At 29.2% G+C, this 288,358-nt stretch overlaps 32 protein-coding genes, 3 long non-coding RNA genes and 1 other non-coding gene across 58 annotated transcripts in view; 16 read left to right on the top strand and 20 right to left on the bottom strand.

Annotated features, from left to right (window-relative positions):
* Nucleotides 1–5,165, bottom strand: part of LOC107071233 (uncharacterized) — a 12,448-nt gene extending 7,283 nt beyond the window's left edge. The window contains exons 1-10 of the mRNA XM_089179248.1: nucleotides 5,123–5,165; nucleotides 4,648–4,727; nucleotides 3,226–3,697; nucleotides 2,790–3,072; nucleotides 2,614–2,705; nucleotides 2,104–2,325; nucleotides 1,899–2,041; nucleotides 1,618–1,781; nucleotides 1,417–1,502; nucleotides 143–351 (exon numbers count right to left, since the gene is read on the bottom strand). Of these exons, the coding sequence (XP_089035374.1) occupies nucleotides 143–351; nucleotides 1,417–1,502; nucleotides 1,618–1,781; nucleotides 1,899–2,041; nucleotides 2,104–2,325; nucleotides 2,614–2,705; nucleotides 2,790–3,072; nucleotides 3,226–3,697; nucleotides 4,648–4,727; nucleotides 5,123–5,165 (1,794 nt within the window). The remainder of the gene's footprint in view (nucleotides 1–142; nucleotides 352–1,416; nucleotides 1,503–1,617; nucleotides 1,782–1,898; nucleotides 2,042–2,103; nucleotides 2,326–2,613; nucleotides 2,706–2,789; nucleotides 3,073–3,225; nucleotides 3,698–4,647; nucleotides 4,728–5,122) is intronic.
* A 46,400-nt stretch (nucleotides 5,166–51,565) lies between these two features.
* On the top strand, nucleotides 51,566–56,541 carry LOC107069918 (cytochrome P450 307a1). Its single transcript, XM_015327638.2, has 3 exons — nucleotides 51,566–52,840; nucleotides 54,697–55,488; nucleotides 55,595–56,541. Exons 1-3 carry the CDS (start codon nucleotides 52,435–52,437, stop codon nucleotides 55,951–55,953), a joined length of 1,557 nt encoding a protein of 518 aa, XP_015183124.2. The 5' UTR covers nucleotides 51,566–52,434; the 3' UTR covers nucleotides 55,954–56,541.
* A 512-nt stretch (nucleotides 56,542–57,053) lies between these two features.
* On the bottom strand, nucleotides 57,054–66,135 carry LOC107069939 (facilitated trehalose transporter Tret1-2 homolog). The gene is made up of 5 exons (XM_015327662.2): nucleotides 64,872–66,135; nucleotides 63,378–63,437; nucleotides 61,422–61,557; nucleotides 61,013–61,332; nucleotides 57,054–60,294 (listed from the first exon to the last, which is right to left on the bottom strand). Exons 1-5 carry the CDS (start codon nucleotides 64,902–64,904, stop codon nucleotides 59,314–59,316), a joined length of 1,530 nt encoding a protein of 509 aa, XP_015183148.2. The 5' UTR covers nucleotides 64,905–66,135; the 3' UTR covers nucleotides 57,054–59,313.
* A 260-nt stretch (nucleotides 66,136–66,395) lies between these two features.
* On the bottom strand, nucleotides 66,396–68,305 carry LOC149030424 (uncharacterized). The gene is made up of 2 exons (XR_016178827.1): nucleotides 68,096–68,305; nucleotides 66,396–67,872 (listed from the first exon to the last, which is right to left on the bottom strand). It is a non-coding gene; the product is annotated as an uncharacterized LOC149030424 (long non-coding RNA).
* Nucleotides 68,306–68,425: 120 nt separating this feature from the next.
* RpII18 (RNA polymerase II subunit RpII18) lies at nucleotides 68,426–69,537 on the top strand. The gene is made up of 3 exons (XM_015327664.2): nucleotides 68,426–68,586; nucleotides 68,682–68,834; nucleotides 68,916–69,537. The coding sequence occupies exons 1-3, from the start codon at nucleotides 68,558–68,560 to the stop codon at nucleotides 69,124–69,126; spliced, it is 393 nt and encodes a 130-aa protein (XP_015183150.1). The 5' UTR covers nucleotides 68,426–68,557; the 3' UTR covers nucleotides 69,127–69,537.
* Nucleotides 69,538–69,684: 147 nt separating this feature from the next.
* LOC107069942 (bridging integrator 3 homolog) lies at nucleotides 69,685–71,204 on the top strand. The gene is made up of 4 exons (XM_015327666.2): nucleotides 69,685–70,078; nucleotides 70,188–70,295; nucleotides 70,387–70,561; nucleotides 70,671–71,204. The coding sequence occupies exons 1-4, from the start codon at nucleotides 70,071–70,073 to the stop codon at nucleotides 71,175–71,177; spliced, it is 798 nt and encodes a 265-aa protein (XP_015183152.1). The 5' UTR covers nucleotides 69,685–70,070; the 3' UTR covers nucleotides 71,178–71,204.
* LOC107069941 (activating signal cointegrator 1 complex subunit 2) lies at nucleotides 71,194–75,898 on the bottom strand. Its single transcript, XM_015327665.2, has 13 exons — nucleotides 75,730–75,898; nucleotides 75,489–75,566; nucleotides 75,228–75,388; nucleotides 74,778–75,162; nucleotides 74,350–74,576; nucleotides 74,095–74,280; nucleotides 73,852–74,007; nucleotides 73,673–73,766; nucleotides 73,432–73,602; nucleotides 73,089–73,354; nucleotides 72,395–72,590; nucleotides 72,052–72,253; nucleotides 71,194–71,793 (listed from the first exon to the last, which is right to left on the bottom strand). Exons 1-13 carry the CDS (start codon nucleotides 75,769–75,771, stop codon nucleotides 71,654–71,656), a joined length of 2,304 nt encoding a protein of 767 aa, XP_015183151.2. The 5' UTR covers nucleotides 75,772–75,898; the 3' UTR covers nucleotides 71,194–71,653.
* A 973-nt stretch (nucleotides 75,899–76,871) lies between these two features.
* LOC107069943 (membrane protein BRI3) lies at nucleotides 76,872–78,125 on the top strand. Its single transcript, XM_015327667.2, has 3 exons — nucleotides 76,872–77,086; nucleotides 77,463–77,614; nucleotides 77,773–78,125. Exons 1-3 carry the CDS (start codon nucleotides 77,017–77,019, stop codon nucleotides 77,902–77,904), a joined length of 354 nt encoding a protein of 117 aa, XP_015183153.1. The 5' UTR covers nucleotides 76,872–77,016; the 3' UTR covers nucleotides 77,905–78,125.
* A 150-nt stretch (nucleotides 78,126–78,275) lies between these two features.
* Nucleotides 78,276–84,384, top strand: black (glutamate decarboxylase-like protein black). Its single transcript, XM_015327668.2, has 2 exons — nucleotides 78,276–80,883; nucleotides 82,461–84,384. Exons 1-2 carry the CDS (start codon nucleotides 80,656–80,658, stop codon nucleotides 83,835–83,837), a joined length of 1,605 nt encoding a protein of 534 aa, XP_015183154.1. The 5' UTR covers nucleotides 78,276–80,655; the 3' UTR covers nucleotides 83,838–84,384.
* On the bottom strand, nucleotides 84,036–89,897 carry LOC107069946 (alanine aminotransferase 1). 3 transcript variants are annotated; one of them, XM_089179237.1, is made up of 7 exons: nucleotides 89,762–89,897; nucleotides 88,089–88,403; nucleotides 87,489–87,828; nucleotides 85,603–85,929; nucleotides 85,078–85,522; nucleotides 84,721–84,989; nucleotides 84,036–84,642 (listed from the first exon to the last, which is right to left on the bottom strand). In XM_089179237.1, exons 3-7 carry the CDS (start codon nucleotides 87,804–87,806, stop codon nucleotides 84,364–84,366), a joined length of 1,638 nt encoding a protein of 545 aa, XP_089035363.1. In that variant the 5' UTR covers nucleotides 87,807–87,828; nucleotides 88,089–88,403; nucleotides 89,762–89,897; the 3' UTR covers nucleotides 84,036–84,363. The 3 variants fall into 3 exon arrangements, with proteins under 3 accessions (XP_089035363.1, XP_015183157.1, XP_089035362.1); XM_015327671.2 differs by lacking the exon at nucleotides 88,089–88,403 and having other exon boundaries at nucleotides 89,762–89,892; XM_089179236.1 differs by lacking the exon at nucleotides 89,762–89,897 and adding an exon at nucleotides 89,218–89,627 and having other exon boundaries at nucleotides 87,489–88,403.
* A 1,081-nt stretch (nucleotides 89,898–90,978) lies between these two features.
* Nucleotides 90,979–145,451, bottom strand: mgl (low-density lipoprotein receptor-related protein megalin). The gene is made up of 18 exons (XM_015327669.2): nucleotides 143,934–145,451; nucleotides 114,680–114,802; nucleotides 112,707–112,838; nucleotides 109,741–109,995; nucleotides 108,099–108,353; nucleotides 107,890–108,006; nucleotides 100,574–107,758; nucleotides 99,860–100,489; nucleotides 99,388–99,783; nucleotides 97,883–99,305; nucleotides 97,510–97,802; nucleotides 96,921–97,438; nucleotides 96,604–96,841; nucleotides 96,232–96,486; nucleotides 95,638–96,144; nucleotides 94,598–95,561; nucleotides 94,424–94,523; nucleotides 90,979–94,341 (listed from the first exon to the last, which is right to left on the bottom strand). The coding sequence occupies exons 1-18, from the start codon at nucleotides 144,163–144,165 to the stop codon at nucleotides 94,066–94,068; spliced, it is 13,899 nt and encodes a 4,632-aa protein (XP_015183155.2). The 5' UTR covers nucleotides 144,166–145,451; the 3' UTR covers nucleotides 90,979–94,065.
* On the bottom strand, nucleotides 109,386–109,465 carry TRNAL-UAG (transfer RNA leucine (anticodon UAG)). The gene has a single exon. It is a non-coding gene; the product is annotated as a tRNA-Leu (tRNA).
* Nucleotides 145,452–149,186: 3,735 nt separating the features above from the next.
* LOC107070006 (uncharacterized) lies at nucleotides 149,187–150,869 on the bottom strand. 2 transcript variants are annotated; one of them, XR_001476195.2, is made up of 3 exons: nucleotides 150,545–150,869; nucleotides 150,254–150,410; nucleotides 149,187–150,136 (listed from the first exon to the last, which is right to left on the bottom strand). It is a non-coding gene; the product is annotated as an uncharacterized LOC107070006 (long non-coding RNA). The 2 variants fall into 2 exon arrangements; XR_016178826.1 differs by having other exon boundaries at nucleotides 150,646–150,846.
* Nucleotides 150,870–151,188: 319 nt separating this feature from the next.
* COX6B (Cytochrome c oxidase subunit 6B) lies at nucleotides 151,189–154,253 on the top strand. Its single transcript, XM_015327709.2, has 3 exons — nucleotides 151,189–151,323; nucleotides 153,723–153,809; nucleotides 153,938–154,253. The coding sequence occupies exons 2-3, from the start codon at nucleotides 153,745–153,747 to the stop codon at nucleotides 154,104–154,106; spliced, it is 234 nt and encodes a 77-aa protein (XP_015183195.1). The 5' UTR covers nucleotides 151,189–151,323; nucleotides 153,723–153,744; the 3' UTR covers nucleotides 154,107–154,253.
* Nucleotides 151,227–153,808, top strand: LOC149030422 (uncharacterized). Its single transcript, XM_015327708.2, has 2 exons — nucleotides 151,227–151,323; nucleotides 152,193–153,808. The coding sequence occupies exon 2, from the start codon at nucleotides 152,244–152,246 to the stop codon at nucleotides 153,051–153,053; it is 810 nt and encodes a 269-aa protein (XP_015183194.1). The 5' UTR covers nucleotides 151,227–151,323; nucleotides 152,193–152,243; the 3' UTR covers nucleotides 153,054–153,808.
* A 27-nt stretch (nucleotides 154,254–154,280) lies between the features above and the next one.
* Nucleotides 154,281–155,233, bottom strand: LOC107069965 (uncharacterized). The gene is made up of 3 exons (XR_001476191.2): nucleotides 155,123–155,233; nucleotides 154,648–154,675; nucleotides 154,281–154,422 (listed from the first exon to the last, which is right to left on the bottom strand). It is a non-coding gene; the product is annotated as an uncharacterized LOC107069965 (long non-coding RNA).
* LOC107069963 (U6 snRNA phosphodiesterase 1) lies at nucleotides 154,682–156,343 on the top strand. The gene is made up of 4 exons (XM_015327711.2): nucleotides 154,682–155,028; nucleotides 155,112–155,254; nucleotides 155,602–155,933; nucleotides 156,009–156,343. Exons 1-4 carry the CDS (start codon nucleotides 154,913–154,915, stop codon nucleotides 156,210–156,212), a joined length of 795 nt encoding a protein of 264 aa, XP_015183197.2. The 5' UTR covers nucleotides 154,682–154,912; the 3' UTR covers nucleotides 156,213–156,343.
* Nucleotides 156,344–156,403: 60 nt separating this feature from the next.
* Nucleotides 156,404–161,599, bottom strand: LOC107069962 (tonsoku-like protein). Its single transcript, XM_015327710.2, is given in 7 exon segments — nucleotides 156,404–157,359; nucleotides 157,464–159,077; nucleotides 159,080–159,529; nucleotides 159,642–160,057; nucleotides 160,146–160,314; nucleotides 160,393–160,650; nucleotides 160,732–161,599. Coding segments are annotated over 7 exon segments (3,873 nt in total). The 5' UTR covers nucleotides 160,745–161,599; the 3' UTR covers nucleotides 156,404–156,406.
* A 2,066-nt stretch (nucleotides 161,600–163,665) lies between these two features.
* Nucleotides 163,666–189,912, bottom strand: LOC107069966 (SUN domain-containing ossification factor). Of its 5 annotated transcripts, XM_015327712.2 has the most exons (7): nucleotides 189,308–189,912; nucleotides 188,826–189,015; nucleotides 188,497–188,615; nucleotides 170,548–171,200; nucleotides 168,529–170,444; nucleotides 166,853–168,304; nucleotides 163,666–166,476 (listed from the first exon to the last, which is right to left on the bottom strand). In XM_015327712.2, exons 1-7 carry the CDS (start codon nucleotides 189,364–189,366, stop codon nucleotides 166,432–166,434), a joined length of 4,434 nt encoding a protein of 1,477 aa, XP_015183198.2. In that variant the 5' UTR covers nucleotides 189,367–189,912; the 3' UTR covers nucleotides 163,666–166,431. The 5 variants fall into 5 exon arrangements, with proteins under 5 accessions (XP_015183198.2, XP_015183199.2, XP_015183201.2 ...); XM_015327713.2 differs by having other exon boundaries at nucleotides 163,666–168,304; XM_015327715.2 differs by lacking the exons at nucleotides 188,497–188,615; nucleotides 188,826–189,015; nucleotides 189,308–189,912 and adding exons at nucleotides 171,373–171,744; nucleotides 183,927–186,208.
* On the top strand, nucleotides 180,136–182,976 carry LOC107069967 (uncharacterized). Its single transcript, XM_015327719.2, has 3 exons — nucleotides 180,136–180,458; nucleotides 180,976–181,155; nucleotides 181,557–182,976. Exons 1-3 carry the CDS (start codon nucleotides 180,369–180,371, stop codon nucleotides 181,758–181,760), a joined length of 474 nt encoding a protein of 157 aa, XP_015183205.1. The 5' UTR covers nucleotides 180,136–180,368; the 3' UTR covers nucleotides 181,761–182,976.
* A 118-nt stretch (nucleotides 189,913–190,030) lies between the features above and the next one.
* LOC107069997 (oligosaccharyltransferase complex subunit ostc) lies at nucleotides 190,031–190,943 on the top strand. The gene is made up of 4 exons (XM_015327778.2): nucleotides 190,031–190,263; nucleotides 190,390–190,463; nucleotides 190,535–190,752; nucleotides 190,838–190,943. The coding sequence occupies exons 1-4, from the start codon at nucleotides 190,125–190,127 to the stop codon at nucleotides 190,854–190,856; spliced, it is 450 nt and encodes a 149-aa protein (XP_015183264.1). The 5' UTR covers nucleotides 190,031–190,124; the 3' UTR covers nucleotides 190,857–190,943.
* A 311-nt stretch (nucleotides 190,944–191,254) lies between these two features.
* Nucleotides 191,255–192,568, bottom strand: LOC107069998 (calcium and integrin-binding protein 1). Its single transcript, XM_015327779.2, has 5 exons — nucleotides 192,428–192,568; nucleotides 192,277–192,311; nucleotides 191,957–192,204; nucleotides 191,680–191,878; nucleotides 191,255–191,603 (listed from the first exon to the last, which is right to left on the bottom strand). Exons 1-5 carry the CDS (start codon nucleotides 192,476–192,478, stop codon nucleotides 191,582–191,584), a joined length of 555 nt encoding a protein of 184 aa, XP_015183265.1. The 5' UTR covers nucleotides 192,479–192,568; the 3' UTR covers nucleotides 191,255–191,581.
* Nucleotides 192,569–193,047: 479 nt separating this feature from the next.
* LOC107069999 (maestro heat-like repeat-containing protein family member 1) lies at nucleotides 193,048–201,135 on the top strand. The gene is given in 24 exon segments (XM_015327780.2): nucleotides 193,048–193,187; nucleotides 193,339–194,421; nucleotides 194,505–194,650; nucleotides 194,801–195,009; nucleotides 195,091–195,257; nucleotides 195,330–195,581; nucleotides 195,584–195,623; nucleotides 195,702–195,905; nucleotides 195,982–196,072; nucleotides 196,150–196,302; nucleotides 196,376–196,519; nucleotides 196,623–196,903; nucleotides 196,970–197,495; nucleotides 197,566–197,723; nucleotides 197,827–197,911; nucleotides 197,974–198,161; nucleotides 198,236–198,494; nucleotides 198,562–198,739; nucleotides 198,816–199,009; nucleotides 199,097–199,471; nucleotides 199,549–199,866; nucleotides 200,043–200,393; nucleotides 200,470–200,639; nucleotides 200,720–201,135. Coding segments are annotated over 23 exon segments (4,722 nt in total). The 5' UTR covers nucleotides 193,048–193,187; nucleotides 193,339–194,378; the 3' UTR covers nucleotides 200,910–201,135.
* On the bottom strand, nucleotides 200,700–202,602 carry LOC107070000 (uncharacterized). 2 transcript variants are annotated; one of them, XM_015327781.2, is made up of 7 exons: nucleotides 202,461–202,602; nucleotides 202,171–202,394; nucleotides 201,905–202,094; nucleotides 201,695–201,816; nucleotides 201,411–201,626; nucleotides 201,231–201,325; nucleotides 200,700–200,837 (listed from the first exon to the last, which is right to left on the bottom strand). In XM_015327781.2, the coding sequence occupies exons 1-6, from the start codon at nucleotides 202,557–202,559 to the stop codon at nucleotides 201,298–201,300; spliced, it is 879 nt and encodes a 292-aa protein (XP_015183267.2). In that variant the 5' UTR covers nucleotides 202,560–202,602; the 3' UTR covers nucleotides 200,700–200,837; nucleotides 201,231–201,297. The 2 variants fall into 2 exon arrangements, with proteins under 2 accessions (XP_015183267.2, XP_089035367.1); XM_089179241.1 differs by lacking the exons at nucleotides 200,700–200,837; nucleotides 201,231–201,325 and having other exon boundaries at nucleotides 201,332–201,626.
* A 77-nt stretch (nucleotides 202,603–202,679) lies between these two features.
* On the bottom strand, nucleotides 202,680–204,770 carry LOC107069952 (uncharacterized). 4 transcript variants are annotated; one of them, XM_015327686.2, is made up of 5 exons: nucleotides 204,440–204,683; nucleotides 204,076–204,275; nucleotides 203,791–204,004; nucleotides 203,419–203,535; nucleotides 202,680–203,336 (listed from the first exon to the last, which is right to left on the bottom strand). In XM_015327686.2, the coding sequence occupies exons 2-5, from the start codon at nucleotides 204,229–204,231 to the stop codon at nucleotides 203,137–203,139; spliced, it is 687 nt and encodes a 228-aa protein (XP_015183172.1). In that variant the 5' UTR covers nucleotides 204,232–204,275; nucleotides 204,440–204,683; the 3' UTR covers nucleotides 202,680–203,136. The 4 variants fall into 4 exon arrangements, with proteins under 4 accessions (XP_015183172.1, XP_015183169.2, XP_015183168.2 ...); XM_015327683.2 differs by having other exon boundaries at nucleotides 203,122–203,336; nucleotides 204,654–204,770; XM_015327682.2 differs by having other exon boundaries at nucleotides 203,122–203,336; nucleotides 204,577–204,713.
* A 149-nt stretch (nucleotides 204,771–204,919) lies between these two features.
* On the top strand, nucleotides 204,920–208,057 carry Kpc2 (Kip1 ubiquitination-promoting complex subunit 2). 2 transcript variants are annotated; one of them, XM_015327677.2, is made up of 9 exons: nucleotides 204,920–205,267; nucleotides 205,627–205,805; nucleotides 205,899–206,086; nucleotides 206,185–206,345; nucleotides 206,417–206,622; nucleotides 206,716–206,894; nucleotides 206,990–207,180; nucleotides 207,251–207,389; nucleotides 207,474–208,057. In XM_015327677.2, exons 2-9 carry the CDS (start codon nucleotides 205,636–205,638, stop codon nucleotides 207,614–207,616), a joined length of 1,377 nt encoding a protein of 458 aa, XP_015183163.2. In that variant the 5' UTR covers nucleotides 204,920–205,267; nucleotides 205,627–205,635; the 3' UTR covers nucleotides 207,617–208,057. The 2 variants fall into 2 exon arrangements, with proteins under 2 accessions (XP_015183163.2, XP_015183164.2); XM_015327678.2 differs by having other exon boundaries at nucleotides 205,192–205,484.
* A 138-nt stretch (nucleotides 208,058–208,195) lies between these two features.
* On the top strand, nucleotides 208,196–209,529 carry LOC107069954 (coiled-coil domain-containing protein 25). The gene is made up of 5 exons (XM_015327687.2): nucleotides 208,196–208,380; nucleotides 208,518–208,565; nucleotides 208,653–208,744; nucleotides 208,841–209,223; nucleotides 209,333–209,529. The coding sequence occupies exons 1-5, from the start codon at nucleotides 208,356–208,358 to the stop codon at nucleotides 209,412–209,414; spliced, it is 630 nt and encodes a 209-aa protein (XP_015183173.1). The 5' UTR covers nucleotides 208,196–208,355; the 3' UTR covers nucleotides 209,415–209,529.
* Nucleotides 209,530–209,698: 169 nt separating this feature from the next.
* Nucleotides 209,699–211,913, bottom strand: Tgt (tRNA-guanine transglycosylase). Its single transcript, XM_015327679.2, has 8 exons — nucleotides 211,766–211,913; nucleotides 211,438–211,680; nucleotides 211,246–211,335; nucleotides 211,016–211,169; nucleotides 210,773–210,905; nucleotides 210,523–210,684; nucleotides 210,279–210,447; nucleotides 209,699–210,209 (listed from the first exon to the last, which is right to left on the bottom strand). Exons 2-8 carry the CDS (start codon nucleotides 211,615–211,617, stop codon nucleotides 209,865–209,867), a joined length of 1,233 nt encoding a protein of 410 aa, XP_015183165.2. The 5' UTR covers nucleotides 211,618–211,680; nucleotides 211,766–211,913; the 3' UTR covers nucleotides 209,699–209,864.
* Nucleotides 211,914–212,370: 457 nt separating this feature from the next.
* On the top strand, nucleotides 212,371–214,262 carry LOC107069955 (dolichyldiphosphatase 1). The gene is made up of 5 exons (XM_015327688.2): nucleotides 212,371–212,530; nucleotides 212,816–212,916; nucleotides 212,996–213,174; nucleotides 213,267–213,494; nucleotides 213,701–214,262. Exons 1-5 carry the CDS (start codon nucleotides 212,431–212,433, stop codon nucleotides 213,828–213,830), a joined length of 738 nt encoding a protein of 245 aa, XP_015183174.1. The 5' UTR covers nucleotides 212,371–212,430; the 3' UTR covers nucleotides 213,831–214,262.
* A 116-nt stretch (nucleotides 214,263–214,378) lies between these two features.
* Nucleotides 214,379–221,888, top strand: EndoB (SH3 domain containing GRB2 like, endophilin-B). Of its 5 annotated transcripts, none has more exons than XM_015327697.2 (10): nucleotides 214,379–214,609; nucleotides 215,406–215,547; nucleotides 215,631–215,759; nucleotides 215,864–216,026; nucleotides 216,106–216,169; nucleotides 216,257–216,292; nucleotides 217,008–217,198; nucleotides 217,881–217,997; nucleotides 219,392–219,530; nucleotides 220,728–221,888. In XM_015327697.2, the coding sequence occupies exons 1-10, from the start codon at nucleotides 214,547–214,549 to the stop codon at nucleotides 220,836–220,838; spliced, it is 1,155 nt and encodes a 384-aa protein (XP_015183183.1). In that variant the 5' UTR covers nucleotides 214,379–214,546; the 3' UTR covers nucleotides 220,839–221,888. The 5 variants fall into 5 exon arrangements, 4 of the variants coding, with proteins under 4 accessions (XP_015183183.1, XP_015183184.1, XP_015183186.1 ...); XM_015327699.2 differs by lacking the exon at nucleotides 220,728–221,888 and adding an exon at nucleotides 219,964–220,667 and having other exon boundaries at nucleotides 214,382–214,609; XR_001476190.2 differs by lacking the exon at nucleotides 220,728–221,888 and adding an exon at nucleotides 219,964–220,667 and having other exon boundaries at nucleotides 214,383–214,609; nucleotides 219,392–219,614.
* RpS18 (ribosomal protein S18) lies at nucleotides 221,885–223,210 on the bottom strand. Of its 2 annotated transcripts, none has more exons than XM_015327702.2 (4): nucleotides 223,096–223,210; nucleotides 222,549–222,734; nucleotides 222,362–222,463; nucleotides 221,885–222,096 (listed from the first exon to the last, which is right to left on the bottom strand). In XM_015327702.2, exons 1-4 carry the CDS (start codon nucleotides 223,096–223,098, stop codon nucleotides 221,929–221,931), a joined length of 459 nt encoding a protein of 152 aa, XP_015183188.1. In that variant the 5' UTR covers nucleotides 223,099–223,210; the 3' UTR covers nucleotides 221,885–221,928. The 2 variants fall into 2 exon arrangements, with proteins under 2 accessions (XP_015183188.1, XP_089035369.1); XM_089179243.1 differs by lacking the exon at nucleotides 223,096–223,210 and adding an exon at nucleotides 222,952–222,974.
* Nucleotides 223,211–241,038: 17,828 nt separating this feature from the next.
* On the top strand, nucleotides 241,039–247,383 carry eve (segmentation protein even-skipped). 3 transcript variants are annotated; one of them, XM_089179240.1, is made up of 4 exons: nucleotides 241,039–242,286; nucleotides 243,245–243,441; nucleotides 244,481–245,015; nucleotides 246,709–247,383. In XM_089179240.1, exons 1-4 carry the CDS (start codon nucleotides 242,064–242,066, stop codon nucleotides 246,723–246,725), a joined length of 972 nt encoding a protein of 323 aa, XP_089035366.1. In that variant the 5' UTR covers nucleotides 241,039–242,063; the 3' UTR covers nucleotides 246,726–247,383. The 3 variants fall into 3 exon arrangements, with proteins under 3 accessions (XP_089035366.1, XP_089035365.1, XP_015183125.1); XM_089179239.1 differs by lacking the exon at nucleotides 246,709–247,383 and adding an exon at nucleotides 245,402–245,890; XM_015327639.2 differs by lacking the exon at nucleotides 246,709–247,383 and having other exon boundaries at nucleotides 241,040–242,286; nucleotides 244,481–245,890.
* A 15,183-nt stretch (nucleotides 247,384–262,566) lies between these two features.
* Nucleotides 262,567–265,143, bottom strand: Sqor (Sulfide quinone oxidoreductase). The gene is given in 10 exon segments (XM_015327690.2): nucleotides 262,567–262,857; nucleotides 262,944–263,190; nucleotides 263,278–263,464; nucleotides 263,543–263,752; nucleotides 263,857–264,057; nucleotides 264,144–264,277; nucleotides 264,280–264,367; nucleotides 264,437–264,548; nucleotides 264,620–264,735; nucleotides 265,101–265,143. Coding segments are annotated over 10 exon segments (1,362 nt in total). The 5' UTR covers nucleotides 265,107–265,143; the 3' UTR covers nucleotides 262,567–262,796.
* A 1,231-nt stretch (nucleotides 265,144–266,374) lies between these two features.
* On the bottom strand, nucleotides 266,375–268,001 carry zetaCOP (COPI coat complex subunit zeta). Of its 4 annotated transcripts, XM_015327707.2 has the most exons (7): nucleotides 267,706–267,722; nucleotides 267,484–267,567; nucleotides 267,170–267,415; nucleotides 266,964–267,097; nucleotides 266,803–266,893; nucleotides 266,654–266,662; nucleotides 266,375–266,554 (listed from the first exon to the last, which is right to left on the bottom strand). In XM_015327707.2, the coding sequence occupies exons 3-7, from the start codon at nucleotides 267,386–267,388 to the stop codon at nucleotides 266,507–266,509; spliced, it is 501 nt and encodes a 166-aa protein (XP_015183193.1). In that variant the 5' UTR covers nucleotides 267,389–267,415; nucleotides 267,484–267,567; nucleotides 267,706–267,722; the 3' UTR covers nucleotides 266,375–266,506. The 4 variants fall into 4 exon arrangements, with proteins under 4 accessions (XP_015183193.1, XP_015183192.1, XP_015183190.1 ...); XM_015327706.2 differs by lacking the exons at nucleotides 267,484–267,567; nucleotides 267,706–267,722 and adding an exon at nucleotides 267,894–268,001; XM_015327704.2 differs by lacking the exon at nucleotides 267,484–267,567 and having other exon boundaries at nucleotides 267,706–267,884.
* Nucleotides 268,002–268,145: 144 nt separating this feature from the next.
* Nucleotides 268,146–288,358, bottom strand: part of LOC107070001 (uncharacterized) — a 24,852-nt gene continuing 4,639 nt past the window's right edge. The window contains 7 exon segments of the mRNA XM_015327784.2: nucleotides 268,146–274,926; nucleotides 283,418–285,534; nucleotides 285,537–286,470; nucleotides 286,632–286,835; nucleotides 286,929–287,019; nucleotides 287,977–288,022; nucleotides 288,130–288,253. Of these exon segments, the coding sequence (XP_015183270.2) occupies nucleotides 274,855–274,926; nucleotides 283,418–285,534; nucleotides 285,537–286,470; nucleotides 286,632–286,835; nucleotides 286,929–287,019; nucleotides 287,977–288,022; nucleotides 288,130–288,253 (3,588 nt within the window). The 3' untranslated portion in view covers nucleotides 268,146–274,854.
* On the bottom strand, nucleotides 281,633–283,411 carry LOC149030421 (uncharacterized; the record flags this gene model as incomplete). The annotated part of the gene is made up of 1 exon (XM_089179171.1): nucleotides 281,633–283,411. A coding segment is annotated over one exon (582 nt), but the record flags the coding sequence as incomplete, so codon positions are not given.

Raw genomic sequence — 288,358 nt, 5'->3', positions numbered from 1 at the left:
CGATAAAGTGAAATACAAGTAAGAAAATTTACACAAACGAATGATGGATATAATAGTCCCTAGCTATGGGGCACCATGAAGCATGATGATCTTATTCGAAGCACGAATTCTGTATCAGACCTTGGACGAAACGAGTTCTTACCAGTTCCTTGCTCGTACGCATCAGCGACTTCTTCTTCTCAACCTCCTTCTTCTCCTCCTCCTTCTTCTCCTCCTCCTTCATCTTCTCCTTCACCCTGTCGACTTCTTCTTCGACGTCCTGTTTCTCCATTTTATTCTTATTAGTTTCCTCCGCTTCCCTTTCGGTCCTCACGACGACCGGTTTGCGAAGCTTTCTTTTGTTTATCAACTCTTTCGAGGGCGGATCGCGAATAGAGGTTCACGTTCAACGACAACACAAAAGTAAACAAAGATTCAATCAATTCCATTGCTTGTTTTTTTCTAGTATGTTACAACATATTTTGCAAATTGTTTATTTATTTCTTTTTTTCTTTTTTCAACCCAAATTTATTTAGGACCAATATTGTTATGGAATTAGAAAATGATTTCTTGATAAAACATTTTAGTTTTCTGGTAAAACATATAAATGTGTATATGTGTGTGTATATTAAATCATTTGAATAATAGTTTGAAGTGTAATATTATTTTTTGGTTGCAAAAATGATATTAGACCCTGACTCAACCCAACACAATCTTGACAAAACCTTGAGAAAACCATTATGCAACGTATTGTAGATACAAAGTTATAAGCAAGGTTTAATTACTAATTTTTCTTTTAAATATAAAAAAAATATATAAAAACAAAAAACCTATATATATAAATATATATCACACTGATAAAAGGATGACACAAACCTGACGCAACCCTGACAAAACTCTGATGCAATATATTATAGGAACAAAGTTATGTGCAAAGTTCAATTACTAAATTTTTCTTTTAAATATAAAAAAAATATATAAAAACAAAAGACCTATATATAAAAATAAATATATAACACTGATAAAAGGATGACACAAACCTGACGCAACCCTGACAAAACTCTCATGCAACATATTATAGGAACAAACTCATATGCAAAGTTTGATTACCAATTTTTTTCTTTTAAATATAACAAAATACTATATATAACCCTGATGAAACACTGACAAACCTTGACTCAATCCTAACAAAACCCTGACAAAACCCTGACGAAATCTTGACAAAACTCTGATAACAAAATAAAATACAAAGTACCTAATATACGATACCATACCAATACTAAAATATGACGAAACGCTGACAAACCCTGACTGAACCCTAACAAAACCTTGACAAAACCCTGACAAAACTCTGACAAAACCTTGACTCAACCATGATAACAAAATAAAATACAAACTACTTAATATACGATACCATAACAATATTAAAATACAAACCCATAACACTGTCATTAATTTTTTTCTGTTCAGCTTCAATCCATCGTTTTCTTTCAGCAGCTTCTTCCTCTGGACCACCACGCATCCTAAATACAAAAAAAATTAAATAAATAAAAACACAATTATTTATATCTACACACTCTATTTCTCACTTATGATTATTTTTAATGATAACAATTAAATTATTTATAAAATAATTACCATGCTTCAGCACATGCACGATCACGTGGAAATACTGGCCTGTCATCCAAATATTGTAGATTTTTACACTTCAATATCATCGTTTTTCTATACATTTTGATTTCTTTTAAAACTGGATTACCCGTTAGAGTTAATACTCTTAATGATTTCATATCACCCACAATCTGTCAAACAAATCTTTTCATAATAAATATTAAATAATGACTGACATTACTGACAGTATTGACAGTACTGAGACAAACTTATGCCATTTCTTTTCTTTTTTTAAATAATCAACTTACATCAACAATATCGAATGTATCGATACGATTATGAGAAAGATCCAATATCGATAAATAATCCAAATATCGTAAATGTTCGATATCAGTGTTACATTGTAAAAAATTGTGAGATAAATTCAACGTGTTCAGGTACTTCAAACTATCTGAAAACGATGTGTATTAATAAACAATAATATTATTTATAAATAAATTCTTCATGATTTACCAAGATTCTCAATTTTTCTAATCATATTGTAAGATAGATTTAATGTATCCAATTTCGTCAAATATTCCAAATTTTCAATTTTACTGATAATATTGTGATGTAGGTACAAAGATCTCAATTCACTTTGATTCTCAAGATTTGCAATTTCTTTGATTCCATTACTTTCCAACCAAAGTGTTTTTAAACCAGTGTATTTTTCCAAATTTTCGATAAAAGTGAAACCTAAAGGTTCAAATGTTCAATAATTACATTTATTTATAATTGATTAAAATATTAATTGAATATTTGTTATTTCAAACTGGTTTATATTTGTTCCCAATTTTTGATGAATGTGAAACCACCCCTGAAGTTTCAAACATTAAAAAATTAAATTAATTTTTTAATTATCATAATTTCACAAACAATTTCTTCAAAATTAACTTTACAATTGATAATATTTGTAAAAATTCAACACATAACAATAGAAACGTTGTTTCTATTAATGGTGATTTTTATTGAATTAAAATTCACCTTTGTAATGCAAATATAATACATCGTTCAACCATGGGGTCTGATAAAGTTTATGTTCCCTACAATGTTTTTTAATAAATTGTTCCGTCATTCTAAAAATGAAAAATTTCATTTATCAAACTGTAACAATCATAAATAATATGTTTTTTTTTTTACTATACAATAATATTTGTAACCTTATTCCATGTTTTTTTTCATCATAATCATAAACCTTTCCTTTAATGAATGGCCTGTTTTCTTTTTCTGCCAAATCAGCCAAAAGTGATTCATAGGTGTCATCAATTTTTACGTCAATTTTCTCATCAGTTGATGACGAAATTTCAATTATGTTTGTTTCAATAGATTCTTTCAATTCTAAATCATCTGATTGTACATTTGTTTGAATTTCATTTGAAATTTCATTTGATTCTTCATTTGCAACTTTTGAAACGTCACTTTGACATTCAATCATCGTTTCATCTTTTTTACAATCATCATCATTATTATTTTCATTTTGAATCATCAACTTTGAATCATTATCATCGATCATAGAATTTAATTTACATTCAATGTCAGCAATGAAATTTTCTTTGACAAATTGAACAATTGATTTTTCTTCTCTTTCATCGTCACAATTTTCATTCAATACAATCGAAACATTGTTCATCAAATCATTTTTAATATTGAAATCATGCAATTCATTTTCCTCTTCATCAATGATCTCCAAATGATTAGAAAATCGTTTGTTCAAATCAATCATTTGATCTTTCAAATCTTTCTCCATGATTTTAATTTTATAATTTTCAGTAACTTCATCTTTCGTCAATGGCATTTCAATGAACGGTGATTTTTCATTCAATTCTTCTTCCATTTCATCCAATTGGAAATTGTCAAAATCTTCAATTTCAACAATTGCTTTATGTTCCATCAACAATTCTTCAAATTGACGAAATTCATCAGCCAAATCCATCAAAGATTCTTCCTTCGAATTTTCAATTTTTCTCTTTCGTTCGATGATTTTCTCACCAATTTCACGAACTTCCTCTTCCGATTGATAACGCGTCGAATCCAATAAAGTGGCTAATGCTTTAGCATGATCTATTGTCTTTAATTTTTTATCAATTAATTCATCATTTTGTTCATCTACCTTTTTATGTATTATTTTCTGATCATTTTCATTATTTTGTGAAATTAATTCATCATTGTAACAAGTTGTATCCAATAAAGTGGCTAATGTTTTATCCTGATCTTCAATCTTTTCTATTTGTTTATCAATTAATTCATCATTTTGTTCATCTTCATTTTTATTTATATTTTTACGATGATTTTCATCATTTGAAATGATTTCATCGTTGTATTCGTCAATGTCCAATGCATCAAAATATTCCAACAATTCTTCTTGTTCATTTTTAACACGTTCATCGTCAAAACGTTTCATCGATAAATAATCCTCATTATTGTTATTAATTAATTCATCCTGTTGTTCTTTTTTTATATTCATAATGTTAATTGCATCTTCTGAATTTAAATAATACAACATATCGTCAAAAGTTTCCAAACGAGTTTCGTTTGAATTTTCGAATAACATCGATGCCAATTGTTCCAATTGTTTACCAGCTTCTGCAATATTTTCTTGTTTTATCAAATTGTCTTCATCTTCTTCATCTTCTTCATCATCTTCCTCTTCATCATCTTCATCTTCGGAAATAAATTTGTTTAATTCAGAATCGAGAGAAAATTCAACGAAATTTTGTCATCGGTGTTGTTTTGACAAATGTCAGACGTTTCTAATTTTTCGAATTCTTCAAAATCAATGGTGGTTGTAGTTTCATCTTTTGATAAATCTTTCGTACAATTGTCAATAATTTTCTCTGAATGATTATCATTATATTCATTTGAATGATTATCTTGTAATAATTCATCACAAGTTTCTAATGAAACAGTCGAATTGTTCGTAGAGTTTGTTTTATTGAAGATTTTCGTTTCGTTTGTAAGTTCACGTTCATCGTCATCATTTTTATCTGATAAATTGTCAATTATTTGTTCATTATCAACAACAGTTCTAATATCTGATTGTGTATCAAAAAATGCCAATGTAAATTCATCCAAATCACTTGCATCTGATTCATTTTCATCTGATGATAGATTTTTATCATTAAATACACTTTCAAATAAATCATCTATGATTTGTAAATTGTAACATTTCGAATCATTTGTTTCAATTTCATTAATTTTTAATAATTCATTTTGTTCATTTATCTATAATAAATACAATTGTCATTTAAATTTAATGAAAATTTAATTATTAATTATTATTATTTAATTAATTTAATTATTTTGTAATTTAATTTATTAAAATTAATTATTTTGTAATTAATTAATTTTAATAATTATTATCAAGTAAAAATTAATAAAAAAATTAATAAAAATAATAATAATAATAATTGTAATAAATTTACCTCGTCATTTTTTATCGAATCATCTTTTTCATTAATTGCATTTTCCAATTGGTCATCGATAATCGTCAAACTTGTATCATCATCTTCTATTTCAACGATTTCCAAATTACTCATGGTTATTATATTTCAATAAAATTCTTTATATAAAGATAATAGATGAAAATAATCATTAAAATATATAATTATAAATACAGCTTTTATAATATGACATAACGACGTTATCGTGTATTGACTAAAGTGAACGTTTTCAGAATAATAAACGTAGTTATGGTAACTAACCTTTGGAAGGGTTGTTTGATCGATTATCGTTTGAAATGTTTCTATTCTTTTTATTCGTTCGATTTATTTGTTTGTTTGTTTGTTTTTTTTTTTCAAACAAATACCAAAAAAACATAACACGTTGACGCCGGCGCCAATTTTCAGTGTCTGCGCTGTGGGACGGCACTCGAATTTAAGATGCGTTTCATCTGGCGGCGCGTGATTTTTGTTTGTTCAAACCTGGACCAACGTGGACCACCGGTGGTACGTGCCGCCCGATGGGACAATCTAGTGTGGGCCACCGGTGGTACGCGCCGCCCGATGAGATAGTCTAGTGCGGGCCACCGGTGGTACAAGCCGCCCGATGGGACAGTCTAGTGCGGGCCACCGGTGGTACGCGCCGGCGTGAACGTATAAAAAAATAAAATAACATTAATTTAATATATTTTATTATTACAATTTAAATTTATTTTGCAAATTCATTGCAATATTATTTTACCAATAATTGATTATTGACATTATTATTTTTATTTTTTATTTTTTTAAAATATAATATAAAAAGAAGTACTCTTTCCTAATGTTATATAAATTAATTAATTTAAATGTCTCATACTCTCTATGTATTTTATAATAAAAAATAATAATAATTATTATTATTATTATTATTATACGATAATAATGGTAATTGAAAAATAAATATAATATTTTGTTTTTCTTAACATTCTTCAACTGTATTCTATAGAATTGAAATAAAAAAAAAATGTGAAAATCGTATTTCATAGTTATACGGACGTATTTTCCATAAAACGTTCGAGAGTGTGCAAAGGAAGAAAAGAAAAAAAGGGAAGAAAAGAAGAAGAAGAAGAAGAAGAAGAAGAAAAAAAAATGATGAAAAAGAGAAAGAGATAGAAGAGAAACATAAATACTTAATGCATTTACACCTGTTTAACTTACATTAGACACGATAATATAAAATATATCCTGTTAATCAATTCCAATGATTTCCCATCTTCTTTAAATCAAACGTATTTTTCAGAATACATTTACGTAAATGTGTGTATTGTCGTTGGAATATAAAAAAAAAAAAAAAGAAAAAAAAGAAAAAAAAAAGAAAAGTAAAAAAAAGAAAAGTAAAGAAAGAAAGAAAAACAAATCCCATAGAATTTTTCTTAGATTATCCAACCAACTGGGATGTCTGGATACAGTTTAAGGGGGAAAAAGGTGAAAATCGTGGTACGGGGACGTATTTTCTATAAAAACACATTTACTCGTGTCTGTGTGTCTGTATGTGTGTGTGTGTGTGTCTCTCTCTCTCTCTCTCTCTCTCCCTCTCTGTATATGTCTCACACATATTGTGCACTTAAAAAAAAAAGAAAAAAGAATAAAATATCAGAGAGAGGAGACGAATGGTAAAATATTTAATGCATTTACACCTGTTTATATTTGACATTGTTATATAGGGTGGTATATCTTGTTCGATATCTATTCTATCGTTGAATACATGGATTTGACTATGTTTGTTGTGTTGTGAGTTGACCAGTCCGTCGTCTGGCTGATTTTATTCATTTTATTTTTCATTTTATACTTTTATCCCCTATTCGGGTACAACTAAAGCTTGTTTTTCCTCTTGAGTCAAGCAAACTACCACTAAGGGAAGTTTACTAGTAATAGTAGTAATAGTAGTAGTAATAGTAGTTGTTGTAGTTGTAGTAGTTGTCCACCATGTTTTCATTGCTTCATGATTCGCAAATGAATTCTATCAATAGATAAATGTTCTATCCAATGGAAAGATATTTTCAATGTTTAAATAACAATATTTCTTTTTTTATTATATTCATCATTATTATTACCTTTCTTTTTTATAAATAAATTAATTTGCAATAATCAAATTCTTAAAATTAATTTTATTTTTATTTTTTTAATTTCTTTATCATTACGTTCATTAATTATTTCTTTTTTTTATTTTTTTTATTTACAAATAAATTAATTCTGCAATAATAAAATATATCAAATTAATATTATTCTAAAATTAATATTATTTTTATTTTTAATATGTTTCTTTTTTTTTTTTCTTTTTTTTATTACATTGATAATCTTTTTTTACTTTTTTTTTTTTTCAAATAAATTAATCTGCAGTAATATAAAATTCCTAAAATTAAAAGTAACATTACTTTGCAATTTCTTTTTTATTACATTCATAATTATTATTATTATTATTTTCTTTCCCACCCCCCCCCCCCAAATAAATTAAACTGCAATAATACAATTCTAAAATTACTATCATTCTACTTTTACAATATTCTTTTTTTTATAACATTGATAATAATTTATTACACCTTCTTATATGACTAATAATGAATAATACTATATTCATTACAATTCGATGATGTCAAACTTAGTTTCGTACATGTGATATCATATTTTTTTAATCACAATTGCTATAATAATCGTATTATACATATATATATATAGATATAATACATTTCCTTAAAAAAGATTGAATGTTTATGCTGATGTAAGAAATAAAAGAAAGCTTACACTTCCGTGTACAAGTCACGTTAGTGACGACACGTAATACTAAACTAAAGTTTCAAATAACTCGTGTCAAATTTCTAACATTATTTTTTGATACCTAAACGTACCTCTTCTCTTCTTCCCCTCCCCATCTCTTCCTTTATGCCCCCCCTCCTCCCTTCTCTTCTCACTCTCACTCTCACTCTCACTCTCACTCTCATTTATACAATTTTACGCGTTTAACTTCTTAAATTTAATATAGAAATAAAAAAAAAATATCGAATTACAAGAAATGCATGGCATTTGTTTATCTTGACAAATTAATTTCTCTTTCGATCATCATGACAAAAAAAATCCTTTCTTTTCCGCATTCTTTCGTTCGAACCCCTTCTTCTCCACCCCCTTCCTCCTCCTCATCATCATCATCCTTCTCCTCCTACTTAAAAAAAAAAAAAAGGAAAAAAAAAGAAACTGGTGATGGTAGAAACGGAATCCGGAATTCTTTTGGTTTCTTCTCTTTAAAAAAAAAAAAAAAGAAAAAAAAAAAAAGACACCTCTGATCGATGAAATCTTTTACGAATTTCACGGGATTTTAAATCGCTTTAACAAAATGGATGAGGATAAGTGTGAGGGAGTATTTAATTCTTTGCGATAGTCGTCTGTGCCCTTGACCGCAGAATCCAATTGGTTATCTTCAAACTTGATCTATCAGCAAGATCCTTGTTTCTTTCTCTTTCTTATTCCTATTTTTTTTTTTTTTTTGAATATTTTACTACGAATAGTGGGAGTTCACAAAAAAAAAGGAAAAGAAAAAGAAAAAGAGATGGGTCAGCCACAGCTACTTTGTTTTACAAAATGAGTACAATTTTGGTGTGAACGACACGAAACAAGTGATGGAAGAACACGAGGAGAGTTAGAGTGAAGGGGATGGTAATGGTGTTGATGGTAATGGTCGGATTTAAAGGGAAAAATAAAAGTGAATCTCGATAAATCCAAAACTATCGAATACAAATATCAATATTACATAATGCATTAAAATAACGTGACTTGTAATGGTGTGTAGTGTGTTATATTGATCAGGGTTGCATCAGGGGTTGGTTATTGTTTCGTTGTATTAAAAAAAAACCATCAAAATTCATCAAAACTATCGAAAACTATCAAAACTATCGAATATAAATACCAATATTACATAATACATTAAAATAACGTGACTTGTAATGGTGTGTAGTGTGTTATATTGATCAGGGTTGCATCAGGAGTTTGCTGTTGTTTCATTGTATCAAAAAAAACTATCGAAACTTATCAAAAATATCGAAACTTATTAAAAATATCGAAACTAATCAAACTATCGAATACAAATACCAATATTACATAATACATTAAAATAACGTGACTTGTAGTGGTGTGTAGTGTGTTATATTGATCAGGGTTGCATCAGGGGTTGGTTATTGTTTTGTTGTATCAAAAAAAACTACTGAAACATGTCAAAAATTTCGAAACTAATCAAACTATGGAATCTAAATACCAATATTACATAATACATTAAAATAACGTGACTTGTAGTGGTGTGTAGTGTATTATATTGATCAGGGTTGCATCAGGGGTTGGTTATTGTTTCATTGTATCAAAAAAAACTACTGAAACATGTCAAAACTATCGAAACCTATCAAAACTATCGAATATAACTACCAATATTACATAATGCATTAAAATAACATGATTTGTAATAATGTGTAGTGTGTTATATTGATCAGGGTTGCATCAGGGGTTTGCTTTTGTTTCATTGTATCAAAAAAAACCATCAAAACTTACCGAACCATCGAACATAACTACCAATATTACATAATACATTAAAATAACATGATTTGTAATAATGTGTAGTGTGTTATATTGATCAGAGTTGCATCAGGAGTTTGTTGTTGTTTCATTGTATCAAAAGAAAAAAGATCAAAAAGTATCGATTGATCGATGATACACAGGTATATCGATGTATATGATATGTAAGAGATATTTTATTGATTCTCGTTGAGTTCCGTTCGATAGTAAATACCTTTTACTACTCTGTGTGTGGTTATGTTGGTCTCTCTCTCTCTCTGTTTTTTTTTTTTTTTTTCAATCCTGTTTCTTCGTAAAAGTACTTCAGTTCTCTCCGATCGAAGATTCTCGAGGTCACGGTCGCGAGACGTCGCATGAGCCGAGAGTCCATGTTATCTGATCAAAAAAATCTTCTTCACCTTTACCAAATATCTTCTCTTTCCTTCTTTATTATTTTTTTTTCTTCTTCTTCCTTCCTTCCTTCCTTCCTTCCTTCTTTTCCTCCACCTTCTTCTCTTATTTCGATTTCTTTTTTATTTTTATTTTTTATTTTTTTTTAATAATTCGTCACCGTTTGTTCATTGATTGTCAACAATTAATTTGTCATCAATTTAATTGGGGGTTGTTTGTTTGTTTTTGGGTTTTTTTTTTTTTTTTTGAAATATGATTTCATTCGAAAATAAAATCAAATTTTTTCGTTTTGTTTTTTCCTACGAGTTAATATTTTTTTTCTTTTTTTTTTTTAACTGATTTTACAAATGATACGAATTGACGACCTTTGCATTGCATCGATTTAGTGTTGGCTTTTCCATCTAATTTAAATAACATTTTCACTTGGTTCAACGTAAATGAAAATCAACGATTATCTTACCTTTTCTTTTTCTTTTCCTTTCCTTTCCTTTCCTTTCTTTCAATTTCTTTCGATTGCGATTGCGATTGAGATTTGTTTTTTGTTTTTCTTTTTTCTTTTTTCTTTTTTCTTTCTAGGCACCAGAATGACCTCGCCCTTAGTGCAACAGATTCTGCATTAGATTGCTACGAAATTTAGCATTGCATTACTATTTCTTTTTTTTTTTTTCTTTTAGTCTTGTTTCCATCCATTTTCCTTTTTTACAATTTACAATTTAATCAAACATCAAACAAACATTTGTTTTTTTGGATCATTTGCATTTTTTTTTTGTACCACAATTTTATAATTCATGTTTCACTTGTGTGAAAGAAACACTTTCATCATTTTCAATTGTATTATCTTTTTATTTTTTTTTTTTATGGGGTTTTAAGGATGATTTCTTTTTATTTGACACATTAATTAAAAATTTTTTTTGCATTTTGTTTGTTTAATTTAAAATTAAATTCTTCCTTAAATTTCCGCAAATTGAGAAATATCAAACAAATCATTTGTATTTTTTGTATTTTATATTTGTAATACATCGTTTGGATCAAACTCGTTTTCTGATTATTTAATCTCATGAAAATAAGGAAAGGAAAGGAAAAAAATAACAAGTTTGCTGGTTCTTTAAAAAAAAAAAAACAAAAAAAAAACAAAGAAAAAAAAAGGGAAAGAAGGTACCGTTATGTTGGTATTTGTCAGAGATTCAACTAAAAAAAAAAAAAAACGAAACATTTTCATGGAATCAGATTGAATTCAAAATTGTATTTCTATCGATAAATTTGAGTACAATTTTCTTATTATGTGTTCCTTCCTCATTTCCCTTTCTTTTTCCCCAATCACCATTAAACTTGATCCCATAGAAAACAACAACAACAACAAACAAAAAACCACCTAAAAAAAAATATACAGAAATTTGATTTCGTTATTTGCACATTTAACAAAATGTTAACCCTACAAAATTAAAATTACAATTAAATTTACAATTAAATGTTTACGAATATATTAAAAAAAAAAAAAAAATCATTTTTTATTATTATAAACATAAACAAAATTGTTGAAATAATTTTCCATTAAATTCTAATGCAAATGATAAAATGATATAAAAATAAAAAGAAAAAAAAGAATAGAGAGAGAGAGAGAGAGAGAGAGAGAGAGAGAGAGAGAGAGAGAGAGAGAGAGTAGCCATTTTTAAAAAGATTTTAGATTCACGTTCAAGGTCGAATGTGAAATAAAACTTCTCTTCTAGTTCGTGTGGTCAAATAGAATTTATGTTTGCCCACTCTAAACACTACGATGACGATAGATTAGGTCAGGAAAAAAAAAGAGAAGAATAAACGGGGATTTAAAAAAAAAAAAAAAAAAAACAAAGAAAAAACCTAACCTAACCTATTAGCATAAATTATATTATCACAAAACATTCAATAAAAATTCGAATTACTTTTAATCAATCTAACTCATTATTAAATCAATCAATTATTCTATTATTTTTATTCATTGCTAAACCCCACAATTCCCTATAATTCCCTATAATTCCCTATACCGTTATGCACGTGTGTTTTCACTTTTATTTAAAACCAAACAAACTTCTGAACAATACCAAATTGCAGAAACATTTTATGCAATAAAAATAAACACTTAGAATGTTAAACGACCATTCACAAAAACAAACAAACAAACAAACAAAGATATTTAACTTATTTGAACTAACATAACCTATATCTCGTAAAGTATAACGTAACGAGTTGATACGTCATCATCACCCAGTACAAATGTTTATGCATGCAATTATGTTGAAGACATAACATGAGATATCAAAATGAGTGTGCAATTTCTTTGGAATTTTTATAGACTGTCCTCTGTTTGATCTTGTCAGGACACTAAGAAGAATCGAAGTAAAATTTTGGATACACCTGTACGTCGGAGTAAGGCCAACTACTTTTTTGCTTTCCAGGTGGTTTTATCAACTATTCAACTGATCGGCATCAAGCTTCCTTTAAATTTATTACATATAAGGTTCAAATCAATTTATTTGTTGAAACACAACAATAAATCATAAAATTTGATCAAACATTTACGATTAAAAACTCAACAACAACAACAACATTTTCAAATGAAATTTTCACGATGATGTACTAATCAATTGATTACCAATCACATTATCGATCGTTCAAATCGACCAATGAAATTTTTCGAAACAAAATAAACGCAATAATGGCGGAATAAAGGAACAGTTTCGAAATCGGTGAAAGAAATTGGTTCGAGAGAGAAGAATGAAAGAGAGAGAGAGAGAAAAAAAAAGAAAACAGATCAAGTAAAGTAAAATCCGTGTCAGGAAATTTCTGGAATCTGTCGTTTGTTTATCTGGAATATTTTTGATGTGTTTTGACTGCGGTAAACGTATCCTATGTAAATAACAGAAGGAATTAAGTGGCACGCGGTTGGCTTGGCACAAATCAATGCCTTTCGCAATCCACGCGTGTCCTGCATGTAAGCTTTCTGAGAAACAAAAGGAAAGTACCGCTATTCTTTACAAGATTTCTATCACATTCGACTACTTTTGTATTCCGTATTCTTTTCTTCTTCTTCTTCTTCTTCTTCTTCTTCTTCTTCTTCTTCTTCTTCTACTCCATCTTCCTCTTTCTCTTATTTTCAACTCTCTTTCTGTTACTCTTTCTCTTTCAATCATTTCTACAATTTGTTATTTCAAAATGATAGTTGTTACAATTAATTGTATATACCATGTCAATTTTCTTGTTTTTTAATGTACAACCTTATATTAGGGTTAATCAAAAGTTAGGTTATTGTGTTGTTGCTTATAGTGCAGCCATTTTTTTAAGTCAATACAATTACTTTATATGTGCAAGTGAAATATTAATTTATGTACAATGTCAATTTTTTTTAATGTACAACCTTCTATTAAAGTTAGGTTATTGTATTGTTGCTTATAGTGCAGCCATTTTTTTTTTTAAGTCAATACAATTACTTTATATGTGTCAAGTGAAATATTAATTTAATAAAAATTATAATAATTATAATTATATATTAATTTATATACCATAACAATTTTTTTTCATGTACAACCTTCTATTAAAGTGAACCAAAAGTTAGGTTATTGTGTTGTTGCTTATAGTGCAGCCATTTTTTTTTGTAAGTCAATACAATTACTTTATATGTGTCAAATGAAATATTAATTTAATGAAAAATAATATTAATTTAATTTACAAAATATTTATAATATTAATATTATTTTATTAATTATATTATTAATATAAAAAATTAATCAAATTTTAATTCACCTCAATATTATAAATAAAATCAAACTATAACAACAAGCAACAAATATTTTATATTTAAGTGTTTCATTTTGTTATATTTATATCACCTACACACGTATGCAAATATGCAATATATGAAACTAATACAATCTTATTTCGTATTTTATTTGATCAAATTTTGCAACATTGTGAAATGACCAATACACAAACTCATTTTAATAATTTTGTTTTTTTTTTAATGAAAAATGATAAACAATTAGATTCTTTTCTTCATGTTGTGTTAGATAATTGATCGTTTCCTATTGAAAGAGAAAGAGAAAGAGAAAGAGAGAGAGAGAGAGAGAGAGAGAGAGAGAGAGAGAGAGAGAGAGAGGGTGTTGTTAAGATTTATACGTGAAAAGTAGGCCGTTCGAATTTGCGTGTACCCCGTGTCCAATATAATCATTCATTCGTTTCTCAGAAAGAAAACGAGAACAAAAATTATGTCATCAATTGCGAATCGAAGAAGAAATTTTATACCAAATGTATCTACATTAGCTTCGTATCTGTTCGCATAACAACCACCACGCTTATTTTATGCTGATTCAACATTTTCAGGGCAAAAAATTTCTAAGATATGCCACCAATCTCTTCCATATTATCAAAATCAAATCACATCTACACGTTGGATTCTTTCTTTTTTTTTTTTTTTTTTTATATACATGGAAATAATTCATTTCACATATTACCGAGATTTAAAATAATTGCAAATTAAATCGTTCAAATTTGACAATATATATATATATATTTTTTTTAGGGGTAACATTTAGGCAATTTATTTTTATTAATATATATATATACAAATATATTATTTATTATCTTTATTAAAACATTTACACAATTAATGATAAATCAAAAAAAAAATTAAATTAAATTAAACAAATACTGAAACCAATTTTTTTTTATATTCCATTGGTCAGATGATTATAAAGATATGAATGGATGAATGGATGGAAAAAAAAAGAAAAAGAATAAAAAAGAAGTAGAATTGATAGGTCAAGCAAAAAAAGAAAGGTGAGATGCGTGTGTGTGTGTGTGTGTGTGTGTGTGTGAAATCAGCTGATGCGAAGTCGAAAGGAGCAACAACACGTGTAAGATCGGAACCACGTGTTCGCCCTCGTACGGATCTACAGATCAGTATTATATCGGTATCTTTACTAGCTACGACGTAAGAATACATATACACAAACATACACAAACATACACAAACATATACACATATATATATATATATATATATATTTTACTTCTTGTCTTTTATGTCTCTTTTATACCTATCTCTTTCTTTCGAATACACGTGCGTTCTCTTTTCGCGAAACACATTTCTATCCTTTCTTTTTCTATCCTTTTTTTTTTTTTATTTTGATTTATTTGTTAAATCTACAAAAATACCTAATTACATTTTTACCATTTTTTTTTATTCAATCTGATCAAGTTAGAAGAGAATGCAATTTATTTTAATTATTATTGTTATCGGTATGATTCAATCGTATGATCTTCATCGTCATTCATTTTTATCGTCATTTAATTTCATCGTCATTTCATTTCATCGTCAATCATTTTCATCGTCAATCATTTTCATCGTCATTTAATTTCATCATTCACGTATCATTGGTGATCTTCATCGTCAAACATTTTCATCGTCATCAAATTTCATCGTCATTTCATTTCATCGTCATTTCATTTCATCGTCAATCATTTTCATCGTCATTTCATTTCATCATTCACGTATCATTGGTGATTTTCATCGTCAAACATTTTCATCGTCATTTCATTTCATCGTCATTTCATTTTTCATCGTAATTAGGTTACACTTTCTAAAGAGGAAAATGTCACTTACGGTTTAAAAATGTGTTAGTATTATTGGTTCATGTATTGAAAAAAAAAAAAAGAAAGAGAAAGTGAATTATATCGTTCACAACATTCTCAGTCAGTTCACCCTATATCAAGATCGATCAATTCCAAAGAACTCATTGCAATCCTGTAGAATTCTGGCGTAAAATTGTGGAGTTGAATTGGGTACGGTGTTAGGTGAATGGGGAGGGGGGGGGAGGAGTTGAGAAAAGGTAACATGAAAGTAGCGCAAATCAATTTGTTCGTAGTATTACAGTACTTGTTTGTAATAGTATCATCATGTATATATGTATATATTTTTTATCATTATCGTAGTAAAGTGCTTTCTAAGGAAATCATTTTTAAGTATTGATCATGATCTTTTGATGAAGGAGAAAGTGATAGTAATCCCTATCAATAAAATCACATATGTGTGTATCACACTACGATAATTCTAATTAAATCATGATTGTATGATATGTGACTGCATGTATGTGTGTGTGTGTGTGTGTGTGTGTGTGTACATATATAAAACAGTAAGATCGCGTCATTCTAAAACGTTGTTGGTGAACGTCTTATTTTATAAGGTTTGCAATTAACAAAAAAAAGAAAAAAAAAAATAAAGATAGAGAGAAAGAGATGGAAGTGAAAGTTTCTACATGGTTGAGGAAAAATTGTTGTTGCGATTGCGCGAATTCTCGTCGTTCCCGATTGGACGATTCGAAAGATCTCGAAAGATCTCTCGAAATTGGAGCACCCAGGGCACCAGACCACACACACACACACACACATACACATAAACACACACACCGGTTATGCTTGTTGATTAAAACTCTCAATTAGGAGAACGTGTTTTCTTTTCTAACTTTACTATATCCAACTTGGTGCATATAATTTCATCTCATTTACAGTTTCATTTCCCTTTCTGACATTTTCAAACGAGTCAGAAACTTTTTCTTATTGACGAACGACACGTGATACACTTTTTTTTTTATTATTTAAATAATCGATCTAATGTTAGTTTATTATTAACAAAAATATTTTCTATCTATTGGGGTGAATGAAAAGTTCGTGTGTGAGATTTTTTTCAATGAATATTTGTAAACTAAATTTTGCAAAAAAAAAAGAATAATATATTATACAGTTAAATCATTTAATTAAAATAAAAAATTAAATAGTAAATAATCTATATTAAATTTTATTAAAAAAAAATACCCACCACCATTGCACAGTTAAATTATTTTTTTATTTTTTAAGGGGGAAACCAAAAGTATGTGAATTTTTTACATTAATATTTCTAAACTAAATTTTGCCAAAAACAAAAAAAAATAATATATTATACAGTTAAATAATTTAATTGAAATGAAAAATTAAATAGTAAATAATCTATATTAAATTTTATTAAAAAAAAAAAAAAACCCACCACCATTGCACAGTTAAATTATTTTTTTTGTATATATTAAAGGGGGAACCAAAAGTATGTGAATTTTTTCAATGAATATTTTTCCGAAATAAATTTTGCAAAAAAAGAAAAAAAACGAAAAAAAAACAATTAATTATGCATTAATATTATTTTTAGTTATCCATTAGGGTGAATCGAATAACCGGATACTTTGAAACCGTTTGATTAAAATTAAGTAAAAAAAAAAAAAAAAAAAAAAAAAAAAAAAAAATGTTAATTTTATTTCTTTTTCTTCGAATAGACTTCCCCCTAATCGTTATCCACAATCGATCAATCGATCGATCGATCGAATTTAATACGGATGGAATATATCATCGAAACTGACCTGACGGAAAGTTTTTTTTTCTCACTTCAGAGATAAGAAAAAAAAAAAAAAGAAAAACATTCTACAATTTTTTTTTCTCTTCTTCTTCTTCTTCTTCCCTTCTTCTTCTTCTTCTTTGAACGAAGGATAAATCTGATTATCATAGTGTTAGAAATTAATTTGCAAATTATTCGAATATACAAATATTCCATAAATTAATTGATCAAGGATTTAGATATTATAGAAAAAAAAGAAAAAAAAAAGAAAATGATTTGTTTGTCAATTCTTGAATAAAAAAAAAATTCATCATTCGTCTTGTGATAACTGACTGGTTAATTTCAATACGAACACCCTGTATATCTATAATGTATAATCTAAAGATTAAGAATGATTAAAATGCAGACGGCCGAGAGACGATCGATTTCTGAAGAGATCACCTTAAAAGTGGTAGACACGTTACTTGGGTTTCCGTCATTTAATATTCAAGGACGAACTCAACTAAAACCAAGAAGAACCCCTTCTTTCCACTATAACATTTCTTTTTTTTTTATATCATTTTATTTATAACACATGTTGCATTTCTTATTTAAATACTGTAAAAGAATCATGTGTGGATATGTGTGTGTGTGTGTATGTGTGTGTGTATGATGAATGACACCAAGTTTGACGAATTCATTTTAAAAGGAAAAAAATAAATTGTTAAGAAAAGAAAAGTGTGTGTTTTTTTTTTAATAAAATTAATTATTAAATAAAATGATACTGTATAATATATTAACACTGTATAAATATACTGTATAATTGTGATACTGTATAATATATATAAAAAAAAATAAATTTTAATTATATTATTATTATTGTTAAGAAAATTATAAATATTTCAATCAAATGATACTGTATATTACTGTATAATTGATACTGTATAATATATAAAAAAATAAATTTTAATTATATTATTATTATTAAGTAAAATTATAAATATTTCCATAAAACGATACGGTATAATAATACTGTGTATAATATATTAACACTGTATAAATATACTGTACAATTGATACTGTATAATATATCAAAAAAAAAAAAATAAATTTTAATTATATTATTATTTAGAAAATGATAAATATTTCAATAAAATGATACTGTATAATACTGTGTATAATATATTAACACTGTATAAATATACTGTACAATTGATACTGTATAATATATAAAAAAAATAAATTTTAATTAATTATTATTATTAAGTAAAATTATAAATATTTCAATAAAATGATACTGTATAATACTGTGTCTGTATAATATATTAACACTGTATAAATATACTGTATGATTGATACTGTATAATATATAAAAAAATAAATTTTAATACAATTATTATTATAAGAAAATTATAAATATTTCAATAAAATAATACTGTATAATACTGTATAATATATAAAAAAAAATAAATCTTAATTCTATTATTATTAAAAAAATTATAAATATTTCAATAAAATATCGTCAAACGCGTATTGTAAAATGATTTTTGATCTGAAACAAAATCAAATGAATATTAAATTACAAAGATTTTGAATATGAACGTGTGATAACTGTAAAAAAAAGAAAATATATATATATATATAAAAATTATTTAATTAACATTATAAAGTAATTAGTTTCTAAAAATGAATTGAATAAAATGACAAGGAATCAAGGGAAAGTAATGAAAAAATCATTTGATAATTGGATCACATTTCATAGAAACTAATTACAATGATAATGTTTATGGGATTAAGCAGTCTTTAGCTAGATATCACTTGCCATGGAATGTATAGCATATTAAAATATGTTTAAACATTACATGGAAAGTAATATCCATTGCCCAGGTCTAACCACATGGAGGTAACCGCTTCTGAAGACCCAAGAGGGATGTGCATCCTAAAGATGCCCACATCCGAATATAATTCAAAAAAATGAACCTAACTCTTAGGCCCCACCATAAGAGTACCACCATAAAAAAAATCCTTAGACAATTATTATTTATTAATTATTTCAATTAATATCGTTGATTCTATTGAAAATGAACACACTTTAGAATAAATTTTAATATATGGAAATATTTTATATTTAATAATTATTAATTTATCTAAAATATAGTATAATACAAATAAATATGTATAATATTAAATGGTACCTGTAAAATAAAAGAAGATATTAGATGCTACCTGTAACACACACAAACAAACAAAATATTAGTTGTTACCTGTAACAAAAGAAAAAAAAAAGATATTAAATGCTATCTGTAAAAATGTAATACTTCATTTACCTAGAAAAATAATGATTTTATATTACCATACAATTTACCATAACTTTGTCCACTTCTGGTCAACATTCCACTCCTCTTGGACAAAATTTGGCATCATAGTTCATCCTGTTAACAAAACATTAAAAATGAATAGATTGTTAAATTAGAAATGTCCACACAATTGTGGACTGATCTCCATGGTACCTGTAAAAATCTAATACTACCATATAGTTTACCATAACTCAGTCCCCTTCTGATCCTTTCTTTGTCATCTCTACTTAAAAAGAATTTTGACACCGTCTCCATAATTCATCCTAAAGATTTTAAGTAAGGATATAATTTCTCCTAATGATTGGAGATAGGACAAAATCATGGCTCACATAGGGCAGGATCGTATCCCTAAAGTAAACCATTTCTTTGTGAAGAAACCAAAGAATCTACTATCCATTACCCACTGAAAAAAGAAACTCAAAACGAACCTAAAAAAAAGAAAGGATTATTTTTGGAGGTCGGAAAAGATGCAATGAATGCATCGAAGGGACAAGTTCCCGATGAAAAACCAACCCGATGCACTTACAAGTGCATTAAAATTAATCATATTCTGAAACAAAATAAAATGTTAATTAAGTTTCTAATACCTAGAAAAAAAGGATATATTAAAAAATATTATAAAATAATTCGTTTCTATGAATGAAATGAAGAATGAAGAAAGGTGTGGGGTAATTGGAAATGAACAAATGATATGATATTAAAATGAGGAGGAATTCTGAATGGGATTGTACTCTATAAAATGAAATTAATCAAATACTCGATTTATTTTTGCCAATCAAAATCTCTGGTATTTGGTGGCGGTAATTCCAACGATGTTCCCCTATAACATAAAGAAAACTATATTAATTACTTCCATTCTTAAAAAAACCATTATAAATTATTGACGAGCAAAATAATAAAATCTAAAATGACTAACGAACTATTCGCAAAAATTCAACCATGTTGTTGAATTTGCAAATAACTCATTGAGTCCATAGTTGCCCTCTTGAGCCACAATTAAGTGGGGGCCTCTTCGGCAATGAGCCTCTTCTTTCTTGATGCCTACTGTCGGACATTCCCTACGTGCGAGCATGAAAAGAATCATTTGACCAAAAACGTCAATCATTTCCCAAAAAGTATTCTCATAATTTAGCATGTTACAATGATCAATGATATAGAATTAGAATCGTCCCTGATTCTAAATTATAAAATGAATTAAAAAAAACCCGACCTAACCAAACCTAACACAACCCTGAAAATAAAAATGTGATTAGTAAAACATCCTGAGCTATTTTTTTACATTGAAAATAATGATTACCTTTTGATCGAGAGAAATATCTCTTCGTCGAAAGGAATATTATTAACCATGTAAATTATCGATTCTATTCTAATACCATATCATTGTAACATGTTAGATTATGGTCCTACAATTTAGAAACGACTTCAAGACATTTTCACCCAATTACTCTCAACTGCTTATAACACTAATATAAATGAAATACATTTCATATTACAATACCTATGAAATAATTTCATTTATTTTTCTATCATACATACCATTTTGCAAAATAATTCCGATGTTCGTTGTATAACTCTGTTAAATAATTATTACAAAATAAATTCGCGTTTTACCGTTAACTATCCTAGCTCGTGGACAATCAATGAACTTAGAGTTCATCGACTGTGCACATGTTACACGAGCACATTTAATCGAATGTCCGAGCAGTTAATTAAGCTAATCCATGACACTTCGCACTGTTACTATCTTATAATAAAAACGAATTGAAATAAAAATAATACTAAAAATGCAATGCATTTCATTGCAATATTTTTATCGAATTTATATTAAATTATATCAAACATTTCAAAGTTAAAATCGCGATAGTGCGAAGTGTTAAACCTGTTATACTTAAAACTAAGTATCAAATTCATCAAAGATTTTGCGAAATTAATTTCGATTATATCTCGTTCGAGATAGAATCGAAGTAAAAATGAATCTTTCAAATGGTTGCAAATATCTTTGAATCATGATACATATTAAAAATGATAGAATTGTCACAAAATAAATTTACTAAGTAAGCATGATAGAATAAGAAAGATCAAATTTTGTGACAATTCTATATAAAAAACCTGGAGATGGGACTTGCACTATTAAAGTGCAAGTGTACCATGTGCTTTTCCGGGGTCCTACTTACTTAAAATTAAAGTTTCACATTCACTCAGTAAAAAACACATGCATACCCACCCACTCACTCCACGGTTCTCACACACTCCACCAGGGTGCAAAAGCCTACACTAGAGAGCATGCCCCGGGGCACCTCCGTCACCCTAGTTCAACCGCGTATTTCTAAACTTACATGCTAATAGGTTACGTACCAATTGCTGTAATCGTCTGTCAAGGCTAGTGATTATTGCAAATAAAACTACTGCAAAAATACAAGTATACACTAGTATATATGCATACTAGTTATATACGTGTATGTTTCCACAAATACATGTGGGTGACTCTACTATGCAAAACGATTATTTAAAAAACAAAATTCGTATCGTACGCGTGAATCTACAAGTTATTTTTATTTGAATAACTTTTTCCAAAATTCGCGGTATTACACGTATCGCGTAACGATGTACAATGCACCACCTATAACGCACACACAGGTGCAATGTACACCGTGCAATCACTAACACAATGACAGCCGCCAAAGGAAAACTTACAAACTAATAACCCATGCAATCTTTTTCTCACCCATACGTGTAACACCTGGGTAACACGCATAGATGAGAACGAAGAGTGCATAGGGGGGAGAAAAGGGGGTATTAGTACATTAATTGCTGAAAATCCTAATCTAAAAATTGATTAATACAATAAAATATATATTCTCAAATAAATCTAAGCGGGCTATGACTCTACAAGTCTTTAAGACTTTCAAAAAGATATTAAGAATTTAAAAAAATTAAAAAACCTCGGACGACTCCTTTGATTAAGTTGGCTGTTCTAATTAAAGAACTGGGCTTTTTTTAGCCGCCACTTAACTGCCAAAGTCTATCCGTTCGCGAAAGGGTTTTGTCTTCTTGCTCATTTATTTATAATATCGAAACTAATCGCGATTAAATAAACTAAGTACGAAACAATGCATGTAAGACATTTATTACATGCTTTATTGGTACGAAATCGAGTAAATGAATACTCGATTTCACCACTACTAAAACGCGAATCAAACACGTAATCAAAAAATAAAAGTGCATTTAAGTAATTTGCACTGTAAATTAAAATGAATTTAACCGATAAGACAAGAAGACCTATCCTAAACTAATGAAACATACATACAATGAAATATACAGTTTCATGAGCCATTCCAAAAAAGGAATATTCCTTTTTTGGAATAAACTCATGTGCTCGTCAATAATTTTTCTTGTAAAAATTACAACCAGTAGCTCGTGCCGATTCGGACCTTTCATCCTCGGCATGATTGAGCACCGGAGGGACTTTAAATAAAAACTCGCGGTTTAAGAAGTTCTGCGATGGCTCCAAAACACTCCTACTTCGTAGAAAATGGTCCCAGCTGCATCCCTCGTCCATCAGGTCCATCGGAGAATTTCTTGATGCACTTTCCTTGCACTTACACACTCACTCGCGTGACTCTAATAACGCGGTAAACGAATATAAGAAACTATAGATGAGTTTCTTATCGCGAAACCGAAATTTGTCTGATACGGCGAACAACACTGACTCTACATACGCGTATGATTTGAATTTAATTTTTACGCCCGCCCGGTCACTGACTCTACTTCACGAATCAAAATTGTACTTTTTAATTAATCGAACAAACACTGACTCTACTTTAAAAAACTGCATTGCACGCAGTCAAATGCAAACACACGAAAATTTCACTCCCGGTCTTCACTTCACTGACTCTACTTTCGCGAACAGTCTGTACGACTGTTATAAATAAAAAAAAACAACTTTATACGAACAAATACACTATTGTAATTAACTGCATTGCTCGCAGTTATAGATGATTCTAAATCCGTGATATTAAAATAATATAATATAAAAGAACAAACAATGACTCTATTTCGCGATAAAAATTTGATTTTAATTATTCGAACAAACACTGACTCTACTTTTACAACTGCATACCGGACAGTTGAAATATCAAAACCCGACACACGTCTTACCTGTGAACAAAAAAACAGAAAAACGAAACGATTAGAATCATTGTTATCATTTCAAAATCATATAAAATTATTGAAGAAATGTTTAATACAAAAAGTTAACTTACCTTTTCATCTTTTTAGATGATGCCCGACAGGTATCCTACCTTTAAAGATGACGATGCTGTAGACGGTTCAAACGACGGAGAAACTTTACGTGTTTCTTATTACGAACACGGCACTGACTCTACTTCGCGATTCAATTTAACTTGAATTATTCGAACAAACACTGACTCTAATTTTTATTAACTGCATTGCACGCAGTCAAAAAATTCAAACACTCACACTGCTTACCCTTCTGAAATAAGAAAAAAGTACAAAACGATTAGAATCATTGTTATCATTTCAAAATTATAAGTAATTATTCAATTAAAGTTTAATATCATTAATTAATTTACCTTGTATCTTCAGTGATGAATGCTCGATTGGTCTCCTACCCTTAGGATGACGATGGGCGCGTGCGTTTAAATCGAATAAAAGAAACTATCGGAGTTTCTTTACCCGAACAAAACCGAACATTTTTATATACAACGAACAAACACTGACTCTAATTCGCGATTTTGTTGAACGATTGCAAACAAACGATCCCTTCATTGCCAACACGCACGATTGCAATGGTAATCTGAAACAGAAAAATCAACAAGAACTATTAATATCATCGTCATAATATAAAAGACACATTAAAATGATCATGAAAATGTTTGATAGAAAATTTATACTTACTTGTAGTCTTCACTGATGAATGCCCGATGGGTCTCCTACCCTTAAGATGACGTTGACCAGTTGACGGTAACGAAAATAAAAAACTATAATAAAGTTTTTTATTACAAACGCGAACACGAACGCGATCGCGACCGAGACGTGTTTAAACCGACCGCACTACACGTCAAAAAATCGACTGAAAGAATGTACATGATTAAAGTTACTACAAAATAAATCGAGTATTATTATGTAAAATATAATATGAAGGGAATATGTAAGGGAAAGTAATGAGAGGAATGTGAATATGATATTAATTAGGAAAATGAAAGAAACCAATTATTATTATAATATTAATGATAAGCGGTCTTTAGCTAGATTTCACTTGCCATGGAATGTAAAACATATCAAAATATGTTAAAACATTACATGGAAAGTAATATCCATTGCCCAGGTCTAACCACGAGGAGGTAACCGCTTCTGAAGACCCAAGAGGGATGTGCATCCTAAAGATGCTCACATCCGAATATAATTCAAAGGAATGAACCTAACTCTTAGGCCCCACCATAAGAGTACCATCCGAAAAATCGTTAAAATTATTATCGAAAATACCAGAGACAAATTTCAATACTAAAAAATACAAAATGAGATAAACAAGGAGCGCAATCTGAAAAGAAATTCAATAGAATCATCGATGATACTTAAATTTAACACACCCTAGAATAACTTCAACTTATAGAAATACAATCTATATACATTTATATACATAATTTTCAATCTCCATAAAATAAAGTATAATATTTAAAAAGAGTATACAATTATAAGTTGTACCATGGAAACTATAAATAAAGAAAATACATTAAAAATAATTATCAAACACGATCGATGCTAAAAGAAGAATTATATAAAGATACACATTTTCATTTTATTTATACAAATAATTATTTTATACTATCTTACATTACCAAGTCCACTTCTTGTTTCTTTTTGGTCCTCCTTTGGTCCACCTGTGGTCGTTTCCTTACCATAGTCCAATCTGCAACAGAAAAACAAAGGGATAAAAAAGAGTTAAAAAATAAAAGGGATAGGAAAAAAGGGAGGATGGGTATAACTTTTAAAGCGGAACTTTTCACGATTTTTTTTTTAAGTGGTTTCCCCCGATTGGACTAGTCCACTGACTCTAAATCTAGGAGAAACCTACACTAAATGTTCAGTCCAACACCGTATACTATTGCGAACTTACGGAAATGAATCCTTGGGTCCGTCTAACAATTAGCGGAAGATGTTTTCCCTTACAATGAAGCTTCAGTTTCCCATACTAAATGCATATCTATCTATGCATATCAAAAAGTAAAAAAAGAAAAAAAAGACGGTAGTTCCAGCTTCAAAGTTAAATGAACATGATTCTATCCTTGGGAGTAAGAAGTAGAATCATGGCTCGCGTGGGCAGGGTCGCATACCTGAAGTAAATTCTTTATTTGTAAATGGTACCACCCTTTACGAATAAAAAATTTACCCGCTACCCATTAAACCGCTTCTGAAACAGAAATTTTAATGATTATTAATACAATTTCATTTGCTATATAAGTGATTGGAGCATTTTATATTACCTCCTGATCCAGGAACGCAATCAAGTTAAAGACAGTCATCTGATAAACTGAAAAAATAAATTCATTTTAAAATTATTTTCTATTCAAAGTATGTTAATGTGTATGTAATCGTTTAAACCAATGTATATGCGTTGAAACAATCTGAAAAATAATTAAAGTGTATTAGAATAATGAAATAAGTGTTAAATAATCGAAAAACATTCGTATTAAAGTTTAAAAGCACTGTGTATATGTTAGGTGGACCATCTTCCTCGAAATTTCCCTTCAGACTGAGTCATTATTCTCTAAAACAAAACATTATTTAGAAAGTTGTTTATATGACTTTGTTTTATGTCGAGGATGTGTGCAACGGTAATAATAATTCTAATAAAGAAAATTCAATATTATAACGTTCAAATTTTATTATTTTATTTATTCTAAAGTAAGTATTTTATTGTTCATGCGCAGTGACGACTTCGTGTGCTAAATAATGCTGTAATATAAGTAGAGTGTATTAGAATATTATAATAATTGTTAATTAATTGATAGAAGTATCGATTATTGTTTAAAAGTACGAGATATATTTTCGGAGTACCTTCCTCTCCGAAATTCACTTATAGACTGACCCAATGTTCTCTAAAACAAAACTTTGATTAGAAAGTTGTTTATGATTTTTCTTATGTTGATTATTTCTGCAACACTAATTAAAATTCTAATAAAGAAAATTCAATATTATAACGTTCAAATTTTATTATTTTATTTATTCTAAAGTAAGTATTTTATTGTTCATGCGCAGTGACGACTTCGTGTGCTAAATAATGCTGTAATATAAGTAGAGTGTATTAGAATATTATAATAATTGTTAATTAATTGATAGAAGTATCGATTATTGTTTAAAAGTACGGAATATATTTTCGAAGTACCTTCCTCTTCGAAATTCACTTATAGACTGAGCCGTTGTTCTCTAAAACAAAACATTAATTAGAAAGTTGTTTATATGACTTTGTTTTATGTCGAGCATGTGTGCAACAATAATAATAATTCTAATAAAGAAAATTCAATATTATAATGTACAGATTTTATTATTTTATTCATTCTAACGTAATTAATTTATTGTTCATGTGTAGTCATGACTTCGAGTGATAAATAATGCTGTAATATAAGTAGAGTGTATTAGAGTATTAAAATAATTGTTAATTAATTGATAGAAGTATTGATTATTGTTTAAAAGTACGAGATATATTATTGGAGTACCTTCCTCTTCGAAATGCACTAATAGACTGAGCTGTTGTTCTCTAAAACAAAACATTAATTAGAAAGTTGTTTATATGACTTTGTTTTATGTCGAGCATGTGTGCAACAATAATAATAATTCTAATAAAGAAAATTCAAGACTATAACGTTCCGATTTGAACATTCTTTTCATTCTAATGTAATTAATTTATTGTTCATGAGCAGTGATGACTTCAGGGGGTAGAATTTTCATCTGCAAGAATATCATATGGAAATTATTTTCTATTCAAAGTATGTTAATGATAATTTAATATGATTAAACAAATTTATATATGTTTAAACAATCTAAAATATGAAGAGAATATATTAGAGTATTATAATAATTGTCAATTATTAGAAGAAAGTGTGTATTGTTTTTAAAAAAACGGAATATAGGTCAGGAGTACCGTCTTCTTCGAAATCAGCTGTTAAACTAGGTCATTGTCCTCTATGAAGCTTTCTTTCATTCAATGTTGTTGATATGATTTTCCGAACGTTGCGCATGTTCCTAACTAAAATAATCAACCTAATTAATAGAATTTAAGATAAAAACGTTCTGATTTGTATTTTTTTGCATTTTTAAGTAATTATTTTATCGCTCATGCGCAGTGATAACTTCCAGGAGTAGATTTTTCATCTGTAAGAATATTACATGGAAGTTATTAATTAGGAAGTTAAAAAGAAATTAATTACAATTATAACGTTTATTGTAAGCGGTCTTTAGCTAGTTTTTACTTTCAATGGAATGTTTAACACATAAAAAAAATATGTTAAACATTATACCGAAAGTAAAATACCATTGCCCGGGTCTAACCACGAGGAGGTAACCGCTTCTGAAGACCCAAGAGGGATGTGCATCTTAAGATGCCACCATCCGAATATAATTCAAAGGAATGAACCTAACTCTTAGGCCCAACCATAAGAGTACCATCCGAAAAATCGTTAAAATTATTATCGAAAATACCAGAGACAAATTTCAATACTAAAAAATACAAAATGAGATAAACAAGGAGTGCAATCTGAAAAGAAATTCAATAGAATCATCGATGATACTTAAATTTAACACACCCTAGAATAACTTCAACTTATAGAAATACAATCTATATACATTTATATACATAATTTTCAATCTCCATAAAATAAAGTATAATAATGAAAAAGAGTATACAATTATAAGTTGTACCATGGAATCTATAAATAAAGAAAATACATTAAAAATAATTATCAAACACGTTCGATGCTAAAAAGAGAATTCTATACAGATGCAAATTTTTATTTTATTTATACAAATAATTATTTTATACTATCCTACATTACCAAGTCCACTTCTTGTTCCTTCATGGTCCTCCTTTGGTCCACTTGTGGCCGTTTCCTTACCATAGTTCAATCTGCAACAGAAAACAAAGGGATAAAAAAAAGTTAAAAAATAAAAGGGATGAGGAGAAAAGAAGGGATGGGTATAACTTTTAAAGCGGAACTTTTCACGATTTTTTTTTTAAGTGGTTTCCCCCCGATTGGACTAGTCCACTGACTCTAAATTTAGGAGAAACCTACACTAAATGTTCAGTCCAACACCGTATACTACTGCGAACTTACGGAAATGAATCCTTGGGTCCGTCTAACAATTAGCGGAAGATGCCTTCCCTTACAATGAAGCTTCAATTTCCCATACTAAATGCATATCTATCTATGCATATCAAAAAGCCAAAAAAGAAAAAAAGAAAAAAAAGACGGTTGTTCCAGCTTAAAAGTTAAATGAACATGATTCTATCCTTGGGAGTAAGACAGAATCATGGCTCGCGTGGGCAGGGTCGCATCCCTGAAGTAAATTCTTTATTTGTAAATGGTACCACCCATTACGAATCAAAAAATTTACCCGCTACCCATTAAACCCACTTCTGAAACAGAAATATTTAATGAATATTAATACAATTTTATTTGCAATGTAAGTAATTGGAGTATATTATATTACCTTTTCTGATCTAGGAATGCAATCAAGTTGAAGACAGTTATCTGATAAACTGAAAAAATAAATTCATATTAAAATTATTTTCTATTCAAAGTATGTTAATAGGTATGTAACGTTTAAATTAATGTATATACGTTGAAACAATCTGAAAAATAATTAAAATGTATTAGAATATTAAAATAATTGTTAATTAATTGATAGAAGTATCGATTATTGTTTAAAAGTACGAGATATATTATTGGAGTACCTTCCTCTTCGAAATGCACAAATAGACTGAGCTGTTGTTCTCTAAAACAAAACAGTGATTAGAAAGTTGTTTATATGACTTCATATATGTTGATCATGTGTGCAACGGTAATTAAAATTTTAATAAAGAAAATTTAATATTATAACGTTCGGATTTAAACATTATTTTTATTCTAATGTGATTAATTTATTGTTCATGCGCAGTGATGACTTCGAGTGTTTAATTATGCTGTAATATAAGTAAAGTGTATTAGAATATTAAAATAATTGTTAATTAATCGATAGAAGTATCGATTATTGTTTAAAAGTACGGAATATATATTCGAAGTACCTTCCTCTTCGAAATTCACTTGCAGACTGACCCATTGTCTTCTAAAACAAAACATTAATTAGAAAGTTGTTTATGATTTTTCTTATGTTGATTATTTCTGCAACAGTAATAATAATTCGAATAAAGAAAATTTAGTATTATAACGTACAGATTTTATTATTTTATTCATTCTAACGTAATTATTTTATTGTTCCTGCGCAGTGATGACTACGAGTGTTAAATTATGCTGTAATATAAGTAAAGTGTATTAAAATATTAAAATAATTGTTAATTAATTGATAGAAGTGTTGATTATTGTTTAAAAGTACGGAATATATATTCGAAGTACCTTCCTCTTCGAAATTCACTTGCAGACTGACCCATTGTTCTCTAGAACAAAACATTAATTAGAAAGTTGTTTATATGACTTTGTTTTATGTCGAGCATGTGTGCAACTGTAATAATAATTCTAATAAAGAAAATTTATAATATTATAACGTTTAAATTTTATTATTTTATTCATCGTAATAGAATTAATTTATCACACTTGCGAAGTGATGACTCTTCGTGGGTTTAATTGTCCTGTAATATAAGTACAGTGTATAAGAATATTATATTAATTGTTAATTAATCCATAGAAGTGTTGATTATTGTTTAAAAGTACGGAATATATATTCGAAGTACCTTCCTCTTCGAAATTCACTTGCAGACTGACCCATTGTCTTCTAAAACAAAACATTAATTAGAAAGTTGTTTATGATTTTTCTTATGTTGATTATTTCTGCAACGGTAATAATATTTCTAATAATGAAAATTCAAGATTATAACGTTCGGATTTAAACATTCTTTTTATTCTAATGTATATAATTCATTGTTCATGCGCAGTGATGACTTCGAGTGTTAAATTATGCTGTAATATAAGTAGAGTGTATTAGAATAATAAAATAATTGTTAAATAATCGATAGCAGTGTCGATTATTGTTTAAAAGTACGAGATATATATTCGAAGTACCTTCCTCTTCGAAATTCACTTGCAGACTGACCCATTGTCTTCTAAAACAAAACATTAATTAGAAAGTTGTTTATGAATTTTCTTATGTTGATTATTTCTGCAACGGTAATAATAATTCGAATAAAGAAAATTTAGTATTATAACGTACAGATTTTATTATTTTATTCATTCTAACGTAATTATTTTATTGTTCCTGCTCAGTGATAACCTGTAAAGTAAAAATTTACATTGAAAAAGTAATCAGTTGAAAATGTACTATCTGTATATTGTATTAGTTATATTTTATTAGTTATATTGTATTAGTATATATAGTGTATATAGTATTACAGTGTAATGTGTATGTAAATGTACTGTCTGTATTGTATTAGTTATATTGTATTAGTATGTATAATGCATATAATATTGTAGTGTAATGTGTATGTAAATGTACTGTCTGTATTGTATTAGTTAAATTGTATTAGTATGTGTAGTGTATATAGTATTGTACTAGTAGAGTATTAAAATAATCGATAAATTATCAAAAAGAAAGTTTATTGTTATCTAAAAACACCTAGTATATGATCTGAGATCCGACTTCCACGAAATTCAAATTCAAACTGACCCACTGCACTTATGTACAATCTTCCCTATATAATCATATCCCTTCCCTCAGCCCTTAACAGACCCTTCCCTCATCTTTTTATTGGCCCTTTCTCCCACCACTTTTTCTGACCCTTCTCCCACCACTTTTTCTGACCATTCCCCCACCACTTTACTGACCCTTCTCCCACCACTTTTTCTGACCATTCCCCCACCACTTTTTCTGACCATTCCCCCACCACTTTTTCTGACCATTCCCCCACCACTTTTTCTGACTATTCCCCCACAACTTTTTCCAAACTTTTCATCATCATTTTTCCAACCCTTTCCCCACCACTTTACCAACTTTTCATCCATCATCACATTTTTATCGTCATCAGTGTAAGAATTTCATTATGCATGGATTGACCCCTCGATGAACATTCACGCAAACGTCATCAAGGGTATCTATCGATGATCTCGCTCATGCTTTTTTTATTCTTTTTTAATATTATTTGCCATCGACGTATAACGAAGAGAAATAACATGGAAAAAAGAATTGGAGAAGGTTAGCGGATGTTATCGTACAAACGGTATATCGATCTTTAATTCTTTATTTTTTTTTCTTCTTTTTTCCTTTTTCTTCTTCTTCTTCTTCTTCTTCTTCTTTTTTTATCTTTTATCTTTTATCCTTGTCTTATTCCTACATTAAAATGACTACTTTGACGCATCCGTGCTAAATTTATAAGATTGTCTGTGATTTTTTTCTGTTAAACGGTATCAGCATAGAATATAAATAAGATAACAATGTTCTATAAAAAAAAAAAAAAAAAAAAAAAAATACGAAACTGTTAACTGTATAAATTAAAAAAAAAATAAAATAAATTTGTGGCTTACGGTCTCGAGAGACCAGATTTTGCAAACGGCTAAGCTCAGCGTATAATTGCCTAAGTTACGTTTCTTGTTCGAAAGATCTTCAGGGTTAAGTGATCAGTTCTACGTCTAATTGTATAAATTAATAAACAAACAAACAAAACAAAACAAAACAAAAAAGTATGATGAACAATAAATTTTGAAATGATACGAGCTTGTTGATCAAAATCTGAATTTGATTTTACTAAATTCATCAAATTAAGTAAATTCATCAAATCACTATTTCGAGGTAATTTTTCAACAACAACAACAACAACAACAAAAATTCTAATTGATATCAGGTGTCAAATTTCAGGTGAAATACTGAAAATAATTTTAAATGTTTTAAAAATGAGAAGAAGAGAAAAAAGAAAAGAAGATACGAGATATCAATCGAGACGTCAACGATGACTAATGTAAAAGAAAGAGAGACAAAAAGAGAGAAAGATAGAGAGAGAGAGAGAGAGAGAGAGAGAGAGAGAGTGTCGTTCTGACGTCATTTGACGTAACAGTAATAGTTGAGAGGAAAAACGTGATCGAAGCGTATCCTTCGTTGAGATCTAACCAATACTTATATATGTTCGAATTGCAATTTAAATATATTTTAACTTACATATATATATATATATATATATATCAATTACAATATCAAATTTTATCATAGATAAACCAACTCAATGAATTATTATAATTGTTTGATAAAAAGAACAATTTCATGATAAATAAAAATACAGTAATGTACATATATATATATACATAATTTTTCAATACCATTATAGAAAGTAAAAAAACACTAACAAGCTCATATTTAATTATATAATTAATATTAGGTATATTATTATAAAATAGTATCTATTATTATAATAGTATGGATATACTATTAATATTATATTATTATATATTATAATATATTATAATATATTAATTTTAATTATATAATATAATATTAATATATAATAATAATATTATAATATATATATATATATATATATATATACAGTAATAATTAAATATTAAATATTAAATATATATATATATGTATGTAAAACAGATGATTTAAATACAAAATAGAAACAATAAATAATTATATAAAATATATCAATAAATAATAATAAAATTATATCATTAATTGTATAAGGAAAAGTAACCTCCTCCCCCCCCCCCTCCCCACCAAAAAAAAGCGATACCTGACAAAATAATTAAAAGAATAGCACTAAAAAGAGGAATAAGAAGCGAAGGTGAAGGAGGTGAAGGAAGAAAGGTGGAGGATAATGTTAAAAGAAGTATGAACATTTAGTATAGTAGTAGTAAACTCGTCTCATCGTTGCTCGCATAAACAGGTTTGGCTTTCGCGTTTCACGTTTGCGAGGGTACCTCTTTCTTCTCCTTTCAAAAGAGAGGAGAGTGTTGAGAGAGAGAAAAAAAGAAAGAGAAAGAGAGAGAAAGAGAGAGAGAGTAGTAACCGGTAGCACGCGCACTTCTCGACGAAGGAAATCCACCCGTGGACGACCTGGAAGCGAATTACGTCAGACGACCTGGGGTCCAACGAACCCAGATTCCGTACATTTACTGCTCACCACTTCTGTTCTGTGTTATTCTCTTCTTCTCTCCTCTTTTCCGGAGCAAATTCATGCGGTCAATTGACAAAGATAAAAGAAAAAGAAAGTAATATCCCATATATGGTTATTATTATTATTATTATTATTATTATATATACTCTAATACTAAGAAGAAAGTATTCAAATCCAACGGTGTTCACGTGTACACTTCCCCGCCCTCATTTTCATCTTCAGCCTCACTGAACTGAGGTTGGGGTGAGGCTGAAGATGAAGAAGATGAACAAGATGAAGAAGATTGAATTTATCTTTTGTTTTTTTTTTTAATTATTAATCCTAATTGCAATTATTTTACTTATTTTTTTTACTGTATATATTGTTACGACCACCTATCGAAAGTTACACTAGTTGCATTTGTATTACAGTTTATTACAGTATTTTAATATTTTTTTCTAATACAGTATTTAATAATAATTGAATAATATTTTATAGTATTAGTATTTAAATTTATTATATATATATATATATGTATATATATTAACAAATATAAATAAGTATACATAATAAAATATAAATATTAATGTATTATCTAATTAATGTCAATTTTAAATATGTCATCTCATTTTTTCCTGTATAAGTAATTCGTGTAATAATAATTTAGCAATATTTTATAGTATTAGTATCTAAATTTTTTACATATACTAACAAATAAATAAGTATACATAATAAAATATAAATAATTATGTATTACCTAATTAATGTCAATTTTAAATACGTCATCACATTGTTTCCTGTATAAGTAATTCGTCTACCATCTTTCCAATTAAAACATTAATAAATAAATTCTTGGTAAAAAATATATATATATATATATAATATTCAATTACAATTAACATATTAGAACAAACTTTTGACCTATAGTGTATATCATAAATTAATAAACAAAAACAAACAAACAAACAAACGTATCTCTTTTCAAATTTGTAATTCCTCCCGATAAGATCGGTGATCGTTTGTTTGATCCTCATTATCCAAAAAAAAAACAAAGAAGATACCTTTCGAACATTAACCTATCGTTGACTCCACACCACCACCACCCCCCGCCCCTCTTGTCTTTTCTTTTTTAGGTTCAAGGGCCTGGAAAGTCCGGTTCGTTGTTCCAAATTTCAAATGGAATTTACTCGAACTTGTAGAATGAAAGATTCGATCTAGAAGATTCGAAAATGAACGAAAGAGGAAAAGAGAGGGGGCAGGAGGAGGGGCAGAAGGCGGAGGAGGAGGGGGGGGAGTAAGGGGTGAATGGATTTATTTGATTGGGGACCTTTTGAACCAAAACGTTGACGACAATTTTTCTTTCTTTCAATCAACGCAACACGATCTTTCTTATCTCTATTCTAATTTCTTTTACAGTTCTTTTTTTGGAAGGGGGGAGGGGTGGGGGGTTTTCATCGTCATCTTGATCTGCGAATAAACAATTGTAAGAGATAACATTGGATAAATAAAAGAAAATACGTAGATTTGGAGATTCTTGTTGATATTGGTACTACCCCCCCTCCCCCTCTCCAATGAAATACTCTCGCCATCTTTTTTTTATGTTCCACTTTAAACTGGCGCCACTTTGCAATTGACACGTAGCACGATATTCTACGTTTAAACTATATATATATGTAATACTAAGTTAATACACGATGACGCATCGATCACGTTAACATTTGATTCTTTCTCTTTTACAGTAAAAAAAAAAAAAAAACTACAAAAGAAATGTAGTTAATTTCGTTAGAATTTGTATTTTAAATGAAAAAAAAAAAAAACAAACAAACAAACAAATATAAAAATTATAATTAGTTATTGTAATATTAATTAATTTTACGTACGTTGTAGTAGTATCGTTTTGTGTGAAGGGAGGTTAGGTGTGAAGATGAAAAAGAAGAAGAAGAAGAAGAAGAAAAAAAAGAATAGGAAGAAAGAAAAGAAAGTAAAGGAAAAAAAAAGGATTGAAGTAAGGGAAAAGGATCTTTCAAAAGAAGCAATGGCACAACCTGACCCAGACGATCGGGACTTGTTCTTCATCCCTTCCCTTCCTTCCCGGTCGGTCAAGGCCAACATCGTCTCCCGCATCTCCTTAAGGGTTCATTCTGGTTTATCATTTTGAAAAAATTAATTTTTTGTTGTTTATTTTTTTTTTTGCATTTTTCGAAATTAGACATATGTAGAATTCACATAAAAAAAATTGTAAAACGATCCGAGCAGTCTAAGTATATTATTTTGCGACCCAAACACATAGAGATATTACAGAGAGAGGAGATAAAACCATTTGCGGTTGTGTAAGTGAAAATGTCTCTGCATGAATATAGCTGCAAAAAACAAAAGGTTGATGTTGAATCTTCAAAAGAGGTTAGGACACAACGAAACAAGACTAGAGTGGAAGAAAATGAGTATTTTGAAGAAACAGAAGGCATACTATATATGGTGCAGGCATCGCAGAATAAGGTTAAGTTAGACTTTTTCAAAATTTGTTAAATGAAACTTTAAACGCGTTTTTCTCGAAACAAGGTTTTTTCGGTTGGCGGACATGATATCTCCGAAACTACTCAACCGATCCTTCTGAAATTTTAACCACATACTCTAAACATAAGTGGCTAATCTCGCATGCTATAACCATGTCAAAATATTAATTTTTACTATTTTTTTGTTTTTTTACAAAAAAGTGTGAAAAAAATCGTCGATTTTTTTCTTTTTCGAAAAAATGCCCGTCATTTTGTTTTGTTTTCATAAAAATTGATAATTTTAGCATACCCGATAGCCATTGTCATACTGAATTTAAAACCGTTTAATTTTGTTCTTTTAGATCACCCTTTCTCAAATTTCGATGCCCGCCAACAGCATACCTACTTTTGAAAGGTTCACGTTTGTCAGCCATTTTGAATGTCAACAAATGTTAAAAACAATAAAAAAAAATTTTTTTCTAGTACTTCTAAAGTGTATTTATCATACCCAACAACTTTCATATGTATATGTATTCAACAAAGCCTATAAAAAAAATCGTGAAAATAACCTTTTTTTTCGGCGTATAAACCAGAATGAACCGTTAAGTTCGTTTTATATACTCTCCTTCATTCACTTATCGCACAAAAAAGCTGTGTCAGCTTTAGCTCTGTGTGTGTGTGTGTGTGTTAAGTGGTGTGTGTCTTCCTTCGAAAGTCTTTTTAGTCTTTTTTTGTTTTTTCATTTTTTTAACGAGTCAACTTCTCACACACCACACACACACACACATATTCTTTTTTGGTTTTTTGTTTTTTTGACGTAACGAATCAGCCATTTTTATTTTTCCAAATCAACATCCCCAATTAAATTAGCAAATAAATGATTGTTCATTTGAATGATTTCGAATAACCTTTTCTACTTGAATCTTGAAATTTGATTAGAAATTAAAAATAGAAATAAAAAAATTCAAATTGATTTCAGTTTATCTTTGATTTTTGATCGAAATAATCCACCCGATACTCCTCCATTTTGAAATAAATTTGAATTTTCTCTTTTAATCAACGTAAATTACACGTTGGCATGATGCATAATTTGTTTGATGTAAAAATAAGTTGTATATTCTGATCTCGTATTTCTCGAATGTCAAGGCCAGTAATCCTCGTTCTCATTGGTCGACGACGGCCATTACCCCGGAAGAGAATTCTCTCGTTGGTCCAACGAGACCCAACATCTCCATCTCGATTTTATCGAATAAGAAATTATCCTCCCAAGAATTGAAACCTTTTAACGAAGTTTTAATCATGAAATTCAGCTAACCAAGAAAATCATTTTTTTTTTTTTTTTTAAATAAAAATGGAGATGAAGTAGCTCGTTTTTGTTTTTTGTTTTAGGTTAAGACACGTCGTTGGTGTTCGTTTATTTCTTATGCGAGTTTGCGTTCGAATTTTATTTCGTTTCGAGTTTAGTTCGATTGAAATCAACATTCCGATGCAATCCAGATTGGAAGAAAAGAAAGTCACTTTAACAAATCGAGGAGATCGAGTGGAATGTTCCGGGTGGACCGGACGGGGAATCCATCGTATCGGTTGATGATTCATTCATCTCTTTCTCTCTTAACGAGTTGACGTAACTTCAATCAAGATAGTTATGCAATTATAAAACAACCTTCCTTTTTTTTTGTAATTTCATCTCTGTCTTGAAAAAAAAAAAAAAAAATCAAGAGTAACAGTTGACACAAAATTTACATAACATTTGTTTACATTCATTTTGCTAATATTATACACATATATGTAGAATAATTATTATACATTAATAATTCATAATTATTTAATATTATTAATATTATTTATTTACTTATTCAAATACAATTAATATCACGTGTTGCAAGCATCAATCTAAATTTATTTATAAACAAAATATAATTTTATTTTTAAACAAGTAATATTGAAATTAGCAAATTTCTTAAATTTAATATAAATTTTTATCTTAATGTATATAAATTACGTGTAACGTTGTTTGTCCGCAATGGACTTCTAAACTACTGAACCGATTTTCATAAAAATTTTCCACACTCTGTGCAATTTCATTCAACTTGAAAGATAGGATAATTTATATCTCAATTTATAATCGCAATATTATTTTATTGACAAGTGTGTATCGGACTGATAATGATTATCAGCACAGCAACGCGTGACGGGGCCACCCCTAGTATTATATATAAATAAATATTAAAATATAATAACAACAACAACAACAACAATATTCCTAACGCAAACTGAAATAAATAAAGAAAGATATTGCAGATAGAAAATAAAAATCAGCAAAAGGATCTTGTCTTCTTCTCCTTGGACATTTACAAAAGGATACCTTAAAAAAAAAAAAAAACGGTAGTCATGAAATTTCGATGGATCCAAATCGAGTATTGTTCACCTCTCTCGGTAACAAAAAGACCGGGGTCAAAATGGGCCCCTTACCTCCCTCCCTCCTTCCCTCCTTCCTGTTAACATTTAAAATCCGTCGAAGAATTTGGTATAAAATACGATTTGAAAAAAAAAAAACCAAAGAAAGAAAGAGAGGACATGGGTGATTTCAAATTCAACCTCCCGCGCATCAGGATATCGATTGACAGGATTTATGTGCATTTTTATAGTCGAACGCATCTAAATCCTGCATCTTTACAAGTTTAACACCCCCTCCCTCATCTTCTTCCTCGATTTTGTATTCGTTTCCTTTTTTTTTTTTTTGTCTTTCTTTCTTTCTTCAAACCAAACACCCACTCGTATTTCTTTTTGGGTTCCTTTTTTTTTTTTTTGTAAGAAGAATTTACAAGGACCAGAGAGATAAGTGGTGGTCACATGACATTTACATGTTCAGTACTGGTTTTACCGAATAATTTGATAAGTTCGATGTACTCTCTTTTCTTTTCTTTTCTTTCTTTTCTTTCTTTATTTCTCATCGATTAAGATTAAGAACAAAAGATTCTAAAAAGGGAACTCAAGTTTTCGTTTTGCACAGACAGGGTGACACGACACTACACACACACACACACATCATATATAAAAATAGAACGCAGAACAAATAAAATAAAAATAAGAAGAAGAAGAAGAAGAAGAACAAAATTCTTCCAAATTATTCCTTCTTTATGGATTCGTCCGAAATCTTTGGAAATTTAGGCAGATGCACCTCAAAGTAACCAAAATTCTCAGATATTTGAATAGCAAATATATTCGATAAGCGTTGAACCGATGCATCGGGGGAAAAAAAAAAGAAAAGAAAAGAAAAGAAAAGATAAGAAAGAAACGAAAAAAAAGAACAAAAATTCGGCCGAATAAATTTTGATCTTATTTCAAAATATATCAAATTCTCTTTTTTGTATTTTTTTTTATTCTCTCAACCCTTTCGATTTCATGTACGAAAAGATTCTCCTCCTTTTTTATTTTCAGTTATTTCATTTTACCTTTTTTCTTTTCTTTTCGGCGTAAGATTATTTTGATTGATGACAGTTCGAAGGTTAAATCAAAGAAAAAGAAAGATTTTTTCTTTAAAAAAAAAAAAAAAAAAAAAAGACAAAATCAAACTCATTTTCATGGGATATTATGGTAAAATACGAGAATAGATCTATTATTCCCTTTTCGTCCTTGATTTGAGACGTTTGTTTTTTTTATTTCGAGGTAACACACATGTGTTAAACTTAAATAGCAAAATGGTTGGTATATCCCTCCATTGGCTAACTCTTGTCCTAGGTTTTGGAAGAAACCATGCTAACAGAACACAAAGACAACCTTGAAATATATTTTCTCTCTCTCTCTTATTTTATTTTAGTCTACTTGAAAATAATCTACGAAAAAAAAGAAAAAAAAAACCCCCAGCTAATTTCATCATTCGATGATTTTATTTTTGGAGGGTAATCGTTGCTTGCAACAATTCCTGATTAAAAAAAAAAAAAGAAATATTTTTATTTCATTTATTTGTTGAAAAAAAAACATAGAAAGTACGGACATTGGAACGTGACATTATTATACCCTGACACAACCCTACCAAATACTACAAATATATTTCTAAATTATTGGCTACAATTTATTCATTAAAAATATTAATAAAAATGATTATTATTATTAATCGTATATAATACATTTCTATTTGAATAAAATGAATGTAGTAATTGTAAATGTATTGTAATTATTTATTTCTTAATTCTATTTTAATAATATTTGGCGTTTCCTTTAAAATTTACCTTCAAGCTATTGTGGCGCCACCTCAATTGGCTCGATTTCAACGGACACTTTTCTATGGAAGGTAGAAGTAAGTAGTAACATCTCTTATGGAAGAAAATGTAAAAAAGTGTTCACCATTTTCTGTTAATAACAATTGAAAAACCTTCCAGAATGGCGCTGGTGTAGACACTTGGTATTGTATGAATATAACAATTGTAAATGTATTGTAATTATTTATTTCTTAATCCTACTCTAATAATAATTGGCGTTTCCTTTAAAATTTACCTTCAAGCTACTGTGGCGCCACCTCAATTGGTTCAATTTCAACGGACACTTTTCATATACAGAGATGTTACTCCTAGGGATCCTGTAGGAGGGATGCGCCATTCATATTCAGCTCATGTGCCAAATATAGTTCATTTTGTGTGTGTCTGTATTTGATGCAATTCATTATTTCATAATTATTTCAATGTTTGAATGATTCGCGCGCAAAATCGAGTTCCGGTCCCCCAGCAATGTACATGGTGCATCCCTCCTATAGGATCCCTAGTTACTCCTATAATCTGAAATAGATAAAAACTAGTGTTGCTTAGTAACGCATTCCAAGTAAGAGAAGTTCATGCCGATCGTTAAATGACCGAGTTCCAACCATTCGAAGTGTTAGGAATGAACTAAATAACCTAAAGAAGGATAAAGAAAGGATAGTTGGGTTTTACGTACTCAAATCCAACGATCATCCAACATTGCAAATGTCTATTACTTATAAGAATAAAAAACAAACAACACAAATAATCATTCAACAATTGATATTATATTTATATATAGATCTTGGTTGATCTATAGATCATCAAATAAATCGAAACTATCTTTAACGAGAACGTCTGTCTCGTGTACGAAGAGATGATTCTACTCAATAGACTAGGACTCGTCTAACCTGAACTCGTTGATGTTTTTCTGGCAGATCCAGCAACTAGCGACTGGAGAAGACCAGTCCGCCTAGTTCGATTCCAAGTACACTTGGTCATGACCTCGGATCGTTCTACTACCTTTTAACTAAGATTTTATTACGTTATCATCCATTTAAAACTATCCCCTCCCTAATTCTCTTAGTTTGTGTTAATACAAATTTGGATTCTTGTTTTTTTTTTTTTTTTTTACTTTTCATAGAGTTTCATAAAAATTATTTACGGATTTTTATCTAAAAATGTTCTTTTCTTTTTTTATTATACAATTAGTATTATTTATTATCACGCGTTTATTTATCAGGGTTGATAAAACAAAGTATTGTCACAATAAAAGAAAGGGTTGTATTTCTATTATTTTTACAAATATATTTTTAAATTATTTATTATTAATTAGACATGACACAATAATTGTTTTATCAAACTTACAAATTTCTTTAAACATTGATCTAATCGTGTATTACTTACCAAAATTGAAACAAAAGTATCGTCAAAGTAAAAGGGTTGTATTTCTATTACTCTTTTACATATAAATATAAGACAATTAGATCAAATTTATTTCCTTGTAAATAGAGGTTAGGTTTTATTAGCTATTAAAACCGTGAATTTGATTACATACAATATACCTGTAAAGAGAATAAAACCTAACCTCTATTTACAAGGAAACAAATTTGATTACAATCATTCCATAAAACCTTTCATAATTAATGAACTAATTATTTTATAAAATGACAATTAAAGACTACGATCAGCTCTTTTTATGTAAACTAATCCAATTAATCTTACAAATGAATTATTTAAACTTACGAAAACCACAAATGTAGGGGTTAAGCTCCAGGAAGTGGAAAAATGGCGAGATTTGGTATTTGCTGCAACAAACTTACGAATTCTTAATGATAATTAATAATAATAGTAATAATAATATTATAATATTACTTATCCTTCTTTATCTATCTATTTCTCTAGTTAGCTGTCACTGATTGATCGATTAATTATCGATTTTTATCGAACTCTCTCTCTCTCTCTAGAGATCTCTCCCTATGCCTTTTCCTAGGAATGCGCGCCAAATTTGAACGAAAGTAAATATACTTTTCTTTTATAATACATATTATATAAAATATAATAATGAATTAATTTATTATTAGATTAGATATGACAATAATTGTTTTATCAACATATTAAAAATTATTGTAAGGATCAATCTAACCTATATTTTTAATTCTTTCGTAAAATCATTCGAGGTTAGAAATATTAATTGAGAAAATTATTCAATTAATTTTGTGTTATTATACAAATTTTAGCAATAGTATTATTTATTACTACACTGTTAGCATATTTTTTACTTATTAGGATTAACAAAAAATACAATAATAATATATACATTACACATTAAATATAAAAATTATAATAAACATATACATGTAATTAATTTGTGAATAATTAAATATGACACTATAATTGTTTTATCAAACTATTAAAAATAATTTAAAAGATCAATCCAATGATTTCACCCTTTTGTAAAATCATTCGAAATAAACAAAAATAATATTCGTCAATCCTAACGAGAGACCTATTTCTGTAAAATCAAATATTCGTATTTGATTCAACTGTTCTACTTCTTCACAACGTTGTCTTTACGAATCTTTTGTAATAGAAAAGAAGATGGGCGATGATTGCATGGAATAGAAAAAGAAAGAAGTAGAGATGTTTCGAATTTGTTTAAAAAAAAAATATGCTACCTCTCTCTCTCTCTCTCTCTCTCTCTCTCTTCTCACTTTGCAATGACATTCGAAAAAAAAGGAACTATAGCCTTGGTTGAAACCTCGGTAAAGAAATTATGCGTCGATAAATCTATTCAAATTTGTTTCGACTCGTCGTTGTCGTCGACATTCGTCGTCGTCGTCGTCGTCGTTGTCGTCGTCGTCGTCGTCGTCTTTCATTCGTTCGTTTGTTCATTGTGTGTCGGTTGGTGGTGTCAGTTTGTCCTACGTCCTTTACTTGACACACTTTTTCACTCGATGCTTGGCTTTTAAGGACGAATGAAAACAAAAGAAGAAGAAGAAGAATGAGTTTCAGTTGTCAGAAAGAAAGAACATGATCGAATAAGGGAAAGGAATACTTTTCTCCTTTGGTTGGTTGAGTTGAGTTGAGTTGAGTTGGTTGTTGGAAACTGACCCAGGATAATTTCCCTTTTCGTTAAATATATACACTCCTTTATATATACCGGTAGTTTTCTTATTTCCATGAAACATAATAATCGATTGAACACGTTTTATAGCGAATGGTTAACGCCTCGGTTAAATTAAATGTTTTTAAAGTGTAAGGGCAAACCATTCAAACAAGAATGGTCAGTCTCTCTCTCTCTCTCTCTCTCTCTCTCTTGGTTTCTTTTTGTTTGTAAAACCGGTTTTAGAACGTTCCTCTTCGTTTTCGTCAGAATACTTGCCTTACGTGCTTCTTCTTGATCCTGTTTTATTATCATCATCTTTGTCGTCAACAACATCTACCCGATTCAGGACCCGTTGCGTTAACAACCTTCTTGGTTAAAACAAATCATCGACACGGAAGGATTACTGTAATCAGGACACTCATTTATATCGATATAAATATTAACAAAATATAAATAATATGATTAATAAATTGACCGATTTTTAATATTTTAATAATATATCTTTATATATATATATATATAACTCTTCTGTGTGCGTGTGTATGTCACTGAACTTCTCTTAAACGGCTGGACCAATTTTAATGAAATTTTGTGTGTGTTCTCAGGTGAATTCGAAAATTGTTTAGATTTGCAATTTGGTTCAATTTAAATTGTTTATTTATAAATTGTTATATGACAAGCTTATAGGTCTCTATTTTTTGTTGATATGATACTTTTCGATATATTCGATATATTTCTCTTATTTCGTATCTTCTTGACCTATCTTTGACCTTTTTAATAAAAAATTTTCATCAAAATGGTCCAAATTGTTGCATCTTATTCAAAAAAAGTTTGAAATTTGTCGAATTAAAGACGTGTGTATAGGACAATGTCTGTCAGGTCCGCTAGTAAAAATATAATATAACTATAAATACATTTAATATTTTAATATTATACAAGTAATTTTATAATATTATATATAATAATAATTAAATATAATTAAACAAATAACCCTTCTGACAAATTAATCTATCAAAAATTAACATAGATCCATCTTTTATCCTTTTGGGTTTCTTTTTTTTTTTTTTTTGTTATAAAAGAACAATGTATTATTTAAAAAAAGAATTCTTTTTATTATTATACTATGAATTATTTGTATTTTTATAGAAACATCATAGATCTATTAAAATCTCAAATTTATCGAATACTAAAAGTTAAACATTCAACATTCAAGAAAAATAGTAAAATAAAAAATCTTACGAATTGTCTTGAATATCATTGACAAATAAAATGAATCAAAAGGATGATCTCTTATGTATTGTATAGATTGATCTTTAGTTAGGTAGATAGGTAGATAGGTAGATAGGTAGATAGGTAGGTAGGTAGGTGAATGATAAAAAATGATGTAACCGTTACAACCAAATTTGCAACAAGATTGTAACTCGTAATCGTCGTCGTGATGATTTTTGATCTAAAGTAATTCGTGTGTTAAAACAAACCACAACACGACATTAAAATAACATTATAAAATAAAAAAAAATAGAATTAAAAATAAGAAGAAACAGAAGATATATATATATACATGGTGTCAATTTCTGAGACAGAAAAAAGAAAAAGAAACTTTTACCTTCAATCAGCATTTCAGTATACATATACACATATATATATATATATCTAAACGTGTTCGTAACAAAGAGATCCTGTTATCTCAGTGTTAATAAACGTGTATGCGTACTTAGTCAAGGAAAAATCCTATCATAGTAATTATATTTATGTGTTAACTGTGATTGATACATTAATGTGTTGAAATCTTTCATAAAATGATTAGATTTCAGATTTCAGATGATGATGATAATAATGATGATGTTAAAGTATCTACCTAAACAATTCCATAAATATATTCGTAGGTTAAATTTTGTATAGTGAATAATATTTCGCGTAAATACTGAGTATTCTTATTCCTTGTTCTTTTTCTTCTACGTTCCCGTTTGCTTTCTGCATGTAGTTATGTGCTTATGTAAAAGGTGCATCTGACCGTTAGAGCGCAATGCACGCCAACCGCTAGATGCAGATCAGAATAACGTCCGTCGTCGTCTACTTCTACTTCTACTTCTTCTTCTTCTTCTTCTTCTTCTTCATCTTCTTCATCTTCTTCTTCTTCATCTTCATCTTCTTCTTGAAAACTTTGCTTTGATTCTCATAACTTACCTTTTTCTGTTTCTCACTTACACAAACAACAAAACCGATCAGGGAAATCAGAACTAAGATGACGCCGTCTAGCGCGTTTACCATTTTCAATAATTTTCTTACGTAACTTCAACCGCATTGCGTAATATTTCGTAGGAAGAAAAAAAAATTAATTCAAATTCGATTTGTATAACATGTTAAATGCATCATTCCTAAGAATTCGTAATACTATATTTATATCTTTATTTTTTTGGAGGGGAGAGGGGAGAGGGGAGAGGGGAGAGGGGGCAGGAGGGGAAATTGTAATTGTAATATTTGTAAAAATAAAATTAATAAATTTAATTAATGTATATTTACGAAGTATATATTATATTTTATTTTATTTTATTTTATTTTATTTTATTATATTGTAATATTTGTAAAAATAAAATAACAATATTAATTAATGTAAATTTAGAAAGTATATTATATATTTGTTTTATATTATATTATTTTTTATTTAATTTAATTTAATTTTTATTTTATTTTATTTTATTTTATTTTATTATATTGCAATATTTGCAAAAAATAAAATAAACAATTGATTAAAATCTAATTTACATAATATATGATATTTTTATTATATTATATTTTATTTTATATTAATTTAATTTAATTTATTATATTTTAATATTTGCACACACACAAAAATTGATTAATCAAATTTAGGAGGCATTTGTTTGTTCAAAAAGTAATTTCCTTTCTCTTTTGTAAAAATGAAGAACAATTTTCACTTCAAAATTTATGTTTGTCCAAATCAAATCAAATCAAATCAAATCAAATATAAATCATATGTTTTGAAATAATGAGATAGGACCAATTGGATGACCAAAAAAAAAAAAAAACTAGAATAAAATACAAGCAAGTTTTTTTTTTTTTTTATCGAAGCTTTTTAAATACGAGGAATTTAAAGAGACAAAAAGAGAAGAAGAAGAAGAAGAAAAAACACACACACACACACAACAAAAAGATGGATGAAAATGAGATCTGTCAAGGTCCAGTCAGTTCGTTCTTGGTCTCCCTCCGATATTACTAAGAATAGCTTGTTAAATTCGTAGAAGTGACATGAGACACTTTATCTCTCTCTCTCTCTCTTTCTTTCTCTCTCTTTCTCTTTCTCTCTTTCATGGTTTCACGAACATAGGCATACCTTGAGATCAAAGGAATTTCAAGATCGCCAAATGCGAATCGTATCAATAAAAGTGAGGGAGGAAGAAGATAATTCATGCGATTAAAACTTGAAAACTAGATTTTATAGATATATTTGATTTAAACGAAAACAGCTGACACCGGATGTCACGTTTGACGTTAGAAATACAGTGATCCTTAAACTAAAGTGAGAGACAGACAGATTTGTCTTCTATTCAAAAATGTGACCAAATTTTTTTGGGCTCTGATCAAACATTTGACATTTCACAACATTCTATAATATTATTTTATTTTATTTTATTTCAAATTTGTCATTTTTACTTAATAAATTCATAACACACACACACACACACATATACATTTAATTCATTGACCAATATATAGATACAATAATGATATTATTAAATTAATAAATATAATTCAATATAACAAGTTCTAATTCTCCTAATATTCCTATCATTTAATTTCTTTCAAATTAACTATGACAAAATTATAAAATAATAATAATAATAATAATTATTAATATCACTTTACTTCAAAAAAAAAAAAATAAGTCAAACAAAACGTTACGTCAAATCTCGTCGAGTATTAAATTAAACGAAACACGTCAATCGTTGCTCGTGTTAAAGATTATTTCTCTCTCTCTCTCTCTCTCTCTCTCTCTCTCTTGAAACAAGATGTACAGAGTGCTACGAAAGCGAAAATGAAAAATTCTAAACGAATCCTCTTTAGAGGATGAAATTACTCCCATCTTACCAGATCACGAATACCACAGTCAAGAGTAGGAGTATGAGTATTAGTATTAGTATTAGTAATAGTAGTAGTAGTAGAAGGATATGGAAGAAAGGAACAACCAACCATAATTCCTCGTTGACTGGAAATAAGAGAGAAGAAGAGGATCATTCCCGTTATATATATTCTCTCTCTCTCTCTCTCTCTCTTTCTCTCTTTCTCTTTCTTTCTGTCAATCTTTCTGTCTCTGTCTAAGTTGATTTCGAGCTACCCAAGCATACACCAGTGAACCTGGGGTACCGCTAGCTTCCCAGAAATCGACTCTCGATAATACCTCTCTCTCTCGATACGGATGAAGTAATCTTCTCCTACTGTCTCGTGTGAGAGGGAACAAAAAAACAAAAGGTCAAATAAGAAGAAATGTGGGGTGTGAGTGGCACCAAAAAGGGACGAGATGAAGGAACGAAAGGATTGCGACTGTTAAACGAAACCTAAAAAAAAAGGGAGAGAGACCCCCTTTAAGTTATTATTATAGTTAGTTACCACCAGATCATGCTCAACGACTATCTTAAGCACCACCAATACTCATCTTTTATTCATTAGTTCAAACGAATTCGAACACGAGTATATACGTTCACTCATATATGTATATGTGTGTACTCAGTGTTTGCTTGTTCAACCAACAGACACCTCTTCCTCTCTCTCTCTTTCTTTCTCTCTCTTTTATCTCTCTCTTCTCTTTTTCTTCTCATAGCTCTGAGGAACCCCAACATTATCACCAAACCTATCCATTATCGATCGTTTATAAGATTTACGTAAATATTTCATTTTTTTTTTTTTGTCTTGATGGGTAAGCGGAAATTTATTATAGTTCGTATCATTTGATTTTATTTATGGGAATAGGGGGATATTTTTTTGCAGCATTTTTTACTTATGGTAGATTATTGATAATATTGATAAATTATTTCAGTTTTAACATTGGAACTCACGTTTCAATGTAAGTTTTTTAATAAATAAGTAGAATTGAAATGTAAATCATCAAATGGTTAGGTTAGGATTTATTTTACATTTGACGAGAAGACTATAATGTTTAATGATTTGTTAATTAAATTTGGTTGAAAATTTCAATGAAATAATAGCAAATTTATCGTTGAAATCATTTGTTTATATTTAAAGAAAATATTGTCTATATATGAAAGTTTATAACAAATTGTAAAACTATCTTTGATCATTCGAGAACACTCTCGACCTCTTTTTCTTCGAACAATTTCAAGAAGAGATCCGATGCCCCGATCTAGAATCGACTTCCGCTATAAAAAGAAAAGAAAAAAAAACGTATCGATAGATCGATACAATGATTTCTCGAGAATGATCTTTAGTGACGAGCTTTTATTCAACTTTCTTTCTTAAAATTATAATAAATTCATCGATTATGCAAGAAAATTCATGATTCTCAAAACACGTAATAAATGAAGTTGGGGTTAATCATAAATCCTTTCATTTATTGGGTTGTTTTGAATAATGCAAATTAAAATCAATAAAATTATTTTATTAACAAATGGAATATTAATTAAAAAATTAACAAACTTTTAATTTACCTTAAAAGATTCACAATTTTCATGATTTATCATCCATTGTGTTATGATGAACAACCAAACATTAACATAACCTAACAAAAATTTGTATTATCCTTTAAAATTGAATCAAATGTAAACTAATTAAATAATATTTAAATATGCAAGTATTGTTCAACAAATTTTCATGATTACAATGTTCCCAAATTAATTTAGAAATATTTCAATACAAATGCATGTTAATGTTCAACAAATTTTTCATGATTATAGTGTTCCTTAGTTTGAAATTGTTTTTATTCTTATCAAAGGACCACCTGAAAGATCAGAAATAAAAAAGATAAAAGATAAAAAAGATTGGCATTTTCGTTAGTTCTCTTTCTTCTGGTTGAACAAGAAGACTCACACGGTGAATGGGATTTGGCCGACTGACCGTAAGGGGACCGTAATATTCTTGCTCATTGAGAATCAGTCTAGTTTTTATATTGAAGAACACGTCTTCAGATAGTCAGGAACACATAGGATTTGTCATTCTACCTTCTACCTAAAACTTCCTTCCAAAGTAGGCCATGTTTGGTGTGACATCCTTTTATTTATTTATTATTATTATTATTATTATTATTGACTTTATTTCTAATTGGATTAAAATTATTGCAATTGTAATTATTTGATTAATTGTATAAATAAATAAGTCGAGTAATATTTGTAATTAAATATTTCATGGAAATAATTGATCAGGATTATGACATGACGTAATTGTTTTCGTTAAGTTCAACAAAATATTCTCTCATCGATCTCGAATATTAACGTTTTGTAACGATTACGTAATCCATTGAAACATCCTGCGATGGACGACGACGACGACGACGACGACGACGACGACGACGACGGACTTTGGATTCAAGATCATTCGATTTTCGATTAGATCATTGATACATATAATAAATAAAAAATATCGAAAAGAACGAGAATTGTATTTCGCGTTTGGCATAGATGATAAGAGACATCTAGTTTTTGTCTGGGAATGAAAAATAATCAAAAAAAAATAAAAAATCATGAAATTACCTTGAAATTATTGTGGAATTTCATCAAAAGTAGGTCGGCGGTGTCAAGAATTTAACCAAAATTTGTTCAAACAAAATTCGAAACACTAAAGATTACAATATATTCTATAGACGATGATCCAACCAAACATAATAATAATAATAATAATAATAATAAAATCAACTTGACGTTGAAAGAAAAAAGGAAAAAAAAAGAAACGAAGCATCCACCACCATTTCCATCGGCCTTCTTCCACCCCGCATCAAGATCGTTCAAGGTGCGTCCTTACAGGTGCGCCGAAAACGGCTTTCTTGTTTAAGAAGATTCTCAGGAGGGTCCAACCTTCCGAAGAAAGGAAGAAAGGAAGGGTCTGATACATGATGGAAAGAGGATGCTTCTTTCCTCTTATCTCATTCTATCAATCTATCCATCTCACTCACTCTCGTAAGCATGTCACCATTTTTCCAAGCGCGCGAGTCATGATTAACGTCGAGAGTCACGTCGTAAGGTGAAAAAGGAGGGTGCATGCAGTTGCATGATCATGATGATGATGGTGGTGGTGGTAGAATGGTGAGGAGGGAGAAAGAAGATGGACTGTCGCAGCTGCTGCTGCTGCGAGCCACCTTGCCAGAAAAGCTGATGGCACCTTAAGGAGAAAAGTCAAGGGCAAGAAGCGTCCCTTGGATGGGCCCTACGGGGCCTGTCTCCAAACCCCCTCCCTCCCTCCCCCTCCCCCCCCCTTAACCCCCTCTCCTCGTCAATCCACAGCCCCACTCAAACGACTACTTCAACGATCTCAACTTGTTCCTCCTCCTTTTTCCCCCATTAGTTTCTTCTCTGTGTGTGCAGTTCGTCTATGTTTTCATTAAAAGAAGGGTAGTGTTGGTGGTGTTGGTGGTGGTGGTGGTGGTGGGTCTTCTTCCTTTCAACCCGTTTGATTTGTCTTATCGATTAAACGATCCAAACGTCGTCTCGACGTTTTCGCCAAATTGGTCCTCCGACCAAGGGAATACTCAACGGAGAGTGAAAGAGTGAGAGAGATAAATGATGATCATCGTGTAGTGTAGGAAAGAGAGGGAAATAAACCGTGTCCATCTCCCCTGCCCACTGTTCAAGTCCTCTCTCACACGAATCCATATGTATGGGGTTGAGTTGAGGCACAGGCGACGCAAATGTGCTGACTACATTACACGTCCGCTATACTATATAAGATAGCCCGGCAACCATCCTATCTCCACAGACCGAGTCAGATCGGCAGACCGTTCACAGACGGGACTACGCCAGGACAACACACAACGCCAACAGGGAAAAAGAGGGAGACAAACAGACAGAAAAGGCTATTACAACTAACGTGCCACAATCCTTTTTCTTCTATCTCCTAACTACCACTACTGCTACTACTACTACTACTACTACTACTACTACTACTACTACTACTACTACTTGCTACGATTCATCGTCATCGTCATCGTCAAGAGGAAAACAAGTTACCGGTATATCAGAAACCAACCGTTGAACGTGTTCCTTGAGTGTATTCGCGACCAATGTTTTACAACCACCCCTCAATTGTAACCGAGTTATTACAATCGTAACAACTTTTCACATTAGATTTATCTTTCAAAAGATTCATCTTCATCTTCTTATTCTTATTGTTTCATTTGATGATTTTTGTCTTTCCTTTTTACATTTCGAAGACCAAATCTCTCCCCCTTACGTTCAAGTGAAAGAATATATACGGAAAAATAATTATACGTGCGTGATTAAAAATAAAATACACACGTATACACATATACACATACATCTGAAGATCAATGATGCTGTCGCTCAGTCTGACAACTTCCTTCCTTATCGCGATCACCGTGCTCGCATTATTTATTATCCTGATCGATTATATCAGATCAGGAAAGTCTAATAAACGAGGAAAAATTGTATACTCCGAGGGATCGTTATTACCAGAACCACCTGGTCCAAAACCATGGCCAATTTTGGGATCCCTTCATATACTTGGACGTTACGATGTGCCTTACAAAGCATTCGCCGATCTTGTCAAGGTTTATGACAGCCAAGTGATCAAACTCAAAATGGGATCGGTTTCTTGCGTAGTTGTCAATGGATTAGAAAATATTAAAGAAGTTTTATTCACCAAAGGGCCACATTTTGATTCCAGACCTAACTTCATACGTTATCATCTGTTATTCTGTGGAAATAAGGAGAATTGTAAGTTTTACTTTTTTATTTTTTTTTTTTTTGTTTTGTTAAGACGAGTTATCAAATTTAATATTAAATGTGTAAAGACAGATTGTCAATTTTTTTTTACAACATTTTTTACATGTTATAATATCGTTTTATTGGTTAAGAATATTTATTGCATAAATTGCATATGTTTTATTTTTATCATTTTCAATGACGAGTCATTTGATACATTGAAAGCATCGATAACGCGTTTAATATTAAATTTACAAAAAAAAAAAAATATATATATATAACAAATTGTCGTTTGGTAGTAAAATTGAAAATTAATTTATAAATAAGAAATATATATATATATATATATACATTTGCTGACATAGTTACAACGTGTCATAACGTATGTTTGCACGAAATAAACTCTCTCACTCTCTCACTCACTCTCTCTCTCCAATTACAAGGAACAAATAAACAAATCACAAAAATAGAACATTTTTCTAACAAATAATAAAATCAAGTGAGTCAACAATTTTCATATTAAAAACCAAAAAAACTCGTTCCTCATGCTAACGACCTTGCTACTATAGTACGCTAACGTACACGTGAACGAATCCGGTCGGACTATAACACGCATACGAGTTTGCGTGTTTTCTCACTCGAGTTTGCCTATTGGAAGACAAGAAGGAGTAAAACTCTCCTCGTGGTTTGACGAGGTTTAAAGAAAAGAAAGAAAGAAAGAAAGAAAGAAATGAAAGAAAAAACAAACGTGTGGTGTGGTCAGAAGGGAGAAAAGGGGGGGGTCGCGGGGAAAGGGGGAGTAGGCGGATGGGAGGGGGAAATCCTCCCCGATCTGATGTGGTACGAAACTCGTGCTAAGGTCGCAAGCGTTCGAAGCGGTACCAAGTTCAAGTACCACTGGGCTGTTAGAGGTCACGTTACCACTTTCACGCGTTCCAGACTCGTAACGAGTTCCCCTGCTCGTAAACAGGATCAAGGCTGATGATGGTTTCGTTCCTCGATCATATATATATATATATATAACCATCATGATCCAACGGGAACATTTCTTTCCTTCTCTTTCATATTATTTATTTATTTTATTTTGTTTGTATTATTATTATTATATTTATTTAAAATAATTAATCAAGTTTATACGCGTGTAACGAAAATATTATCAAATATTATTAGAATCGACGATTATAGTTTTATTTGGAAAATTAATAAAATAATAATAATAATAATAATAACAGTGTGTTGTAACCATTTGTAAAATTTAATATTTAAAATTAATTTAAAATAATAGTAATAATAATAATTTAATTTTTGTTTCAACAATATTTCTGTTTAACTCTTTAAACTATAATCAACGATTATAGTTAATTTAATTGTTGAAAAATTAATTTAAAAATAATAATAATAATAATAATAATAATAATACAACACAGCACACACGAGTATAACGATTTGTTGTAAAATTTAATAATTTTATTTGCTGAGTCAATTGAAATTTCTTATTAAAGGCTTAGCTGTTGTTATTTCAGTAAACGACCTTGCATTTCCGCGTATTTCACGATCGATTCGCCGTTGTAAAAGGAGAAGAAAGATAAGAAAAACCAGAGAGAGAGAGAGAGAGAGTGAGAGAGGAATAATTGCGTGCACGCATAATTTTTATTTCATTCCCCTTTCTATCCAATGAAATTTAAACAAACGACAAATTGACATACGATTCTGGAGTAAGGTCAAGTTTAATGTCAAGTCTCAATTTACATTCTCACATTACATGGTAATAAAAAAAAAAAAAAAAATCTTTTATACAATCCTAAAAATGTTTATTAATCATTTTGTTAATAATTCTTATTTTTCTCTTGATTTGTTTTCATTTACAGCTCTTGCATTTTGCAATTGGTCCGAATTACAAAAGACACGTCGAGAGATGCTAAGAGCTCACACATTTCCACGTTCTTTCACAATGCGTTACAATCAATTGAACGATATAATTGGTGCCGAATTAGAGATTATGATGAATCATTTGAGTTCATATTCAGGTGACAGCTTACATGCAAAACCATTGGTATTACATACCTGTGCAAGCGTATTCGTGAGATATTTCTGTTCGAAGAGTTTCCCATTTGAGTACAAACCATTTCGCAAGATGGTTGACAATTTTGACAAAGTCTTTTACGAAGTTAATCAAGGTTATGCTGCTGATTTTATGCCATTCTTAATGCCATTGCATCAACGTAACATGGCAAGAATGGCCAATTGGAGTCACGAGATTCGTCAATTCGTCGATGAAGATATCATTGAAGAAAGATTGAACAATTGGACTGGGGTTATACCGGAAGAAGATTATATCGATTGTTTGATAAATCATGTTAAAACTAATTCTGAACCAACCATGTCATGGGACGTTGCTATGTTTGCTTTGGAAGATATTATTGGTGGTCATTCGGCGGTTGGTAATCTTCTTGTTAAAATTCTTGGATTTTTGGCTACCAGACCACACATACAAGAAACTGCACAAAGGGAAATCGATTCGGTTGGTATTGAAGACAAATTTGTTGGATTGGGAAATAGAATTGTCATGCCTTATACTGAAGCTATCATTTTGGAAGCTATCAGGTTGATTGCAAGTCCAATTGTACCTCACGTGGCCAATCAGGAAAGTTCAATCTCAGGTAAATGTTTGATCAAACCTGTTACTTCTAACTATTATCTCATATTTTATAGACACTTTCAATTTTATTAATAAAATATGTGTTTGTATTTGTGTTTGTTTTACAGGTTATAGAATCGAAAAGGATACGTTTATATTTTTAAATAATTACGAATTAAACATGTCCGACGAATTGTGGATCTCACCTCAAGAATTCATGCCCGAAAGGTTCCTCCGTGACGGTAGACTTCACAAACCGGAACACTTTTTACCATTTGGTGGTGGTAGAAGATCTTGCATGGGTTATAAGATGGTTCAGTATATTAGTTTTTCAACCATTGCTACTTTGTTGAAAAATTTTACGATATTACCGGTAGATAATGAAATTTACAAAGTACCCATTGGTACATTGGCGTTGCCGGAAAAAACATTTCATTTTAGATTCGTCGAAAGACGATATAATTCGTCTAGAACGGATAACAATTGATTAATTAATTAATTAATTAATTAATTATTATTATTATTATTATTATTATTATTATTACTATTATTATATCGATATTTACTTATCACCTTTTTTTTTTCTAATCTTAAAATTAGACTTTGAAACGAACTATGCAATTTCTTTCCTTTTTTTTTCTTTCTTTCTTTCTTTTTCGTAAAATGTGAGATTGATCGGAAACAAGAAAGTAAAAAAAAAAAAAAAAGAAAAAGAAATGAATTTCAATTTTTAAATTGAATTATAAATATATATTAAATGGATCGCAAAGTAATGTCGCATTATAACCTCAAAAATTGCAAACGAATAATTTTCTACAAACCAACATTTTTATTATTAATCAATTAATTAATTAAATTAATTAATGAACCTTTTTTTCTATCTTTTTGGTATGCATCAATCAATTATTTGATTTCAAATATTAGAAATAATTTGATATACGTAGTAACGACATTACTTTTCGATTCCCTTAATATATAAATGTAATATCAGTGAAGGAAGATTAAATAAAAAAAAATAATCTTCAAATTAGAGAGAGAGAGAGAGAATAAAAAAAAAAAGCTTTACTGAAATTATTAGAAAATTAAGATAGCTAATTTTCACACTAATTGTCGTCTAATTGACATGAATCATTTGAACGATGATTTAGAAACGAGTCTTTTTTTTTCTCTCAAATTTCATATATACAATCATCATTGAACAATATTATCGTCAAATGTTGATTATTTATTTATTATTTAATATAAAAAAAAAAAGAATAATAATAAAAATAATCAAAAACAACAAGAGGTGTTAGACTCGTTTCAAATTCTCGTACGTGGATAGTTCGTGCCAAAAGTTCAAAGCTAATCCCTGACAATGACACACAACACACACACACACACACACACATATACACAGAACAGTCGTGTCTTGAAGTGTTTTAGCTTTGAATATTATTATTATTTTTTTTTTTATTCATTTCATTTTTGTTTAAATTAAATCGTCACGTACGCGAATTATCTTGTTTTTTTTTTTACATTGTATTAACATCGAAGATAAATATGGACGACGAAAGATATTTTTAGTTTCGCATTAGAAAAAAAACATTGTAGAAGAAACAAAACAAAACGTGTTCTCTTCTTAGGTTAGGAATACTTCGTTAACAGTTTTTTTTTGTTTTAATGAAGAAAAAAAAAAAACATTCAAGAGATAAATTTGAATAGAGACAGAGAGAGAGAACACGTTTTAAACAATTCAATCATCAAAGTTAAACATAATTAATACTTTTAGTACCTTTGCCATGATTTCATAATAATTATAATAATTCGTCGAATTAAACTTTTTCATAAAACAAAAACAAACAACAACAACAAACCATGAATCGATGCAAAACAAAATCTTCGAACGTTCCTTTTATTTTAATTTAATTTAATTTTATTTAATTTTATTTTATTTAATTTAATTTAATTTAATTTTTCTATTTCTTCTTCTTCTTCTTCTTCTTCTTCTTCTTCTTTAGAGAATAAAAAAAGGGACTACCCCCTATCGTAGGGTTTTGCATTATACATACATTTATAAGCAACTTTATACAAATAAGAGATAATTTATTTCTAATTTGTTTTTTTTTTTTTTGAGGTCAATCTCCAACGACATATTATTACGATTATTATTATTATTATTATTATTATTATTATTATTATTATTATTCTCAACACATTTTTTAATTAATGTTATAACGTTAACTAAAATGTGTGTTATCGTTATTATCGCTTGAATCAACTATTATCATCATCACTATTATTAGTTACTCGTATGAGTCTCGTCGTCTTTAATCCATCCCCTCCCTTTCTCCCTAGCTCCCTCCCACCCTCCATCCCTCAACCCTTCCCCCCACCCGTTCTCTTTTTCATACCTTTCATCTCTTTTCCATTTGATTTCCTGCGTTTCAACACATTATTACAATTGTACATTATTTTGTGTTTGTTATTTAATTATTCGTGATTGTTACGACCTTTTGTTAATTTATTATTTAAGATTTTAATAATAAAAAAAAAAAAAAAAATAAAAAATAAAAACAAAAAATTTTCTCTTTATCTCAACACTTCGTCTTATGTACATACATATATATATATATATATATATATATATATATATATATATATATACTTATATATAATACAACTTACAAGTACTGTCGAAACTAAAGCAAACAATTTTATCGTAAGATATAATTACATCTTATCTTGAAAAGTTTCTTTTGTGATTATTATTTGAAATTTATATTTGTCCATTAATAGAAGTAACTAACACACACACACACACACACACACACACACACATATACAAAAGTCTATTCGTAAACGTAAAACTTCTTTCGAGCTTTGTTCAATAATTTTCTTACTTTGATCAAATGATAAATATAACATGATGAGAAATCATCATTCCCATGAATTTGCATGAAATTTAATAAACGTTTCACGTGAAAATAATGTTTAACAAATACATTTGTTAATAAAACATGCTTATATTCATTTGTTTTTTTTTTTTTTTTATTTCAAGTGAAATACTTAGAATGACATCTGTGTTTAAACAAGTTTTGATTATTAATGGTTTCATTTTTCTCATGTTTTTAATTTCAATCATGATATTCATACATCAACTGTGCGTTTAAATCAAATAAATATCATCGAAAATTTATTTATACATTTATCTTAAAATATGTATTTTTATTAATCGTTAACTAATTAAACATAACTTGAATATTTGTCTTCTTCTTCTTCTTCAATAATATATTTTGTATTTTTATGATAATTTCAAATATCTCGTTAATTATGAATTAAATTTAAACGCGTGTTAAAAAACACAGATGTAATTCATTCACATCATTTGCAATAACAAATAAAAAACATATTATTGGGATCTCTAGCTACTTGAATACCGCTATCTGGTGGCTAAATTCAATATTAGTGTAGATAGGTCGAATTGCTTACGCCAATTACTCCCTGCCAGAGATCCCAATATTACAGGTAACATTTGAATAACACGATATTTGTGAACAACAATTCATATTTTGTTTAATATTTTACATAAAACATAATAATTGGTCTGTAAAAATAATTTATATATATATATATACATTTATTACAATATTACTTCATAATAAATCTTATCGTGTAAATAAACTCTTATCACTGTCTGATAAAAACGTGTCAATTTTCAGTTACCTATTATCATAATTATTAATTATTCTATTTATAATACATAATCAAATATCTAATAGATACTAATTATAATCTATATATTTTACAATGACAATATTATCTATCTGAAAAAAAAAAAAAAGAAAAAACCCAGTCAATCTTAAACTTAAACTCTGTTAACATTGACATGATCAACTTGTATATTTTCAACACCATTAGAAACCATGGCAACTGTACCATCACTTTCTAAAACATTACTGTCATTCTTTTTTTTATTAAACATCTCTTCAATCTCATTCAATGATTTGCCTTTGGTTTCTGGTAAGCAAAATATTATAAAAAGTGTTCCCAATAATGACACAATTGCATAAAAAAAGAAAACACCATGTTTACCCATAATTAATAACATATTTGGATAAGTTTTAATAGTAATTGAACTAAATATATAAGTGATACATGTTGTTAATCCAGAAAGTATGTCCTTGACTTTACTCGGATAAATTTCACCAATCATGGCAAATGGTATCGATAAGAAACCAAGTGTACTTAAAAATATGTAAGTTACTACACAGATAACAGGTATAATACCACCATCTTTGATGACGTATCCTTTATCATTCATGAGTAAATAAATGGACAACATACCCATGGATAGTGTCATGCCACTTCCAGAAACTATCGATGGTACTCTTCTACCATACTTCGATGAAAATAATGCAATCACTATACTACCGATAAATCTAGCAACACCGATAAAAACTGCACCCAAATATGGATCCAATTTGATGCCAGCACTTTGAACAATGTCAACAGCATAATAAACCATCACAAATATTCCCGAAAATTGTTGAAACAAAAAGTAAATCAACATTATTGCAAATGGTATTATTGCATTTCTTCTAAACAAATGTTTCATTAGATGTTTTTTGTGTCGTTGTTGATTATTTGGTTTTAATTCTAATAAAATGTCGGTAGTGGCAGGATCATCTTTTGGTATACCACGAAATTTTTTTAATGTTTCAACAGCTTCCTCCAATCTACCACGTTCTCGATACCACATAGGGGATTCTGGTAATACTAGTACTATCAGTGCAATTGATAATATGGGGAATAATGAACACATTAGTGCTATCATTCGCCAATCCTCCTATAAAACAAAATTTATAATTTTACATTAATTACATTAATTATTGTAACATATTATTTGAAATATAACACAGTACATATCTTTATATATATATATTTCTTCTGTGCGTGTGTATCTCACTGAACTCCTCCTAAACAGCTGGACCGATTTTAATGAAATTTTGTGTGTGTCTTCAGGTGGATTCGATAATGGTTTAGCGTTACAATTCGGTCCAATTTAAGTTGTTTATTTAATTAATTTGTTATTTTATTTATAAATTGTTATGCGAAAAGTTTATAGCTTGAAGTTAACTCGATATTCGAGTTATAGAGAATATTCGAGGCGATAATCGAAGTTATTCGATTCTAGTAAAATATATTTATTAATTTAATATAATATTGTAATACTATTTGGTACACAACACTAATATTAATATATATATTAAGTCAACGAATTATCTTATATCCTCATCTGTTAGAATCTTATCGAACTAACAGAGATAATCATGACTCTTTGTTAATGAGTTAATGAGATATAAACTATTCTATCTTTCAAGTTGAATGAAACTACAGACAGTGTGAAAAATTTTATTAAAATCGGTTCAATCATTTAGGAGTCCATTGCAAACAAACAACGTGACACGTAATTTATATATATATATATATATATATATATATATATATATATATATATATATAATATAATTCATTTAATTAAAAAAAAAATGTTGTAAAATTACCTTAAAGATACAACCAAAAAAGTAAACTATCAAAACTCCCAAAGCTATGAAACTTCCAGTCCAAGTAACCATAGTACCACGCCATTTAATATTAGCAATTTCACCAGAATAAACAGTGGCAGGTATCGATCCTAATCCCGTACCAATGCCAGATATTACTCTGCCAATTAATATTTGTTCATAACTGTTTGACATGTAAATAATTATCCAACCGATGAATGATATTATCGATACCATCAACAATGTTAACTTCCTACCACGCCTCATCAAAAAACTCGATAAAACGCAACCAATTGGAATACCCAAAGCTGATGAAGTTGCTGCAAAAAATATTTTCTTTTGTTTTTTTGGTTTTTTTTTCATCTTTTCTCAAATGAAACGTGTTAAATGTTTAAAAATTAAAACTAACCGATCCAATTAGCTTGATTAAAATTAATTTGAACGTCACTTGACTCAGATCTAAGTGGTCCAAGTGCAACAGCACTGTAACCAAACCCCATAGCTGGTCCAATTATTACGAAATTTGCACTGAGACTCATTAATATCTGAAAAAACAAATTGTACAAAATTTTGTAATGATTTAGTAAGATATATATATATGTATATATAACTTTATAGAATTGAATACATAAGAGTATACACGTAACTATGAATTTAAATTGACACTTATATATGGGATTAGAATTATTAATTGCAATATACTTTTATATAATACTACAAAATTATTCAAAATATGTTCAATCAATATTATACAGGATGTTTTGTTAATTATCGATGAATGTTTGATTGAATAAATTTACATTTTAAATAGATAACCATTTATATATATATATGTGTGTTACAAAATATTTGAGTATAATCAACATGAATAATTTATAGGAATATTAAAATTGTTCTTTTTTGAACCACACTGTATATTTATGATATTTTTTCTTTTTTTCTTTTTTTTTGGTTTCAACAAGAATACGTAACATTATTGCAAAATGTAATTGATAATTGTGTTAGTGTTAAAATCATTTAATTAAACTGTATAGTTTCTTGAATGAAAATAATAAATTAATTATGTATTAACGAAACAATAATTAAAAGAAAAGAAAAAAAAATAAGGAATGAAAAATAGATAAGAAGATAAGATATAATATTGGTCATTTAATAAAATGATTTAACTGTATTTTACAAAATAATGTTAAATGTTGCGTTAATTTTACGTTTCAAATTAATCAACTATGAATAATTATTGGACGCGTGTGATACATCGTACAACCAGTTATTATAATATTCCTTGAATTTTCAACAAGTAATTATCAGTATAGAGAAAAAAAAACCCGTTTTTTTAGAAAAAAAAAAAGAGAAAAGAAAGAAACACAGTTACGTTAGAAATTGTTATAAAACTTACAGTTTGATCAAACGTAGTTGTTGTTATATAAATGATTCTGTATGTACTAAGGAATGTATTACGTTAGTTAATTCTGAATAATCGTGATTTTTCGTTTTATAATAATTTATTATAAACTTAGTAGACATTTATAAACAATTTAAATTAATATTCAATATGTATTTTATATATCAAATATATTTAATATCAAATATTAAACTAATATTAGTTTAAGTTGTTTATAAATGTCTACTAAGTTTATTTGTATAATTAGTTAACTTATTAAATATTAACTAATTATAAAAATAAACATTTAACTAATAATAATAATACTAATAATGTTTTTTAAATAATAATAAATAAATAAGTTTGATATTAATTGTGTATAAGTGTATAAAGCTTTTGTACAAAGATATCAAAATATGTCTATATGATAGTTTTAAATAATTTATTTGTATAATTAGTTAACTTATTAAATATTAACTAATTAGACAAATAAACTTAATAGACATTAAACTAATAATAATAATAATAATAATAATAATACTAATAATTTGTTTTTTAAATAATAATAAATAAATAAGTTTGACAATAATTGTGTACAAGTGTATAAAGCTTTGGTACAAAGATATACAAAATATATTTTTTTCAATGTGATAACAAGTTAGAAAAAAAAAGGAAAAAATACAAAATTAGTTGAACGATAAGAGAAAAAATTTCAATAATATCATCATGATGGGTCCATGACACCAGATTATCATCCAAAAGAAAAAAAAAAATTGATACACTTTGATTGCGTAATTTCAAATACGAGTCGTATTTATCAAATCTAGAATTTCGTAATACAATAAAACAATATTTTCTAACAAATAAACTTATCACACTTATTGTCTTCACAATACCATTAAATAAGATTTGATTTTGTTTTATATTTGTTGTATTTTTTATTATATTTTTTTCTTTTTTTTTTTTTTGTTAATTTCATCTCACCTGATAAACAACACCCTTTCTTTCACGTCTTTTCATTTCCGCATTGTTTTTCCAATCCATCTGAATAAAAAAAGAAGTTGACAAATTTCACATGTATAATTTTATTATTACAATAAATTTATTTATTTATTTATTTATTTGTATTAAAAAAAAAAGGTTATTATTAGATCGAGTCATAAGTAACTTCCAATGTGATTATGTAAAATCTATTTTTCGTATTTACCTACTTATAAATCACCGAAACAAACGAATTTTTGATATCACTGTATAAATGAGAATTCAGTTTAGTTTTCTGTCAACTTTTTTATGTAGTCCAATGTTACATTTAACAGTTTTTTCTTAACCACTGAAATGAATAGCAAAAAGTGCATATTCGACATGTAATATGCTTTAAGAATTGAAACAAAGCAATAGCACTAAAGTGGCAACTGTAAAAATATACAGCATATACAGTGCAGGACTTGATAACTGATAGAGCAGTTAGAAATTGGTTTGTAAAATTTCATTCTGAAGAAACGACTGTAAAAGATGAACCAAGTGCAGGACGTTTTTCCAACTTTTAGTAAAAAGTGCATATTCGACCATGTAATGCTGTAAGAATTGAAACTAAAGTGGCAACTGCAAAAATATACAGCATATACAATGCAGAACTTGATAACTGATAGGGCAGTCAGAAATTGGTTTGTAAAATTGCATTCTGAAGATACGACTGTAAAAGATGAACCAAGTGCAAGACGTTTTTCCAACTTTTAGTAAAAAGTGCATATTCGATCATGTAATGCTGTAAGAATTGAAACTAAAGTGGCAACTGCAAAAATATACAGCATATACAGTGCAGGACTTGATAACTGATAGAGCAGTCAGAAATTGGTTTGTAAAATTCCATTCTGAAGATACGACTGTAAAAGATGAACCAAGTGCAGGACGTTTTTCCAACTTTTAGTAAAAAGTGCATATTCGACATGTAATATGCTGTAAGAATTGAAACAAAGCAATAGCACTAAAGTGGAAACTGCAAAAATATACAGCATATACAGTGCAGGACTTGATAACTGATAGGGCAGTTAGAAATTGGTTTGTAAAATTTCGTTCTGAAGATACAACCTTAAAAGATGAACAAAGTGCAATACGTATTTCCAACTTTGATGAACCTTTTAAAGGTAATATTGAAACAAAATTCAATAGATACACGTCCAACAGATACAAAGATTACAAAAAAAAAAAAAAACTCCATGAAAAGTGTCGTGCATTTATTAATGACAAAAACACCATTGTTTGTCTCATTAAAAAAAAAACGGAAGTTATTTATGACTCGACTGAATATATCGATGTGAATTGAATTAGAATAAAAAAAAAAATATATATATATATAATTAATATATTGAAATTGATAATATTATACATTCGAAATGATTATAATCGATATGATTAATCGATCATTAATTAATATTGATAAATTATCTAGAATAATGAATAATAAATAAGATAAGATACCTTGATATCAATCGGTACTACGTTTCCGTTCATTGTGTCTCTCAAAAATTATTTTTCCACTTGTTTGGTTTTTATTTTACAAAATTTCTTTCTTTTTTTGTTTTTTTTTTGTTTTTAAATGAATTGACGTCAATAAACTATGATAAAAGTTGTATATTCACGTGTATGTTTATACCACCATAAATAAAATAGTAAATGAAATTTATAGAGACAATTAAAAAAAAAACTACACACACACACACACACACACATACACAAGATGGAAAAGAGTGTGTGAGAAAAAAAGATTAGATTTTATTTAATCTAATGACAATGATTTATCATCTTGACTCATATGCAATTTCAAAGTCTTATCTAAGAACTTCTTTATCATTTTCACAATCGTTTTATAAAAATCAATGCGAATATAAATGTCAACAAAAAAAATAAATAATACATTTAAAATAATTCAATATTTTTTGTTTTTTTTTTTTTTGTAATTTCACTCTTCGATCACTATTTAATTTGTCTCAATCGATATAAATATATATTTCAATATTTCAACTTATAGATTTAAAATCTGTGTCAATTGTTTGTGAAAATAAGAAAAATCTACAAAAGTTCGTAAGTTCAAGTAAACTTGTTACAATAATAATTACGTTTATCAGCATAATGTTTGTTAATTTATCATTTTGTTAGAAGAACAATATATATATATATATATAGAGAAATAAATTATTATAATAAATTATTTTCCAAAATTGGTGTTTCACAGTTCACAGTTCACATACTTTAAACTTTGATCATCTCCAATTATGTTATCTCATTATTATCCTATTAAATCATAGAAACAAAAAAACAAAAATAATCTACTTTTCTTTTTTTTATATATACAAATGAACAATTAATACTGTTTTCTTCACCCCCTTTTTAAAGTTTCCACAAATCCTTTTTTTAGAACAACAACAACAACAACAACAACAAAAACAAATAAAAATAGATTTCTATGGTTTTTTTTTTTATACAATTGAACAATTAATCTTTTTTGTTTTCTAATTTATCGATCACTATATCACAAAATTAGAAATTGTTATTTGTCACAAATGTAATTTGAAAATTAAAATTGTTCATTTTCTTCAACCCCCTTATAAAGTTTCCAAATCTTTGTTTAGAACAAAAAGAAAAATAATAAAAAAATAGATTTGTATGATTTAGATGAAATGATATTTAAATATGAGTACTTATGATCGACAAGTACTACTCTCAAAGACTCGTTATCGACTGAAAGCAATTCTGGTTTTATATACTTCAACGACTTTTGTATTAAAAACCTAGTCCTCCCTCATCATTATAACTTACACATATATTCTATGAACTGATGAAACGTTTCTCGTTATGAGAAAAGAAAGAAAGAAAGAAAGAAAGAAAGAGAGAGATGAATAATGAATAAATCCCTCCCACAAGTAGCAATGATATCAAGAATTAAAAAGAGACAACAACAAAAAGTGAATGAGAGAAAGAGAGAGTGAGAGAGAGAGAGAGATAAGTATAAGTTATTATTATTTCTTTACTTAAGATAAGCAAACATTCTTATATAAATGATCTAATAGGTAATTAATAAAAGATGTTGGAAACAATACACGTGTTACTAACAATTCAAAGGGTTAGTAGTATTTTTTTTTTTATATATATATAATTGATATGTGTAATTAAATCTATGTAATATGTACATATGTTTATAATCTTCTTATTAACTGTTAATTTATTCGAGCTTACAACTTTTGTTTTTTTCAAACAACATTTCCAGGAGCCTTTTGTTTTTTTTCTTTTTCTTTATATTGTTCATTGTTAATACAAAAAAAAAAAAACTGGTTTTCAATGGAAATCATCCAAATTCGTTTGATCGATATGTTGATTGCAACATGGTGTATGCCATGTAAGATACAATAAAATAGTTTGGTTTTTTTGTTTTGTTTACATAATTGATAGGTGGAATTAAATCTATGTAATATTTACATATGTTTAATCTTCTTATTAATTATTCATTTATTCGTGATTACAACCTTTTTTTTTTTTCAAACAACATTTCCAGAAGATTTTTGTTTTTTTTGTCTTTAATTGTTCATTTTTAGTACAAAAAACTTGTTTTCAATGGAAATTATCCAATTCGTTTGATTAATAAGTTCGATTGCAACATTGTGTGTACAATGTAAGGTACAATAAAATAGAGATTACAATTTTGTTCAAACAACATTTTCAAGAGCCTTTTGTTTTTTTCTTTGTAGTGTTCATTGTTAATACAAAAAAAAAACTTGTTTTCAATGGAAATCATCCAAATTCGTTTGATTAATAAGTCGATTGCAACATTGTGTGTACAATGTAAGATACAATAAAATGATATCATTATAACTGATAAATATTTATTTCAAAATTACTTTTATAGTATACTAAATTATGTTTTTTTTTTTTTGTAGATATTAGGAAAGATATGATTAATAGCCAGCTATTAAAAAGAAAGGAACATTTTGTGTAATAATTTGACATAAACAATGTTGCTAAACTTAAATGATAAATATAATTATTGTATAATATAAGAAATATTTAGTGTTATTTAAAAGAAATGTTTCTAAACTTAATAATAGCCAGCTATTAAAAAGAAAGGAACATTTTGTAATAATTTGACATAAACAATGTTGCTAAACTTAAATGATAAATATAATTATTATATACTATAGAAAATATTTAGTATATTTTAAAAGATAAAAATGTAAAATAACAAAAATCTTGGTTTTAATTATAGCTCAATACATGACCATTGATATTTTTATCAAATATTGTAAACAACATTTGTTTCTTGCATAATTGAATGTATATATATATGTGTGTGTGACCTTAAAAAGTCTTACATTAGATGGATTAAATGTATTACTAATAATTGTAACTTAAAAAGATCTTCCATCTTTGCACACTTGTTTCTAAGAAGATCAAATAGGATCAAATTCATCAAACAACGAGACACTTCCTGAAATTTCAATGTTTTTCAATCATTAAACAATAATCGTATGCAAATTTCATAAATCGTTTCTTGTGAAAAGGATTTACATTTTAATCGAGTAAAGCAAATTGATAAAATCATTTTTTTTTTTAATATTATTTTTTCTTAATCAAATCAATTAACCTTCTAATCAATTATATAATATATATAAAAAAAAAAGAATCTATCGATTTATATATGGAATACTGACCTTTCTTTACTTTACCTGTCCTTGACCTTGAAAGACAAACATGTTTTGAGGAAGAAAAAAAAACTTACAAGTGGGACATAATAATTGTCTCACATCAATCATACTTTCCAACACTTTTGCTATCAATAATATTATCATTTTAAATATTAATTTATTGCAATTTGATAAAAATGAAATTGCAAATAAAATAAATCATTTTTACAAGTAGAAATTTTCTTGTTCTTATCAAATTTAAACGAAATCTACTTTACCAACATTCTTTACAATACTAATGCAACATGTGCGACATCTGACATTTTTTTTACATAACCAATGCAATATATGTGCGACATCTTTCAAAAATAAATCGTAACTACGTAAATATATTTAGTAACCATTGAATTATTGTGTAGTCAACGATCCAAATATATTTATTGTGCAGATTTATTTTATAAAACTTTATAAATAAATAAATAAATAATTATGGCTGACGACGATTTCGACGGAGACGAGTAAGAACAAATAATTCATTTCTTTCAAATACTTTTACTTTTATCTTTACAAAAATTCAATGCATTTGTAACATAACCTAATAACATTGTTTAAGAGTTGCCGATGATTTTGATGATGTTGATGATGATGATAATATCGAATTGGAAGCACAAGAGGAGGATGGTGAAAATATTGAATTATTAGCTGCAGGAGAAGCATCCGGAGGAGTTCAAAGAAACAAAAGAATAACCACAAGATATATGACTAAGTAAAATTCCATTACTTTATCTATTCATTAATAAAACCAATCTTGCTTTAAAACATAATATCTAATTAAATACATTTGCAGATATGAAAGGGCAAGGGTGTTAGGGACAAGAGCTTTACAGATAGCAATGTGTGCTCCTGTAATGGTTGAATTAGAAGGTGAAACTGATCCTTTACAAATTGCTATGAAAGAATTGAAACAGAGGAAAATTCCTATTGTCATAAGGCGATATTTACCTGATAACAGTTATGAGGATTGGGGGATAGATGAATTAATTATAATAGATCATTAGAATATAAAATAGTTAACCAATATTATATTATCTTAGATCAGATAAAAATAACAGGAATTATATCATTTTTCAATATTTCTAATCTCATTAGATTAATAGATTACTACAATCCTCCAATAACTCAGTCAACATTAATACATTTGCTATGGTGAAGTGGAAAAGTGATTTCAATAAGTTCAAATTTATTGTTTGTATCAATCACAATTGCAAATGTTCAATGAATATCAGTATGTTATAAATATGTGAAGTGATAGTGAATGTATTAACAAATTATTATGTAAATAATAAAATTACTTTTTATAATATAATCAATTTAACACACAATACATTAAAATAATAAAAATAATAAATAATAAGTTGAATGGATTGTAATATAAAATAAATTTCTAATAAACAAGAATTTATAATATATTTATAGATTATTGTTATAATTATAATTATTATTATTATAATATAAAAAGATTCGAATAATCTTATTGATGAAATAAGGTTATAATACCAAAAAGAGAGATAGATTCAAGTGCGCATGCGCAAACTCGAACGACATCCTTACACGCAGAGTAGTATGTACTGTGTAGGTTAGAAGAGTGTCTCGTAAGATTTGTACAAAAAGATAAAAAAAAAAAAACAAGTGGAAGGAATTTATCGATTGCTAAGACGTCATCTATTACAAATTCGAGAAAATAATGTCAATCGATTATAAATGCAACGTTAATTGTATACTTGTGCGTGAAAAATGTGAAAGTATGAAAGAAAAGATAATCTTGAATCTTATCGGTTTCCAATTGCGATAACGAGAACGATAAACATCTCCAAATGTTTCGGGTTATCGAAGAATTTAACATCGAAATTCCATTGTCGCCGCGTCATATTCGTGTGAACGAAAATTTCATCTTGAGAAGAATTTAAAATATGATGATAACCTCATTTTGTCAAGATTTAACATGACGTGGTAAGTCAAATTATACAATTATAAATTTTATAATAATAATAATAATAATAATTAATTAAATTAATAAAGTATTGGAACAATGTATTACAAAATTTTATTATGATATTAGGAATCCGCTGAAAAAAAATCATTTGACATTAAGACCAAGTCCAGCACAACCTCTACTCTCTCATGCAGAGGATAGAGAACTGGATGTTGCAGTACAGAGATTGATCTAGTATGATTATTATCTATTCTTATAAATAATTCTAAAAGAAATCCTTTATTATTTCATTCTATGTATTAATTAATATGAATTTTGATGACAGTGTTGAGGATACGATAAGAAAGTTAACGAAAGAAATGAAGAAGTATCTCCAAGCTGTAGTTAACTTGGACAGAGCAGATCAACGTTTGAGCATGAATTTAACTACTTGCGGTTTAACTCATATCAGTGATGAATTTAGAAGAATTGTCGAAGAGTATCATTCAATAACTACCCAGGTATGTAATACAATGTGATAACTGTACAATGGTACTGTGTAACATGAATTTCATTGTAGAGTTATCGAAACAAGTTTCTTTTCTTTTTTCCTTTGACATTTGCAAACAGGTCGGTAAAACTGTACAAGAAATGGCAGCATTGTGTCACAAAACATTTATAGATCCATTAAAAAAGTTACGAGATGAATTTGCATTGATTGCCGCAGCTATAGCTAAGAGAGAAGAATTGGTAACAGCATGGAAATATTCTTACAATCGTGTTAAAAAGTTACAAGAAAAGAAAGATAGAACGGCAAGTCATATTGCCAAATTGGAGAGAGAACGTAGAATAGAGGAAGCAGCTGCTAAAGAATTGAAAACATTGCATGCTCAATTACTTATTGATTTACCAATGTTTCTCGACAAAAGACTGGAATATATCAAACCGAGTATACACGCTCTGATAATGATACAATTAGATTATTACGGTAACACAACAGGACTTTTTACACAATTGATGCCTGTACATAATCCTTCTGAATCTCCTAACGGTACTATACCAGAAGAAGAATATCAACAATCGATTAATAGTCAAATTAATAGAATAAGAGGATTAACAATTGTGAAAGATCATTAATGTTGATGATGTTCTCTTTTTGTTTTTTAATACAACAAAAATAACTTTTTAATTACGCTTCATGCAATGATATATATAAAAATACTATTAGCAATTATAAAAGACTTAGGGATATAATAATCATACAAAATGTATTTTTAACAATTCCATTATCATCTTTATCCATAAAATAATTCTCTTAAGGCTTTGGGGGAAGGATGATGGATAATAAAACGATTGATGCCTAAATAGATTAGGCATTTTTCGTAAACTATATTACAACCAAATGAATTGTTCTCTCATCTAAGGTTTACAACACAACATAGGACAAATGTTTGTCACGGAATTGTATGTTAACAAAATTAAATCATTTATAGTTAAATAATTGTATACGAAAGTTTTTGCGCTTAAAATCGTTTTTTTTTCTTTTTGGCAGTATTTACATTGTTGGAAATATATGGATAAATTGTTCTTTATCTTTTTTTTAATTAATAATTTCACGAATGTATCATTCCGTGTCTTTGTTTCCATTGGGCACCAGCTCGACGATTGTGATTAGCCCGTGTAGCTTTATGAGCATTTTTCTTATCTCTGTTAATAGTAACTTCTTTATTTTGCCCTTGGCCCTTAGGTTTGCCTAAAATATATAAAATAAATGTAAACCTTAGTAATATATATATATATAAATATTAATATCGTAATTTCATTTGAAATTCCTCTTAATATATATTATCGAGGAATTAAAAAAAAGCATTTTTTTAATGAACAAATATTTTAATTAGCGTACAATATAAAGAAAAAAAAGAAAACAATCTAAATGTATATTGTATTATGTATTATTAAGATATAATATTAGATATATATATATATAAAGAAAAATATTTCTAATTCTTACCAACAACATCGTTTGATGGTCTCTTGCCTCGTCCAGCAGCAGCAGCAGCTTGTCTTCGTTGTTCAGCTTTAGCACGTAATTCTGCTGGATTTTGTACAAAATTATCTTTATTAATAACTCCATTAGAATTATTCTCATTTTCACTGTCAGTTTCACTCTCATCTTCGGACTCTGTTATATTTTTATTTTTCGCAAACAACACCTGTAATCATGAAATCATTCATTTCAACAAAATATTACAACAAATCTGTATGTTAAATACATGTAGTAATATTCGAAATATATCAACAAAATAATTATAACAATTGAAATAATGTGTGTGTGTATGTAATCATCAACCAACCCTAGGAGTAGTAAAAGCTCTAGATTCTGCTATGTCATCTTGCGTTGTACCTCTTACATCATGACTATCATACGTATCGTCATACTCATCATCATAATTATCAGCAACCATACTGTATTTACTATATATGTCAGAAACTTTTCTAATTTCTGATTTATCGTTTAATAATTCATTCATATTCCTGTATTTATCTTTCCTAAATATGAAACAAATAGAAAACACATGTAGTCTCTTAGATGAAATATCAAAAATACGTAGGTTGAAAAAAGAGTTACATGTTTGCACCTGTTACTGTCCTTTAAAGTAATCACCAGTATTGTATAGAACCCATTACCAACGATGTGGAAAGTGTAGTATACCATCAACAGAGCCTGTTCTGTTGATGGTGCAAATAGAACGGTCTACTGCTATGTCTCATCCAGTGTTACGATATGACGTAAGAAAGTTTCTCCATCCATTTCTGTATTTCCGTCAATTCATGCGGAACCCATCGTGGCTGAACTCTTCAGAACTGTTCCAGAGATTCGACAGGCAGTAGACCATTCCATTTGCACCATCAACAGAACAGGCTCTGCTAACGGGTTCTACACAATACTGGTGACTACTTTAAAAGACAGTAACAGGAGAACATAACATGTAACTCTTTGGTATCGGTTGTGAATAACAAACTACGTATTTTGATGTTATAACTTACCTTTTGCCTTTATGAATTCTCGACATATCGATATCATCTCTATTCATGATATCAAACTCATCATTATCAAATATGTTAAGCCTATCCGAAAGAATATCGTGATTTATTTCTACGGTTGGTGGTGCTGCAGGAGGTTGTTCTTCTTCAGTATCTGGTGGAATGTACGGTAAGAAAAAATCTAATTCGCTTAAATGCGATGGTAAAGTTTGTTCTAAAACAGCATTTATCACAGCTGCAGTGTCATAGTTATAATGTTTCAAACACATCTAAAATATTCATAATAATAATATTAATTTTATATTGTTCTTTTTTCTTTTTTTAACTGTACAATCAAATATACAACCTGAATAAAACCTTCTCCTAAATCGTTTAAAATATCTTTCACTTCACTGATAAGAGAAGCTATTTCAATGGATGATCTTCGGGCAGGTTTGGATATTGCATTCTCTGTTGAAATATTCTTAGATGTTGATGGTTGATTCATTTCTATATTACTAGGCCCTGCTACAGGTTCCTAAAATTTCATTTATTCAAATGTATCATCAAATTTTAAAGAACATTTATATCTTCTTTGATCTACTTACTTGTTTATCATTAGAAGATAAAATAAATGAAATTTGGGAATCCCCTATAGCAGCATAAACTGCTTGCAATATATAATTACGTTTTATGGTATCTCTGATAAATTATTATTAAGTCCATATTGTTAATAAATAAAATCAAATGATTACAAATGAATACATTGATATTATATGAAGGATACAATTCAGGGCATATTTTTGACAATTCTTCCAAGTCCAAACCAACTGGATAAAATTGATGATAATCTGTGATAAATTCTTTTTCCGATATTGCGTTACTTAATAAATTTAAATAATCATCAACTCGATCCTTTATTTCATCTTCTGTTAATGTATCACTACAAAACAAACAAAATGTATTAATACATAAAATTATGAAATGCAAAAGAGAGAGAGAGAGAGATTAATGATTGATAAAATCTTACAGTTTCTGATGTATATTGTCCACAGGCTCATGCACTAGGGTTCGATAAAGATGTAATAATTCTATTCTAGTGACATCTAAACGATGCCTTAGTTCTATAAATTTAGTTAAATTTTCTTCGTTGTATGCTAATTCATTCAATTTTTTATACATCTCAGGTATTGTATTCTCATATATAGAAACTATCCTAATATAAAAGAGAAACATGAAATTTATTTAAACAAACATATATTATCAAATCAAGATATTAACTTACTCATTTATGAATTTGTCATGACGATATTTTTTAATTGCCAATGGATAATTTTGTAAAAATATAGTAATCGTAGATGATATATCTAAAACATATAATATCATATCCTCCAACGAGAACAAAGTAATTTTGGTTGGTGGTTCTATTGGTGATTCGTTTAAAAGTGGTAAAGCTTCATCCAACGAATAACTAGGTCGTTCTTGAAATTTTCTTTCTACATTATTCAAAGCCTAAATAAAAAGATAATATTTTTGTATAAATATATTACATTAACAAATACATTGTATAATATCGTTAACATGTTTGTTACTAGTATCAGATATCCACAACACAATTGATTCAAACATTTGTATGGAATCTTTTCTCTGCTGCATGTTAACAAACATGTTGTTAAAGAATATAAAATCAAAATGATAGAGTAAGTATTTTACCTCAACAAGATAAGGAACAGATCTTTGAATATCATCATTGTACAATGGTTGAAGAGTGAACAAACTATTTAAAATTTTTGATACTGTTTTTTCATTTTCACGACCATATAATTGGCACAAATCATAAATAATAGGTACAGTAAATATAAAATGATCGTACAATAATTTTCCAAGATATGAAATTGTCATATATTCCGTAGGACTTTCCTTATTTGTAACGAGACGAGTGAAAATCAAAAGTACATAATGACGTAATGTTTCTAAAGTATTTTGCATTTCAGTATCATTAGGAAAACTTTCCAAAGCATAATATGGTGGAGCTTCTTGTAAGAAAGATACCAATGCATCTAATATTGAACTATTAAATACAACATTTGACCAAAACCTAAACAAACAATAATACAATTTCAAAATTATAACAAAATAGAATATAAATATGCATATGGATACCTGTAAAATGGAATAGTGAGAACCCATTTTAAATCATCAATCATATAACCCATTATTTCAATCCAATGTTCTTTAGCACCCAAAATTTCACTCCCATTACTGTCATAAATATTTGGAATTTCATAATGCAAAAAGTATCGTTCTTCAACCCATTTTTCATCCTTAAACAAATTTTCATTAACAATAATATTCAATAATTAATACAAGATATTAAGAAACAATTGATAGAAGTATTGAAATATTATGAAATAATGATCTTACTAAAGCAGGAACTAAATATGGAATACCACCAGTTTTAATTGTTAATATCAAGTCTTCCAAAGGAATGCAATCAGGATTCTGTGAAAAACAAAAACAAAAACAACAACAATTTAAATGAAACAAAAATAATTGTTATTATTATTTAAATCAACAATATTGTCATTCTAACCTTAGTTTAACATAAAGTTAATCATATTAATATGCTTAAATATTAGATTGACAAAAAAAAAAACTGTAATACCTGAAAAGGCTCCATGCCGTTTTGCAATACATTTTCCGTCATAAATATAGTTATTGATAATAAACTACAATAGTTTAAAACAAATTCAACCAACGTCACACACTATCAGTCCTTCACTATAAATTATTTTTCTCTTCTTCTTTATACACTTCTTTCCAACTATAATATTCAATTTGTGTTATTCACATGAATCTCCACCAATCAGAGAACAATATCTCGTGGATTAACCAATCAGAAATATTTTATAAGAATTCATTTCTCTCGTATAAATATGACTAATGAAACAAACGATTTTATATTTCAATTTTTTTCTTTTTTTTTTTTAATTAACAACAGGTAAATCTCATAAAAATTTGCAATTGTATTAATTAATAATTATCAATTGTTTTATTTCATATTATAATTGCATATTATATGTTCTATCTATAGATATATATATCTTTTTATATATTTGATTGACATATTTATATGACAGCAATTTTATTTAAATGTCTAACCTATAAATAAAAATATAAACAAAATCATAACAATTGATGAACTTTAAAAATGTTGTTGCATTTTAAATAAAATCATAGAAACATTTCTTTATATTCAATAATTATTATATATCAAATATATAAATCAAAAGTATCTTTAAAAACTACATTGACAAAGAAAAAAAGATAAATACTAGATAATTTTTCAAACTATTTAAAATTAATTATAATAATTGTTTCATTGTATAATGTTCGTTATTAGAATTAGTGTTGAAAGAATGTCAGAAGATTTTGATGCAAGTATTTTTATTTGTTTGTTGTCATGCGCACTATCTGTCAAGTAATTAAAAGAAGAAACATACACACACACATATATACACATATGTATTGAAAAGGAATGTAGGGGGCAGTGAAGTCAGATCGCGGAACATTTTTACCCCTTCTCTCGAGCCCAGCATGCCTCGCACAACGAAATGTTACGTGTCGGTGTGTCGGTAAACCGAAAGAAGCCGAAGGAATCCGAAGTGTAAAACAATGTGTTTAGTGTTCAAGTATTTCTCCTCTGTCGCACAGCTAACCTCGGCTTCCCTCGGCTTCTTTCGGTTTCCCGACACACCGACACGTAACATTTCGTTGTGTGCGAGACGTGTTGGGCTCGAGAGAAGGGATAGAAATGTTTCGCGATCTGGCTTCACTAGTAGGGGGGCGTTTATCCAGTGTTCATATGATCACATAATCTTTTGAGATTTAGTATTATATTTATATTATTGGTCGTTGAATATTGTCATATGTAATTTTGTATATTTTGATTATGGAGAGCAAATTACTTAATTCTCCAGCTGACAAGCCACCTCCTTATTCTCCTGCAACTGCACCAACGGGTATGTACAATATTTATACGTACAAAAAAACAAATTAGGTTATTTATCATTGAAAATGCAATTAATTATTTTCACACGTAATTTGTTCAACATTGTTTTATTTCTTCTTTTTTTAATCATACAATATCTCATTTAGAGGTTATCTTTTTATTTTTTATTTTTTTAAATTATCTTATTAATTATTATTAATGCAAAAATATAGCATATTAGACAAATTTTGATGAGATATCAAGTGTAATATAATACAGGTTGTAATCAATAAGATAATAACATTCCTTTTATCATGATGATGTCATTAAAACTAAGTCGTAGATATAGGTTTCTTTTTAATTAAATTAAAAATCAAATATATATATATATAAATGTCTATTCGTAGAAAACGTTTCATGGCAACCACCTCCTGGATATTATCCAAGTCAATATCAAGGTAGTAACATACCATCCTATGGAGCTACACAAACAATTCAACCTACTACGACAATAGTTGTACCAGAAGTAATTCTCGTTGGAGGTTGTCCAGCATGTAGAGTAAGTATTTTCAAATTTGATATAATACACATTAAAAAAAAAAAAAACATATTATCCAATTGTATTCTATTATGAAATAATGAGAATCCTTGTTGTTATCGACAGGGTATAATTAAAATGATGATGATGATGATTTGTTTTTTGTTACATAAATTTAGGTAGGGGTTATGGAAGACGATTATACATGCTTGGGTCTGTTATGCGCTATTTTATTCTTTCCGGTTGGAATACTTTGTTGTCTTTTATTGAAGACCCGTCGTTGTTCTCATTGCGGCGCATATTTTGGTTAACACACTTTTATTTTTTTCATAATTCTTTTAAATGTTATTGTTTCAATATTGTTTAAAAGATAAAGTTTATAATATTTGTATGAAAAATATCTAATGTAAGATAATAAGGAGGTCTATCGTTGAAGATATATTTGCGATTTATAAAGATTCCTGCTGTTAATATTTTGAAGAAAAAGAAAACAAGTGGAAATAACAACAGTTTTCTTTTTTTTTTTTTTTTTTATTAAAAATAATAATACAAATAGAAAGTTAGAAAGAGAGATAGAGAGAAAGATGATAACATTGTATATGTGCTTGTGCATTCCAAGAAACAATTTTATATAATACAATGAGCTGTGCTAATGTTAAATAATTTGATACATAAAAAAAAAAAGAAAAGAAAACAAAACAAAAGTCATATTTTTAGCTGTATAAAAAAGAAAAGTGATGAAAGTATACATTTATACTATAAATTAGAATGATCAAACTTATATTGAAACTTGTTTCTTTTTAATAGATCAATTAAATCATATAACTTGGCATTAATGCCTTGAATCTCCAAAAATGTTTCTTTGCTGAGTGATAGACATATTTGTTTATTATATATATATATATATATATATATAGAATTTAATCTTATTCAAGTATTCAGTGCTCTTTTGAAGAAAAAAAAACAAACAAACAAAAAGCCTGTATTAATAATAATAAAAATTGATGAAATAATGTTAATATAGATATAAGAGTCGATAACATGGAACGTATTAAATAAAATTGTTATATATTTTCTAAAAAAAACAAACTTGTGATAAAATAAAGAAAATGCAGTGGTTGATCTAACAACGAATATAATCCATTTTTAAGACAATGCTTCGCTGTATAAAATTGTTTATCAATATAGTCATACAAAATGTAACAAATCTTATACACAATATTAATGTTATTTAATATAATCTGTAATTATGCATAATTACACATTATGTATAATTAGTAATTAACTAAATGACCTATCATTATCAATGATAGATAATACTTAACATATTATCTTTTGTTTAAGCTGAGCATTGTTTGAACTTTCAACCGATCATCCATTGTAAAAAGAATTTAACTGATATAATATTAAAATTGTATTATACGTAAGAAGATAATTGAAAATATTTGATAGATAGATAGATTTGTTTATTAAAGATAAAATCTTATTTTTATTTTTTTTGTGTTTTTGTTTTTGTTTTGCATTTACGCTCTTTTTTTTTAAATTCTATTTTTTTTTTTATAAAAATAGAACTTTACAGTATAGTTATTTGTTGCTAATTATAAATGAATGGAGAATTAAAAGTGGAGTTAGAAAAAGAAATAAAAAACAAAAAAACTAATTAGTACTTTTAAAAAATTACTCAAGTGAGTCATTGGAACGAGTGATCAACAAGTCCTTTCCTTATCATAGATCGTACATTTGTCGATCGTTAAATATATGGGGAATTCCCATGAGTATTGAGAAGAAGGAAGTGAAAATGAAATATTTAAGGGATTTCCAATAATAATTGCTCGTATATGGGGAATAAGCTTGAAAGAAAAAACTACATTTGATAAATCAAATATAATCTATTTTATACAGTATACAATAATTGTTAAAAAAAAAAAACCAAAGAAGTATTTTAAAAAAAAAGAAAAAAGATATTAAATAAAAATCAAAAGTCAAAGTTTTATAATAGTCAAATATACAATTGTATTTCTTTGTAATTTGGTTTATTTTTTTTTTAATTTTTGGTCATATAATATAAAATCAAAATAAAAAACGTTTTGTATTATTCAAGAGAAATCGATCGTTATTGATCGTTATTGATCGTTATTGATCACATACTTTTACTACTGTTCATTATTGAATCATGAAAAACAAGGTCGTAAGTTAAAAATTCGAGCAAAAACGTTTTATCGCTTGACTAGTTTTCGAAAGTCTCTATCATACTTCTTCAAGATTTATTATTTCATTATTTTTGTATTTCCCGCTCACTTTCAAAAAATATACATCGATCAATGACATCACGTTAATTGGTTACTACGTAAGTCATCCAAATTGAAATTTGATTAGTTTTAAATTTCAATTGAAACATTGTCATTTGTCTTTCATTGAAAAAAAAAAAAAAATGAACGTTTTAAACAATATATATATATATATATAAAAAATTAAGTAATAAATTAGTATATTGTAATATTGATAAATAATACCAGTTTTTCCTCATTAATTTTGAAAAACTGATTGCAAGAAGAAAATGGGGAAGTGGTAAATACGGTTATTCCAAGAAACCATCATCATCCACGAGGAAGAAATCAAGTTAAAGCTGCGGAACGTGACAGTTCTCTTTAAAACGTCGTGTGTGGGAAAGAGAAAGATAGATAGATAGATAGATAGAGAGAGATAGAGAGAGAGTGAGAGGGGAGAAGAAGAAGGTGCAACGTTTTTTGTCCTTGGTCTTTAAGGCTTTAATATATATATAAAGGCAGTAGACCTGTGAGAACTCTTACCAGAAGAACAGAAGATTACAACGAGGAAAACCTTGTTGTTGTTGTTCTTGTTGTTACATATATTTTTAAAGAAAAACGTATTATTAACGAAGCTTTTTTTTATTGTGAATAAATCATACATTGATTTATGACTTAGATTTTTATTTAAAAAAAAAAACAAACAAACAAACAAACGTGTAATTCAGTTATTTTATTTACTAATTAAGTTAAATTTTCTTTAAGAATATTTTTGTTTTTTTGAATGATTTCAAAATGTCGTCGTCGTCGTCGTCGTCAAATGAAGTACAACACAGTGTAACGAATAATTCAAATGTATCCAAAGTTGTCATTAACGAATGTTTATCTAACGATTTATCAAATGATAATGAAGAAATGATTAATCAAGTTAAGGGATGTTATGAAAGTTTACCCAATCGTATTGTTCATGAACAATTTTTAAAGGATTTTATAGATGTCATTTTGGATAAAGCTGTTTTCGAGGTAAATTTATTATTATTATTTTGTTATATTATTATTTTATTTATTTATATTTCATTTATATATATATATATATGTATAGATCTTTTAAAATTGGAAAACAAAATTTGTAGAAATTGCAATTGCATGGATCTAAAAATATTTGATAAAATAATCCCTAAATATAATTGAGATTTGTACTAAAGTTTCATATTTTTGAAGTGACAATTTCTTTTTAGAATCAGGGTGATTTGAAAATTGTAAAACAGATGAAATAAAAACTAATTAATTAATTAATTAATTAATTAATCAAATTTCTATATATATATATATATATGTATATAAAAATTCAGTTGTCGCAATATGTTTGTCCACTAATAATTTTGAAATGACTCAACTTATCTTAAATGAAATTAATTTTATTTCACGTGATTTTATCCAACTTAGCACATTGAACAATTTTTATTTTATTATTTATTATTACTAATTGAAAGATTTTTATTTAGAAATTATCCAAGTTCTGTAAGATTCTTTCAACAGATGGCACTGTAGTATTACAATTCAATTATTTCAAAAGTTTGGTATTCTTTGAAGTTTTCACTTATCTATCATGTGTGATCTGCACACACATCTGTTTTTTGTTTTTTATAGTTGAAAAAAAAATTCGACAAATTTTGTAAATAATTCTTTCAAAAAAAAAAAGAAATCAATTCGTCGAATAATCATCCTATCTGATCTGTCGTTTAAATGGCACATATCTTTTGTTCTTTGAATTTCCGGAAATGACGCACATTTTTACGTCTTAGGAAAAGTTATCTTTGACTTAATAAGGTCATTTGAAAATTACAAAAATCATTTTGCAATTCGTAATAACAGAGTGAAACCAATAATAATAATAATAATAATAATAAAAAAAGACGATTGAAACCTAAAGTCATAATTTTATTATGCACCGTGAATAATTTTCGACTTCTTTTATTATTGTTTTTTGAAATCATTATTACTATCTCGTTGATAAAAAAAAAAAAAAGGAAAAAAAAACCAAGTAATTATTATACATACCCATTGTAATTTACGTTAATTGTTAACATAAATTTCAAATAATTATTAATGAGAATTTACGTCATCAAATTCAACGAGTTACACATTCATTAAATTTCTTTGTATAAACTTCTTACAAATTTGAATGCACATATACATTTATATATATATATATATATATACACGTGGAATGCATGACTCACAAAATGTGTAATTTCACAATATACAAAGTAATAATATAAATATGTGTATGTGCATGTATGTACACGTGTGCTTTCTACAATCTTAAAACAAGGACACAAACTAATATTACATTAGAAAATCGATTGATAAAATTGATTTCATTAACATGTAAAATATAAATGACATGAATAGATGCATGCATGCATGCATCTAGCGCATAGATTTGAAAACTTTGACATTTGCAATTACATTTAAAATGAATGAATGAACAAATTATGTAGAATTTAATTAGAATTTTGTAAAAAAAAAATTGAAATAAGTTCTAACAAAGAATAATGAGAATATTATTTGTTTTGTTTCTTTTTTTTTTCTGTCAGGGTACATTGAGGAACGAGAAAGTGGTTGAATGGGTTGAACCAAAGACCCTATCTTCTCTGATAGATTTGTCCTTGCCAATGAATGGAGTACCCCAAGAAGAATTATTATCATTAACACGAAATATTATTAAGTACAGCGTGAAAACGGGTCATCCACATTTCGTCAATCAACTGTTTTCCAGCGTGGATCCTTATGGTTTAGCAGGTCAATGGTTGACCGATGCTTTGAACCCCTCCGTTTACACTTACGAGGTATCACCGGTATTTTCTTTGATGGAGAATGAAGTGTTGAAAGAAATGAGGAAAATAATTGGTTGGGAAGATGGTCAAGGTGATGGGATATTTTGTCCTGGTGGTTCAATGGCCAATGGTTATGCCATCAATTTGGCGCGTCATTATAAATTCCCGGAGTACAAGGAAACTGGTTCGACTGAGGTCTCTAGGCTGGTGATATTTACATCTGAGGATGCTCATTATTCTGTTAAAAAATTGGCAGCTTTCCTTGGTATTGGTACTAGTAACGTTTACTGCGTTAAAGTTGACGAACGTGGTAAAATGTGTTTAAAGGATTTGGAATTACGTGTTAACGAAGTACTGTGTCAAAAGGCTGTACCCTTGATGGTATCTGCAACAGCTGGTACCACCGTTTTGGGTGCATTCGATCCACTTAAAGAAATAGCTGACATTTGTAAGAAATACGACATGTGGTTCCACGTAGATGCAGCTTGGGGTGGGGGTGCATTGATGTCGACGAAGTATCGTTTCTTGCTCGATGGTATTGAACTGGCTGATTCGATTACTTGGAATCCTCACAAGTTACTTGCAGCACCACAACAATGTTCAACCCTTTTGGTACACCACGAAGGTTTATTGGAATCGGCGCATGCCTCCAAAGCGAGCTATTTGTTTCAACCTGACAAGTTTTACGATACTTCTTACGATTCTGGTGACAAACATATACAATGTGGCAGAAGAGCTGACGTATTGAAATTTTGGTTAATGTGGAAGGCCAAAGGTACAAATGGTTTTGAAAAACACATCGATCGTGTGTTCGAATTGTCACAATTTTTTACGAATTACATTCGCCAACGAGAAGGATGGAAGCTCATATTTGAGCCTGAATGTACCAACGTTTGTTTCTGGTATACACCACCATCGAAACGTCATTTAAAAGGCGAACAATTGTCCAATCTTTTGCATAAAATTGCTCCAATTATCAAAGAGCGTATGGTCCGTAAAGGATCAATGCTAATCACGTATCAATCCTTACGTAATCTTCCTAATTTCTTCAGACTCGTATTACAAAATTCTGGACTGACTAAAACTGACATGAGATTTTTTGTCGATGAAATAGAAAGGTTATCCTCTGATCTCTGAAATGATTTCTTTCAATATTTCTCAAAGTATCAAAATTCATTTCTTTTCTTTTCTTTTCTTTTCTTTTTTTTTTCAAACTACTTATGACGACGTATCGTGTAAATAAAATTTTAAAACACGTATATGCATATAATATCTAAAAAAAAAAAATGAATATATAATTTGAATATAAGTTGTAAAATATATGAACTTTTCAGATATAGTATAGTACATTTATTGATAAATAGTAAATAGTAATATATAGTTTAGAACCGAGACGATGACTGATACTCGTTGTTTTCTTTCTCTCTTTCTCTCTTTTTTTTTTGTTTTTTTCTTTTAATATAATTGCACTTTTACTCATCTATTTACAAGTATTCATTAAACAATATAACAAGAAGCACAAACGTAGTTTTGTTTTGAAACGTGTGATGTTAGAGTAATCGGATCCGAGTAAAAGACGATTTTCACGCAATTTATGTTTGTGCAGAAATAAAAATAAAAAAAAAAAAAATGCATCGCGAACACAGTTGAATTATTTTTGTTTTTAACTGTACTCTTTGAGGAACTTTAAATGAAATTCTTTCAGACTAGTCAACATAGTTATCATCTTTTCTTTTTGCGGTAAAATGGTCGTTCTGAAGTGATATGTTCCAGGTAATTGGCCAAAACCTGAACCGGCAATAACACAAATTCCAGTTTCTTCTAACAATTTAAAAGCATAAAAGAGATCCGGCGCTTGGCCTTTAGCTTTGGCTGCTTCTATGGCTTTCTGTGGTATCTCAAATCGTGGAAACACGTACATCGCACCCATAGATGGATTAGTCTGTAAAAAAAGATGATTAATCTTTCAGTTAATTTGAAAAGATATATCAGAAAGAAACAATTGCAATAATAATACCACCTTGTAACCGGGAATACTGTTCAACATATCTACAGCTAATTTCGATCTTTCCGCTAATGACAACAGAGTATTACGTTTTTCTTCTTCAAACTTTGCGTAAGATGGTTCATTAGGTTTAGGTGTATTCGTTACTACATCCATCACAACTTGGCCTAAAACGGTCGGACATAACATGGCTGAGATTGACTTTTGTAATAATTTCATAACTGTTGGATCAATGTTTACGAGTTCTGCGTAACCGCCACGTATACCGCATTCTCCCATGTATCCTAATAAAAATAAGACATATTTTAGAATTTGTACACATATTACAAATAATATAAATAATAAATTGATTAATTGTTCATAATGAGATACCTTTTGATATAGACATGAAAGAGGCCAATTCCATTTGATCGTAAGGTGGTCCTAATTCAACGGCAACTTTTTTGAACGAATGAAAACAACAATCCTTATCATATATATTATCTTGATAAACTTCATCCGCAAATATGAAGAGTTTATGTTTGTGAGCGAATCGAAGTATGTCTTCTATGTTAGACCGATTTAATACTTGACCAGTTGGATTTCCAGGATTGATTACAACTAATACACGAGGATTACTCCATTTTTTTGCTTCATTTAACGACCTTTCCAATTCGCTAATATTCAATGCCCATTTATTATCTTCATCAAGATAATAACCAATTTCACCAAGACCAAATTCGGATATGGTTGCACTGTACAATGGATATTGTGGAATTGGAATCATAACTCCTGTTGGTTTGTTATCAATCCTTTGTGCAAATAATTTCAAAACGGACTAGAATTAACAAATACAATGATTAGATCAAAATATAAATTAAAAACAATTGACAATTATCGTGTAATTTAGTTGCATACTTTGATAGCATCGGATGCACCATTGCCGAGAAAAATATTTTGATGATTGCTCGGTATACCATCCCGTTCTTCGATATATTGCGCTATGTGTTTACGAACAATTTCCATTCCCACGGATTCGGTGTAACAACCGACACTTCCTCTACACGCTTGAAGAAGCGCTCTGGCACGAGATTTAGCATCTTCCGGATAACTGGGATCGTCCAAGAGTGATGGTAACGTGGTTAAACTTAATACTTGACGTAAAAATGTAATAGGCTTTTGTCCCATGGCATGAGCATCTCCGATATTTGCTTTCAACACTTCTTTGAATGGTTTTTTAGCACCCTGTTACAACAACGAAAATTATTTGTCAGAATATATATATATATATATATAGTATCGTATATACATATCTATGACTATGCAGGATGTATCTAATTAAATAGATTATCTGTGTTACATAAACTATAGCTTACACTATAGTGTAAGTCTCAATTGAAATTATTTGTTGTAATTTTCATATACTATGTAATATATGGGAATTTATTTTTAGAAGTGATCAAAAAAATAATTACAAAAGTAAGTTCATATAAACGCGAGATAACTTATCTTTATATAAAACGTTTATCATAATAATCCTCGATTTGTATTTCGAAACAGTGTTTTGTGTGTTATTTTTTTTTTATTCACATTGATGTCACATATTCTAGTAATTAAATGTAGTCATTTTAATTTGGATAATATTCCATTTTTAAAGCTCAGTTCTTTCATAAGAAATATTTCATTATTTTTGGAGATGTTTGCTTTTTTTATTTTTAAATTACAAGTTCGTAATTGGATTTTAATATTTTAGCTTGTTTTAAAACTATTATTGTATTTGACATCATCAGATTAACAAATTTTAGAAACATATCATTGACTTCTGTGGTGTGTCTCAAATATTACAATACATTTTGTATATATTATAATTATTTATAGTTATTACAAAAAAAAAAAAATCTATATTATTGTATAATATGAAAATATTGCCAATATGTTATACGATACAACTACGCATTTTTAGTTGGAACCTGAAAGCAAGAAGAAATAGTATTAATATTAAACGCGTTAAGTATTATAAAATTAGCTAAACGTCATCACGCGACTTCTCGTGAGTGTGCATCATCATCATCATCATCATCATCATACAATTCTTTACATTTACAAATGCTGCATGCATAATTTCTACTTCAATATCGCAAAAGTATCTATCTAACTATTTATAGATCTATATCCAGTCATCTAATCTAATCCGTAATACGACATAACCAACTATACGCGGTACAATCAAATCGATTGAATATTTTCCTTTTTTTTTTTAAATTCGAACAATATCAACATTGCATTTCGTAACATCAACAACAACGAGAGAGAAGACCTTGTAAAAGTGTCAAGAGAAAATGTGACAGGTGGTTGGTTGTGTTGTATACACACGCACGCACGCATACACGCAAATGCGAAAGCTGATGATCTTGAGAAAATAAAAATGGCGGTAAACCGGTTTTTATGTGTCATCAATTATTACGAACGTAAAGATTATTCGAATTTAACAAAATGATTTTCCTTTGAAAATTCGCGCCTTTCATTCAAATGAGAAACTCGTTTTAAATTGTTACCGGCTTTTTTTTTTTTTTTTTGACAAATACAACTTTCAATTGTCTAATCTCACGGTTGTCAATACTTGTCTATCTCTCTCTCTCTCTCTCTGTCCCTCTTTCTGATTCGTTCTTTTTCTATCGATTATTTTGATTCGCGCAATTTTATAAAAATGAAATTTTCACGAAAAAAGGAACAACCAATTAGAACACAGTAAAAAAAAAAAAAAAGAACTTATTATAAACAAAAGGAACGATGGAATTTCTTACCTTTTGTAATTCTTTTTCCAATTCGTTTGCACGTATCAATAAAGGACCGCGCACGGCGTATTCCATTTTTTTGATATTCTCATAAATGTTGTCCTCGTTAAGGACTTTCATATTGTTAGAAGCAGTAGTTGCCATAGTGCGATTCACAACCGTCGTATCAACAGCCACCGGCAGAACTACCGGTCGTATACTCGACAGACGCGAACGATTAGCAGCTCTCCTTCCAACGGTAGCTCCTACTCCTGCACCTATCAGACCCCCACGTTCCCATGCTCTGGGCCAGCCCGCTGCAGCCATAACAACTCCTTTTTTTGACATCTCTTTCAAGTATCTTTTTCACCTATATATATGAATATATATATATATATATATATATTTTAATATGTGTATATGTGTATGTGTGTATGTAACACAATGCTGTTTCAACGTTCCCCTCTATTTTACTCTCTCTCTCTTTTTCTTTTTTATTATTCCTCTATATGTTTCTCTTTATCTCTCATATGTTGACATATATTAAGCACTTAACGTGCGTGTTATATAGCTTATAGTCGTAACACACAGCAAAGTATTAACCAAACACGATAATCACCACCAACACACATTCAATATGGAGCCGTGCAATTTCGTGTTACTTCGGCTCAACTTCGTTTTATTTCGGTTCGTCTCGTTCCTCTACGTTCAACGCTCGGTTCCTCTCGTTTCGCGCACCAACTACACACTTTTCTTTATTGTTTTTTATTATTATCTAATAACAGGACGCACTTCATTCTCTCTCTCTCTCTCTCTCTCTCTTTCTCTTTGAAATTTACTTTAAAAACAATTCAACTTCTTTTCAAGGTATTAAGTAACGTTCATTTATTATTTCATTGACGAGATACTTCTGGTTATTTGTTTCCTTTTTTTATTGGTTACACCCTATAGAAAAAAATCAATTTGTTCATTTTTTATTTTATATATTTCGAAAAATGTATACGAACGCGAAATGATTTGCTTGATTAATTTTAATCTTTAAATGAGATAAGAAAGATTACGAGATAAAAGAAGTTGTTTTGACTTTTATTTTGAATTATGTACAAGTCAATCATATGACCATTTAATTATTTCATATGATTGTTAAAAATCTTTCAAAATAGATTTTACATAGAATGTTTTTCTTTTTTGATTTGTTACTAAGGCAAATTTTGTTTCCATTCAATTTCTATTTCTACTTGTTTGTTGTTCGATAGATAAATAAAAATATCTAGCACGTCCGTCATTACTGTAACGTAAAATCGATATCTGAATACAAGAACACATTTATCAGTTAAATATTTAAGATAAGATATACATTAATAATACGATTAATTTGGATTATTATATCATCGATAACTGAATCTCGAATATCTTGAATTTTTCATCTAACGTAAGATAATAAGAAGTGTGAAAGATAGAAATAAATAAAATCACGTCAGTGCATTGATTTAATGCACCGGTTCGATAACACATATTACGTATAGATAAATAATCGTATCAAATTTTATTTCTATGTAATATTAGACATTTCAAAATTCAAGATCAACCAGTTAAGTATCCGATAACTTGAAAAAAAAAAAATATATTATTCAGATATTAAATTTTATAATAAAATATTTAAATGATAAAAAAAAAAAAAAAAAAAATAAAGAAAATTACACTCACGAAATTTCGATAATCAAAATGTTGTTTTTATAAATAAAAAATTGACACTCACACTTTCACTGTGGAAGATAAAAATAATTCAAGAAGAAATATCCTTTCGTATATGTAATCCATGCGTTTAGGATAGTCGACGTAATATGTAAAAATTACTAGAAATGTAAAAAAAAAAAAAAAAAGAATTTTGGATCTCGTCGAAAACGTTTGTCCTAGCGGATTTATCCCGAACTACATTTAACTTTCACTGTACTGTCGATAACACGATCAACTACATTACCGAGCGATCGTTTCATTACCGACGTAATTAGTTAGTAATTAAGTCACGTTATTGTTTTGATATTCTAATGACACACTGTTTAAATATATAATACTGTATATATTTTAAACTTCACATCTAATATTTCTATTAACAGATTAATTCATTCATTACTTAGATCGTGCAAAATATGTTGAATAATAATAATAAATAAAACAAGTGTTGTAATTTTGGTGAACGTTTCAACTCATTTACAATGATGACATCCATCGTACAATAGTAATGTCAGTAAAATTAATATGTGAAAAAAAGTTAGACAATTTTGATAAATGTTTCAACTTGCCTCTTTCGTTGATGATGTACCAAACGGCACTGATCCAAGTTATCTTCTTTAGAAGAGAACACTGCAGAACGGAGTGTGCGCATAAAGAATGTCTTTAACTTTGATATAAATCAAATTACAAATAGTTGAGAATGTGGTAAGTAATATGATTTTAGGGTCGTACTCTTTAGACTATGAACTATACACTTTTTTTTTTTTTTATCTTTTTCTATATAAAAATATACAAATTATCTTCATTTAGATAAATAACTATTTTTACTAAACTTATAATGCATTGTATCTTTCATTTTTTCTTCTTCTAATCTCTTCAAGCAAACATGTTGGCTAAAATAGACATTAATTAATAAGATAAGAATATATATATATATATATATATATATATATATATTTTGTTTACTTAGATATAAGACTGTAAAAATATGATGAAAATGTACCTGTTTAAATATATTCAATTTGTCCTTGTTTTGAGTACGACCAAATTATTCTGACATTATTGCACGTTGTTGTTGAATGCAAAATAAGTTTTCGTCTTCTAAACAAGTGTTGACAAATAATCATGTAACTTTAAAAAGTATTTTTAGAACACATCTCTTATGTAAGATTCAATTTAACATTGAATGTTAAAAACACAAATCAACATATCTACAAAAAAAGAAATCAAAGAGTAACGATGAAAAAAAAAACAAACAAACAAATAGGTAAATCATTAAATTAACTATTTCTTCTTTTATTAATACTATTAATTATTTAATATTATGATTATTATTATTATTATTATTATTAATAATAAAAAGTATCAATCTAAGTGTGCCCAAGTTTATCAAAATTTGATTTGTATTCTTTCATTTAGTTTGTATTTTTCAAAACAAAAAAATGATGTGAAATTTGTTTGATAATTTTGAATAATTAAAATATGTTAGTAGCATAACTTTCAAGGTTGTTTCAATACACTTCTTTTCAAATTTGAGCAATTTTTTGGTATTAAACAATTGCAAACTACAAATTTGGTACTCTTTCAAACAACAATTTAGATGAAACAAACATGGTGGATTGATTCATCACTGAAGTTATACTAAAATATTTTGTAAAACACCTTGTGTGTTATGGTCTTATATTTATAAAAAAAAAAAAAAAGAATAGAAAGGTTTGTTTTCTAAACTACAAATAATAACCTATTTTCTATCAAAAATGTTTCTCAGGTATAGGTAAAACTTAAAAATCGTCAAGCCTTATATTTTATTATTCTTGGACGGTATCTGTTTGATATTTGCACAATATATTATTAACAATAATTATTTTGTTATATTTAAGTTGATAAAAAAATACACAAAATACTGATATATTATATAATAATAATAATAATAATATTAGGATACACACACACACACTGGAACCCTGCCCAGGTCGTCAAAGTCGATTGCAACAAAATATATATATATATATATATCTTCTTAATATATATAAATTACGTGTGTCACGTTGTTTGTCCGCAATGGACTCCTAAACTACTGAACTGATTCTAATCAAATTTTACACACTGTGTGCAGTTTCATCCAACTTGAAAGATAGGATAGTTTATATCTCAATTTATAATCGCAATATTATTTGTTTATTAACAAAGAGTCATTATTATCTCTGTTAGTTTGATAAGATTCTAACAGATGGGGGTATAAGGTAATTCGTTGACTTAAAGACGTGTGTATCGGACTGATTGTGAGTCACAGCAACATGTGGCGGGGCACCCCTATGTATATATATATATATATATATAGAAATTGTTAACGTATTATAATTATTATTATCATTAATTAACAGGTCAGCCTGTGTTAATTTGTTTTCTTCCATTTATTTTATGGAGGACCATACATATGTACACACACACAATTAAACATAGTCTGAAAATAATCAAAGAAATCTCCTCGTTCATCCAATTAAAATGATAATCCAAAAAATTCATTCAATTTCAATGATTTTTATTTATTTTTTAACGTAATATTTATATATATATATTTATAATAAGAAACATACACAAAGTAAAACTTATTTTTCCTTCTTTCTTTTCTTTCATCAATCATTTTCTTTTTATTTTTTTTTTCAATTTATACGAGAATTGTAATCACAGATATATAATGCAGAAGAAAAATTCTACACTGACCTTACCCATTATTATTTAATAATTATTAATAATATTCTTAAGAGTAAAAAAAAATGTACAATATAACATTGATGTGGCCGACCAAATGATTGTTTTTTTTTCTCTAATCAAAATCGATCACTTAATAATTAACAATTATTTATTTATTTTTTACGTACTATTATTATTATTATTATTATTTATTTATTTATTTTTAATCTTTTAATTCATTCATATAACTTCTATTTATATATATATATATATGTAATAATATATTATTATAATATATATAATTTATATGTTATTATACTATTATTATTATTATTATTATTATTATATTATTATTATTATTATTATGAATAATCCTTAACACAGGAGTTTTTATCGTCGTTTTTGCTTTTTTTATTTTCTTTCTTTCTTCTTTTTCTTTTTCTTTTATTTTCATTAACAAACGCATCACATGGAATTGTTTACTTGTAAAAAGTTCATTAACCAGTTAAGCGTGTGTTTGATTACGATTATATTCGTCATGCGTTAAAACTTTCTTACAATTTGATGGTTTAAAATTGTAACTTTGGCATACAAAAAAAAAAAAACTAAATTCGTATTCGTAAATTTGTAATATGTTTTTGTCAATGTTTAGAAGTGAACAAACAAAAAAGAGTCAAGTACAAATTTGTAACATCTATTAAATATTCGATTTTTTGTTCTTTAATTTTGTCATTTATTATGTATAAATATATGTTCATATTTAAAAAACAGTGTTTTATACATAACTAAGAAAAATTGTTCATTGTTCTAAAATAAAGTTGTCTTATTGACTAACCCATCAATATTTGAACAGCGCCATTTATTCTGTGTTCGACGACTATAACCGTCATCGCTTGATTATCGTGACACACACCAGAGCGCGCACTATGCGCACACTTAATTAACTGGTTATATAAACTGTAATATAAAACAATTCTTCTTCGTATATTATCGTCGCAAATGTTATTTCATTAATTATAATTATTAGTTGGCCACAGTTTCAGTATAAAATTTGTGTTCTCTATTTACTTTGCCACACACCTTATATAAAAATATTATTTATCATTTAAAAATACAACTTATTGGTCCAATATGCGTGATACATTTATGTGTATGCAATTATTGTATTATATAATAATTATATTAACATACAAATAAATGTATATTACATTCACACACACATATACAATATATATATATATATATATATCTTTAATTAATTAATTAATTAGAATTAATCTGTTCTATCACTACACACCTCCTTCTCCTCCTTCTCACAAGCAAAACCTTGAGAGAAAGAGAGAAAGAGAGAGAGAGAGAGAGAGAGAGAAAGAGAATGGAATGTGTTGCGTTGTTTTTTTTTTTTTTTTTTTTTTAATATATATGGTACACGAATAATATGAAAATATTTTTAACGATTATATTTACAAAGACTTACAAAAGTCACACCTAAATAAATGAATGACACAATGAAATATCGTCGTGTCTATTGCTATATTCAGATCTCGATTACTCATTTTTTATCATCCTTAGTCCACTTTCTTTTCTTTTCCTTTCTTTTTTTTTTATTATTATTATTATTATTTAATATTTTCAAAAGTGTGTGTGTAATACAGTAGAACGGATTACGAAATATATATATGTATATATCTGCACTAATTAAGAAACGAGGATATGTGTTTCTTTATTTAGAAAACGTAACACAAGATCGATCTTTGCATTATCAATAAATAAAATAAAATAAAATAAACAACATTAAATAAAAAAAAGGTAACTTGAAAGGGAGAGAGAGAGAGAGAGAGAGGGAGGGAGGGAGAGAAAAAAACAAAATTGATACTCGGATGTTCGGAAGGAAAAGTTCGACGAAATATTCTTCTCGTATTAATTACACACGAAAGAGAAGTTTTGTTTTGTTTTGATCAACGCGATTGACAAAATTTCTTTCATAGATTAATCTCTCTTAAAAAAATACGAATTGATATTATAACAAACATGACTTCATCTTCTTCATGATTTCATCTCTTCATTATTTTCTTCTTCTTCTTCTTATTCTTCTTCTTAGTAGTACAGATATGTCGTCGAGATCAAAGTACAACAGAGGTGTGAAAGCATCTCTCTATATATTCGAGTTAGAACTACCCTAGCACTCAGATTTATCTTCCTCTACCAATTGTTGAGTATCCTTACCCGAATCAATAGGCGTAGGATCGAGTTCTCTTCTTTTAAGATGAATTTGTGGTGGTTCTTTGTGCTGTACACTTGAAGGTTTCATTTCAGCTGGCACTTCGTACATGCTGCTAGCACTAGTGCCATTGGTAGCACCTGCTTCCATATTCACCGCGTCGTACATTGGATTACTAAAGTCTCTATTTTTGTTACTAACTTCGTTGAGATTATACTCCACATCGAGAGGTTCCTAGAAAATTAACGTCAATTATTTTATTCAATTATTTATCTGATGATTATCAATATTTATTAGAAATAGAATGACATCTTACCATTCGTTCATGAGCTACTGCTCCGAATTCCACGTTACTTCCTTGCCTAAAGGATACACTTTGAGCACCAGTTAGGCCACCAAGACCACCCGGTTTTCCACTACAATAGCACACAATATTTTATTTATTATCAAATCCTATTATTTAATATTAACAATAAATGTAGGTACTTACAATGGTCGTTTCTTTAGTACCATGATAACTGCAGCAGCTCCAAGTAAAACTAAGATTGATACCACAATAGGAATAACGATGGTAGCAGTGGAACTACCAGTTCTCGCAACCATGACACCTATCTCACAAAATTCTCCATCAAAGTTATGTCGACAAGCGCATTTCAATTTATTGTCGACAACTTCTTGACAGAGACCACCATTTTGACATGGACATACTCTGGGAGCAGGTCGTGCTCTTTGTTGAGGTGCATCACAATGTCTTTCGCTGGATATGTGTGGACCAACGTTATCTGGACACAAACATTTGTGTCCATTTGGTACTGCTACACACAGATGTGTACATTCATTATTGAAACAGGGATCACGTAACGTTGTGTTGTATCTCAATTGATGATAAATTTTAACTCCACCAGGAGTGACAATGTCGTTGAGTAAAATTTGTGGAACACCTCTACCAAATTTGTCTTGTTTTATTAATTCACCCGTTTGTTTGGTCGTCCAATATAAATTATTTTCAAATACATCCAAGGACACTGGATATTTCAAACTTTCACCCTTCAATATGAGCTTACGATTGGTACCATCTAATCTTATAGATTCAATGGTATTCAATTTACTATCAGACCAATAAAGCGTATGATCCATCGCATAATCGATAGCCAAAGACGATGGCTTGCCAATTCTATCGGTAACCAATTGTTTACGTTTCTCTCCATCCATCCAAGCAATTTCAATCTTTGGTTGATTACCAGAATCCGCCCATAAAAGCCGACCAAGTTGAGGATCCAAAACAATTGCAGTTGGACCATCTAAATCCGTAGTTACGAGACTTCGACGATACCTTCCATCAGATTTCGAAACCATTATTCTTCCAAGTGATCTAACACCGGTATCGTCAACTTCACTCCAATACAAATTACCAGAAATCCAATCCACTGCTAAACCAGTTGGTCTTGAATCAGCTGCAAATGAAAAAGAAAATAGAAATATATTTTTTGATTGCATAACAAAAAGATATTAAATGAACTATATAATTACTTTTCATATCCAAATCCTGTGCATAACCAATTTTAGCTTCACCATCCTTGGCGTTTACCATGTATGAACGTTTAATCGTATTGTCGTGTGAATCTATCCAAAAAACGTATTCATTGGCTGGATCAATATCAACAGCTTGTATTCTCTTTTCATGAGCAATTACATCTATCTCTTCTTTATTACGGAAATTGTAAGCTCTCATTTCTTGTCCATTGGCAAACAATAGCAGTGCCTCGTCATCTTCAGCTCGGCAAACTCCGCTCAAATTATCCGACAATTGGAATCCTTGTCGACAAGAACACGCGTAAGATCCATTAATATTTGTACAAATTTGTGAACATTGATGTTGTCCTGTTGCACATTCGTTCAAATCTTCACAACGTTTTCTATTATCTCTGGAAATTATGTAACCAGGGTAGCAAGCACAAATGTATCCGCCATCAGTTATATTGTGACAATAATGTGAACAACCACCTTTGTTGCTGTCCAAACAAGGCTTGAAGTGATCTTTAATAATAAATTGAAACAAGTTAGTTTAATACAAGATTCGTATTTGTGAAATTAAAAAGAAAGTGAAGAATACAAATGACTTACGGCATCCCAATTCATCTGACGAATCTCCACAATCGTCAGCAAAATCGCACAATTTCGTTTTCTCCACGCATTTTTTATTAGCACACTGATATTCCGTAATTGGATCGCAAGAACGAATTCTAGTAGCACACATGGTCATATTATTTTCATCCGAACCATCTCCACAATTGTCTATTCCATCGCATAATTGATATCTAGCGATACACCTGTGATTGGCGCATTGGAATCTTCTCAATGTATCGCAATTGAAATTGGCTGTGACGAAGATAATACGTTAATTAGTATAACAATTAATAAATATTGAATATAAAATGGTTTTGTTAGAATTATAAAAGAATATATATATATATATATATATATAAAACAACTTACCACACATGGATGGATTTTCATCCGATCCGTCACCGCAGTCGTCACTTCCGTCACATTTATCGGATAAAGATACGCAAAGTTTGTTCTCGCATTCGAATCGTGATTGTGGACAATATCGTCCACCGGGATATCTTGGTGGACAACCAACTTCATCGCTCATGTCGCGACAATCACGTGTACCGTCGCATTGTAGATAAGCGGCAATGCAATGGCCGCTGTTGCATTGGAATGTGTTGTTCTATTACAATAAATAATTGATATAATAATCAAAAAATTATGAGAATATTGAAATAAATAAAAATATTATTTGTACGTACCTCGCACTCGTATCGTTGACAATCCATTTCGTCGCTGTTATCACCACAATCGTCCTCACTGTCGCACCTCCATCTTGAAGATATGCACTTGCCATTTTTACATTTAAATTCTGATTCAGAACATTCTCGATATTTTCCTTTGCAAATGGATTCTGCCTCGTCGCTACCGTCACCACAATCATCGGCAAAGTCACACATCCATTGCTTTGGTACGCATCTATTGTTTGAACACTTGAAGTCCATGTTAGGATCACATTTTGGACAACTTTCGGGACGTTCGTCTGAACCATCGCGACAATCATCTTTCCCATCGCAGAAAAGCCATTTAGGTATGCAACGATAATTGGCGTGTCCTGGACAACGTTGCCAACCTATAGTACAGTTCCTTTGACGACACATGTAAGCAGGTTCGTCACTGTCGTCACCACAATCGTTGTCAAAATCGCACATCCATAATTTTGGTATACATTTTCCATTTTTACAACTGAACTCCGTAAGCGGATCGCATGCACGGTTATCTAAACAAACGTAAGAATTATAAATAATTGATGAAATATGTTTTGTAACAATAATACTCGTTAATACATACAACATATAGCTGGATCTTCATCACTGCCATCATTACAATCAGCATCCCCATCGCATTTCCATGAATCGTGTATACAACGACCATTGTATTTACATTTAAATTCAAGTTCCGGACATTCTAATGAGCAATTAGCTTCGTCACTTTTATCACCGCAATCATCGGCACCATCGCACACGGTTACGCTAGCTGTACAATTTCCATTAGCACATTGGAATACGCTAGGTCGACAGAGACGCTTAGGACAACTGGCAGACTCGTCTGATCCGTCTTTACAATCTTTTTCTCCGTCACACCTTCATCAAATAATTCAATTATATAATGCATATTTATAAAATATTATCTAACAAGTGAAAGAGGCAAACAATTTACTTACTTCCAGTACCAAGGAATACACTTTTCATCGGGCGGACCACAACGATGTTGTCCAGCTGTACAATTTGCTATACAAGTCTTTTCATCCTTGCCCAAAATGTATTGATTAGGACATTTACATTTAGCTGAGGTTACACCAGGTTGACCATAACCTTCCAATAAATAAGAACTTGCTGGTGGAGCGATAAGACAAAGATGTGAACATCCACCATTATTTAATGCACATGGGTTGTTATAAGGCAATTGTCGCAATGGATGATATATGAGAATATCGTAAGGCCTGTGTGTCGTATTTCGTAATATTTGTAAATTAGCACCAGAGAATTTCTCTGCTCTACTGATAGCTTTTAGATTCCAATCTGTCCAATAAATGTAATCATCGAATACTGTAATAGCAAAAACGTGAGGTACTGCGGGACCAGAAAGAACAATTCGTCTGTTGTGTCCTTCCAAATCAGCGAACGCTATATAATCCAAATGAGCATCAGCCCAGAATATTCGATCGGTAAAGTAATCTATGGTTAAGGCGTTAGGCCAAGCGATGTTGTCTTCCCATGTTAGAATTCGAGAGAAGTTGCTACCATCCATACCCAGTTTTCCAATATATGCCTGAAGATGCCAAGAAGTGAAATACAAATATCCAGTACCAGGATGAACCACGATAGCTCTTGGATCAGCTATTCCAGACCACAAAGTTTTCCTATTGGTACCATCCAATTCAGAAACATCCAAATGTTTAGCATGTCGATCTAGCCAATAGAGTTTTCTTCCAACCCAATCAATAGCAATTCCTTCCAATCCTAAACTATCGTGACGTATGATCGGTTCTTTTTTGCCACCGGCTACTGGTGCTCTGTATATAGTTTTAGCAGTTACATCGCAAAAGTATAACATTTCTTGCGTATGATAATCAGCGTCTAAAGCAACGACGTTGATCAGATCTTGATGCATCAAACTGTATCTTTTCGCATCAATTGACATATTTCTAACGTAATATTTGTTAGTGAATATAACCCATGGTTCTATGTTGTCTCTCCTTTTGCAAGTATGTTCATCGGCAGCTCTCTCGTACCAACGTTCGTTACATTTACAATAATATCCACCCGGGGTGTTTTCACATTGTTGACTACAGACTTGAGGCATTTCAATACATTCATCGATATCAGCACAAGCTTTACCATCCTCCAATAATTTATATCCCGGATTGCATTCGCAGTAATAACTGGTCGGTGTATCGACGCATCTATGTCCGCATTGATTCAATTCTGGACGAGCACATTCGTCAACGTTACAATGAGCTGGCTCGTCACTTTCGTCAGGACAATCTGGTTCTTTGTTACAAACTAATTGTTGATCTATACAGAATCCGTTGGCGCACATAAATTCTCCGGGATTAGGACAAGTTGTATTTTTAATTTTGGATGCTGTAAAAATATTTCACAATTTTTATGTTCCATCTGATAAATAACATTTGATAATTAAAATAAAAATATCAGAATTACTTACGACAATCAACTTCGTCCGAATGATCGCCACAATCATCTTGGCCGTCGCAACGGAATTGTTTTCTAATGCATTTGAAATTTTGACAAGTGAATTCTTGAGCCGTGCATTGTTTGTATTGTGAATTACATATCTTTCCTTCGTCGCTACCGTCACCGCAATCATTGTCATGATCGCAAAGCCAATTTCGATTAAGGCAACGTCCATTGTTACACATAAATTGATTTTCACTGCATGGAGTTGGTTCAGGACAACGATGCAACGTTACATTTTCATCGGCACCATCCACGCAATCTGGATCACCGTCGCACAACCATTTCTTTGGAATACATTGTGCTCGGTTCCATACTTTATTGGCGGTACACGTAAATTCGGTTTCTTCGTCGCATTTCCTGTCATCTATGGATATCAAAATAAATAAACAAATGTTTATTGTAACATATATACTCGTATGTATATATTAATAAGTACTTACTGCATTGGTGTCTTTCATCTTCATCGGAATTGTCCAAACAATCGTTGTCGCCATCGCAAATGTAAATTCTTGGAATGCAATTGCCATTGTCGCAAGTGAACAAATCACCGAAACAAGTTCTACCTTCGGATTGACAATAACCAGGTGGTTCGTCACTACCATCGAGACAATCGTCATCTCCGTCACAATACCAAGTAGCTGGAATACATCTGTGATTTGGACAACGAAAACTATTGGGTGGACAAGTTCTTTGTGCGCAATGTAAAGGATTCTCATCACTGTTATCACCGCAATCGTTGTCCCCGTCGCAAAGCCAATAAGGTTCAACGCAGATATTGGTTTTCTCGCATTTCAAATAATTCTGCGGACAAGTGGTATTTTGCGGACAACGATCGTAGGTTTCGTCCGACGTTTGACTGTCCTTGCAATCATTAATTCCATTACAAACTTGGGATTGTGGTATGCAACGATAATTGTCGCAAGTGAATTCGCCATGAGCGCAAGGTGGATAAACGCAACCTTCTTCGTCGCTACCATCCCGACAATCATTCTCATGATCGCATTTCCAAGTTTTGAAAATGCAACGACCATTGTTGCAACGGAATTCATTTGGACTGCACGAGTGATATGCTAAAATTACAATAAAAAGAACAAATGATAATGGGTGGAATTTATAAAAGTAATTGAAAAGAAAAATGGGGTAAAAATACTTACAACAATACTTGGTATCTTCATCCGAGCCGTCATTACAATCATCGTCCCCGTCGCATGCCCACATTCTCGAGATGCAACGACCATTTCTACAAGCAAATTTGCTAGCGTCGCAAGTTACGTTCTTAGGCACACACATTCTGTCCTCGTTTACGAGTCTGCTAGTATCGTTGCATTTACATTCTGCCGATCCATTAACTCCAGGATGACAAGATTGATCACATCCTCCGTTTTTGATGTTACAAGGATTGACCTTACACTTTTGCCTTTCCGCGGAATAAACGAACAAATCTCTAGGGGAATACTCCAAACGTTTGACTAATTCTATTTTATTGGCACCAGTATATTTGTCAGCACGATATACACCACGTAATTGAAGATCAGTCCAATAAATATGTTCACGGAAGACGGTAATGGCAAATGGATAAATCGTAGCGCTGACCAAAACTTCGCGGTTCTTTCCATTGAGATCAGATCTTTCGATTTTTTCTCGTACAGCATCGGTCCAATAAAGCATACGATCCTCGTAATCGATAGCCAATCCACTTGGTTGCAATAGATCCTTATCAATGATTGCTTTTTTCAATGAACCAGCCATGGTAGTTCGGAAGATCTTTCCCGAAGTACCGAAACGACCCCAATCGGTAAAATAGAGCGACCCGTTGCAAGGATCTACAACTATGGCTCTAGGTCTGTTAACTCTGGCTATCATGACCATGTGTGAACCATCTAAGTTCATAGCATAAATACTATTATTAGTATAATCAGCCCAGTATACTTTCTTTTGTGTCCAATCGTACGATATGCCTTCTGGATTGATATCCTTGCTCAAAAGTGTATGCATTTCTGTTGAGGATGGATTCTCAGCTTGCATCCATGCTATCTGTGCCCAAGGTGTTATTTCCGTGAAGAAAAGCTTTTTATCGGCATAATCAAAATCAATACCAGCAACGTTAGTGAAATTACTAATTGGATTGAATGGAAGACTCGTGTTACGTGGATCCAAGCCAATAGATCTTATTTCCGTTCTCGTAGCGAATACCAGATACTCGTTCATATTCTCACAGGTTTCACCGTCACTAGCCAATTTCCCGGTAGCACAGTCGCATACAAATCGATCATTGGGAAAGGCAAAGCATAGCTGTGCACAACCACCGTTGGATGTTGAACACTGATTCGTGAAATCTGTCGGTTGATTTTTCTGATCGAATATAACGATGTCCCTTAATTTAGGTAAATTAGTTCTAACAGGTGTTGGTAAGCTCGTATTGCCGTGGTATTTGCTTGCTTTAAATACCGTAGCCAAATTTCTGTCGACCCAATAAACTTCGTCCCCATAAATTGCAACGCCCATTGGATTTGGCAAATTTCTACGTATTATCTGACGATTTCCACCGGTATAGGATACCTTCTGTATCGTGTCCAATTTCGAATCAACCCAATAAAGATCATGAGTCACAGGATCTACGGTTAAATCGCGTGGTGTGCTGATACCAGATGTAACGATGGACGATGAATTGCTACCATCTAAAAATGCTTTACCTATTCTAGGATATTGTCCGTAATCGATCCAATATAAATATCTTTTTATGGGATTAACTGCTAATTCTCTTGGTGCATCGGTCATCGTCTTTATAAGGACTTTTCTGTGGCTACCATCGAGCCTGCAAACTTCTACGTAATTATCGTGAGGGAAAACATTAGCGAAGTATAAATTGCCAGCTATCCAATCAATGGTCAATCCACGTATACCATTAGAGCCTATTCCTTGTTTAATAATCTGTTGAAGTTCCGTTCCGTTTGGTCTTATACGGAAAATTCCGTTCCATATTCCGCGATTAAATTCAACCCAATAAATCCAATTATTCGCATAATGAACGTCCACGTGTAAAATATGATGACCAGTACCAGCAATGGGTACCATAGCTTCTTTGGCATCCTTCAAACTGTATCCTCTTGCCACATCCAATTGAGATACCACAGCGAATGTTTTGAAAGGTTCACACCTGGTCTCGTCAACTTTACGATATTCCATTCCGCAAGCACATACTCTGGTTCCTCCTGAAGCTGGGAAACATAGTTGTTCGCAACCACCGTTGTTAACAAGACAAGGGTGTGATCCGGCAATGCGTTTTTTATAGATAATCATGGTCTTTAATTCTGAATCGTTGTCAACTATGGTGGTAGGATTGTCACCATTAGGAAGGTCTACCCTTTCAATTTTATCATATACAGGATCCAGAAGATACAATTTAGATTCGTGAACAGCTAAAGCCTTTGGCAAAGCAATATTATTGGCAATTGAAAGAATAGTCCTAACGTTTCGGCCATCTGTGCTCATGGCCATCACAAATGTTGGATATTCCGTACTGAAATAAACTGTTTTACTTGGAATATCTATCGTTATGGCCACTGGCTTTTCAACATTATCCACAAGCACGATTGGATTAGTACCGTCCATATTCACTCTTCCTATTTTCATCGGTATACCAAAACCACCATCGTCAACCCAGAATATATGTCCATCGATTGGTTCAACGCACATAGATTTCGGCCTAGCTACGGACGTTCTGTTACCGTCGTTCGCTAATACAATTGTCCTAAATCTAGTTTTTCCATCAATTTTAATAGCCTCGATGTTGGAGGCATATCGGTTTCCTATAAACAAATTTCTACCGAACCAATCGAAAGCCATGGTGGAGGGTGATCCAACGATACCGGAATCACCAGCAGGATTTGGAAATTCTGTTTTATTTCCACCGTCATACGGTATGGTATAAATCGTACCATTTTCTTCGTCAGATTCTTTTCCTTGTAGCCAATAAATTATACGATCTTTTCTATCGAAATCAATAACCCGACCATTTTCTATTCCAACAACCGGAGTTATGTAACCGGTTTTAGTGTCGCCAGGTGTTAAAGAAATATCTACGATTTGTGATCCACGTAATACCATCAAATATGGGGAATCAATTTGGACACATTGAAAACCTCTGATTAATTTGTAACCAGCTTGACACTTGCAGGTGTATCCTGTTGGACTACTTGGTGAAAGAAGGCACAGATGATCGCACGGTTCTTTCGTTGCTTTGCAGGGATTTGGTGACTTCGGTTGTAATACTGGATGATGCACGTGTATAGATAATGGTTGTGATATTAAATGTGATATTACTGTTGGATTAGATCCATAAAATTTATGAGCTGATAAGACCCTATTTAATTGTCTGTCAGTCCAATACATCGTATCTTCGAATAACGTGAGCGAATGAGGATGCAACAAGTAATGTGAACTAGCTAACACTTGGATTCTCTTACTACCGTCGTACAAACAAGTGTCAATGAAATCTAATTTACTGTCAGCAAAGTATACTCTTTTATTAGCGATATCCAATGCTAATCCATTAGGCCAATATATCTTGGTACTGATAATGGTAGATCTATTCATACCATCCATTCCAATTCTTTCTATACGAGGATTTTCACCCCAATCTGTCCAGAACAACCATCGAGCTTCTGGACTTGGATCCAAACACATTCCACGTGGTTGAGTTATGTTCTCTTTCACCAATACCATTCTCCTTTCTCCAGTTTCTTTGGCTACTTCGATGGTATTTAATTTTGAATCTAACCAATATAAATTTTGACCTATCCAATCGTACGCCAATCCTTCGACTAAATCTAAACCGGTTGATATGACGTCTTGTGGATCGCTGCCTCTTTCCAATCTTGAGATTTTCTTTAATTTCATGTCAGACCAAAATATTGTTCCTGTGTGCATGTTGCTAGCAGTTGCTACAACGTTTTCTACATTGATTGGTACTCTTTCTAAAGCTTGTTCTTGCAAATCAGCAACAAGTATAGTATGCCTATTGGATATAATGAGAAATGCTGCACTGTGATTTAATGCCTTGCAGGTATGTTTATCCTTTTCAAGAATATAACCATCTACGCAATTACAAAGATAACTTCCTTTGTTATTTATGCAAATTTGGGAACAACGACCAGGTGGATCGCATTCGTTCAAATCTCGACAAGTAAAACCATCGGAATCGAGTTCCTCACCGGCCGAACAAACACATTGAGCTCCTAAAGGTGTACGAATGCATTTGTTGCTGCATAATCCACTTTGATGTTGGCATTCTCCCAAGTCACAGCCGACTCCTTCGTCAGCGCCGTTAGGACAATCGAATGTGCCGTCGCATACTTGAGTTACGTTAATGCACCTGTTAGTTATATTTGGACATTTCCATTGTTCCGAGTCGCATTTATGTTCCGGTGGTCCGCAAGCGTGCAGAGTCGTGTCCTCATCGGAATTATCTCCGCAATCATCTTTGCCGTCGCATATGTAAGCTTTAAAAACACATCGGGAATTTTGACACTTGAAATAACCAGGATGACAATCGACTTGTTCACAAGTAGGAGGTTCGTCCGATTTATCTGGACAATCTGCCGTACCATCGCAATACCAACTTCTTGGAATACAAATGGACGAACTAACGCATTGGAATTGTTTGTCGGTGTTACACTGATCCGGGGCTAATGATGGACAATTTAGTTCGTCGCTACCGTCGTTACAATCTGATATACCGTCACATTTGTACGAGTCTAAAATACACATCTTTTTATCCGCACAACTGAATAACGTACTGACACATGTTACAGGTGGACAATCCGCTTCGTCTTGTTGATCGAAACAATCGTTGTCACCGTCGCATACCCAAGATTGTGGAATACAATGTCCCGATCGTGGACAAGTAAATTGAAAATAGGAACAGGTTTTGGCTGCACAGAAATCACCCTCGTCCGAACTATCCCCACAATCATTTTCAGAATCACATTTCCATGTAGCCGGTATACAACGATTATTTGCACAAGCGAACTGATTACTGCTGCACGTTACGTTAGGACAACCAATTTCATCACTGTTGTCACCACAATCGTTCTCCGAATCGCAATGGAAACTCATAGGCATGCATCTACCCGATTTACACTGGAACTCGTTGGTACCGCATGTTGTTTTAGTACAATTTTGCATCTCATCACTGTTGTCCAAACAATCGTTCTCCCCGTCACAAACCCAAGACTGCGGTATACATCTTTGATTCGCACAAGTGAAATCCCAACTATTAGGACAAGCTTGAACCGGTGGTTCCAATTCTGGATCGGCCGTGCACGTTTTTCCATTGGATTGCAATCTTTCGCCGTAGGGGCAACCGCAAACTTGAGTCAAACGAGGAGTGGCAAAATTCTTATTTGTATTGTTATGCGGTATTGCAAAGCAGAGTTTTTCGCAACCACCATTATTTATAGAACAAGGATTTCCCAATGTATGGGCTTGTACATCACGACTGAATACTTTAACGCCGTAAAGTCTGTTAGAGGCTGGCTCGCGAACAAGAATCGATTCCTGTTCTCCCGTTTTCTTGTGAAGTCGAATTATAGCGTCCAATCTCCAATCGGTTATATACATCCACTGTTCGTGTATGGCTATGGAAAATGGATGTCGTATTAATCTCGAATTAACTGTACGAACGTCCGTACCATCGAGATTCGAATGTTGTACGTGATCGAGTAAAGCGTCGCACCAATATAATCTGTCTTTGTAAAAATCAATGGCCAATCCGTTTGGCCAACCTAACGTTAGATTCTTAAAAACTATCAAATTGGATCCGTCTGCGTGTGCTCTGCTGATATTAGCTGGTCTATCCCATTCGGAGAAGAAGATGTATCCATGATTGGGATGAATTACAATGGCACGTGGTCGTTTAAGATTTTTCAACAATGTTCTTCTATAAGTTACATTTCGTGTGCTCAATACATTCAACGTTCCTTTGCGAGAGTCAATGTAATAAAGATTTTTGGCAGCCCAATCGACGGCCAATCCTTCGACACCTTCATTTTGACTCGCCAATACTATTTCTCGGCCGGTACCGTTTTGATGTACCCTGTAAATGACATCTTGCAAGACATCACTATAGTAAATATATTGATCATAAGCGTCATAGTCTAAACCGACGAATCTTGCTCTTCTTGAAACCACTGGCAATATTGCATCGCTGAAACCTTCTATAACAGGATCCAATACGCGACCCTTAATAAATCTTTGTTGGGAGTACATAAGGAACTCTTGGACTAAATTACAATTTCTGAGATCGCTCGATAGTCTCCAACCGATGTCACAAGCACAACGATAACCCAAACTGTTCTCTTGACTTGATACGGCAGTAACAATACACATGTGTTGACAACCACCATTGTTATTACCACAAGGATTCGAAACGGCTGGCTGAGCTAATACATGAAGAGCTTTAATAGCTTTGGCATCTCTTACTTTGAACACTGTTTCTATAGAATTACTCACTTGTTTCTTGTCGACACTCATTACCGCCTGTTTCATATTATCCGTCCAATATATCTTACTTTCAAACAAAGTCAATCTCACCGGGGACGGTACTTGAGATCCTTTAACCACAATTACTCTATTTCTTCCATAATAATCAGCAGTTTCAATATAATCCAATAATGCATCACACCAATAAATTCTTCTTGCTATCGTATCAACGGTTATACCGGATACTTTGTACGCTGCCTCGGATACGATCGGAAATGCAAAAGTACCATCCATGTTTGCTCTCAAAACTTGTCTACTGTCGGCAATGAACATCAGACCCACGGTTGGATCCAACGCGATATCCGAGGGGCTAGTTAGATTTGATCCAAGTACGATCCCATGATATCGGCCGTCCAATTCAAATACGTCTATCTTTTGAACGACCGAATCAACAATATAAAGCTTATCTCCGATCCAATCAACTGCGATCGAAACCGGACCCCACGAAACTGGTAGATATATGTCTAATGCTGAGGTAGCCATGTTACCATTCAAAGATTCCGCATGCACTTTCCTCGTTTTAATGTCACTCCAAAACAAAAGATTCCTTGAGTAAAGGTAGTCAACTCCGCTGGCACCGGTTGTGTTAGCAACGATCCTTGGATCCTCACCGTTAGCCGACATCCTCCAAATAGCACGGTCTTGGGCAACCAATAATTCGAAAGCTGAGATATTCTGAGCACGACACTCGTTGTTTCCGTGTAATACGTAACCCGGTGCACAACTACACCTGTACGAACCCTCTATGTTTTCACAAATTTGATCGCAGAAGTTCCACTCCATGCACTCGTCTCTGTCTGTTGAAAAAACAATCCCCCAAAAAAAAAGAAAAAGAAACAAAAGACAAGTAATGTAACGTTGTACAATTTGACATCTTTACAGATGTTGTATTAATTAAAAAAAAGTATATATTTGTTTCAAGTTATACCTATGCAAGTTCTTGAATCGTTTGCTAATATTCTACCGGGTGAACAATAACAAGCACCACCAGTTGGAGACGGTTGACAATTGAACTCGCAACCCAATGATCCGCACATGCTAGTTGCTAGAAAAGAAAAAGAAGAAAAAAAAACAATTCTTTTATTATAAGTTCAATGTCTTTTTTTTTCTTTATCTTTTTTCTTTTTTAAAACTTACAACAAGCAGCTTCCTCATCAGCACCATCCTCGCAATCGACTTTACCATCGCAGAGCTGAGATCTATTAATACAAAGTGGTTTACCACCTGGTGCACCCTTCGGACACATGAATTTGTGGCTAGGACAAGCTGTCACCGAACAACCTTTCTCATCAGAACCATCGATGCAATCTAAATAACCGTCGCATCGAAATACCAATGGTAAACAGAGTGCATTTGAACAACGAAACTGATCTGTCGTACAGGGTGGAAAACCTAGAAAAAAAGAAATGAAAAGTAGTATTTTTCTTAACTTTATTTTTTTTTCTTTTTTTGCAATTTTATAATATCCAACAAAAGTATAAAATATATTTGTACTATATATACCAGTCATTTTGATTGGTCGGACCATTTTAATTCAAAATTTCGACTTCATCTAACATTTGATTTCTATAAATAATTAAGCAATTTTGTTATTTAAAAATATCTATAAATTTATTTATCTATTAAAATTATTATTGTTAAATATTACTTTTTAATACATCAGTTAGTTTGACTAGTGTAGTAGAAATAAGTATACTGAAAATGGTCGTATATTTAGTGTTGAGTATCGAAGAGTAAACATAGATAAGTAGGCAGGCGACGAAGGACTAAAGGGAAAAGGACCCAATGGTCGAAATAAAGAAAAACGATGCGTGCAGGTCTGTTCTTTGTAAGTTGTGTGTGTGTAAGTCTGTGTGAGTTTAGAAGGTTCTCTTGAACGATATCGGTGCATTGTTTATTAAACCGAGCCGGACGTTGGGAAAAATTCGAGAACGGTTCGGAAGATGGTTTATCCCTCAGGGATGTAGGGTGGGGGGGGAAGGGAAGGGGCAGAAACTTATAAGGAGAGGGCAGTCACGCGTGTGAGAGCGTGGAGAAGAAAGCATTTTTTTTTTTTTTGAGAACCGAACGACGACACGATACGAACGATTAACAAGTTGCGGTAATATTCGCGGGTTTTGTGAGGTTAGAGTCAGTGTGAGAGATTGTGAATTATTATTATATATTAATTGTAATAAATAGTAATTTGTTGAATAAAAGAATATCTTTTATATCTTAAGTGGTGTCGGTAACACGGGGAAATTAGATATCCCTAGCTGAATACACAAAACAATTGATTTCCCTATATATATATATATTTTATAAAGTATCTATTATATTAATTTTAAATAATAGAAAAAATGAATTTTAATAAAATTTAAACAATACAAATATTTAAATAAATTATAATAATTGATTTTGTAAAAGATTAAAAAAAAAAAAGTTTGACAGCGGTGGGATTCGAACCCACGCCCTTTCGGACTGGTGCCTAAAACCAGCGCCTTAGACCGCTCGGCCACGCTGCCACCGAAAGGCTGAATTCTTAAATTGCTATATTAGAAATGATTGAAATTATAGAAGTTAATATTAAATTTTGTCAAAACAAAAACCAAAAATTAAGCTTCGACAATTAAACGATAAAATAAATAGTTTGTTAATAGATAAATTTCATTTTACGATTGATATATAACAATATAAATGAATTAATACAATTTTCTACTTTTGTTGGATATGTTTTTTTTAAATAAATATTTATATTATGTGTGTATGTGTGTTTTTTTTTTAAATTTAAAATACTAACTGCAATGTTCCTCGTCGCTGTTGTCACCGCAATCGTCCCTGTGATTACATCTTGCACTATGTTCTATACACTTTTGCGTTGTGTTACATCGAAATTCGTCAAGTTGACATGGTGCCTTAAAGTTACTATCACATTTTTCTTCGTCCTTTCCGTTACGACAATCCAGATATCCGTCGCAAACTTTTTCCTTCGGTATACAAAGTTCTGGATGAGTGCCGCCACATCTGAAGTCGTCCGGCAGACATTTTCTGTAATCTGTATGCGGGGGTTTTTGTTCAAACTTTTTTTTATATAATCATACTTTTAAAACAACTATACCTAACTTTTTTTGTTTGGATTTTTTCAAGTCGTAAAAATATTCCTTAAACTTATTGTCAATTTACAACAACAACAATAACAACAACATTTTATATTTTTTTTTTTGAAAATGAAGACAATTTTTGCTTCCTAACCTAAAATCTAGGCCTTTTAAGTGGACATAAACAGTTGAATTTGATAAATTTAACTTCTCATCGATCTCACGTGTTGTTATTTGCCTATTGTATCAGATAAAACGAAATTACTTTCCAAACAACCCAATAACACAACAAATTTGCATGTACTAAGGGATTAGTTCAAAAAAAAAAGTTCAGAGTTAAAGTTAGATCTATGAAAATCATCCCCTAACGCATAGTTTTATCAATAAAATAATCAATATTATAAATATTATTCGAAATAAATCAATAATTTCAACAATTGACAATAACAGATAAACGTACGAATACTTTTGCGACATACTGTACACGTGTAAACATATGTAAGGTTAGAAACAACAAAAAAATAATTAGTCAGACACCGATTATGTTCATTATAACATAATTAAGTAGTAGAGATGTAAAAAAAACAACTTTCACTGTAAAAACCTTTTGCCCATAACGTCAAAGGCCAAGAAAATGGCCTTTTTAAATTAATTACGTCATCGAGAAAATAGGATACACTTGAGTTATCACGCGCAACCCCTTCAATTAGTTTTATTCATTGGAGTGCACTTGTACCAGTGCATAAAGACGAAACGAATCCCCTCTCTCTCTTTAGGACTCATTCACTGTAACTACCGGAAATTAACACACGCGCATACACCTAGAATAATATATTCACAAAGGACAATATTATATCGTGCGAGGAAACGAAGGCCATCGATGAAACCTTTAACGTACCTAGGATCATCTCATTATCTTCATTTCTTTCCATAATATTTATTTTCAAATTATTCAAATGTTTTTCAACAACCTGTGTGTTTCTTAATGAAATGTATCTTAAAACATTACGTGTATATATATATATATATATATATATATATATGTGTGTATGTATATGAAATCACTAATACAAGTAGCCCCATGTATTTAACGACGTATTCATTATCATTCTAAGCCACATTTAATGCTTTCAATTACGGGCCTGGTTGATTTAGCAAAGCTACTGGTGGCACACACAGCTGGATCTTAAACTTCTCTTAATGAAAGTAGTGTGTCAAGTGATTTTACTAAATCTGTTTAAGTTACAAACATAAAATTTATTTTTGATAAATGATCCAAATGTTCTAGATAAAAGGACAAGATTGATTTATCTATAATTAATCTTATATATTTGTACTAGGGGTGTCCTGTCAGGGGTGTCCTCACTTTGTAATAGAACAGTTGAAATAAAAATATTTTATAAATAATAATAATAATAATAATAATTATAAATGTATAGGACATTTAATCGTTACAAATACTTAAGATCAAATATCATACTACTCTAATCATGTTCCTTAGTGAATATTATACTATAGTATCTTATTTATCATTACACTCATATTTCATTGATAAAGAAATCCATTTGTATTTATAATTTAATACTCAAATTTGTTTATTACGAAATAACATCTTTTTTAAGATTGTTTATATATTATATAATTAATAATATATTAATATTTGTATATTAAGGAGATTGAAAAGTAATGATCGTTACTACGTATGTCAAATTATTTCTAATATTTGAAATTAAAAAAGTGATTGATGATTTTTGTCATTACGATCATTAAAAATTTGGATTATCAAATAGAGAAGAAAAAAAGGTTAATTAATTAATTTAATTATTGATTAATAATAAAAACTTGTTGGGTAAGTTGATTTGTTTGAATTTTGAGGTTACAAAGCGCCCATTACTTTCCAAACCATTTAATATTATGTAATTAATATAATTTATTAAATTATTAATTAATTTCTAATTTGATATAATCAAAATATTAACCTTGAAATACAATTGTAACAAAATTCCTGTTAAAATTTACAAGTTTGAAAACTTTTATAAAATAAATAGATGTAAGATAATCAACCATCAACAGCCAACCCCTTTTCACATGCTTTATGATTCATCTAAAGATAATTTTGTTCATTTATAATTTGCATTTAAATAAGAAAAGTATCTGCGAAATGGAATAATTTAATAATAATAATAAAATAACATTTGTGATAATATCATTTCTATCAATCATCACGTTTCAAAATATGAGAAAAATAATAAAGATAAAATATTTTTCTAGATTTTCTTTTTCTTGAAATTAATTATTTGCATAAAAGATTGTTTCATCGTTTGAACGTATATATATATATATACATCTTCATAGATATTATCACATAGAGAAACGAGTTATGTATATCGCATGCAGTGCACATTGAGGAAAAGGAAAGTCTGCGAATAAACTTAAGATGAGATATAAAAAGATAATATAAAAATAAAAATAAAAAAAAAAAATAATAAAAGACAAGACATTCTCATCATATATCTCAAAAGAAGAGAGTTCAACTTGATAAACCTGTTTCTAAATTTATTTATCAAATACATTGAAATACGTTACGATTTGTTACAATTTCTAACACATTTTCTATTATTTCAAACTATTTGGATAATTTGGAAAATTATTAGTAACAAATACTTACGACAACCATCTTCATCGGAACCATCGACACAATCCACCGTAATGTCACATTTTTGATGCAACGGTATGCAATAAGTTTTGTTAAAAATATATTGGCCGCATGTGATTTGACCAACTTCACAATCGGGTGGTGCTATAAACAAAAAAACAAAAAAAATTATTATTATTAAATATAATAAAACAATATTGAAATTATATTAAACACACGTTGACGCCGGTGCCGATTTTCAGTGTCTGCGCTGTGGGACGGCACTCAAATTTAAGATTCGCTTCATCTGGCGGCGCGTGATTTTTGCTTGTTCAAACCTGGACCAAGGTGGACCACCGGTGGTACGCGCCGCCCGATGGGACAATTTAGTGCGAGCCACCGGTGGTACACGCCGTCCGATGGGACAGTCAAGCGCGGGCCACCGGTGGTACGCGCCGGCGTGAACGTGTTAAAGTTAATTAATACTAATAGAAAAATATTGCAACAGAATTTGATTAATTGAAATAAATTAGATAAAAAAAAATATGAAATAAATCAAAATGTTAAAGATCATTTTCTGATATTAAAAAAAAAAAAAAAAAAAAAAAAAAATAGAAAAAAAATATTGCAGTTGAAAACATCGAAATTTATATTAAAATTAATTAATAATAATACAAAGATATTACAAGGAAAAACACACAATGGTGACACACGCGATGTGATCATTTATTCAATAAAATAATTATGTAACTTTATGTAAGAGAATAATATAAAAGAAATTAATGCGATATGTTTCATTGACAATGTAACAATAAAAATAATAATAATAATAATTATTATTATTATTATTATTATTATTATACGTCGATATATCAAGTATTAAGACGTAATAGTTTTCCTGTTGTTGATAAAAAATAATTTACGTTTTTCCATGTATGATTTGATCATTCTATGAATCAATCTTGCATGCCGGAAATAAAATAATTCCTAATTCGAAAATTATACATTAAATATTTTTCCATTAGATATAAAAAATACAATCTTTATTTTATATTATTAATTATATTTAAACAAAGAATGTTGCGAAATAAAATAATAAAAGTAACAACAAGAGAATATAGAAAAATATTACATGATGCTGATACAAAGTTAGGGTTTCTAATAATATTTGGCGCTTTCTTTAAAATTTACCCTCAAGCTATTGTGGCGCCACCCTTATTAAATGACAGAGATGTTACTCCTAACCTCTACCTTTCATAATTTTAACATAAACCTTGTGCACAGTGCCATCTTTTTTAACAAACAACAGAAACTTATTTATTTGTACACCTAATAATTATTTAATTATAAAATTTATTCTAGAAATAAGATTTTTGATTTATAATCATCAGTTAACCTCAATTAAAATCGAACTGTAAAAATATGAATTCTTTGGAATAAGAAATAAGAAAAAAAAAGAAAAATGTCTTTGGTTTAGTGGTCAAATGAAAAAAAAAAAAAAAAAAAAAAAAACGTAAATCGTGGCAGTGGGTCCCCCATTTTGTCGAGTGTCGTTTATTCGTTCGTTGATTGGTTGGTTCACTAGCGGAACTTTTGCACGTCTCGTACTTGAAAGAGGGTCATCAACGTCGTCTTTCTTTCTTTCTTTATTTCTTTCTTTCTTTCTTTCTTTCTACCTACCAACCTACCTACCAATCTACCTTCCGGTTTAAAACATCGTCTCGCGCATAACAAAACGTTTGCTTTGAAGGTACAAACTGAATGTCTACTCAAATAGGAAATGAGAATCGTTTCGAATCGTCATAATGTTCATATTGGAAAATGGCGATGGGAATGAGGAAGAATTACGAAATGAAATCAAACAATCAAACGAACAATCCGTGCCCCCACTCCCACATCATACCCCCACTTCTCAAACAAAAAAAGAAATAAATAAAATTGGGACTGATACGATTATTTGTTTAAAAAAAATAAATAAATAAATTAGAATGGTTGGTGGTACTTACGACAGGATTGAAACTCGTCCTCAGCGTTCTCGCAATTACGTTCATAGTTGCAAACCAATAATGCAGGTATGCACTTTCCGTCGAGACATTTGAACATGTTAGGCCCACAACCGCTGCCATCGCCTGTTAACCGAAAAAATTAAAAAATTATTTACATAACAATGTTATATTGTAATATATATTGTAATATAATTATACAATACTATTACAATACTATTATGATTCTATTACAATAAATAGTACTGTAATAGTATTGTAATATAATAGTTATATAATATATATAAGATTAAATATTATAAATAATATAAATGTTAATAAATTAATAAAAATAATAATTGTTAAATATTATATATATATACATGTATATGTAATTGTAAGATAAGTATAGCATATAATTATTTTAGTGAGTCACTGTAAATTGAAGTATGGTGAACGAGCTGGTGTTGGTCAAGTAAGTGTGAGAGATAAAGAGATAGAAAGAGATAAAAAGAGATAAAAAGAATAGGAGTGAGAAAGAGAGAGAGAGAGAGAGAGAGAGAGAGAGAGAAGAAGTTGGTGGGGAATCAAGTCGAGAACGATGTTACTGGCGTGATAGGTGAAAGGTTCAATGCCTTCTGCCATGCCAGGGAAATGTCTGTTTCTAATGCCGCTCTAAGAGAACTCGACTGAAAGAACTCGAATGAGAAACTCGGACTAGGAGGATCTTCATAGAGCATCCTCCTCTCCTATCATCTTTTCTCGTGGGATACTCGCGGCTTCTTCTTTCAACGATAATAATGTTGGTAGTACTGGTACTAGGTAATGGTACTACTCTGTTGGTGGTGATGGTGGTTATTGGGATGCTGATGGTGATGGTAGTGATGGTAGTGGTGGTTGTGTTGCTCTTCAAAAACACTTTTCCTTACGCCACATGGATTCTTGGTAAAAGAGAAAGAGAGAGAGAGAGAGAGAGAGAGAGAGAGTACAGTGACTTGGATAATGTTACGTAATTATACTCCTTTCTTTTTCAAACCCAAGATTTGATCAAGGAGTTCAAATCAAATTTGTCAGACTTGGAAAAGTCTACACTATGAACCATCATCACCATCAATGTTTAAATTCAATATGTTTCCTTGTTTTCCTTTCATTTTGGGTTTTATTAAAGTATATGAAATATTGGGATCTTTGACAGGGGCTGGTGTAACAAATTGGTATAAAACTTTACAAATCGTAAGTGTGCGGAGTGGGGATGGAAGAAAAAGAGTGGGGCGAGAAGAAAAGAAGTGGGGGAGAGAAGTAAAAAAAAGAAAATGAAGCTGCTTGCTAATTATAATTTCTAGCTTCTTCTCGTTTAACACGTTCAAAGTATTTTTTTTATTTATTTATTTATTTCTATCACAACCACATCCCACTTTTTTCATTTTTCTTCTTCTTTCTCGTTCTACTATTTCAAATAATTGAAATAGAATTGTTTTGTTTTGTATTTTTTGTTTTTTTTTTTCCATGCAATCACAGACAGTATCATCATTCGTTTCTCTTCTGTACAACTGCTGTAAAGAAGAACTTTCTTCTCCCATTGACTGATTATCAAGGAAAATAAAATTGCTTACGATATTTCTTTTTTTCGCAAAAGTTGAACGACCGTGAGCAGAGAAAAACACACACAGGTAGGAAGGGAATAGCAAGAGTGGGGGTGGGTGAGAGTGAGGTGGAAGAAGAAGAAGAAGAAGAAGAAGAAAAAGGATTTCTTCTTGTTCAATTTTAACTATGTTACTCAACGTGAATCCAATCTGATGTCAGGTCGTATGAAAGATTCTTCAAAGATATTTCGAAAAAAAAAAAAAAAAAAAAAAACTAGGATATCAAAATTGGTCGACGAAAATTCAATTCAATTTCATCAGTCATTCATTGCGACATATTCAACTTCTCTTATTCAATTGTAAATATAAATCAAAGATAATTATAAATATCCTTTTAATTTTACATATCACGTTGACGCCGGCGCAGATTTTCAGTGTCTGCGCTGTAAAACGGCACTTGAATCTAAGATGCGCTTCATCTGGCGGCGCGTGTTTTTTGCTTGTTCAAACCTGTACCAAGGTGGACCACCGGTGGTACGCGCCGCCCGATGAGACAGTCAAGTGCGGGCCACCGGTGGTACACGCCGGCTTGAACGTAATTATATATAATATAATATATATTATGTGTTTCATTTTGTATGTATGTTTCATTTAATTTGATTATTTATCAAATATTTTTAGAACATCCTGTATAATAAGTATGTATGAATATATATGTGTGTATATCTTGAAAGTATTCGCCTGTAGCTCGATACTAAATCGTGTTCCAACCAAGCCGAGTTTACGTTCATTGAGTAATATACATACATAGATAAATATATATATATATACATGGATAAGTGCATACACCAAAGATCCGATTATGTTTGTATGGAATATCCGCGTGTCCCATATACATGGATGATTGGACGGACCTAGCTAGTAGTAACATAACTATGAAGTTGACGATATATATGTAACGAGCAACTCACCAAAGTGTATTATACAGATACAGACAAATACACACATAATAAGACATATATACATATATATGTATGTATATTTTCTATGCATTTAAATTATTCTAGAATATTATTGATCATAGGACAAAATTAATTTATCAAAATATTAATATATGATATGATTCAAAAGTAAAATGAAAAAAAAAAAAATGTTAGACAAATGTTTCAATGCGTCAAAATTATTTTTACTATTTTTTTTTTTTTTGTTAATTTCTATTATAGTAATGTAAAGATTTTTCCTATTACGTGTTACATTTACAAAATAAGAAGAAAATTATGGAGAATACAAATATTCCAAACCTAGATTCACCTAGATCACCTGATATGACAGAAATAAAAAAGAAAAGAAAAAAAAAAGAAGAGAGAGAGAGAGAGAGAGAGAGAGACTATTATAGAAACTTTTCCATTATAGATATCCTTGAATCCTTCGTCCTTGGACGAGAAAGCAAGTCTCCGAGGCACCGATCTTGCAAAACTATGTCGTATCTCATTCTCAAAAGGAGAAGATAAAAAAAAATAAAATAAAATAAAGAAACTAGAAATGATCTAAAGGACATATCAAGTAGAACTAATTTCTTTAGTTTTTACTCTTTAAAAAAAAAAAAAAAAAAAAACAGAAAAGATACAAAAGATACTAAAATTCTGAAGAATCCTTGTAGATCTCATAAATGTGAAATACAATATTCCAAGCTTCAGGAAGTAGAATATTCTTTGGGGAGGGTGTTTTTTTTACAACAAAAAGTAAAATGATAAAATACAGGGTTGTGTCAAGGTTGCGTCAGGGTTTGCATTAGGGTTGCGTCAAGGTTGTGTTAATTAATGTTGATATAATTACCCTAAATACTTTATTTTAAATATACTTCATTGATTTTTCAAATATACGTCAAATGTTGTTGGAAGAATAAAGTTAAATTATAAAATACAGGGTTGCGTCAAGGTTTGGTCAGGGTTGTGTGTGTGTGTTGTGTTAATTAATGTGAATATAATTACCCTAAATACTTTATTTAAAATATACTTCATTGATTTTTCAAATATACGTCAAATGTTGTTCCAAGAATAAAGTTAAATTATAAAATACAGGGTTGCGTCAAGGTTTGGTCAGGGTTGTGTGTGTGTTGTGTTAATTAATGTGAATATAATTACCCTAAATACTTTATTTAAAATATACTTCATTGATTTTTCAAATATACGTCAAATGTTGTTGGAAGAATAAAGTTAAATTATAAAATACAGGGTTGCATTAGGGTTTGGTCAGGGTTTGGTCAGTGTTTGATCAAGGTTTGGTTAGTGTTTGGTCAGGTTTGCGTCAGGGTTTGCATCAGGATAAAAGTTAAATGTTAAATTATCTTTAATAATATCAAAAGATTAACTTAATTTCTTCAAAACATCAGCACTAACACTCTCTACCAATAGGAGTGTTCACTGAGACTATAATTTATTCAAAATCATTCAAGATTACGAACCAAAACTTGAAATAATTCTAAACCCGACGTAAACATTTCATTAGTCTCACTAAATCCAAAATTTCATGGAATTCATTCTCTAAATCGAATTGATTTTAATCCAGCCTGCTATTGGATTATGGTTACGTCAGGGTTGTATCAAAAGTAGTTCATTCATTTATTGTCTTTTTAATATCATGTTTGCGAACTAAACAATATATTTAATTAATCATGACTGAACGAACACATATGAAATTTCCATTATCGATTTATCAATAATCCAATAGCAATTTCAAAAACTATGAACCCACCAAAATCTAATCTAATTAAAACCCCACAAACCTAGTATAATAATTATAAATAATAAATACATTTAAATCTATCTAAATGTAATCACATATATATATGTTTAAGGTATACAAGTAAGTGTGTGTACAAAAAGAAGAAAAGAGGATACAGTATAGGTGAATGATACATTTAAATGTATGTAAGTAAGTGTGTTATATACCATCTCACACATATATGTTTAATATGTATTAATGTGTTCAAGTAAGTGTGTTATATATCACCTCACAGAAACACATATGAATGATTCAATACATGTACGTATGTTTATGTGAGATATAGGAGGATAAGAGGATAAAGGGTGGGGAAGAGGAAAAGAGAAGAAGAGGTGGGCCAAGATCTTGGAAGTGCAGCAGCAGCAGCAACAGCAGCAGCATGCAGCAGCAACAGCATGCAGCATGCAACAGCAGCAGCAACGTTCGTGCCAGGCTGTGCAGCCTGGTACCACTCAAGAGAAACAGTGTTGGGAGGGAATGTGCATCGAGAGAGGACGGGTGCAATGCAGGAGTATACACCGAATGCACACACTTGCTTCTAACATTAAGCATTCAACTAAATGTTCCTTTTTACTACTACTACTAGTACTACTATTACTATTACTACTACTCTGTTACTATTTTATTAATATTACAATAGTACTAACACTAGTAAGTATTAATAGTTTTATTATTACTCTTCTTGATATGTAACATCATCAACAACTTCTTTATAACTTTGATTCTTTATACGATATGATTAAATTTATTGATCAAAACAAAAATAAAAACTAAAACAATAAAATAGAAAATCCAAAGATTAGATAACAAATTATGAAAAGATGATTGATTGGTGAAGTTGAAGATTCAAATAAAAGCAAACAAAAAAAAAGAACACTAAACAAATAGAAGGGTTGTAAGGGGGAGGGGGAAATGGGATAAAAAGAGAAGGATAGTAATAATAATAATATAAAACAAAAAGAGAGAGAGAAACGAAAGGATTAGGTAAGAAATTATGAAGATGATTGGTGAAGTTGAAGTTTTTCAAGTTTGACACTTGTAGATTCCAATGAAAAAAAAAAAAAAAAATAGATATTAAAAAGATAGAAGGAATCAAAGAGGTAAGGGTGAAGATGGAAGGGGGAATAGGATAAAAAAAAACAATAATAATAATAATAATAATAATAATAACAAAAAACAAAAATCAAAAGATTACGTAACAAATTATGAAAAGATGATTGATTGGTGAAGTTGAAGATTCAAATAAGCAAACAAAAAAGAACAGAAGAAATAGAAGGACAGGTAGAGAGGGGGAAAAGGAATAGGATAAGAAAAAAAGATAGTAATAATAATAATAACAATAAACAAGAGGAGACACACAACACACACAACAAGGAATGAGCGAGTTAATTGGTACGTTGGAAGACGGGATTTGTGTTATGAAGAAAAAGTGACGTAGGCGCTGGCTCGTACTGGCTGGTACCAAGAGAACTAGAGAGGCTTACAAGTATGTTAGTCAAGTAGCATAAGAATGAACCACCATTCTCTATATCTATCTATCTCTCTCTCTCTCTCTCTCTCTCTCTCTCTTTTCACTCTTTCCCCCTTCCCCTACCCCTTGCCCGCCCGCCCACCTCCCTTCCTCTTTCTCTCTCTCTCTCTCTCTTATCCTGTGTGAATGTTTTTATCTCATTCTGTTTCTATTTCTATTTCTCGTAATATCCCACACACACAAGTACACACACACAAGTGCACACATATATATACACATATTTTTAACACCTTCCTTGTATATATTGCTAGTGGTTTTTAACGGTATTAGCCAATCATCGTCAGGATTTCCAAATGAATTAATTGGATTTGTCAAGAAATTCTTCTTGTAATTTATTTTTTTTTTTTTTTTTTTATAATAATTATTATTCCTTGTTTTTTTTTTTTTTTATCTTTTCCTTATTGAGGAAGAAATAAAAAAAAATGGAAGAAAGAAAGAAAGAAAGAAATTTTATATAATTGAAATTTATAAATAGTATATAATAATTAAAATATGATTTATAATAATAAGTTATTAATTATGATGACTTATTCTTTCTTTATACTAATTCACACACACACATACACACACTCACACATTATAATTAGTAAAAATGTTTAATATAATATGTAATATAAATATTAATTTAGAAATTGTTAATTATTTTTAATACACATTTTTTTTACACCTTTACATCTTTACAACTTTGATGCAACCAATTGGTGGTCGTAACACCATTTGTAAAATTTATGACTTCTATTTTTTCTATTTAAAAAGTTTAGAAAAAGAACAAGAAAATGAAGATATTCCGTTCTAACAAATGCAAATTTGTTAATGACGAAAATAAAATGTAAATGTAATATATATATGTAACTCTACTTATCATTTGAAATGACAAGTTAAACGATAGTTCTCATTAGTACGTAACATGTTATTACATTATTACACTTACAAATGTCATATAATTGTAATAAAAATAATCTTAATGTTCTTAAATAATATATACTATTATTATTATTAAATTAGTACGATTAAAATAATGAATTATGATGGAATTTTCTCAATATTATGAAAGATACTGAAAAAATATGTCAACCATTTTGATATCTCTCATTCTAAAATATGTTTTAGTATTTTTTAAACATATTATCAAATAACATAAACAAAATTTACAAATTTTAGTTCAAATTGATTGACCCAACCTGTATAATCATCAAATTCAACCCTTTGATTATTTTGTTCTTCTATTTTCTAACCTCAAATTTAATCTTTATCGTATTCATCAGATTCAAACTTTTGATAATTTTGTTCTATTTTACTAACCTCAAATTAAAACTTGCAATCGTTGATTTTTATTTGAACAAATGATTCAAGTATCATTGAAATATTGAAATAAAATTATCAATTGTTTTCTAGGTTAGATCAAACACATTTTTCTATTTAATGGAATATATCAATGTGACGAGTATGAATATTATCGAATACTTTCTCTTTTTTTTTTTTTTTTTAAAAGAAAAATGCATTCTAAACTATGGCATTGAACGTGGAATTTTTCTTAGACTATCATAAAACGCGTGTAATGTATATACAAAATAAGATAAACATCTGATCGATCTATGATGATAATGATGATGATAATAATAATGATGATAATGATGATAATGATGATGATAATGATGGGTCATTGTGTGACATTTAAAAGAGTCTCGAGAAAATTACCAAGTTCCCACGTATCTTACAAACAACACTCATTCATACCCCTACTACACAAACATGCAACAAATGATTGCATATTTTATTACAGAAAACAAATTGTCTTGTAAATATTTTGAACTGTAAATATCGATAAATTAGGATTATTTAAAAATACGTTTTTTTTTTTTTAATAAATAATTACATGAAAATAATAATTTTGATAATAGTATTTGTAATATAATAATATTGGATTGGCAAGTAAATAGTTATGGATTTTGTCGATAGGTGGCTATTTCAAAATTACCAATTAGACTTAGCAGTCAACACAATATTTGTGTAATATATTTTGATAATAATATTTTTTAATATATTTTGGTAATAATATTTGTAATATATTTTGATAATAATACATATAAAGGGTTGGCAAGTAAATAGTTGCGAATTTTGTCGATAGGTGGCTATTTAAAAATTAGCAATTAGACTTAGTAGTCAACACAATATTTGTGTAATATATTTTATATAATAATATTTGTAATATAATAATATTGGATTGGCAAATAAATAGTTGCGGATTTTGTCGATAGGTGGCTATTTAAAAATTACCAATTAGACTTAGTAGTCAACACAATATTTGTGTAATATATTTTGATAATGATACCTATATTGAATTGGCAAGTAAATAGTTGTGAATTTTGTCGATAGGTGGCTATTTAAAAATCAGCAATTAGACTTAGTTAGTAGTCAATCCAATATTTCTAATATATTTTGATAAGAATATTTGTAATAATAATTCGATAATGATTCGAAATAAATCATCAATTGAATTGATGTATCCTATGATCTTTTGCAAAATTAGTCATTAGTATTCAACACGAAAAATAAGATCGAATTCGACCTAGAAGAATATTATGACTATAGTAGTGAAGATCGAAACGAGGTGCGAACGTGCGACCTTAATTTCTTCTTGGTTACCCCCTTCCAACCCCCACCCCACCCCCCACCCCTTCTTCTCTTCCTCCTTCCCCACCTCTTCTTCTTCTTCTTCTTCTTCGATTGCTAGTGCAATTACTAAAGTAATCGTAATCTCCAGAGGACACCCCAATAAAGGAGCATTCATTAGGATCGTTGAAAATGTCTTCTTTAAAAACTAACCTCTATCTTTTTTTTTTTTTTTACTCGTTAAAGTAGAAATTTAGCAATTTTTTGTATAACAAATTGTTCTTATCAAATTTACAGTAATATACAAAAATTATTCTAATACGTTTTCTTTTCTTTTCTTTTTTTTTTGAGTATTCATTTTGTTTTTTTTTTTGAAAACTAAACTTTTTCTTTTATTTCTACAAGTAGGAATATCATATCTTGTTTTTTTTTTTTTTTTAAATAAATTATTATATAAGAATAAAAAATTGTTATTATATTATAGTTTCTATCTAATATGTTTGTTTTTTTATTTCTCTTTAACAAACAAAATAATATTATAACAAACCGGTTTATAGAAAATCGTTAAAAAAAAATACCTGTGTGAGGTTATGTTTCAATGAAACCCGCGAATTTTATGATTTTTTACTTTTTTTTTTATTTTCAACAAAAAAGTTTTAACATTACGAGTTTTGTATGAAACTATTCATTCGGAATTATTTTAACAATACATTCTACTGTATATATATTGAATAAAATTGAAAAAAAAAAAATGTTCGATGAAATTTTAACGAAACTTTTCCCCCTCTACTTTCAACCCTCTCCGTTATAGAAAAAAAAATATTCATCCGTAAAAACAGAACGAAACTAGTATTGCATTTTGTTGATTGAAATTACATTTTCCTACGATTTAAACTTTCGTTTCGTTTCATCTATCTCTATGTCTATGTCTATGTCTCTATGTGTGTGTTTGTTTGTGTGTGTTTGTGTATTTTTTGTTTCGTTTATAAATTGATAAAAAAAAAGAAAAAAATACAAAGAAAAGAATCGATAATACTCGTGTTAGTTAAATTATTTGTTACACAAATGTATGTATTCGTTTTGTGAAGATTGAATTTAAATTCAAAATAAAAATAAAAAAAAGAAGAAAAAGAAGAAGCAGAAGATTTGTTAAGACACTTGTAAAAGGAAACTAAAGTTTATATCTCTCGAACGATTGATTGATTAATCGATTTATTCAATCGAAGTGATTTTCACGAGGTCAGGAGGAACACTCGACTGTGATTCTCTCTGTTTTCTCATTCGTTTAGATTAAATTTCGTAAAATTCAATAACCACTTTGTTGAATAACATTTGTTGCAAGGTGGTAAGGGAAAGAATAAATTTATTTAAAAAAAAAAAAATAAAAAAAAAAAATACAAAACAAATATATCACACACAATAGAAACGACTGATTGATTAATATTATTGTTATTGTTATTGTTTGTTATTTCAAAAGTTACATAATACTATTACACAATCGATTATAAAATATTATACTCCTCATACGATAGCATATTTTTGTGTTCACCTAACAACTCTTCCTTGTGCAAAGATAAAAATAAAAAATAAGAAAAAAGGAAGTAATCAAAGTTAAGAGAGAAAGAAATTCTCGGAATTTGTGCTATCTTTCCAGAAGAATGCTCTCTCGGCTATTCATTGAACCAACTCGACACGAAAATGCAATAAAAGTGCAATGATTCGATATAACGGGGTCATCTTGAAAATCCAGAGATCTCTTTGAGGTCTGTCGTTGATCGTTCGAAAATAATTAGATCAGTCGTCGTCGTGGCAGTCAACGAACGTCATTCAAACACACACACACACACACATATATATATATATATATATATATATGATGCAGCTTATGCCATTCAACTGTTCAATGTGTATTATACTCATTGCTACTGATTCTGTTTAGTTGGTACTCCTACTCTAACTACAAGGTCACGAATAAACCAATTAGCATTGATGATCTAACGAAGGGAAGAAATTTCTTTTTTGTTAAGGGACGTTCACACCTTCCACACAAACACAAACACACACACACACACACATATCATTTTTTTTTTATATCATTGAAATGTGAACAACGTAAAAATGTGTAACACGAAATGCATCATATTTTTTTCATGAGAAGGAACAAGAAAATTGTAACAATTGTTTAACAAATTTGTATTTAAAAATAATTGTCTCATTACCATATAATTTAGCACCATAAAAATATTGACAAAGAAATATGACGTTTATTTGATTGAAATGATCAGTTTAAAGGTAGAAATGCAAAATGTTGCATATTATTTTTCTTCATTTCACATTAGGGATTTTCTTGTCTGTTTCTTTTTATTGTTTATTTTCTTTTTTTTTTCTTCTTTCTTTCTTTTCGTTGTTTCTTTCGTTGACAAGCGCATTTGGTGTTACCAGTCGTGCACCATTTAAGGCCAATCGGTAGAAGCACTTTCTATGGGTACGAGTAAATTTCACGTTACCAACGTGACTTTCTGCCAGTGGGACAGAATGAACACCAATACCAACCCACGTTTTATGTAGTAGTTGGTAATAGTCATACTTTTTTCATTTACTTCCGTGGTTTACAATTTTTTTCAATATTTTTCTTGTTATCGTAATTTATATATTTGTATATATGTGTGTGGTACTGGGATCTCTAGCAGGGGCGTGGTGTAACAATTCGACCTATCTACTCTAATGTTGAATTTAGCCACCAGATAGCGGTATTCAAGTGCTACAGATCCCACGTGACGTGGCGTAGCAATTTGACCTATGTACTCTAGTTTTGAATTTAGCCACCAGATAGCGGTATTCAAGTGCTACAGATCCCACGTGGCGTAGCAATTTGACCTATCTACTGTAATTTTGAATTTAGCCACCAGATAGCGGTATTCAAGTGCTACAGATCCCACGTGACGTCGTAGCAATTCGATCTATCTACTCTAGTTTTGAATTTAGCCACCAGATAGCGGTATTCAAGTGCTACAGATCCCACGTGACGTCGTAGCAATTCGACCTATCTACTCTAGTTTTGAATTTAGCCACCAGATGGCATATTCAAGTGCTACTAGGAACTATACATTATATGTATTATAGTAGTAGTATATTAGTAATAGTAGTAGTAGTAGTAGTGTTAATATTTGTTTCAATTAATTTACATTAATTAAATAAAATAATTGAAATTGAGCAGATGAAATGATCAGAGTTCTAATAAAACGTGGAAGACAATACAAGAATCCTAAATTACTAAGAAATCCCTAATAACAGTAAGGAATAATAGGAAAGGATAAGAAAACGTAAAGGGTTGGGTGTATGGATTAGATGCAGGAATATTGGAAGATGTGGGAAATCAGGGACATGGAAAGTAAGATTGTAGATTATGTGAACTACGACTAGAACGTTTAGAACACAGGTAGTAGTAGTAGTAGTAGTAGTAGTAGTAGTAGTAGTAGTAGTAGTAGTAGTAGTAAGGTATTGTTACTAATTTCAGAAAATTATAGATAAAGGAGTTATGGTAGTAGTAGTAGTAACAGGATTGAAATATTGTTCAAGATGGAGAAATGGAAGAACAATTAGAATGTGCATTTAATAGAAAATGATGATGGGGGCGGGGCGGGGGCGAGGGCGGGGGGTCTGGGGGAAATTGAACCACTAACTTTGACGAAACTTTTAGAGAAAGCATTGACAAAGATTAGAATTAAAGGATTGGATGATTTAATGAAAAAAAAAATGAATAAAAAATATAAAAAAAAATAATAAAGGTTAATATAATATAATCTAATTATTTTTCATCAATGACAAATAAAACCATAAAAAATAAATAATAACAACACTTTAACAATCCGATTATTTCATTTGTAACGTTCGTGATGATTGGATTTCGATTCGATTGAACGAACACACCTTAAGAAGTAAATGTTGACGATGAAATAAAAAGAAGAATAAAAAGAAGAATAAAAAGAAGAAGAAGGAGTCGTCCTCTCAGGCCGATTAACCGCAAAACTGGGCCACGGAAAAAGGAGCTTTGATGAAGCGTAGCAAGCAAGCAAGCAAGCAAGCTTGTGCATGGCTCACGATTACCTGATTGGCAGCATCAATAAAAGACTTGAAATAATATCGTTTCTAAAACGAAACTAACGTCGTAGTAAAGTAGTAACATAGTATTGTAACTAATATAGAACAAGAAAGACACCATGGTTGGGGTTACTTAGTATTATACACACATAGTAGTCTAACTATTACTAAGATAGAAGAATAGCTAGAACAACTGTTGCTGTTGGGGTCTTCTCGTTCTTTAAACGCATCCCGTAATAGGTGGAATCACATAGAACAAGCTTGTACAATAAGTCCCTCATTGGACGAAAGACTCCTATGGTTATGTAGGCCAGACAACTATGGCAATACCAATCCTGTTTAACAACAATGCTAATATATTTCTATTTTATCCTTTATTCATCTATTATTATACTATTTATATTATATTATTATCAATTAATAATTATTTATATTAATATTAATCATTTGTTAATACTTTAGTGTTAGATTGTTATCTTTATAAATAGGTTATGTTTGTTGTTTTGTTATAAAATTATTTAATAAATTATAATAACATGTAAAATAATAATAATAAAAAAAATAAGGTTAATTATGTCATATGAAAATCTGAACAAAATGTGTAGTACAGTGACATCTACTGAAAACTTGCAATTACTTAAAAATCTAACCCTTGAATGACAAATTTCTAAATTGGCGATAAAAAAGTAAAAATAAACGCGTTACAAAATTATGAAATAATTTATAACAACGCACAAAATAATATCATATATAATTAAAATATCAAAAGTAAGGTTAGTTTTGTCATATGAAAATCTGAGAAAAAAATGTGAAATAATTGAATTGTAATACAGCACCATCTCTTGAAACTACTTATAGTACCTAAAGATCTAACTTTCAATCATAAAAAATTGAAAGTGTATTGATTGATTATAAAAAAAAAAAGAAAAAAAACAATATTTTTAAATAAACAAATTATATACATATTAAATACAATTTTAATAGATGATTAAAATGATATTAGGATCAAAATAGGATTCCTTCCGTTATCGTAAAGGGCATTGGCATCAAACGATTAATTCTTTCAATCGATTCAAACGTTCAGAATAAAATCATATATACATATATATACATATAAAATGAGAATAACACATATACACTGACTTTAGATATTTGTTAGTTATCTTCTTCTTTTCTTCATTTATGTCTGTGTCTGTGTCTGTGTTTTAAGTGTCAGTCCGTACGAATTTGGTGTACCAATTCGAAGTGAACAGTAAGTGAGACCTCTGAGTGTCACCGACCTCTGCTTTATTTCCGTACCACTTGCTAATGCCAATTCGATTACCACTTGTCAATTATTCCAGACCGGAAGAGAGAGAGAGAGAGAGAGAGAGAGAGAGAGAGAAAGGTTTTAACAAACTCACTGATATATATATATATATGTCTTTTGTGCTGTTCATTTGTGAGATTTGTTAATAGCATCCTGTGGACTATATTGTCCTATCTAATATCATATATTAGTTACTAGATAGTTATTTTCTTTTATTACTATTACAATTGTATCTGCTAGTTACTACAAGTAATTAATAATAATAAAAATAAGGTTAGATTTACTATTGGATAATAAATCAATCAAAATAATTAGTGAGAGTACTAATTCATAATTACAAATAATAATACATATCTTTGTATATTGGGATCTGTAGTACTTGAATACCGCTATCTGGTGGTTAAATTCAACATTAGAGTAGATAGGTCGAATTGCTACGACGTCACGTGGGATTTCTAGCACTTGAATACGCAATCTGGTGGCTAAATACAAAATTAGAGTAGATAGGTCGAATTGCTACGCCACGCCCCTACCAGAGATCCCAACAATTTATATATTTTATATAATTTAACATTAATTATAATATTAAATAATAATTATATATATTAATATTTTAAATAAATAAAAAAATAAATAAAAATCATTCTGCTATACATACTGTATATATATATATATATATATATTAATACAAATTGTTAGTTTATTATTAAAATTCAATATTATTAATTATTAAAACGTATTTAATTAATAAATACAAATATTTCAATGTAAAAGTTAGTTGGAATAGTGAAAAGGTAGAAGTAAACTAAAAGCTAGTATGGTTATAGAGGATTCTAACTGTAAACGAGCTCGAGCACGCGTTCCTGAAAGCCACGCGTGCGCATTTTAGCGGTTCATGGATTACATGTAAATGCACCTGTCTCTCTCTCTCTCTCTCCCTCTTTCTCTATTGGCTAACTTGTACAAGGTGCCCTGAAAGAAGAAGGTGCGTGGACTATCACATATCGCGTGTGTTACCTTTACAAACTTCTTCTCGTTACTATGCGTTCAACTTTACTTATTATCATCATCATCATCATCATCATCATCATCATAATCATCAAGCAATAACAACAGACAATTTCTATGTTATTCCAATAATCATTGATGCAATCACTTTTTTACAATGACTTCATTTGAAAATGTTATTCAATATGGCGTATACTTTATACCTGATTATTTTATATACCTGAACAATCTAATTCTAAAAGGGTTGTTTGTTGTTTCAAATATTTATCCAGTTTAAGTCAACGAATTACTTTATACCGTCATCTGTTAGAATCTTATCGAACTAACAGAGATAATCATGACGACTCTTTGTTAATAAACAAATAATTTGATTATTAATTGAGATATAAACTATCCTATCTTTCAAGTTGGATAAAACTGCAGACAGTGTGAAAAATTTTATTAAAATTGGTTCAGTAGTTTAGGAGTCCATTGCGGACAAACAACGTGACACATAATTTATATATATTAAGATATATATATAATATTATTTATATTAAATTTCTAATAATTATATTTATATTATAATTGAAATTTATTATAATAATATTTGTAATAATAATTTATAATAATATTAATAATATTCTTTAAATTAAATATTTTATATGTAATTTAAATAATATCGAAATAAATCTTTGTTTTGTTTAATGTTTCTCATTCTACAATTTTATTATTATAGTTAAATTATCTTTATAAAATAATTGCACGAGAGAGAGAAAGAGAGAGAGAGAGAGAGAGAGAGAGAGAGAGATAAAGAAAGATTGTGAAAACTTTCACTAGAATTATAGAAGAACAGAAAGAGCCAATCGGAAATCGATAAATCCTCAGGAGTATCAGTTCGATTATCCTAGTTTATAGTGAAAAACTCATTAGATTGCATTTTTCGAATATCAGAAAAGAAAATAGAGAAAGACAATAGCTAAGTATTATAACTTAAAGATAAAAGAAAACCCATGACTAAAAAAAAAAAAAAAAAGGATTGAACAATGGCGGTAAAAAAAAAAAAAAAAAAAATAGAAAGAGAATGAGAAGAAGGAAATTGTACAACAGAAGACGTTTGGAATTACTTTCACGCGTTTATGTCGTCTTTTAACATAGTAAAAAAAGAGTATCTCAAACTTAGGCATCTAAACTAACTAGCTAAATACAACGCTAGTCTTTTTACTACGTGAGACACTTTAATAGCAATTTTAATTAACAACTTTTATGGCTGACGACGACGACGACGACGACGCCTTCTGTTGAGTACTCGTTTTACTTCATTTCTTTCATACGTTGTAATATTATTTCTATTCTTTTATGTATCAACACATAGAACGATAGAAATGGGGAGGAATACAGGAGGATCACAATTTTATACAAAACAAAAAAAAAAATATACAAAAGTGTAGATATAAATTTTTAGAAAAAAAATTCAAATCAGTTTCCCGCCATTTCTCACAATGTTATCCAATGAGAAACGTTTTGTTTTAATTTATTAAATAAAATATTAAATCTAGTTACGTATACTAGTAAATTAATTAATAATTCTACTTGCTAATAAATAAAATACTAAATTTATTTATATTATTTAGTAATTCTAGTTATTAATAAATAAAATACTAAATCTAGTAAATTAATTTGTAATTTCTAGTTACAAATGTTAACAAAATGAAACAATTTCTTATCGTGAATAAAAAAAACAAAATACTTCGAATTACAGAAAAAAATAAATTTAAATATCTCATTTATTTATTTATTTAAAATTTGAATTTATTGGAACTATATTTTCAATGATAAAACAAATTCAAATTTAAATTCAAATTGAAAATAAAATAAAATAAAATGAAATATATACAAAGTTTCAATCAAACTACCAATCACGATTTATTATTCCTATACAGAAATTAACGCGCGTGATGTATTTTATTAATTTATTTAAAACTATATATTATTGAGTTATTAAATTAAAGGGATATGGGATAAAATTAGTGTGAGAGAATTTGCAATGGTAAAACTTATGGAAAAGACCATATAATTACTAAACGTGGGGTTTTGTAGTTTACGAACTACAAGTTTCACCTTTGATCGGGTGGTCTTTCCCCCCTCTCCCTTTCCCCTCCTCTGCCCTGCTCCTGCTCCTTGCTTCCCCCCTCCACCATAAGTCATGGGAAATCGTGCGACTTCATGGTAAATACTAGAACTAACAGCTATTTCTCTATAACGAGAAAGCAAGCGTGCGTTCGTTCGTTCGTTCGTTCGTTTGTTCGAACTCGATGTTCCACCATTGAAACATTTCTTTCACGTTCAATATTTTCTAACGTTGCAAATAATTAAAACGAAAGTTTTTCTTCCCCTTTCCCTTCCCCTTCCCCTTTCCTACTTGGCAGAATTTCATTTGAATCGAAAAGAAAACGACGATTAGAAATATTTGAAATATTTGATCGAATATTTGAACTCGTTCGAATTTATACAAAATAAAATAAAATAAAATTAAAATAAACAAATAAATAAATAAATAAAATAATTAAATTAAATATAAATTAAGAATACACACACACAAACACACAAACACACAGAGAAAATTCCAATAATTGAAAATATCAAACTAAACCGATTAATACAAAATGGTGTAAAGAAAAAATTGTCAAACGAAATTCAACATAAAAAGAAAATTAATTAATTAACATTATAATTAATAATATTTTAATTCAATAGAGAAAAATCTAACATTTCGTTTTGTTTTTTTTTTTCAAATAAATAAATTATTCGATAATTAATATTTTCCAATCCATTCAAATCCAATCGAAATTTCATAGGACACAAGACAAATTTCAAAGTTCAAATAGATGATAGATGATATTTTTAGATCACCCAGTATACAGGTGAAAATTGGTCTTAGTATGACTCACTTCTTCTTCTTCTTTTTTTTAGGGGGTGGGGGTTCTCTTTCTTACAGGAAGGAACACTGTATACCAGAATAATATCTCATGGTGTTTTTTTTTTGTCTTCTTCTTCTTCTTCTTCTTGTCCTCCCACTTCCTCTTTCTCTTTCTCTTTCTCATTCTCATTCTATTTCTATTTTTCTTATTCTCTATCTTCGTTTAAATCGTCTAGCCAGGAAATCTAGGATTTACAATCAACTAAACACATTGACTACTTTACAACACGTTGTTGTTGTTGTTGTTGTTGTTGTAATAGTTTTACTAACACGATGAGTCCCAGTCGTCGTTTCTCTATCCTAACCGTGTCTGTGAACAAGTTCTATTCTAAGAGTTGTAACAACGCATAGAAAAGGATTACGTGTTGTAATATGTAATCGTGAGAGATCATTGAACCATATGGATAATCATTCTCAAACAGATGAAAAGAAATCTCAGTATGGTTATAGATTATTTCTCATTCTCTTTTCTCTTTCATTCTTTTTTATTTTACATGTCTCTTTTATAGAATTGTAAAGTAGAACTTTTTATTGTAATGTCAATTGAAACGTAAGCTCTATGGTATTTTCAAGCGAAACATCGATCAAAAGGAAGGAAGGTAGATTTACAAGAGAGAAAGAGAGAGAGAAAGAGAAAGATAGAGAGAGAGAGAGAGAGAGAGAGAAGTTACAGTCACAAGTTTACTGTGAAAATCAATGCAAATTGATTTACGTCATATTTCGAATCTCTTTCTATTTCATGTTCTCTTCAATTTGCATTTGGTGTATCTAACTATTCTCTCTCTCTCTCTCTCTCTCTCTCTCTCTCTTTTTGTCTTTCTCTATTTCTCATTTACATATAATGTTCTTAGATTTTTAACTGTCCAAGTATTATTAGAATTGGATAAAATTAAAATACTTAAGTAACTAATAAAAGTTCATATATCACTTTTACAAACTTTGCAACACCATTTATAAATAATATGATAATATTTAATAATAATAATATTGGTTTAAAAAAATATGCCTACACATTTAATAATATAATATAATATATATATATTAGGGGGGGCCTTCGGGGTAAACACCCTAAAAGGGTATACCTGAAAAATAAACTTCTTCTTCTTCTATATACATATATATTATATAAATTAATGTAAATTTTAGTAGAAAGAAATGATAAAATTTTAAAATATAAAATACCCACACAACTAATATATATGTATCTATAGTATATAGGTGCTACTAAGAATAATAAAATTATAATTAAAATTAAATATACCCCATATAACTAATACCCAATAGAACTTTAAATGCTAGCATATAATACAATATATTATAAAATATATATAATTAATATATTTACTAAATTAATATACAACCATATATATATAGATAGTGTAGATACTACTAGAAATAATAAAATTAAAATTAAAATAAAAAAGAACCCCATATAACTAATAACCAATAGAACTTCAAATGCAAACATATAATACAATACATTAACAAAATATAATAATTACAATATTTCTAAATTAATATACAACCATATATATATATATATATATAGATAGTGTAGATACTACTAGAAATAATAAAATAAAAATAAAAATAAAAATAAACAAAAAAACCCCATAAAAGTAATATAATACACAATAAAATACTGAATGATTGAATGCAAGCATATGATGGAATATAATAATAAATTATATATAATGAATATATTTTTAGATGAATATACAACTGTATATATGTTATATATATATTATGTAGGTATTATAGAGGGAGGTACTGATCGGACAGGCCCAATGGAGAAGCAGTCAGGGTCCCGCTATCCGGTCGGCCGCTAGGCCGAGGTGAATGAACCTCGCTCCGCCTACTGACTCTTTACCTGCCGAGTAAAATCGACTCTCGACGAAGCATTGCCACCACTTCCACTACTAACACATACCACTACTACTACTACAACAACAACCTAATACTATTAATACTAATACTACTTTACTATCCAACAGATTATTATACCCCCTTATATTACTCTCCCCCCCACCCCCCACCCCCACACGCTTCTTTAACCCATACCATTGCATCTTTATCATCATCTCTCTCTCTCTCTTTCTCTCTTTTTTCTTTCTGTCTCTTTGTGTTTCTCTTTCTCTCTCACGTTTTACTCTACTCGTACGTGAATTTAATCAGGATCATCGTTCTTCTTATATCTTCTATTCAGCTTCTAATAATCTCATTAAATCATTATTATTTTATCTTACTAGTCTCGTTTACTATTTTTATTTTCCTTTCTTTTTGTTTGGTTTGGTTTGCTTTGTTTTTGTTATATTTGTCAGGGGAGAAAGAGTATAACTTTGATTTATCTTTCTTTAATTTGATATGTATATATATATATATATACATAAAATTATAATAATATTATAATATAAAAATAAAATATATTATATATAATATATTGTAATAATATTTAAATAATTGTAATATTAATTTATAATTATTTATTTTAATTATATTATATTATATTATATTAATATTAATATTAATATTAATTCTTTATTTTTATTTATATATATATATATATATAATATTATATTTCTTTAATATATTATAAATTATAATAATAATAATAGTGTATATATAAATTTATATATGTAAAATTATATTATTAATATTATTAATATTAATTTTTTATTTTTATTTATATATATATAAAAATAAAAGAGCCAAATTATTAATACTTTAATCGAACTCTCTCTCTCTCTCTCTCTTTCTCTTTCTCTTTCTCTTTGAAATCGTAGCCATAAAATTCTTGCCATCCATTTTTTTTTCTTTTTTTTTTTTTTTTTTTAACCAATAGGAAACGACGTACGATGAATACAAAGTCAAATAGCGGCACCCAAAGGAAACTCGTAAAAAGAGTCCCCATAATCAAATGACATTAATCCAATAGTTAATCGAACATCTTTAAAGTAATTTTATATATATATATACACACACACATACATACAAATCTATTTGTAAAACTTGTTTTAGTCTCCTTGAATCTTTGCATATAATTATTTTCATTTTTTATTTACTTGTACTTGTACTTGTACTTTGTATCACTGATACGATTTTTTTTTCTCAATTTGCATTCATATCTATTTTAAATAATGAATATTTATTTATTTATTTATTTATTTATTTATTTCATTTATCATTTTATTATTATTTATTATTACTATTATTATTATTATTTTTTTTTTTCCAAAGATGGATATTTATAAAGAGTCAGCACAACTTTCATATACCTTTCGAAAGATTCTTGATCGTTAACAAAGCAAATCCAATTTATGCTGATAAAAAAAAAAAAATAAAATAAAATAAAAAACGAAGTAAGTAAAACGAAATCAAAGAAGAAGAAGAAGAAGAAGAAGAAGAAGAAGAAGAAAAAGAAGAAGAAGAAGAATCGCGTGCTTGCGAAAACTTTCTCGTAAAAAGGAATCAGAGCTTTGCAAAAGTCTGTGTTGTTAGGTGCCGTGAACGAAACGTTACTCTATGTTGTTCTACACATATAAATAAATATATATATATACATGAATACATGAATACATGTATATATGTATATATATGTATGTACGAAGGTTGTTTCATTGACCCACTGATTCGTCCCACTTCCTTTTTACCGTCTCAACACTCACCAACTTAAGTGTCTATCATTTAACATGAATCTTTACCCCGATATGAATCTCCCATATATATATATATATATATTTTTTTTTCTTACTCGAGTAAACACGAATTATTATTAATTTGACCCACTATTAATAATAATCAATGTGCAATGTGTTATTAGTTTAAAATTATTAATACCACGCGTGTGTATACGTAAAATTGAATTGCCAATGAATTTATTCAATATTTATAATATTATATTCAGATTTTTTTTATATATAATAATAATAATAATAATAATAAATGTATGATACTTTTTTATAATTTTAATATAAAATATTTTATTATTAATATAATATTATAAATTATATTATATATATATAATGTTATATTGAAATATAAAAGCATTAATATAATCCTAATAATTTCTACTATATTTAATGAATATTTATTTCTAAATAAATCATCAAATAAAATAAGTTCAATTTCATTAATTTACTTTACTCCATAATCATAATTATTTCTACAAACATAATATATATATATAAATTTGTGCAACAACTAGAAGACAGACAAACCTCAATTGCTTTTATGATTATTATGATTATACATAAACTTATCTCAAATGTAAGATTTACGTTTTGCCAAGCAGAAACTGAATAACGTTTCGTTCCTTCTACATGAATATATATATACACATATATAGGATACACTTATATAGGATAAAGCATAGAAGTTCGTTTTGAATCAGCTAATCCTCTCCCTTAGTCAGGATATTGGAAACAGAACATTTCTGGGCTTTCGAGTTGTATTCTCAAGCTTTCCTGGCAATCACCAGAAATAAGATGGATAACACGATTACATTCTACAACTGCACAAGTAGATTTAAACCTCCTTTATGCTTTTAATCAACTAAATTGTTCAACATTTAAATGTACGAATCAGAAAATATCAACAAAAACTATTCACAAACAAATCATCTTTTTCTATTTGACTAATGTAATTTGTTCATTTGTTGTTGTTGTTGTTTTTTCTTTAGGTTCCTCAATAGAACAAAACCAAAAATATTATTTACAGGACTAGCAATTTTAAACACACACACACACACGTGAACGATTTTCATTGTAAATCTAATTTACTGTATATAATATAACTGACTTTAATCATCTGAAATATTTCAACCATTTCACAAGTTTAATTCTCAAACGTTGGCAAAGTTCCCATTTACCTCCCAGTTTCATTAATCCTATCAGGATTACCCCTTATTCCTTCATCTATCCTCACCCCTAACCCCTCATCCCTCATCCCTCACTCCTCATCCCTCACCCCTCACTCCTCATCCCTCACCCCTCACCCTCACCCTCATCCCCTTGTTCCTCTTCCTTCCTTCCTTCCTTCCTTTTCCTACCATCTTCAATATGTTACAATTCACAAAAAGTTGAAATATTTCCGATATTTTGGATTTTATGAAAAAAAAAAAAAATATGTTCAAAAGAATACATTTTAAAACTGTACTTTCTTTTTCTTTTTTTTTAGGTCGGTGTTTAAAAATGAAATGTAAATTGAAAATATGTTGAAGAAAGGATGATAGAAGATAAAATTGTTTAAAGTGTACTACTACAATGTTATACATGGAATATTTTCTTTGCCTGTGCAATCGTGCATTGCACTATTATTGCATATACAGAGAAAGAGAGAGAGAGAGAGAGAGAGAGAGAGAGAGAGAGAGGGTGGGTGGTGTGTGGTGTGTGTTATGGTATCCCGCATAACGATGCCTGCATATTTTATGAGTAAACACACAAAAAATATTTCAACATCAATTTTCCTGTCTATACAATCAAAATATTTGTTAGAAATTTTTACCTAACAAAGATATATATATATATATATATATATATATATATATATATATGACGTCGTCGTCGAGAATATTATTTAATATTATTTGATAATTTTAATTAAAATAATTCTTTACGTAATATAATAATAATAATAATAATAATAATAATATACTTATTATGTGTACTAAATAAGGTATATTGTTTAATGTTGTTGTTTATATTGTTTTATATTATTTTTATATTGTTAATATTAATATCTAATATTAAATTAAATATTAAATCAGGTTAAACACCCTAAAGGGGTATACCTGAAAAATAAACTTCTTCTTCTTCTTTTATATTTATTATGTGTAATATATTGATATTATTATATTTATATTTTATGTAATTAATTAATTAATCCAAGTTTATTTTAGGTATACAGCCTCCCCCCCTCCGCCCTTTAGGGTGTTTACCCCGAAGGCCCCCCCCTGTACATGTTCCTTCCCCTTGACAATATACTTAATTCTAATTATGCCCTAATATAATATTCAATATTAAATATTAACAATATAAAACAATATTAAACAATGACATATATATATATATATATATATTTATTTTTAAAAAGATCCACGTATACACACCACATACACACACACACAAAAACACACGTGTGTTTTATTTTTTGGTATTGATAATTTAGAATTATAAAATGTAAACGTCATTCGTACGATTTGATTTTGGCAGCACGTGTCACCACTATGTGTGTGTGTGTGTGTGTGTGTGTGTGTGTGTGTGTGTGTGTGTCGTCATACACTTGTCTTCTTCTTCTTCGGATATTTTTCTTTCAAAATAAACAATTGCACATTTTTCATATCAGCTTCACGTTGATACGTTAAGGAAGTATGAATAAACATTGTTATTACGTTTAAGTTTTCTTTTATGTTATATGATGACTGTTGTGTTATACATTTGCAGACTATAAGAAGATATTAACGTAAGAATGGGGTAATGTATATGAGGAATATTTGTATGAATGTCTGTCTCTCTGTGTCTGCATCTGTGTATATGTGTGTTATGTATGAACGTATATGAGGTAATAAAAATACTAAATAAAGAATGATAAGAGAAAGATAAATAAGAAGAAGAAGAAGAAGAAGAACAAGAAGAGGAAGAATTTTATTATTACGTGGTTTTTTTTCTTCTTTTTTTTTTATTATTATTATACAATGTGACAAATTAATTTACACACTTTTGTTCTGCTTCGTTTCATTTTCATCGTTTCCCGTTGTACACGTAATTTCATTCCTTGGAACGGAATACTTAACAATTCTTTTTTTTTGGAGAGGGAGAGGGAGGGGAGTGGGAGGGGGAGGGGAGGGGGAGGTGGAGTTCTTTGAGTGAAGTAGGAAATTTGCCAATTATTTTTACCCGTGTCTCGTTTTTATCAATGTATTATATATATATATATATTTTTCTTTTTTAGTTATTGTTGTAAGTATGATTTTTTTTTTGCAAGATTTCATCGGTAATTAATTAATTAATTTGTATGGTATGTAAAAAAGGAAAAGAAAAGAAAAAAGAAAATATATTATCGAAATTGTTGTTGTATAACGCGTGCTAATCGTAACGAAACGATTGTACCGGAACCGATCTTCCTTCTTCTTCATCTTCATCTTCATCTTCATCTTCATCTTCCTTCTTCCTTCTTCTTGTTATTCTTCTTCCTTCTTCTTCTTCTTCTTTTTCTTCTTTTGCTTTTTTGCATAGATAGAATTCACTCACGCTCAAAGATAAAAGTTGTTCGTTCTCATTCGGCCGTGACTTCGAACAGAACGTGCTACGTTCTTAAGTCGTCCAATCACCGGGCGCCATATCCTGTCTTTCGATCGGCTCCTTAAACGGTTCTTCATTTTTTTTTTTTTTTTTTTTTATTATTTCTTATTTCTTATTTCATCCTACATTGAAAATGTTACTACAAATATCTAAGGATGGATATTCGATTGTATGTTTCATATTTTGCAATTTTGTTATTCATATTTGTTATTGAGTGTATATATATATATATGTCTACTCTAATGTTGAATTTAGCCACCAGATAGCGGTATTCAAGTGTTACAGATCCCACGTGACATCATAGCAATTCGACCTATCTACTATAATTTTCAATTTAGCCACCAGATAGCGGTAATTCAATTACTAAAGATCCCAATACATTAAAAAAAAAGTGAACATCATTCGACATTTAAAAAAAAAGAGACTGAATTTTGACTTCATCGACCAAAAAAAAATCAACTTAAGTTAAAATAAAAGAGAAAGAGGCGAAGAGGAGGAGGAGGATACACAAGCAACGGAACCAAGGTCAACACTGTTACACCTTCCTTTTTATCGGCTCGACGAAGCAGGTCCAAAGGACTAGTCTCTTCTCTTCCACCTTCTTCTTTCACTTCTCCTCATACCATCAACCTTTTCATCCATCCATCCATCCATCCATCCATCCATCCATCCATCCATCTATCCATCTATCCATCTATGCATCCATCCATTGAAGCAAGCAAGCAACAAACCTCATCCCCACTACTAGGATCTACCAACAGGCAGCAAGAGAACACACCATCATCATCATCATCATCATCATCATCGTCGTCATATCCATCTCGGTATAATGGCTCGGGCGTTTACTTTTTTCGGATCTCTTACAATACCCATGGAAAGGTAGAAAACCGGTTTAAAGTTTAGAAGGAGGTACAACACAGCACCACCACCACCACCACCACCACCACCATCGTGTAAACACCACGTCAAATGCACCGAATTTTCCCTCCTACTATTTTTATAATATTTTTTGTTTAACATTTATTATTTATTTATTATTTTTATTATTTATTAAATAATATTTATTATTATATATTAGGTGAACTAGAGAGTAATGGTCGCTTATTAACCTCAAAATTTGAAACAAATCAACTTTTCAAACTAGTTTTTATTATTAATCAATAATTAAATTAATTAATAACATTATCGACAACCATTTTTTATCTGATATGCAAATTTTTAATATCGTAACGATAAAAATAAAAAAAATTAAAAATATATATTAGAAATGATTTGACATGCGTAGTTAACGACGACATTACGTCATAACATTACTAGTCATAATTGTTATCTAAATTATTTATTTAATAATTTATACAATTATTTTATTGAATAATATTACAATAAATTAAATAATAAATGATATTTAAATTTAATAATTGTATTTATTTCAAAAAAAAAAATAAATAAAACCCTACTCGTGTGTGGTACACTCGTATACAAAAATAAACTTTTCTTATAAAAAGAAAAACAGTATCAATCCAAAGATCCTTGATCACTTTTCAAAAGCAATCTAATGAACTTTCTTCTTAAATAATTTACACAAACATCTTACCCCCCAACCCTCAACCCCAACCCCCAGATATAAAATAAATAAAATTATTTATTTTTATAGTTGAACATTAGCAACAACAACAACAACAACAACAAAAACAACAACAACAACTTGGAACGTTGATATTATGAACGTTATTACCCCCCCAACCCCAATCCCAACCCCCAGGTACAAAATAAATAAAATTATTTATTTTTATAATTGAAAATTAGCAACAAAAAAAACTTGCAACGTTGATATTATGAACGTTAACGTTTGATACGTCGTCTAAAAGGCGTCGATGGAAAGAATTCTCGTGAAAACCGGTTTCACGTTAGTCCTGTCTTCGTTGTCGACGTTGGTCGTCGTCGTCGTCGTCGTCGATGAAGAAACTCAGCAACTTTAGTATAACTCCGATTATGATCTTTCTTGTCTATCCAAAAAGAGTTGTAGTCTCTCTCTCTCTCTTTCTCTCTCTCTCTCTCTGTCTGTCTCTTTTTCTCTCATTGTTTTACTTACATTTGTTGTCTTTCTCTATCACTTAAAATAAGAAGAAGAAGAAACCACGTGCCACGCGTACTGTGTTCTACACCCATGTACATGTGTGTACATGTGTGTGTGTGTGTGTGTGTTGTTCACAACGTGAATCGCAATTGAAAATTATTTTACTGTATTACATTGGTAGTATATCTCTTTTAAATTTTTTCATTGAATTATTCAACTCGTATATCATTGTTCGTAGAAAATAAATTTACAAAAACCAAAAAAAAAATAATAATAATAATAATACGAAGAAAAAAAGAGAGAGAGAGAGAGAGAGAAAAAAATCGATGTAATTTAAATGAGAATTTACGAACGTTTCGTGTATGATTTTGTCTTTCTTTCTTTATACAAATGATAAATATACTTCATACGTATAATAATAATAATAATAATGATAAAAAAAGTGAGAATAAAAAAAAACCGTAGAAGAAATAATTGCATATCTCGTGAGTTTCATTTCGATTCATTCAAAGTCCCTTATCAAGAAGAATTATTATTGGTTCTAATGATACCAGCAAGATGAAAATAGCAAATATGCTGATTTTATACGTTTTGAATCGTACTCTTCTTCTTTCTTCTTTCTTCTTTATTCTTTCTTCTTCTTCTTCTAACAGCATGTATTTATATCGATGAACTTGAGTTGTTTCGTGAAATATATTGAAAAAAAGAAAAACATATAAGAAATAAACAAACTCGATGAGCGATATAAAATGACGACGAGTGGTGTTTATCAAACGAATAAAAATATTTGATCGAAACATGTGCCCCCTTTGAACGACGATATATATATATATATATACACAAATATAAATATTTTTATGTCAATTAAAATTTAATTAAAAAAAAAACAGACGTGTGTAGATCACACACGGTAGAGAAATGAAACCTTCAATGCATACCAAGCTATCGAAATAATTGAATTGTAATACAGTGCCATCTATTGAAAGAATTTTACAGAATCTTAGATAATCTCTAAATAAAAATCTTTCAATTAGTAATAAAAAAATAATAAAATAATATAATAAAAATTGTGCTATGTGCTAAGTTGGAAAAAATCACGTGAAATAAAATCAATTTCATTTAAGATAAATTGAGTCATTTCGAAATTATTAGTGGACAAACATATTGTGACAACTGAATTTTTATATATATATATATAGAAAGTTGATTAATTAATTAATTAATTAATTAATTAATTAATAAAATTCAATATATATTATTTAATTTTATATATTTTTGTTTCTTAGAGGTTTTCACGGTTTTCTTCCGTTTCACGTTCTTTCGTTTCACGATTTTTCAAATCACCCTGATTATTCTAAAGAAGTTTTCACTTCAAAAAAAAAACAAAAACAAACAAAATTGTTCTTGCAAATGTAATCTCAACGACGACGACAATTATTACACAACTACGTATAAATGTATGGCATGCATGCACGTATATATATATATATATATAATCCGAAGGATTAAAAATTAAAAAAAAATAAAGTGTAGAGTCAAGTAAAAAAGATTAAAAGGGACGAGATTCTTTCAAAAAAAAAAAAAGATAAAGGAAAAAGGGAATATCCTATCTAAAAGAAATTTATATCGTGAGAATAGTTTTACGAGTTGGAATATTTGGAATATCTTCCTTCCATCCCTTTGGTCAAGGGGGAAGATTAAAAAAAAAAAGGAAAAAAGGAACTCGAAAAACTACTTTTAAACCATTTACACCTTTTTCCATTTGAAATCCTGAATAAGATAAAAGTGTGTGTATCTAAAAAAAGGGGAGAAGAGGAAATAAACCAACCAACCAACCAACCAACCAACCAACCAACCAATCGTCTAACGGTTGTAACAGGGTATCTTGGATGGGAAGATAAAAAAAAAGGTGCAGGAAAATTGAAAACTGTGCAAGAAGATGGTAACCTTGTAAGGTGTCGTTGACCTATTATAAACAAAAAAAATAATATATATAAAAAAAAAAAATGACTTACCGGGTCTGATGGCTTGAACATTGTTGTTGGCAACGGATAAAAAGCTCAGTAGTAGGACGAAAGCGTGAAAAAGTATGATGGTGGTAGTATTGGTGGTCCGATTGAGCCGTAAAGTTCTTTGGGGTCTATAGTCCGTAGTAGTAGTAGTAGTAGTAGCACATCCGGAAGCAGCACGTTCACCACCAGAAAAGACGGTGCGCGGCCGCCGTGGCACCGGCGCAGCCACCGCCATCGCACACCTCCGTGTCGTCCTCGTTTTTCCTCACCGCACACTCTCCTCGAACACACAGAGACAACGGCGACGACGACGACGACGACGACGACGACGATGAACGATGAACGACGAACGACCGACCCCGACACGAATGAGCAGCACCCCACTTTTCCTTTCCCCGTTTGAATAAAGAAAGAAAATTCCGATCGAGGGATGAAACGAAGCAAAACGAAATAAAACGAACTAACGAGAGAGAAAGAAAACGGGGATGGTTGGTGGAATAATATATTATTGGTGAAAAAAAAATGTTCACGCGACTCGAAAAAAGAATCCCCCAAAAAAAAAAAAAAAGAAATCAGAGGAATAAAATATGAACGTAAATTTTGTTCTATGTCACACACACACCCCACGCGCGCGCTCACGCGTATATGCGTACCTGCCTGTGTGCGTATATATATATATATTTTGTTTTCTCCGCTTCAGCCACGAGTTTTCCCGAAAATGTACGATGACGAACGAGCACTATAATGCCGGTATATATGTAATATATTTTACGATTCAAAAAGTAGTCTTTGATTAATACTACAAAAAAAAACTGTCTTTATTTGTCACTGACGTTGTTGCTTGGTGCTACCCTACCAAACGGCAGGTATCTACCTGCTGCTGCTGCTTCTGCTTCTACTGTTGAATACGTCGTTGACCGCTCTTCTCGACAAGGATAGGACTTCAGGTAGGGGGGGGGAGGTTAGGAGGGAAAATAGGGAAAATAAGCGTAAGGGTGGGAAAGAACAAAAAAAAAATAAAAAGACAAGGAGGAGGAGGAGGAGGAGGAGAAAGAACGAGACACGCGCGACACAATAGAGAAAAGAGAAAAAGAGAGAGAGAAATTGTGTTTGATGATCGTCCGAGCGAGCCGTCAATTCATGGCTCGTACTTACGAAGTTAACCCGGTCGCGGACAAGAAGCGACTGACTGCTCGTACTAGCCGGCAAACTAACATGGTGACACCGCGCAGCGGCAGGTTGGCCCCGAACCTAGCTACCACCGTCGACCAATCATCGCGCTCCAAAGCCAAAGCGGCTCCGCACCCTCGATGATGATCGGTCGACGATCGACGCGCCGATCGGATATCTTCGCCGATTCTTCTACTATACATACATACATACATACACGCGTGCACGGTAGCGTGCGCGCGCGCGCATACGCTACCTACACCTATCCGAACTCATCTATGCTTCTCCGCTTTCCATCCTATACATTACGACCTGTTAAATATTTTTTTTTGTCCCTTTTTTTTTTTTTCTTCTTGTTTAACATCCAGTCTTCTCTACCCCCCCCCCCTCCCCAACCCTTCCCCCCTCTCCCTCTTTCTTCCTTCCTTCCGTTTATCGACATATATTCGAATTATTTCATTTTATCTCCCTTTTTCTTTTTTTTTTTTTTTTATCTGCAAATAAATCAAATAAACAATATGTGAGAAATTGATCCTATGGAATTTGTTAATTATTGTAAATCATTTTACTTACACATTTGTAACACCCACATTCCAAACGTTATCTCATCCCCTATTACACAAATGTCATCAGCACCTAATAAACTTGCAGATCGACTACAGTGAGAACTTTGCATACATTTGTTGTTACTAATATATATATATATATATATCGACGTTGAAAAAAAATATACAATGAGAAAAAGTATGGTAATAAAATAGGTTGAGTTAAGGTAGGTTTTCCCTACAGTTCACAGGTGTAGGGTGTACCTGTTCCTATTTATATACCTGCTTCTTCTTCTTCTTCTTCATACTCGACCATTTCTTTTCAAACGAGTTGGAAATTTATACGTTTCTTTTTCTTCTTCTTCATTTTTTTTTTTTTTGAAAAGAATCTTAAAGAAAAAAAAATATAATCATGTTCATTTGTGTTTACTTATTGTTCATGTTATTTTCAATATTAAATCAAATTAAACAGCATGAAGGATGATTAATTACATTTAACGAATATTTAAAATGCAAATTGATATTGACTTTATTAACAATGCCATTCGTTGTTGTTATTATATTTCTATATACGATCTTTAATCGTTCGACTAACGCCATTGTAATAGCTTTGAAATGAAAGATAAGACCAGACAATCGATGAACGACCACAACACGTTAACTTTTCATAAATTCATATCACGTTCTTCTTATCCACTTGGCAACTTTAATAAAAAAAAATAAAAAAACGCCCATAATATTGTTGTTTATTATGCACATGTTGTGTTCCATCTCATTTTGGTTTACAACAAATATACATATTTCAATCATAAATGCAACGATTCTTTAATATTTACTCGAAAAGATAATATACTTGAGATATAATTATTTTATTTATTAAAGAAGAAGAAGAAGAAGAAGAAGAAGATGAAGATGAAGATGAAGAAAAAGAAGAAGTAATCAAATGTAATTAATCATAATTGGTAAAATGATAATATTTCGTACGTAATTGGTCCATTAAATTTCCGAACATTGAAAGATTTTCTTTACATAATCTAATAAAGAGAATACGCGATATCTCTGATGAAAGCCTTTTGCATTTAACTATCACATGCATGAACTATAACATATACACTTATACATATACATCTCACCACCAGCACGACGACGACGACGACTACGACGACGACGACGACAACGATGATGATGCTTTTAATGACGGGAAGGACAAATTGAAAAAGTGACGGGGGCGGGATGAAAAAGAAGAAGAAGAAGGAAGAAATAGAAGAAGAAGAAGAAGAAGAAGAAGAGCTTCTCGGAGAGTTACGTCGGACGGAATTTTCCAAATCTACGTGGTACGTGCGGAAAAGCGTATTCACGAGATTTAAAGTGCCACGGAAATGACACTCTTTGATATAGGTATACTACACACGTGACACTTTAATAAAACCGAATTCAATGAACATTTCTTTTTCTTCTTCTTCTTCTTAGATTCAAAGCAAATTCCTACATCAATTCCCCCCCTTTTCCAATTCACTCTTCTTCACGAGAGGTAAAAAAAAAAAAAAAAAATAGAAAAATCTGTTCCAGTTTTTCCAAATCGAAAGAAAAGAATTCGTATCGTTACTCGAATCAGACATCAACTTCGATATCTGGGTTATATTCCATTTGCATTTGCATTTGCATTTCTTTTCTTTCCTTTGCATCTCCTCTTCATCAATACATGAAGTTACATCTTTAGAATTGTGTAAGTTTTGTCTATCATGTGTCTAGATTACACGTTGTTGTTCTTTTGCTCATCTTGCGTATCCGAACCAAGTGTTTGTGGTACAAATGAAGACCTAAAAAAAAAAAAAAACAGATACAAGTAGAAATGGTGAATAAGGAAATTAGAAAATGTTTTCAACATACACAGATACAGACACAGACACGCAGGAATAGAACGACAAAAAAATTAAATGAGAGAGGAACAGAGAAAGAAAGAAAGAAAGAAAGAAAGAAAGAAAAAAAATGGAGAGAAAGGAGAAAGGTTTCTTGTGAAAATTAGTTCCGTCGACGTAAGACCGTAACATCCTTTGAATCGTTTCGTGGCTTCTATACCGTGTGACAGATGACGAGTTAAACGCTACCCGAGGAAGCCTTATATCAGACAATATCTATCTATGTAATGAATGTATATATATATGTATGTGTGTGTGTCTGCGTTTATATGGGGAGGGGGGTAGGGGGGTAGGGAATGAAAGGACGAAAAAGAGAGAGAAATCCGGATGCCACGGTGGCTTCGCTTGCATTTCTCTCGTCGGCGCCTTCTTCACGGTACCGCGACATCGCAAGAGACAATAGGAAAGGTCGTGGAGTCCTCTGGCATTTCGTTGGATCTAATAGATATGTTCTAGCTCACGTTCCTATGTATATACATAGATATATATATATATATATACACATACATTGAGAAAGAAAGAAAGAGAGAGAGAGAGAGAGAGAGAGATGTAAATACTCGATAAGAAACGAAAGAATACATTCAAACACAGAAGAATGAAAGAAGAAGAAGAAGAAGAAAAAAACCATTGCAAAGATCAAATGATGGATCCAAATGGCAAACTGATGAAAATTAATGGGAACCTCGATTGGCCTATTACTATTCCTACGAGTTTGCTTATTTTAAATGATAATCCATCGAAATCTTGTATAAATACGTAATAAATTAATCAGTCAAAATTATTAAAATACAAAGATAATTATGCAACAACACAATAACAAAAAAAGAAAGAAGGATGCATAGATTTCTAGCAAAAGAAAAATAAAAAAAAAAATTAAAAAATAGAAGTGTGACATATGCGCGCGAGCGCATGTACGTACGTACGCATGCACGCACCTGTGTCTCTACTAGTCGCGTGGCATGCATACGTGTATCTGTTTATATGTGTGTATGTATGCAACGACACGAAATGAAAATAAAAAAATATATATATATATAAAAAAAAGGAGAGGGCGAGAACGTGTGCGCCGGCGAAGGTGCGCGCGCGGATCGTTGGAGGGAGAACGAGAAAGAGATGGTACTTTGTTATTTTGCTCATGTGCAAGCGGAGAACCCGGCAAGTTGTGTGCGCGCTCGTGTTCCTTCCATCGTTCGCCATTTGAATTGGGTGTGGGATTGTATGCGTGTATATGAGCATTTATATATGTCTCTTTATATACGTGTATATGTGTATGTGTATATGTGTGTGTGTATGAACGGCCGCCTGGCACGGCCAGGTACCAAATGCCGCAAGGTCATGACTCGAGCATACACACATAAACGATACGATGCTGCGCCCGCACAGCTCTCTCTCTCTCTCTCTCTATCTCTCTTTCTCTCTCTCTTTCTTTCTTTCTTTCATTCTTTCATTCTGTCCTTTTCTAATGCTTAATCTATCTATCTATCTATCTATCTTTCTCTTTCTCTCTTTTATTCCACCGATCTCCATGGAGAACCAATCTCGGGGTCCTCCTCTTACACCAGAAGAGAGTACACCTATGAGAGGGCAACCCATGGAAGGGGAAGAGGAATTACACACGTATATTTACTAAATCTTTGAATGATCGACGCAAGCCTCGAGATTCCGTATATTTAGGTCTCGAAAAGTGCAAGGTATTATACATGTATACGATTTCCAAATCGTACACAATATAAGCAAAGTACAGAGATGATGATGATGATGATGATGATGATAAAAACTTGACGTAAAATGTATTCGTAAAAATACAAATTCATATAGATCCTTGTCTACTTTTTCTTTCTTTTAGTTAAAATAATATTTTGGATATTAAAAATCATTGAAATCTCGTACGTGATCTGTAAATATAATTGAAACATTGAATATATATGAAGTATAAGTAGATTGTTTGAAATAAATTAATAGAAAAATATTCAATGAGACTAGGGATTGACCGTAGAAGCGCTTCATTCAAAAATGTCAAGGATCCAAATTCCGTTATGCGGCCTCGCGTAGAAATATTATACGTCATAGTAACAGTCTGAACTGATAGATTGATAATTGTCACATTAATATTGTTTAAAAATAATCATTTATTCGAATTTGTTATTGTTCTTCTTCTTCTTCTTCTTCCTCTTCTTCTTCTTTTTGTTCTCCATTTTTTGTTCACCATTTTTCTTCTCCATTTTTGTCCTCCATTTTTCCTTGATATATCTAATTGAAAGTGTCGCATATATTCATTGCATTTACGTACGTACGTGCGAAAAAAGGCAAAACGAAATCAGATTCACCGGGAATGTTCGAAGCACGTATTGTTTTTTTTTTTTTTTTTATTTCGTGTCTCTTGGTTCGCTTTAAAAAGAGACGAGTGCTTGCTTGTTTGCTGACGTCGTCAGAGCAGAGAGTGGTACCGAATGGTACCTTTACATTCTCACGGTGGGTAATCTCTTTGCTGTTTCCTACGAGATTGCACGACGCTCGCAAGAAAAGGTTTTACAAGTTTCTAAACACTATTTTATCATCTTTGTAATCAAATCTAAATGTAAAAGAGAAAAAGAGGAATAATGTAATGATTTTTTTTTTCTTTTTCAAATTTCAAAAATTCAAAATCATCTACAATGACAAATGAAAAAATGTCGTACTGTTAACTTACGTGTATATATAAATATTGTTACAAATAAATAATCAAATATTGCGTTAATTAATACGTAATACTCATTTTATCCTGTCTAAATTCTAAGTCATGGAGAAAAAAGGTTGACTGATTCATACACACACATTCATAATTATGTTTGTGTGAACGAAAGTCCCTGTTAAATGACAATTACATTTTTAATTCATTTTAAATATCATTGAAATTAGGAACAGGAAATTGTATATGCTAAATATGTTTCAATTATATAAAAAGAAAGAGAAAGAGAGAGATTTTTGAACGTAACTTTACCTGCATTTATAAAATATTTCATTGCAATGAGAAAACTATAGTTTAGATGAAATATCAAAAAGGATAGGTTAACGAGCATTATCCAATGAGTTTCCTCTTACCTATCACTCCATCTTCTAATAATGAACAATTATTATTTATCGCAACGTATCGTTTAATCGAATGCATCTTAATGAAATATATTTTGTGCATATATAAGTCGATGATTTGCAATTTATAAAAATAACGTTCGATTACAATTTTTGCTATTACTACTATGTTATAAGAAACATTAAAATATTACGAAAGGGTTAGTTACCAGAAAACTCGTTTCTCATTGGTTAGATTTGAAAATTTGTTAAGGAATTTACCTAGACTCATTTTGATTGGTTAACTTTTTCTTTGATGCACTCTGATAGCTATTCGTTACGTAATTTTAAATATTGCACGCTCATTCGTTGAATTATATTTTTAAACTCACTCTGATTGGTTAGCTTTTTCTCTGATGCAATTTGGTACCGTTATAGGTCATTCCAAATCTTAGACGTTCATTGGTTGGATCACTTACTTGAATTCACTCTGATTGGTCAGATTATTCTATGATGTATTTTGGTACCGTTATAGGTCATTCCAAACCTTAGACGCTCATTGGTTGAATATATTTGATAATAGTAGTGCATTGAAAATTACACTTAAATATATTCCCAGGGAAGCAAAGTCTCTCGATGTGCACATGATGTAACGAATCTTCTGGTATACGCTTAGTAGCCATTTTGTTTTCGACGGAAGGGCTGATCAAGGTATTGCATTAAAGATAATTTGTGTTATTTTAGAACATTATAACGATCGATAGTATTAGTGAAAAGATTTAAAAAAAAACTCACGGATAGTTAACTGCAATTGTTAATATTTCAATTGTCAAATAATGACTCGTGATATATGCAATTGCAGATATATCAAAAAGAACTGCTCTGTACGATTAAATACTTTCCAATCGATCCAAATTTTATTTTTAATGTTCTTCGATAATGGATGATAATATCTGTAAAACATTATTATTCATTCACATTAATTTTCTCTACTTGTCAATGATTACGTTGTATATCAATCATAAAAGTCATTTCTAAAAGAATTTCTGTTATAAACATATTTTTATCATATTTTTTTTTGTTTTTCAAAGTAATCAATTTAAATTTTAAATACCCATATATTATAAGTTCTTATCAATTGAATGAACATTCTTTTAATAATACTTCAAATAAGATTTAATATTAAATCAATTTCTTTGAATAGTAAGTAACACTTAATAAATATAAATGTATTACCATTCATAGAAATAATAATTTTCACTATATATATATCTATCTATATATATATATATTAGTATTAAATAACGGATGATATTATATCATGATATATGATGTATATATGAATATATCATGATAGATATATAAAAAAAAGAAAAGAAAAGGTTAAAATAAGAATGACAGAGATGTTAAAACATATAAAAAAAAAAAAAAAAAAAAAAAAAAGTACATATAGTATATATTCTCTCGCTCAAAGTCTGCTTGTCTCTTGCAAATGTGTATTTAGAGCCAGTCTCATATAAAAAGGCGTGGTGAATTGGTATAGGCTGTTTACTTATAGAAGGCAGTTTCTATCCTTATAGGTATCCAACTGTCCATACACCCTGGTCAGTGAGGTATTTGAGCTCTTCACCATGGATTCAAAACGGCATGAATGCAGCGCCAGGTCGCAAACAGAATCACCACCTACACCGCCTTCACCTCCCCTGTATAGTACAGGTTATCCAACGCATGACAACTACAAAAGCAGAACAACACGTCGTTCACCTTCTCCTACCGACTACAGGGGCAGTAAATCTTCTCGGAATGAATCGCCACCGGATAGACGAAGACGTAAAAGGAGTACGTCTAGAAGTTCTCCAATTCGATCTCACAGACGGTCACGTTCAAGTGACAGAGACAAAGATCGAGATAGAGACAGGGACAGGTCAAGAAAATATTCACGTAGAGATAGATCAAGATCGAGATCTAGGGGAAGATCTCGTTCAAGGGACAGACGACGTAGTCGTAGCAGAAACAGAAGTAGAGACAGACATAGATACAGGGATAGTCGTAGACATCATAGAGCACCGTCTTATGAATCAGATGCTTTTGAAGATCATTCTGATACGGTTGCGGCACAACAACAACCACCACCACAACCGAATGCTTTTAAAAATGATGGAAGTTTTATGGAGATGTTTAAAAAAATGCAAGAACAAATGCAACCAACGCAACAACCAACAACATCGGTTCTCGAAGAGAAACCCGTAATACCGCCACCATTGATGGTTGGTAAAAGGAGAGGTGGAAGAATTCTTAAAACTGGAATGGTCGCAAAGCCAAAGACTGAGCCAACTACTGAACAACCGAAGGATGCGTGGTCCCTTTATATGGCAGAAGTGAAAAAGTATCGTGAAGTTTGTTGTCAGGAAGAGGATAATACCAGACCATTGGTCAAATAATTTATTTTCTTTCTTCTTCTTCTTCTTCTTCTTCTTCTTTGTCGTCAAATTATTCCTGTAACAAATGTGCTGTGAATGGACATTAGTTCTTTTTTTTCTTCTTTTTTTAATTTTAATTTTTATTGTATTTTATTATTATTATTTTTTTTTTTTTTTATAATAACAATACGAAACAGTAGTCCAATCTATACTCACACTTGTGAATAATTTACATAGAAAATATTCGTATAATTTTTAAAGGTACAAAATGTCATTTTTAATTGAATCTATTGTTTAATATAAATGTTTATCTAAATAATTATACGTCATTTGAAACAACTCGTTGTATATGAAAAGCTTTTTGTAGAACAAAAAGAATTCATTATTTAAAAAAAAAAAAGTCATTTCTATACAATATGCATGAAAGAGAGAAAGAGAGAGAGAGAGAGAGACTATACTACGTATAAAGGAAACAAAAAATAATAATAAAAGAAATGAAAGAAATTGTGATAGTGATATTAGGTGAAGGCAAGAGACAATATGGCCTAGAGCGAGGGATTGTATACAAAGCTATTAATGTAGCAAAAAGGGTGAATGATGAAAAGAGGGGTGATGATGACACATGTAATATTTACATGAGAAAAAAAAACATTCAAATAGAAATTAAGTAACTTATGTAACTTGTTAAAGAGTATTCTAAACTGCTGCCATCATGTCAAAAGTAGAGTGGACGACTGCCCCATTCGATCCAAGGTTCCCAAATCAAAATCAAACAAGGTATGACCTCTTTGTTTGTTTTTCTTTTTTCTTTTTTTTTTTTGAATATATGATTGACATTAAAAATAAAATATATATATTATTATTATTATTATTATTATTATAATGATTTTAATGAATATGTATAGATACTGCTACCAAAGTTACTTGGACTTTCATCGGTGTTCCAAAAAGCACAGCGCAGAACATGAACCTTGTCAGTACTTCAAAAAACTCTACACTTCAATGTGCCCAAATGAATGGGTTGAAAAGTGGGATACACAAGTAGAAGAAGGCACATTTGCTGGAAATATTTAGAAAAGATTGTTATCCATAAATTGTTCCTTCCCCTCTTTTAGTAAATTATTTGCCAATAACAGGATATTAAGAAATCATTTTCTCCTGTTTGTAAAAAAAAAAAAATAATAATAATGATTAATTATTAAAAATGAAAATATAAATGTCTATTAATGTGCGTAGATTTTGTTAATACCTTTAAAAAAAAAAAAACCCCTCCTTTTAATCTTATTTGACAATTATTATTTTCTCTTTTTTTCTTTTCTTCATTTAATTTACAGTACATTTGATTTGCATAAAGATACTACCACATGGAGCAGACAAACCAGCATAAAACCTGTCAGTGAAATAAAAAGAAATAGAACGTGAGAGGTTAATGTAGTCTCTCTCTAACTTACGCTGAACGGCGCATGCGCATTAGTCTGCTAGTAGGGTATCGTATACGTACGTGTACGATAAGCACAAGTCTAATGCGCATGCGCCTGTACCGCATTAGTTAGAGAGAGACAACATCAACCTTTCGTTTTTTACTGCTATATCATGCAAAGACATTTCCACTTACACAACCGCCTATGATTTGTCTCCTCTATCTGTAAATAAATTTCAAAAATGTATTATTATAATTTCTAAATATAAAAATCATTTTATTTTGATACGTTGATTATACTTGCTATTATGATTTAATAATAATAAATGTATATTATAAAAAAAACATTACGTTGTCATACGTTGTCAATAAAAATGGCTGACGTTACTGTTGCATCTATCAAACAATATTCTATTTAATACAATAACAGTTTAATTAAAAAAAATAAAATACGACAAATATGTCTAATAGTTTGAGTGCAATTAATGACAATTATTTATCTGATTCATCAAACGAAGATGATGATGATGAAGAAGAAGAAAAAGAAAAAGAAGAACCGAGTAAAACTGGTCTAACGTAATTCGACATTTATTGGTTAGAAAATTTGAATTATTTAAAAATTCAAATAAACAAAATGTAATATTATTTTTTTTAAATAGTTTATCCGTACCTGAAAGTATTCTGTCGTGGAAAGGTGTTCCTCATCATGAAGAAAAAATTGATAATCCGTCAGAACATAATGGAAGAATTAGAAGTTTCAAACATGAACGTGGCAATTGGTCAACGTTGATTTACATTAATTGTAATTGATAGAAATTTTTGCGGGGAAAAATTGTCAAATGTAAAACAGGGATGGCAAATAAGTGGGACACATGTGCTAACCTTGACCTTGAGAGTGATGATGATGATTACTCGTTGCATATATGCAAAAGTGCGTGTGATTAATCAAATTTCATTTCAAGGGACAAGTCATTCAATGCAATCATAAATACAAGGTTAATAAGATTATAATTTTGGTACGTAGATCAAATCTTATTTGCCATCACCTAATGTAAAATATAAAATGAAATATTAACAAATCAAATTACAATATGAAAGTTTACATATAGTGCTCAAGTATCACAATTTATAAATAATTATTCATTTCAGATACAGCAACGGATGCTATGCTGTCTTGGATAAAATCGATAGAAACTTTATTACCAAAAGAAAGTAATATATTATTAGATCAATTTCATCTTAGTCTTACTCGAACGTTGGTACTTAAATATCACTGGATCGAATCATTTGTTAAAAGTTTGAAAGAATTATGTTCAATGTTAGTAAAATTTCATATCGAGTTTATGGATGTTCAAGTATATTGCAATGAAGAAAGAACTCGTACATTTCTTGCAATTAATTGTTCAAATACTACGTTAAATTATATAATTAATCTTATCAATAATATGCTTGCTGAATATCAGTTACCACCTTATTATGAGGTAAGGTTTAATATTGTTATATCGTTGATTACATGTATAAAATTTGCTGTTACAATAATTTTGTATGTTTTACAGGATCCTTCAAATCATATAAGCATCTTTTGGTGGATAGGTGATAAAGAAGATTGTCTGAATAAAATTCTACCTTCGATCAAATCTAATTTTGATGAATTTTATGTTAATAATACCGAAGATAATTATGTATACGTTGACGAGTTACATTGTAAAATAGGAAACAAACTTTATACATTTCCATTAAAATTAAATGATCATAGATAACTACCTCATTAATATATAAACGAGTGTAATTCAAAATGTAAAACAGAAAAGAAGCTTTTTTTTTAAAAACATGTAAAAAATATAAATATTAATTGTAACTTAATAACAATAATAATAATAATAATAATGTACATATGCATAGTTAAATTTACAATCCATTAGAAACTGTATTTATACCATTTTTCATATTTTAACTACGTTGGTTTAAAAATAGTAAGATTGTGGGGTAATTTATGTACAATGCCTCTTCCTTCCCATAAAATTAACCAAGACTGACATATATCGGATATCATGTTAACAATTAATGTACAAACTTCAGGATTCTTTATAGTTATATTTGAATCAGGTGGTTCTGTAATAGTTTTACATCCACTAACATCTATATGTGTTAACGTGGGTCTACGATTCAACAACATATGTACAGATACTGAAGAAATCTTTGAATTACCATTGAATATTATTTTAGTTAAATTTGGTGCTTGTTGAAGTATAATTTTAACATCATTGTCAATAATATCGCAACAGGATAATTCAAGTGATTCTAATGTAATGAAAGACGACATTTTGGAATTTTTGATAACATCCGTGATAAATGAATTTCGCGTTGGATGCAATGTATTTGACAAATTTAAATGTACCAATTGTCTTTGTAAAAAATGACAATCAATGTTATCTCCGTTTAAAAAGTTCCACGATAAATCCAAATTAACGAGATTGTTACTTTCAATGGTAAATTTAAAATGATCTAATTCGCAATGTCGTAAATTCAACGTTTGTAAATTTTTCAATGGTACAATCAATTTATGAAGTATTTCTTCGGAATTAGGTCCCAATGGATTATAACTAAAATCCAATACTCTCAATTGTACTGGTAACTTGTTCAACTTTAATAAACAATTATAATCGATGTCGCATCGTTGCAAATATAATTCTTGCAAAAGTGATAAATTTTCTAAACAATTGGACAAAATGTTACCACTGTTGAGAAATATTCCACCAGATAAATACAGTACTTGTAAATTTTTCTGATATTCCAAAGCTTTGAGCAAAGGTTCAAGTTCCATTTCTTTACTTTCGTCTGATTTCAGACGAAATACCGAAGTATTGTCACACGATTTAAGACATTTTATCGTTGTCTCTTCTGGCACTAAAAAAAAAAAAAATATATATATATATATATATATCAAATATTTTTTATAGTACAATTTTACAATTATTAACAATAAAAATAATTAATTTTGTAAATATTACCTAATTGAATGGTCCTGCAAATGGTTTTATACCTCTCCACGATAGATGGTATTTCTATTTTAATGATATCACATTTGAAATATTTAACATTTTCATTATCTTTTAAAATATGTATCACATTATCCGAACAAACTGTACCACCATCCATTGTCTTTAAAACCAACTCCACTATACATCCAGTTTCATCATTGAATTTTTTCTTTGTATCCTCTAAAATGTTTTTTAATATTTCCTTCTTATCTTGATCGAGTAGAATTAATTTTAAATGAAAAATTTTATTCTTTACAGAAATTTGTAGATTAGTTGACATTGTATTACTTGATTGAGACGTGTTATCAAAACTATTCAAACAAATTGGTGAAGGAGTACGAGATATTGAATTTTTCGTAAAACCAGTAGAAAATAGAGATATTTGTTTATTCTTCTTTTTTCTAAATTGTTTAGGAGAGTTAGGAAGAGGACTAGTTGTTTTACTTGCATTACTATTATCACTGTCTATTAATTCAATATTATCATTTTCTATTTCTTCTTCTTCTTCTTCTTCCTCCTCGTCATCTGAATGAATTTTTGCTCGTTTTGAATATATATTATCTGTCTCCTCGTCATCTATATTGAAATTATTTGATTTTCTCTTATTAGTTACATTGTAACTATCATTTAAACATTTCTTTTTAGAACTAATGCCCATGTCATCTTCTAACCAGTCGTCAACTAAATCTTCTTTGGTATCAACAAAAGGATTAGATATTTTACTTTTATCCTTAGAATTAGTGATAGGTCTTATCAAACTACCTCTGTGTTTTAAACTAGCTATCGTTCTTTTATAATCCTCACCAGCAGATATTTTTTTCACAGTTTCTACTTCCTCGTTATCTGTTTCAACACTTATTAATTTATTATAATCAATTTTCGTAGTGGGAGATGGTTTTTTCGTATTTTTTATGCTAACTGGAATCAATGGTAATAATTTGTGATACATAGTCTCGTATTCTGTTAATAAACTTTCTGATAAATCACCAGCACGTTGTTTCCAATTTTCTAAACAATCCAACACCGTATCTCCATCTTTAGTTTTAAGAATAACATTTGCACCATATTTCATTAACAAATTCATCATAGCTAAATTGCCACATGATGCTGCATCGTGTAAAGGTGTAATACCACCGCACAATGATCCACCTGGATCATTAACTTTAGCTCCATTTTTAAGTAACAATTCAGCTATTTCTATATAATCGTGATTAGCAGCTTCATGAAGAGGTGTCCAACCACAGTGATCTCTTACGTTAGTTGGATGTCCCGCTTCTAAAAATTTTTCCACACTTGCTATATTACCTTTGATACAAGCAACGTGAAGTTGTGTTTCTCCTTTCTCATTTCTCCTTACTGCGAGACCACGTTTAAAACGTCGTTTAGTTGTTCCAATATTTTCTTTAGATTTTATTTCATTTTCCACATCTGACAAATCTTCCAAACAAATATCTCCACCGATGTTTATACTTTCTACTTCATTTTCGCTTTCTTCATCATCATCATCATCATCATCATCTATAAGATGATTCGTCAAAGCATTCAATTTATCTTGAATTATTTTTGTAGTATCTTTATCTTCAATTTTTTCAAATAATGTAAAAAATTTTTCAACACGGATATTTGAAGTTTATTATCATTGGATTGTTCCACCGTGGACAATGCTAATTGAAAAGATTTTTTAATATCATCATCGGATGATGATTTAGTTGCTATTTGTAAGTCGGCTAAGAAGAGTGCAGATCTACAAATTTCACGTGGATCATTACAAAGTTCAAGTTCTTTAACAGCATATTGCAATGCTTCATCGTAACGATCAACATCTCGCAAAGTTTGTGCCAAACTTGTTAAAGCTGCACCTATTTTTTCACTTCCAATATCTTCAGCACATTTTAACATCTCTCGATAATAAACAATCGCTTTTTCAAACGAATTTACAACTATTGCAGCATCTCCTAATGTTTCATACAATTTTAATTTAACAGATATATCATCTTCGATAATTACATTTTCTTCGTTTCTACATATTGTTACCACTACGTCAAAAACAAAATAATATATTTCTATTAAAACAAATATTGCTTCTTACAACAACACCACATTTACAATTAAATAAAAACAAATATATTATGTATAAAAAAAGCTTACCAATCCTTAAATATTTCTCAACTTGTTCATTAATGTTATCTGGTAATCCCTTGGTTAAATATAAAGAGACTAATATTTTACGTGAATCAATCCATTTTCCATTTTTCAATAACAATTCTATTTTGGTAAGACGTGCTACAGCTTTTAACGATATATTATTTACATCCGCAGCAGCGTCAAGATGTTGCAATACTAATTCAGTGTTTCCTTGATTTTCATAAATAGTAGCTAAAGCAATATTGATTCTATGTAAATCTTCATCTAATTTATGTTTTTTACATAATGCAGCTGCCTTTTCTATAAGATCTATTGCTTGTTCAGGTTCTTTCTGAGCTTCTAGTACCAAGCCTAGATTTAAGAGTAATCTTGTACGCATTGTCATCATTTCTTCTAATTTAATATTTGTATTTTCTAATCTGTAAATAGATATACACACACATCAAGTTACATACTACTCACATATATACATAGTTAAACATTAAAAATGTATGAAACATTTCTTACTCATTACAAAGATAAATACTCCTCGTATATGCTTTCTTAGCATCAACTAAAACATCTCTTTTTTTATCTGATTCTTCAGGTAATGTATCAGCAAAACAAAAATATGTTCTTCCTAGTGTAGCAAATGCACGCTGTTCTTCCAACAAATTCTTCACCTTTTTGGCACCCTCTGTTCTAACATATAAATTATATTAATTAGTCACAGTCATATCAAACAATTAATTATTAATATATGTAATATACAAACCAAGATATTCATTGAGATGTATCAGTGCATCTTCATAATTACCAAGACCAGTGTAAGTTTCACCAATCATTCTATGTGCAACTGCAGTATTCAACTCATCGTTTAAAATTTGACAAACTTCTAATTGTTGTTGATATTCTTTTAATGCATCTTCTAATTTTCCAGTTTGATAATACAAATCACCAAGTTCTTTGATAATTTCAGCCAACTGTTGTAAATTTCCATCGCGTTTGACACGTTGTTTTCTTTTTATCAGTCCTGATATTAATTAAGAAAATATTTATTAAAATAATACATTTTTGTTATTGTTATTATCATTAGAATAAAGACAATACTTACTATCTTCTTCCATGTTGCATTAAAACTATCTGTCAATAATAAAAGTTAAATACCATCATACATAACCTTACATTTGAACCACGTTTTAATACACACACACTGTTTTATATGCACAACACACTATTTTAATATATTTTTATGTTATAATATTAATTAATTAAATTTTGATAATGTTTTCTTATTAATATTATTAAAAAGATGAAATAATTTGATGTTAATTTAAGTAGAATAAATGTAACCAAACGTAAGAGTGATTGAATTGAACAAGTTGTTTTTTTTTTAAAATACGCGCGAAATTTGAATTGACATCTTATCCACCATTTGTTCGCAATGAATAATAATTCGACGAAATAATTATATATTACATTTTCTTTTTCTTAATAATGATCTATTTAATATATATTGTTAATTTAAGTAGAATAAATGTAACCAAACGTAAGAGTGATTGAATTGAACAAGTTGTTTTTTTATAAAATACGCGCGAAATTTGAATTGACATCTTATTCACCATTTGTTCGCAATGAATAATAATTCGACGAAATAATTATATATTACGTTTTTTTTTTCTTAATAATGGTTTATGTAATATATATGTTGGTAAATGAGAAAAAGTGTGAAGAAAAAACACATGTCTGTTATTTTTTTTCCTTTTTCCTTTTTTTTTTTTCGTACGATATACACATCGACTCTTTTGGCAACTTTATTCTTTCGCATTATCGAAACTTCACACACAGGCATATCTTTATGGTTGTAATATTTATATACACGTACATACACATACAATATATCACGATAAGAAATAAAAAACGTTCTAAAAGTTATAAATAAATAATTAAAAAAATAATAATAATAAGAAAATAAGAAACGTAGAACAAACTGAAGAAAAGTCCTGTTCTCTTTTTTTTATAGTCTTCATTGTCCTTGTCATTTCTAGACGATAATTGTTCCATAATTAATGAATTAATTAATTTATATATATATATAAATATTTTATATTAATGATAATTAATATAACATTCACTCTTGTATTTTGAATTATGTGTAATTTCAATTCTTTTATTTGATATTTTTTGTCTTTCCACTTGACCAGCACTGTTTTCAGCTAATTTATTATAATTAGTTTTCAATTATAATAATAATCAACAATCTTTCATTTATTATTATATAATTTCTTTGTAATTAACATTAACAAATTGATGAAAATAACGTAGCAGTCAGTTAAAATCTAAAATGAAACATATTTCCTCATTTATCTTACGATTGTAATTAATTTAAACATGGCGGCGGTACTCGATTATTTCGCGCGTCTTTTGAATTTGCCATTATAACATTAAATATCATCAGGCTTATTTGAAAAAGGTATTGTCTTAAAATAATCAAAATTATAATGATTCATGCATTATGTATTACAGACTAGGCAAAAATAATGATTTCAAATTTCGAAATAATGACACATAGAGTTCGACGTTCCTTAAATTTCAATAGTTTTAACAACGCGAGTCATTATACTTATTGTTTTATTTCTTTTTCAATGAATATAATATAATACCACGTAACTCTAAATATAAGCAGAATATTTGAAATACATTTTAAGCGTAAGGATTATTATTCGTGAGTTACTTTGACGAATACTTTATTTGTTATATTAATAATATATTTAACGTCATAATTTGATAAAATTTTTTCTTCTTCCATTTTGTTTCTTTTTGATTTTTTTTTTTTTTAAATAATAATAAATTCGATTAAGATAGAAATATATTTTTAATATAAAAAGATTCTTTCAATCATTGATGATAAAAAAAAAAAAAAGAAAAAATTCAACAAAAACAATTTGTCAAATATATTAATAAATAACAATTTTTTTTTCAATGGTAAAATATTTGTCAAAAAAGATAACGATAATTAATAAACGAATTGAATCAATGAAATAATATTCTTTGTAAACAAATCATTTTTTTTTTTTTTTTTTTAAATAAAAAATAATGGGATTATCAATCTGTACAATTATTGTGTTGTTGTTGTTTTTCTCTCTCTCATACAATTTAAGTACAGTCATTACCATAGAGAACACTATTATAATTATTACTATTATTATTTATTATTTATTATTAATATTACTATTGTAATGATAATCAATTAAATGAATTTCTAGATAAAGTATGCAAATATAAATTAATATTTATATAATATTCTCACTAATAAAATGAACAATTATATCACGTACAATGAATACACATATACATATACTATATATATATATATATATATACAGTATGCTCACGTTATACGAGAATTTACTGTATATATTGGATTATTCGAAAAGTAATTTCGTTTGATCTGATACAATAAAAGCATTAATTAATACAAATCGGCAAATAACAACACGTGAGATCAATGAGATGTTAAATTTATCAAATTTAACAGAATATGTCCACTCAAAAGGCCTAAGTTTAATCTTGAAACGAAAATTGTTGTCTTCATTTTTACAAAAAAAAAAACAAACAAACAAAACTACTTTTCAAACAACCCAATAAAATAATATATATATATATATATATAAAATAGTATATACATAATATATGTAAATGATTTAAATTAACATATTGTAACAATGAATAATGTACTATGATAATAATTAATAATTAATTGCAAATGAATATATACGATTATGAATTATTAATGATGAATGTATGTTTCTTTTTATTATTATTATTATTATTATATATTTTAACACTAAACGTTTAAACTCATATTATATATATATATATGTATCATTCATATAATATATTTGACTCAAGTTGTATTAAAATGTGTTTATCTATATCTATTGAATATTTATTTATATTTATTTATATTTATTTATATTTATATCTATATATATATACACTCAAACGAAATTTGATAATTAATAATCGTTTGAGTATACAGCACGTATTGTTTTTTTTTTAATCTTCTTTTTTTATTTTTCTATTTCATTCATTATTATTATTATTATTATTAAATCTTTAAATGCACATTAAGTAATAGGACACGTCTTAATCAGAAGTTTTAAGAAGTCATTTCAAACATTCTTTTTATCCTCTTCCATTCTTCCATTCTTCATTTCTATCTTTTTCTCTCTCTCTCTCTCTCTCACTCTCTTTGTGTAATTTTTTTTAGTTAAATTCCATTTGGAAATTACGCTTTTCTTTTTTTTTTTTTGCAATCACTATCATTCTTCGCAAGAATTTAAAAGGAGTGTTTTATCACAGCTCGTTTATTTATTTATTTATTTGTTTTTTATTATATCTTATTGTTTAATTATTTATATTTATATTTTATTTGTGTTTTGTGTTTTCTCTTCAGTATTTTTACATTCATTTTTTGTTTGTTTTTTTTTTTTTCTAGCAAATACGAAATGCTGGCACATTGTTTCTTCGCTCATGTATATACGTGTCGTCACAAGGATATATTATTTCTTTTGCGATAGATTGTTAATAATAATAATGGATAATTTATTTAACAAATAAAAGAGAGAAAGAGAGAGAGAGAGAGAGTAGTTATTATTTGACATCATTGCTGGAAGACGTCGATAAATATTTTCATAAAAGCAAACACACAAAACCAAATACAAAATGCATGAAAATTACAAATGAACAAGCGTGCGTTTGTTTGTACAACTGTAAAATAATGACAAAATAATTGTTTATTCTATTTAATTAAACGCTATTGTTTATCATAGAACAGGGCTACTCAAAATCTACCTAATAGATCTATATATATATATATACAGGGTGACAAATTTACATTTGTAATTTTACAGAGTTTATCAACAAAAATCACAAATTTTCTCTCAACATTGAAAGATTGACAATAAGTTTGACAATAAAAAATGTTTGTTGTTCGGTTGTTGTTATTAATTGAAAAACTTTGTTGACAAAAGTATAAGTTTTCCTGTTTGATCTATCGCAAAAGTAATCTGTGATTTGTCACGTATATACCGTGTGACTTAGAAGTTACAACAACGACGACGAAGATATTTGAAAGAAGAAATCATGGAAATGTGTTGTTCTTGTTCTTGTTGATTTCTACTGTAAATATCAAAAAAAAAAAAAATAAAAATAAAATATTCAAAATGAACATTTGACGTAACGAAGAAGAATGCACGTATAAACGCACTTTTATAAATAATTTCTATTAAATACGATTATATATAGGGAAACCGCCATTACATTTGAAACAAAAGACAAATCTTTGTTTTTGATTATAATTGGAAAAAAAAATTGATATCACACACACACACGATTATAATAATATTTGTCGATAATATCAATATTCCTAAATCAATTACATTCATCATCATCATCATCATCATTATCATTATCATTATCATCATCATCATCATCATCATCATCATAATCTTCAATCTCTCGAATTCTTCTTAGTTTTAATTATTCGTTAAACATTTAATTAGAATAAAAATCATCAATCGTCTCTCGGTTGTATAAATGTGGTTGTATCTCTCTCTCTTTCTCTCTCCCTCTCTCTCACAATAATTTATTATTAATAACCTTATTAAAGGTTCACATTATTATTTGTTGGTCAACAATTATATTCTTCATTTAATTATCTATCTACTTTATTCTAAATATCTATATTTAAAGATCACCTTTTTATCTTATCTTCCTCAACTATTCTTCTTCCATTTTGTTTTCTAATCAACTTTTCTTTACTGTATCTTTTATTTTTTACAAATTGGGATCTCTGGCAGAGGGGCGTGGCGTAGCAATTCAACCTATCTACTCTAATTTTGAATTGAGCCACCAGATAGCATATTCAAGTGCTACAGATCCCACGTGGCGTAGCAATTCGACCTATCTACTCTAATTTTGAATTAATCCACCAGATAGCGGTATTCAAGTGCTATAGATCCCACGTGACATCGTAGCAATTCGACCTATCTACTCTAATGTTGAATTTAGCCACCAGATAGCGGTATTTAAGTGCTACAGATCCCAATATTTGAATCTTTGAATTATACAAACATTAAACTTAATTAAGGTGTTTCATACATACTCATTCATTTTATTCATTTCACATGTGTTACTCATCTCATCTCTCAATTTGTAATTCTATTATTTAATTACACTATAACAATTTTTAGAAGCAAGGAAACAAAGGACAAAGAGAGAATGAGAGTGAGTGAGTGAGGGATGAGAGAGAGAGAGAGAGAGATTTTGAGTGCGTATTACATCTACGAAGATTTGTAGGAAAAATTACAAAATGAAACAAAATAATAATTGAACTATATTTCTAACGATCTAGCGTGCCATTTGAAAATTTGCCAAGTAAACAAACAACCAGGGATTGTATATTTTTGACATTGGGTATACAATATACATATATATATAACATAAGAAAGGTTTTATTGCAAATGCTAATATTTTATGTAAAATATAAAACGATAGTCCTTCTCTCTATTTTCTATTTAACAATACTAATTCGGTTACTGCATTAAAAACAAAAAAAAAAAAACAAAAAAGAATTGTCAAGATCTTGCGACCAAGAATAAAGAAATACTCACATTTTTGAGATTCATAAAACAACATGCTTTTCGACGTATTTATATTAATTATTAATGAATATATTTCTTCTGTCTTATTTTTTTGTAGATATTTAAATTAATGTATTTGATTTTATTCATTATCGTTTTCTTCGTCTTTAAATCAAATATTTGTGATTGTATCGGTAGGTATTTCGGCGAGTCTGAAAAAATGTTAACAAGAAAAACGAAAAGTATATTCGTAATAATCGCTGTATTAACATTCGTAGTTGAAATATTTTATATATATATATAAAAAAAAAGAAATAAACAGCGACGATTAGAGTCCACAGGACCCCCCCACTTGTTCAAACCATACTGTAATTTAACTTTATTATTAAAAAAAAATAGAATAAAATAGAATTTGAATTTCTTGTTTATAAGATAAAGACGAATTAATACATTTCGATAATGAATTATTATTTTTGTCTATCCAATGACCGATTAATCATCCGTGGTATTATCACATACAACACACATACATAATACACGCACACATTTTGAAAAAGTCTACTACTTCAATCAAAAAATCTTTCTCACCATCTTCTTAAGACCGCTACTTTTCTTCTCTTTTTTCCATGAAGTTGGTGTAACGCTGTTACTTCTTGATTCATCACTTTCATCCAATAAACCATTGGCAGCACTACTGTTTACGTTACCAAGATTAACCAACAAAGTTCTCGACGTGACTGGTGATTCCTTATGAGACGATGATCTATCGCTCGACGAATTACCCGAATTAGTTTCCCACTTGTCTTCTTTACTACTCTGTTGTTGTTGTTGTTGTTGTTGGGATTGGGATTGACCAGTATTGTTAATGAAGCTTCTCTTTTTCCTAGCTCCTAAAGCTGTCTTCATGAACGACGGAGAACTCAATCTTCCTTCTTTTAATATCCCACTGTACTTGGAAGAGCCATTTTTGGAAAAATCAGTAGTCTGTGAGGTAGAAACCGGTATGATAGATAATCTATCAGGATTAATTGAAAACAAACGCGTTTCGATATAATCTGCTGCACCACCACTATTATTACTACTACTACTCCCACTCCCACTCCCACCACCACCACCACCACCACCACCACCTTCCATACGACCAAATTCAACATTTCTTTCACGTGTTGTTGTTGTTGTTGTTTCCAATACTTTAGTATTACTAATGACTTTGTCTTCATTATTAAACTTGCTCGCAATATCTGTGTATTCAAGCGAGGAGTCTTTGGTTTGACTATGTTGCTGCTGACCACCATGTTGTTGTATATCTTCAATTTTTGGTGGATCACTTGACGAAGATGCTCTCTTCGTTGGAATTAATGTATTATTAGTTGTTGATGGTACAAGACTCGAAGTACTTTTATATTTAATCGTTTGTTTTTTCTCTTTAATATCAGTAATCAACTTAGCAGCAGCAGCAGCAGCAGCAGCAGCATTAGCTTCCTTTTTACGTTTCTTTTTACGTTCCTTTTTGGTTTCGTGGCAGTGATCTTCGATCATGAGATTGCAATAAGTTGATGATATATTCGATGCAATCTCGCTGGGTCGTCGTTTTTTGATCCTTTTGTTAAGAGTCGATGAACTTGACAAATGTTCAACACTTTGTCTACGTCTAGTAGTATTTTTCTTAGACAATGTCTGTTCTTCATCTTCTTCCTCATAATCATTGGCTCTTCGACAATAAGAAAGAACAATAATAATTACAAATACTTCTAAACAAATGAAAAGAGCGTGTTGACCGATAGCAGAGAACCTTCCGTGCCAACTGTTTTGATCGTGTACAATATTTTCCACCAAATTTGAAAGCATTACTATTTCCTCTCGTAACATAGCAATTTCCTCGAGTCTCTTTGAATCACGTTCATCAGATTTTCTTGATTCCTCGCTCATTGCCGTTACAGCACGTTCCAATGAACGTTGCATTTCTTCAACCTGTTTCTTGTAACGTCGGCTCAATTCTTCTAAGTATTGACCACTCAGAGACATGTTCCTTTCAAGTGCCTGTTAAATAAAATTAAAATTAATAAATAAGAAACATTCTACCTTTTTTTTTTTTTTTACATTAAACAGGCTTACCTGCATAGATTTATATTTTAATTAAATTCCTATCAGATCAAATGAAAGATAGTATGATACTTAATACGCGGATCAAAAGGAAAATCAATTCTTTTCTAAATATATATATATATATTGTGTGAAGGTTATTTTTAATGAAATAAACTGACCTTAATCCTGTTGGATAACCTGAGGAAAACGGACTCCTTTTGTTGCGGCGTTGTACTCGCAGTTGGTTGCGTGTTAGATGCCATAACTGGTCCATTATGTAAATTAATTGCATCGTTTTCTAAATCTTTCAAATCCGAAAGTAACGAGTCGAAATTAAGATGATCTTGAGAAGACAATTTTCCTTCTTGTTCACCAGATTCCCCTTTTCCTTTGCTATCAATTTCAACTTGTTCCAATTTTTTCGTCCCAACGTTTTCAGCTCTTTCAGTCTTTTCAGTTTTACTTTGAATAACAGATTCACCGGATTCAATAATAGACGAAGGAAGATTACTATTGATTTCTTGGCCAGCATAATTGGACATTGGAACACTGGGTGCAGTTTGAGTAATCGTTTCGGTAGCTCTATAGACCGATGAATCTTCGATAATTTTCAATGTGGGCGTTGGTGAAGTTGTAACAAGCGGTGCAGTTGTAACCATTTCACCTTGCAAAGTTTCCTCCACCATTTCTTTTCTAATTTCTGAACTAGACAAGGACGGTTCCTTTTCACCCAAGTCTTCTTTGCTTAAAGTTTTCATTGGTTTTATTTGGGAAGCTAAATTTTCGCCATTGGTTAAGCTTCCAGTCAACGTCGTACTCGTGGTCTCCAATTCTTCGCTCGAGGATTCTTGACGTTGTCTGGAATCCTTCGAAGAAGATGTTATCGATGGAGTAATAATTTGTGATGAAGAGGATACAATAGGAAGATCACTGGTCTTATCAGTGGATTCTATTTTCAACGTAGGATCTTTTTGCGTGATGTTTTCCGATTCGCTACCAGGTATCTCGTAACTGGTGTTCATCACAACTTTACGTTCTTTAGTTGCCAATACGTTGCAGAGTGCAACTATGTATTCGGGATTGAAGACGGAAGAGAAAAAAGTTGCTTGAAGATTTTTCGCATTACTTTTGGATTCACTTAAATGTTCTTTCTTCATTTGATCGATCGTTGAAAAATCTACGCCATGATCGGCACATAATCCACTTTCTCTGAGAGTTTCATTCACCAGATTATTCTTTAAAAGATCGTCCAATTGTCGATCCCTACAACCGACCAATTGAAACACTTTGGCAAACTTTTGATCGGAACATTTAGCACAGAGTATAGTATATCTGGGTGTGGTGCAACTGTTGTAAGAATTTTTCAATATTGTCCCAGTATCGATGTTCTGTTGTATCTTCGTTATATTGTTATCGATCAAATCGCTAGATTTAACCAATACTTCAGCAGCTTTTTTAACTATACTGAGAACGGCATCCCTAGCACTGCCAAAAAGATTCGATGGTACACCATCAGCATCGAGAATCTCTTCCTCATCATTGTCTTCATCATCTTCTGTCGGTTCTCTTGACAATTGATTCTCTGTTTCCGTTTCTAATACCTCAAATTCGCTGGTACCGTAAGCACGAAACAGAGAAATAGGACAGAAATGTTCAGAACCGTAGTGCGATTGAAGTTCCACTTTAATGAATTGCCCAAAGAGTTGAGGATGTAATGCAAAGCTTTGAATATCTCTTTCATCCTTTGCAGTAAAATGACCAACCGGGCTCCAATCTCGTGTTGGAAAACGATCGCTTACGTAAACGGAAAATTCCTTTGGCGATGAACTGAACAATTCGAAATTGGCCAACTCAATTTTCTTAGCTTGAATGGCTTCACAGAGTTCAACCACAAACCAGACCCGTGATGTACAAGTATTCAACATGTATTCATCTCTGGTAGCAGCCAATACACTTTTAGCGTGTTGAGCTTCTGGATTAACGGCAACGATCTTGGCACCGCAATCAGGAGAAGCATAATTCTTCGAACGTACTTTCATACCGCCCATACTTCGACCTGGACCACCTGGATTTTGCACCGAGGCGTTTGGATGTGCTGCAATTAAATTAATGATCAATTAAAAACACATACACCACCAATTAATAATCCAATTAAAACGAATCGTGTTTTTTTTTTTTCAAATGATTTCTATACTCACTCTTTTTCTTTTCTGCCTCCTCCAATCGTTTCTGTGCCCATTCGCTGAACGATGGTATATCCTCGTGCGAATCGGATGGTCCAGAAGCAACAAGACCATCGATTATAACAGCAGAAGCCACATCATCCCTGTTACCTCCACTTATCAACCTAACCCTAGCTGCAGTATCGTTCAACTCGGATGCCGTACCAAAATCTTCTTCCTCAACTTTCCCCAATTCATCCTGTAACACCTGTTCGACACCTTCCTCCTCCTCCTCTGATCTAACTTCCGTTCTAGTAACATCCACACCATCAACTGCAATCTTCTGTTGTTCAGCTCTGACCACAACCACAATGTCAGGTGTTTTCTCATGAATTTTTCCATTAGTCGTTCCATGCAATCCTAAAACTTCATCCTCGTTCAACAACACATTATTTGTGTCGTTATCTTCCTCAATACTTTCTTCCTTAATAATCGGAGAACTCGGTAATTGATTGGACGATGTTTTAGCATCATGGACATCCTCAGAGTATCTCCTACCACCTTTAGTACTCGAATTTTTCACAGATGAATGAGAATCCAATTCGATTTTTGGTTCAGCAAGGCTCTGCAATTCTGCAGCTGCTGTGTCCACCAATGTCAAAACCACTGCTTGACCGGTCTCCGAAATTCTGCGAATAAATGATTAGTAATATTTAATATGTGTACAAAAAAAAAAATATATATTTTTCCCCATTCCCATCAACTGTAGAACCTAGTCATGTCCTTCCTAAATAAAATGACAGAAAGTAGGAAGAAAAATATAAGAAAAAAACAAAACCCTCAATAACCCCAGATCCTCACCGATCATAAAGGCAGACAGGGACGCACCACAAGGCTGCAACTATTGTTAAATAAAGTGCAGCAGCACGTAGAAGATATTTCACTTGTCCCCCGGAATCATGGACCCAGTATAAAGGACAATCGCCTTGATCCTTCACCATACCCTTAGCCATGTCCTTCTTTAGATCGAAGGATCATCAATGATCATCATCATCATCACGTGTTCGTCCATATCATCATTTTTCTTCATTATTTGTCTTCGTCATTTTCACACATATATCTTCTTCTTCATCATTATTATTTATCTGAACAACATTCGTTGTCGTTTCAATTTCAATACGTAAAAGTAATTTTTTGTACATCGTTTTATACACAACTTGTCGATTTGTTCAACTAAGATACGACAACATTTTTGTTTATTTTATTAAAACTACTTAATTATTGAAATAAATTCTTTTTAATTAAGCATCGTCTCTCGAACGTTTTTTTTTAAATACTTTTTGTCATCTTCTATCGATCGATGATTGTTTTTCATTTTGTTTTACAAATAAAACATGATGATTATTGTTAATTAATTATACGATGGAAATATTAATTGAACAGTGATGGTTAATACGTGAAAGAAAATTAATTGCTGGAAAAATTGATAGGATAAAAAAAATAATTGAGTTAAATGAGAAGGACAACTTTTACAAAAAAAAAAAAAAAAAAAAAACAAAAAAAACATAAAATATAAATGTGAGACAGCAAATGTGAATGAGTAAAAGAAGGTCACATCGATAGTTTCACGGTCTAGCGAACCTTTTTCAATGGTCAATCAATCCGGTTTTGCTTTAGCAAAGCATCGTGAACCATCAAACGAGATATGACGACTACTCGTCGTGGTTGATGTTATTAACCAGTATATATAAGCAAGCTTCCATAATTTATAAACCCAAGGTGCAAACTTAAAATCTCTTTTCTCGATACATACATACATACGTACGATCATTTACCAGATGTTGATATAAACATTTTCAGATAACAATCTTTTGATACAATTAGTATCTACAATCAAGTAAACGTGTATATTAACTTGTTGGTTATAACAAGTACTATGAATATAAATGATTAAAATTTTATTGCCAAAAAAAAAAATATTATTAACATATTAATAGTAGTAATAGTAGTAGAAAGATTGAATATATATAAAATATATATATATTTTATTAAATATTGTATTTAATTAATTTCTATATTACATATTTAAAAGATATAATATTTAAGATATAAATATTGTTATTGACAAAAAAAAAAAAAAGATCTTAGTTAAATCAAACATAATTCTGTTTTTATATTAAAAAAAAAAATAAAAATAAAAATAAAAAAAAACAGAAGAAGAACCGAAACAAATTGAAATCATAAAATAATCCAAACATATCAACAACCTTGTAAGATTTAAAATCAATCAGGGTCAAATGTCGCTAATTATCCAAGATTTCTATGAACAAGATTAACCCACATTTCTAAAATGATAAATATTCTAATCGTATATATATATATATATATATATATTAATAGGATAACTTTCTTATCGATGATTAGACGTAAAACTTGAAGATTAAAGTCACAAACACGTTAATCGATCTTCTTTCATATGTCTCTTCTCATATTCTCTCTCTCTCTCTCTCTCTCTCTCTTTTTCTAAAGATTAAAAACAAAAAAAAACAACAACATTTATTAGAAAGAACTAAGGTTAATAGAACTTAAACATTAGAGAAAACTTGAGGTATAATAAATGAATGAACACACACAACACAACACAACACAACTATATCTATGAAATGCTTTCTTTCTTTCTTTCTTTCTTTCTTTCTTTCTTTACTTATCCGTTTTCACCGACAATTAAAATGGAGACAGGTTTACGTACGATAAATCGCACGAGATATCGAACAGAAGATATATATCATATATGTATGTATATGTGTTTGTTGTATATAGTCTTCCGATAGGCTATTGGGGATCCATAAAACGGAACGAGTATTTCTGCGTAGTCACTTAGAGTTGATTGGCTGTCTTGTTAAAATGAATAAATGCACGAGAAGCTCGGTTACTGATTTTTTTTTTTTTTTTCGTTTGTTCCATTCTTTTTTTAAGTTTCCTCTACCTTACGAGTATATATATATATATATGTTCTACATACATGTGTGGTTAGTACTAGCAGCAGCTAGTGTATACATATATATATGTTTACATATAGAGAGACATGAATGCATGTACACCACAGAAGAGAAAGAAATAGAAAGATAGTAGTAGTAATAGAAGAAGAAGAAGAAGAGAATGAATCTTATTAGAAACGCTTCCACCGGCTATACTTTCATCCCGGATTAGATTATTCTGTTCTGTAAACTAGCGTGTCCAGGTTGGTAAGTGTTCTCTCACTAAAATCAAGCCACAAGCAAGCTTAAGGATAGGTAACAAGATGGTAAATGAAATATAGGTGAAGAAAAGAAGAAAAAAAACAAAACAAACAAAAGTTTCAAGTGTATACTTTCATGTATTTCTGTTCCATTTTTTTTCTTTTTTAATTTTATTTTATTTTATTTTATTTTCTCTCTCTAATCCAATAGTGTAACTTCTTAGTAGATGTCTTCTGTATATTTTATTTTTTTTTTTATTTTGCATGGTAACAAGTAAAGTGATCAAGTATCATAGTTGTATGTATGTATGTATGTGTGTGTGAGTGTGTGTGTGTTGTGTATTATATTCCTATTTTACCTTAGTCTTTCTAAAAACGATTTCCCCAATGTGTACTACTGGTGAACAAGGTGTATGAGACACGTTCTCGATTTTCCAAGCTTGATTTGACCATGTTTAGAAAAATAAGAGAAAAAGTATGACGAGAATGTGGTGTATGTGTTAGTCTCTTTCAATGCTAGTTTAGGATTTTACTAGGATAGTATAACTAACTAGAAGTGTTTGTTGATGTCACCGTTTTATTTTTCAACGTTTAACTATTTTTTCGAACTAAGTGTTCACCTTGTTTCATTAATTTTTGATTAGTAAGGAAACACATTTAAAATTTAATATAAATTATATATATATTATATTATCAATGAAAATAAAATAAACGCACAATATAATATTAATTAATATTACAATATATTAAAATATATATATGCTATCTTTCAAGTTGAATGAAATTGCACACATTGTGCAAAATTTGATTAAAATTGGTTCAGCAGTTTAGGAGTCCATTGCGGACAAACAACGTGACACGTAATTTATATATATTAAGATTTGATTAATTAATTAATTCAATATTTTTGTTTCATCGGTTTCACGTACTTCCGTATCACGATTTTCAAATCACCCTGATTATTCTAAAGAAATGTTCACTTGAATCATTCAATCATACAAAGTAATGCTACAGTAAAATAAAATTTGATTGAACCTAAACAAAACAATAATAATATTAATAAACATTAATAAAAGATATATGAAAATACTTTGTTGCAAATCGTAGACAATTTTGCACGCATACATTTTGTTGTGTTCTTTTCCTGTATAGAACCCAAAAAAAAAAAAAAAAAATAAAAGGAAGTGTTGGTCTTCTCGCGACACATGGGCGCGGTATGTTGAGATCGACCCACGCGTAAAGTAGACCATTGTAGTCAAATAAAAATGAAATTCCTTATGGTTAAAGGAACGTTTCGAGGAGGCGGTGGTGTGTTTTCTGCTAGCGGCTAGGTCGAAATACAAGTATCAGCTTCCAACCAACCAACCAACCAACCAACCAACCCAACCAACCAACCCGATCGTTGAGAAGCTGAGAAGAAGTCGATCGATCGATCCTGGGGATACCCGATTACTTAACGACTACCACTAAACCACGTTCCTTTCAAACAAACTCCCTGTTATTACTCAGAGAAAGCTTTGATTTAGATTGAAATTATCTTCATGATAAATCAATACTCTCCTTCTTCCAACTAATCTCTTTTATCTAGAAAATTATTGAAATCATTTTATCTATTATATAATCACACATTTTTATTATAAATTCAATGTAATCCTAGTTTTTTCTTTTTTTATTTTTTTTTTGTAAACGTATTTTGATAAAACTGTAACTATTTAAGAATATTGTTTTGTTTCAAAGATTTGAATAAAATTTTACACACTGTGTGGAGTTTCATGCAAATTGAAATATAGGATATCTTAATATATATATAAATTTCGTGTCACGTTGTTTGTCCGCAATGGACTCCTAAACTACTGAACCGATTTTAATCATATTTTGTACAATGTATGCAGTTTCATTCAACTTAAAAGATAAGATAGTTTATATCTCAATTTATAATCGCAATATTATTTTATTGACGTGTGTATCGGACTGATTGTGGTGGTGCACCTCTAGTAATAATATAAATTCAATATAATCCTATTTTACTATTTTTTCTTGTTGTTGTAGTTTTTAAACTGGAAATTCAAGGATCGTTGCGAATGTATTTTTGTAAATGAAACTATTAAAAAAATACTAAAAAAAATATATTAAAAAATGATGAGTAACAAATTTATGAATTAAAATAAAATTCATAACTTTGTAAAATCTTATTGGCAAAGATTATGCAATAACATTGTTATATTTATTTTTAAATAAAACTTTGAAAGACAGACAGAGAGAGAGAGAGAGAGAGAGACAACTATTACTAACAATAAGAGAAAGCTATGATTTACATTCTAACGATACTGATAAATCAAAGTGATAAAATGGTAGGTACAGAATTGTAAAAAAAAAAAACAAACCAAAAAAAAAGAAGCAACAGAAAAAATCTATGAACTATAAAACTTGCTTTACAATCGAACAGGAGACAACAACTACTACTACTACTACTCCATTTCTCTAAAACTCGTTTCAAAGATATTGTTTGCAACGTGGACAGAAGTTTTCCTTTTTTTTTCTTTTTTTTTTCGTTCAAAACACGAAACTATGATAGACTATTATTATTATTCGTGGAAAGTTAGAAAATGATGTTTATAAATCAATGCTAGTCACAACATACACACGCACACAAAAAATAGAAAAAATGTTACAAGTAGAATTCCAAAAATGTATCAACCATAAAATCATAGTGGCATTGTTTAATAAAATACCCATTTCCACATGTCGTGTGTATATCTTTTAAATTGACGAATGTAAAAAGATTTGTTGCAACATCGATTGGGGATTGGGGGGTTGGGGGAGGAGTTGGGAGAGGGGGAATTTCTTCGCTGGGAAAGAATGATACCCGTGGGTCGAATGATATCGCCCAAACGATTTTCTTCTCTCGTTCGTACTACTATCCAACACCTATGAGAAATAAAAAGGAGAAATAGAAAAAGAGAATGAGAGACATAGACACGACGTTTATATTCGTCAAACATGAGAGGCGGTTTCATGCGTTTCCGCTTTCGCTCTTAATGGATACTTCCCACTGATTTTCGAATTACCGACTACTAACCAATACTACATTGATTGCACCAGTCAATTTAATGTCAATTTCAAAAACAAACTATTATTTATTTTATATATATATATATATATATATATATATATATTTACCTTAACAACTAAATAACAATTTGTATTACTTTTTTTTATGTTATCTCAAATATTAATAGATTAATTGTAAAATTTAATGTGTTAATAATTAAAATAATTAAATTTAATTTAATAATTATAGCACTCGAATTGTAGAGCTGTATTTTTTTTTTTTTTTCATTTTTATCGAATTATTTGAAGATTCCCGCGCGCAGTCATGACTACTACGAGAGTCAAATTTTACTAGTTAATACAAAAAGAATACATTAGAATATGAAAATAATTGTTAATAATAATTGGAAATAAATATGAATCTTTGTTTTAAATAAACGTTCGTGTGACAAAAGTAAAGAATAAAAAAAAAAACTGTAAATTCGTGATTTAAGATGAATTGTTGTTGTTGTTGTTGTTCTCGTTGTTGCACATCGATGTCGAGTACTGAAAAAGAAGAAGCTTTTTCTAAAAAAGCTCATTTCGAGAACATCAAAAGCCAACAACGGTAGCAGCAACGTAGTCGTCGTCGTCGTCGTCGTCGTCGAGCTTTTTTTTCCTTTCTTTCTTTCTTTCTTTCTTTTCATATTTCTACTTATGTACGTGTGGGTGATACACGGTAACACAACACACAGGAACATTTTTATCCTTTCTAGGTCAAACTTGAATTTTTACGTAAGCCGTGTTACGACGATGACGACACGATTACGACGACGATTTAACACGACGTAGACAAAATTGTGTTTATCGTCAAATTTAGTTTTCAATTTTGTTAACGACAAATTTTGTAAAATAATATTTTATTCGTGTTTTATTATTTCTTTTTTTTTTTTTACGAATAATTTTAAAATTTAAACAGTTAACAAGGTTACAAGTAAAACTTGATTTGATTTAGTTTATAATTAAACGTATAAAAACAATATCAACATTATTATTAATTACAAACACTAATCTAATTTGTTCATTTTATTTTCGTAAAATGTATAATAGATATATATACGTGTATACTAGTCTTAACTTGATTTTTAATTACTACACACATCAATCATATGTTTGTAAAATATTTAAAACTAGGGGCGCCCCGTCACGCGTTGCTGTGCTGACTCACAATCAGAGTCCGATACACGCGTCTTTAAGTCAACGAATTACCTTATACCGCCATCTGTTATAAACTAAGAGATATTAACTATCCTATCTTTCAAGTTGAATAAAACTGCATAAAGTGTGCAAAATTTGATTAAAATCGGTTCAGTAGTTTAGGAGTACATTGCGGACAAACAACGTGACACTTAATTTATATATATTAAGAAGATGTGCGATGCATTTACAAATATTTTACACGTTCTGACGTATTTATTTAAAAAAAAAATAAAAAGCTACTGAATATTCTTCCCCCCCCCCTTCTATTCCCATCTCTATTTGCAAATCGTACGGTCATGGTGAAAGAAAATCAAACAAGAAACTTTCTTTTAACGATATTTTACTTTTTCCATACCTGTTTTCTTCGATCTTGTAGGTTCAATGATAAAAAAATAAAAATAAAACGAATCCAAGAAAGAAAATGAAAAAAAAAAAAAAAAAAAAAAATAAGAAAAATAGATTGAACATACAAGTTCAACTTTGTACCATCTGTTATATTTAAAAAAAGATAAACGTAAGATGATTATTTTATTTGTTATCACAGTAGTTTCTTGTTGAGAGAGAAAAAAAAATATATACGGGCGGGTTTATATGATTGATAAACAAATTTCAATGACCCCGATTATATATCGTTGTTATTATTTTATGCATTTTTTTTTTTTTTTTTTTTTGAAAATCCGTAGAAAAAAGGAAAACTAAAAATACAATTATTTCGAACTGTTTCAAAATTGGGTTTAAAAAAAAAAAAAAAAAAAACCAAATTAATGTAAAAATAAAATAAAAAAATTAACAAATGAAAGGTTTAAGATTTAATTTTAAATAAAAAGAACCCCCAAAAAATATTCCTGAAGGTCTAACACGTATATATATATATATTTTTTTTTCTTCTATTTTTATTTTTTTTTTTTTCAATCCAAAAGATTCAACCTACATTCATCATCTCAAGTTGGTGTGTTTCAAATGACACCAAATGAATTCTGCTTAAAAAAAAAAATGCAGTAGTAAGAAGAATTATCATAGTTATCAAAGTAAAATAGTAAGAAAAATAAGACGAGTTAGGATGTTAGAAAGGGTTTTAATAAGAATGAGAAAGAAAGAGTAGTAAAAGGAGATGGAAGAAGAGCACAAGGAGAACAAGAAGGAGGAGAAGAAGAAAGAGGAGGAGGAGGAGGAGGAGGAGGAGGTCAAAACTCGGAAGAGCCGATGATGAGACACAATTAATTAAGAATGCGACAAGAATGAGAGATGAACGTAGGTGTTGGTTACCGAGCTAGTGTCAACTCGCCTTTATGCAATTCGGTGCATAATTTGCAATGAAGAAGAGAAGGAACAAGAGAGAAGAGAAGACGAATGACAAGAAGGTTCGCATTTCAGGGCTGCTTTTTATCTATGATTATCTTTCATTCGTTATTTTCATCAAGGATAAAAAGATACATAACATTCATACACTATCAAATCTTTAATATTTTCTATCTATCCACTCCCCCTCCCCCACTACTTTCAATTTCATCAAATTTAACACAACGATGAAATCAAATACCTAATGTTAATTGATAATAATTGAATTTCAAATTACATTTGAAATGATAATTAATTGTTGATACTTTGATGATTTACTTGCACTTAAGATTAACTCTCGAAGTAAGTGTGTCCCCCCCTCCTCCTCCCCCCATCAAAAACAGGCCAAGAGTGGTGTTCTAATGAAGATGAATTTCTAAATAATTTTGCACAATGTTTTTTCATCTAATCGAAAATGGCTAAGAAGAAATTTCTGTGAATAAACTTAAACATTCGTATTTTATTTTTATTAACTGTAAGATCCAAATTAAATTGATATTAATTTAAAAAGTTTATCAAAGTAAGTGAAACAGTAGTACAAGTCAATGTTTGATGAAAAAAAAAAAAGAGAAAAAGAAAGAAAACTGATAAAACTTATAACTTTTCATATTAAAAATGAAAATAATAGAAACACCGTTTGAATATCTCGTATCTAAGGTTGAGTACCAAGAATTGTTGCAATTGCGAGTTAAATGCACTTAGATGGGCAAGGGAAAGGAAGTGGGGAGTTACTCTAGTTAACGTAAATCGTACACATCATCCTTCTCTAGTCTTACACGACTAGACCTAACTAGACGTTCGACTACTACTCTGTTTTCAAAAGGACAACGATTATCATCAACAGATCTCTCTTTGGGCGTTGTTTGTTCATTGATTCCTTTTATAAAAAGTGAACAAAACAAAACAACAAAAACAATATCGTATATATAAGTATCGAAAGTTAATAATAAAAGTGTTAATTGTTAATTGGATTTTTAAAAAGAAGAAAAAAATGCCAGAGGAAAGTGAAAAACCAACGATCACTTCGAGATTAGAAAAATATTTGAAAGAAGCTCCGTTCTTCTGTAAGATCATCGAACTTGTAAGTGTTCATTGTATTAATAATAATTGAGTTGATCACACAATGCATTTCAATTGATCTACCTTTGGATGATGCATTTATTTATTTATGTGTGTGTGTGTGTGTGTGTTGTTTAAATGCAACGATGAAGAATTAAGTTAACAAATGGAAAAACATTTGATTTTACTCGAAACAAATTTTACATTCTCGTAGTCAAGTCAGGTCAGGTTAGGTCAGGTGTGAAATTTATTTTTGATTGTTATCAATGTTTAGAACTTTGTAATTGGGTTCTCACTCAAAGAGACAACTTTTTCATTTTTCCGGCTAGGTCACCAGATCGTCTAACGTCACTCGACTTTTTCTTATTGGGCTACTTAAAAAATAAAGTTTAATTAAAGCTAAGCCTGTTGTTGTTTAATTCTTTGTTGACTTAATTCAATATTGCAATTACCCTACACACATTTATGTAATTTCTTATCGTTTCAAAATGATATTGTACAAACATAGTTGGATTTTGTGTTCTTTTGTTTTTTTTTAGATCTTATGCGTTATATCGGTGGGTTTAATAGTCAACCCTTTCAATGAAATTTCTAATAAGGATATTAAAAAAGACATTAATGATATTGCCATTGTCTACGTATCATTGTGTGGATATATTTTGATAAATGCTATTATCATCCTGTGCCATTTACTTGGTGATCGTATGCCAAAGAAAACGGTAAGTTTAACAGTTACTTTTATCTTAGTTGTATTTCGAAGATAACGTGTGTTGCATTTGTAAAAAAAAAAAAAAAAAAAAAATTACATAAATAATTGTCAAATTAGTTAATTGAAATTTGATTGAAAGATGTCGTCAATTTTATCCTGAGTAACTTGGAAATCATTTTGTTTTTTTTTTTTTAAACGACACCTGATCTAAATTCGTTAAATTTGCAAAAGGACTATTTTCTATATTTCAAAGATTTATTCGAAATAAAATCTCATGCAAAAAGGTTGAATAAATGAAAAAATAATGAAGTCGATTAATGCAAAATTCTATTTTAAAAAAGAAAGAGAGAGAGAGAGAGAGAGAAAAAAAAAAGAAACTATGTCATCAACGATTTATTTTATATTTTACAGGCAATAACATTTTCCGTGATGGGGGCGGTACTATGTCTTGCAGCCGGCCTTGTCCTGATTCATGATTGGACAGAATATCCGAACAATTTGATATTACCAAATGTCGAACAATATAGCCATCAGATGATCTCAAGTGCAATATTTGCTATTTTTGCATCGATTGTCTTCACTAGTGACATTTATTTTACTAACAAGTATTATTAAATATTATTGTTTAAAAATCACATTTTTACAAATCAACACGATTATTGAATATTTTCAATAGGAAGATGACATTTTACGTGTAACTTTTATTTCTATCAAAATTTCATTCATTTATGACCCTCATAAACTTTGCATTTGACCATGCGAGTAAGTCCCAATGTACAAAAAGAGAAAGAGAGAGAGAGAGAGAATGAAATTCAACATTTTTTTCAAGGATTTAAAATGTAAATTATTGTTTGAAGTATTCAACAAAATATTCTATTATAATGTTTTTTAACATGAAATATACAGAAATATTTTTAGACAATTCGTCGACAAATATTATTACAAAGTTCTGAGAATACAAATCAAGATAAAATTTGTTATCTAGTTTGAAAAAGATAATAAAAAAAAAAACAAACCATAAAAGACCAGTGGAATAATATCGAGACGACTTGATTTACATATCTGTGTGTGTGTGTGTATATATATATCTGTTAAGTAGTGCGACAGTGAAACGAGTCAAAGTATAGTCAGACCGATAAAAGGTGACCACAATGAAGCTCATGTTTACATGGATCATGATCTATTTCTACAAATACACACACACACACACATATTCAAAGAGAGAGAGAGAGAGAGAGAGAGAGATAGTAAAATTCAACGTTTTTTAAAATAATTTGATATTATTAAAATAAAATATCGTATTTAAATTCACGTGAAATTGAAGGACCCTACTACAATCGCAGTATTTGATTCCAAAAAAAAAAAAGAAGATAAAAAACAATATATATATTTATAACAACAAATTATAATAACTAGCATATAAAAATATAATATTATTTTAATATCTTCTTAATATATATAAATTACGTGTCACGTTGTTTGTCTGCAATGTACTCCTAAACTACTAAACCGATTTGAATAAAATTTTGCACACTGTGTGCAGTTTCATGCAACTTAAAAGATAAGATAGTTTATATCTCAATTAATAATCGCAATATTATTTTATTGATGTGTGTATCGGACTAATTGTGAGCTAGCACAGCAACGCGTGGCAGGGTTTCTTAGTATTATTATATATTTGTTATAAAAATACGAAAGATATTCGATAGAACGTGTTTGAAATGTAAAAGACTTTATACAATAAAGAAAGATAAAATAAGCTGCTATTAGATTATTGTCGAAGATTTTTAGAAAACTTCTAAAAAGCTAAAAAAAAGAAAAAAAGACAAAATAGTTGTGCTTGTGTTCGAATACCTGCAACTTTGAAAAGCGAGCAATTCTGCGCTCTTATCGATCCAAACGTCGAAACATGTCTTCTTCCCCGCAATATACATACACCACTACATCATCTATATATTTCGAAAATATAATATACTTGTCTTTCTAGAAACAACTTAATCCTTTTTTTCTTTTTTTTTTTTTCCTACGATCGATTAACAACATTTATATAAGTACACTAAATACCAAGATTTCATAATAAGTTGTATGACATCTTTTTTTTAAAGATCAGACATTTTGTTGATATTTTTGATTAACGATCAATCAATCAATTTTTATATATCGAATTGATACATCATTGTTTATTTGTATCTATACAATACATAAATATATGACACACGTATGTAAATGTATAAACAAACAGATACTGTATATCGTATCAGAAGGTGAGAGATGTAATTGCCAAACAAGAAACACGAAACTTGATCATAGTTAAAAGTCTATTGTGATAAATTGTTATTAAAGATAATAAATAATTGCGTTGTCTATTCGACCTCGACTAAGAAAATAATTCATTTTGAAAATTTCATGTAAATAACGATGATTATTATAATAATCTTGATTGTTCATTTGCAATTTATTTCGAAAGAACAATTTGAAAGATTGAATATAATAATCATCTCTTTCTCTTTCTTTCTCTCTCTCTCTCTGTCTTTCTTTAAAATAAAATCATTTTTCATTTATAAAAACATTGAAAAGTTCAATCTATTAAAATTTTTTTGTTAATTTCATCGATAGATGACACAAAAGTATTTTTTATCAAAACATTCGAGAGATGCTTTACGATTGTAACATTTGGCAAATATAAAAAAAAAAAATGTTAAAATAATGTACTCAAAAAAAAACACACACACACACCATTTGTCCTATTCCACTTATTTATAAAAAAAAAAAACAACTCACCACTACCGATTGATTAATTCCACTGAAAATAAAATATTCCCCCCCCCCCAAAAAAATAAAAAAAAATGTGAATCAAAACTAACACACACACCACTTGTAATAATGTTGTTTGACACACTGATTTAAAAAAAAAAAAAAGGTTAAAAAAAAATCGTACACACTTTTTATCTGTTTTTTTTTCTTTTTTTTTTTTTGAGAGAGAAATACTGTTAAAACCTCTTAATCCTTATTCACACTCAAAATACCTACTACACAAAGAAAGAGAGAGAGAGAGAGGAGAGAGAGAGAGAGAGAGAGAGAGAAAAAGTAAATGAATAAAAGAAAGATTGAAATAAAATAAATAGTATGCAGATGTAAACCGGTAAACGTCGTTGCGTCGACTGACGTCCTCCCTCGAGCGGCACCTCAAACGACCCTTTCGCATTCCCCACCCTCAACCCTCCAACCCCCACCACGCCGCTAACAGCGCCACGTTCCCGTTGCCGCCGCCGCCACCGCCGTTGTTGCCGCCGCCCACATTTTATTCCATTTTAAAAGGCAACCAAGAAGAAGAAGAAGAAGTCCACCCAACTTTCTCTCCAATCCTTTTTTCGATTCGTCCTTTTTTTTTTTTTTTTTCAATAACTCGATGAATATTCTGTCAACAATTTTTCCCCCATTTTGATTATTCGATCATATTTATTCATACGTTATACACTTTGTCCAAACTTTTTGTCTAGCATAACAAATGTTACATAAAAATAAAAGGACCATTTGTTTAAATTGTTCTTTCATTAAAAAAAAAAAAAAAAAAACTAAAAGGTCAACTTTACTTTTTAATTAATCCGACATTTGTCGAACACAGTGTACTACTCTCTATGATAATTAATTTTCCAAATGTGTTTTTTCTAATGAAATATTTTTTTCATGCTACTCGTCAAAGTTGGCAAAGGTAATATCCCATTAAGGAAAAGGCCATTGCATTAACCCTTTGACTACAAACTACACTTCTACAAGCACCGGATACGAATAATGTTTTTTCAATAATGAATGAATGAATGAAAAAAACAAAAAAACAGTATTGTCATTAATTTGAACATTTCTCAACTGTACAAAAAAAAAAAAAACATTATATATAATACATAAAAAAAAAAAAAGAAAAATGCATTATTTAATATTTAAATAATTTCTATATGTATCGGTGTATTTGATTTTTTTTTATGTCAGATCAATAAGTTGTTTCCCTAATTTGTAATCAGATAATGTACAACCAATATGAAAATTTCTTTCCCCATTTTACTTTACTCTTTTATTAGTGTCCTTTAGACCTATTATTATCCTTGCTTCGATTTTTATTTTTGTTTCATCATTATCATCATCATCATCATCATCATCTTCTGGTTCGAAGGTATACTTTCTTGAAGATACGACCGACCCAGAAAATGAAGACATGATAGATACGTCTGAACTAGCCTGAATGCATAACATAAATCAAGATACTCTCCGTTTAAAGAATTTGAGAAAGCGGTTAATTCATCGAAAGTCCACGATTCGTTCTCTCTCTCTCTCTCTCTCTCTCTCTCTCTCTCTCTTTCTCTCTATCTGTGAAATTGATGAAGTATATATACATTTGTGAAATATCGATTATTACCTCCTCCCCCTCTCTCTCTCTCACTCCGTTCATCCTTTTTTTTTTACCTCCCTGTATGAATATGAAATATGTATTAGATATATGTATATGTATTGATCAATAAATAGAGTATCCTCTATTTTAATGATGTTTTAAAGATTGCATTTTGCTTTTGTTTTTTTGTTTGTTTGTAATGTCAATTTTCTCTAACTTTCTACATACAAGTTTTTTTTTTTTGCACGAATACACGTTGTTATCGATTTAAACTTACAATACAATTAGTTTAATAATTGGTGCATCAGTAGTATTCTTTTACAATAGGATAGATGCATCGTATATCCAATAATAATGCATCAATGGAACGTAGCCAATGCACCAACTATGTAACTCCATTAGCATTACACTTGTAAAATGTTTCAATCTATATTACAAATATATTGTATCAATGAATGAATTAATTTATTATGTCAATTGAAACATTCTGATTATAGAAGTTCCAACAGTTATCAAATGAAATCGAATCGAATTGTTTATTTTGACATGAACTTTTAATAAACATGAAGAAGAAAATATGTAAATCCTATGTCGCGACAATAACGGGGCTTCATTGTCGTCCTAAGCATGACACCCTATATAAAGTTAGTTTGATTTTACACCCAAACACTTTGCAATGGCTTCTTTCAGCTATTTCCACGTGATTTCAACGTCACGTGTCTAACATTTATTTTATCAGCTCGTTCGTTTAACTCACTAATAGTTGTATACTTTACTTTTTATCTTAAAACTTTGAATATTATCAACTTGTATATTATCTTGTAAATAAAAATTAACGTACTTGAAAATTGGACAAGACAACAACAAAAAAAAAAAATATCTAATCGGGTATACTGTTTAACATAGATATGAAAATAAAATGCATTTTAATATCCGTTTTGAGAAGATATCATAGAAAGGTCTCTTCTATCCATGGCGTGCGACATTGAATAACGGCAAAGCCACTTTTATCGACTTTTCATTGCTGACACGCAACTTTGAAATATATCCGATATACCATCCGTAAACGACGAGTCTCGCTTTAGGAAATGTTTAACTTGATTTCGTAGCACATTTGAGAGAAATGGAAAAGGAGTATATTATAACAATTTGGTTTAATCTTTTAATCATATTTTCTTGTCTTTTCTTTTTTCTTTCTTTCTAATGGCTTTAAAAAATAAATCCTAAGTAACGAAATAAACTCGAAAGTTGAGATGAAACAAAATTACGCGCCAAAGTTTGAACATTGCACCACTACGATGACGATGACGACGAGGAGAACAGGTGAGTTTCTTGAATTGAATTGAATTGAATTTGATTGAAATTCATTTGCATTTATTTAATTAATATGCAACGATAAAAAGAAATAATTTTGTACAAAAGAAAGATGTGCCGCCTAACACCTTTCACATTGACGACTTGTATAAATAATAAAATTGGCTTTTTTTCTCTCTCTCTCTCTCTCTAATAAATTATTCAAATAACCTGATGATTATTAATAGAATTGATGAAATATAAGCACCTAAAAGTAATTCGATATAATACGTCTATTAATGAGAATATGTTATGGCACTTGTGACGCAGTTAACGTTATAAAGCAACTTGGCAATCATCATTTTCTTATGTTAGAATAACATAACGTTTTATAAATTATTCGATAATGTTTTATATATTATCGAATTTCTATAAACAAATATATCTATCATTGATTAAATATAAATTTGTATATTCAATTTTTATACATACATTAACGGTAATGTATATACACAAATTCTTCATTTACAATTTAATTAATATTATAAAAATACAAAAAATAATTCGATCAAATCTTTGCATATATATATATATATATAAAAGTACAAGTGACTTCTGATATGTATGTGTATAACATTGGCTATCATCAACAGGAATAAATCATTGACATTTAATGTCTAACTATATTTAGAAAGGAAAAGGGGCGCCTCTAATTTATAATCTAACAATAAACGGCATATTCGTACGTTAACGAGAGTAACCAACACGCAATACGATTAAAATGAATAAAACAAGAGTACTGTTGTATCTATCGGAAGTCATTGTACTAACAGATGTAAACGTTCTCCCCCCCGTGTGTCTCCAATTTATAACGTCTCCTTCTAAATTTCTAAATTGCTTACATTAGAATGCGAACATTTGGATCTAGTGCAAATACGTTTCCATTTATCTAACTGTAAGAACTGTTTTTTTTTTTTTTAACGAGAAAAACTGCTTTTTTCTTCTTATCGTTATACAATGTATAAGAGCAATGTATAATGAATTTCTTCTACTTATAGAATATTTATAAAGGACATAAGACGTGAGTATAAATGAGATAAAATGCAGAATTAATTATAATGAAATGTATAGATATCAATCATGTCCCTGATATGAAAACAAAAACGCACAAAATTAGTAATATTTAGTTTCAAATTAAACGAAGCAGACCTTATCATACAATGACTCTTCAATTAATTTATTGCAATGAGATAAGAACATATATTGAAAAGAATTAATAATACTGTTATAATGTGAAACTAATCTAACAATAAGATATTTTCTAATGAGCCGATCAAAACACGTGTTTGAATTATTGAAATTACTCGAGAGTTTCAATGAAAACTCGAATTTAATTAAAACATTCCTTGTTTACAGTTATTTTCGATAAAAAAAGAAAAAAGTTCGTTCTTGTCAATTTCGTCATTTATTTTTTTTGCTATCGGTTCCGCAACCGTTTTGGAAATCCCGTTTGTTTTGATGTTATGCGAAAACGTAACAATTCATTCTTATCGACATGAGTTTAAATGATTTATAGGCGATAATGCGATTAACGATAAGCGTAGAGACACAAGAGTAAGAATTTTGCTTGCTTTAACAACTGTGAAATTTTGTTTGTTAAAATAAATGACTCACCCTTGAGAAAGATTAGGCTGTTGTATGATACTTTCAGCTAAAACATCCACATCATTTTCCACGTGGTCATCCAACGCATTTAAGGTATCAAAACTAGAAGTCACTTTGGTTGGGCTATCCTTGAAAAAAAGAAATAAAAAAAGAAAGTCAATTAAATGCATTCAGAATTATATAACAAATTATTATATAATATTAATCATTACATAATTGAAATTAATTAACTTTCACGAATATGTACGTTTAATTATTATGCATAAATATTTATCTAATGTAAGCCCAAGATTAAAATAATTTATCCTTCAATTATATATATATATTATGATACGTACTTCCAAATATTCATCCTCTATTGCTGCTTTTTGTACTCGGGCAATCTGTATCTCAGGTATCTCGTATTTTTCACTTTCATCGGTAATTGTTGAATTGTTAAACTCGTAAAAACTTTCATCATTCTTCGAGACCTCTGTCTCAATCGTTTCTTCCGCATTTTCTGATGCAACAATTAGGAACAACAGGCCACTGGAAAAAAAAAAACAAAAAATATATATTATAATAACGTTTAAATTATATAAAATAAATATATAGCAAAGAAAAAAAATATACAAGGTAAGAGAGGTTATATGACTCTGAATGATTAAGAAATTAAAGATAAAAAAATCTTATAAAAGTAACAAAAAATGTGATAATTAATTGAGTGCACATGTAATATGTATTTTCACGTTTTCAATCTGGTGTAGCAAATATATTTATGCATATAAATACTTGTTAAATAAAATATTGAAAATTTGAATAAACCGGTGAAAAATCTTACCTTGACACGACCGATATAAAAAGTAGTGCCCAATATACGAACGTCACACAAAACTTCATCTTCTTTTTCAGAGAAATCTCATAATATCGACAGCATTAAAATGTGCGCCGACCGAACCATCCATGTTTTTTTATGAATACACAATCATCATCACTACCACCACCACCATACACACACCACCACTATTATAGCACTGCAAAAATCTGACGTGGTGCTATCGAAAGAAAAACTTCCGGTGTTGAACGTGTCACATTAGGAATTCGATAACTTCGAAATATATTCACCGTGGCAAAAGATTGTATTTTATAATGCAATCGTTCATCATCCAAGGCTCAAAAACTTTACGGGAGAGCAGCATTTCGATCGAGACAGACGCCGACGTGTAAAAAATGGTCTCTGACTACGTTCCAAACAGCTGATCGCATTCGGGCATGCGCACTCCAATCCCCACTCTACCCACCTAGCAACGCGAGCGCGAAATTCATATATACTTTTCAATAGTCGTATTTTTCTTCTCATTTGATATTTATAGCATACTTTTTTTAAATATATAAATAAAATTTTTAAATAAACAATGTTATTAAACATTATTTACATTTGTGCATAAGAAATATTGTTGATTATTAAAAATGTATTCTATCAAAACTCGTTTAATTACGTAACGATATATATCGATACGACATCGATATGTTTCTCGACGTATGGTAACATTGACAATGGAACATATCGATACATATATGTCACACACGTCAACACCGGTCATTCTAAACTGCATATCTTCCCTCATATCTTTCATAATTTTATATTTTATTTAAATATGGAATATATTTATAAATTACCTTTCTACGTTTTAGAAGTGCCCAATTTAAAACTTAAAAGACCATCATGGTTCGTTAAACCTAGTGCAATGATAGTTTTTTCGTTCGTTCTATTATCATATTTTCTGGTGACAGGAGGTTAGTTCTGAAAATATGTATTTTTCTTTTTTTAATATAAATGTGTTGTATATGATAATTAAAAACGAGATTTATATTTATAAAATTAATTCTAAATAATATTACCAAAAAAATGATATGTTGTAGGTATAATTTATGATGTTATCGTTGAACCACCTAGTGTAGGATCAACAACCGACGAGCATGGTCATACAAGACCTGTAAGTTAAAATTACAAGTGTTATAAAAAAAAATAGAATTTTATTAATTATTATATATGTTTTTTTTACAGGTGGCATTTATGCCATATCGTGTAAATGGTCAATATATTATGGAAGGATTAGCATCCAGTTTTTTATTTACTTTAGGTGGCTTAGGGTTCATCGTACTCGAACAAACACATAGTCCATCCACACCTAAACTTAACAGAATTCTTCTGATATCTGTTGGATTCATCGGTATAATTGTATCATTTATTACCTGCTGGATATTCATGCGCATGAAACTACCGTAAGATTATTTTTTGTATCGTTGTAATTTAGATTTAAATTCAATCTATTAAACTGATGGTTTTTTGTTGTTGTTTTTTTTCTAGGGGATATTTGCAATCATGAATAAATCATTCCAAAGTATATGCAAGATAATTTTGAAATGATACATTTAATAATAACATTTTTTATAAAAAAAAAAACAACAAAGAATATATAAAAGAAATTTCTTGTAAATATATTATTTAATAAAAAAAAAGCAATGTTTTTTTTATTAAATATACCTATTAATAAATTAAAGATATATGATATATTAAATGAAACGTTTATTTATTCGTATTTAAATAATTAAATAATGTCTTGGAATCTTTGTGAATTATGCATAATATAATACAACAAGAAATGCAATAAATTAAGTATCTAAGTTTATACTATATGAATAAATGCATGTAGTATAAATTGCATACTAATATTTAGACTAAAAAAAATTTGTCGAATAAATAATGTCTTTTGACGTCAAATCGCATATCTTAAATAGACTATATTATTATTACTATATATTAATGAGAAATATCATGTAGAATACTGTAGAAATAGAAAGTTAATTTATGCATATAAGATCTTGTAAAAAGTAAAAGAGAAAAATATTTACTTGTTGTCATTGTTAATTGTTAGGCCTGACCATTTGGACTTGGCACATATTAGGACTTCTAATATTACTTTCTAATGTTCATGTGAAAAGACGAACAAAATTTAGGCCTAGTGCCAATATACCAGCTTTAGCATTAATTATTATTATTAATATTCAGTCTTTCGTTAACTATATACTTTGGTCATTTTACTATTATAATTCACAAGCGTATACGAAAAGTCCTGCAAGTAAAAATAATATTATTAAATTGTTATTCATCAAATTATTCATTTAAAATTAATCAAATAATATTTTTACTTGGAAAAATCGCTGCTTTTTTCTATTATATGTTCAAATTCAGCAAAACTGAGAGCACCATCATCATCCAAATCGGCTTCATCGAGAATGTATTGAAGAAGTTGTTGCATATCCATTTCACTTAATCTTTGAGGTGCTGTCAATCTGTCAACAACCAATCTCAAGTCTCCTATACCCAACATGTCATCACCATCAAAATCTATACACAGATAAACAAAATTAATTACAATGAATGATAATGATATGCACATTTTTATAATCATGATAGAAATATTACCAAATATTCTAAAAGCGTGTTCAGCTTTGACAGCTTTTGGAGCAGCATCGCTAAACACTGACATCATATCTAAGAAATCTTCAAATGTACAATCTCCATCTTGACTAGAACTAAAAACTTTGCAGATTCTATCTCCAAAAGGATTTACTCTTAATTCTGGATATTGCAAAATCTTGGACATAGGAAGCTTTGCATTCCTATTATGTCCAACCTTTTCTGGAGCGAGAGCTTTAAACTTTTGATGTGCACTAACATGAAATGAAATCAAGGTATTTATAATTATTAATAGTTAATATTGATAATTCATAATTTATACTTACTATAGCACTTCTTTCTTGGTGAAATATGTCAGATCCTAAAAAAAAAGAAATATTAAATTAAATAATCAAACATAATACAAATGAAATAAATGTATTTCTTAAAGATGTTGTTGTCATTGTTTATATTAATTAATTAATGTATCTAAATCACCTGATAATCTTGTAATTCCTCTTCAGTAAATTGGCTTTTTCCTGCTCCCATTTCTCTTTTTATATATAATTTCAAACAACAGTAATAGATGAAGAAAAAATAACTGTGTTTTTAAGACTTAATAACACAATGGAATAAATATGTCGATAAGATAACTATTGTTCTTTATGTCTTATATATTGAAAATACGTTGTACACTCATCGTTATATATTACGGTCATTATAAACATGATGAAAGACTATTTTAATTGAACACAATCTCAATAAATATACATGTTGTCGTTGATTAATCATCCAGTTATGTCAGATGTACTAAGAACTCAAATGGTTTATCATTTTGTTGCTAGATGCCGTTTTACTCGCCATAATTTTCTACTATTTTACCGATATAAGCTACATTTATTTTTTAACAAATAATTATTACATATTTTAGAAAATAGTCTATTTTTAAATTTAATTATATGTCATTTTTGATACTTCAATATCATTTGTTCAAAAAATGTGGTTACATTAAAATTTAAATTTCCCTCTTATCATTACGCCATCTGCCGGTCAAATTTAACACTTCATGTACCAGATCGATAAACAGTGTACATTATTGCACGTGTTTCACACAATTTTATTTTATTGTTGCAATAAATTTTACTTACATACAGTTAAAATAAAACAATAAGCAACGCAATATGTTTAAAAAAATGAATAATGCAGTTAATACTGTAACGGATGTCGTAAAAGGAATGTATTATGATCCATTTAAATGGTAAATATCCTATAAATTTATAATAAATAATTATATGTATTAAATCTTTCTTAAGTCAATTTTAAGGACTAACCTTTTTATCTAATATTAATTAAACATAAATATTTAATAACTAATTATTTATTATATGTAACACCATATATTTCTGCAGGTCGATGGTGAAAAGCATTGCATTTTTTTCATTGGGAGTTAAAATAGCTTTAGAATGTCAAGGAATGGATATTATGCCACCGGTTACAGTTTAAAACAAATCTAGCAACAATGATTCATTGTTAAGCTTGTTGACATCTAACATACCTCACCAGGATTTGTTTTAATCAAACATCATTTTTAATGAAATAGATTGTACTATAATTTATTACCATCTTATATTTCAATACTTGTTCTTGTATATATTTTACATAACAAATCAATAATTAAAAAGTAAAAATGTAAATCATAGTATATATCACGTATTTTCATGGTTAATATTATTCTATAATTGATAAGTATAAATACATATAAAATATGCGAAATAAAAAAAATATGAAAATATCGTTGAATCTTATTTTATAAATATAAATATTAATTGTAACTATTTAATATTCCTTCTGTTAAAAAAAAATAAAAAAAATCTTGTCCTTTGTTTTTATTTATTGGAACAATAATAAAAATTGTTCAAACGAATAATTTCATTTTATAAATAAAGTATTTATTTATGTGCTAATGTAAATAACTATCTTAAAATAAATTGTTATAAGTTCAGTATATGATATAGTTACGTATAAGATAACACGAATGTGGTAAATACCAACGCAATAACATTTTTACTACATTGATACCAGTGTGTTATCCATATGTATACTAAACAGATAATATTACCTGTACACGGTGTCATCCTGATGATGTTGAATTTACGTTGCTTATTCGTTTCTAACAACGTGACAGTGCTAGTTTATTAATCAAACGAAACAATTGGAAATATGTTCGTCTACAATTAAAAAAAAAATCCAAATAATTAAACGTTAATTTAAAACGTGACATGTGAAAGTGTACATTTTTAAAAATAAATACGAGTTGTACGTGTGTGTATATCATGTAAACGAATTTACTACGAATATGATCATTTTATTATTTTAATTATCTATATTTTTATTGTAATATATACATATATATATATATATTTAATCAAGATTTGTAAAATAATTCATCATGAAAGAAGAAATGGAAAATTCTTGTCATTCTGAGTTACCAGGTATTTTTTATCAAATAATAAATTAATTATATTGAAAATATATCTTTGAGTGAAATATGACAGGTTATGTTTTATTTGTTTAGCTGTAATTGGAGCATTGTTAGATACATTAGATGATAAATCAGCAGATGTCAAGCAGTCGGTAATTAATGCAATTAAAAAAATAGCTGAACAAAATCCTGAAGTCGTCATTCATGCTGCTGTATATTTTTGGGAACTTCATAGAAAGGTATATTTGATTTACTATGTTATGTTTAACACGTAAGATCTGTCATGAATAAAATCCTCATTTCTCATGTTTTGAGTTATAAAACACATCACAAATCTTACATATTGTTATAGTGCAAAGGTTTTAATTAATTTTTATTTGTTTATTTAGATATCATCAGAACATATGGCTTCATTATTAACAGTGATGTCTGAAACATGTCAATGCCATGGTGCACATTTGAATAGGGATTTAGCTTCATCGGTTGCAGAACTAGCTGTTAATGAACTCATGGGGAATGCTGAAAAAGAAGCTGTAGAATTATTAATTTCATTGAGTCAAATACATTGTACACAAGCATTAGGTGTCCTCTTGACCAAGTAATCTTCTTTCTTTTCTTTGATTGCACTATTATCATATATTCAATATTTATTTATAAATGATCAAATATTTTTAAATAGATTGGAACCTGGAATATTACCACACCATACAGTAGTTCGTACTTTAGGAATGATAGCAGAACGTAATCCACTTACAATGATATCTTTCTTCAAAATAACATTAACTATTATGATTCCAATGTTAACTCAAACACGTGATGAGATATTAAAAAATGCATTCTGTCTTAGTAAGTTTATAATTGTCGAATAAAATTTTTTATACAAAATATTTGATTAATTAACATATTTTTTTTATACAGCACTTGGAAAGATTGCCGAAGCCATAAACGATTATATATTAAATACAGAAAAAAATGCATCTCCAGAAATCAGTAAGGAAACGTTTAAAGAAGAAATATGTTCTGCTTTTGATGTATTAACATTTACTTGGATAAAAACAGCTAAGGATTATAAAGGAGTTGAAGCAGTGTTGTCAGCAATTGTTCATATGATACCATTGCTACCCCAAGAAGTAGATTGCGAAAGAATTGTTAAATTAACACCCATGTTATTGAATTTTGTAAAAAACCTAACACTCGTTTAGGAGCAGTTAGGTATACTCTCATTTATAAGTTGTTTTATTTATTTACAATGATGCATTATCATTTCATCAAACTTATTTAATATTGTAGAGTCTTAGCAATGGTTTTGAGTTGTGCTATGGAAAACGAGAAAGAAGCTCTTCGTTCATTTCTAGAACAGATACATCAAGTTTTATCCGAATTAGTTTGTACAGTTCCATTTGAGGCATCTCGAGATGTACTTTTAACGCATTATCAAGTTTTACAATGTTTTAGATCATTGATTATATTATATCCAGAAGAAGGCTTAGATAGGTAATGGTTTTTTGAATTTATAATAGATTTAGAAAATTTTTAATTATAAACAATACTTAAATATATATTATTGTAGAATTTTACAACAATTGAAGTCCACATCAGTATCTCAGAAGGCACGAGCTTTGGTAGTTCTTAAACATCTTATTAATACACTTCCATCTGAGGTATTAAAAACATTATAATAAATAATATTTAATAAAAAAACAAATGTATATATACATGAAATCTTCAATATTTCTAGGATGATACAACATTACAACGAATTGCACTTAGTTTACAAGAATCTTTGGGAGATAATAGTGCATTGCAAATGGTTGGAGCCATTGTAACACTCGCAGCACGTCCTACGGTACCACTTTTACCATCACAAAGAGCAACCTTCGTTCGTTATATGGTAAATAATTATACAATGAAATGATTGAAATTAAATAAAGAAAATGTTAAGTATATTTTATCAATTATTTAAGGTAACTCATTGTGGTACAAAAAATGATGAATCAGATGCATACGCAGAAGCATTGCATTTACTTGCAACAACAGTTGACGGTGCAGAATCTTGGTTGTGGCCTTGTTTAATACGTGCTTTACTGGATCCAGCTTGTGTGTCGTCGGTATATATATATATATTGACAAATAATTCATAATACAAAAATATTACAAAACTTGCATTATATTACAAATTAATATGTAATCTCATTATTGATATTTTTCTAGGTAGTATCTATATTGCGTGCTTTAGCACCTTTAGCTATAAAAATAGTTAACAGCGGTAATGCATCGAATAATCAACGAGATTTTCCTGGTACTAAAGTTTTAAGCAGATGTTTAGAATTATTGGGAGATGTACAAAATCGATTACCCATCATAACATTTTTAAAAGCTGCAGCACCTTTATTGGGACATCAACTTATGCCATATTGGGATGAAAAATTAAATGAGATAACACATTTTTTAAAAGACGAATTTACTGTTAATGTCAAATTAGTGGAACAACGGTACGTTTCTTATCTGTTTTCTTAAACGAATAAATGATATTAAAGATTTGATTTCAATAATTATAGAAATCTGAGTTGGGAAGAGAAAATAGTTGAATTTTTAGAGGAAAGCATGGAATTAGAAGGAGAAGCATGGAGCTTAAAACTCGTTGATGAATTAGCTGTAAAAGCTAGTATACCTCATGTAGCACCATTGTTAGCATCAATGTGTAGTAGTAATGCACATATAACACTTCTTATCGAACTTGCACGTTCAAATACATCGAATGAAGAATACGCAAGAGCTGTTGGAATTTGTTCAAAACGACATTTGAATGTTGTTATTAAATTAATGGAAGAAGCTTGTATGGCTGAGGACACAAGAAAAATTCCTGCTAAATTATTAGGTTTTGTTAAAGATTCTAAAGCTATAGCTACAGCGGAAGCTGCAAAAGCTGGATTGTTAAAATGTTATGCTGAAATTGCACAAAGGGGAGATGTAGAAAAATTATATTCTTCGTTCGAGAAAAATATATTATCATGGATTATACGACAATTGAGTGACTGTAAAGAATTAACTACTAAAGAAGCTGGATTATTAGCATTAGAACAAGTAATTCGATATTTTATTCATGTATAAAGGTATCTTTATACGATTATATTTATTAGTCAATTTTGTTAAGGTTGCCAACGCTGTTCATCCTAATAGATTGCAAAAATCAACGGGATTATATGCAAAAAGTAATGCGCTTGCTATATTATTAGGAATTTTGCAATCATCTACAGGATATCGACCATTACAACTGTACCCAAAAGTATTGAAGACTATAGTATCACTTGTGTATCCTTTTTCTACAAAATTATCTATAATAGATGTATTAATTTTATTATTATTATTATTATTATATTATTGTATCAAAAAATTCCTGAAAATTTAAATATAGACGTGTACCACCTGAATTGAATTCAGATGAAAAAGGAATTTTGTTGAGCTCAATTTTGGATAAAGTTATAGGTGCCAGTACAGAGGTAAACAACACACAATGTACAAATATTTTCATGATATCTAATGTAATGTATTTTTTTTACAGGTAGTTTTATTGCTACAATCAGAATTTATGCAACAGGTAATAGACGAGTTAGGAATTGCATGTTGCGAAATTGTATCCGATTCTGCAGATGCATTAGCTGATCTTATTGACATAATGTTACCATGGATGCAATCGAAATCAATCACCGAAAGAAGAACTACCTTATTAGTGTTAAGAATGGCACTCAGGTAAATTAATCATTTTTATAACAAAGTATTATTATTATTATTATTTTTATATTAATTTAATTTTCCATTTATAGATCATACTATAATTCTTTAAAGTATACATATCCTGGTGGTAAATTAGAACCAGGAAGACTTATGGGAAGAGTTTTATCGTGGTGTGCAGATTCAGAACGTTCACTTAGACCAATAGCGATAGATTGTGTAGCATTGTCTTTAAATATTGGAGCACGTCATCGTGCTTTAACATCTGATAATAATTTAGACAAAGATTTAAATAATTCTAAGAAGATTATTGTTGGTGAAGATCCCAAAGCTTTTTACGATGGCATCAAGGTAAGTTGATTATACTTCACGATGTTTCCTATAATAAATCTAATAATATATATTTTTTTATATTTAGGTCTTAACAACAGCTGTATCTGAAAGAATTAATAGTGGTGACATAATCAGCTTAGCAGAAGGTTTAATAGAAGCTTTGTTGTTTCGTGGAGAAGCAAGTCTTGCTGCAAGTATAGCTTTATCTCAACATTTAAAAGTTCGAGGATCGGAAATATCTAGAAATGATATTACTTTGGTTGGTGAGTATTTAGATCAATATTTTGTACAAATTTCAATATGATAATATATTTATTTTCTTGTAATTATTCTATATAGATAATATTATTGCACAAATGAGACAAATGGAAGATATTAATTATAGAAAAAGTACATCAGTTGCTATTAAATCTTTAATGGAACATCATCCTGAAGAAGTAATTGAACGACTTTTATGTCAACCATTACCATTGGATAGAGGAAGCGAAGAATGTTGGAAGGCACTTGGTATCAGTTCAGATTTAGGCACTCGTGTATGTTTTAATGATATTTTAATTAATTATTTTTAAACTATTAAATTTTAATTCAATATATTACAATTCCTAACTTCATTTTCTTAGGCTTTGGAATTACTTTTAATAAACTTAGAAAACAATCATTTATTCATGGAAACTGCAACTACACAAAATGGAAAAAATGATGTTGCATCTTTTTCATCATTGGCAGCTATTGTTGCTCTACAACATTTATTACAATCTTCAAATTCGAAAGAGATGATCAATAAAGAATTACCAAATCTATTATCAGTATTATTGAAATATTTATCAGGATGGTTACACGTTGATGCTCCTATATGCGTTGTTAATACCAAATTTGGTTACGTTCCAAATAGAGAAGGATGTAAGATAAATCCATATACAGAAGTTTATTCCGCATTAATTAATGTATTAACTACAGTTGATTCAAACATAGCATCGAATTTACTTAACGAAAGTGTGAGCTAATTATTTCTATTTAAATGTATATTTAAAAAAAAGTTGCAATGTTTATTAAAATAATTTATTAATTCTAGTCATTTATCTCTGAAACGCAAACAGAGGAAAATATAGTGGCAATAGTACGTTCAATGGTTAAATGTATATCTACGAAGAATAACGTATTGTTATCTTTGGGTCAATCATTGGGAAAAATGATGACCAGTACAATATGCGCGCAGAGAGTGGTAGCTACTACTTTTTATTCCGAATTAATAGGAAAAATTAATTATAATGGTATATGGCTCGATGGAATCATAAATACATTGTATGAAGCTAAAGCTGATTCGTCTCCTTTGGTTCGAAAATTAGCTACTATCGGACTCGCAAGAATTGCTTATTTAGAGCCTAAACAGGTAAACAAATGTTTGTATAATCATATTTTTCAAAATAGTACATCTTAATATATATAAATTACGTGTCATGTAATGTTGTCCGCAATGGACTCTTAAACTACTGAACCGATTTTAATCAAATTTTCCACACTGTGTGCAGTTTCATCATGTTTTTATATAATATTATATTGTTTCAGGTTGATGAATATTTCGATAATTGTATGGATGCTTTGCTCGATGGTTTGGAAGAACCTGCTAGTGGTGATGGAGGCAATGATGTGATTTTAGAATCGTTACGTGGTCTTTCTGTATTATTGTCAGTTCAATTTGCTCGTCCAGTAAGTCCTCGAGTTGTACTTGCTTTAAAACCATTTATTGAAAAAGAAAATTGGGAAATGAGATTAGCAGCTATAAGTGCATTAAGTGCTGTAGCTTCTAGTTGGCAAAAAATTGTTTTATCACAAGACGATGATATAAGGGATCATCTTTTGGGTTGTTTACCATGTCTTACGATAAGACTAGAAGATGAAAATATCACAGTGGCTAAGGTACCCTATTAATAATTATTAATTATTTATTTTACAAATTTTCTATTTTAATATATTTTATTATTATAATCAACAGGTAGCACAAGAAGCTTTACGTAATACAGCAAGTTTATTGCAATGTCAACCATTGTTTGATATAATACACGCTTCTTTAGGACCAAATATTGAATTTCATTTTGAAAAATTTATTTCCAATTTAATTCAATGTCTACAAAAAGAGCTTCCACAAAGAGCTGAAGAACTTAGGTATAAATTATATTGTTTTGATTTCAACGTTATTACATTCATTACTTGTGGGACTCATCTTAATTATTTACTATTTTCAGAAATGCTGTAGTTCGAGGATATTCAAGGTCCGAAAATTGGAATACCAGGGCCACATCTGCGTTACTTTTAGGATACTTTGGTTCACCAAGACCAGAAGATATACAAAGATTGCTCCAACTGTTAAAAGATACAGAAAGCATTGTCAGAAAACGTGCAGCACATGCACTATCCTTATGTTTTATTTTATGATGCAATGAATAACTTGTGAATAATAATATTCTTGCATTATTATTTTCTAATATTTTAATGTAAGATCAAATAATTCTAGATTCAACGATTGTTACATAGTCAAAAAAAAAAAACAAATTTCCTTAACCATTTCTTCATCTATTTGAAGCTTAATATATACATATATTTATACAAGATTAATCATGATAAGAAATTGATATATATTTATTTTAACAATCTATATATATACATAAAAAAAAAAAAAAAGCAATGAATTATTTCAAATGCTATTACTATTTATATATAAAAAGAAAAAATAATCATCATATTTTATATACGTACTATTTAAATAATATAATTTTCAGTAAATGTTTTTAGCAATGAAACAAATCTTGTCAAATATTTCTCTTTATAATTTACAATTTTCGAAATACTTTCTGCAATATAAATTGATAGATAAAATATTAAATTATGATGAAATATATACAACAATAATAAAATATATTAAACAAATGTACATACTGATGAAGTGCCTGTGATACAGATAAATCTGGATGAGCACTTGGTAATACCTTTTTTTCTAAAGGAATACCTAAACCAATATGTTGTCTATAACCACCATAAGATGAAGGTAATTTATGATAAGGTAAACGCAATTTATCTTTGTCTAATAATTGTTTCACCATCATCACACGTTCACTTTCTTGTTCCATTTCTAATTTCTTACTTTCTGCATTACTAGAAATGATTAGAAATAATTGTGTTAATTTTTAAGAAAAATGTATGATATATTATTATCAATTTACCTATCTATAGAATCTAATTTTGTAATATTATTCAATATAAATGAACGATCTTGTAATTTATCCCATTCTTCAGCTTCTTTAGAAAATCGTGCTGATAAAGAACACAATGGTTTTTGCTTACTCTGTAAAATAAATATTTCAATCAATTAGTTATTTATTATTTGAACATTTAATTAACATAATAAAACAATGATTACATAGAGAACATACTTCTTTAGATATTTCTTCGATATTTATTTCAGTGGTACATGGATGTTTTGATTTAAAATCACCCCAAACATCTTTACTGTTATAATGAAATGTTGTCGTGTATGTAAAATCAAGTAATAATTTTCTCGTATCAGAATTTTGTATATCATCGAGACTTATACTTGGTGTCATATAAACACGTGGCCTAGATCTGCATTATTATTTCTTTATATATATATATATGAGTATATTATTTCTTTACATATTACAAGAATTATTTCGTTGACCTTATCACTTCATGATTTCGATGATCTCCAAGAATTTTGTGTCGAGTTATTGGCTTTATAGAAACACTTACTGCATCTTTAGATTGCCAAAGAGTATTAAATGGTATTCGTTTATCATAACTCAAACGTTGAAAAGTATCATGAGTTGAAAATGGCAGTTTCAATGAGTCCATACATTTGGTATCCTTTGATGACTTTAAATCATCTGTTATTACAGGAGTTTTCTAACAACAAAAAATACGATCAATTATTTTACATAATATAATTGTTTAACATAATTATAAATTTACCTTTGTTAAACTTAATGGATGTTCTACATAATCGTATTTGTAAGTAGTTGGTTCTTCATAAAGATGTATATTTCTTTTATGTTCAACACAATCTGCCATGGTTTTGATATTTAATCAATGTTGAGATGTAACAGTGAAGTTTGATATATATATATATATTCTAGATACATCATTGTTTTATAAAAAAAAAAAAAAAGAAAAGATATAACCAAGGAGAAATTGATTGTTGACAGATATTTTATATATTGTTAACATAATTATACATCGGGGAAGAAAATCTGATATAATATTCTCATTGATCTCTTATAAGATAAATCTTAATATATATATAAATTACATGTCACGTTGTTTGTCCGCAATGGATTCCAAAACTATTGAACCGATTTTAATCAAATTTTCCACACTGCCTGCAGTTTCATTCAACTTGAAAGATAGGATAGTTTATATCTCAATTAATAATGAAATTATTTGTTTATTAACAAAGAATCATGATTATCTCTGTTAGTTCGATAAGATTCTAACAGATGACGTGTGTATTGGACTGATTGTGAGTCAGTACAGCAACATGTGCCGGGGAATCCCTAGTTTATATATATATATATATATATATATATATATATATATATATAATATGAAAATAGTAAAAAAATGTACAAGAAAATCTCGAATATGAAATTTATTTACTATGCAATTTTTCAATGCAAACGCTAAGTTGTTGAAGACGATGTAATAAATGTCTCATATTTGCACTTGATTGTCTTAAACCAGACTGATCGCTACCAACTTCTTGTTTTTGACCTAATTCAAAATGAAGTCTTGCTAAACGTTCCTGTTGTTCTCTAATCTCTGTCATTTGTTCCATACTGCAATCTTTACCTATATATTTTGTATATTAACAATTTGATCTCTTTATGTCTCGTTTAATCTTTTTTACTTGTAGACATTAATAAATACAAACCAAAGGCTCGTAAATTTCCGCTATGAAAATCTTCCAATAATTGCAGTAATGCTTGTTCCATGCGTCTGACATCGGGTACCTCTGATAAAAAACAATGGTGTTTGCACGGCGTCATGTCTATTATTTAATTATGACACCAAAACAAAACCAAAATGCGTGTGATCAATTGAAAAATAAAATGTAAATCAAAATAATTGCGAAATATTCTTTTACAAAAAAAAAATATATATATATATATCATTTTAAATCATATAAAAATAAGTAAGAGTGCAGAAATCAAATGAATGATTACAATGAAAGCAAATAATACAAAATATACAAATAAAATAATAAAATATGTGGATAAATTAGCATAGTACAAATTAGTAATACCTTTTTGTTGTCTATTGAGCCTTGGAGGTTCTGGTCGATTAGGTCTTTGTTTTTCTTTTTCATTGATATAAATCAAACGAGATTGATTGGTAGTATGATTAGAAAAAATATTAGCTCTACCAGAAACCATAGAACCTTGACTCGTTGCTTGACCCGAACTACCTTTACTAATGATAGGTGAAGTCTGTGCATTGCTCTCCCATAATACTTGTTGCTAAAGATTTATTCATTGATTAATATATATATATATCTGTATTGTTAATTAAAGCAACATATTATCCATACCGAAACATGAGAGCTATGGGTTTCATTTTTACTTGGATGTTGTGATCTTGCTGGGGTTGATGGTGGTGTAGCTTCACCACCACGACTTAATGGTTCTTCACATTCTTCTTCTTGAACCAATTGTTGTAATTCACCGCAACCTGATTCCTCTGCCATTATGATAACTTCAAATTATGATATCTTTTGTAATTAATAATTGTCTATAAAAATAATATTTCATTTATCTTATTATTATAAAATGTAATAGTGTTTGATATTGCTATGTTTATAATTTAAAAGAATTATCATTTTTTGTTTTTTAAATAATCTACAATATTAATACAAAGAATTATTGATATATAATGTAATTTTTAATTTATATTACTTTTATTGCTATTGCTATTTTGTTATCTTAATAGAATATGTAATAACAAATAGAATACACATGCGCATAAAATTATGGACTATGATCAGGGTCACACCACAACAACATGACAACTTCGAATAATTATAACTTCTCACATTATATTACGACGATGATTCATTCGTATAGGTATTATTAGGGCTTTTAATACTTGACTTTTAAAACGTATACGAACTTAAGTCATGTTTCTTTTGTTTATCCCATAGTGCATTTTACGAGTCTAGTCCATATTGCCATTTAAATACTTGGTCGGTAATGATGAGTTTTCTGTTTGTTACCGATAGCCGATAAAGTCAATTCTTTCCAATCAACACAGGATAAATTCTTTATTCTTAATAATATCATGTCTTGTTTTTGGTTGTAAAATCAATAATAATTATAAATATGATCAATATCATATGATCACAGTCAGGCCTCTGCAGGCCGCTTATACAACTATACCTCAAATGATAAAACAGACCAACAAACATTAAGAACAAAAGAACAATAGTTAATGGCGTATACACACTACACAACACACAACGCATTGTACTCACCACGTGTTTTTAAGACTTAATTTAACTACTTGTTATACATATTAAATACAGATTTATCAATATAGTTATCTACACACGTTAATCATGTTGTATATCATTAATCTAATGGTATTAGTGAACAGTGTTACCACATGACATTTTCTAATAGCGCTATCTATCGGAATAATGACAATATTATTGATCATAAACAAAAATTGTATTTGATAATTGCATAATGATTTAAATTAATGCAAGTTTGGTGCATCTCAATTCTGTAAGAGATATACTTTGAAAACAATTAATTAATAACAACAATATTAATTGGGTTAACTTTATTTAATACAATTTGATGTAACTTAATTAAAAATCTATGTATACATATTTAACTAACAATTCTGCATGCTAATGATAATATTAAACATATTATAATAAATCAAAATTAAAATCATTATTAACAAAATAATTCATTAAATTCAACGTTTATAAACGAAGTAAGTAATTTGTATAATATATTATTCAAGTGAAAGTTCAAACATGAAGAGTCGAATGAACATATTTTCCCCCCCCCCTTCCTATTTATTTTGAATAAAAGTAAACAAAAGATATTGTTGACATAGATTGTTTGTATTATAGGCCAAATTGATGATTCCATGGATGCGTAACCGAATAGCAGAAGCCTGGTATAATAGAAAGAGTCCAAGGACTGCCGAAAGGCAGTCCTTGGCTCCTTCTTCAACAAGCACAGGCAATTCAGAAAATAACAAAAGCATGAATCTGACACCCTTAGGTCAATTTTTCGTTAAAGTTATCAGGTTTGTTATTTTATAATATTAATAAATATTCATTAATTTTCTTCATTAAATATTAAAAATATTCAATTATTATATATATTTTTGTTTATACAGTACGAATGGTTTTGTATATAATGTGGAGGTAGACATGAATACAAAGATTCAAACTATTAAAGAAATAGCGGTTCGATATTTTCACCAAATGAATCAACCAATTACCCTATATCGTTTAGTCCATGCAAATAAACTTAAACCACTCGCAGATTGTAAAACAGTTCAGGAAGAAGGAATTAATTTTCAAGGTAAATTTTAATTATTATTATTATTAACGGTAGACCGTGTAGACATTATGTATATCATATATGTATGTATATATATATATATATTATTTTGATTTCAGATGAATTATTATTAATGTCATTCAATCCTTATTTTAAGAAACTCTTTTTATCGGAAGTAAATATCAAAAGTCCAAGCGCAATAGATGTACAAAATGCTACTTGTAATTTACCCATAAAAAATCCACCTAAATATATACCACCTTTTGGTTTTGATTTTCATGTAAGATTATATTTATGATATATATATTGTATAATATTTATTAAATATTTGTGTTTTATCTATGATTTTAGGCTGAAACTCGTAAAATTATATTAACACTTGTATCTTTATCGGCTCGATTATTAATGGGTAGTTCAGAAGCATTAAATCTATTTCAAACGATTAAAAAGAAATTTCAAAAATCATGTTTACCGACAATTAGTGAAAGAAATATTAAAGCGATAATTGGTTTTCAATTTTCTAGGGAACAGGCTGTTGCAGCACTTTACGTAAAAAAGTAAGTAATATAATGATATAATCATATATTTTTTATTTTTTTTGTTCAAATAAAATATGTGATGTAATATAGTAAATTATATCATTTTTATAGGAATATTTTGTCAGATGCTATAAATTGCCTGATAGAACATCAATATGAACCACCTGAGTTTTTTGATATGCCAGTAATGTTAAATTTAATAGCCAAAAAGAATTCCAATGAAGAAGATATTAATTCATCAGAGATGATACAAATTAGCTATTGGGATGCATGCAAAGATCTTTTTAATGGTAATAATATTGCACATTAAAACATCATTCAATACATGGATATCTGAATTTGTATTACTTATAACATAAATATTATTGATTGTATTAACATTTAGATGGAAACGCGAAATACGTGGAAGAGAATTTGTTAAACATTGTAACTGTCTTGATAGAATATTTTCGTTATACCAGAAAATTGAATTTTTGTGTAGACCGTGAATGGATAATAAGATTTAAGGAAATGGGTTTTTCAGAAAGAGATATAATAGAAGCATTAAAAATATCTGCAAATAATGCAATAAATGCGGTAAGCATAATATTGTATCAAATGTAATATCTATATTATTATAATTACAAGATATTTGTACTATTTATAGTGTGAATGGTTACTTGGTAATCGAGATTCAAGTTTAATATATATGGATGTCGGTCTTAATCCAAATGATTTGATTTATCAAGCTATTTTGAATGATCCTCAAGTACAACTCAGTATTAATAATCCAAAAGCTCTTCTCGGTAAATTATAAATTGATTTTCTTTTTAATAGAATCATTTAAAGATATATGTCATTTTATGTTATTATTAAACTATTCTTCACAGTATACTTAAACATGTTAGATGTACCTATGAGATCAGCCGAATGGAGCAACGATCCCGAAATCTGTCCTGTATTTAGTCAAATATTTAAAACCTATCATACCGAAAAACATGGCCTTGATTTTAATCGTTATGCAATAGAATAATATTATTATTTTCAAATGAAAATCTTCGTTATCTATGGGACAAACATATTTTCATATTAAACTTACAAAAATAGATCTTATTGCAAGATATAAATATATATATATATATATGTTGATTGACAAGAAATTTGGTATTTCAATACAGTTTGTTAAAAAGAGATAGAAAACAAAATCACATATTTACTGAATTAACTAATATTCTTAAAGATCATATTAAAAAGATCTAATATAATCTAAGTCATTATTTAATTATTAGCTGTTCGACGAAAGTAATAACTTTAAAGTAATATATAAATTCTGTTTTAACTGTTTATTATATAGAAATGATTTCAAAAGAAATAGAAATGTGCTGTGTATTTATATATAAGCTTATTTATTTTAAAATAACAATGTCTCTCTTTGTACTTTTTAAATTTATATAATAAATTAAATATTTATCTACGTTATACTATTAATTATAATATATCTTTATTTCGATTTTTAAAATGTTAAGCTTCAATTTCAAATATTCAGATTATTCTATTACAATAAATAAGTAATTATTAATGAGAATGTATATAAAAATATTGTAATTACAATTTAAATGAAGAATTTGAAAATTCGATAGTCGATATATTAATAATCGATAGTAGTCGAATTTTTAGTCGCTCGGTGGCGCTAGTTTCGTTATTATTTTTGACAATTGTTTTCGACAGTTCGTTTCGTTAGCACGTGCATTTATACAAATAATTACGAAACAATGGTTTATTATTTTACAAGTAACGGTAATTAATAATCTTTATATCGTACATTTCTTAACAATTCATCTATATTATATTTTACTTGCGAATATAATTATAATTATAATTTTTCATGAGAATGTTTTGAGGTTAGGATGTAAATGATTATTATTTCATTGCAGTTGTACAACCACCAGTAACATTATTCATGGGAGTTGATAAATATGAAAGTAAGTTGAATATTACTTTTTATCGTAATAATTATTAATTAATAAAAGATTAATATATTAATATCATTTTGATACATTTTATTATAGACGAGGATTTAATTAAGTGGGGTTGGCCGGAGGATGTTTGGTTTCACGTGGATAAATATTCATCGGCTCATGTATATTTACGATTACACCCGGTAAAAATCATTTCTAAATTTATTTCAATATTATTATTATTGTAAATAATTGTAAACAATAGATTATCTTCTCTTTCTTTTCTGTATTATATTTAGGGCCAAACGATAGACGACATACCAAGTACAGTTTTGGAAGATGCTGCACAATTGGTAAAAGCTAATAGTATCGATGGAAATAAAATGAACGATATCGATGTCGTCTACACGATGTGGTCTAATTTGAAAAAAACCCGAGGAATGGAAGTCGGTCAAGTTGGTTTTTATAAGGAGAAAGATGTTAGAAAAATTCATGTTGCTAAACGTGTGAATGCTATCGTTAATCGACTGATTAAAACCAAACGTTCTGAGCAAGTTAATTTACAAGCGGAAAGAGAACAAAGAGATAGAAGTGAAAGAGAGGATAAGAAGAGACTTTTGAGGGAACAAAAGGAAAAAGAAAAAGCGGAAGAGAAAAGACGTCAAGAAGAAGCCGAAATAAGGTATGCTCTGTTTCCCCATTTATAATTATTCAATTTTTCTTATATTCCAATGCGTCGTGCATATTATTATTATTATTATTTAATAATATATCTTTATGTGTTTCTATAGAAGCTATAATTCGTTATTCAATTCGCAAAGCATGACGTCAAATACAGAAACCAGCGGTTATGATTCGGATGACTTTATGTGATGAATTCAATATTATTTAAATTATTACAAGTGGTGCCTATTGTAAAATATATTTTATGTATATTACAAAGAATATTATTAAAATAAAATAGAAAGCACTTGTATTGATCATGTTATATGATGATAATACTGATCAAATACTTGTATTTAATATTATATCTATATTGTAAAGATATTATTAACTCGTTCGCAATCTGTGATACATCGACTTTGATAAATTCTAAGCTATGATTGTAAACTCTTTTCCATGGCACGATAGCGAATGTGTTAATAAATAATTGTCTATTATGTGATTAACGACTTTATTGAAAAATATTTTATTTTAGTAATATGTTAATAGCATTCTCATTATATTACATAAGTTATCTTTAGTAATATAGTATACAATGTAAAGAATACTTACAAAAGTCGTTGTATTTGGTATTGTATGGATAACTAATTCCATTAATCGTTATAATAATATAATATTAACTGCTTGCAGAGCATTAACTATCCATTCTGGATAATTTTTATCTGGATACACAATTGACATATAATTTTGTACAAATTCTGGATACTTTTGTTGCTTTATACTTTCTCTGATGTCTTCCATTAATTTCATTTGAAATGCAATATTATGAACCGTTAATAAATGACATGCTACTGTTTCTATTGTAACCAAATGATGAAGATATGCACGTGTATACGTTTTACAAGTGCTACATGAACAAGATTCATCGATTGGTCTCATATCATTACTAAATTTGCTTTGTTTTAAATTTAATTGACCTGTACGCACCAAAGCACATCCAAATCTCTGAAATGATTAGTTTTAATTAGTACTTGTTTATTAAGTATAATAAAGAATAAGTAGCATCTTACTTACAGCGGTTCTTGTAGGAAATACACAATCAAACATGTCAACACCTAATGCACAGCATACAACTAAATCGATAGCGAAACCAACACCCATTAAATAACGAGGTTTGTCTTTAGGAAGAATATCAGTAGAAAGATATACCATTTTCCAAAATATATCTTTACTTTCGCCACCGCTGTAATACATTTTTCATTTATTTATTATTTCATTAAGTTATAAATAAGATATATAATATTTAAATTGATAATACCTTAATCCTCCAATTGCATAACCATTTACTTTTCTTTTAATTAATTCATCTGCACATTTCATTCTTAATGCAGGATTTAATCCACCTTGTACAATAGGAAATATATTTTGTTCGTCGGATCTTTCGTGTGCTGATAAACATCTATCCAACCATCTTACTGTTCTATAAAAAAATGAAATCTTTCTATTATTCAAATTGTATTTTATAATATAATAAAATAAATGTGTAATGTGTAATGAATAATATTTACCTTTCCATAGCTTCAGTTACTCTTGGTCCAGTTTGGATACTTCTAACTACGTCATCTAATGGCATAATTATGTCAGCACCAATTGTATTTTGAATTTGAATTGATCGTTCAGGAGTTAACATACAATAAGCATCTAAATAAAAAGAAGGAGGTATAATTTAATTTAAAAAAAATATATATATATAATGAGACACATGATATATAAAATTATGCTACTTTGTGCATTACACAATACTACAATACCATTGTATGGTGATTTAAAGTTTACTCCTTCTTCTTTGATTGTAGCAAGTGATAATAACGATACCATTTGAAAACCACCAGAATCCGTTAACAATGCTCTTTTCCAATTCATAAATTTATGTAAACCTCCTGCTTTTTGCAATATTTCAGTACCCTAGAAAAATAATCATTATTTAATATTCGATAAAATTGAAAATGCAAGATTGTGTTAAAAATAAGAAATTAAATACAGGTCTGTTTCCAAGATGATAAGTATTGCCAAGAATTATTTGACAATTCAATTCTTCCAGCTGTTGAGGTAACAGTCCTTTCAAAGTACCCTGAAATATACAAATAATATACATAAATTTAAATAATAATAAACACCTTTTTTTGGTTATTTATATATTTATATATAATATTATAGAAAATATAATATCTACCTGTGTTCCTACTGGCATGAAAACTGGCGTATCTACATGATGATGTATCAATGTCATTTTTGCAGTTCTTGCATTACTAGTTTTACATTCTGCTAAAATTTCGAACTTTAAAGGTGATTTTTTGTCTTCTGCCATTATTTGTAAATTATTTAAATTTAATCTTTTAACCCAATGACGCATTTATCATATGCAAAATAATTACACGTGTACTAGAAGTACTATCTAATGTAATTATGTTCAAACCTATAAAAGTATTATTTTTGCATAAGAATTACAATTATTTACAGTTAAAATAATTTATTCATTAATAAATTCATTAATTAAGCACCTTTTTTTTATAAATAAAATAATAAAAAGTCTCAATGTTTTATATCGCGTATACGTATATCTATTGTCTGTTTTTAAGAGGAAGTTTCCTAGTTGGTAAGCAATTCTTATTGGCTAGAACGATCAGCTGCTTCAGTCAATTAAATTCATCTTTTTATTCAAACTACGCTAATTGTAAATAAAGAAATTTAATAATTAGTCATAAAGAAAGATCTTACTCTTTAAATTAAAAATGTGGGATTGGATTGTCAATGAAAATGTTTCCATCATTCAAATAAAGACACTCATTGAGATTAATAGCTATTGACCAATCAGAAGGCAAGAATTTCAAATTCGCAGAATGTAACTGACCAATAGTAATTAATCAAAAAGAATATTATATATTGTTTTATATATTTATATAATAATTTAATTTTATTGTTAAATATTATTATAATTTAAATATAATCTCATTATTGTTCTTAAATATAATCTCATTATTGTTCTTAATAATTTGAATTTGAAAATCGTTAGTTTTGTTGGTGTCATTTGTCAATAGCATAAAGATGTCATCTTAAAAAAACAAGTTATAGCATATTCAAATTGACTAGTTCTCAGTGGTTCTCAATTTTACGTTCACTGTTCGACTGTCTATGAAAGTTATGCGATTATAAATTTTACGGTAACATGGCATCGCTCGACGACGAGCTCACAACACATTTTTTACATACAACTGATGAATTGAAATGGATTCCTTTATCTTTGACTCTAGTTGAATATCCACAAGGTAACCATTTTTAATTATTTCTATAATTAAAAATATAGTTAGAGCGTTGGCCAAAAAATTATTGGATTCTTCGTGTCTGCATTTTGTTATTGTTACCTGTTTACATGACAGGTGTCATTGATTTTTCACAGATTATTCTTTTGTATTTTATTTGTATTAACAAATGCACGAAATTAATATTGCAATTTATTTTCTGTTACATTATTAAGTAATTCTTTTCTATTTTTTAATGATTTTTTCAATTTTTATTTTGTTTGAAATTAAATTTTTTAATTTTATTTACAGGAGACATATTTGGTAAATTATTGGCCCTGGTAAGCTTAACACCCTTCATTATTTTGACAAGTTTTATAACATTAATTTTATTCAGAAGAGATTTACATACTGTAAGTATAAAACATTTCTTATTTATTGTATTATACATATATATATACATATATATAATAATTGTTTGATTTATTTCAGATATTATTTTTTAGTGGAGTAATATTGAACGAAATTATTAATTTAATATTAAAATATATCATTCGTGAACCAAGACCAGTGAAACGTGATACCATTTATAATGAATATGGTATGCCCTCTTCTCATGCACAATTTATGTGGTTCTTTACTGCATATGCAATACTTTTCATATACATTAGGTAAATATTTTTCTTATATCTTTTATCATATCATATCATTATTATTATTATTATTAATTATTCATAATAACATAAACTTGTTTGATATATAGGTTACATTACAATAGTAATAGCACAATATCCGAGAAGTTTTGGCGAATAATTATTGTCACTGGCTGTATAATAGCAGCAGTTTTAGTGTCTTATGGCAGAATTTATCTACAATATCATTCCACTTCGCAAGTTTTATGGGGTTTAATTGTGGGAGCTATTTTAGGAGTCTCATGGTTTTTGATAACACATATTATTCTGACTCCATTGCTTCCTATTATTGTCTCATGGTACTTTGATATTAATTCTTTGACTGCAGTGCATTAACGCTAGGAATTATCAGTATTGTAATGGCATTATATTCGCATGTCAGTTGCTACAATTAGTTGTCACATATTGTTAGATTTATTCATTAAAATGCATGTTTTGCTTTTCTTAATGAAACGTTTTAAAAATGAAATATATGACAATTACAAACGTTTTTATTTTTTTACAGGCAAATATCGGAATATCTGCTATTGCGTGACACATCATCGATTCCGGATATATTATGGTTTGAATATACAAATATTCGTACAGAAGTTAGATCACGTTCGCGAAAATTTGTATCCATGAAATCACAGTAACGTATTTCATTCCTGGCCGAAATAAACGAGCGTTGCCTTTATAATAATTTCATTGTGATTTTTAAATATCATTCCATTAGAATGATTCCATTAGAAAAAATTCTATCACAAATCATCGATATATAATACAAATATTATATTTAATAGATGGTATTTAAATATATTATTAGAACTATATTAGATAATATAGGTACGATCTTTTTATATTTTAAAATTTTTTCTTGCATTTATTATACAGTCAATTAAATGTTTATTCTATGAACTACTAGTCTGCACATCTATTTTTATTGATATCAAATTTTTATATTGTTATTTTTCATATTTCATATTATCATGAATTTGTAGGAGAAATTTTCAAGTATTTTTTGGTTTCTAAAATAATACATAAGAAACAATGTACTTTGTATATAAATAAAATCTGTAGTAGGATAAGTCTTCTTTTTTTTTAAATCTTAATTTCAAATTATATTTGTGAATTAATTAAATTGTAGAAATATTAAAATGTATTAATATTTATAGATAAATATAAAAGAGAGAGAGAGAGAGAGAGAGCGGGAAAATTTAAATATATGTAAAAGTTCACGCGCAAAGTTAAACAGCGCCACTTTGCGGAAGTTAACGGAATTACGGATCGATAGAAAATAAGAAGCAATAGAAAATAAAAAGCAATAGAAGATATTCACCGAATAATCGTCATCCTGTTAAAGAGAACAAAAATGGATTTCAACGTGAAGAAATTGGTTAAGGATGCTGGTGCTGCATTGAGCAGAGTTGTACAGGTAAAATTTGTCTAATTAATTGTTTAATAAATGTCTATCTTTATTACAATTGAAAAGATACGATGTGGTGTTACGCTACCAATGACTGTCGTTTGTAAACGCTGTCACATCTGACATTTTATACATTTCTAGAAACTAAATCTAATTCAAATTTAATTGACAGTTAAAAATGAATTTACTTTTATTTCAACTTTATTTGATAACTCGACAAATATGTTGAAAACATGTTTTTTTTTTTTTAGATCTATAGAATAGATTCTTACCAAGAATTATTTTTTAACCTAATTGTCATCTATGTGAATAAAATTGACAATAAATGTATTCCCCTTGTAATACATATTTACGTTGTGTAACGTTCACGCATGATTTAATAGATTGTATAATATACTACAGATTGTATCATTTCAGTTTGTTAACAGATTATTATATATATTAAAAAAAAAGAAAATAGGATAGAATTAGATAAATTCTACTAAAGGAATTACATTTCATTCTATATTGTACAAAGTTCTATTATTGGATGACTCAGTCTTTAAACGCCAAACAGTTATGACTAATATTATTATTATTATTATTATTATTATATTTTCTTCTTCAATTTATTATTTATTCTAATCACATAAATTATTAATATATACTTAATAATATTAATAATTTATTAATTAATATGTTTGCTTATATCATCATTTATGGGACACCCTATATATATATATATATATAAATTATATTGGGTGTTCATATTTTGTATTGAATTTTTTTGACCTTATTTAATTGTTGATTTTATATGTGTTATTAGCTAACAGAAGAAACGTTAGGTACATCTGAGAAAACTGAATTAGATGCACATTTAGAACATCTCGCTGAAAGAGCAAATGCAACTAAAACGTGGACAGAAAAAATTCTCAGGAATATGGAAGCTGTACTTACTCCTAATCCAGGTATAAAAAACAATTAAAATAATACAAAAATAAAAATAAATGATAATTAATGTTTGTTTTATTTGTTGTTGTTGTTGTTGTAGGAAATAGAATTGAAGATTTCTTTTATGAAAAAATTGATAAAAAGAAACCCAACAGACTTAGCAATCTCGAATACGTAGGCATCGATATGATAGAAGCTGGAAATGATTTTGGTCCTGGTATCGCTTACGGTATGTAGAAAATATTTTTATGTTTTTTATAATTGAATTTCAATAATTTCATTATAAATAAATAAATAAATATATATATATAAATATATAATTTTATTTTGCAGGTAGCTCTTTGATAAAAGTTGGTCAGTGTCAACAAAAGTTAGGTCAAATTGAAAGAGATTTTATTGGAATAGCAGCCAATTGTTATATACAACCATTAAGAAAATTTTTAGATGGAGAAATGAAAACTGTTAGCAAGGAAATGGCTATATTAGAAACCAAAAGGTAGTAATATTAAAATAATATTGTTGTTTAATTGTAATAGAATTTTGTGTTATTATAAAAGAATGATAACTATGTTTAGGTTGGATTTAGATGCATGTAAAAATCGAGTAAGAAAAGCAAGAAGCATGGTGGGCCAACAGAGTGTAAGTTCTATTACTGTTCATTTAATTAATGCATTTTCTCTGTATGTTTATTCTGTGTTTTGTCCCGTACATTGCTGCATTTCATAGGACTCTGGCGTTTCACCCGAAGTATTACTCGATCAGGTATTAACGAAACGAAAAGTTTTGAAAATATCTCGTTCTTATGCAATGTGCTCTTTTTTTCTTTAATTTTATTTTATTTTGATATATTTACACATTGCAAACGAGTTTAATTGATCATAGTAACGAAACAAAACTAGGAACAGTTTCTGTTTTTTTTTTTTTTAAATATTGAAAATTACCCACCTTGTTTGTCTTCAATCCTGCAATTATTTGTTGTAATTTTTATTTAAATGTATTTTTTTTTTTTTTATATAAGAAGCAACACAAATGTTACATTCTCTATTACCTCGGATTTTGAGAACTATTTTTGAACTATCCCTTATTATTTATTTCTTTTAATTGTTATATTCGTCTATAAATGTTAATTACATCATACACAAATACCTAACTAAATGTAAAGCAATCACATGCATGTATATATATATATATAAGTAAGTTTAATATAATATTTACTTTTAAGTGTTTTATAATTAATATAATTATACTATATAGTATTTAAGTAACAATTTTCAATTATATTATTAAAATATTGAACACCTTGTACTATGATTTAATGCAGAAAGCTGTATCTTATAAGAATTGACTATAAAATACTGTAAAACATATTACAAGTGTCTCATACATTATTATAGTACAAGGTGTTAAATAAAATATTTAAATAAGACATTGAAATAATCTAAAGAAAGAAATGAAACTTGAATATTACTAAACTTAGGCAGAGAGGGAGCTGAGGGTGGCACAATCGGAATTTGATCGGCAAGCAGAAATTGCTAAGTTACTTTTAGAAGGAGTAACTAGTTCTCAAGCTGGACATTTGAGATGTTTACATGAATTCGTTGAAGCACAAGCACGTCATTACGCTCAATGTCATGCGACTATGCAAGAATTGCAACGTGAGCTTGCTGGGTAAGGTTAATTTATATTCATCATATTTTTATATTAGCAATGTCTTTTGGTTTTCCCGCACAACAATCCTTTGCAGTACACAAATTCAATCTTTTCTGTACAGCTTTCCTACTCTTTGGTGATCCGAGTGAGTAATGTCTATTAAACACAGACTATTACCGTTCCTAAGAAAAGCTTTAGAACCATTACTCATTCGTTAAGATCATCTTATTTAATAGTTAGATATTACAATTGATCAATTATTGTGTGCTAAGCTTTTTTCAATTATCATTTTTGTATTCTCCAAGAAGAATTTATTTATGATAATAATTCTAGTCTTATCTTCTTGGAGAAATGAAGCTACAAATGTTTTATTATGTGTATAAGATATTAAAATATCTTAACAAGATATCTTATCTATATTAATATTCTTCTTCTTCTCTATATAAATCTATTATTACAATTTTGTTGGGTGTAAAACTAACTACTTCTATCTTTTTAACATGATTCGATAGCTCAATGTTGTTGTTGTTGTTTTTGTTGTTAAAGAAACATTCTACAGATTTATCGGTAGTAGTGAATTAAATTACTTTTCCCCGCTATTAAATCCTATATTTCCTTGCTTTATCTATTTCTATCTTTTTTCTAATATTCTACTTTTTCCAATTTCTATCTTTGCTTGCATGGTGGGGAAATTGTGCAGGGCACGTCAGCCGAGTCCTTTGCTCAGAGTCAACAGCGAGGAAGTGATCGAGCTAACACCCTCACCCACTACTCCATCCCAAAATCTATCTATAAATAATGCTCTCGCTGATTCAACGTATGTTACTGCTACCTTTGACACTGACATATCGAAAATTTAATTTAACATTATGGAAAACTAATTTCCATAATAAATCTATGAAGAGTTAACTAATATGCTCTCTATCTCTATCTCTCTATCTCTATCTCTCTTTATTGTTGATCAAACAGATGATAGCTGTTAAATATTACATAATTACTTTACAAAATATATATATATAAAAAAAAGGGTTGAATTTTTTTCAAATTGTTGAAAAATTAAACTTGTTGTTAGGTAATAATTATCAGCAAATAAAACAATACGTTTACAACGAAATTCTATATATATATATATATATATATATATATATATATATAACTTTCTGTAAAACTTTGTGTAGAAAGATGATCAATTTGTTGTATAGTTTACAATAATATCTTTCCTTAAATTATATTAAATTTCATTGTTTTATGAAAAACAAATCTTATTTGTTTTTTTGTTTTAATACAAATTTATATTATCGTCTACAGTACAATTATCTGTAAATAATATTTTCATTTATTTAAACATTAATGCATTCATGACAATTTAATTATAATTTGAAAGATGTGCTTGTTTTTCTTCTTTTTTTTGTCATTACATTAATAATATATCTCATGTAAGCTTAAGTGTGTTATTTATATTTAGTATACATCAATGTTACATTTATTCGTTTATTATTAGTATTATTATTATTATTATTCGTATAAGTACAGTGTGTTGTTTTTACGCTTATCGCGTGTTTGTTGCACAAATTATTGAACACGTAGTGTAAAATATTGTTGTACACGAATTTATTCCTTTATTTATTTATTTATTTGTGAGATAAGGTGATTCCTTTTATAATTTATCACTTTCTATATGTGTGTATATTTCTTTCTCACTAGGTGAGATCCAAATTGATAGAACACTGATATTTTTCAATTCAATACAGTTGTAAGAGTTCATTAGAACAACACATAAAACCAGTTCGTTTCATCTTCTTCTTCTTCTTCTTAATATATATAAATTACTTGTCACATTGATTGTACGCAATGGACTCCTAAACTACTGAACCGATTTTAATCAAATTTTCTACACTGTGTGCAGTTTCATTCAACTTGAAAGATAGGATAGTTTATAATATCTCAATTTATAATCGCAATATTATTTTATTGACGTGTGTATCGGACTGATTGTGAGTCAGCACAGCAACCTGTTGCGGGACACCCCTAGTGGTATATAAAAATGCAATTAATTATTGGATCTTACACTGCTTAACACAGTTATCCTGATGAACTCTTAAAACTGTATAGAATTGAAAAAACATTGTGGTTTCTTTTCAACTTGTCTCTCATTTTGATAAATGTTAATCATCAAATTCATCCCACATTATTATAATTTATCCTGCCCAGCTTAACTGGGGGTCCCTATCACTCGACCGCCTCAACAACAAATCCTACTGCACAAGTGGAAAATGGTCAAGATCGTGCAAGAGTAGTCTGTGATTATGATGCTAGGGATTCAACCGAGCTTAGTGTCATGCAAGACGAGGTAACCAAATTTGTGATTTAGGTAGATGACAGCATGCGTTCCATGTATCCATAAACAAAAGGCATGATATATTCGTCATGAACTGTAAGTTTCTCATTTTCTTTTTATTTATCATGAAATTATTATTCAAATTCATATGCACAATAAGTGTACTTAAAAATAAATTTTTGTTCTATTGTTTTTATTCTATTTGTTTTATTATTTTATACATTTAACTTAACACGTTAGTTATTGTATATATATATATATATATGAGTTAACAATAATTCAAGTAGTGAATGATTTTTTCAAGTTTTGAAATTGTGTTTTTGAAATTTTCTTTTCCATGGCTTGATAACAAACGTGTTAAGATAATTTATTTAAATTATTCGACACATTGTGTTATATTATATTATATTATATATAATTTATAATTTATCATTTTTATTTCTAGGTTACACTATAATCAAGTTTATAAAGAATAATATAAGAAGTTCCATGTGTTAATACTCAAATGGAAGTGATCTAGGATAATAAATTTCTATTGTAGAAGAATTGGCATTATACTTATCATGCGACAAATAGATGCATGAAAAAATAATATTAATTAACTTTTAAATAGATTAAAATAATTTTATAAATATATATATATACACATATATATATATATATGTATAGAGATAGAGTATCGAATAATTTTTTATATTTTTGTTAAAGAAAAATCGTATATATATATATATTCTCACTTTGTTTATTATTCTTCTGTATATTTTGTTCATTAGAATTATTAATATTAATAATATCATATATATATATATATACACGTTTATTCGTTTAATTGTATATTTATTCATATTTTGCATGTGTTAAATAAAATACTTATAATTTTGATTTTAATATCAATTATCATATATTTATATAATTTTCCTTGTTTTTTTTTGTTTGTTATCGTTTTTTTACAGAATCAGTCGTAGATAAATAATAAATTGTTAATTAATTTCTCATATTATTTGTTAACGTTGTAGCAAAGTATAATACAAAGTTTTGTAGATTTAAATCATAGTAAGAGAGACATTTTTAACAAAAACGTGATCTGAATGAACACACACACGTATAATAATTTATTAATTAATAAAAATTTAGTCTTTTTTTTCATTTATCTATCATCTATAATTATATTATTAACTATGCACAATACATGTTTTATTATATTTATAGGTAATTTCCATTATGGAAATTCCTGGAGATGAAGATTATTTAATTGGAATAAGAGGAAATCAACGAGGAAGAGTACCTAAGGCATATCTTGAAACTATTGTTAGTTATTAAGTAAAAAAAAAAAAAAAAATTAAGAAAAAGTTTAAAACAAAAATTCAATTCTCAACTGCCTTAGGGAAATATTCTTTACAAATTTTACACTCAAGCGTGCACACACACACACACACACACTTACATATATATACAGTACAATCTCACTAATCCGGTAATATTAAAAACCATAGGGTGCCGGATTATTGGAATGTTCGGATTACTGGATTATAAAGAAAAAAAGTGATAAGTTTTGAGGTTAGACTGTTAGACGACGGCGATGGTGGCGCTGGCGAGGGGTGCCGGATTATTGGACGTATCGGTCTATTGAAGTGCCGGATTAGTGAGATTATACTATATATATTTAAAACTTACAATAGCAGTTCAAGAAAATGATTTTACTTAGAAAGTGGCAATTTAAATAAATACAAATAATATATCACCTAATAATTCAATGATTAAATTATTAATTATATTAACTGTTATGCTATAGAGATTGTTGAAAATTTGGTGTGTGCCTTTGGTAAACGATATTAACGAAGATATTGTTCTAAAGTTAAATAATGTTAACTTTAAACGAATTTTATCAAAATTCACATATTTAATGATATATATATATATATATGTGTGCATTTAAACTATTATTCATTAAAATTCACTTTTAAAACGTTCCCTATTAATGTCACGTATTTTATGATTTCGCATTTGTTTTCATCAAAAAAAGGCTTTAACACTCCTAATTTTTATTACAACAGCAATAAATATAAAAAATTAAGTTACAAACTATACTTGAAGTTTTATTCTTCATTATATGTGATAATTAGCGAACAAGTTTAACCCTTTCCCAACGGGCGTATTTCTACTGTATGGGCTACTTAATACGTGCAGCATCGAAATTGCAGTTTTGTTTGTCGTATACAAAATACGCGGTATTTTATAGAGAGCCACTATAGTCGCCCGTCGTAGCGAAAGGGTTAAATAATATTATTCAAAATTATACGGCGATCAATGTTTTACTCTTCCTATCAAATTAATGTGTAATTATAAATAATAAAACACAGAGACAATTAATTTTCAGTATTTATTAATAATTAATGAAATATACAAATAATTACTTCTTCTTGGATACACCAACAGTGCGACCACGTCTGCCAGTAGTCTTGGTGTGTTGACCACGTACACGTAAGCCCCAATAATGACGCAGACCTCTGTGTGCTCGAATCTTCTTCATGCGTTCTAAATCATCACGAAGTTTGGAATCTAAATTGGCGCTGGTTAGCTACAAGAACAATAATAAGTTAACTTTTTTGATATTTACTTTAAAATTAAAAAATGAAGTTAGATGATGTTTGGACAAAAATGTGGTGCATAAGATTTCATATTTGCATTTAGTGATAAAAATACAGATGTATATAGTTAATTAAATATGCACTGTTTATTTTGCACAATGGTTCTAACCAAATGAGTATGATTGTTCATACTATTGGCCGTGTACCTGTGCATGTAAAACATTGATTATTAAATTTGTACAAATGGTATCATACCTGAGTGTACTTTCCATCAACAATATCTTTTTGTCTATTCAAAAACCAGTCAGGAATTTTGTATTGCCTTGGATTAGCCATAATTGTAACAATTTTTTCAACCTATAAACAATATTTGTATGTTAAACATTGAATTATGGGTTAAGATATTAATACATGTTAGAAGATTATATCATTGTTTAGTTACCTCCTCTTCTGAACATTCTCCAGCACGTTTGTTTAAATCAATGTCAGCTTTTTTAAGAACAATGTTAGCATAACGACGACCTACACCCTTGATGGCTGTCATCGCGAACATAACCTTCCTGTTACCATCGATATTCGTGCCCATGACACGAAGAATGTGTTGAAACTTCTCAGGAATGACTAGCGACTGTATATTTAAAACAGATAAAAAAAACAATTACACTTATCATATGAAATAAATATAAAATTAATTTGTTAATAGATTCATTAAACAATTAGTTTATGGAATAAATATTTAAAAAGAATTTCGAATTTTAAATAGAAATAATGATGTGATACAAATGTAAATAATTGATATGTGAACACCATGATCAATCATTATAACCTCTAATTTGTTATTTTACCATTCTTTTTTATAGAATTCAAAAATATCTCCAATTTTTATTAGATTATTTAATTTTATATGATATTTGTAAAAATATTTATTCACTTTGTTAAGATTCTTAGAATAAATGTCGATTTTAATAATAAAATATTAAAGAACTCACCATCTTGCTAAACTACAGATACTGTAAGGAGTTTGAACAGGAAATGTACCTTCAGTTGTCGAGAATATATCGAAATTGATCGAATATCGAAAACTATCGATTGCTGTAAGAAAAAATATTTATTACTTTTTTATTTTAATCAATTTTATAGATATTACTTTTTCATTGAGAATTATTCAATTATTATTATAAATTTATTAGGTTATTTTAATAAAGTTTTATTATATATTTATATTATTATAATGTTTAAATTAAATGAAACGCCATAATGCAATTCGTAGCGTTATCTGTGTAGCAGTCTCACAACTATATTTATTACTGACCAAGTTCAACCAGATAAAAATTCAATGAACTACGAAGAAATTCGTCAATGCACGAGTCTACGAAAAGTTCAATCAATGACACGAATGCAAGAAAAATTTTTTTTTAATTTTCGAAAATCAATGAACTACGAAGAAATTAGTCAATGCACGAGTCTACGAAAAGTTCAATCAATGACACGAATGCAAGAAAAATTTTTTGTTAATTTTCGAAAATCAATGAACTACGAAGAAATTAGTCAATGCACGAGTCTACGAAAAGTTCAGTCAAGTGTTTTATTACCGACTGTACACTATGTACCGCCATCTAGCGGTACTAACTATTACTTCACGTTACCGACTGTAGATTATGTTCTGCCATCTAGCGGTACTAGCTATTACTTCATGTTACCGACAGTAAACTATGTGCTGCCATCTAACGGTACTAGTTAATATCAATGAGCATTGACTGAACTTTTCCGTAGACTCATGCATTGACTAATTTCTGCGAGTTCATTGATTTTCAAAAATTGAAAATTTTTTTTTCGTGCATTCGTGTCATTGACTGAACTTTTCGTAGACTCGTCCATTGACTAATTTTTTCGTAGCTCATTGATTTTCATAAATTGAATAATTTTTTTTCTTACACTCGCATCATTGACTGAACTTTTTGTAGACTCATAAGTTGAACAAATTTTTTTTCGTAGAATTCGTGTCATTGACTGAACTTTTCGTAGACTCCAAGAAATATTACATTAAGTATTTCGTATGTTTTAGGAATAAGTCATCGTGAAGGGACAACGAAAAGGATGAAAATATATGCAGTCTACACGTAGGTTGAGCTCATCTTCTTGCGCAGTCGTAAACCTTCGAACGACGCCCTTAAAAACAATGGAAGGTGTGTGTATAGTCAACAGTGATAAAAGAACTGCAACCTTTGTTTAAATTCTATCTTTAAATAGTTATTCCCTTATTGCAGTACGAATAACGAAACAAAAAAAAAAAACATCCAAGATAATCAAATTTGTTTTATTTTTTAATTTTATTTTGAATTTAATACGTTGAGCGCCACGTCAGTCATCGGTGCCTGACACTAAACTTTACATTTAGGCCACGTCAGTCACAAATGACTGACATTTTCATACGCTTTCAAATACAAAGTAACCCCCGTGGCCTGACGAGAATTTCTCTAAGAATTCGCATGGCGCTCAACGTGTTACAGATTTATTATATTATTAATAAATTGTTATTACATTATTTATTTATATATAATTCAATCTTGGATGGTTTTTTTTTTTTTTCTATTATATTTTGTTATAATCTTTTTTTTTTTTTTTTTTTAGATTGTTCTAATACTATGAAATTTATTGCAGGTAAAATTCGATAAGAATTTGATAACTGGAAAGCAATCGCGTTCGTAGAAAAGGTGGTGGTGGAGGAGTAGGAGTAGGAGTGAGATTTCTTGGCAGGTTGGTACTCCGAAATTTTCCATCCCTTTTTCATCCCTTCTTCATTCAGGTTACGGTAGAAGGAAAGAGGAAGGAGGAGGAGGAGGAAGGAGGAGGAGGTGGAAGAACGATCGTCCAGAGGGTAATCCGGTGAAGAAATTTCAAGGCATGATCCCCCTCTGATTCGTTTTACGGCAGTCGTTTTCTCGAATTAGGACAGAATAAGAAAGAAACCGTGAACATGTTGAATCCGATGGAGAATAACTTTCTTTACTTGCTTGCTTCTATCCTTCCTTTCTTACTTCATTGCACTTGTATTTTTTTATAAGTTTAAATAATTATTGAGATATATTTTTAAACAAATTCTGACAAATATCCAATATTGTTTCAAATAATTAAGTTAATCATCTTAATATATATATATAAAAATTACGTGTTACGTTGTTTGTCCGCAATGAGTTCCTAAACTACTAGACCGATTTTAATCAAATTTTCCACACTTTGTGCAGTTTTATCCAACTTGAAAGATAGGATAGTTTATATCTCTTAGTTTATAACAGATGGTGGTATAAGGTAATTCGTTGACTTAAAGAGACGTGTGTATTGGATTGATTGTGAGCCACAGCAACGTACGGTGGGGCATCCTTAGTATTATAATATTTATATAATACTCTGAAATGTATTTTATTTTCTTAAAAAAATTTAAATAATTTAACAAATTATATTAATATTTATATATTGTTTTATATCAAATTAATAATATATTATTTAATTTATTAATTTAATTTAATTAAATATTAATAATAATATTTATATAATACACTTCTAAAAGTATTATATTATTTGTATTTGTATTAAGAACAAATGAATATTTTTCTTATTTAGAATTTTTGACAAGTGTCAAAACGATTTAACGTTTATTTAATAACACATTTCAAACGCACATGATTTATCATACTTAAGTAATACCCTATTACTAGGGTAGATACTTTTCACTATATATTATTGATAGTTGCCGCCTTAAATGGGATTATTCGTAGGATTTACAAGTAAATTGTCCGACACATGCTAACGTTTCGTAAAAGGCGAGGGGGGGGGGATGATATTTTAAAATAATCAAATAAAATAAAAATATACGACGTCTAGTCTGCCAAATAATTCAACATCATATTGACTAACTGAAAGAATCTTATACTTATATATATATATATATATATATATATATATATTATGTGTATTCATTGTGGTTCAGGTCAAGTTTGACCTTCACAGCGGTAACATTTTGAATAGTAAAAAAACGTCGTTTACAACCAATAATGCAAGTTGATGGTTAGGCATGACGAAATCATTGAAAAGCATCCAACCATTTTCTATTTGACAATGAAGAAGAAAGTTTGAGTTTCAGCATTGCTACCAGGTAAAAGAAATCAAATCTCCCGTAGGGTGCGGTTTTTCTAAGAAACTTACTCCCGAAATGAAAATGTTTACGTTTTCCATATTTTATTTTAATAATAACATTTACACACACACATATATATATATATTGAAGTGAATGAAATAATCAAACAAATTGTCGAGTATTTTCAACCCGGTATTTTTACAAGTTGATCTACTCGATCATCCCCCTTTTTTTATGAAAAGTTTCTCTTTTCTCGTCCCCTTAAAAAAAAAAAAAAGGAAGCTAAACCGAGTGATTTCACTTCTCACAGTGGGGATCATAACGATTGTCATGGTTGTGTGACACCATGTATATCCCTTACATATGGAGCATATTCGTGTTTATTATTTTGTGGGGTGCCAACATGCGTGTCTTCGTGTTACACTTGCCAGAAGGGGTAAATCCGTACCTGCTGTCAGTAAATAAGAGAACGATGAGTCGCTAAGGGGTTTAACGAGGGGGGGGGAGATAGGAAAGGGGAAAGGGATGAAAGGGTTGAAATGGAGAAATTAATCGTGCGTAGAACAATGTGGGGGGGGGGGGCTAGGCTAGGCTCAAATAATTTGAAAGGATTATTACACGAGGGATGTTCTAACAGTCGATGAAAAATATATTTTATACACTAACGAATGTAATTGTTTTATTTTTTTTTTTATTATTTTAGAAAAAATAATTATTTAAGTTGTTTTTTTTTTTGCAGTAAATAATTCTTTGATATTTATTTTATTGAAAAAAAATTATTCTGTAAAATAATTGTTATTGATTGAATTAATATTTATATATTATATTTATAATAGTTAAACGAATTTTAATTTATTATATATTTATTATTTAGAAATTAATTAATAATAATTAATAATTTAATAATAAAATATATAATATATAATATATTGTATATATTATTTTTATATATTATATATTTATATAATAATTAAACAAGTTCTTTTTTTTTTTATAAATAAAAAATTACATAAACTGTAGAATAACATTTCTGATGACATGTGACATTCTTGCAACGTATACAATCATTAAATTAACAATAGAAATGTATATATATATATATAATGAAAGAAAATGATCAGATTTATCTATGGGATTACCTGGACAAATATTTATGTATAAAGAATCCTATGGGACAGAATAGGATGATCAAATTCCAATGACAAAACTTATAGTGCCTCCTAGTTGACTTGCAACCCCTCGACTTTCACAAGTTAAACGGGGGGTAGAAGAGACAGTTTGAACACACGCATATGCTACATCAAGTATTTTCACTGGGTTGCGATAATTGGTCTCGATGGTTTTTTTTTTTTTTTTTTTTTTATACTCTTCTCTTGAAGGGTCCTCCAATCTCACACTCCCTCTCTATTTTGATATTTTTCTTTTTTTTTTCATTTTCTTTTTCATCTTCTTAATCCCAGCATTGATTTTGATCGATGATGATGCTTTCCTTATGGCTTTTATCGAACGTTTTTTCACCGTAGTCAGACCCATGTAACACTCGTTATTCCCTTATGGAGAAAAAAAAAAGAAACAGAAAAAACCTGTCGCGAGATCGATAACGTTATTTCACCCCTCCTCCTACCCTTATTCCTATCCCATTTAAAAAGTCAATTATAGAGAAAGAAGAATAGAAAAAAAAAACAGAAAAAAAAAGTAGTGCTGAAAATTCGGATGGAAGTTTGGGGGTGGTTGGTTTACAGAATACGCGCGTTAATGTAAACCGATTCTCGATTTCATTGGGAAACAACATTTAATATAAAATAATATAATATAAAATATAATATAAATAAAATAATACATTATACAATATAATATAAAATATATAAATGAGTTTATATTTATAAAAAAAAAAAAGGGGAAACCACCCACACACATAAAAGAGAGATTTCCAGTGTGTATAAACGTTGTTTCTTTATATTTTTTTTTCTTTTTTTGCAACCTTCTTTTCCATCCGCAATTTCTTGATACACTTCCAAGGGAAGGGAAGGGAAGGGAAGGGAAGGGTAGAGGGTAGGGGGTAGGGGAAGGGAAAGGAAGTAGAAGCGAGTTGCCTTTGATAAATAGGCCGCTATACCTTATGAATGCTTGATGATGGCATTTCACGAGGCTCCTCATCCACCCTTACCGCATTCGAGGCGAACGTTCTGCGAACGTCCCTACGGTGATAGGCGATGAGTCTTCCTTCTCTCTCTCTCTCTCTCTCTCTTTTCCTTCATACTCCCTCTCCTCGTCTTTACCCAACCTTCTATTACCCTTCCTTCCTTCCTTCCTACTCCACCTTTCTTAGCACGACTTCTAACCACCAATGAACGACGAGCTTCAAGATCCCTGATACGTTCTTTTCACCTTCAATAACGGTCTAACTATCTTCATCGGATAGAAAACAACCCTTTTTATATACTGTTAGATAATTTCACCCCCGCCTCCACCACCTCACCCCTATTCCCTTAGAATACAATTAAAGATCCGTTACACTTGCATGAGGGTTTTCTTTTTGTTTTTTTGTTTTTTTTGTTGTTTAATAAATTCGATTATTTTCAAGAAGAAATAAAACACTACTTACTTAGTGAATTTTTGATTTAATATAAAAGGAATGTTATATAACATTTTTTTGGTCTAACAAATAAAAGAAAAAGGTTGTGCAAGATTATATGTGGGGTAGGTGGGTGAGATAAACTGAGAGAAGGATGGATGAAAGGAAGGGGCCTGATGGTGGGCGTAAAAAAAAAAGAAAAAAAAATGAAAATCGAATATCCTTTTCTTATTCTTGAAGCATAGAACATGTTCTCTGTTCTGTCTTTGTTCCCTGTCCACCACCCTTAACACCTTGCCACCGCCAATCGGATGCTGCGCGAAAGAGGAGGAGCGGCAAAGCGAAAAGCTCCCCTCCATTTGGCAAAAGCCTCCCTTCTTTACCTTCTCTCTCTCTCTCTCTTTGGCCTCGTCTCTCGTTTCGGCTCACCACCCACTACTCTTCCCTCAACCCCCGACGAAGTATTGACCCGATATCTTCTTCTTCCTTTCCTCTCTACACCATAGAAACAAGCTGGTGTACTCTTCCCACGTTGATAAGCGAGATTTCTCAACCATCATGGCCGCCTCAGCCACTGAGTATATATATATATTCCTTTATACCCTTTTGCTTCTATACGTTTCACGATCTCAACTGTTATTTTCCTTCCAATTCCTGTTGGTTGTTGGTTGTTTGTATTTTTATTTTTTTATTTTTTTTTACTTTGTTTTTTTTTCTTTGTCTTCTTCTTCTTCTTCTTCTTTCCTTACCTAATCCAACATTTACGAGATTGAGTATTGACGATTTTAAACAACCAATGTTATTTCGTATTATTTCGTTTAATTATTGTAAGCTTTTATTTGGATTACATTCTTAGGGTGGATGGGGGTTTTTGGGGGATTTAAGTGTTTGATTATTTTCTTTTGTTTAAATAACATTTCGATGTGGACATCTTTAAGATGCACATCTCTCATGGGTCTTCAGAAGCGGTTACCTCCTCGTGGTTAGACCTGGGCAATGGATATTACTTTCCATGTAATGTTTAAACATATTTTAATATGCTATACATTCCATGGCAAGTGAAATCTAGCTAAAGACCGCTTAATCCCATAAACATTATAATTGTAATTAGTTTCTTTTAATTTTCTTGATTCTTTTTATCCAATTCATTTACAGAAATTAATTACATTATAATGGTTTTTAATTTTAATAATTTTTATATATTTACAGGTAGCACATTTAACAAAAGAGAATTGTGTATTAATGTAATTTCTATTTTTTAATAAAAATAAGGGTAGTTACGTATTAACGTCACCGCAGCAAAAATTTCGCTAATGCGCCAATAAATGGCAATCTTGTTGTTCGCATAAAACAACCTTGTTGTTTGCACACAGCAACCGTCAGGGTTTCGTTAGGGTTATGGCGCACATAACAGCATCAGGTGAAAGAAAATTAGAGACTGTTTTGAATCAATGTTAAATTCTATATCGGCCCATTTGCCATCGAAAAAAATCTAAAGTTTATCGTCTACAAAACCTGACGAAACCCTGACGCAACCCTAACGAAACTCTGACGGTTGCTATGTGCAAACAACAAGACTGCTCTTAATTGGCGCATTAGCAGAATTTTGGCTGCAGTGGTGTTAATACGTAAGTCCCAAAATAAATTTAGTTACTATTTATTTTATTATGTTTATACATTGATTATATTAATTTTAAATATTAAATTTATATAAGATTGTATTTATATATTAACACATTGATAAACAATTCTCGATGATATATCATGAATTTAATTTGATTAATCTATAATATGGTATCTTTTATGTGTACTTTTATTTCACGATGATTAATTTTCGAAGTATAATTTTACTCGAGATTAGAAGATTATAGCGAGTAGAGTGAATGTTAAAGCTAGGAGCGTAATAATCCATATAATGAGTTGGTCTACGTGAAGCAGTTAATTAGAACGCGTTTTGGTAGTTCATGTGAAACATAATCTTCTCTACCCACCTCTACTCGTCGTGGTTACGACGATGGTTCTGACCTCTTTTGAAAAATTTGACAGATCGTTTATTTCAGTTAAAATTTATTTTTTTTTTAAAATCTCTTAATTATATTTAATAAAAAACAACGGGAGTGTACTCGGAATATTTTGCACGTGCCACAGTAAAAATTTTAGTTATGTATTATATCATAATATATATAAATTATTTGTCACATTGTTTGTCCGCAATGGACTCGTAAACTACTGAACTGATTTTAATCAAATTTTCCACACTATGTGCAGTTTCATCCAACTTGAAAGATAGAATAGTTTATATCTCTTAGTTTATAACAGATGGCGGTATAAGGTAAATCGTTGACTTAAAGACGTGTGTATCGGACTCTGATTGTGAGTCACAGCGTGGCGGGGTACACCTAGTATATATAAATTAAATGGAATAAAAAGGTTAATATGCATTGTGTGTATGTCACAACTACCAAGTTCATATATTTGTTAGTCTAGAAGAAAATGTTGCTGCGTAACTTGAGATTAACGTCAGGGATGCTCCTATTTGTCCGCCATTTCTTTTTCTAAATTATTTTCTTCGATATCAAATTTTGAATTACATTCATCTCCATGTTCATTGGATCTTCGATTTATAATTAATTTGTTTTTTTTTGTAAATATTATACGAATTTATTGAAAGAATATCATTCAATATAAATAAATAATTATTGTCATAATTTCAAATACTTGTTTACAAATGAAACAAATATTTCATTGAATTTTTTAAATTAATATTTTATTTTTTAAATGACAATGCAATTGTTTTTACATTCACGTTAATTGATTATTAAATTTATAGATTCATTTGTTAGTTCGAAATTGAAAAAATATATTACAAATTTAATTGGCAGAAATTTATGTTGATAAAAATTTGTTTGATAAATAAGAAATTTTGGGAATAGCAGCGCCCCTGCTGAGATAACCCAAGAATTCCACCAAACCCCAAGGATGGTTAAACATTTTCCCCTAGTACGTTAAAGTCTTGCCGAGCTAATAAGTTTCATCCTCCACGTAGTGAGCACCAATTATGAACTTGCTCTTGGTTATAATTAAAAAATATAATTTCACCTGCAGACTTACTCAATCTTAGATACATTAACGTTCCACTATATTCTCGTAACATATACTAATACAAAACATGAAAATAGAAAATATCTTTTCTATTCGATTACAAATATTTTCAATTCACTCATAAACAACACGTGGTTTTTATTTTCTTCTCTTTTCTCATGAAAAACCAAATAGAAGAAAAAAAAAACATGACAGAAATTAATTAAAGACACATACTTTTATCCAAGTATTAACTCCTCACACAAACACCCATATATGTACATAAATATATATATGCATAATACGACTTGCACACACTTGAATAGAAATAGTGCATCTGTTCGTGAGGGATGATACCGTTCTTAGGATCGAAAGATGTTTTAAGTATTCGCGTACGGCCAAGTGAAGAGGTTGCGATAGGCTACTTTAAAATTGTGAAAGCTTTACGACGTGCCGACGGTAAAGAGAAAGATAGTAGTAGTAGTAGTAGTAGTAGTAGTGTACAAACGTGTGGACAAACGTTTCACTGTGAGACTCATCTTAAAAAAGGCCCAACAACACATACAAGGTGGATCATTAAAAAGAACTTCTTCTTCTCTCGTTATCTCTCTCTCTCTCTCTTAACTTTGACTCCTTCTTTTTGTATCATGTGTAATAAGAAACCCTTGTCGCATTAACTTCCATTAATATCTTTCTTCAAAGTCAAGAAGAAACATATCATTTCTATGAGATATCTAACTGTATATATATGTTCTGTATAATTCTTATTGAATTTATCACGAATTTTTTATAAATAAAACAATTATTTATTGTTATATATTTATTTTATGGTTTTCGATGAATTTTGAAACTTACTGTATTGATTTTAACGTAATTTTTCTTATTTTATGTAAATTTCTTTTTTAATTTTGAGATTTGTTATATTTCAAGGTTAGATCTTAGATACTGCAAGTTTTCAATAGATCAGCACTGTATTACAATTCAATTATTTGCTAAATTCACGTCATACGTTTTTTTTCAGATTTACATATGGCGTAACCAACCCTACTTTTTAATATTTTTTTCTCTCTATTATTATTTTCTGTAATTCCATTGTAATTTTAGTGTAATAGGATAGTTTTTACTGTAATTATTTGCTATTTTTTATTACTAATTGAAAGATTTGTTATATTTGAAGTTTAGATCTTAGGTACTGTAAGTTTTCAATAGATCAGCACTGTATTACAATTCAATTATTTGCTAAATTCACGTCATACGTTTTTTTTCAGATTTACATATGACGTAACTAACCCTACTTTTTTTCTGTATTCCATTGTAATTGTGTTTATATCTAAGATATAAATTAATGAACAATAATTAGATATTATCTAACGTAATTAACATTTATTTATTAATATTTAAAAATCAATAATTATTCATTATTTAATTGATAAACAAAAAATAGAAACAAAAAAATATAAACACTCAGCCCTCCCAATACGTAATTTAATAGAAAATTAAAATGTAATGGAACAAAAGGTACATTTCCTTATAGCCACGCCATCATAGCTGTTCTTTCCTAGGTAAAGGTAAAGGAATGGTGGAAGATAAAAGGCTACTGGGGGTAGAAAAGGGGTTCGTTCTATGCTTTCTCGAACATAATACGGCACCGAATTTATAACCGAGTTAGCAAAATCGTCTACACCCTCTCACCCTCTCACTCTCTCACACTCTCTCTCTCTCTCTTTCTCATTCTACTAGCGTAGGAAAGTAGTAGTCTAGAAATGACGAGGTAAAATAGGGGTGGGGGATTTCTGAACGGACGAAGTTGACGCTTTGATTAAATTAGGGGATGATCGTGCGAAATTAGAGGCATTAACTTTCATCTAGGCAAGGTTTTCCCGTTGGGATTTATGCTATACGAATTTATTGCGTATATTTCTGTGTTTTCCCAACCCTTGCTGTTACTGTTGCTGCTGTTGCTGTTACTTAAACTAAAATATCCTTCTGATGGAAATTAAATTTTGTTTGTTTTTCTACTCTCATCTTTTTATCATCGACCATTTATGAAATATCACGAAACAATCTTTTATTTATCTTGTATTTATCTATATTGAATTGTTCGATAATTAATTTCGTTTGTTTCCTGGCATAATTTTGGGATTACTTTTGATGCAAACTGGCTAATAAAATCACGTGATATTGATGAAAGGATTAAATTAAATCAAATTTAACTGTTTAATTTTGAAATGGAAATTTGTCTTCATTTTTACAAAAAAAAAAAAAACCAAACGAAATAACTTTCCAAAGAACTCAATAATTTTCTTCAACTTTGTACAATAGGATAGTTTTTAATCGCCATTATTTGCTATTTGAAGGTTAGGTCTTTAAAATGATTAAGTTTTTTTCATTGTAATAAATACTAAAATAATAACGGATTAATTTAATTTGTAAAATGAAAGATAAAAACAATGTTGAAAATTATTATTCACGATTGCTTGATGATAGTTTAATAATATTCTCAAAGTAATTGAATTTTATTTGAAATATTACCTAAGTGTAGTTTCGTGTTCAATTCGAAAGATAATTTTCTTTGAAAAAAAAAAAAAAAAGAAAAGTCTTTTCTTGTTCTGAAAATGAATGCACCCTCGAGACACATCTGTCTGTTTTTCTAATAAGCGAGTATAAAAAAAAAAAAAAAAAAAGAAAAAAATTATCTTGTCACCAAGACGCAAGATTTAGAAACGTGTCCGAGTGTTAAAGATTTTCTCTTCCTCCGCGGAAAAGTAGACGATTGAAAAAGCAAAAAATGAAGTGCAGGAAGCAGGAAGAGAAGGAAGAGGATTTTTGGTTCTCAAAAGAAGAAAGAAAGAAGAAAGAAAGAAGAAAGAAGAAGAAGAAGAAGAAGTACTCCTAATTCAACATGGTGCCGTTTCCTGGAGTGCTTCCAAATTGCTTCGAACGTATGTGGTTTAAGTGGCTCGCCTAATTTCCTCCTAATTCCGGCACTTACCGTTTGTCTTTTCAAATTGGATCGGTTTCCTATTAAAAAAAAAGAAAGATAGAACGAACAGAAAAAAAAAGAAAATACTCGAAATAATTTATTTTTATGGAAAATAAAAAAAAAACGGGAAATACTTTAAAAGGTTAATTTGTTTCAATGAAATCAAATAAAAGAAAAAAAAAAGGTAACACAAATTAGGTGGTAGTTGTGTGTGTGGTGTAGGTTTTTTAAATTATATTATATTATATTGTATAAATTATTATTTATTAATATTAATATTATTATTTATATAATACAATTTATAAATGTATTATATTTTATTTAATTATATTATATAGTATATTATATAATTATATTAATATTACAATTTAATTATTAGGTGTTTAATATTAGATTAAATTAGCTGTAGTTCTCTTAATATATATATATATATAATATATAATACACAATATGATATAAAAAAAAAATAAAAAAACATTATTACATATAATAATATGAAAATAATAATAATACTAATAAAATTAATATAAAAACAAAATAAGTAGAAACATTTGCAAACGTTATTATTTATTACAAATTAGTATATTATTTAAAAAAAAAAAGAAAATAACTTAAAACATGTTCAATGTGGATAAATAAAAAAATAAAAAAAAAACACCCGAACGAAATCTGACTCTGATTTGAAAGAATGATCAAACGAAAATTAAAAAACAACCAAAAAAAAAAAGGGTTAAAAGAAATGTTTGTATGATACAGTAATGAAGCATGTGGACATACTTGAAAAGCAAACTTCAAGCATTCTCTCTTATTTCCCACTCTCTTATTACGGATCGCAACTGTTCGAAAAAACTCTTAAGTCTCTCTCTCTCTCTCTCTCTCTCTCTCTCTCTGTCTCTGTTTTATCATTTGGTTCGTCGAGAAAAAAAAAACAACTCAGCGAAATGACTTTGAAAAGAGTATTTCACACGTTCACTGACAGATCAACTGATTCTCACAGTTCCACGTTATCGAATATAAAATAATTTTCTGATGACTTATGTTAGATGATAGATAGGTTCATCATTTGTGATCATTTTTACGAATCTTTTAGGGTCTCTTAATAAACACCTAATCAAAAATCATCAGATTTATGTCGAAATAACCCAATACCGCATTGAAATTCAAACAGTTTTACGACTACTTGCATCGCAATAATTTCGTTGAATATAAGAAAAATAAATGACATCGGTACGATCAATGATAAGTTTTGTTGAAAAAAATTCATTTTCTATTAAATATTATTATGCGCTGCTACCGATTGTATGCACAGCTTTATGTATATTATATTTATGTGTGTGTGTGTGTGTGTGTGTGTTTGTAGGAAAAGTATAATTAAGAAAGGTGGCCTATAGACGAGCGGCAAGATGAAAGGAGTTTCATAGCTTTCTTCATCGTTTCCCCACCCGTTAAGAGATTTCATCCATTTTTATCACACACGTTGGTGGTAACATTACCCACTATCCATACGTGGTATTAGTTTCTATCCATGGGTGGGATTTTGTACGACAGTGAAGCGTGTTTCGTGGCATCGTGTTAATTAAAACGGTCCACCAAAGACTTCACCGAGGATGCCTATTAACATTAACTAACATTTGAATACACACATATATACATATATACATATATATACATATATATATTTTATGTTTAATATCCTACTTTTGTCAGTGATTACAATCATCAAATTGTTTTGCTTATTTAGAAATATTATTATTTTTATTAAATCTTATACGAAATAATTGTAATAATTATTTACAATAAATTTAGTGTGGTGTTTATTTAAAAAAAAACAAAAATTGTTATTAGAAAAAATTATTATTTATTTATATATATATATATATGTTATATAATACAAAACTGTACACAGTGTGGAAAATTTGATTAAAATCGGTTCAGTAGTTTACGAGTTCATTGCAGACGTTCCTAATAACTTTATAATTAATATTGCTAAATTCATTAATTAAATATAATCATTTCTTAAATGATAAGTTAGATTAGTATCAGAAGCAACAATAATATTTCACAATATTAGATAATTCAGATGGGGAAAAAAATGAAACTCATTAAATTTCTATTAATCACTAATGTGTTTATTTTTATTGACTAGTATAATCATCATACTTAATATTTCAAAACTATTATAGAACTAGTCAATGGTAATTTTTCAAAATTATGTATAAATTAGTTGATATACAATAATAGATAAGATAAAATAATTCTTATTGAATATATTATTAGATCTTTCATTAGTTCAATTATATTATAATAATTCGCATATTATATTACATTATCTTTTATTAATAAACTCTATATGTATACACACACGTTGATAATAATTATTGATGATATAAATTAATATTAAAATTAATTTTACTAAATTTGAATTAATTAAATAAAGAACTTTTGTATTCACTTGAAAAGCCTATTTCCAAAAAAACAAAAAAAAAAAGAAAACCAACAAAAAGGTTTTGAAAGACATTTAACGATAGAGTTTTTTTTTTCGTGAAAATCCTACATTACACCTTTGAATTGAATTCGAACGTTTGAAATGTATCGTTTCGTATGGTGAGGAGTATAGGGGGTAGGTGTCAGAGGGTATGGGGTACAATTGGTACGCGTTATGGACTCTGTTATATACTGGCAGGTGAATATATATATATATGTTCGTATACGTATATACATATATATATATATATATACTTTAGAGTACGTTAACAGGTATCGAACTGTATAGATTTTCAGGTAAAGATACGTTACATCGTACACACAAGTTAAATTAGACGGTTAATCAAAGCGTTTAATCAGGGGCATGATTGCGACCACATCTGGATTGGCCCGTTCACGTCAATTATCTATTCTACCTGCTCTCCTTCAAATCGTATTAATCGTTTTCAAGTCCATACACACATACACATACATAGAAACACATACATACATGCACACACATACACAGGTTGATTTTATTGCGATACGATATAACACATTCGACTTCCTGACACAATGATAATAAAGATTGTTTCATTTGATAATTCGATTTACGTTGTTATTGTTTTCCTATCGATAAAAGATCTGTGAAATGTATCGTTAAAAAAAAAATACCTCATATATATATAAATTTGGGTGTTAGATTTCTTTTTTGTATATTTTATTTGTCATCATTTCCCTATTATATTTCACTTTTTATATCTGGTCTGTCAATAATTACTAATCGATTATATTCTAATTAAGATCTGATAACGTTAATGTGATTATAATGAAAGGAAAAAAGAAATTAATTATATTTGAATATGTCCATTAATACCATTTATTATTTAAAATATAAATATTCAATATTATTATAGGAATATAACTATTGAAATGATAAATATTAGTCATAGTGTATAAATAAAAAAAAATATTAGTCAGTAAAGGGGACACGTCAAACGAAAAAATCGATTATTATTTCCGAAAATATTCTATCCAATTTTCGTTAAGATTTGCGCATTGTTTTTTTTTTCTTATGAAACTGTAATAAATAGTTATAAGGCTGGTGATACATGTAAAATAAAAAACAAAATTGAAATTTTTGTTTTGCTTTTTTTTACAATCTAAGGTGACGTGTTCCCCTTAAATCGGTTGCCCTCGCTGCTGCGTCCAAACCATTCAGCCGATTTTTACCAAAATTTATACAGTAATACTAGATACACGTATCTACGGAATGAACGGAAGGATTTTTTGATAAAATGTACAATTTTGTTCGGCGATTTTCTTGCAAAAAAACATTTGAATTTGTCTTTCGTAAAAAGTCGATCGACTATTTTGAATAAAAAAAAAAGTCAAACAAATGAAAATTAACTTTCGTTCATTCTTTAGATACAAACATGTCCATTTGTTTGTTTGTTTGAGATGAACCAATTTTTTGCCAATGAGGGCAACCGCAAATCACCCTTTTTTTTGGCACTCTCGGAAAGAGTGGCCACAGACAACCATGACCGGCTGCATACAAAATTCACAAACACCCCCCCCCCTTTTTTTTTACATTCTAAGATGACGTGTGTCCCCCACCCACCTACCCCCCCCCCCCTCCCGTAAAATGAAAGGGGTAGATGTAACATCACGAAGTTAGGTTAGATTAACTACTACTACTACTCGAGTGGATAATCAAAACTCTTTTGGAAAAGGAAAGTGAGGAAACAGAAAGAAAAAAAATTGTTGGGAGAAAGGAATAGCAAAAAAAAAAAAGAAAGAAAGAAAGAAAGAAGAAAAAAAAAAATGATTTTCAAGCATGAAGTGAAAGTATTTTTTTATCTTCCTCTTCCTCTTTCTCTTCTTCCTCTTCTTCTTCTTCTTCTACTTTTTTATAACCTCTCTTTCTTCAATCAATGACAATGAAATTTTGCACGGTGGAATTAAACGTCCTTCAGCATTTCTTTCGACTTGTTTTTTTTTCCTTTTTTATGTGAGTGTTTTTTTTCGCCTCTCCCCCCTCCCCTCCCCCCATAATCTTTTCTCTCTCTCACGTGTATAATAATCTACCGTTAGGGGATGAAAAGAGAATGCGGGAAAAAAAACCATAAAAGTAAAAAATATAAAAAAGACTATTAAAAAGAATCCTCATTGAGTTACGAGAGAGAGAGAGCCAGCCTATCTTAGTTTGGTGTTTAAGGAAACTTTCTTTTACAGATAATAATGGACATTGGTAAAAAAAAGAAAATTGATAATGGTTAAAAAAATGGTTAGAAAAAAATGGTCAACAAGATTTCGTAGGATGTTTGGTAGATGGTAGGTAGGTATCCCGTTGATAAAAAGAATAAAATGAACAATAAACGATCTATTGTTTAAACCAAAATTACCCAAGTATCCGAAGGTCACGAAACTTGACAATAAATATAAAAAAGAAGAAAAAGAAAAAGAAGAAGAAGAAGAAGAAGAAAAAAAAATCATCGAACAATCATTTTTATACGTGCTAAGTTTTTTATTTCCTTCCCCCTGTATCTCCCCTGTCTCCCTGTAAAGAAACTTACGGTCTTAGGTAGAGAAGATGAAGAAGAAGAAAAAAAACACGAAGAATGGACAAAAAAATGCTCCAGATTTTAGTCAAAGTCATTTCTTTTTTTCTTTTTTTACAAAGAAATCGTCACCGCAGTAACCTCGTAAATATTGACGAAACAAATCCTTAAAAACCTAACGCGTCAAAGAAGAAGATAACAAAAAAATAAAAGCATGAAAAAAAAACTAGACTCGTAAAAAAAGATGAATAGTTTTTTAAGGTTTTCTTTTCTTTTTTTTTTTTCTTTTTGTCAGATAAATATCATACGAGATCTTTTAGTTGTCATTGATAATATCAAATGAACGATATTTCAACAACAACATAAAAAATTGCTCCAGTTTCGGTTGATTTTTGAATTATAGTAAACAAAAGTAAAAAAAGAAACCATTCAGACACGGTAAGTCAGAAGACGTGTTTTTTTTTTGGCGACGGTGAGGTTTTTTTTAAGGTTGTTTTCTTCTTATTATTCTTCGTTTTTTTTTTTATTGCTAGAAATGTTGAACAAAAAAAAATAAAACTTTCTATAACAATTTCTTTTTTCGGTGTGAAACATTTTTCTCTCGAGACTTTGATGATTTTGATCTACTTTTTTAAAAAGTTGCACGCATTCCCCTAGACACAATTATTACAACTATTATTATTATTATTACTATTAATACTATAGTAATAACATACTATATATATTTCTATTATTATTTTTATTAATATTATAAAAATCCTATAATATTTTAAATAATAATTAAAACCCTATTGCATATATATATATATATATATATATATATATATATATATATATATATATATATACATACTATACTACAATACTATAATATATATATGTATATATATTATGTTATATTATATTATATTAATATATATTTAGATATAGATATATCTAATAAATATAATAAATATAATAAATATAAATTATAATAAAATAAATAAATATTAATAATTATAAAATATTAATTATATATCTATATATGTAATAAGTACTATTAAAATCCAATAATATTGTAATTAATTATGACAACCCTCTTACATACTCATCAAACGAAAATTCTAATTACAATCATATAACTTAAATAAAACTTGATTGTTCAGAAAAATTATTATCCTCTTGAGTAAATAATTAAATCGTGACATTAATTATAAAAATCATTTAATTCATTTCAGAATTAAACATTTATATTACAATTAACATTTATTACAACTAATCTGATAATTAATGTGATTAGAAAATATCATTAAATACAATAGATTATTAATTAAAAAAAAAAAAAAAAAAAAAAACAAACAAAAAAGAAGAAAATTAACAATAAATGTTAATCACATTTTATTATAAATGATAACCTAACAAAAAGAAAAGTGGTGCTGATGCTGCTGGTGATGTTGCTGGTGATGCTGGTGCTGGTGGTGGTAGTAGCAAAATAGAAAGGGAGAAAAGATCTCAGAGAATGAGATAGAGGGATGATGATGGTCGTGGTGGTGGTAAACTGGTCCGAATAAGAGGGGAAGTCATATAAGAGAGGTGGATTTGGTGTCGACCAATCAGAAGCAAAGCAGTTCTGTTCGAACTTTATCCTGTTAGTTTGCTTAGTCTCTTCTTCACTTCATTCAATAATCTCGAGTTGTACGGAACTATTTGCGTGTGTTACAGAAAGTCAGTTAACAATTAATTGTACATTTGATTTTGGATTGTTTCAATTTCAAAACTGTGATTTAGGATAATTGTTGAAATAATTCAATGATATGATAATCATCATCATCATCATCATCAGGATCCATGGATTAATGAATAATTGTCAAAAGTGGCATAAGATTATTGATATACAATTGATTATTTCATTTTGTGCAATTATATCTTCTAAGGTATTTCTCAAATTGATATAATAATAATAATAATCAATGCAAGAAATAAACTTCATAGACAATTAGTATATAACAGTGTTTTTTTTTAAATGTATTACAATTGTTGTTAAAAAAAGAAACAATAAACAATTATTCTCTGTGTGATTCGCGAAAAGTGTCGAAAAAATATAATCAAACAATTCAAAGAAAATAAAGTGTGACAAAGTGTTAGAAGAAGAAGACAACAACAAAAAAACTACCCTTATGCAAGAGACAGAATTGGATGGTGAAATGCACAAATTTACAATTAATTTCGATGATCGACATCAAGAACAAGACGAGGACGAAACTGTTATCGTTGTCGATTCAGTCAGAAGACCAACAGTTTCATTACGTTCATCGTCTGCCAGTCCATCGAAGAGTCCATCGAAAAGTCCATCGTCACCATCAAGTTCACAAGGAAGTTTGCCAAAAACACCGGAAAAAGGTAAATCCTTTTAAAACTCTCCGAGTCACACTTGTGTTAATTCAATTTTGTATTTTTTTTTTTTTTTTTTTTGAAGAGAAACATTATACAGTAATGTTTAGATTATTATAATTTTTTGATTATTTTTATTATAACAAAGATTCATGATAGAATTTGTTCGAAGTGAAAATAGGAATCCGACGGCATGGATAAATTCGACAAACCATTGAAAGATTAAACGTCACACCACGTTTCGTTTGATTTCAATCGTAATAATAAAAAACCTCTTTCTCAACTAATAATATTTTCCAAAAGCTTGAACATTATTATTTGAATAGTTCGTAGCCAATAAAAATATTTATGTTTTTTTCTTTTTCTTTCTTTCATATTATTTTACACTAATAGTAGTAGTTTGTGCTTTTGTGTAAAAAGTAATTTTCCGTATTCTTTCGAATACATTCGACCTTCCCCGTTCACATATGTACAATACATTGTAAAAAGAATAAAGGGAAACCCTAAACGATCATAATAATACTTTCAACATTTATACCTGAGTATATTCATTGTCCTAACGTTTGAAATATTTTTAAGGATCTCATCGTTTATTGCCTACTTTCTGTTTCTCAATTTTTTTATTTTTATTTTTTTATTACTTTTGACAAATTTATAACTTTATTATATGTGCAACAACAACAAAAAAAAAAAAACAAGGATCGACAATTTTCTAACTTTCCGGTTTCGAATAATAAAAAAATAGGAAAAATAATAAAAATGTTTTTACGAAACGAAAGGTGTGTGGTGTTTTTTTTTCTTTTTCTATTATAATCAAAATTCAATTATTTTTCTTTTAATTATTTTAATATTCTTCTTTCAAAATCAATAAATATATAGACAAATTAGAAGTAATTTATTTTCACGTGAAATTTTAGAATAATATTTGAAAATGTTCAATAATTAATCGTCATAATTTTATGTTTAGGAACATCGCCAAGTGATCAACAGTATTCCCAACAACCATTAAGTTCTATGGATCAAAATATTCGAAGGTACAGAACGGCTTTTACCAGAGAACAATTATCTCGTTTAGAAAAAGAATTTCATCGTGAAAATTACGTCAGTAGACCACGAAGATGCGAATTGGCGGCGCAGTTGCAATTACCAGAGTCAACTATCAAGGTATGCACATCTTTACATAATAATAATAATAATTATTATTATTATTTACAGTAAAAAAAAAAAGCAACATTATGTATATGATAATCTTTTTAAGATGTTAATTTTCATCACAAATGAATTGTTATTTAAACGAATATAAACGATGTTTGTTAAATAATACATCTATGAGATTATATGATGTTAATGATGAATTTTGAATATTTATTTACAAACACGATAGTTAAGTTTACATTGTTATTCAATATTATTGGATATATTGGTAAATTTCGATATACAATTTCTTATAATAGTTAAAAAAAAAAAATTCTATTGACATAGTTGCTGTGATTCCTAATATAAGTTAGAACATTAGATGATATATAAACACGAGGGTCGTATAATGATTAATATCATAAATAGACTTATTAAGAAATTAAAGAGAAAAATTATAATAATTATAAGAAATTAATCATCGAGATTAGATAGAAAAAACCATAAATTTTTATTAGAGACGAGTTGAAAAAATTAGATCAAAAAAAAATAGTGAACGAGCCAGTTGTTAGGTGAAAGGGTGTTAAGTTTCATCGATTAAGATAAAGATGTTATTGGTGATAAATGAAAACCGGTTGTTAGGGTTTTATATTCATGAGAAATATAGAAGGGTCGATCACCGGAAAGGAATACAAGTTAACAGTAGCATTCTCCGTTTTTCACTATGGATGATTTTCCTGTGATCTTGGAAGCACGCCAAGCCCCGGTGCTCATTGCGGTCTAAGGTGCTAAGTATCTTCGTTAGCGACTATATCTATGGGGTCTTCCTTAGGCTTTAACGGATCTTTTAATTTTTATTATTTTGATACTCCTCGCGCCTTTACAACAGTGGCAATAAAGCGTATGTGAATGGAAATGATCGAGGTGCTAAATGACGAAAATGTTCGTCGCTGCTTTTGACTCGACGACGTTCATTGAAAAAGAATTAAAGGAAGGAAGAAAGAAAGAAAGAAAGAAAGAAAGGTATCAATTGTTAATGAATATATTTTGTTTGTTATTATGATTTCAGGTGTGGTTCCAAAATCGTCGAATGAAAGACAAACGTCAACGTATAGCAATGGCATGGCCATACGCCATGTATGATCCGGCAATAGCGGCAACCTTATTTGCTGCAGCTACAGGAACTTTACCACCACCACCACCGTCAGCATATGGAACGACGCATTTAACATCCCACTATCCGGCAGCAGCGGCAGCGGCGTATTACGCAGCACGTTACTCCCCTTATCCAAGTTCAGTTTGTCCTCCCACCACAACGACAACCTCCCTCCACAGGCCACAGCCACGGACTGCGGGTTCCTATCCAACTGCTCACTCACATTTAATATCTCCCCACCACTCACTCCTACCGCCCCTTCACTTGGGCCCACTGGGCGTTCCTAGTGTCGGTAGTACCGCCTTTCAAAACGGCGCACCATCGACTAATCCAATCGACCCAACTACCACCTATAGGACACCACCGGTGATTAGTGCCGAATCAAGTCTTCTTAGACCAACTACGACTTCGCCTAATTCCGTCAACGATTTAACCACAGGCTTAACAGGTAGTCCTTACAGAACGCCGATTTTATCTAAATTAAGTCCAGTCGATTCCGATGCATCCAATGATTGCGATTGTACTTCAACTCAAAAACATCAAAATCATCTTGTTACGTCTAGTTCAACACAATTACTTACTTATCGATGAATTGATTTTTTTTCTTCTTCTTTCTTTCTTTCTTTCTTTCTTTCTTTCTTTCTTTCTTTTTCTTAACCCTTTATTTACATGCATCCCCCCCCGCCCTCGCCTGTGAGCTGATAAACTCATACTCGCGTTGTTGTTTTATTCTTTTTTCTTTTTTTTTTTTTCTAAACATATTACTTAGTATGATCAACTTTGTCATATTATTAGAAAATAATTCAAACATTCGTTCTTCTGTTTTTGAATTAGGGGGGCCAAGCAATCCGATCATTCCACCCTTATATCGAATAAATGACATCAACGAGTTATATTATTTTTAATATATTAGTAAATAAGAAATCGTACATTTTACACTATACATACACACACACACATACACACGCACACATCATTGTTATTTATTTAATTGACGTCTCATTACACTTAGAGAATAAATTTTATGAAATTCAATTGGAGAACGTTTTTTTTTTAAAGTAATTAGATATTTTCCATAATTTATTAAAAAAAAAAAAAAAAAAAGAAAAAAATCATTGAAATAAATCGAATGATTTTTTTTTTTGCTTTTCAAATTCTTATTGTATTTTGTTCTTAACCCTTTTAGTTATTCAATTAATTGGAGAAGAAAAATTTCTATAGAAAAAATTCGTTCATGGAAAGAGAAAAAAATATTATGGGTGTCGTCGTCGTCGTTGTTGTTGTTATTATTAACGAAAGGGTTGAATAACAAAATTATTTAAAAAAAAAAAAAAAAAAAACAATGTGAATAATAATAATAATAATAATATTAAATTATTAATTTTATTTACAAGAACTCTATGTATATATGCGCAAATATATGTATATGTATATGTATATGTATACATATATTTATCTATATGTCCTTGATAAATATATGTAAAATAATGTTTATATAATTAAATATTAGTTGCGACCAATAAGGAAAAAAAAAAAAAGAAAAAAAGAAAAAAATTAACATTTGTAAGTAATGCTCATTTGTTAGCTTTTAAATTGTAAACAATTTTTAAGTAGAAATTTTGAATAGAAAAGAAAAACAACCAACAACAATCGTAGAAAGATGAAAATTGAAATAATAAATGTATATATATATATATAACTAACTAACTAATACTTATTTGAAAATCTTTCTATAAGTTGTTTCACTATATACATATTTATTTATTAATAATTATTAAAACATATACATATGTATATAATTGTACCTGATAGAAGTAGTCCAAATAAAATTTCGTAGAAGTTTTCCGACCAAACCGCCCGACGATTGGGAAAACAAGACACAACCCTCCTACGAACTTTGTTTTCAACCCAAAATAAATCCCCCTCACAATTCGATTTTTGTTCCATTTGATAAATAGATTATTTTTCAAATTATTTATCTTTATTTTAAATGTGAGATAGCGTATTTTGTAATTTTACAATTGCATAAAGTTGACTTAGTTGGACAATTTGTAATTTTGAATTTTATTCAACAAAATGAATTTGGAAAAAAGAAAACAAATATTTAAATGTATATATATATTTTTGTTTTTTTGTTATAGTTGATGGAAGAATCTAAAATTAAAGGGATATTATCGAGCCTTTCGAATTAGGTTGACAAATTCTGTAAACAAAAAATTTAAACATATTTGGACCTGATAGAGAATTCCAAATAAAATTTCGTAGAAGTTTTCCGACCAAACTGACGATTGAGAAAACAACCCTCATACGAACTTTATTTTCAACCCAAAATATATCCTCCCCCCCCCAATTGGATTTTTTCCATTTGATAGATCATTTTTCAATTTATCTTTACTGTAAACATCATCTCGTATTTTATAATTTTACAATTGCATAAAGTTGACAAATTAGACAATTTTTAATTTTGAACAAAGAAAACAAATATTTAAACCTATTTTTTTTTTTTTTTTGGTCATAGTTGATGCAAGAATCTAAAATTAAGGGATAGTATCGAGCCTTTCGAATTAGGTTACATATTCTGTAAAAAAATATCATCGACAAATAAACATATTTGGGATATTCGTTTGATTTCAATTTCAATTTTCGATAATGGAATTTGTGATTATTCCATTGAAAGAAACTTGAACTTGTTTTTATTTTAAATACTTAATTTAATTTTTATCAAATTCTTTTTTTATACAAACAATTACGTATTTAAAAACGATTCTATTCCAATATATTATTTGCAAATTGGCGTGAAACTTTTTTTCAGAATACCAAATTTGATTTCGAAGAAACATTTTTCATTTGAGCAAAATTGAAAAAATGTAAAAGCTCGCGTTCCGTAAATTTTTCCGATTATTTGCATATTTTTTAAAAAATATATATATATATATATATTTATATATTATTATATAAATAAATATATATGTGTGTGCGTATCAATTATTTTGATTATTATTATTATTAATTTTACGGTCAACATTAATTGGCATAAATTTATAATCCAAATTTGATTTTCTTTTTTTTCTTTTCTTTTTAAAACAAAAATCAATTGAAAAAGATGATGAAAAAGAAAATAATTGATGTTTTACAAATACAATTGTACAAACGTACAGAAATTATTTCGAATTTTTACATGAAAATAGGAAAAAAAAAAGAAAAAGAACGAAGGGTAAGTTTGAGTTTAGGGGTTTCTCTTTTGAAAAAAAAAAAAATCATTTAACAGTATCGAACACAAATGAAACTCGAATGGTCCTCAAATGTGTTCAATTTCCACTGAATGATTCCAAATGGATAGAGAAAGTAGGGTGTCTGTCTGTCTGTGTGTGTGTGTATATATATATATATATATATTCTGAAGAAAATTAGTTTAGACGATTAGTTCAATTATTCTAAAAAAAAAAAAAACCACAACAAATTATAATTGTTATTATCCCATAAAAGTGAAAATTATAATATTTTCCATAAAATACACACGTCACACACATTATCTTCTTTTCATTAGGAAAATTTCATTTCCAAATTGTACACTCTTGATTTCTTTTTTATTCTTTTCTTTTATTTCAAATAGATTATTCATAAGCAATAGAATTACATATATTTTTTTTTTGTAAAGTATCATCATTAAATAAATAATCGAAGTTTCAAAATACAAAATTGCAACATACGATGACTAACAATTGAATATAATTTCTTTTAAAGATCAACATTATACCATTAATGAACATTAAACCATTAAAATCCATTATGTTTTCTATAGATAATAGATAACCTTGTTCTATAATAGTCATTTTATTATAATAATTAATTAACCATAATCAACAAATTCTTCATTCGTAGAAAAACATGAGACAAATCCCCTACCCCACCTACCACCCGACAAAAAAAAAATCTACCAAATAAATTATTTTCATTTGTAATACATAATTTAACGAAAATAAATAAACAATTATAAATATGAAATATAATTAAATATTCGAACAAAGATAAAGACAAATGGATCCCTTGTACGATATATATATATATATATATTTATGACAATTAATGTAAAATAATAATAATAATTAAAAAAAAAAATAAATAAATAAATAATATAACATTACATTTGTATGTAAGATCAAAATAATTCGATTAAAAATGTAATCATTAATAATATTCAATAAATGATTGAAAAATTATAATCGTGCGTTGGACAAGGATTTATCAAAATATTCAGTCGAGTCATAAATAACTTCCGCTTTTTATGGTGTTTCTATTACTAATAAATGCAGGAACACTTTTCATGAAAGTTTGTTTTCTTTTTTTTTTTTTTTTGTAATCAATGAAGATCGTCGATTAACTGTACAAGAACTAAAAAATGACCTTGGAATAGCGAAAAGTATCATTTGAAGGATTGTAACTGAAGATTAGCACATTAGCAGATTTGCAATAACGCGTCAGCAAGCACATGCATCGAACCTCCTGCAACAATATTTTTAAGTAAACCTCGTCAGCCTTCATACAATCCCAACACAGCTTCCCTGCGACTTTTGGCTATTTCCAAAATTGAAAATGTCCCTTAAAGGAAACCGATTTAACGATGTGCAAACGATTGAAACTAATGCGACGAATGCTTCAAAGGCCGATACCGAAAAACGAGTATTAGGATTGCTTTGAAAAGTGAAAAGAGCATTGGGAGCGTGTTATTCCATCAAATGGGGACTACTTTAAAGGATGTCATAAACCATACGACGAAAAGTAACTTCGGGAGAGTGAAATATAGAGATAGGTCGGATACTTTTGGGACACACCAATATGAAAAATAAATTCTACATAAGTCACATCGGAAGTTACTTATAACTCGACCTAATATTTGTTAATCAAAGAACAATATGTACAGAGTGTCACGAAAATGATCATGTTCTTTTATTCGTGTCAGTTCAATCCAACTATTTTCACCCTCTCCGTAAATAGTGTCCCGAACTTTATGAAATATTAATATCCAATTTATAGGACCTAGTAGATGTAGTATCATCCCTTCGTAACAGCGTAGATTTCACCCTCGACGATTTTCTACACAGAGGGGCTGGGGGGAATAACAGAGACGAATCTTTTGCAAGTGCTGATGATCTGATACCCATACCCATACCCATATACCTACCCATACCTAAATCGAAATCTCAGTAAATTGTCCGAGAACAACATGTTTCTGAGAAATCAGATTACGATCGTAGAAATTCCATTATCTTATCAAAAACATCATTGATTTTTCTTGTTCACTTTTGAACCACCCCCCCCCATCCCCCTCATCCCCCACCCCCTTCTTTTTCCTAATTATAAATATATTTAGAATTTATTTCAATGATAAGAGTTTGATTTGATTTTTTATTTAAATTCATATGTTAAACACATGATTGTAAGTTTTCAAATTTATGCTGAGATTTTGATTCCAATAAAAATCCTATGCATCAACATAAATCAAACCATACACATGTGTTTGATGTGCATATGTAAAATATGCATTTGATTTTGTTGAAAATTATACACGTTAGACAATACCATATTGCATGAATATTTTTTTTTTCTTTCAACAAAAAACAGTTTCCAAAAACGAATTGATCAGTTGACAAATGAATTGATCAGCGGGGACACGAAGATGTTACGAAGAAAAGATAAAAAATAAAGAAGAGGAAGAAGAAGAAGAAGAAGAAGAAGGAAATCAACTGTAAAAGCTGTAAAGAAAAAATTCTTTATGGCCTTGAGAATACGTAACACGTTGAGTTTGACGTGAACGAAACTATTTCCTGAATTCCAATACTTTCAACAATATTTGACTCTTTCAGTATTATGTAATCTATTGTTAGATTCATATTTCAAATTAGAGTAAAATTTAAATAGTTTCTTCTTTATTCCAAATTCGTCACGATGTCAATTCGAAAAAGGAGAGAGAAAAGGAGAAAGAAAGAAAGAAAGAAAAAAAAAAAAGGTTAAGGTTGATCAAAGTGATTCAGAATAAAATGTAAATAATAATTCAACTTACAACAACAACAAGAAAAAACATCACTGACACGTAATCCTAAATATAACAAGGGCAATTTTCTATGTCTCCCATCAGGGGTTCGTTCTTTAGGATTGCGTAAAGTTACGTAAGAATTCTTTAGGGTTATGTCAGGGTTGTAACATCAGGGTTACGTTAGAATTGTGAACAGGGAAGGCGGAGGGGAGGGGGCGGCGCCTCTTTCAAGGTTCGTTCTTTTAATCAAACAGAGACATTTTCGAAATACTCGCTTTCCAAATAAATGGTAAAATCTCATTTTGATCACGTAACTGTTCAAAACTATAAAATATTTTTAATAATTGATGAGTTAGTTCACATTGATTAATTAACCACACAAATATTTATAATAATTCTTGACAATTTATATAAAAAAAAAAAATAAGAAATATTTAGAGGAGGATGAGAGAGTCAACAAAAAAAAAAACAAAAAAAAAGAGAGAGAGTTCATAGCAAAGTAAAAAAATTATGGGAGCTAGCTAATAAAAAAAAAAAAAAAAAAAAAGAATAGAAAACGACACAATGCGAAACGACCACCGTTATAAAGAGGAAAATCACAAGAATTCCACATAGGAGTCTCTTCGCTATGGGAAGAAAATATGATTTTATTTTATTTATTTATTTCTTTCTTTCTTTTTGTGTGTATGTGTTAAAACCAATAAATAGTAGAATAAAGAAGATAGAAGAAGATGAGAATGATTGAAAGGGTTTGTTAGTAGGTGGTCTGATTTTACGAGTTACATCTGAACAAATGAAATAGAGAAAAACATAAATGCATGTAAAACCTTCGTTAAAGGATCATTGAAAAGGAGTCAATCCTTTTCTCAGATACACCCTTTATCTTTCTTCATATTCCTACCCCCAACCATTTTATTTTTCAACCCTCAACATTTCACATTGTTACTTTCGTTAAAGATCATCAATTTCGTTTTGCTCCTGTTTTTCCAATCAATTACTCCACACAATGAAAACCCCAAAAAAAAAGAAACCTATGAAAATGGGAAATGGTTTTCTTGAATTTAGTGGTAGAAAATAAAAATAGAAGAAGAAGAAAAAAAGGTAATAAAAAAAAAAAAAAAGAAGTATCTACCTTCTGAAGATCTCTCAGTAGTCATCATGATTGAGGAAAGTAAAAGAAGAAAACGTCTTTTTATTCTCCCCCCTTTCTTCTTCCTTCTTCTTCTTCTTCTTCTTCTTTCAAACATTTGTGGATTTTTACGATTTTACTTTTTTAACAACAACCAATGATCTTCTCTTGCCATTAAAAAACAACTATGTGTGTATTTTATTACGGGATTACTATCAAAAACGATTATTTCCTATGGCGAGGAAGATTAGTTCATTGTTTTGTTTCTTTTTATTTATTTATTTATTATATATATATATATATATATATATATATATATATTTTTTTTTTTTACGTTAAAGTAAAAGTGAAAGTTCTTTCCTTTTTTCTTTTTTTTTTTTTAAACATAACTTTCTTACAAACACGTTTAACCTTTTGAATTCTATTGAAACTTTTCTTGAGTTTGTTGGAAGATGTAAAAAAATTATTTGACATTGTCTCGTAAATTGATTTTCATTCGTTTAACTGTAAAAAGTTCGTATCGATTATGAACGTATTGATTATGTATGTGCGTGTATATGTGTGTATGTGTGTGTGGTAGAGTAACCAGTACCAATACCAGTACCATTACCAGTGATACTTTTCCCACAGTTCAATACGCCAATATAAATTAATTCCCACAGTCGATACGCGCCAATATCGATTATCGTTTGATCGAAATATACTCTTGAATCCAATAGAAAGAAAATAGAATGAAAATATTAGAAAGATATCGATGGAGAGAAAAAAAAAAAAGAAAGAAAGAAGAAAAATCAGTCATGGATTGATTTTACCACGAGTGTGTAACGCGTTATATTTAATGCGTGTGTTGTATGCTTTTGTTACATAACATTTATGCTTGCGACCTAAAATGATTCGTTATGCTATCGGTTTATGAGGGAAATATTATCCCTTAAGAGATCAAATGGTCCGATTAAATATGAGAGGGAGGGATGGGATGGGATGGGATGGGATGGGACGGGATGGGAGGGTTCGATATCTATCCGTGAAATTGATTCGTCCGAATGAAACGCAGGTTACGTGATTTTATTTTATTTTTGTTAGCTTCATTTATTTCGATTATGTTAATAATATAATATTATATATATATATATTTTTATTCAAAATTAATTTCATTTCAAATGTTGGGACTTAGGTATTAACGCAACTGCAGCCAAAAATGCCGCTAATGCGCCAATCTACACATTAAATTGTTCATGACAAATCATAGAATGAAAAACTTGATTTAAAATCAAAACAATTTATTTCTAAAAAGTAGTCAATCGTCAAAAGTAGTCAGTCTCTACTTTCTCCAAATACGCATTTTCGTAGCACTGAGAAATGACGCAACCTTAACGAAACCCTGACGAAACCCTGACGGTTGTTATTTTGCTCTTTATTGGCGCATTAGCAGAATTTTTGCTACAATGGCGTTAATACCTAAGTACCTATATATTCTACCTACCCTATATATATATATATATATATTTATTATACTATTACGATACTCGTGTACAATGTGTGTCATAACGAAAGGATTAAATTAATTCGCAATGAAGTTCATTCATAAAACATTTGACCAATTTAAAGACCTTTAGATCACATTGTATTCTATAATACTTTAAATTACAAAAAGAAAAAAAATACCAAAAATAATTTTCTAATCCTCCTTACTAGGAGGATGGGGGCTAAAAGGGTGTATGTGTGAAAGACAACAACAAGGTTTTCATAGAATAGAAAAGAAAGGAGATTCCATAAGGATGTAAGTCCTGCAGTAAAACGAAAGAAAGTAAATCTCGCAAGCTCTTCCGTTGGAAGCTAATAAAGGTTAAAGAAGAAAATGGTGCAGTGTCGAGCGGTAGGCGAGTTAATTCCATCAAGGGAGACCTGATTCATTATCCAATATCTAACCTCGTAAATCGTGCTACCGCTAAATAAATTATTCCTAGGAAGAGGAACAACAAGAATAAGAAGGATCGTCTTCTCTTACGTTGACCTTAACTCGAATTCTTTTCACCATTTTCTTTATCATGTTAAGTAAACTATCCTCATTGATAATTTTTCAAATCTTATTTTAATATAAAAGATCAATTTTTTAAACTATTATTTCAATTATTACAAAAGTGATGAGAAAATTACGCAAATATCAACCACCATCAACCACCAACCACCACCAACTACTGTTCTATCCTAATTAACAATTTTAGAAATTTAATTTTAATATAAAAGATCAATCCTTAATAATTTGTTAAACAATTATTTCAATTGCTACCGTTTGTAACAAAATTGATGATCAAATAACGCAGATACCCACCACCAAACCACCACCACCATCAACTACTACCACCCACATTGGTAATATTTTTCAAGGATTCTTTTCTTTTTTCAAACGTTAGAATCACTACTAAAAAAAAATTCTATTTAATTGCATCATAAAACACTCTTCCTTTTTTTACCGTTTTCCTTCTTTTTTTTTTTCTTTTTTTGAAAGAAGATAGTAAAAAGAAAAATCCAAGTGTGTCTAACCAGTGGACATTAATCGTAGGACAAGTTTACGGAAACTTGTTTCCATCTGTTAGTCCAATCTTTTCACGATTATCCAACATCTTTTTTTTTCTTCTCCTTTAACTTCTTCTTCTTTTTTTTTTTATTTTTAATAATTTTCTTCTATTATTTCAAAGACAAAAATTATCCATACGTAATCGCAATAAATCAATCTATCATATTCATTCACTGATACGATGAATAATATTTCCAATTCGTGTGGTTTGTTTTTTATTCTTTCTCGTAAAAAAAAAAAATAGCACAAGATTTTCGTAAGAAAAATATTGATGGATTGTTTTTTTTTGTTTGTTGATATCATTTATTTATCAATCAAAAGTAGTATACTTTTGCAATCACCGATTGTATTTCCGTGTGGATATACGAAAAACAAGTTTTACTTCAATAAATCCCGTCGGACTATCTCGACGATGTTTTAATCAAACTAAAGTCACCGAAGTTTTATTCAACGCTAGTACTACTATTTCATTATCAACGAATACCTATTTTCCCCCCATCTATGTATATATCATCGACACCGACATTTTTTTATGGCTTCGCCTATGAATTCGTCGAAAAGATTGAAATACGTGAGTGTCATACTTTGCCGTTAAGTTTTTCTTCTCTCTATGTCGACTAAATTAATCATATCTATCGATACTTGACAGTTCCAAAAACAAAGAGACAAATTACTAATCAATTCTACAAAGTTTTCAAATGTTTTCTGTATAAATAAATATTGTTTTCTTTTTAATATTCAAAATATATGTAGGTTTTATTTCTTTAGAAAATAATTTCAGTTATTTACGTATTAACGCCATTGTAACAAAAATTCCGCTAATGCGCTAATAAAGAGTTCTCATTTGATTTAGAAAATAAATTGTCTCGAAAATTCAAAATAGAATTCAATTGAAAGAAACAAAACAAAAACAAAAAAAAAACAGAAGAAAAGCAGAAAAGCAGAAGAAAGGGGGAAAAAGGTATTTGAAAAATTTTCAACGAACAAATGGTTTCGTTCCACATCCATAATAAAATTTCTTTTAAGAAAAAAGAAGAAATGTAGGTCAAGAGTATCATCATTAATGGAACGTTTAACTCTACAATATTTAGAATAGGAGAACGAAAAGAATTGGAGGTTAGGATTACAATGAAGGATTATTATTAAGATACTGAATAGAATAAAACGAAACTATGAATCTTTTTCAATATTTCAACCTATTTATCAATCATGATTTTATTATATAAAGTAACATAATTAAAAAAAAAAGTATCCTTTTTCTTTTTTTCTAATAACAAAAGTAGTTTTCTAAAAGTAGGGTATATACCTAGGTAACAACAACCCCCATGAAGTTATTATAATAAAATGAATGTTTGTGAAAATCATTGTAAACGATGAAACTACACCTCACCATGATTTTATCATCAATAAAAATTTAGAAAATAACAAAAATATATATTAACGTGAGATAGAAAAAATTCATTAATATTAGATATTTCAAATTGTATTCTATTAACAATGAAAAGTTTGGGGTTGTTTAAACATTTGTTCAACACAATTGATCCAATGATGTGTTCAAATTTGAAAAAAGATCAAATGTAAATCGATGAAAGGAAAGAAAAGGGAAAGGAATGAAAGGTTTAGTGAAAACTAAGTTTCTAGGTGAACGACTTATTTTTAGGTCAAGGATCAAATTTGTATCCCTTTTAAACGTGTCAAACGTATAACAACAGAGATATTCATTCAGCTGTGAAGAGTTGTAATTTAAATGATTCCAAATAGACAGACCTTGACACACTGAAGAATGAAAGTGAAGAGTTTGAAGAAAAGATATGCTCTTTTTTTTCCCCAAAAGTACTTTGAAAAATAAAAAAGGATAGATAATTTAAGGAGGAAAGGGAAAAGGGAAAGAGGGAAGGAAAGGGAATATAAGAAAAGGAATCGGTAAATCCATTTCTTTTGAAATTGACCTATGGGTCACTTAGTCACCAAATAATATTTGTTAATACTAAAGACGAACTATTATAAGATAAATGGTTTTTTCCAAAATCTATATTATCCCAAAACAACATTCCAATTTCAAATAAATCAATTATTATCTGACACGTTACTATCATAATAATTCTTTTGAATCATATTAACCTTTGATTACCACACTTGGTCCAAAGTAACCAGACGACGCGACCTTTTTTGCAACTTGAGTCTCATTTTTCTCAATTGTTCAACTTTGGTCATTTTTTTCAACATATTTCAATTTAATTTAAAGCTATAAAACTTATACAGTCTTTTTAAGTAAATATTAAAGAAGTCTCAAAAAAATATTTGAAGTAAATCTATGCAATAGTTTCTTTTTTATAATAATATTTCTCGTCCGGGTCCATTGGACCCATGTGTAGTAAGCGTGTTACTTCAGAAAGGGTAGTAAGCAAAGGTTAAAATAATTATTGAATGTAAAAGTAAGTTACTGTAAAGTATACAATATTTAACATTAACCATCGTAAAATAGTTCTATATTTCATGATCATGTAAAAGATGAAAACCACACGTAATTTCATCCAATTTGTATAACCTTGAATAATTCATTTTACCATATACTAGAGAAAATATATATTATATTCTTAAGTATATCTTCAATATTTATTATGATAAATTAAATCATATATAAATATATATTACAAAATGTTAATTAAATGATAAAAAACAAAAACAAACAAAAAAACGCTAAAGTAATGAAAGTATCTTAGAAGCAAAATATAAAGTTTAAGAAAATGTAGAAGAAGAAGAAGAAGAAGATGAGGTGTAAAGAGTGGGTGATCGGGGGTGGGGGTTGGGGGGTTGGGGGTGGGTGTGATGAGAAGAAGGAAGACGAGGTTTCGTCGAGGTAGCAGGTGGCAACGCTCAAAGCCAATTATGCGAACGTAGCATGGGATAGGAGTCGTTCTCGGTAAATCCCCACCTCCTTTCTACGTGTACGTGCCGACGGACAGTGAGATGAGGCAAAAGAGGGTAGTTTGGGGTTGACTAGGTGATACGATACCAAGAGAGGGAGAGGAAGAGAGAGAGAGAGAGAGAGAGAAGTGCAGACTTGACTGCCCCTATAACGGATTAACGGCTACGATTTATTTGCAAGTAATTGCTTCCGGTCCTTTAATTAACTCGCATTTATTTCGTGTAATGGCGTATGCCGTCGCACGCCATTATACGTCTAAACTAGAAAACAATAATTTCAGTTTAAAATATTATCAATATTAAATTTGTATTTTGTTTTTAAATCTTCGAAGATACAAAATTTCATCTATGGTTTAATCAAAAAGTTTCTGCATTTTTTGTTATTTTTTTTTTGTTATTAATATTTTTCAAAGTAAAGGTTGTTTGAATGCAGTGAAGTAAATGTTGATTAATTATAATAATCGATATAAGAAGAAAAAATAAATATTCATTGCAAAAGATTAACTTTGAAAAATGTTCAGCAATCCCTACTTGGTAAGCATTTAGAAAACGATAAAGTATGGTGGTCCGAGTATACCCCAAGACTAAACCCTTATCTTTCCTATTATCGATAGCTGGCGAAGGACCAATATGGCCTCTCTGCGCGGTCGCCATGGTTACGTCCGATATACTCGCTCAACGACGGGGAGTCCCATCATCCGTGTTATTATCGTACTTCGCCATAAATAAGGAGAGAGTACTATCTCATCTCAGCTACCCTGTGAGCGCATACATATATATATAATATATATATATACCTTTTATCATATCTTATTCTATTCGTACAAAATTCATTTTCAAACAAAAAGAACAAAATAATACAACAAAAAATATGACTTTTATGAGAAGTGTGTCTTTCTTTTTAGTTTATTTTCTTTTTCAAATGATATAAAATCAATTTATTTATCATGTTTTATCTAAACATTTATTGGTAACTTAGGTATTAACGCCACCGTAGCAAAAATTCCGCCAATTGCGCCAATAAAGAGCAATCTTGTTGTTCGCACAAAACAACCTTGTTGCTTGCACACAGCAACCGTCAAGGTTACGTTAGGGTTTCGTCAGGATTGCGTCAGGGTTTTATCATTTTTTAATGCTACGAAAATGCTTATTTGGGATTTGCCAAAAACAGAACAAGATGCGAGACATCTTGTGTCTCGATTGCGATCTTGTGTCATAGATTGGCGCATTAGCGTCATTTTTGCTAAATACCCATTATCATTAATACATAAATACCCATTTATCATAACAATGAATTAAACAAAATGAATAAATCACTGTTTGATAAAAAACCGATTATTTTAGATTGATAATAAAACACAAGTTCGGTTAACTTGTAAGATAAATTTGGTGTAGTAGCTTTTATAAGAATATAAAAGGGATGGGAAAATTTGTCGCAGAATGTTAAGGTGGAAAAGGGTCGGGAAGGATGAGACCGATGATATCGCTGACGAGAGCCGCCGTATTGGCTGCCACCCAATGCAATTGGGTTGGTTCGCCTGTTCACGAACAGGCGATAAGAAGACTACACTGCCGCCATTTTGACTATTACGATTCTCCTACGTAAAACTAAGCTAAGCTTTCTCATTCTCTCTCTCTCTCTCTCTCTCTCTCTCTCTCGTTTCTCCTCTACCCTTCTTGTTATCCTTTTATCAAAAGATAAAGATTGTACTATTCCTTTAGCCACTTAAATTTACCCTGGGTTCTTTCTATTGTGAATAAATCAATTCACTTTGATATCGTTTGATTGTGTTGAGTCATTTTACTGTCCTACAATTTAATCTAATTATAATCTGATCCTTAAAAATGATTGGGACAACTATTGGAAAGACTAATTTTGATCTTTTGAATAAATAAATGTAACAAATTGTTGATTATTGACAAACATAAGAAAATGTAATGCAAGAGGAGTCAAAAATCATATCAAATAAAATCATAATTATGATTATAGATATTTATGAAACTCTACATGAGAGAGTATTATCTGTAAAAAAAAAAAAAAAATAAAAAAGGGTGGTACAGGTTTACAGTTAGCCATTGTTCAGATAAAAAAAATAAAGGACACAAGTTTTAGGTAGCAAGATGTATCATTCTCAGGGCGTATCTAATCCCCATGAATATCCTGTAGCACAATATAGTAGCTAGAATAGGGCCAACATTAAGATATTCATTCATGTAATTTATATTCTACTATTTGCCAACAAAGATTGCGGATGACACTTTTAAAAGATAAATTGACTTTCTTAGTATTTGAATCAGTCCTGAGAAAAAAGAATCATCTTTTCTTCCCCCCCCCTCCCACCTCCCTACCCCACCCCCACTTTCACGTTTTTTGTTACAAAATGTTGTAACACTTTTTTATTATTAAATTCATACTCCTACGAAAAAACTTATCTTACGTTGAAATGTTCAAGACGATGTTCTTCGTTTGATTTATTTCCGGGGTTTCTTTCTGTTTGGACCGCACCAGTCGAATCTGAATGAAGATGAAAAAGAGGAAGTGAATGAATGGGGAAAAATGTCCAGTGGCAGAAGAAAAAGAAGAAAAGATCTTCTGAATAGAACACGTACGATCCATGTGGTATACGACACGCTGAGCTTACGTAATCCATTGACAATAAAAAAATAACAAAAAGACAATACGGTAAACTTAAACAGTTACCTCAAACTCTACTGAAATTCTATTCTTCTTATTTCTGGTAAGCGTTGAGTGTGAGAGAAAAAGAATATAAAAAAACTTCCGACGTAAGGTTTTTTTTATTAATCGGAATTCTACAAAAAAAAAAAAAAAAAGGGGAAAACTGACCAACCGAATGGGATTTTGTCGATGGTAACAAAAAAAAGAAAAAGAAGAAGAGAAGAAGGAAGAGAAACTAACCAAGAAAATATTTCTTCCAAAGACGACTGGCTTTTTCGTTGAAGATGATTTTAAGATCCGTGCTTGATGCGTAAAGATAACCATAAAAAAAAAAAAAAAAAAAACATAACTCAATCTTTTGACAGTCCAAGGACATTCCGTTTTTTTGTAAATGAATGTTTCTAATCGGCTACTGAACACTTTATATATATATATATTTCTTTGTCATCAAAGCTAGCCGACAAAAAATGTTTCGGTTTCCAATAAATATTTTCCTCTTCTTTTCGGCTAAGTTCATTTAACGAGAGGTATCTGTCGTACAATAATACAACTTTCCAACAACAAAAATTCTATCGAAAGGGATTGGAATAAAAAAAATAAAAAGGTAGAGGATAATATAATCTAGGATGATATTTGTGAAATAGTGTGAAATGTGAAATAAACCGTTGATTGTGGCTTTGAATAAGAAGTTTTAGTTGGTAGGATAAATGAATGATCTCGTTTTCTAAGGGATAGGTACGACGATTAATACTAAACGCCCACCAACGGAGCACGGGTCACGTGCTGACATATGTGCTGGAAGGCTTTACTATCGTTCATCCAGTCGTCTTTTCTGCGGGGGTGGTAAATAGGGTGTCATCGTGTTAAATGGCCCTGATGCTCCCGTATCCATTCATGTGAATTCCTGCTACTCTCTCTCTTTCTCTTGAATCTAAACCGAGGCCAATTCTTGCGGCTAATTTTCACCGTTTATACGTTTAATTGCTTTCGCCAGCCACCTGGACCACTGCTAGCCGCAAGATGTTAGAAGCGATTCCATTTTACAGGCTTTATCCAACAACGTTTCTACTACGAACACTTTATTGATTTACGAGAACGATTTTCCCTGGATTAAGGGTGAGGGTGAAGAGGAGAATTTTCTGCTCGTTTAAGTACGTGCGTGTGAAGAAGGAAATATCCGTTACATTCCAAGAGCCCCATGCAAAAGTGTTAACAATTTCTAAACACATTATTCTTTACTTAATCACATTTTCAATAATCAAATCCTATTTGTTTATTAATTCGTGCTATCTCTAAATACATTTATATTTGAAAACAAGTTTGTAATATTTTTGTTCACCGTAAAGGTGAAGATCGAATAACCAAGCAAGCAAGCAACCCCTCGTGTCAGAATATCGTCGTTATCAACGTCCTGTTCGTCTCTCAGGTGACAAGATCGTAAATCGTGGCATCGACAGACCGTTCGGTAAAAAAAAAAAACAAAGAGGAGAGAGTGAACAATGGGTGGAGACGAGGTATGCCCGCGTGCGTGCGCGCGCGCGCGCAAGCGGGCGACCAACAAACAAACACACACACATACACATACATACATACATATACAGCACTCTCCTCCTCTCCTCTAGCAATCTCGAGGAAAATGAATGCCATAAATAAGCTCGGCCGGCCAATAATTCCGTCGCGATCGTACAACAAGAGTTTTTCATCCTCGATGGCAAAAGGGTGCTGCCGGTGCTGATGCTTGTGTTTGTGTATCGCGTTCCTCTGATAGTCGAAATAGGGGTGGTAGGGGGGATGGCGGGGGGGGGGGGTGAGTAAAAGGAAGGGGGTGAACACGAGAGATTGTCGAGAGTTTGGAAGGAGGAAGATGAAGAGGAGAAAAGAGAGGGAAAAACAGGAGACTGGGTGGATGGGTGGCCGTTCGGGTTCGGGTTGGGGTTGGGGTTGGGGTGAGTTGGACTGAATGTTAGAGAGGCCACCATGTTCCGTAATCAAATCTAAAATTCCCAGCGTGGAAGAATTCGATGAAAGAGTAACCAACGGGTACGATCGAATCGACACCAGCCTTGTCACATGACTCCAAATAACCGGCCAATGTCCTTCAGGTTCTCGGCGAAAAACCTTCCACTTGCTATACCTGCGTCTTCTCTTTCTACTACCCTCCCTCCCTCCCCCTCCCACTTCCCTTCAACTTCTTGCCATCCTTGCATCAATCTTTAGATTTCCCTCGAGATTAAAGGAAAAATTCGTTCTTTTAGACTCTCCTACGCTTTACAGCGGTATCTGAATTATGCGAATTACCCTGCTGGTGTATGGGATTAGTCCAAGTATGATATTCTTTATCTATTTGTTATGGATTTTTTTTTTTCTTTTTTTTGAAAATCTTTCATCGAAATAACATTTGTCAATGTTAAGAGAAATGATAGATTTATTTAGATTATATAAAAATTGTTTAACAGTCCTATGAAGAATGTTTTTTTATTAAAAATATTCAATTGGAAACCTGTGTGTGTGTTGTTGGAAATAATACTCTCTCTCTCTCTCTCTCTTTTTAGTCAGCTTCAAAATATCTATATTTTCAATAGAACGTGAAAATTGGTTCTATAGTATGCAACAACATTGTAATAACATTTATAAAATTTGGACGATCGTAAAAATAACATTAGAGAAATATATTTAACATTTAATTTAACAATGATCACTTGTTATCATTTTCTTATGTTTAAATAGTATAAATTTAGGAAGAACATAATATATATATATATGTGTTATAGATTAATATTTACATTAATAAACGTAATCTATGATTTATTTAATAACAAGATAAAATATTTCATAAAAATATTAATATAATCTCAAAATGGAAATATAAATACCTTTTAATCTTCACTTAGATTTCATAAAACTTGTAAACTTTCGGAAAAATTCAGGACCATTCCACCAACCTCTAAAATATAAAATAATTACCAAATATATAAGTTTTGATTTTCTTAAATTAATCGGAAAGAATTATTTAAACTACAAAATACAAACTTTAGCATAAGATTCCAATATATAAACGGAAAGAAATATTTCTTCAGTAAAAACATGAAATATAATTCTTTAGATTGATCTACAGGAAACGTTTCCATGGGTTGTAATTTGTAATCAAATTCAGCCATAATACATTTTCCTCGTCCAGTAACTAAAGGACATGAAGAATATCCTGTATAATTCATGACCATTGGTTTACCCTCTAAATCATCGATGATATTTTTGTAAAGAACTTTTGCTTGTGCAGCTAAAATATAATCATAAATAAATATTAATGTCTAGCAATCAAGTTTTCTTATTTGTTTAAATAATAAAATAATTATTAATTCATTACCTACAGCTGCCATAGTTTTAGAATTCGGTGTATTACAACAATCTCCTATTCCAAAAATATTACAATACTTAGTATGTTTCAATGTACCAGGATCAACCGATAAAAATCCAGTCTTGTCTGTCAATTCAGGATGTTTCTTCAAAACATCTGGTGGTCCCATTGGTGGACATACATGTAACAACGAGTACTAAACATAAATAATAATAATAATTTCAATATATCAATGATATTAAATATTATACATAATAATATTGAATGTACTAACTTTCATTGTACAAGTTTCACCTGGACAATCTAAATTCTCAAATGTCGCTTCTTGTTTATCAACGTCTATTTTTACAAGATTTAATCTCGTTTTAACATCAATGTTTCTATCATTACAAATTTTCCAAAGAGCATCGGCATATTTCTTGACACCAAAAATAACTGGTAAGGATGTATGATAAACCACATCTATGTTTTTACGTACATTTGTCTAAAAAAAAAAAAACCAGACGAACAACATTTGTTGTTGTACTCAATGTTTGTATTATCAATTTACAGATAATAATATACTGTATATTGTATAACAATATATACCTTTACAAAATAATCCTCAGCAAGATAAGTAATTTTCAATGGTGCACCTGGACATTTGACAGGAGTATTTGGAAATGTAAATATAGCTGTACCATCCTTCGTTCTTTTGATTTTATTAAAAACATGTGGTACAGTTTCTGATCCATAAATGGAACATACTTGTGATTTTTCACTTTGAAGACCTTCTTTCAAACCTGGTAACTATTATAGAAATAAGATTAACATATTTATATATCAAATAATGAAAAGATGTGTTATATTATTATTGAAAATAATCATTCACTTACTTGATCCCAATTAATTTGTAAACCTAATGCAACGATTAAAGTATCATATTGTACGGTGTCGCCATTACTCGTAGTAATTTGATTATTTTCTGGATCAAAACCAATCACACTGTCTTTTATCCATTTAGCATTTTTGGAAGCACCTTCTTCATCGGTTTCTTCGAATAATTGTAAGAACCAATACCACCACCGACTAAAGTAAACAATGGTTGATAATAATGGACCTATGAAATAATACAAATTAAATAGATATCAAATAAATGATATAAATAAATCAGATTTATTATTTTTACCTCGCTTGGTTCAACTACTATTACTCCATCAGACGTTCCTTTGAATTTCCTTGACAATTTTGCTGCCATTGTACAACCACCAGTACCACCACCAACTACTAGAACTTTACAACTATAAATACATAATAATTATAAATAAAAATAATGAAAAATTAAAAAATTAATCGTAAAGTATTTACTTACCAATGATGAACTTGTCTATGCATGGTTTTAATCAAATTGCTTTTGGATGATAATAAGAAATTGTAACCCATTGCAAGAGATGTCTTGTTAAAAGACACACTTTTCATGTAGCTCACCTTAAAAATAAATCAAATCAGAATTATAAAAATATTCATTCGTATACTTCAACAAATGAAATCCAATTAAAATCCTATACTTTTAGATAAATCTCAATTACTACGGTTAGAATCAATTAACGTTTGTGAAAGATAATAATATTGCACTTACTAATAGAAAGATATTATGAGATGTGACGTGTAACCAATTAAATATAGGTTATGTCTATAGCAACATTTACTTTATCATTCATCAAAATATTTTACTTGACGTATTAACTTACGTGGATTTATCTTATCGAATTTCTGAATCCTATTTTTCTTTACCATAATGTTTAACATAACTGTTATTAACAACATATATAAATAATGTTTAAAAAAACTACCTGCATTAATTCACGCACTCACTCTAAACAAAATGTTATGAATACCTTTGTATTTTTTTTAAATCGAAATCTTCTTTATCATCTGCGGTTACATAGATCTGACCGAAGCGACATCTAATCTTGAAATTTGTTGTAAGTTGTCGGTAATGAAGAAAACTATAAATGAATCAACTTATCCTCTGATTGTAAAAAAGAAATAATTTTATAAGTTATCGGTAATGAAGAAAACAATAAATGAATCAATGAAAATAAACAAATTGTTTTCATTCAAAAATACTATGAATCAAACACGATTTAATTATATATCAAATTTAACACAATCAAATATTATTTAATTACAATTAATTGTTAAATAAGTAAAGATAAAGTTAAGAAAGGAAGCTTCATCGAGGTCGCAGGTGGTGATGCTCAAAGTCAATTATGCGAACGTAGCATGGGATCGGTATCGTTTTCGCAAATCCCCTTCCTCGTGTACGTGCCAACGAAAGAGGGTAGTTTGGGGTTGGATAGGTGATACTATACGAAAAGAGAAGTGCAGACTTGACTGCGCTATAACGGATTAACGGCTGCGATTTATTCGCAAGTAATTGCTTTCACCCTTTAATTAACTCGCATTTATTTCGTATAATGGCATACGGCGGCACACGAATAGCTGTTCCGTTCTTCAATTATTTTCAGAGAAAACAATAGAATAGTCATTCGGAAAAATTCTCAATTACAATTGTTATATGATATTATTAAATGATCATTATGATAATTACAATATTGTTGAAATAATTTCAATTTGACTTTTTGAATATCATTTTGTTCAAAATAAATCCACGTAATCTCAATGGTCCGATAGAATGATTAATACTAAATGCTCACCAATGGAGCATGGTTACATGTTGACACATGGGCTAAAAGCCTTTCCTACCCTTCCTTCATTCAGCTATCTTTTCTGCAGGGATAGTAAATAGGGTGTCAAAGTGCTAAATAGCCCTGATGCTTCTATATCTATTCACGTAGCTTACTTCCTCTGAATGTAACCAAAGTCAATTCTTGCAGCTAATTTTCACCATTTATACACTTAATTGCTTTCACTGGACCACCTGGACCACCGATATTTACAACAACCTTAAAAGCGATTTTATTTAACATACTTTTCAGCATTTGTATAGGATTTATTGTTGACTTCATGTTAATGAAAAAAAAAAGATAATGTTGAATATTTAAATAAAATAATACTCTCCTTATTGTGGACTGTACGAAGAATTTGAGAATTGAAGAATGAATCCAAGTTGATATAATTTATTTACATATTATTTCTATAATATGCAACAGCACATTGTGATAATATTTATAAAATTTGTCTTTTTTTTCTGTATTATTGTAAAAATAACATTGCTATATTGTATAGAAAGAATTCATTTTAATAATGACCACTTTAGTTGCTCCTTTGCCGACTGCAATACCTAGAACAAAAAACGGAGATTTAAAAAATGATGAAACGTACTGGAAAGAGAAAAAAAATGCAATAACCCAATTATTCCTAATAATCGCAGTAGACTTACAATCAGGGACTGTGCGAAGAAGGAAGAACGATGCGTGAACACAAAATAAAGAAATCGGAAATATTTCTATCCTCACATTTAACAAAGACATATATCATCTAACATTTGTTAATTTGTTTGAACGAATGAAACATATAATCAAGTATTACCTGTGCAACTGTTTGTTCTCCAAGTGGTATGTCATCAGTCCTTAATGCTACCCTTTGAACAACACTAGTAGCATCTGCATCTAAAATGATTCTACAACAAAAATTTACATTTTATATACATTCTCAAATTACAAATGTGAATTATTTTTTTATATACGTACCCTCCATCACAAATTTCATCCATTGCTAGCATGACAATATCTAAACTGTCTAGCACTGCTCTTTTCTCAACATTTTTTCTAAGAATCTGACTTACAGAATCATACAAACAATTGAGAACGCTCATCAGAATTAACTGAAACATATTTTGAAATATTAGTGTGATAAACATAAAATTATACTTGTAACAAAAAAATGTTATATTTACCTCATTTTCATGTGAGCTTCCCATTACGTAGAAAAATAAATCTACGTTGCTCCTATAAACGCAAGTTAAACCATCGAGCATAATAATCTCGGCATTGGCTCTATGTGTTTTATTAAAAAGATTCTTTTCAAATGCTTTCTGTTCCTTTGCTGTTGGGAATATATTTTTATCATAATATTTAGCAAGAATTCTGTTGCCATCATTGTCAAGTATGGCCATACCCTTGACGGTATATAATGTTGGTTCCTGTAATAATCATTTTTAAATACAAAAGTATTATCAAAGAGATCTATTCACTATGGCAAAATGCATACTTTTAAATACAAATAGGTTAGTTAGTTAATATTCACAATTACAATATTAAAATACGTTTGAAATCAAATTTTCATAACCCCCATCTATTAAAAGATTATAAGTTTGAACAAATTTATTAATATATTATTTATTAACATAATTAGTAATAATAGTGATTAAAAAAAAGGACGTTTAAAAAAATTAATAAAACAATCAATCATAAACGCAAATGATAATCATACGGATTCGTAAAGATCATTCAGTACAGGACTGTACTGAATGAGGTTATGTTGACTAGACTTCGACGAACTAGCCCGATTCATGACTTCGATTTAACAAGACGACACTTTTACCGAAAATAAATAACAATGAAACTAGTTTTTATATAATGTATACAGACAAAATGTCAATGTTATTTAACAGAACCTACCAATAACTGAACGTTCATGTTTACGTTTAATTTGACGTGTCAAACATGCCAACATAAACTTCTGATAAACTTTGACTACGTCAGTCAAACTACTAAACCCCTTTGTCACTATGGCGCGTATATTTGAAAATTCATTCGGAGAAAGTATTTTGTTTATCAATAATTTTCCAAAAATTACAAATATAATTCAATTATTTTGTATTCTTTAAACATAGAATGATAGAAAAAGGAAAAATAATCTTAGACAATGGATAATTTTCATTATTTTTTTGCTGTTTTCTTTATTTAAGGATAACTTTCTAACGCCGTCCTGAATTAGTAGGCAAGCTTAGCTCTTTTCCAAGTATTCCCAAACGTAATATCTTTTCATTTTCATTTTTTCAAAACAAAATTCTCACAATAGATAATAAAAACTTATCATTCATTTAGGAGCACTTGAAATAGAAAAGATATAAATATATACATAACTCAATTTGAATTAGTATTCGAAATAAATGACATAAGTGAGTGTTTGATAACTGAAGCTAAGTAACATTTCTCCATCTTTAATTTCTTTGCTTTCTTTCTTTCTTTCTTTTCCATAAAAATAGAACATATTTTGTAAGAGTACAATTAAAAAAGTGTTTATTTTAGCTTCAATTATTTCATTAATTACAATCGCTAATTACGCATTCGAATTGATAAAATTCAAAGTCTGCATCAATGCTCCTAAAAAACAAAAAAAAAACAAAAAATTAATCAAATTCACAAAACAATGACAATTAATCAGCGGACTTTGAATTTAATTTGGTACTTTTTTTTTCTTCGATTAGAAAAAAAAACAAGTACAATTGAATTAGAAAAAGAAATGAAATGTTTCTTTTCATTACACAAATGAAATAAAAAAAAATTCTTAGTTTAATATTAACAACGATAGATTTGTTTATTTTCAATTAAATCGCAAAGGCAAATATATTCGATTTTCGATTGTAAGATCGAATAATCGAAAGTAGGAATACTCGCATAGACGGTTTCGAACGAAGTGTGTGTGCTTTTTTTTTATACAAATTGTTTTACAATAAACAATTGTATATTATCGCAAAACCAATTATTATGAGTATTGTTATTATTTTTCCGAATCCGTGGATTATTTTGTTTTAAAATGACATCGAGAGTTGTTCATTCCATTTGAATTGATGGTGAATTGAAGTGAAGTGAAGTGAAGTGAAGTTGGAGTCGGAAAAGTGTTAGGGGAAGATGCGCGAGGAAAAAACGCGCGAAATACAAATGCACGACTTGCGAACGGTAATTAGTAGGATAATATATATATATATATATTCTCCTCGAATCATCGCTCCATTTCTTTTTTCTTTCTCTTTTTTTTTTTTTTTTATTATTTATTCTTCTTCTTTTAACTTCTTATATACTAAAAAGTTTATATACAGTTTTGGACGTGGGTTATTTATTATTATTTTTCTTTGACCTTGTTTCTCTTGTTCGTCCATTTTTTTTTTCTTTAAAAATTTCCTTTATCACACTTATAGTATATATATATATATGTATATATATATATACTTCTCGAACGTGGAAAAATTATTGATTTTTTTCTATAGAAAAAAGAAAAAGGGGAAAAAAAACCACACCTCTCTACAAATTTGTCCTTCATCTTGTTGTTTTTCTTTTTTTTTTTTTTTTTTTTTGTTGAGAGGCAACAACGATGAAATATTGCAATTAATTTTTTTTTCTCTTTTTTTTCTTCTTTTGTTGTTGTTGTTGTTGTTATTATTATTATTATTATCATCATTTAAATTAATATTATTATATACTTATTTATATTTACTTATTATATTTATATAATTAATATTAATAAAAATAATAATAATATTATTACTATTATTATTATTATTTCAAGAAAACACTGCTATCAATTGAATCATCGTAATATCGCTGTCATTTTTCATTCTCAACTTGCAATACGATTGAATTTTCTTTGTTTTGTTTATTGTTTTTGTTTTTTTTTATTTCTTTTTTCGTTTTCCTTCTTTCAATTATATTTTTTTTGCTTTTGTCCTTCGAGCAAAAATGTGTACGCTTTTTATACATTTACATTATCTATTAATTAAAAAACGATTAACAATAAACGTCACTTCTTTCTTATCGTACAAACCCAAAAGCTTTTAATTTCAAAAAAGTAATTTCCCCCTTTTTATTAACGTTAATCAATTAATTAACTAATTAATTAATTAATTATTCAAATAGTTGATTTGAAAAAAAAAACACACTCGCAATGTTTCAATTAATTTTGTTTATCTTTTTTTAGTTTTTTTTTTATTTATCCTATAACTTTTATATTTTCTATAATTTATTTTTTTTACTTCGAAAATTTTTCTTCCTTCAATATTTTTTTGTTTTTGTGTTTGAGTTAATTATTTATTTCTCAATTGTATTTGCAATTTATTATCATCATAGATTTATCTAATGAAATGTAAGATGTTTTTTCTTCTTCCCTTTTTTTTTCTCTTTTTTTTTTTCTTTTTGTTAACTATCACGTTCACAATTTTAATCGAATATGAAAAAAAGAAAAAATGAAAAAAAAAGAAAAGAAAAGAAAAGAAATGTATATTTCCTTGTATTTGTTTTGTTTGTTTTGTTTTTGTTTGTTTTAATTACACGCTGAGAGAACAAGAAAGCGTTTTTACTGCTAAATATAATTGTTCGCTAAAGGAACGCTTTAAAGGCATATTTACTTGATCGATACAATTGTTTCGAACATATAATACATTCGATCATCATTTAATGTGAACAACAACGAATATGATTTTTTGTGTATAATTTTTGTTTCATTTCCTCTTGCTCGTTCGTACGTACTACTCTCTGTGTTATCATTCGGTGCCATTTTCTTTTTGATATGCACAACGAGAGAAAAGATGTGCCAAAGATGAGACTTCTTTTGAGTGATTAATTAATTAATTGTTTTGTTATTTTTGTTTGTTTGTTTTTTTTTTTTACATTTACACATATACATATATTAACCCTTTCGTTATAAAACATACTTCATAGAGATGTAAATATCATTTGTTTTCATAAACAATTCATTCAGAGTTTTTTTAACTCATAAATTGTCTCTTTTATACAGTGATCAACTTTCATATAACGAAAAAGTTCAATATATATATATATATAAATATATATTTACAAAAAGAAAAAAAAAGGGAAAAGAAAAATAAATCATCACGCTCATATTATTAACGCATTTGGGATCTTTGGTTGAAATTTTTCTTGTTAATTGGTTGTTGGTTGGTTGGTTGGTTGTTTGTGACACGGTAAGAGAGAAAAAAAAAAAAAAGAAAGAAGGATAAAAGTATTAAAAAAAAGAAATAATATTCATCGATTTTTTTTTTTTTTTTTTTTTTAATATATTCTCTTTTTTTTCTTTTTTTTTTCTTATTTTTTGTGTGTGTGGTTTTTTTTTTTCTTTTTGTTTTGTTTACGTTGCAAGTAAATATGTTAACCACCCGAGAACAATCGAGGAGGACACATATTTTTAATTTATATTTTTTTTTACGTATATGCGAATAATGTCTATTTTTACACGATCGTTTCTCTCTCTCTCTCTCTCTCTCTCTCTCTCTCTCTCTCTCACTCTCAGCAAGAAGCTTTGTTATACATTTTTTTTTCTTTTTTCTTTTTCAGCGTTGGTTGTCTCTTTCTCTCTCTCTCTCTCTCTCTCTCTCTCTCTCTCTCTCTCTTTTGTGTGTGTAATTATTCGGTGTAATGCATTTCGTGTGTTTTTTTTTTTTTTTAACATCGTGTATCTCAGTGTTATACATTTGGTTTATTTTGGCATACAAAATAATTTTATTTACAGTTTCATAATAATATTATTAATTATTTATCGATAGTTGTTGTTGTTGTTTTATTATTATTATTATTATTATTATTATTATTTTATACTAAGTGTCGATAAGTATAATCGAATTACTTATTACATTATGCAGTTTACGGCTATTTATTTACATGAGAATAAAGAAGAAGAAGAAAAAAAAAGAGTTAAAATAAAAAATAAAAAAAAAAATAAAGACACAAATAAATACATCTTGGACGTTATTCAATTTTTATTATTTATCCTCCTGTGTTTGTGTGTGTGTGTGTGTGTAGTATTTGGATCAATCGATCGAAAAATTCATCGTCAAAGATCAATTCGTTGATCAGGGACATTTTATTTTTGATAATTTGTTTTGTTTTGTTTTTTTTTTGTTTTTTTTCGTTCGAAAAGAAAGATTCTGTAAAGGGACTAAATATTTAAACACACCACACATGTTACAACTGTAAATGCACAATCTGTAAAAAAAAGAGCCATAATATCACCTACTTAAATATACACACATATATTTCTAAATACAAAACACTATTCTTGTTTATTTACGTTTCTCGAAATATATATATATATATATATATATTAAAAATCATTTCGAGTTAATTCGTGTCCCCATTCAGAACTTACATCCGAATTTTATTCAAAAAAAAAAAAAAAGAAAAATGGATTATACATTGATAAAGAAAAAAAAAGGAAATAAAAAAAACAGTCAAGTTGTGTTAACATCATCACATCATTCACAATATATAATTTTATCTTGAAGAAAATTGACGAAATTGGTTTTGTTTTGTTTTTTTTTTTTGTTTAATTTATTTCTACAAAAATAATGTCCATGTTCAACGCAATCGATCTCCAATAATCGATTGATTGATCTTTTGAGAATAATGCACAAAGTGTTTGTTTGTTTGTTTGTTTGTTTGTTCATTTAACGTTACTTGCATAATAATCATGCAAGTTAGAAATATAAAGAATTATAAATAGATATATTTATATATATATATATCTATCTATCTATTAAATTTCATTATTATAGAAAATAATGAGACGGAAATAAGGCTTTTTGATAGCGCATTCGTTAGTTTACAATACGTAAATTAGTTTTACAGTATAACTTTACAATATTTGAAATTAATAACTCCATTGTTAATTAATCAAGAGGATACTTTCTTGTATTATTTATGAACCGATGATTAAACTAATGATTTATTGTTTATAATAATCCATTATATATATACAGATACATGTATATATATATATATATATATAAAGTGAACGATACACAATATTCTAACAGGTATAAGGATATTTGTACGAATTAAATGATATATATATATATATATATATATTCAAAAATGCAATAAATACAGTAAAAATATCAAGCAAGCAAGTAAACCCTTGTGAGAATATTTACAAGTAGTATCCTCGATTAATTTTCATAATAATTATAATAATAATTTGGAGTTAACAACGTTATTACAATTAATTTATATAATTAGGACAATTTTGAAATTGTTTTATGTTAAAAGCCTCGTAACATTTTGTTTAATAAAAAAAAATCAATGAAATATAATTGATTTAATTAAATGAGGAACTATTATATATTTATATATATATATATGTATATAATATTATTGTAATTCGAATGAACTAATATATAGAAATAGTTTGAAAGAGAGGAGAGTCTGGTTCGCAATGGAAAAAAAAAAAATGAAAAAAAAAAAAAAAAAAACGAAACATGTAAATATGCGAACTAGAATCGAAGTAAAGCCGCTTATTAATTTTTTTATTTTTATTTTTATTTTTATTTTTATTTTTATTTTTTTTGTTTCACTTAATTAAACTATCGCGATCTAATTCGACCTGAGTAAGAATATCCTTTTTTTTTTTTTCTTTCTTTCTTTCTTTCTTCTTATCATTTATTTCTCCTCATTTACTCTCTAAATGTTTTTTTTTCTTTTTTTCTTCTATTTAATAATATTGTTGTATTTTGTGTGTGTGTGTGTGTGTGTGTGTGTGTTCAAAGAAGCATCCCCCCCCTTTTCAATGTGATATTTAAACATTGTTTAACATTGTCTAACTTGTAATTTTCTCTACACGCGTCCATTTTGTTTGCTATGTAAGCGTCAATATAAACTTTTTGTTATTTTTTTTTTTTTTTTTTTTTTTTTAAATGTTTTTTCTCTCTTTGGGGATGAGAAGAGGATTTTTTTCTTTTAATTTATGTATACATGTAAAAATGTATTTTAGAGAGAGAACAATAATATTCTAATTAAATTAAAAATACAAATAATAATAATAATAGTCATCATCATCATTATCATTATCATTATCCTTATCATTATCATTATCATTATCATCATCATCATCGCATACGCAGAAGAGAGAAATACAACATAAGAACGGAACATCATATCTCAACATTTGAATTGATTTATACAGAAAAAGAAAAAAACGATGATGATGATATCGACACGACATGTTTCATTGAAAAGAAAACATTCTCCTTTCTCTTTTTTTTTTTACAAGAACTTGTATTACCATTCACAATCGATCAGCAAGAAATCGATCATCATCTCATTCTCCTAAAAGAGAGAAGAGAGACGACAGACAGATCCAGTTTGATTTCAATGAAATGTTGGTGTGGTCGTCGTTATCATCGTCACATTCGTTTCCATCGTTTGTCGCAGTCGCCATTGTTATTGTTAATTAACATTATCATCGTCGTAAAAATAACGAAATACATATTTCAATTTTGTTACGCGAGAGTTTCTTTCTTTCTTTCATTCTGTCGCCACATTTTTTTTGAGCGATTGAGGAAATACTACAACAACACAATTTGAAAGATGATGACTTCCGAATTGGGACGCATATCGACGATCAGGGCACTTCTTCGACGAGTAATATATATATATATACATATCATACATATATATGTATATATGTGTATTTTGTAATGAAATATATATATTTATATATATATATATAGATATATATATAATTATAATTATATTTATATATATATATATATATATATATATATAAATATTTATATATTCTAATGAAAGTTCTGCTTTATTGATGCCGTTTTATCCGGATTTCTCGGTACTACGTAGCATGGGATTGTTGATTTTGTGAGATTTTGCTGGTACTCTTGTGATGACTGGACGTATGCCTTTCCTAAAATCAATAATGAACAATGAAATATGAATTGTATATTGATCGATTAATCGATTAAATCATGCAATTATTATTAAATATTATTTTTTTGTTTTTGCTTTTTTTTCCTTTTTTTGTTTACAAAGTATAACAACTCTAAATCATCTATATTTGACAATATATTTTCAATTTTGGTCGCGAGTTATTATTACGGTGGGACGACGAGTGTCTGACTCTCGTTCATCTGAATTTAAGAAACTTGATTATATAAATATATATTAATATTTTTATTTTTTGTTGTTTCATTTATTTATATATTTTGTAATTGAAATGTTATTGCACACAAACACAAAATAAATATATTTATATCACAACCAATATAAATATATATATATATTACAAATAAAATGTGTATTATTATTTTGACATATTAATTCATATATATATATATATAGCCAACAAATTAAATTCGTTATATTAATATGCATCAAAATCTTTTAATAATTTAATACTCAAAGGGATTAATTAGTGTCAAATATTTCTAACATCTTATATATATATATATATATATATATATCTCTCTTTCTTTCTTTCTCTCTCTCTTAATCAATTATTAATAATTATAATTTAACGAGATGATATATATTATTATGATACCAAAGCGTCATTTTATAAATTATAAAGGGGATTGGGTGATTTCAACGAATGGTGAATGAAAGCAATCATTCAGAAAAAAAAAATTAACATATGACACAACATTTCTTGTTTTTTTTTTTTTTTTTTTTTTTTTTGGTTTATTTGGGACAACAAAAATCATTTTCATTCGTTCATGATGATAAAAGGTAAAATTCCATAAATGATAGAAGACACGTGTGTCATTGAGAGGGGAAAGGGATGGGGGTGGGGAGGGGCAGGACACACAACATTTCTTTTTTTTTTTTTTTGTTTAATTTGGGACAAGAAAAATCATTTTCATTCGTTCATGATGAAAGGTATAAAATTCAATAAATGATAGAAGACACGTGTGTTATTGAGAGGGGAAGGGGAGGGGTGGGAGAGAAGAGGCAGGGTAGGGGGCAGGGGGTAGGGGGAAAGTAATATGCGTCATGCTGTACGTAACGCAATACGATATACAGAAGCCACTTATTATACAACATGCACGTGCATAATTACATATATATCTATGTATGTATGTACATGTTTGTGTGTTGTGTATGTGTGTGTTAGTGTGTACGCATGATAGACAACAAATAAAGAGGGGGGTGGGGGAAAATAGGGGGAAAAACGAGAAATAAATAAAACGTGAGAACATTGTTTGTTTTTTTTTTTGGTTGTTATAATTTACCCATCACCACAAGCTTAAGCATAAAATAATGAAAACAACATAGCAACGACATTTATTAATTAATAATTAATTTGTAAAAATAAGCCTTGTTTTCTGTCTCTCTCTCTCTCTCTCTCCTATATATACTATATATATATATATAGTATATTTATAAGCGTATTTATATGACAATTATCATTTTTTTAAAGCATTTATGATGTATGGTTAGTACATAGAAAGAGATGCGGCGATAATACGAAGTGCAATTATTATTATTATTATTATTATTATTTATTATTTATGGTATTATGTGAAGATAGAGACAAAATAATTACTAAGGTACGTTTTTCATTTTTAACAAAACGTTTATTTTTCGTTTTTAATTATTTTTTTTTATTTTTTTAAATATATTCATAGATATATATATATATATATATTTATTTTTATTATTTCTTGGTCAAACATATGAGACATGTATAACGATCTCTGTATATATATATATATATATATATATATATAATATTTGTGCGTTGTAATTAATCTATCATCATATTGAGATAAAAAAGAAAAAAAATCAATCAATGATGAAATAATTCTTCATTTTTATATATGACAAATTATACAGTAATAATATTTTGAGAAGAGGGATAGATAGATAAAGCCGCATTATTATTATTATTTATTATCATTATCATTATTACTACTATTATTATTATTATTATTATTATATATATATATATATATAGATATTTATTTATATATATATATATATATATATATATATTTTCTCGTTTTTTTTTCTTTTTTTAATTATATATCTAAGTACCGAAATTATTCATATTATTTTCATCTCTTTTAAAATTAATTTAAAATGGTAACGTTCAATTTGAATAAATTCTTCATTATTATTATTATTATTATTATTTTTTTTTTATACAATAAATACTTGTTTATAATAACGATTTTTACAAGTATCAATTGCACGATCTTAAATAAGAAATGAAAAAAGAAAATTGGATAATATGTTAATTTATATATATATATATATATATATAACGCGACAGTTCTTCTCTCAACAACAACAAATTAAATTGATGGGATACATCATGTGTGTGTGTGTGTGTGTGTACATACTATTGATTTTTTTATTTTTATCTTTTTTTTTTTTTTTATATGGTGGTGGGATTTTTATTATTTGTTTTTTTTTTCTTCTTTTTATTTGTTTGTTTGTTTATTATTTTATTAACTCTAAATAAATACACTTGAAAATTATTATCATAAAAAATTTTTCTTCTCTTCTCTTCTCTTCTTTTCTTCTTTCATTCTTAAAAGTTTACATTATTTATTCGTTATTCATTTTTTGGAATTAATTCAAATGTTTTTTTTTTTTTATAAAGATAAAAGTATCACTTAAAAAAAAAAAAAAATTCTCATCACTGCTCTAACGCGTGAGCAAAAGACAACACTAATAATAATAATATATACAAAATGCATTTGAATTTGAATTTGAATTAATTAATTATTATTATTATTTATTTCATAGTTTTTTCTCTCTCTCTCGCTCTCTCGCTCTCTCTCTCTCTCTCTCTCTCGCTCGCACAATACAAAAAAAATCACTACATATATATATTGTTTTCTTTTTCAACCTCAGCAATTATTTTGTCTTTTTTCTTTTTTCCTTGTTTTTTTTTAAATCTATCACAAAAGAACAATAATTTTTAAATAACGCTGTGTGTGTGTGTTTTTTTTTTTTTTAACTAACTAATATTATATTACATTATTCAAATTAATTTAAAAAAGAAAAAAAAACCCCAATTCAATGTTTGTTACAACAAGAAGAGTTTTGATTCAATTTTAAGAAAGAATAGAAAGGATTTCTTCTTTTTCTTTCTCTTTTCATTAATCAAGGTACAAAATTAGAAAGATTAATTTAAAACAAAAAAAATATATATATAATTCAAAGATGAATATTCCATTGAAAATAAAAATCAAATTTCCCTCTCCCTCCCTCTCTCTCTCTCTTTCTTTCTTCCCTCTACTGCTACCTCTCTCTGTCTTTCTCTCTCTGTCTCCCAAATTATTTTTCATCAAGATATGTGCAATTAATTACTTCCACTTCTATTCTTTCCAAAATGGAAACAAAACAATTATATTTTAATGCAATTGCATGATTCCGAATCATTATTTATCATTATAATTATAATAATAATAATAATAATAATAATAATTACATAATTATAATATTGTACTGTAAAAGAAAAAAATGTTTACTTTAAAAAACCTTGTTGTAAATCATTTTGTTTTTTTTTTTTTATTCGTTTATATATATATGTATATATATTAACGATAATCTTTGTAACAATATTTAATTATTATTATTATTATTATTATTTAAAAATTATCCGTCAATATATTATTAAAATATGCAAATGATTGCACATTATTTTCATTCTATTAAAGATAAACGCATTTTCAGTCAATGATAAAAATGCATAATATATATATATATATATATATTAAGCATGTTATTTGATTCATTCCCATTCTTTCTATTTCAGGGGGTCGGCAAACCTTTTATGAGTTGGATAAAGCCAAATATTACAATTTACTCAATTTCAATATTTTTAAAAAGCCACCAAATGTTTTTCTTGCTAACAATAAACGGTGCTTAATCATCAACGATTTTTAAATATTTTTTTCTTTTTTTTTTACTAAACTCTTTTTAATTGAAGAGCCGCAGCTTCACATGCAAAGAGCCGCATGTGGCTCGCGAGCCGCATGCGGCTCTTTGAATATATACAATTTACAAAATTTCAAAATTTTTAAACAGCCATCCAATTTTTTTTTTGCCAATAATTAACTGTACCTAATCCTCAACGATTTTTAAATGTTTCTTTCTTTTATTTGTTTTATTAAACTCTTTTAACTAAAGAGCCGCATGTGGCTCGCGAGCCACGTGCGGCTCGCGAGCCGCAGATTGCCGACCCCTCAACTCTATTTCATTCTCTCTAACCCTTTTGCCCACCCCTATCATCCTTTAACTTACTTTATCGTTGTTTTGTTTTTTTTTTAATCTATCTTTTACTCTTCTACATCTTTCACTCTCTATCTTTCACTCTTTCTAACTAATTATCATTTACACCCCCCCAATCCTCATTCCCATCCCCCCTATCTCACTTTTTTCTGTCTCTAATTTCCTTTTATACATTCCTGAGTTAATTATTTGTTCTATTATAGGTACCCTATTGTTCCATTGCACAAATGAGCTTAGAGAAAACGCGAGTAATCACAAAAAAAAAAAAAAAAAACAATGCCGAAAAATCGCAATACCCTGTGTTTATGTTTTTTAAAATTAAATCGCAAGAAAACAAAAAATAAAATAAATAAAATTACTATGAAAATAACGTTAATCGAGTTATTTTCCTTTTTTTTTTTTTTTTAAATATCTGTTAATAAAAATTTCGACAAAATTTCCTAATACGAGATATATATATATATATTTATTCGTTATTATTATTCACAGTGAATTTGTTATATTTCGCAAAATAAATTTCTTTCTTTTTTTTTTTTTGTTATTCTATTTATATCCTGTAAAAATCTATTTTAAAAACTACTACACAAAAATTTGGACAAGATTGTTTTTTTTTCTTCTAATAATTAGAAATTATAATATACTGTAATCTATATATATATATATGTATGTATGTATGTATGTATATAAATTATTTTTCATGAAAATATTAAAAATATGTATATATATATAGGGTGATACATTTATAATCAAGCAAATCGAATGCTCAATGATATATCAAAATTTAATTGCAATTATTACAGAAACTATTTTTCTCTTCGTTTATTTTATTATTTTTTTTTAAACTTGGAATTACTTTTTCAAATATAATTAACAAATTATCTAATATCAGTCTAATCAAGAAATTTATAACGCGATATATATATATATATATTATTATAATATACTAGACGTATTTAATTGTTATAAACAATACGGACATTAAATATTAATGAAATTATAGAATAGAAGAAGAAAAAAATTAGCTGTATATTATTAATGTAAGTACGTTTTAAAAGAAAACAAACGAGAAAAAGGAAAAAAGAAAGAGAAAAAAGAAAAAGAAAAAGAAAAAGAAAAAAAAATACAAAAATCACAAAAATCTTATACTTAATAAATAGTACACATTTATATAACCATTCTATTAAACATTTACTAACTCTCTCTACAATTATTTATATATATATATATATGTTAAATATATTGCAACATTTAAATAATCATTGTACTAACTACGGTTATTGGTGCGTCTCACGTTTTTAACCCTCCATCCATCCCCTTTGTTGTTTTTTATTCTCCTACCATGAATTTAAATGTTGAATAGAAATACCTTTTTTTATTTCTATGATACAATAAAAAAAAAAAAGACTAGAAAGTTTGTTTAATTAATTAATTGATTAATTATTGAAAGACACTAAACAATTATACCATAAATTGATAGAACATGAAAATTAATTGAAAAAAAAAAAAAAAAAAAAAAAGAAAAAAAAAATTGTAAATTATCACAAAATTTATTTTACAATGATAAAAATGTGTGTTTCAATTTTTTTGTTTTTTTTTTTTTATCATTAATCAATAATTTCTTTTTTTTTTTTTCAAATAAATCGTAAATTATTTAAAAAAAAAAAAAAAAAAATTATCCAATTTCTACTGTATTATATACGCGTAAATTTTACAGATTATTATACATGTCTACTGTTATTTCTATAATCAACATTGTTTTACGTGAGACGACTTTAGATGTTGGACATTCAAAAAAAAAAAAATAAAACTAAAACTAAAACTAAAACTAAAAATAAAAAATAAAAAATAAAAAATAAGAAGAAAAAAGGAATTCGTTAAAACACAATATTCTAAAATATTATTACTAAGGCCTAAATAATAATACCGTTAATAATAAACTAATTGTAAGTTAAATTTATCCGTAAATTATTCTTTTTTTTTTCATCTACCTATTTTCACATTTTTTCTGATCACAATATCATAATAATATCGATAAAAAAAAAAAGAAATTAAAGCGACATCTTAAATTAAATTCTTTCCTTAAGATTAATTTTCAAACTTTATCTATTATTATCATCATCATCTTTTATCTAATCAATGAAGAGAAAAATATAAGCACAGAATTATAGAAATCTGTGATATATTCGTACACAGATTTACTGCTATCCCTGGCAGTGTTTTCGTATTTTTTTTTTTTTTTTTTTTTTTTTTAATATTTTCCAACTTTTTATTTACGATCTTATTTATCTTAAAAAAAAAGATCAAAATAAATTAAAAAAAAAAAAAAAAAATAATAATAATAAACAGTAAATTTAAAACGAAACTTACTAATAAACAAAAGTTACAAAATATTTGTACAAATTTTAATTGTTGTTATAACGAACCGAAATTAATTTGTCTTGTTTGTTTGTTTTTTTTCTTTTTTTTTTTTTTTTTTATATCGATATAATTTTCATCACGACATTGCAAATATTTATCTACAAATTATTGTTTTTTTTTGTTTTGTTTTTGTTTTTGGTTTTTTTCATTCAAAATAACACGAGAAAATTTTGTAATCTTTTCAAAAAGAATTTTGTTTGTATGTTTGTTCTATTTTTTTTTTTTTTTTACCGATATTCATCATGCTAAAACTATTTTATAAACTTTATGATAAACTTGAAACTTTGACATTTGATGTGAAGAAAAAAATATCGTTTTTTTTTTCTTTTTTTTTTTTTTTACTGTTTAAAATCTACTCAATTTGTCAATGGTACTTTAATAAATTGATTATCATTAAGACCGAATAATAATCATTTTTGTCTATAAATATAACTATTATTTAATAATTAACGAATAGAAATCATTTATTCTAACTAATTATTCTAAAAGAAAGAAAAAAAAAACGAAAAAAAAGAGATATATTTTACATGTATAAAAAGTGAAAAGATAGATGTGGTACTAGTAGTAGTAGTAGTAGTAAGTAGTATATAAACAATAGGTAAAAGATAAATCGTACGATGCCATCATGCTATGCTACATCTACCATTCACAAAACTTTTTAAGGACAAATTTAAAGGATGACAGAGGCAAGCAGAAGATTTATCCTGCTTATATCAAAAAAAAAAAAAAAAAAAGAAAAAAAAATGACAGAAAAATAATTGTCTCTACAAAATAATTATTATTATCCGTGCTATGTCGTGTGATCCTAAAATATAGATATACACAAATATATCATAAATAAAAACTAAATCCAAAGTAAAATTAGCTAAAAGATATAATATCTTTTCAATCATATCATGAACATAATTAATATCTAATAAGTAATATATGAAATATATCAAAGATATATATATATATATATAAAAAGAAATATTCGAGCTTTCTCAAGTAAAAAGCTTTTTTTACTGACAAGCACGGATAACGCATTGAGAAAAAAAAAAGTATTTTTTTTTGTTGTTTTTTTTGTTTTTGTTTTTTGAATAAATCACTAACTCATAAAGATATCAAATCCACTACAGGATGAGAGACAAAATTGAGTGCAATCATAACTACTCTGGGGGTGGTGGTGGTGGTGGTGGGGGAGAGCACGGGGGTGGTCCGGCTGGTAACGGAGGTGGATCATTGGATTGAACTTGTTGAACAGCCACATTCGATTGATAAGTCGATGGTACGACCATCATGGAATTCTGACGAACATTTGGAGGTAGAAAGGGTGGTGGTGGAACAGTCGTATCGATGACACCGTCCGATGTCATTATAACATTACCTACCGGATACATGGAATACTGCTGTTGATATGGAGGATAATAACTTAAAGCATGTTTATACATGTATCCGGTATTAGCAGTAACAGCGGTGGCGGCGGCGGCGGCGGCAGGAGTGTATATCGAGGGCGTTGGATAATTTGCAAAGTTAGCAAAACATGAGTTAACAACATGAGCAGCCTGCCTGTTGTAGGTATTAGCATGATTTGATGAAGAAGTATGTTTCGAAGGATGATGGACACTGGTTTGATTATAAGGAGTATCTTGCTGATAGTAGCCGTCTCGTTTACCAGCTACACCAAAATTGCCAGTCGATCTTGGTGGTGGCCCACCCTTGACATACTGGCGGCCGCCCCTACCACCTCCACGTACCTTGTTATTGCTGCTTGAACTATAGTGCCTGCCGTTCTGCCTTTCTCCGGAACGGTATTGACCGTGACCACCGGCAACCATTGATGAAACCTGCTGTGTTTGTTGTTGTTGTTGTTGCTGTTGTGCTTGCTGTTGTGCTTGCTGTTGTTGTTGTTGTTGATGTTGTTGTTGTTGTTGTTGTTGTGATGATTGCTGGTGATGATAGTGATGATAGTGTGGTCTTTTTGCTGCATGAAGCGCGTTTGATGCGCTGTCATTGGCATCGGATCTTTCTCTTTTTCGACTTTCACCAGAATAGTCCGAAGCACTACTAATTGTCGAAGCGCTTGTCGTCGTTACTGGTGCACTACCCGTCGAACTTCTCCAAATTGCGTCCGTTCGTATTTTCATTTTTAACGGTGCTTGTGGCACTGGCTGAGCTTGCGTACCTGGTATACTTTCAGTACTCTTCAATCGATCTTTTACAATTTTTAATTTCAAGCCTGTACCTTGAGGTGATTTGTTTTTCTCTGGTACAACAACATTACCACCACTTGTGACAGCAGTTTCACCACTAAGATTTAACTTTTCTTTTGGTATTGTAATCTTGATAGGTGCGGCAGGCAATGTCTCCTCAGTTTTATCCTTGTCTTTTTCACGATGCTTCTCCTTGTCCTTTTCCTTATGTTTATGCTTATGTTTGTCTTTACTCTTCTCTTTGTGCTCCTTATGCTTATGCTTTTCCTTCTTCTTTTTCTTTTCGCTCTTATGATGATCGTTTTTCTTCTCTTCAGTCACTGTCGGTACTACTGCTGGCTGTACCGTAGTAGTTGTTGGTACAGTTTGAACTATTCCATCAGTATTACTTTGCACTGGAGCAGATAAAACACTGATGTCAACCGTTGAAACTACTGATGTTTCAGTCATTGTTGAAGGCAGTGTCATACACTGTGTTTGTACTGCTAATTGACTATTAGGAAGTAACAATGAATGAGATGTTATGGGTTGTTGTTGTTGTTGTTGTTGTTGATGCGAATGTAAATGTTGATGCTGAACTGATTGTTGTTGTTGCATTTGCAATTGCATTTGTGATTGTTGTGATGACTGTTGTTGTTGAGACTGCTGTTGTTGCTCTTGCTGAACAACTTGCTCCTGATGTGCCTGTTGCGATGTTATTTGACTAAATTGCTGCATACCTTGCAGTAAAGATGGCAACGGAGCTAAAGGTTCTTGCAATAGAGCACTTATACTTTGAGCTGATTTCATTGGTGACAAATATTCCATTTGCACTTGTTGAGTCTCAATGTTTGCATCCAACCCATTAGTAGCCATAGTACCAAAACGAGAAATCACAGTCTCTGGTTCGAATGGTTTAATTAATTCCGGTGGTTGTAATTCACTAGATACCGAAGTACTTCTACCATTCGATGAAGGATTATCTCTAATTGGCTGGATAATCTCTGGTACTCTACTATGCATCTTCATGGCCTCTAAACTTGATGCATCTTCTATTTTCACTTTTGCATGAGGTTCATTTTCACTAGAACTTATGGTACGATGTCTTTTATGAGCAATCCCTGACAAATCGCTACCGGAACGCTTAATCGCCATCGATTCAGCTTGATGTAAATTTGGTGGACTCGTGAATGATGTCGCCAAATTAAGACCGGTTAGAGCCGCCTCTGGTGCACGGTCTTGTTTAGGAACTTTAACAGCCGGTGGCGTTTTTTGTTTCGATTTAGGCCTCTGAGAGTGTGACGACGATTCTCGACTGGTTTGCACTTTTTCTGGGCTAAACAACGATTTGTGCTTGGTCACTGGTGGTGCTGTTGGCAATAAATTTGATTGTTGATCGACCAATTCGTCATGTCGTAGTCGTTTTTCAGCTTTCGAATCATCAATGTTATTCAAAGGCGTTAGACACGAGGATTGAGAGTTTCCATTCTTGATGGAATCTTTTAATGTTTGCGAAACACTATAAGCAGAATGTTGACTTAACATAGATTTAGAAGATATGCTTTTCTGAGAAATTTGTGATAAAGATGATGCAGGGGTTGTTGGAGATTTTTCTTGAGTGAACGTATTTTGAGGCATACTGGTTGATTTGATATCACTTATGAACGCACTGGTGCTTCCTGTGGTTTATCCGCTTGACTATATTTACCATGATAAGAAGGTTTTTGTAAATTGGCAGCATGTTGCACATCCAATGCTGGTTTTGGATATGGCAAAGGTTTTTCTATAAGCTTCCTTACTTCTTCGGATCTCTGTTCCAAAGAATCAGATTTCCGTTGTCTATCTCTTGATGAGTCAGGATATTTATTGTAAACTTTCTGTTCTGCGTCTTTTTTATGGTCTACAGGTTTATGCCTAGGATCATAGACCCTTTTGTCGTGTGGTTGATGTTTTCCATCCATTATATTTAATCTCTGTAAATTATGATTATTATTACTGAGATTGTCTTGTAATGTAACAATGTCAGATCTGTGTGATGTATTATCTGGTAAAGCATTGTCTGCATTTACATCTTTTCCTTGATGTAGAATATGACCATGAGAATGCACTGCACTATTGGTATTTGAACTACTGCTAGAATTGTATTCCCTTGCTATCCTCTGTCTGTTAGGATCACGATTGGATTCTCGCGGTTGATTGCCAGTAGAATGTCTTTGCTGTACTGGTTGATTAACTTTAATCTCTTGTCTATGATGATGATTATGATGCATTGTAGATTTTTGCCCTGGTGGCACGGAATGCTTATTAGGCATGCTGCTGGTTCCAGGCACAGGTTGTTTATGATGGTGCGAAGAATGATGCTTATTGATATCAACTGCATGACTTTGATGACCACTCGTTGATGGAGTTGGAGCAGCCTTTTCTCTCTCTAAACGTTCACGTTCCTTTTTCTCCTTATATTCACGATAATCAACAGGTGGTCTTGTTGGGTTAGTTGAAGGACCTTGTTGTTGTCTTCTATCTTCTTGTTTTTCGGAATGATGGGGCCGATTGAAATGAAATGTTGGTCCCCCTTCTGCTGCATTTGCAGGAGATTGAACTTTTCGTGGCTCAGCATCCTATAAAAAAGGTCAAATATTTGTTTAATTCCAATATATTCCATTGAATGAAACAAATTTGTATAATAGCATGCTACAATTGAAACAAAAATAATATATCTTTCTTTGATTTAAAAAAAAAAAAAAAAAAATAGAATATATAAAAATATAGAAATACTTACAAATAGTGAATTGTTGTTAGGTACATTTTGATGATTTAAATTCGGGCTTTGATTGGCGGAAATGCTCATAATCTTCTTTTTCAATCGTGATGGGCATTTATCAAATATATGTAGAAATTCTGCAGTAAGTTGTGCCAACAACTCTTTAGTAACACTTTTATCAACGTACCAAAACCATTGTCTACCTTCATTACTTTGAGGTATCTGTAATTAAAAGAAATACAATATAGTCATATATTTTAATTATTTACAAATAATCATAAAAGTAAAACAATATAAAAATGTATATATTATTACCTCCCAATTGGACCATTTGCATGCTAAATGAATGCAGAAACAGGCAACTACTGTAGGCTTGTATTGCAGACACATAGTTGTTAAATGCAAGCTAAAATAAAAAATATTTTTTAAATTAATTTATTAGTCATTTTCTAATTATTATATTAATTTATCAATGAAATGTAATATTATGTACCAAATAATTATGTCAACAAGTATAAATAACTTATACTCATATTAAAACATAATTTATTTACTTAAAAATTATATATCTCATTTGAAAAATGATTCTTAATAAAGAACTAACCTTAACTCAATACAATAATTGAAAAAATAAAATGTATTGTATTGTTAATCTCAAATTCCAAGCTATTTCTATAACCTTAACATTTATTTATATAATAATTTATCGACCATGTATTTATATGTAATTATATTTCCAATGCATGCAAACTTTTTGTATTATGCAATTGTAATTATACAAATTTTTGTATAATAAATATATTATAAAATGATTAATTAATTTAAAAAAATATTAATTTACCTGTTTTTTTACCAAAAAAATCCGTTTGTTTAGGTCAAAAAGAAAGAAAACAGCGCATATAGAATAGTTAATTACTTTTCAAAATCATACGCTTCCGTCAAATTAAAATACAACAATGTTTATGTGAAAGTAAATGAACATATTTGTATAGAATTTAAATTGAATTTTAAAAAAAAAAGAAACTATATAAATATATTTTTAATAACATTATCAATCATTATTATCAAATATCAAATATCAAAAAATATCAATTAGCAATTTTCAAATATGTTCATTTCACTTTATACCCTTATTCTTCGACACGTATATGAAAATAAAAAATATATTTAAATATACGCTTTTCGTATTTGAATGATGATCGTTATCACTCTGCAACGTAGGTCCTTCCGAACGAAAAGGTAATACACATATGAGATCACACAAATGTGATCTCATATGTTATCCCAATTTGGTACACAATTACACTTTCTATCAATTTTGTTTCAAATTATTGATAAAAAGATATAAAAGAAAATTAAAAACCTGTTAGATGCCATAAAATAAGACGTCTGTGCCAGGTCTTTACTTGCTGAAACAAAATGAATAAACATTTATTAAAATAAAGTACTAATCAATATATATATATAATACCACAAATATAATTCAACAAATAAATAATCTAAACAGAAAATTTACCTTTAACTAGTTGGCAACATCTAACAACGTGTGTATGAGGATGATCAATAGCAACATCAAACCCCAATGTTTGCAATAGGACATTTTCATTGAAAACCAAATCTTGAGCTTGTTCAAGATACTGCTGTAAATAAAGATAAAACTAATTAACGAATTGAATGTAAATAATGAAAAAAAAAAAAAAATGAATGTACTGTTAAATATAAATTGTTACAAAGAGAATGATGAC

Source organism: Polistes dominula, unplaced genomic scaffold (assembly GCF_049000335.1).
Source record: "Polistes dominula isolate Pdom_NZ unplaced genomic scaffold, Pdom_raw_medaka contig_37, whole genome shotgun sequence".
In the NCBI taxonomy this organism is placed as follows: domain Eukaryota; kingdom Metazoa; phylum Arthropoda; class Insecta; order Hymenoptera; family Vespidae; genus Polistes; species Polistes dominula.
This window is presented reverse-complemented; position numbering and strand designations above follow the sequence as displayed.

What these genes read in the sequence shown, in the direction of transcription:
- mgl (XM_015327669.2), bottom strand. Translation starts at nt 144,165, where the DNA reads ATGGCGGTGGCTGCGCCGGTGCCACGGCGGCCGCGCACCGTCTTTTCT. An exon ending in GGACGAGTTTCAATCCTGTC is followed by an intron (nt 112,839 to 114,679) that starts GTAAGTACCACC and finishes TTTTGTTTATAG; the next exon opens with CACCACCCGATTGTGAAGTT. An exon ending in GTCAGATGAATTGGGATGCC is followed by an intron (nt 96,145 to 96,231) that starts GTAAGTCATTTG and finishes TTATTATTAAAG; the next exon opens with ATCACTTCAAGCCTTGTTTG.
- LOC107069966 (XM_015327712.2), bottom strand. Translation starts at nt 189,366, where the DNA reads ATGAAGTTTTGTGTGACGTTCGTATATTGGGCACTACTTTTTATATCG. An exon ending in GGAGGCAGAAAAGAAAAAGA is followed by an intron (nt 170,445 to 170,547) that starts GTGAGTATAGAA and finishes ATTTAATTGCAG; the next exon opens with CACATCCAAACGCCTCGGTG. An exon ending in GGTTATCCAACAGGATTAAG is followed by an intron (nt 168,305 to 168,528) that starts GTCAGTTTATTT and finishes TTTATTTAACAG; the next exon opens with GCACTTGAAAGGAACATGTC.
- LOC107069997 (XM_015327778.2), top strand. Translation starts at nt 190,125, where the DNA reads ATGGAATATATTTATAAATTACCTTTCTACGTTTTAGAAGTGCCCAAT. An exon ending in ATATTTTCTGGTGACAGGAG is followed by an intron (nt 190,264 to 190,389) that starts GTTAGTTCTGAA and finishes GATATGTTGTAG; the next exon opens with GTATAATTTATGATGTTATC. An exon ending in AGCATGGTCATACAAGACCT is followed by an intron (nt 190,464 to 190,534) that starts GTAAGTTAAAAT and finishes TTTTTTTTACAG; the next exon opens with GTGGCATTTATGCCATATCG.
- RpII18 (XM_015327664.2), top strand. Translation starts at nt 68,558, where the DNA reads ATGGCTGACGACGATTTCGACGGAGACGA. An exon ending in GACGATTTCGACGGAGACGA is followed by an intron (nt 68,587 to 68,681) that starts GTAAGAACAAAT and finishes ACATTGTTTAAG; the next exon opens with AGTTGCCGATGATTTTGATG. An exon ending in ACCACAAGATATATGACTAA is followed by an intron (nt 68,835 to 68,915) that starts GTAAAATTCCAT and finishes ATACATTTGCAG; the next exon opens with ATATGAAAGGGCAAGGGTGT.
- EndoB (XM_015327697.2), top strand. Translation starts at nt 214,547, where the DNA reads ATGGATTTCAACGTGAAGAAATTGGTTAAGGATGCTGGTGCTGCATTG. An exon ending in TGGTCCTGGTATCGCTTACG is followed by an intron (nt 215,760 to 215,863) that starts GTATGTAGAAAA and finishes TTTATTTTGCAG; the next exon opens with GTAGCTCTTTGATAAAAGTT. An exon ending in TTAGTGTCATGCAAGACGAG is followed by an intron (nt 219,531 to 220,727) that starts GTAACCAAATTT and finishes TTATATTTATAG; the next exon opens with GTAATTTCCATTATGGAAAT.
- LOC107069998 (XM_015327779.2), bottom strand. Translation starts at nt 192,478, where the DNA reads ATGGGAGCAGGAAAAAGCCAATTTACTGAAGAGGAATTACAAGATTAT. An exon ending in ACACGCTTTTAGAATATTTG is followed by an intron (nt 191,879 to 191,956) that starts GTAATATTTCTA and finishes ATCTGTGTATAG; the next exon opens with ATTTTGATGGTGATGACATG. An exon ending in AAAAGCAGCGATTTTTCCAA is followed by an intron (nt 191,604 to 191,679) that starts GTAAAAATATTA and finishes TTTTACTTGCAG; the next exon opens with GACTTTTCGTATACGCTTGT.
- Tgt (XM_015327679.2), bottom strand. Translation starts at nt 211,617, where the DNA reads ATGCGTCATTGGGTTAAAAGATTAAATTTAAATAATTTACAAATAATG. An exon ending in TCATGCCAGTAGGAACACAG is followed by an intron (nt 211,336 to 211,437) that starts GTAGATATTATA and finishes TGTATATTTCAG; the next exon opens with GGTACTTTGAAAGGACTGTT. An exon ending in GTAACTGAAGCTATGGAAAG is followed by an intron (nt 210,685 to 210,772) that starts GTAAATATTATT and finishes ATTTTTTTATAG; the next exon opens with AACAGTAAGATGGTTGGATA.
- LOC149030422 (XM_015327708.2), top strand. Translation starts at nt 152,244, where the DNA reads ATGGATTCAAAACGGCATGAATGCAGCGCCAGGTCGCAAACAGAATCA.
- black (XM_015327668.2), top strand. Translation starts at nt 80,656, where the DNA reads ATGTCGTCGTCGTCGTCGTCGTCAAATGAAGTACAACACAGTGTAACG. An exon ending in TGGATAAAGCTGTTTTCGAG is followed by an intron (nt 80,884 to 82,460) that starts GTAAATTTATTA and finishes TTTTTCTGTCAG; the next exon opens with GGTACATTGAGGAACGAGAA.
- LOC107069942 (XM_015327666.2), top strand. An exon ending in GCAGTACAGAGATTGATCTA is followed by an intron (nt 70,296 to 70,386) that starts GTATGATTATTA and finishes TTTTGATGACAG; the next exon opens with TGTTGAGGATACGATAAGAA. An exon ending in ATCATTCAATAACTACCCAG is followed by an intron (nt 70,562 to 70,670) that starts GTATGTAATACA and finishes ATTTGCAAACAG; the next exon opens with GTCGGTAAAACTGTACAAGA.
- LOC107069955 (XM_015327688.2), top strand. Translation starts at nt 212,431, where the DNA reads ATGGCATCGCTCGACGACGAGCTCACAACACATTTTTTACATACAACT. An exon ending in TCAGAAGAGATTTACATACT is followed by an intron (nt 212,917 to 212,995) that starts GTAAGTATAAAA and finishes GATTTATTTCAG; the next exon opens with ATATTATTTTTTAGTGGAGT. An exon ending in CTTCCTATTATTGTCTCATG is followed by an intron (nt 213,495 to 213,700) that starts GTACTTTGATAT and finishes ATTTTTTTACAG; the next exon opens with GCAAATATCGGAATATCTGC.
- LOC107069963 (XM_015327711.2), top strand. Translation starts at nt 154,913, where the DNA reads ATGTCTAATAGTTTGAGTGCAATTAATGACAATTATTTATCTGATTCA. An exon ending in CCGAGTAAAACTGGTCTAAC is followed by an intron (nt 155,029 to 155,111) that starts GTAATTCGACAT and finishes TTTTTTAAATAG; the next exon opens with TTTATCCGTACCTGAAAGTA. An exon ending in AACGTTGATTTACATTAATT is followed by an intron (nt 155,255 to 155,601) that starts GTAATTGATAGA and finishes TATTCATTTCAG; the next exon opens with ATACAGCAACGGATGCTATG.
- LOC107069954 (XM_015327687.2), top strand. Translation starts at nt 208,356, where the DNA reads ATGGTTTATTATTTTACAAGTAACG. An exon ending in TTATTATTTTACAAGTAACG is followed by an intron (nt 208,381 to 208,517) that starts GTAATTAATAAT and finishes ATTTCATTGCAG; the next exon opens with TTGTACAACCACCAGTAACA. An exon ending in GGGAGTTGATAAATATGAAA is followed by an intron (nt 208,566 to 208,652) that starts GTAAGTTGAATA and finishes ATTTTATTATAG; the next exon opens with ACGAGGATTTAATTAAGTGG.
- RpS18 (XM_015327702.2), bottom strand. An exon ending in GAGAATGTTCAGAAGAGGAG is followed by an intron (nt 222,464 to 222,548) that starts GTAACTAAACAA and finishes TATTGTTTATAG; the next exon opens with GTTGAAAAAATTGTTACAAT. An exon ending in TTGATGGAAAGTACACTCAG is followed by an intron (nt 222,097 to 222,361) that starts GTATGATACCAT and finishes TTGTTCTTGTAG; the next exon opens with CTAACCAGCGCCAATTTAGA.
- LOC107069941 (XM_015327665.2), bottom strand. Translation starts at nt 75,771, where the DNA reads ATGACGGAAAATGTATTGCAAAACGGCATGGAGCCTTTTCAG. An exon ending in CATGACAAATTCATAAATGA is followed by an intron (nt 74,281 to 74,349) that starts GTAAGTTAATAT and finishes CTTTTATATTAG; the next exon opens with GATAGTTTCTATATATGAGA. An exon ending in TAGGAGAAGGTTTTATTCAG is followed by an intron (nt 73,355 to 73,431) that starts GTTGTATATTTG and finishes TGAATATTTTAG; the next exon opens with ATGTGTTTGAAACATTATAA.
- LOC107069943 (XM_015327667.2), top strand. Translation starts at nt 77,017, where the DNA reads ATGGAGAGCAAATTACTTAATTCTCCAGCTGACAAGCCACCTCCTTAT. An exon ending in TCCTGCAACTGCACCAACGG is followed by an intron (nt 77,087 to 77,462) that starts GTATGTACAATA and finishes GTCTATTCGTAG; the next exon opens with AAAACGTTTCATGGCAACCA. An exon ending in GAGGTTGTCCAGCATGTAGA is followed by an intron (nt 77,615 to 77,772) that starts GTAAGTATTTTC and finishes ACATAAATTTAG; the next exon opens with GTAGGGGTTATGGAAGACGA.
- LOC107069967 (XM_015327719.2), top strand. Translation starts at nt 180,369, where the DNA reads ATGCCAGAGGAAAGTGAAAAACCAACGATCACTTCGAGATTAGAAAAA. An exon ending in TCTGTAAGATCATCGAACTT is followed by an intron (nt 180,459 to 180,975) that starts GTAAGTGTTCAT and finishes GTTTTTTTTTAG; the next exon opens with ATCTTATGCGTTATATCGGT. An exon ending in ATCGTATGCCAAAGAAAACG is followed by an intron (nt 181,156 to 181,556) that starts GTAAGTTTAACA and finishes TATATTTTACAG; the next exon opens with GCAATAACATTTTCCGTGAT.
- COX6B (XM_015327709.2), top strand. Translation starts at nt 153,745, where the DNA reads ATGTCAAAAGTAGAGTGGACGACTGCCCCATTCGATCCAAGGTTCCCA. An exon ending in CCAAATCAAAATCAAACAAG is followed by an intron (nt 153,810 to 153,937) that starts GTATGACCTCTT and finishes GAATATGTATAG; the next exon opens with ATACTGCTACCAAAGTTACT.
- zetaCOP (XM_015327704.2), bottom strand. Translation starts at nt 267,786, where the DNA reads ATGAATCGGGCTAGTTCGTCGAAGTCTAGTCAACATAACCTCATTCAG. An exon ending in TGAATGATCTTTACGAATCC is followed by an intron (nt 267,416 to 267,705) that starts GTATGATTATCA and finishes TGATTATTACAG; the next exon opens with GAACCAACATTATATACCGT. An exon ending in GATGAAATTTGTGATGGAGG is followed by an intron (nt 266,894 to 266,963) that starts GTACGTATATAA and finishes TTTTTGTTGTAG; the next exon opens with AATCATTTTAGATGCAGATG.
- LOC107069946 (XM_089179237.1), bottom strand. Translation starts at nt 87,806, where the DNA reads ATGTCAAAAAAAGGAGTTGTTATGGCTGCAGCGGGCTGGCCCAGAGCA. An exon ending in TGGAAAAAGAATTACAAAAG is followed by an intron (nt 85,930 to 87,488) that starts GTAAGAAATTCC and finishes TTGTTGTAACAG; the next exon opens with GGTGCTAAAAAACCATTCAA. An exon ending in GTGCATCCGATGCTATCAAA is followed by an intron (nt 85,523 to 85,602) that starts GTATGCAACTAA and finishes TGTTAATTCTAG; the next exon opens with TCCGTTTTGAAATTATTTGC.
- LOC107069952 (XM_015327683.2), bottom strand. Translation starts at nt 204,231, where the DNA reads ATGGCAGAGGAATCAGGTTGCGGTGAATTACAACAATTGGTTCAAGAA. An exon ending in GCTCAATAGACAACAAAAAG is followed by an intron (nt 203,536 to 203,790) that starts GTATTACTAATT and finishes ATTAAATAATAG; the next exon opens with ACATGACGCCGTGCAAACAC. An exon ending in CGGAAATTTACGAGCCTTTG is followed by an intron (nt 203,337 to 203,418) that starts GTTTGTATTTAT and finishes CAAAATATATAG; the next exon opens with GTAAAGATTGCAGTATGGAA.
- LOC107070000 (XM_089179241.1), bottom strand. Translation starts at nt 202,559, where the DNA reads ATGGCAGATTGTGTTGAACATAAAAGAAATATACATCTTTATGAAGAA. An exon ending in ATCCATTAAGTTTAACAAAG is followed by an intron (nt 202,395 to 202,460) that starts GTAAATTTATAA and finishes TTTTGTTGTTAG; the next exon opens with AAAACTCCTGTAATAACAGA. An exon ending in AAATTAGATTCTATAGATAG is followed by an intron (nt 201,627 to 201,694) that starts GTAAATTGATAA and finishes AATCATTTCTAG; the next exon opens with TAATGCAGAAAGTAAGAAAT.
- eve (XM_015327639.2), top strand. Translation starts at nt 242,064, where the DNA reads ATGCAAGAGACAGAATTGGATGGTGAAATGCACAAATTTACAATTAAT. An exon ending in GCCAAAAACACCGGAAAAAG is followed by an intron (nt 242,287 to 243,244) that starts GTAAATCCTTTT and finishes TTTTATGTTTAG; the next exon opens with GAACATCGCCAAGTGATCAA. An exon ending in TACCAGAGTCAACTATCAAG is followed by an intron (nt 243,442 to 244,480) that starts GTATGCACATCT and finishes TTATGATTTCAG; the next exon opens with GTGTGGTTCCAAAATCGTCG.
- LOC107069918 (XM_015327638.2), top strand. Translation starts at nt 52,435, where the DNA reads ATGATGCTGTCGCTCAGTCTGACAACTTCCTTCCTTATCGCGATCACC. An exon ending in CTGTGGAAATAAGGAGAATT is followed by an intron (nt 52,841 to 54,696) that starts GTAAGTTTTACT and finishes TTTCATTTACAG; the next exon opens with CTCTTGCATTTTGCAATTGG. An exon ending in TCAGGAAAGTTCAATCTCAG is followed by an intron (nt 55,489 to 55,594) that starts GTAAATGTTTGA and finishes TTTGTTTTACAG; the next exon opens with GTTATAGAATCGAAAAGGAT.
- Kpc2 (XM_015327677.2), top strand. Translation starts at nt 205,636, where the DNA reads ATGATTCCATGGATGCGTAACCGAATAGCAGAAGCCTGGTATAATAGA. An exon ending in GCAGCACTTTACGTAAAAAA is followed by an intron (nt 206,623 to 206,715) that starts GTAAGTAATATA and finishes TCATTTTTATAG; the next exon opens with GAATATTTTGTCAGATGCTA. An exon ending in TAATCCAAAAGCTCTTCTCG is followed by an intron (nt 207,390 to 207,473) that starts GTAAATTATAAA and finishes TATTCTTCACAG; the next exon opens with TATACTTAAACATGTTAGAT.
- LOC107069939 (XM_015327662.2), bottom strand. Translation starts at nt 64,904, where the DNA reads ATGAACGGAAACGTAGTACCGATTGATATCAAG. An exon ending in TAGTACCGATTGATATCAAG is followed by an intron (nt 63,438 to 64,871) that starts GTATCTTATCTT and finishes TTTTTTATTCAG; the next exon opens with ATGGATTGGAAAAACAATGC. An exon ending in TTTTTGGTTGTATCTTTAAG is followed by an intron (nt 60,295 to 61,012) that starts GTAATTTTACAA and finishes TTTGTTTTATAG; the next exon opens with GAGGATTGGCGAATGATAGC.